This window comes from Myotis nattereri, assembly GCF_964212035.1.
Source record: "Myotis nattereri genome assembly, chromosome: 20".
Lineage (NCBI taxonomy): Eukaryota > Metazoa > Chordata > Mammalia > Chiroptera > Vespertilionidae > Myotis > Myotis nattereri.
In genome coordinates, this window is record NC_138096.1 from 212,930 (window position 1) to 471,362 (window position 258,433).

General features: G+C 61.5%; 9 protein-coding genes across 12 annotated transcripts; 5 read left to right on the top strand and 4 right to left on the bottom strand.

The window, feature by feature from the left end:
* Positions 1-3,417: 3,417 nt before the first annotated feature.
* LOC308535559 (alpha-1,3-mannosyl-glycoprotein 4-beta-N-acetylglucosaminyltransferase-like protein MGAT4E) lies at positions 3,418-6,155 on the bottom strand (the record flags this gene model as incomplete). The annotated part of the gene is made up of 3 exons (XM_081114503.1): positions 3,418-4,550; positions 5,844-5,949; positions 6,051-6,155. 3 exons carry the CDS (start codon positions 6,153-6,155, stop codon positions 3,418-3,420), a joined length of 1,344 nt encoding a protein of 447 aa, XP_080970629.1.
* A 7,973-nt stretch (positions 6,156-14,128) lies between these two features.
* KDM5B (lysine demethylase 5B) lies at positions 14,129-48,372 on the top strand. The gene is made up of 27 exons (XM_081114545.1): positions 14,129-14,444; positions 24,892-24,969; positions 25,979-26,101; positions 27,105-27,275; positions 27,526-27,660; positions 28,403-28,499; positions 29,731-29,840; positions 30,502-30,660; positions 31,090-31,209; positions 32,394-32,552; positions 33,508-33,689; positions 34,721-34,883; positions 36,317-36,436; positions 37,264-37,458; positions 38,331-38,512; positions 38,669-38,793; positions 39,495-39,645; positions 39,748-39,862; positions 40,187-40,542; positions 41,533-41,671; positions 41,817-41,996; positions 42,569-42,727; positions 43,838-44,323; positions 45,269-45,377; positions 45,964-46,118; positions 47,019-47,339; positions 47,706-48,372. The coding sequence occupies exons 1-27, from the start codon at positions 14,241-14,243 to the stop codon at positions 47,841-47,843; spliced, it is 4,632 nt and encodes a 1,543-aa protein (XP_080970671.1). The 5' UTR covers positions 14,129-14,240; the 3' UTR covers positions 47,844-48,372.
* A 5,999-nt stretch (positions 48,373-54,371) lies between these two features.
* Positions 54,372-91,669, top strand: SYT2 (synaptotagmin 2). Its single transcript, XM_081114416.1, has 10 exons — positions 54,372-54,530; positions 83,557-83,648; positions 83,976-84,170; positions 85,272-85,438; positions 86,459-86,578; positions 86,872-87,039; positions 87,339-87,506; positions 89,120-89,237; positions 90,060-90,193; positions 90,322-91,669. The coding sequence occupies exons 3-10, from the start codon at positions 83,993-83,995 to the stop codon at positions 90,526-90,528; spliced, it is 1,260 nt and encodes a 419-aa protein (XP_080970542.1). The 5' UTR covers positions 54,372-54,530; positions 83,557-83,648; positions 83,976-83,992; the 3' UTR covers positions 90,529-91,669.
* Positions 91,670-95,542: 3,873 nt separating this feature from the next.
* On the bottom strand, positions 95,543-159,712 carry PPP1R12B (protein phosphatase 1 regulatory subunit 12B; the record flags this gene model as incomplete). Its single annotated transcript, XM_081114546.1, has 25 exons — positions 95,543-97,878; positions 100,260-100,412; positions 102,706-102,756; positions 103,921-103,974; positions 105,930-106,034; positions 106,575-106,719; positions 107,546-107,562; positions 120,156-120,197; positions 121,012-121,124; positions 121,224-121,392; positions 121,682-121,882; positions 122,145-122,235; positions 132,274-132,453; positions 137,211-137,336; positions 138,171-138,253; positions 138,734-138,934; positions 139,405-139,517; positions 140,004-140,140; positions 140,715-140,794; positions 141,294-141,368; positions 142,042-142,186; positions 143,265-143,424; positions 144,305-144,423; positions 145,231-145,361; positions 159,437-159,712. 24 exons carry the CDS (start codon positions 159,710-159,712, stop codon positions 100,278-100,280), a joined length of 2,949 nt encoding a protein of 982 aa, XP_080970672.1. The 3' UTR covers positions 95,543-97,878; positions 100,260-100,277.
* Positions 159,713-162,561: 2,849 nt separating this feature from the next.
* Positions 162,562-167,727, top strand: UBE2T (ubiquitin conjugating enzyme E2 T). Of its 2 annotated transcripts, none has more exons than XM_081114469.1 (8): positions 162,562-162,607; positions 163,579-163,657; positions 164,492-164,650; positions 165,623-165,692; positions 166,343-166,448; positions 166,547-166,645; positions 166,753-166,833; positions 167,365-167,727. In XM_081114469.1, the coding sequence occupies exons 3-8, from the start codon at positions 164,542-164,544 to the stop codon at positions 167,485-167,487; spliced, it is 588 nt and encodes a 195-aa protein (XP_080970595.1). In that variant the 5' UTR covers positions 162,562-162,607; positions 163,579-163,657; positions 164,492-164,541; the 3' UTR covers positions 167,488-167,727. The 2 variants fall into 2 exon arrangements, with proteins under 2 accessions (XP_080970595.1, XP_080970596.1); XM_081114470.1 differs by having other exon boundaries at positions 162,599-162,628.
* Positions 167,728-172,133: 4,406 nt separating this feature from the next.
* Positions 172,134-195,141, bottom strand: LGR6 (leucine rich repeat containing G protein-coupled receptor 6). 2 transcript variants are annotated; one of them, XM_081114590.1, is made up of 17 exons: positions 195,070-195,141; positions 194,502-194,573; positions 193,651-193,722; positions 186,086-186,301; positions 183,777-183,848; positions 180,916-180,984; positions 180,471-180,542; positions 180,222-180,293; positions 179,518-179,586; positions 179,271-179,342; positions 178,445-178,510; positions 177,321-177,392; positions 176,962-177,033; positions 176,527-176,652; positions 175,979-176,139; positions 174,190-174,258; positions 172,134-173,414 (listed from the first exon to the last, which is right to left on the bottom strand). In XM_081114590.1, the coding sequence occupies exons 1-17, from the start codon at positions 195,129-195,131 to the stop codon at positions 172,153-172,155; spliced, it is 2,676 nt and encodes an 891-aa protein (XP_080970716.1). In that variant the 5' UTR covers positions 195,132-195,141; the 3' UTR covers positions 172,134-172,152. The 2 variants fall into 2 exon arrangements, with proteins under 2 accessions (XP_080970716.1, XP_080970717.1); XM_081114591.1 differs by lacking the exons at positions 183,777-183,848; positions 186,086-186,301 and having other exon boundaries at positions 195,070-195,137.
* A 16,892-nt stretch (positions 195,142-212,033) lies between these two features.
* On the top strand, positions 212,034-221,289 carry PTPN7 (protein tyrosine phosphatase non-receptor type 7). The gene is made up of 10 exons (XM_081114635.1): positions 212,034-212,142; positions 213,182-213,315; positions 213,751-213,934; positions 214,198-214,282; positions 216,728-216,804; positions 217,847-217,984; positions 218,266-218,376; positions 218,855-219,012; positions 220,198-220,311; positions 220,577-221,289. The coding sequence occupies exons 2-10, from the start codon at positions 213,257-213,259 to the stop codon at positions 220,668-220,670; spliced, it is 1,020 nt and encodes a 339-aa protein (XP_080970761.1). The 5' UTR covers positions 212,034-212,142; positions 213,182-213,256; the 3' UTR covers positions 220,671-221,289.
* A 916-nt stretch (positions 221,290-222,205) lies between these two features.
* ARL8A (ARF like GTPase 8A) lies at positions 222,206-229,453 on the top strand. 2 transcript variants are annotated; one of them, XM_081114401.1, is made up of 7 exons: positions 222,206-222,446; positions 226,021-226,101; positions 226,218-226,291; positions 227,238-227,331; positions 227,462-227,529; positions 227,742-227,812; positions 228,407-229,453. In XM_081114401.1, exons 1-7 carry the CDS (start codon positions 222,324-222,326, stop codon positions 228,454-228,456), a joined length of 561 nt encoding a protein of 186 aa, XP_080970527.1. In that variant the 5' UTR covers positions 222,206-222,323; the 3' UTR covers positions 228,457-229,453. The 2 variants fall into 2 exon arrangements, with proteins under 2 accessions (XP_080970527.1, XP_080970528.1); XM_081114402.1 differs by lacking the exon at positions 222,206-222,446 and adding an exon at positions 223,135-223,301.
* Positions 229,454-232,405: 2,952 nt separating this feature from the next.
* GPR37L1 (G protein-coupled receptor 37 like 1) lies at positions 232,406-236,637 on the bottom strand. Its single transcript, XM_081114408.1, has 2 exons — positions 235,975-236,637; positions 232,406-233,768 (listed from the first exon to the last, which is right to left on the bottom strand). Exons 1-2 carry the CDS (start codon positions 236,605-236,607, stop codon positions 232,932-232,934), a joined length of 1,470 nt encoding a protein of 489 aa, XP_080970534.1. The 5' UTR covers positions 236,608-236,637; the 3' UTR covers positions 232,406-232,931.
* Between the last annotated feature and the right edge of the window lie 21,796 nt (positions 236,638-258,433).

Sequence of the window (258,433 nt, forward strand, 5' to 3'; positions counted from 1 at the left end):
AGTGAGGATTAAACAAAAAAAAATTTTTAATCCAATAACCAAAATTAAGAATTCAGTGGAAGGTTTTAACAGCCAAGTAGGCACAGCCTTGTAGAGGTTCTGGTGAAAGCCACTGCAAGGGTACCTGCCCCAAGCATCCGGACAGAAAGCACTCAATTTCAGTGTCAGGGAGCAACCTGCACTGTGCCTGTCCTCCCTCTTGCCAGCCAGCAGAGGGCAGTAGAGGCTGACGCCACAGGCCAGTCCGCGAGGGCCCGGCCCAGGCCTTGTGGTCCCAGGGTCCCCAAGCCAGGATTCTGAAGGACAGGGGGTGTTTAGTCTGGGGCTTTGAACACCAGAAATAACTTCTAAAGATCCTTATTGGCCTTTTAGGCAAGAAGGTCTATACCTCTTATTCTCAAAGGGGTCCCCAACGAGAAAGGAACTATCATAGAGGGTCTGGCCACACATGTTCTTGGAGGTCCAGGTGTCAGTCACTGGCAGGTGCCTGACCGGGAATCGAACCATGGCCTCTTGGTTCATAGGTCGACGTTCAACCACTGAGCCACGCCGGCGGGCAGCTGGTCTTTTAAGCACCAGTGAGCTGCAGGGCTGCCCGGAAATGCCACGGGCGTCTAGTTGTCAGCATTAACCTGGGCTAGTGAATGAATTAGCGTTCATCGGTGGGTCCTGCTTGAGGGGTCCCTGGGAGGGGCTTGCTGAGAGGATGGGATCTGAGGGCCCATCAGCACAGGGCCCAGGCCACGACAGGACCCCTGCCGGGGAGCCACCTGCACTTAACAGGGTCTCTCTGGTGTCCCATCTCCCTCCATCATTGTGGCTCCTGGGTTCCCCCGGTTCCCTCAGTCCCCAGAGTCCCAAGAGACAAGGCCCTCGGCCTGCCTTAGCTTTGTCTTCATTCCTCCAAGTCCGTGTCATGGCTGTTGACTTTCTACCTTAGACTGTGTGTCTGCAAAGCTGTTCCTGGCTGACTCTCAGCCTCCAGGTTCCCCTGGACCCAAGGGCTCGGGTTGGAGGTGGAGTTGGGGTTCAGCCGGGCGGGAAGGCGGTTAGGAAAACCGCCCGGCACATATTCCAGGGTGGGCCTGTGTCTGCTCGGCGTGTAGGGCCGGCTCCACTGGTCTCTTCACCTAAAAACCAGGAGCATCATGACCGCTCCTTCCTGTTTTCCCAGTACACTCCACCCAGGGCAGCAGGCTCCAGGGGGCGGAACAAGCTGATCATCATTTGCATGAACTTCATTTGCATAAACACTGCCATGACCTTCTCTCAGGGCCCCAAACCAGAAAAGAAGTGCAGACCAGGGAGGCTGCTCACCATCCTAGGAGGTATTGAACAGACCCCACGTGGCCCAAGGTCGTCCCGACGCCCCTCCCCACCGGCAGGTCACGTCCACGACCCCTCCACACAGGCAGGTCACGTCTCTGGCTCAGCCCTCCCCTCCAACCCCGGCTCCGGCTGAAGCACTGAGATGACTGCCTCTGCCTCTGTCCCTCCCCGCATGGTGCCGGAACCTTCCAGCGGCTGCGGAGCCGAGGTTTTTCAGTCTCAGCACCACAGACGAGGACAGAGTGGGTGGGGGCAGTGGGGCGGTTGCTTTTGGTGCTCAGGCCTCACCTAAAATCCAGCAGCGACAGGTGGGAAGTGGGAATCCCTTGCTCCTGTCTTGTACCTAACGTAGAAGAATTCATCTTTTATTTGTTCACATGAATGGGAGCAAGGAGTTAGATGCTATTCAAGCATTTCCGTCTTCTAAGAAGAAGCATTTCAGGGGAGAGAGAACCCACCAGGCCCTTCTGAGGACGCAGTGAGTGTAGGAAAGGCAGGTCCAACAGGCAGCAGTCCCCCCACCCTCCCGCCCAACACTGGGGCCCTTGGCTCTCCAAGGCCACTGCCTAGGGGTCCCAGACCCATTGGAGCCTGGAAGAGAAGAAACAGGAGAGGAAGATATGGGAACCCTTCGCAATGCAGTGTGACACACGGGAGTAGAAACGTGAATACAGTCAGGACCCGCGACAGTCTCAGAGGGTGGGCAGCAGCTGACCAGAAGGAAGAGGTCAAGGGCCAGGTAGGATGTCTCAGACCCAGGCTGGTCTCATGCTGGGCCAAGGCTGAGAGCCGGGCAGCAGAAACAGGTACCAACTATGGAGCAGGGACATCCTGGCCCGACAAGAGGTCCTGCAGGTGAGTTAAACGAGAGAGAGAGAGAGAGAGAGAGAGAGAGAGACCCAGGCACACGGAGCTGTCCCCGTGCACACACGTGTCCTGAGCTGGCCCCGTGCACACGCATGTCCTGAGCTGGCCCCGTGCACACGTGTGTCCTGAGCTGGCCCCGTGCACACGCGTGTCCTGAGATGGCTGAGGGACTTGTGTGGGAGGCAGGAAGCAGGAGCTGTGGTACCCGGCTGTGGACAGAGCGCTGGTGACCTCCCGGGGCCTCGGGGTCGGAGGGTTCCAGGGACGGTGGTGAGTGTCGGTGACCCTGTGTCCCTGCCACCGGACCTGCACCATGAGGCTCGGTCTTCCTGCCCAGGGACAGAAGGAACAAGAAACAAAACTGGTGACGGAGTTCTGGCCTCGGCCTTGAGCTGGGCCTGCCTCTGCCACCCACGTGCAAGAAAGGACGCTGCCCCCAGGCCTTCAGATGGGAAAATACACCCTCCACACCCACCAGGGGAGGGGCCAGGCATCCTACCTGCCTGGGCCTGTCCTACCTACCTGCCTGGGTCCCCTGAAGCTCCTGGGCAGGAGGGACGGGCTCAGGAGGGCGGTGGGCGGAGTGTGCACCCCCTTGGAGTCCCCCCTCACCCCTCATCTGCCCCACCCCCACCCCCACTGTGCCAGGTGGGGGCAGCCCTGGGCAGCGAGGGGTGGAAAGAGTGGGCTCAGCAGTGGGCTCGCCCCTGAATCTCATTATCCCGTCCACAGGGGGCGCCCGCTCCCCACAGAGGCCTGCAGGAGACAAGTTTGCACTGAGGCCCTCACCCTCACTCCCCTCGCAGGGGAGATTCAGTAAAAGTTTGGAAAATGAGCCCAGCCAGCATGGCTCAGTGGTTGAGCCCCGACCCAAGAACCAGGAGGTCACGGTTCCATTCCTGGTCAGGGCACACGCCCGGGTTGCAGCCTCGACCCCCAGTGGTCATTGATGTTCTGGTCTCCCTCGCCCTCTCCCTTCCTCTCTGACATCAATAAAAAATATTTTTAAAAAAGAAAGAAAAACAGACCGTACAAGTCACTCGTCTGGGAGCAAAGGGGAAGGGACAGGCCTCCTGGTGTCTCTGTGGTACGGAACGCGTGATGGAGCGTCTCCCTCTGACCCTCTTCCCTCATCCCGCCACTCAGAGGGGCTGGAATGGAACGGCTTCCAGGCTTTAGTTGTTCGCACCCTTTACCGATCGATCTTCAACCCTGAGCCACTTAGGTGGCCCTGGCGCTCTCCTCCCAGAGGTAGATGTGCCTGACCATGAGCCCGCCCGCCTGGTCGGCGTTCACCACCAGCTTCACGCAGCTCACGTCGGCCCCCGCGGGTGTCAGCAGCACCTCCTGATCCAGCTGCCCCTCCAGGAGCTGGCCCAGCAGGACGAAGCTGGTGCAGAACTGGGGCACCCCCTCGGGGCTGTGGCCCAGCTCCACCTGCCCCCTCTGCAGGGCATGCTTTCCCTCCACGATGGTGCCCGTCAGCACCTGCACGCGGCTCAGGTTCGCGGGGCGGTTCAGAATGACCGTCAGGTGGCTCCCGGCGCTGACATTGTGGGTCCAGAAGAAAGACTCGTCCAGAGTGTAGGCCTCCCAGGGGAAGTGGACACCGAAGACCTTCATGTCCGTGAACACGGCTCCCGGCGGGTTGTGGGGGCCGTGGGGGCCCCGGCTCTGGGCGGCCCGGGCCTGGTGGTCCTGGTTGGCGCTGTAATAGGGGGCCCGGTGGTAGAAGAGGAAGGGCCTGCAGAGGGCGGGCCTCCTCTGGGCCAGGAGGATGCTGAAACGCGGGATCAGCCGGTCCAGGGGCTGGTCCTCCTGGAAGAGCAGGAGGAAGCGGGCCAGCCGGGGGAGGTCGCCGCCGCGGAACAGCTTGCCCAGGGAGTCCCTGTTGGAGAACTCCAGCAGCACCCAGGGGTGGGCGCGCATGGCCCACACCTTCCGACGAATGTGGGTGAGGAAGCTGGGGGCGCAGAAGGTGTTGTCCCTCAGCAGGAGGAAGTAGTCGGAGAGCCGGGCGGCGAAGCTCACCAGGAAGGCATGGTCCACGTTCCGCTTGGAGGCTGCGTCCCCGCAGCGGGCCTCCTGGCCCCCGACGGGACCCTCTGAGGAGTAGGCGTCCGGGGGCGCGTGGATCAGCACCAGCCGCCCCGTCAGGATCTGGGGGTGGAAGAGGCTTGAGATCTGAACGACGGTCTCCCGGAGCCACGTGAGGTCCGAGTCTGCCAGGTGGACCAGCACCGTGAGGTGCTTCTGCTCCACCTTGGAGGAGGCGCGGAACAGGTTGCCCAGCGTGTACAGGAGGCCGTTGGGGTCCCGCCCTGGGCCCGAGGAGATGCCCACCGTCAGCCACGCTGTGGGGGTAAGACAGGGACAGCTGTCAGTGTGCGTGGGGGGCGGGTGGGAAGATCTTTGGGCCTCTTCCTTTCTTCCCCCTCGTATTTTCTTTTTTTTTATTATTATTAAATACATTTTTATGGATGTCAGAGAGGAAGGGAGAGGGAGAGATATAGAAACACCAATGATGAGAGAGAATCATTGATTGGCTGCCGCCTGCACACCTCCCATTGGGGATCGAGCCTGAAACCCAGGCATGTGCCCTGACGGGGAATGAATGGGTGACCTCTGGTTCCTGGGTCAATGCTCAACCACGGAGCCTCCCCAGCGGGCCCCCCTCCCATTTTCCATGGAGTCTGCCTTTCCGTGGAGGAGGTTCGAGTCCTCGCTACCAACGTGTGGTCCTCAGTCCAGCAACACCAGCCTCGCCTGGGAGCTTCCGGAAATGCAGACGTGGGCCCCGCCCGACCTGGACTTAAACAGAGCCCGACTTTGACTGACATCACCAGGTGCCTCGCGTGCGCATTCGGTTTGCGAAGCGCTGAGCTGTGTGATGCTGAGTCCCCTGCTCCCGCCAAGGAGGTTTATGGCGCTCGGGCCACGCCCTCAGGATCTACCAGCTCTTTGTGCCCAGTCATCGCCCCAAAGCTCTCCTCTGAAGAAGACGCACTAGAAAAAGCACTTCTCCTACAAGTCAGGACCCCAAGGTTCCCCCCAAGCTTTCCTGCCACTGACGGCGTGACCTTGAGCAAGTCCCTTCACCCCCGAGCCTCGTCCCTGGTCCGTAAACCAGAGGGGGTGGGACCATGTGACTCTAAGGCCTGTTCTGGTCTCGGTGTCCCCTAATCCCTAGAGCAAGTAACTGCGTCTGTCATGTAGGTGCTTGGTGGGGAGAAAGTGGCCAGATTCCGATATTCCCGGGCAAAGTGCTGCGTTTCCTCCCTCCTCCCTCTCTCCTTCCTCGCTATCGGACTTCTCGGGACGCCCCTGCCTCCCGTGGGACCCCACTCCCCTCCCTGGAACTCACTCTTTCTTCTCTGCTGGGTCGTTTTCATGTATTTGGAGGTGAGGTCCTGCCAGTCGGCTAGTGGTCTCGGAGCCTTCCTTCCGCCGTGACTGTCCTGGGGCATCGACGAAAGCGAAGCATGGGCCTTCTTTCAGGAAAAGAACCAGATAGAGCTCTGGCGGCTTCTCTAGGGGGAGGGGAGGGGGCGTGGGTCCCTCTCCCTAGGTGAGCCCAGTGCATTCTCAGGACGTCTGACCACTGGCCCGAGGATCCGGGCTCCAGCAGTATTTGCTGCCTTTCTTACCTCCGCCCATGGGGGTGGGGGGGGCAGGGGCAGGGGCTGGAAGGGGGGATGCAGCTTCTTTATGGACCAACAGGTCCCAGTCCACACCCACCCCCTTTGGGGCTTCCTGCTCTCGGTGGACAGGGACAGGCACTTTGAGAGTCTGCCTGTCCACCGCCCCCCCATCCCCATATCCTCAGTTCCCTCTGAGAGCAACTTGGCCTTTACATTTTTATCCTCGTCCTTGTCGCTGGGGATTTGCAAAGTGAGGAAGAGCCACAGGAATCCGACGGCCACGGAGATCAGGAGGCAGTGTCTGAGGGAACACCGCATGGTGTCGGTGCTGGGACTCGGTTCCTGCAGCCAAAAGTCGACATGCACCCTGGGGACGGCCCATCCCGTCCACGCCTACAGCGTCCCCTTCTCCCCCAGAGCCTCGTCCCTAAACCCTCCAGGCCCTATTCTTCCTCTTCTTTTTATTTTTAAAATATGTTTTTACTGATTTCAGAGAGGAAGGCAGAGGGAGGAAGAGATAGATACATCAACGATGAGGGAGAGCCATGGTTCGGCTGCCTCCTGCACGCCCCACACTGGGAATCGAGCCCGCAACCTGGGCCTGTGCCCTTGACCTCCTGGTTCATAGGTCGACGCTCACCACTGAACCACACCAGCCAGACCCTGTTCTTCATCGTGAATTACTGCCCAAGCCAGTCTTTTCTTTTTCCTTTAAAAAATTTTTTAAATCCTCACCTGATGGTATTTTTCCTTTGATTTTTAGGGAGAGTGGAAGAGAGAGGGAAAAACAGACAGAAACATTGATGTGAGAGAAACACATCGATTGGTTGCCTCCTGCACGTGCCCCGACCAGGGCCAGGGATCGAGCCTGCAGCTGAGGTACGTGCCCTTGACCAGAAACAAACCTGGGACCCTTCGGTCCGCAGGCCAACGCTCTGACAGGAGACAAACCGGCCAGGGCCCCAGCCTGTCTTTTCACCTGCGCTGGGGACCTCACGGAACGTAGCCGTGCTCCCCCTGCCACCCAGGAGGGAGGCTGCCTGTGTCGGGACCTCTGCTGACTTCTCTTTACAGCTTCCACTTTACCAACGTTTTTCCTCTCGGATGTGAGTGCCAGCCGCACACTCACACGCATGGCGGCCTCTGCGGGGAGGAGGCCTGTTTATCTTAGAAAACAGATGTTCGCCAGCCCTCCCTGCTTTTCCTAACAAAAGTGAAGCTATTTCATCAAATCGCTGGATGCGAAGGACTGCTAAGTGCTAAGCAACTTGGGTGCCTCTCTTTGCTTTTGAATCGAGGAGACCCTTGATTGCCCCCAACCCGTAATCCTATTCACAGGCCGTGATCAGAATGGGATCCTGGAACTGTGAGGGAAACCCTCCTGTCCTGAGGGTGGGGCTGCTGGGATTTGGCTGGCTCGGCCTCAGACGCCCGCGTGCGCCTTCCTCCTCTGTGGCTTCTCTCTGGAGAGAATGTTTTCCTCTGTTCCTACATGATCAGAGGAAAGCCTTGACTATGCTTGTCACCAGCTCTTGATTCTTACGGGGCATATTCGGGACACAAAAGAAATCGCAGTCATCTCTACGCTCCCGAGGCCTCAACATTCTCTAATCTCCCCGTTTCCATGGAACCCTGCCAGGTCAGTGTTTCAGGGAAGGTTAGCAGGCTCCTCTCCCTGAACCATTTAGCTTTAAATATATATTATTATTATTATTATTATTATTATTATTATTTTATTATTGATGTCAGAGAGGAAGGGAGAGGGAGAGAGAAAGAGGAACATCCATGATGAGAGAGAATCATGGATCGGCTGCCTCCTGCACGCCCCCCACTGGGGATGGAACCCGCAACCCGGGCATGTGCCCTGACCGGGAATGGAACTGTGACCTCCTGGTTCCTAGGTCAGCGCTCAACCACTGAGCCACGCCGGCCGGACCAGGTGATAGGAGCTATTAAAATACTTAGTGGTAGTAGGGCTTCACAGAGGAAACTCTTCTTACCAGGACTTTTTGTCAGAGGCGATTCAGATACAAACCACTTTACTTAAGAGGAATAGGCTGGCCCTGGCCGGCTTGGCTCAGTGGGTAGAGCATCGGTGTCGGCCTGCAGACTGAGGGGTCCCAGGTTTGATTCAGGCCTAGGGCACATGCCCAGGTGGTGGGCTGGATCCCCAGTAGGGGGCGTGCAGGAGGCAGTTGATCCATGATTCTCTCTCATCATAGATGTTTCTCTCCTTCTCCCTCTCTGAAATCAATAAAAATATTTTTTTAGAAAACAGGCTGCTCTGCTCTAGAGCAGAAGAGCACGGGGAGAGTGTGTACACTGCGGAGAAGGCTCTCCTGTTACAGCTGGAGGCGCCCACACATGGCCCTGTCCCCTCTGCCCCCGTGTCCTTTACCTGTCACTCTGGGGCACCAGCATCCAGCCCTCCGACCCCCACAGGCGTCTGCAAAGAGGTGAGGATGTGGGTGCCCAGGACCCACTGTAGGCGTCTAAACAGAGGGGGGCGGGGGAGAGGGAGGGCCGGCAAAGCACCCGGAGGCTCCTCAGGCCTCCACCCTTGAACGAGGCTGCCTCTGTGATGTTACCCTTGTGTGCTGCTCCCCCGCCTGGCATCACAAGTGCACAGGACAGGGCTCCCCGGACCGGTGCCCGCTCAGGGGCTGGCACTGTGCACTGTGATGCGTCTGGAGCGGCAGCACCAGCGTCTCCTCAGGGAAAAGAGATGGGAGCACTGCCGATCCCGAACCCCCTGCACCACACCCTCTGGTCCCGCAGGGGGAGGTGCCCGACTCCCACCCCCTCACCTTCTCATTCCTCACCCCTGCACTCACCCTCGTCTCCCCATCCCTCCCTGGATTCATGTTCTCGCCAAATTCTGTCCCATTTCTCTGCAACCCTCCCCGGCAAGCTCCTTGAAAGCATTGCCTTTATCAATCAGTCCCGCTTCATCTCGCGGTCCCTCTCCTCGTCTTACCAACCTCTCTGCGACTTGGACGCAGTTGCCTTCTGCCTCCCCCTCCCGTGCGGTCGCCTGCCACACGGCCCCTCCTCCTCAGTCTCTCCCCTGGCTCGGCCTCGGCCCAGCTGAGCCACTGCTCAGGGCTCTGCTCCTCCTCCAGGCCCTCCTTGGTGATCTGACCCAGGCTGTGGCTTTTTAAAAAAAATATATTTTTACTAGAGGCCTGGCGCACAAAATGTGTGTGGGGATACGGTCCCTAGGCCTGGCCTGTAACCAGGGCCATCTTCTCCAGCTGCCCACAGCCGGCCCTGCCCCCTGCTGCCACCCACCCCCGGTTCCCCGTTTGCCATCAGGTGATCAGTGCCTGATGGTTGGGGAAAGGGACCAGGAGGTGGTCAGTGTGCCTCATAGTGATTGGTCCAGCAGTTGTTCTGCTGTTGGGGTCAATTTGCATATTACCCTTTTATTATATAGTATTGATTTCAGAGAGGAAGGGAGAGGGAGGGAGGGAGAGAATCATTGATCGGCTGCCTCCTGCGCACTGGGGATCGAGCTTGCAACCCAGGCAGGTGCCCTGACCAGGAATCAAACCCGGACCTCCTGGTTCATAGGTCAATGCTCACCCACTGAGCCCCGCTGGCCGGGCTAGAAAGGGCAAGTAGTATTTTGTGAAGCTGTTCGTGCTGGAGATCACAGACAAAACAGTGTGAAGCCGCTTTGTGGAACGCGGACACATGTTGACAGGAGGGGCCGCCGGCGGATTGGGGATCGGCTTCTCCGTCCCTTTCCCAGACGTCGGCTTGGTGTTGGGGGAAGGCCAGAGGCTGTGGGACCGCCATTCGGGCCCAGCTCTGTCATGACCTGCCTCACTTTGGCTGATTAACCTTTCTGAGCCTCAGTTTCTCCATCTGAAAAATGGTGGCGATGCCCCTTCACAGGGTTGATACACCCACCAGAGGACAAGTTACTCCGGCCACGGACCCTGTCTTCCTCCTGAGAGCACAGCGTTCCCAGGTGCTCCTGCCACCCCTTCCTGCCAGGAGGAGGGAATTAGCTTTAGGACGTCAGGTGTCAGACCCTGTACTCCGTGGGCTGAGGACACAACACAGTTTGGTTGAACGCTGTGTGTTTCAAATGAGCTTGGCAGATGCCTGGTGCCGCCTGAAGTCCTGATATAATTTGCGTAGGGAAGACTGACAGAGAATTCCAAAGCCTCCAAGCCGGGGAGCATGCTGAGCGGGGCCCTCAGCCCAGAGAAGGGGTGCGGGGGGCGGGGTGCGGGGGGAGGGGACAGGTGGGGGCAGGAGGACCAGGGAACAGGAGTTTCCCCCTCTGCCGCTCAGCGTTCCAGGCTGGGAGTCTGGGACCCGCAAAGTGGCCCAACCTGAATAAGAGGCAACACCCAAAGCCATGGTGTGCGGTTCGCGGCCCCACCCCACCCTGGGCAGGGCCGTGGGAACCTCCCACCCATGGGTGCCTGTTGGAGGCTCCTGGGAGGCGGCCCACACCCAGGGCCACGAAGGCCCTGGACCAGAGGTCCTCAAACCTTTTAAACAGGGGGCCAGCTCACTGGCCCTCAGACATTCCACACATGCGCACTACGCACTACGGGCGGCAAAAAGACCCCCGGGCCAGATAAATGTTTTCAGCGGGACGCATGTGGCCCGCGGGCCATAGTTTGAGGACCCCTGCCCTGAGCTGAGGCAGCCAGTAAGGGTCGCAGGACTGGGGAGGAGGAGGGGGAGGGGTGGGGAGGGGTGGGGAGGGATGAGGAGGAAGAGGAGGGGTGGGGAGGAGGAGGGGGAGGGGTGGGGAGGGGTGGGGAGGGGATGAGGAGGAAGAGGAGGGGTGGGGAGGAGGAGGGGGTAGGGTGGGGAGGGGGAGGGGGTAGGGTGGGGAGGGGGAGGGGGTAGGGTGGGGAGGGGATGAGGAGGAAGAGGAGGGGTGGGGAGGGGGAGGGGGTAGGGTGGGGAGGAGGGGGTAGGGTGGGGAGGAGGAGGGGGAGGGGTGGGGAGGGGGAGGGGGTAGGGTGGGGAGGAGGAGGGGGAGGGGTGGGGAGGGGGAGGGGGTAGGGTGGGGAGGGGGAGGGGGTAGGGTGGGGAGGAGGAGGGGGAGGGGTGGGGAGGGGGAGGGGGTAGGGTGGGGAGGGGATGAGGAGGAAGAGGAGGGGTGGGGAGGAGGACAGACTTAGTGACTAGGTGCCTTCCCGGGACCCAGACCCAGCTTCCCAGGGACACAAGCTCAGAAATGAGGCCCTTGTCATGGAGGGAGCCGATCAGCCAGGGGCAAGGGGTCCCCATGGCTGGGCCGGGACAGAACCGGGGCACAGGGGCCACACACAGAAGACCAGCCCCTCAGAGAAGGGCTGGCTGGTTCCAGGGTAATGAGCGGGGCCAGGCCATGGGGTGCCCCTGACCCCCACGTGCTGACCGACGGTGCCCTCTCCCCACCTGGACGCCAGCTTCTCCTGTCCAGCCCCTGCTCCGTCCCCCGCCCCGGGACCCGCGGACGCTCCAGGCCACCCTCCTCCTCAACAAGTATTTGTGGAGCTTCTATGGGTGCTGGTGCCAGGGCCGGAGCCCACTGCCCTCCCTCCGCAGCTGGGATCCGGGAGGCAGGGGCAGGACAGGGGCAGCGAGGGTGTCGGAGAGGCGGCCCCCAGTCACAGGCGCCCGACGCAGGAACGAGACGTCCAGGGGACACAATAGACAAAGCAGCGCATCGAGGGGTCGCGGGGCCTGCGGTCTCCACCCGGACGCCCGTCCGACGCCGGGCATCGCGGGCCCAGGGGGTGGCGAGGCGCCCGCACTGAACCGGAGAAGAGCGGGGCCGCGCGGAGGCTGGGGAGGCCCGAGCCGGGGAGGTTGGGGAGACGGGGGGACGGGGGGAGGTCGGGGGGCCAGGGGGGAGCAGGGACCGGCCCGGGGGGAGCGGCGGGCAGAAGGGCCGCAGTCCCGGAAGGCGCGGGCGGAAGAGCCCCGGAAAGCGGGGGAGGCGGCGGGGAAAGGGGGGCGGGGGGCGGGCACCCCACACGTGCGCTACGTGCTGAGCGAGCGCTCCTCCCCCGCCCCGGCCGCGGGGAGCAGGGCCCGCCCCCATCCTTCCCGGCCCCGCGGTGCTTGGGGGCTGGGCTGGGGGAAGCTCGTCGCCCCCAAACCGGGGGCCTAAGCGACCGGAGGGAACGTGGAGCGCGCCCCTCGCAGGGGCCCTGGGGCGCCAGCCGGGGCGGGGGGGGGGCTCGGGCCGGTGGGGACGGAGCGGCCGGGGCCGGACGGAGACCCCGGGGTGGGTCCGAGGCTCCCGGCTGCTCGGCGGGGCGGGGTGTCGGGAAGGGGGGCTCCTGGGGACGTGGCACCGCGGCCGGGCTGGTCCGCCGGGGCCTCCGCGCTCCGGCCCCGCTTCCTCCTGGGAGCCGCCCCGGCCCCGGCCCCGGCCTCGCGTCCGGAGTCCCGGGACCCCCGCGCGGCGCCCGCCGTCCCGGGCGGCCGGTCCGGCCTCCGGGGTGCCCCGCGGCCCCGACCAGACAATGCGGCCGGGTCCCGCCCCCGGGGCCCCGCAGCCAATCGGCGCCCGCGGCCGGGCTCTTTAAAAAAAGAAGGTCCGGCGGCGGCGCCAGCTGGAGGCTCCCTCCGCCATGTAAACACGCATCATAAAGGCGGAGGCGCCCGGCCTCGCGCCGCCCCCTGACGTCACGGCGGCCGCCTCACCTGGGAGCCCCGCGACTCCGGGCTGGGCCCCGCCGGAAACCCGGGCGCACCTGGGCCGGGCGGGGGGGGGGGCGGGGGTGGCGGCAGCACCCGCCACGCAGCGGGGGTGTTCCGAGGCGGGATCGGTGCGCCCAGCCAAGTGCGAGGCATCAGTCATGTGTCTGCAACTTTCCTCGGGGGGTGCCCCTGGGTCGGGGGGTGCCAGTGTTAAGTGTGACCCCCCAGGGCAGGGACTCCACTCCGAGACCCTCAGAAGCTCCGCCCGCCCTTGACAAAGGCCACAGGATGGTTTTTCTCCCCATCTTATTAGGAAAAAGTGTCACATACTCAGCAAAGTTACAGCATTTTTGCAGCAAACCCCTCCAGGCCCACCTCGGTCCCACCAGGAACATCTGATCACTCGCCGGACGCTGGCGACTTCCTCCAGCCGATGCCCCTGCCCTGGGCTGGTCTGCAGCCCGTGGGTCCGGGAGGGCGAAGGGAGGGCTGCCTCGCCCAGGACCCCCTTGGCTCTGGGGGGCCAGGTCTTTCCGGTTGAGGAATCCTGAAGGCGGCGGCCCGGCTAGGCCTCCATGGACCCTCCGGACGAGGCCCCAGCGCGCAGGCCTTCCCAGGGGTTGGCTGCTCTCCGGGTAAAAGAGGTCTTTCCAGTGTTGTCTTGACTTTGGAGTTTCCTCTCCCCTTTTCTGGGGCAGGACCCTACTGCCCCCCCCCCCCCCCCCAATAAAGAAGCGCCTGGCGTGTTCATGGCTCAAAACCTCTGTGCGCCGTGGCCTGCTCTGCGCGATGGGGACATAGCAGCTCCCACCCCGCAGGATGGTTGTGGAGCGCAGATAAGCGGACAGACTAACGCAGGCCGAGCTTCCTCACCCGCAGGAGCGTCCGATAAAGAGCTGTTTATTGTGCACAGACATGCGGGGTCTCCGCCGGCACCAGAGACCCCTCCAAGTCGCCACGTCCGGGGGGGACCACCCTGGGCCCTGCCCAGCTGACTTCTCGCCCCTCTGACCCAAGGCCTGACTCGGGGCGCGCACGCAGGCCTGCACCCCGGGCCCCCAGTCATCCTGAGGCCCCCAGGCCCCCGTGGGACCCCCTTCGCTCGCATCGCTCCCTCCCGAGCCGCCTCACGCTCCTATGGCCGGTGACCCCTCCTTCCCCCGCGACACCGCCTCCCACCCGCCCTCCGCAGAGGCTGCATCCACCCGGCGCCTCGCCGTCCTCCTCCGTGAAATGGGAACAAGGGGCCCGGCCTCCGGGGGCAGCTCTTAGGAAGGTGCCAGGACAGACGCGACCCGCTGCTCCCTCCTCGGTGTCACCACGGGGAGCGGGAGCCTGTGTCCCCGGGGGGGTCCCCCGAGGGTGCACCTCCCCCGCCGCACGTAGCACCGGGCGCGACGCCCCGGGCACCAGGCGACCGCAGGGCCCCTCCTCCTCCGCCGGGATCGGCGGGTGGCAGGCAGGGCCCGGGGCGCGCAGGGAGGGGCCCGTGGAGGCGGGACCGCGGGGCCCGGCCCGGCCTCCCTGGGGGCGGCGGGGGGCGGGGCGGGACTCCTTTTCCTGCCGCGGCGCGGAGGAGCACAGCGTGGATGCGCAGCCGCGGTGCCGCCATCGGCGGAGGGGGAGGAGGAGGAGGAGGAAGGCCGAGGCCCGCGGAGGCTAAGCAGCCCGGCCGCCGTCCCCGCCCGCAGCCCGGACCCCGTCCTCGCCCCGTCCCGCGCCCCCCGAGCCGCGGCGATGGAGCCGGCCGCCGCGCCGCCCTCCTGCCCGCGCCCCGCGCCGCCGCTCGGGGGCCCCGGGCCGCTGGGCGAGTTCCTGCCGCCGCCCGAGTGCCCGGTGTTCGAGCCCAGCTGGGAGGAGTTCGCCGACCCGTTCGCCTTCATCCACAAGATCCGGCCCATCGCCGAGCAGACGGGCATCTGCAAGGTGCGGCCGCCGCCGGTGAGTTTGGGCCGGGCGCGGGCCGGGCGCGGGGGCGGCGGGCGCGGAGGCCGGCGGCGGGGAAGTGCGGGCGGCGCGGGGCGCGGGGGCGACGGGGAGTCCCGTGCGCGCAGCAAAGTTTCAATATGGCGGCGGCCGGTCCTTTGTGTGGCGGCGGCGGCCTCACCTGGGCCGCGCTCGGCCGGCTCCGGGCACCGGGGGCGGCTCCGGCACCGGGAGTGCGGGCGGCCGGGGGACGGGCGGGGGCGGCGGCGGGCGGGACCCCCTTCGGGGACGGGCCGGTCCCTGCCCGCGGCTGGGGCGCCCCCTCGTGCCGGGGGCGGGGGCGGTGGGGGCCCTGGAAACGGTCCCCAACGGCTGCAACGTCCGCGGAGCGGAGCCCCCGCCCGAGCGGGACGCGCCCGCACCCCCACCCCGCCCGCCTCGTGGGCCGCAGGGGCCGTTGGGCCGGACGGCGGTTGGACGGCGGGGCCATTGGGACCGGGCTGAACCGCCGCTGCGACGGCCGCCGCCGAGTCCCCCGCCCGCCCCGCCCTCCGCAGGGACCGGCCCTCCGGCCTCCCCGCCCCCAGCGCGGTCCTCCCGGGGCGCCTCCGCCGTGACCTTCGCTGTTGCAGCGACTCCCTCCGGCGATCCCTGCGTTTGGGGAGCTGTTTTCAGCGGGTTCCCCACCGAGAACCCCGGATCTCAGCTGCCCCCCCATTAAAACACCGACCCCCGTGCTGTAGTTTTTCGCAAGTTTGCAGTCGGACCCGACCTGCGCGCCCAGGAAACTACCGGCCGCCGCGGTGGGGGCGGGGGGACGGCTGGGAGCGGGGCGCAGCCCGGGGAGGTGCGCAGGGACCCGCACGCGTCGCCGCGGGCCTGGCTCCGGCCCAGCTTCGGTCTCTCGAAAGCGCGCGGTTCCGACGCGGGGCCGCGGGTGGGGAGGGTGCTCGCTGCGCTCGGGGGGCGTCGCGCTGTGGGGACGGGGCTGCTGAACCCGGGCCGGCTCCCTGGACGCCTCTTATGGGCTTTTGCCCCCAAAGACGGTGGGGTCCGAGGCGCATCGCGGTCCCTGCAGAGTGTGCGGCGGCGGCACGAAGGGCACCATCTTGGGTGGAGAGGGCACCCCGCCGCCAGCCCCGCACCTGGCCCTGCTCCTCGGGCCCTGGCGGGGTCGCTGCCCCTTTGTCTGGAGCTCCGGGCCTGGGGCAGAGGCGGGGGCCGAGCTCGGGGGCGGAATCCCAGGAGGAACAGCTCCCGACGGGTGGCCCTCGGGGAGGGGGTCTCCTGGAGATGGAAACGTGTCTCAGAAACTTGCGCTTCCGGAAGCTCGTTGGGAACAAGTGGCTTCATCTCGTGGAAACAGTAGCTCAGGAGCGGCCGTGGTTACATAACGTCCGCTGCGCGGTGAGCTTTGCTCGCCGGGTTTTGGGAAGGGGCGGCTGTTCTCACGGTGCTCGTCGTTGGGGGGTCCGGGCAGGGATTACACTGCGTTTGTTTGCTTTTGTTTGGATCCTCGGTGAGTGCCAGGCAGGCAGTGGGTAGCTGCCTCCTCGTGAGGGAGGGGCCTCAGCGGCCTTCCTCTTGGAAACGTGGGCCGTTTCACAGGAACGTGTGGAAATAGAGTAAAATACATGCGATTAAGGGAAAGAGAAGTTCAGAGAGGAGAGCGGACCTTTGTTTCCAGGCCCATCGGCTGTCGGATAACCAGGCTGTGTCCTGTGCTGCTGGGTTCTCTCCTCTTCAATTAGCCCGACTCCTGGTTTTGTTACCTTTAAAACACAGATTCCCGCCTCCTCCTCGGTGTGCTTAGGTGTCTTTAAGGGGACGGTACATTTGCCATGTGGCTGTGTGGTGCTGGGAGAGGGTCGTTAGGGACGGAGCCATCAGGCAGACCTAGTGGGCTGCTCGGTAAACGCTGTTTGCATCTCCCAAGTCTGATGGGAATGTAGTTGATGCTTTAATAACTGCCTTCCTTGCCCCAAACACTTGGCCATAGGTAGGCAAGATTTCACCAATTTCTCCTTTGGAAATGTCCAAACGCCAGGGATTTAAGTCAAACCCCAGATGGCACACGAGGCACATTTTTTTCAACTTTCACTTCCTGTGGTCATTAATTTGATCCCTTCATCACGGTAGCCAAAGTGTAAAACAAACTTTTAAGTGTTTTCACACAGTCAGCGTCTTTGCATGAGCCTATTGGTTCCACCCTTCGGAGCGGATAAGGCCTAAATCCTTTCTTTGTGTCGTAGAAGTGTTAGTGATGTGGAGCTTGCTCACTCTCATCCCAGCCTATCATTCTCCCTGATTCTCAGTTTGCTTGATTTTGTTGTTTATCCTCACTGGAGAATATTTTTTTCCCCATTGATTCTTTTCCTCTTTTTTTGCGAGAGAGTGGAAAGAAGGGGGAGAGACGGCGAGAGAAAAAGCATGCACATGAGAGAGACATGGGTTGGTTGCCTTCCGCACACGCCCGGGTCAGGGCTGAGGATTGAGCCTGCAACCCAGAGTCAACCCCGGGACCCTTCGGTCCAGGGCCGACCCTCTATCCACTGAGCAGAACCGCGAGTGCGGGTTGATGGACTTTGGCCTAACCTTCTCTGGTTTTCTACTTTTGTGTGTGTCCGTCACAGCATTTTTCTGTGGTTGTGATTCTTTGGCCAAGTTAAACCCTTGACATTTGGAGAAAAGGCTTATCAATAGAAACATTCTTAAGTGAAGGAAGAACATACAATGACTTCAAAAAATAACAGGTTTATTGAGATATAATTCATATACTGTACAATTCATCAATTTTTCATGTTTTCACAGTCAGCACTAGAACATTTTTATCACTCCCAAAGAAACCCATACCCACTTGTGAACTTTTTTTTAATCCTCACCTGAGAATATGTATATTGACTTATTTTCATTTTTAGAGAGCGAGGAGCAGGGGGAGAGACAGACAGACAGACAGACAGATGTTAGTATGAGAGAGAAACATGGATCGATCGCCTCCCGTATGTGCCCTGACTGGGGATGGAACCTGCAACCTAGCTATCTTCCCTGACGGGGAATTGAACCCACAACCTTTTGGTGTCCGGAGAATGCCCCAGCCAACTGGATCACCCAGCCAGGCTGTGACTGAATTTTAAAATCTGAGGTGTGAGAAGCTTTAGTCAGTGGTTCTCAACCTTCCTAACGCCGCAACCCTTTAATACAGTGCCTCATGTTGTGGTGACCCCCAATTTCATTGTTACAAATTGAACATAATTAAAGCATAGTGATTAATCACAAAAACAATATGTAGTTATATATGTGTTTTCCAATGGTCTTAGGTGACCCCTGTGAAAGGGTCGTTTGACCCCCAAAGGGGTCGCGGCCCACAGGTTGAGAATCGCTGTTCTAGGGCAGTGGTCGGCAAACGGCGGCTGGCGAGCCCCATGCGGCTCTTTGGCCCCTTGAGTGTGGCTCTTCCACAAAATACCGACTTCTGCACATGGGCCACGAAGTTTCAATTGCACTGTATGTTCGCGCCCGCACGTGGTATTTTGTGGGAGAGCCACATGTGGCTCACGAGCCGAGGTTTGCCGACCACGGTTCTAGGGCAAATGAGACCTTTCTGTGCCAGAATTATAAGATGTTTAGAACAAAGATGTGGAATTTGACTTAATGCATTCACGTAAGTCCTTTTTTTAAAAAACAACGACACGCATTTAAATCTTTCCGAGTAGACCATTCCTCGTGAAGCAGCATTGCCAGGCGCCCTCCGACCTGGCCAGGCCTCATCCCCTCTGTGCATCTGTTTATTTTGATCATCAGCTCTCTTCCTGGTGTAAGCAGTCGTTACTTTCTCGGCCAGAGCCTTCACTTCCAGGTGTGAGTGAAACACTTTTTATTACGGAAATATTCACGCATCTGCATGAGCGTGAAAGAGAGAGTGCCCTCGGCCGGTTCCTGGGTAGGAGAGAACAAAGCACCCGGCAGCGCTGGGGCTGGGCGTGAACTGGTGACGGTGGAAGAGAACCCGTTGGCCTCACGGTCGCTTTCTCGGGGGTGGGGTGGGATCGGGCTGTTAGGAACGGGGTTCCAGTCTCCAGGGAGGATGGGGGCTGCATTTCAGTTTTCGTCGGTGGTTTTGTTGCCTTTTTACACGTTTGTTGGAACCTGTGTAGAAACGCGGCCGCCTCTTGGGACGCTGCTTGGGGTGGGGGGAGGGCATTCTCCATTCTGCTGTTTGTCCAGTGTCCTGCCCGCCAGGTTTTATCAGCCAGACAGACCTGGGAGTCAGGAGTCACCAGGAAGGAGGATGAAGCCGCTTTTGGGAAAGGACTTTCAAGGAAACGGGAATTGAAAGCCCCGAGTTGGACCAGGTGGTTAGGCTGTTCTCCGGGAAAATGGGGGTCTGACTTTCAGCCCGACCGCAGCTTCTCTTCGGCAGATCTGCTGTCTGACGTGTAGGTGGCACCAACTACATAAAAGAACACTTTAACAGCCAGGTCACGGGGAAATATTTCCTGTCGATACCCCTAAAATCCACGTGCTCTTCCCCTCACAAGAGTAACTTCATTTCTCTGATGAAGGGCTAGTTAGCAGTGCCAGGCAGAAGATCACATCGGAATGCTTTTCAGAACTTGTGGATTTCATTTCACTTGGTAATCTGTTATTTCACAACAGATGTGAGACTTAAGTACTATTTTGCTGGTATAAAAAGTTTTATCAAGGGGGGGGAGAGTGGATTTTTATGTGTTTTTAAAAGTTAGTTTCTCTTATGCAAATGAAGGAGTAACTGTTTCTAAATCTAAAAAACAAATAAGTGGGTAGAATCTCCAATCTAATTCCATCGGACAAAGTTATTTTTCTCGGAAGTAAGTATAAGGGGATCTGACCCTGACCTAGGGCTGCTGTCCGATTAAGGAATTGATGGCTGCAAGGAGCTTACCCAGAGCATATTGGCTTACTGCTAGGAGAATGGGGGCAGACTTAGCAGGAGGGGCTAGTGCCAAATCCACATCCCTCATTTTCTCCTGTAGTGAAGGGATTTTAAAAAAGTGAAACTGGAGAAGTGAAAGGCCCACCCAGCATCAAACTCGAATATCCAGAATATAATTCTTCCGTTGGTTTAGGCGGAGCTTTTCTGTGCCTGGTGCTTAGGAAATCAGTGTGATGAGTTATTTCAGAAAGGTTGCAGGCTCGTGTGTGCGACATGTATTTACTGTAGTGTGTGTGTACAGGCAGGAGTTTGTATTTGGTGAGTTTTGTGTTAAGAAGTGTTTAAAATTATTTAATTGCCCCTAGTATGGGATGGCTGTGATGCTGTGGAATCCCACTTGTTGCCTGACAGGAGGATAAATAGATTGAGTTTTAAATATTCTACAGCTATTTTACTTGTAAAGTGCAGAGGAAGTAGAAGAGGCAGGGATGGGGTGAAATTCACAGGCTGGATTGTTATTCTTTACTCGCAGGCAGACTTAACAAAAAAAGCTAATTAGAACTTCTATGTAGTCACACAAACCCAATTCTCCAGTGTTTTGTTAAATAAACCTGCTGTTATTGGACCTCATAGCCTGGTTGCCTCGTAGGCAGACCCACATACTAGTATACTCTATTTCCAGAGTGTTTTTTGTTTGTTTGTTTTTATCTTGAATCTAGAAATTTACTTAATGCTGCTTTCTAGATGTATTAAACATCATGTTAACAGTTCTTCCCGTGGTGTGTGTGTCAAGTTTTACATCTAAGTGTTGGAGCTGAGTTGTGAACGTGCATCAGCTGAGCTTTCTCTTCCCGCTAAGCGGCTTTCTTGAGCATTCCTGTGTGAATTCTTGCCCTCTCACCAGCTTGACCAAATCGTAATGTTCAGAGACCTAAAGTCTAAAACTTCGAGTGCTCGGAACACTTGGTTAGAGCTTTTATTAAGCATATTCCTCTGAGGCATACATACTCGACTAAAGATTAAAACATTACCATTTTACTCTAATCTCATAACTGCAGAAACAAAGAACAAATCCCTATCAAAACCACATAATTACAAGGTCTTTAAGGCAGGATCCTCCCAATTTTCTGTGTGGTTGTATCAGCTCATCATTGGGTAATATTTAAACCAGATGGTACCGCCTCCTCTCGCCAGCTCTCACTGGGAGGGAGGGAGAGCGGGATCTTGTAGGATCTGCATTCTGGTTTTTGGGGATGGAGGCGAGAGATCTATAAAGAGAATTTTGGGCGCACGTATAGCCTCCAGTTTAGGAGATCCCAGGCATCCCCAGCTTGTTCTTCTGGAGCGGCTCCTAGCCAGTATCACGATACGTTTTGGACCAATGGAGAAGAGCCACCAAGCTTTCCGGGGGAGGCTGGCGTTGGGCCTGTGCAGGGTGTGGGTCGTGGGTTTTAGACCCGTTTTTCTGGGTCCCTCTGCACCTACGTGTTTTCACACTAACCTTGAGGCTGTCCAACCTTAATTTGCAAAAATACATCTTTTTCTTACGTAACAGGTCATTGCTCATCAGGATGGGGGGGGGGGGACAGGGTTTAGAGTTTGATTTAGATCCGAGGTAATTTGGTTTTGGAAGGTGGTTGGTTAGAGAGTAGAGGTCCCGTGGGAAGGACCCTGGGGCAGGAATAAGAACATTTGGCTTCTGGTCTGTGTTCGTCGTTGTTGCTGAGGTGTGAGTTTTACAGGTAAGGAGACTGTGCTGAGAGAGGTCAGCGACTTGCCTGAGATGTCACAGCCGTCAAAGGACAGATTGAGGGATGGTGTTCTTCCAGCACCGATAGCAGACGCCACCCAGCTTCTCATCTCCCCTCCCAGCTTCCCTCTGGCCATCCAAACACAACTGCAGGGAAATCAGTTAAGATCCTAAGATGCACATATATGACATCATCATACCACTTCTTTTAATTTTTTCCTAGATTTCAATTTTTCCCCATCACCATTTATTCCCCTGTACCCTCCCCAACCTCCCTCTTCCCCCGCCATTCCCACACTGTTGTCCATGTCCATGAGTTTTGTTTTGCTCAACGTACCATGTCTTTTGTCTATTATATTTGTCTATGATTTTGAAATATATATATATTTTTATTGATTTCAGAGAAAAAGGGAGAGGGAAAGAGAAATAGAAACATCAACGATGAGAGAGAATCATGGATCGGCTGCCTCTCAGACGTCCCCCACCGGGGATCGAGCCCGCAACCTGGGCATGTGTCCTTGACCAGAATTGAACCTGGGACCCTTCAGTCCACAGGCTGACGCTCTATCCACTGAGCCAAACCAGTGAGGGCTGTCTATACAATTTTATTTTATTTTTAAAAATGTACTTTTAATGATTTAGGAGAGGAAGAGAGAGGGAGAAAGATAGAAACATCAATGATGAGAGAGAATCATTGATCAGCTGCCTCCTGCACGTCCCCTTATTGGGGATCGAGCCCGCAATCCAGGCATATGCCCTTTATAAGAGTTGAACCCAGGACCCTTCAGTCTGCAGGCCAGTGCTCTATCCACTGAGCCAAACCAGCTAGGGCTGTCTATAAAATTTTAAATATACCTTCATTCTTTTAGTTTATCAATATGTGTGAGCTTGGGCATTGCATGTGCTGTTCATTGGTTGGCTGGCTCATTTGTGTGGAAACTCCTGGCTCATCAGTTTCACTGGCCACCGGAGAGCCAGGCAGTTGAATTTGAGTAGCTCTTCTGGTAATGCTAAAGCTCCGCCAACTGGGCTGCCTAGGCAGGGCACCTTTCCAAATCTTTAATATTGAGAAACTAAAACATTTTAAGTAAGTCGTTCTGTGAAACTGGACTGATACTTTTGCCAGGCCTGTTCAATGTATAGTCACCATTTTCTCAAGTGTTCTGACCCTTTGGCCCTTGTTATTTTAATACACGCGTGTTTGCAGATGATTGTGTTGGTATTTTCGGGATCATTTCGGTGGCAGGACTTTAGGGAACGCTGGTTTGACGTGGTGTGTAAAGATGTTGGCCCTTCACAGACAGGTCAGGAATTGACTGATTTGTGAAAGGAGACAGCACATGAAAGGTTGCTTTTAAAACCTGGGTAGACAGTTTGCTGGAAGGACAGATGGGACGGGGAGTCCTTAGGGGCTCGCTGAGGGCAGTTGGTTTCCGAGTTTGGGCTGAGGACCTGGGAGGGCCTTTCAGCAGGTCCAAGGGAACCTCGTCTTGTCAACGAGATGCCAGTGGCCACCTTTTCTTTCTATGCTTGGACCAAGACAACTGACGCTGCAACTGACTGACTGTGGGAGATAGGAAAACCCAGCTTATTTCTATTAAGCCAGATACAAAGAATTGGAAAATGTATGCGAAATAAAACAATGCCACTATTTTTTGCTTAATAAATGAATTTTTAAAATGTCTTCATTTCTGATGTGATAACAATGAATAGCTGTTTCTCATACAAATTAAAGCTCTTTGAAGTCCTCAGCTTTTAAGTTTAAAAAGGGTCCTGTCCTGGCTGGTGTGGCTCGGTGGATAGAGTGTTGGCCTGCGGACTGAAGGGTCCCGGGTGTGATGCTGGTGAAGCGTGCATGCCTGTGTTGTGGGCTCGATCCCTGGTGGGGTGGGGAGGGGCTGCAGGAGGCAACCTATCGATGATTCTTTCTCATTATAGACGTTTCTGTCTCTCCCTCCTCTGAAATCAGTAAAAATATATTTTTAAAAAGGGAGGGGGGTTCCCTGAGGCCAAAACTTTGAGAATGGTTGTATTAGTAAAAAGGGGAAGTTGCTTAGGCAAAGGCTTGCCTCTAGGAACGATGCCGCTCTCTCGCTCTCCCGGGAAGAGGCCATTGTGGGACCGGGGGCGGGTGTGGTAAAGGCTTGGGCTAGTTTCCCACCTGTTGCTCCATGAAGTGAGAAAGTAAAATTCTGTGTAGCCAGTAGCAGCTGGAAAGTTGAAGGAGGCCCCTTTGGCTCATTCTGTCATTTCATTAACTTTTATTAACTTCGTGAACCGCGTGGCTATTACCTCGTCCCCCTCGCGCTCAGATTTCCTTCGTTTTTCCCCGCGGCCCCTCCGCGGCAGGACCCATCCAGGCTGCCCTGTTCGTGGAGCTGTCGCGGCTCTTCAGGCTCTTCTTAGCGATGACGGCTTCTCAGACTTCTCCTTGTTTTTGATGACTTGTTTTGAGGAGTACTGACTGGCTGGGTATTTTGTAGGAATTTATTTGATGTTTTTCTCATGGCAAGACTGGGTATAGGAGTAGCCGAGTATTTTTAAAGGGACACCTGTCTCTTTTTGCCTCTTTCCTGTCGTCTGTGGAAGGATTGAAACATTAAAGCCGTGGGAGTGTCTGTAGCGTCTTAATGAAGGGAAACCAGGCTTCAGTTATCATCTGAGTGAGGAGCCGGTGTGTCTTCACTGAACAGTCTTCTCTCTGTTTACAAAGTCTTGTCACTAAGTTGTCTTGATTGGCAACTTTTTAGCAGTCAGCTTTTGATTTTCTGGTTTTCACCTTTAGCTCTAAAGCAACATTTAAATGTAACTTCCTAGGGCCCTGGCTGGGCAGCTCAGTTGGTTTAGAGCATCATCCTGATACCCCAAGGTTGTGAGTTCCTGCCCCAGACAGGGCACATACAAGAATCAACCAGTGGCCCTCGCCGGTTTGGCTGAGTGGATAGAGCGTCAGCCTGTGGACTCAAGGGTCCTGGGTTCGATTCCCGTCAAGGGCACATGCCTGGGTTGCGGGCACATCCCCAGTAGGGGTGTGCAGGAGGCAGCCAATCAGTGGATCTCTCTCATCATTGATGTTTCTATCTCTCCCTCTCTGATATCAATAAAAAAAATTTAAAAAAAAGAATCAACCAATGAATGCATGAATAAGTGGAACAACAAATCGATGTCTCTCCCTTTCTCTCTAAAATCAATAAAGTAAAAAAAAAAAAATTAACTGTCCTAATTAGAATCTTTACTTGCTCAGTAGCATTTATTGAACACCAGGTAACTGGTGTCTGTCTGTAGAGCCAAATGAAGCCCCATTCTTTTCTTTCTTTTTTTAAAATACATTTTATTGATTTTTTACAGAGAGGAAGGGAGAGGGAGAGGGAGTTAGAAACATCAATGAGAGAGAAACATTGATCAGCTGCCTCCTGCACACCCCCTACTGTGGGGGATGTGCCCACAACCCAGGTACATGCTCTTGACCGGAATCGAACCCGGGACCCTTGAGTCCGCAGGCCGACGCTCTATCCACTGGGCAACACCGGTCAGGGCTGAAGCTCCATTCTTGAGTCCAAGCTGCTGTGATCAGGCTGATTCCCCCTCAACCTGCAGTATGTGCGACCTGGACCACTGAGTGAGGCTCAGGCAAGCTTCGCTAAAGGCATGGTGTCTTGTTTATAGTGAATATGACTGGAAAGGAAAGGAAAGAACCTAGAAGTGTCCGTTGAAACCCTAGGACCCAGGGTTTTAATGGAAACGATTTTAAATGCCAGAATTATAGATTCTTGTAACAAAAGCCTTTGCTTCGTCCCCAGGACTGGCAGCCACCGTTTGCATGTGACGTCGACAAGCTCCACTTCACGCCCCGGATCCAGAGGCTGAACGAGTTGGAGGTACTGCCTTCACTGCTGCGCTGGTGCCTGGGTCTTGGGGGGTGGAGGGGAGCCCCTGGCAAGAGGCCCCCCCACAGGGCTAGTGGTTTTAGTGAAACTGAAATACGGCCAAATCACTGAAAATCTTGGTCAAGAAAGTGGCAACGAGGCCTTCGCAGCAAACCCATTTTCATTGAAAACACCGATTTTTGTCCCTGGTTGGCCGATTCTTTCATTGAACCCACATTTGGTGGCAGCCCCTCGGATTTGGGTTTTGAAAGGAATGTCCTTTGAGGACCGTCTAAAGGGAGAGAGAGACCTTCAGCTCTGGCTTCCTTCCAAATGCATGTCTCACCCCAGTTTGCTAGCACTTTGTTTCCCGAGGAGTGAGCAGGGTCTCTAGAGAGGAGCAGTGTGTCTCAGCGCCGTCTGCTGAGACCCTGACTGCCGGGCGTGCAGGGCTTGGGGTGGGTAACGGAGGAGGCAGGGTGTTCACCGTCATGGTTTGCTGATCTGGTTTTTGTTTTGAACCAAACCATATTTTGTTTTTCTCTACTAAGCAAACATTCTTCACTTAATGGGAACGGGCATCCACGGGATTCTGTGGGTCCTGGTGGTGGTAGTACTCGATGTGCATTTTTGAGTTGAACTCGGAAGACAGGAGATAGGCATAGCCCTGAGGTCTGGGGAGGTGTTGGGAAGGTCTCTTAAAGTGCCTGCATGATAAAAAAGATGGAGGGGAGCATATGGAAGCTTATTGTCATAACAACACTGCTTCCAGTGCCCTTGCAGGAAGCACTGTCAGAGCCTGCGGGTGCTGGGGGAGGCCTTACTGGGTGCTTCCCTTTTGCTGGCACACGGTAGGAGTGGAATTAAAGTTTTGTTGAGTTAATACTTAATTATTTAACCAGTTTTATTTTGTGTCTTTTTGACAGTTTCCCTATTGAATTCAAAAGTGTTCTTGCACTTAAATATTGTAAGAATGAAAAGACCTTAACATAAGATTGAAACACAATTCTTTGTCGTTTAGGCTCAAACCCGTGTGAAACTGAATTTCCTGGACCAGATTGCAAAGTACTGGGAGCTGCAGGGAAGTACTCTGAAGATCCCGCACGTGGAGAGGAAGATCCTGGACTTGTTTCAGCTCAACAAGGTAAAGGCGGACGAGTGTCTCCCATGGAGTCCTCGTCCTGACAGGAGGACGGGGTCTTTGCCTTGAGGCACAAACTTATGGTTAAAATGTGTCAAATGAAATTCTTCATTCAGCTGAGTTGATTGGGCTCTTACTTGGCAGATCTTTAAAGCCTTATCTTGTGAAATATTTTGCTGCCACCCGTGGTTTTTTTATTTTTTTAATATATTTTTATTGGTTTCAGAGAGGAAGGGAGAGGGAGAGAGAGAAACATCAATGATGAGAGAGAATTGTCAATTGGCTGCCTCCTGCACGCCCCCCACTGGGGATTGAGCCCGTACCCCAGGCATGTACCCTGACCGGAATCGAACCCGGGACCCTTCAATCCACAGGGGTCAGCGCACATCATAGCGAGGGGTTGAACCCCCGCCCAAGGGGACAATTTGCATGTTAGGCTTTTATTAAATAGGAAGGAGAACTGAGCTCAGAGAACATTGACCGAGCTAAAAAGTCTGAGTCATTTAATATCTTAACTTCAGGTTCCAGTCTTAAGTCTACGTTTTTCCTACAAAAACGCTGCCTTCCTCCTACTTCGTAGCTTGTGGAGATTTAAAGGGTCCCTGAGTCGGCCCCTTTCTTTAGAGAGAGACTTCATTGTGAATCTAGTGCTTCACCCCAGAAAGTCTTCACTGCTCTGGGGAAGTAGCTTTTGGGGTGCAGAGCGATTATGGAATATGCTGTCAAAAGCGATGTTTTAATTTTCTAGCTTAAAAATAACAGCGTAGCCCTGGCCGGTGGCTCGGTTGGTTGGAGCATCATCCCTACACCCACAGCTTGCGATTTGGGTTCCGTCAGGGCATATACTTAGGTTGGGAATTGGGAAGGATTCTTTAAGGAAGTCGTGTGTGTTTCCTTTTGGCTCAGGAAGCGTGTCTTTAGAAGATCCCCATGGCCCAGAGTCACACGTCGGCACGAGGGAATTAGAAGGGGGTGTTCTGATTTCTCTTGCTGTTTCATTGAACAGTTAGTTGCAGAAGAAGGTGGATTTGCAGTTGTTTGCAAGGATAGAAAATGGACCAAAATTGCCACCAAGATGGGGTTTGCTCCTGGCAAAGCCGTGGGCTCCCACATCAGAGGGCATTACGAGCGAATCCTCCACCCCTACAGCCTGTTCTTGTCGGGAGACAGTTTGCGGGTGAGTATCGGGGGGCCCGACTCTGTCGTATTTCACTGTGATCCGCACATTGTCTCCACGGTAAGACTTTATTGTGTGTGTGTCTGTGTGTCTCTGTGTATGAGGCTGGCAAGTGTGGACTTTGTGTTTATTTAGATTTTAAAAAATTGCAGGCCTGTTATGTATGTAATAAGTAATTGCTAAAGACCTTTAAAATTCCAGTGAAATTATCTACGATTTAAAAAGGGGCGATTCTTGTGTTTCATTCTAGTGTCTGCAGAAGCCAAACCTGGCCACAGACACGAAGGACAAGGAGTACAAGCCCCATGACATTCCCCAGAGGCAGTCTGTGCAGCCCGCGGAAACCTGCCCCCCAGCCCGGCGAGCGAAGCGCATGCGGGCAGAGGTGAGAGCCTGTGCGCGTCCGTCTGCCCGGGTCCGTCTGCCCACTCGGGCCTCGCTTCTGTATGTGGGGGAACTGTGCTGCCGGAGGGTGAGGGGTCCCAGGACCTGCTCCGGTTGATGCTGCCTGGACGGGCGGCGGCTTGTTCACAGTCCTGGGCAGATGGCGTCCACACGAGGGCCCTGGGCTCCGTCGCCTTGGGAGGAGCGAGGGGAGGGGAAGCTGGAAAGAACTTGTGAACATCCTACCTGAGGATGTTTTTTTCTCAGAGACACACTGACTGGTTGCCTCCCACTTGCACCCCGATGGGGCTGAGAAACTTGCAGCCAAGGTATGTGCCCTTGGCCGGGAATCAAACCCGGGACCCTCCCGTCCGCAGGCCGGGCTCTGACTGCGGAGCCAGTTTGACCAGGGCCTTTACAAAAACAGACATCAGGTAACAGTGAAGCTGTTTTTCTCGTGTTTCCGCGAAAGGAGCATGGAGCCTGGCAGTCACTGATGGCGGCTTTGGGGAGGGCGCCCTGACTGCCAGGAGCCATGAGAGGCGCGTGAGGACCCAGGAGGAGGCCCAGCTGCCTCATCCATTTCTTCAGCCGTCGTCATCTCCAGGGTGGAGAGGGACGCTGGATGCCATGCTAATGGACAGTTTATGGGATGGTAGCCACTTTGGGACTCCAGGTAGAGTTTGTTTAGGGTTACTTGTTTTTAAAGGACATATTTATGTGTGTGACAACTGTTTTTCAAGGCCATGAATATTAAAATAGAACCGGAAGAGACAACAGAAGCCAGAACTCACAATCTGAGGCGTCGAATGGGTTGTCCAACTCCGAAATACGAAAACGGTAAGAAAGCTGACCTGTGAATGGGAAATAGTACACAGGAAGCAAGTGAAAACCAGGTTTTGTTTGTTGTGAAGAAAACACGGTGGCAGCTGTTCCCTGGTCATCGCTGGGTTAAGGTCCTTCTCCTCGTGAAGGGCCAGGTAACAGGCAGATGAGGCACCTGGGCGCGTAGCTGCTGCTCTGAAACGCAGCTCTGCAGCTAGTGGAGGAGCAGTGGTTTGTGCCTGGGCTGCATGTCCGACAGGAGGAGCAGTGGTTTGTGCCTGGGCTGCATGTCCGACAGGTGTGTCTCCACTGGGCAGCAGACCTGCTCTCTGAGTCTGAATTCTGGCGGAGAGTCGTTTGCCTGGCCTTGCCGGATGCCAGGCACTGAGGTGTAGGCTTGGGACTCGCAGGGGGAGTCCTGTGTCCTGGACAGGCAGTCGCGGACCTGGTTCCTGGTGATGGGCGAGTGAGAGCAGGCAGTGCGTGTAATGAAGTGATTTTTAAAGACACAGACCGAGCCCTGGCTCGGCCACTGACTAGTTTATGACCTTAGAGATACTCCTTGACGGCCTTTCGTGTGTTTTCTTATCTTTGGAATGGATTTGTTGCAAAGGGTTATCGTTTGTGGAAAGCATTTAGCATGGTGCCCGCCACAGGGTAGTTCACGCAGCTGTGTTTTCGCCACAATTCCTGGAACAGGCAGGGGGAGGCGAGACAGGTGGTCGTGGAGGCTGGTCCAGTCGCAGGAGGCCCCCGGGCAGGTCGCCAGGCTCTCGCAGGCAGGGCCATGAGGGCTTGCTTGACACAGTGTGTGTGTTGTCGGTGGTGGCTTCACTTTTTTACTGAAGTTATTGGGGTGACGTTGGTTAGTAAAGTTACATAGGGTTCAGGTACAAGTCTCTGATCCATCGTCTGCGTCTTGTATTGTGTGTTCTCCACCCCCCTCACCAGCCCAGCCTCCTTCCATTTCCATTTACCCCCTTCACCCTCTTCTGCCTCCCTCACCCTCAGTACATGTTGTTTTAAACGGTTACAAACCTGAGCAGCCTCTGTACCCACAGCGTGGATATAAATGGGGTGAGAGTTTGCATTTTATCCTCATGAGCTGAACACCGTGCGCTGGGCGCCACTCTGCTGGGCGGAAAGAAACGGGAGGCCAGTTCACGTCCTGTGTGCGTTGGGAGGGGGTGGGGGGCGCGGAGGCGGAGCACAGCTCAGACAGAGCTCACGGGACGGCTTCTTGCAGAGAAAGACGCGAAGCGCAGCATCAAGCAAGAACCCATCGAGAAGAAAGAGCACCTTCTAGAAAGTGAGAGGGAGAAACCCAAGAGTCGACCTAAGAAAACCACCAGTGCTGTGAGTTGCCATCGCTAACGCTCACCCCAAGTCCTCTGTGCTTAGACTGCTCGCTCGGTGTCTGACAGTGGACAGACCTCGGTCAGTTTATCGTCTGAGCTTGTAAATGAGGAGACACGCGGATACGTGAGCACTGGGCGGTGGAGCTGGTGACGCAGAGCTGCTCAGGCCTCACGCGCTCCTCCAGGTCCCTGAAAGCTAGATCGCAACCAAGCGGGTGTCCCCGGCCGGCGTGGGTCGGGGGTTGAGCGTCAGCCTACCTGGCATGAACCAGGAGGTCACGGTTGGATTCCCAGTCAGGGCCCGGGCCCGGGCTGTGGGCTGGATCCCAGTCGGGGGGCGTGCAGGAGGCAGCGATCCATGATTCTCTCTCATCATTGACATTTCTCTCTTCCTCTCCCTTCCTCTCTCTGAAATGAATTCAGATACATTTTTAAAAAAATCAAGCAGGTGTTTCCTAACTTTCCAGCTCAGGAGGAAAAGGGAGGCGGGGGGAGCAGGTGCTGGACGGCCTGTGTGTACAGGGTCCTGGCGGGGGCGGTGGGGGCGGCGGTGGGGGCGTTTGCAGCAGGGAGAGGCTGGGTCATACCTGTGACAGTTAGTTCTTAGAATCTCACGAAGTCCGATGGGCTCACGTGCCGGTGCCCCGTCCTGGCTGCAGGTGGACCTGTACGTCTGCCTCTTGTGTGGCAGCGGCAGCGACGAGGACCGGCTGCTCCTGTGTGACGGGTGTGACGACAGCTACCACACCTTCTGCTTGGTCCCGCCCCTGCACGACGTGCCCAAGGGAGACTGGCGCTGTCCTAAGTGCGTGGCCCAGGTGAGGAGGGACGGCGGGCGGGGCGCGGCAGACGTGCGAGGCTGTCCGCTGCCTCTGGGTCCGACCTGGCCTTTGGGGATGATGTCCTAGAGGAACGGGGCTGCCTCTGCTCAGGGAGGCGTCTTCTCACAGCTGAGCCGGAACAAGAAGCAGGAGGTTCATCACTACACTTGGAGCTTTTCCACTGAATGAGACTCTGGGTGCTCTTGGCAGAAGCTCTCAAACACTGAACGACCGTGACAAAGTGATTTTATAATCTGTAGGTCACCACGGCTGACGTTTTGATGTATATTCACCCAGACTTTTTTCTGTTTTAAATGAGTGGAATTATATTACTTAAGCAGTTTTAGTAATCTGCTTTTCGGGGTGTGTGTGTGTATGTGTATATACATATATATTTATATGTACAAATTATTATTTTTTGGGCAGGAGTGTAGTAAGCCACAAGAAGCATTTGGCTTTGAGCAAGCAGCCAGAGACTATACCCTCCGAACCTTTGGGGAAATGGCAGATGCGTTCAAGTCTGACTACTTCAACATGCCAGTCCACGTATGTACATACTGCTTTGGTTGAGGGTTTTAATAACTTTTTGAAAAGGTGGGTCTGAAGGCGAATTTGAGATGGCACTTACCTCTGGTCGCCATGGTCGTGCACAGGGACACCTGTAATTTGTTTAGTGGTATTAAAATTCAACAAAATTTTAAGATGCATTTCAGTTTTTCATTTGATTTCTCTAGAGATAGAGGTTTTGCCACACAAATTGCACAGCAGCAATAATCCTCTCAGCTCAGCAAATGTAATTTAAAGAAAAATTCACAAAATTTATTGAATGACCAGTCCGTGTGCCACTTGGTGCGCTGTGCGTTGGAAACGCGTTTGCACACTGTTCTGTTGTTGTGAGTTATTTAAATTCCGCTTATTCATGGAGGAGCATCGCGTGCTTTGCCAGCACTTAGCGCTCGTCACGGGAGCACCCAGCGTTAACGGGTGCTGCCCTCACTGTGGGTCTTGAGCGGCGCTCTTCTCCCCACGGGGACGTGCTCCCGGACCTGCGCAGGCTGATCCTGCTGTCGGACCGTGTGTGTGGGTGGTGACGGACCCAGATCGCTGCTGGTCATTCACGGCCCCTGACGTCACCAATGTCAGCTGTCGCGTTATGAGTGTTTGCTTACTTAATGGGGTTGACGCTCCAGGTGACACGCCACCTTTCTGTTCTCTGGCCCCTCGTGCGTTGTTGCCCAGGTGTTTGCTCACCCAGCCTGCCGGCTTGTCCGTGGCCTCTCCTGTCTCTGGTTGGCTTTTCTTTGTTGTTATTTTTTAAAATCCATTTTTACTGATTTTAGAGAGGAAGGGGGAGGGAGCGAGAGAGAGAGAAACATCAATGATGAGAGAGAAACATTGATCGGCTGCCTCCTGCACGCCCCCCACTGGGGATCCAGCCTGCAACCCGGGCATGTGCCCTTGACCGGAGTCGAACCCGGGATCCTTCAGTTGCAGGACTACGCTCTATCCACTGAACCACACAGGCCAGGACAAGAAACATGAATGCTTAACCATCGTTACTCCTTTAATAACGAAATAGCGGGACTGTCTGGACTCCAAGGTGGAACAGAGAGAAGCGTGTCCCTTACTGGGTCCTGGGCCCCTGTCACTTAGCATCTGGTCAGGTTGGCGGCCGGCCGTGCGTGTCTGCAGAAATGCATTTCTTCTCCTGCTTATGGTTTTGTCTCCAGATGGTTCCCACTGAACTGGTTGAGAAGGAATTTTGGCGGCTGGTCAGCACGATTGAAGAAGACGTCACCGTCGAGTACGGAGCCGATATTGCCTCCAAGGAGTTTGGCAGTGGCTTCCCTGTCCGCGACGGGAAAGTCAAACTCTCCCCTGAGGAGGAGGTGGGTGCCGGGGGGAGCACCTGTCTTTCGAGGACCTGCTGGTGAGCATGTGCCTGCCCTACAGGCGGCATCCTGGGCCAGGGACAGCCTCACTGTAATAGATGCCGCTTGGGACTCGGGCTGTTGGTTCCAGTTCCGGTTGGTTGGCTGGAAGCGATTGGTGACTACTTTCAGGAAAACCTTAAGTACCAGGTTTTCAATGTTTTCAAGAAAAATAGGAGGAACCCACAAATAATCCTAGTCCCCGCTGTGCCACTGCACGGGGACGACATGGGACAGTGACTTTGCTCCCTTGGCCTTCAGGTGCTCTAACCTGGGTTTCTCTTTCTGAAGGAAATCTGAGGGATTGGGGCCAGACCTACTTGTCTTTGAATTTTGAAGTTTGAGTCCATTATTTTCCCCACTAGCAAGCTCCTAGCATGGTTTCTGTTCTATCCTAGTAAGAAGGCAGATCTTTTTGGGGGTCAACTTCCTTGAAATCTAATATTTGCACAGAAAAGTACGCAACTACATGTGCAGCTCGATGAGTTTTCATCAGTTGAATACTCCGTCTAGCAGCACCGGAGGATCCTGGACGTCACCCCGTTCTCCCCGCAGCTGCTCCTGCCCTCTGCTCCCCACCTCCTGTCTCAGACGACCCCTCCCCCACAGCACTGTCCTGACTACAGCACCGGAGGGTCATGTGCCCGTTTTTTTTAACTTCATGCAAAAGCACTCGTGTTGTCTGTACTCTTCCGTAGTCACGTTAGGAGCGGGTGGGACGCCGGCCTGTGCTGTGGGCGTCGTTTGTGTAACGTGCCAGAGCCGCCTGTGGCGTCCGGGGGTCGGCAGAGGGGCGCCTCCCTCCCCCCAGCGTTTTCATTTCGGAGGAGACTGTTTTCACCGCCGTTTTAAGCAAGCGCAGTGCAAATGCGCGGCTGCCGCACTGAGCCTCGGGCTTTGCCTCCACCCGCAGGAGTACCTGGACAGCGGCTGGAACCTGAACAACATGCCGGTGATGGAGCAGTCGGTGCTGGCCCACATCACGGCCGACATCTGCGGCATGAAGCTGCCCTGGCTGTACGTGGGCATGTGCTTCTCCTCCTTCTGCTGGCACATCGAGGACCACTGGAGCTACTCCATCAACTACCTGCACTGGTGAGCGGCCCCGGCCCGCAGCGCGCCCGCTCCCGAGTCCTCCCGCCTCTCAGCTGTGTGAAGAGCGGTGACCTCCGTGGTTTTTCCTTAAGATTTTCCCTGCTGTTGGAACAGGCGTCCTAACACGTTAAGGAGGTGGCTCTAGGGAGCCCAGGAGCCCCTGAGGTCGCGCACACGCTGTTTCCAAGTCTGACGTGTTTCTGAGGGGAGGGCCGTTGTCTGTCAAAGGCTTTCCTCACGGAGAGCTGAGCGGAGCCTCGGGGTCCCTGTGGAAGCCCCTGTGTACCTTTGGGGGCGTGTGGCGTGTGGCAGCTTCTCAGCTCTTCATCCAGAGCTGTTTTCCCACATCTGTCCTCCTCTCCGCATTTCCCTTCTTTTCTAAGAACAAGATATTTGGAGATCTGTCACTCAGTAAATCCCGCCACCAGGAGCGGAAGGATGTAGCCAGGAAGGGCTAGTCGTACAGTGGTAGCCTGTCTGTCCTGCTTCCCTCGGGCCCAGGCACGGGCTCGGGGCTGTAACATGAGGGTGGCATCTACCATTCCTCACAGGGACGCCCAGGGTCAGTGTTTGACGGTGTGAAGTGCTTTGAAGAATAAGAGCTCTTTAGGATGCTAATTGCCTTAGTAGTGTTTGCTCCCTGTCTGAACGGACAAGGTAAAGGGAGATGGAGAGCTGTCCTTGTCAGCCTAGGAAATTGTGGCAACCCAATATCCTACACTATGTGACACCTGATATTCCCAGGGATTCTAGATACCTGCATTTCTAAAGGGTCAGACGAAGGGGGGAGGACAGGGATCTGGGGGAAAGCCCATGTCCAGCCTCCGTGCCTAGAGGGAAAACGCACCCGCAGGGACGGTTAGACCTGTGTCCCCAGGTGACCCCAGGGTGCGCACCCTGTGGGGTCTGCTCGGCTGTCCTGTGTTGACGTTGCAGGTTGATTCTGTGAATGTGTGTGATTTGAAGAAGCGACTGAAAGGTCGTGGTTGCATGTTTCTTGAGATGGATTGGTTTTTCTAATCTGTTCCCAGGGGTGAGCCCAAAACCTGGTACGGCGTCCCCGGGTACGCGGCCGAGCAGCTGGAGAGCGTCATGAAGAGGCTGGCGCCCGAGCTCTTCGTGTCCCAGCCGGACCTGCTGCACCAGCTGGTGACCATCATGAACCCCAACACCCTGATGACGAATGAAGTGCCTGTACGTCTCAGCCCTCCCCTTGCTTCACACCCGGGGGCGCTGGGTCTACGGGGGCTGGGGGGTGCCTGGCCGGCGACGCTGTTGGGTGGGTTTGGTACGGCATTGGGGATCCTCAGCTGTAAGAGGCTTTCTCTGTATGTCCATCCATTCAGTCACGCAGCTTCACCACGTAATGCTCCTTTCGTTTATACCTTATTCCTCTCTGCAACAAGACAAAACCTTAAACAGTACATGTTACATGTCAGTATAAATCCCTGGGGAAAAGGCTAGATCCTGTTATAATCAGAACTCAACTCTAATGTCAGAATCCACACTCTGTCCCTGCTCTAAAAAATGGCTTATTGAACCTATAGGATCTTAATTTTCAATGACGAACTGAAAGTAACATGTTTGGTAGATGATGGTTACGTTAACCCCCCCACCCCTCATTAAGCTTTATTAATTTATTAATTTATCTACCTGTTGATCTATTGTTTTTGAGAGCACGTTTATTCAGCTGGGGACGTGTAACAAGGGAGGGCTTAGGCTAGAGCAGTGATGGCGAACCTTCTGAGCTCGGCGTGTCGGCATTTTGAAAAACCCTAACTTAACTCTGGTGCCGTGTCACATAGAGAAATTTTTGATATTTGCAACCATAGTAAAACAGAGACTTATATCTTTGATATTTATTTTATATATTTAAATGCCATTTAACAAAAATCAACCCAAAAAATGAGTTCGCGTGTTGCCTCTGACACGCGTGTCACAGGTTCGCCATCACTGGGCTAGAGGAAGAGAGAGACGGCGTGGCTGCTTGGCTGACTGGAAAGGGGGCATTGAAGTCAGGCTCAAGGGGTGAGTCTGGGATGAGCTGCTGCTGCTCAGTGCACCCCTGGCTGCATGTCTCCTGGGAACCCTAGAGTTTAGCAGATGCGTGCCTGTCGGGGAGCAAAGTCCCCTGGGATGCAGACAGCTCCACCGGCAACACCACCACCAGCTGAGCCACGCCGGCTGGGCCAGGCTGAGCTTATTTTAAAAAATACGTTCTTTTTTATTGATTTGAGAGAGAGAGGTAGAAACACCAATGATGGGAGAGAATCATGGATCGGCTGCCTCCTGCACGTCCCCACTGGGGATTGAGCCCACAACCTGGGCGTGTGCCCTGACCGGGAATCGAACCAGCAGCCTGTTTTCGTTTAATGACATAGGACACTCTTCACCGTGGCTGCATTAGAAAGCTGTGTCCTGACCCGGGATGTAGCCATGATTCCTTTCAGATCCCCCACAGCCCTGTGGTTGGGCACTGCTCGGTCCTGTGTTCCACCGCAGTGGTGTGGGCTGCTTTTTCTGGCCCACTTTTGATTAGTGGAAAGCCACCCTTCCTGGAGTCTAGTCCAGTCTAGTCCAGATGGTCTTCCGTGAGCACGTCCCTGAACCTCCCGTGTGTCCCGCAGGTTTACCGGACGAACCAGTGTGCCGGGGAGTTTGTGATCACATTCCCGAGGGCCTACCACAGCGGCTTCAACCAAGGCTTTAACTTCGCCGAGGCCGTCAACTTCTGCACGGTGGACTGGGTAGGGCGATGCCGGAGCCTCTGCTGTAGTTGTGCGTGCAGAACGCTCTGCGGGCAGTTGCTTGCTTAACCTGTTGCCGCTCGGGAGGCTGGTCTGCCGGCAGCTGACCGCCCGCGAGACCAGGCGCCCGCACACGTACTTGGCCTGCATGTCCGGCCTGTCCTGAGTCCTCTGCTCGGTCAGTGGACAGTTGTTTCTTGTGTAAAAGACTCGACAGAGAGTCTCTTGATTTACATTTTGACTGCAGCTCAGTAGCTCATTGCAAACCGATGACAGTCCAGCCTTCAGACGGGTCCTTGCTGAGCACTAACTCGGGGTCCCCGGCAGCAGTTGTAGGGGTGCCTTTGGTCAGTTACTTGTGAAGCAGGGTTTTGTGTCCGTGTTCATGCTGCTCACGCACCACGAAGAGGTGTCTGACTTACGTGTGACGTTCGCTCTAACGATGACGACGCTGCTCGTGGCTTCTGAGTGATGAGGCTCCTGCAGCTGTAACTATTTGGTGTCGTTTTGGAGCATTTCTGTCCCTGAAGGACGTTAGCCACGCCCCGCTCGGCACGGCTGCTTCAGGAAGTGTGTAAATCCATATTTCCCATTAGGTTTTACCTTGTGAACAGTGATGCATTGTTCATACATTGGGGCTTTGTAAGTGACTTTTTAATGACGGCGACTCACATGCCAGGTCTTGGGGATGCAAGGACTTACAGAGGCCCCAGGCCCCTAGAGCTGATGTGTGATCTGCGGGACCCAGAGGGTGGCTGTGGGGGATTGCGTAGCGAGGCCGGCGCCCGTGGCGGCAGGAGGGGGCTCACGTGTTTGCTGTCTCCCAGCTGCCCCTGGGCCGCCAGTGCGTGGAGCACTACCGCCTGCTGCACCGCTACTGCGTCTTCTCCCACGACGAGATGATCTGCCGCATGGCCGCCCAGGCCGGCGTGCTGGACGTGGTCGTGGCCTCCACTGTCCAGAAGGACATGGCCGTCATGATCGAGGACGAGCGAGCTCTCCGAGAGGCCGCCCGCAAACTGGTGAGGCTTCTGGAACCCCAGCGTTGTGCTGTTGAGGCCAAGTTCTGAGGCACTTTAATACCGTTCATAAACGTCACGTCGGTCTAGTTTCTGGTGGACGTGGATGAGTGGAACAACGGACATCTGTCTCTCTCCCTTCCTCTCTCTAAAATACTAGTAGTTTGAAACCCACAAAACAGAATAAAAGAGTGAAACAGGAGCCTGGTCGTTCCTGAGCTGCCTTCACTCGGGTTGGGTTTGGGTCCCGGCCCAGATGAGGAGGAGGGAGGTGAAGGTTCGCTCTGTCACCGGCGAGCGTCCTGGGTCTGGCTGTCACGTGTGCATCTGCAGGTGAAGTTCACCGGCTTCAGCCTTCGTTTTTCTTGACACCTTTTCCGTTAGCAGAGGCTCTATTGGGACTCGTCCTTTTCAGGGAGCGGGATCCCTTCAGATAACTTCTGGGGTGAAGGGCTCTGTGCCACTCGGCATCGCCCCTCTCGGCAGGTCCTGCTCGCCCACCTCCTCCCTGTCCTCGTGCTGGTCCTCTGTGGGCTCTCCAGCTTCTTCCCCTGAAGCTGAAAGTACACACGTTTCCTTGGCTCTGCCCTCTGCCCCTTGGAGTAGAATAAACAGCTGCTCTCGAGTTTTGTCATCCTGCTCATCACTGTTTTCTCACATCAAAATGGCCAAACACAAGGACGTAGCCTTGTCCAGCAGCGAACGGGTCCTCACCAGACGAGTGAGGCAGACGCGGCCGTGTTGGCGGTCCTTGCCGCCTGGCATTCCCACGGTGGGATCTGTGCGCGTGTGGTGGTCCGGCAGCCACTGCGTGCTCGGTTTGGGCTGGTGGGTCGCACTGTCCCGCGGAGACCCCCAAGCTCACTTTATTCCAGGGAGTAATCGATTCGGAAAGAATGGATTTTGAGCTGTTGCCGGACGATGAGCGTCAGTGCATAAAGTGCAAGACGACGTGCTTCATGTCGGCCGTGTCCTGTGCCTGCAAGCCCGGCCTGCTGGTGTGCCTGCACCACGTGCCCGAGCTGTGCTCCTGTCCTCCTGGCAAATACAAGCTGCGGTGAGTAGGTTTTTAAAAAAAATTGCTTTAAGAAGATGGCTTTTTTCTGTGGAAAACACAAAATCTGTAATAAAAGCTCAGTGACATCCCTGGGCCAGGGCTGAAATATGTGTGTAAAACATCTGACTTTCTCCAAACCCACGTGTCCGTCTGCAGATACAGATACACTCTGGACGACCTCTACCCCATGATGAACGCGCTGAAGCTGCGAGCTGAGTCCTACAACGAATGGGCCGTGACCGTGAGCGAAGCTCTGGAGGCGAAGATGAGCAGGAAGAGGAGTACGTGTCAGGACGACGGGGCCGGCGCGGGGGCCGGGGGCAGAGCCACGTCGGGGGGCACAGCCGCGACCCGACCGTCCTGCCGCCTCTGCCGCCGGCTCACCCCGCACGGCTCACCCCGCACGAGCGGGAGGTTCAAACCGGGGGACGGGGAGACGCCCCGCATCCCAGAGGGGCCCTGAGGGGGGGCGGTGCACGCTGGCGCTTCGTGCCGGCCACACGGCAGGGAGCAGAGTGACCTTCACCTCTTCGTCTCAGAAACAAAAGTATTTCACGTTTTCACGGAACCTTAGGGAACGTCTTTATTAACGAGACGCCCCGATGAAGGCAGCGCCTCTGAGTGCTGGTGGTCAGGCGCTGTTCTCTCAGCAGCCTCCTGCCCCAGTGTCGCCGGCTCCCCTGGCTGAGCCCGCCTGTGAGCACAGGCCACCTGCCCGCTGCAGAGGGAGGTGTGCGGCTCCGTCAGGGTTGGCACTGGCTTTGCTTTGATCAGCCAGCCGCTTTCCATGTGAGCGTTTCCGCTCTAAAGGGTTCCGCGCCGAAGGGCACCTCTGGGCACTTGTTGGGAACACCCCACGCTGAGCGTAACCGGGCAGGGGTGCGAAGCATTGCGGGCGCTCGCAGAGCAGAGCTGGTGAAGGCAGGCTCCCCTCTGGGCTCAGACGCGACGGCCACAGGCGGCGCCTTCCCTTCGTTCCCAGGCCTCGCCAGCTTGAAGGCTCTGATCGAAGAGTCGGAGACAAAGAAGTTCCCGGACAACGACCTCCTGCGCCACCTGCGCCTGGTCACGCAGGACGCGGAGAAGTGCGCCTCTGTGGCCCAGCAGCTGCTCAACGGGAAACGGCAGACCAGGTGTGCGCCTGGGGCCGCCGGCCGGCCGTGGCTGGGCGGGTGGTGGAGCCGGGAGGGGGCGCGGGTGTGTTCTCACGTGGCTTCCCCGCTGTGTCTCCAAAGATTCCGATCCGGGGGAGGAAAGTCCCCGAACCAGCTGACGGTGAGCGAGCTCCGGCAGTTCGTGACGCAGCTGTACGCGCTCCCCTGCGCCCTCAGCCAGGCGCCGCTGCTGAAGGTAACGGCCGGCGCCGGGAGGCCTGGGGTCGTGGCCACGCTGTCCTCTTGAAGGTGCTGCGAGGGGCACGGAGGGCTGTGTACAGGGAGAGCATAGGGGCTCATAGCGGAGGGAAAGCCGCCGCCAGCTGCTCATGGCGCTGCTCAGGGTCTTGTTTGAGTTCCTCGTCTCAGCGGTCAGTTAGTGTGTGGTCCCTCGTTTACCCGTATTCTCCCTAAAACCCAGCGAGGTGACACGGGCGCCTTGCTGTGCGCGGGGAGGTCTAAGTGGGAGAGAAACCGTGACTGAAATCACAGCTCTGATGAGCACCCCGGGTGCTTGCAGGACCTTCTGAGCCGCGTGGAAGATTTCCAGCAGCAGAGCCAGAAGCTGCTCTCCGAGGAGGCGCCCCGGGCGGCCGAGCTGCAGGAGCTGCTGGACGTCAGCTTTGAGTTTGACGTGGACCTCCCGCAGCTCACGGAGGTGCGCGTCCGCCTGGAGCAGGCCCGTTGGCTGGAGGAGGTGCAGCAGGCGTGCCTGGACCCCAGCTCCCTCACCTTAGATGATATGAGGCGCCTCATAGACCTGGGGGTGGGCCTGGCCCCATACGCAGCCGTGGAGAAAGCCATGGCCAGGCTCCAGGAGCTGCTCACGGTGTCTGAGCACTGGGACGACAAGGCCAGGAGCCTGCTCAGAGCCAGGTGAGCTGGCCCGCGGGCGGCCCGGGGGGCGGGAGGGGGGGCGCGGAGCGGGGGGTGACAGACGGCACTCGGCTGCTGCAGCTGTGCATGGGGATGCAGGGAGAAACCGCGGAGATACTGGGGCTGGCTTGGAAGTTGGACAAAAGAAGGTTAATTTTTTTTTCTGATTATGAAATGAATCGTTCAAATAGACATGCCTTTTCTAGCCTTTTTCTACCTGATACCATCTTTGAGAGAGAAAATATTTACAAGTAAGTGGAACTGTTGTTTCACTCAGTGAATGAGTGACATCCAAGGGGCCTTAGAGAGGAAGGTCTGAGCTCGTGCTGAGTCTGTGGCAGGAGGGCCGGCTGGACGCGGGGCTGCCGCAGAGGAGTTGAGCGCCTTGCCTGTCCTGAGCGTGCACTGGGCCCGGCAGACTGTCCGCCATCCTGCCGTCCGCCTGCGGGGTCCTTTGTCCAGTTGACAACATAAAGTACAAGAAATAACCTAAGTCATAGACCTTTGTAGTCCTTGCGTGCTGGTCGTTGGCAGAGTACAAGCATTGTCCTGCGGTGCTTTTGGCATGTGGACATCCTGGAGAATTTCTAAAGGTTTTTAATTGAATTTGCTGGGGGACATTGGCTACTAAAATGAGACAGGCTTTAGGTACACAGGTCTACAAGCGTCTGTGTATTGTACTATCCCAGATGACTTTAACTTTCTTAGTGAAACTGTGTGTCGACACGTATGTAGTTTGGCATAAAGTACGACGGAGTACGCTGCGCGTGGAAGCGTGTGGTTGTACCCGCGTGAAACGAGGAGTAGGTAGAACTGAAATGCTTTGCTGTGACTGAGATGCTCGCACGTCTTGGGCGGCCAGTGAACTAATTAACTGAGTACCCGGTGGGTGCCATGTGCGGAGTTTCCTTGGAGGTGGTTTTTCTGTTTCTCTGGGAAACCCCACGGGAAGTGACGTGCAGGCGCTGAGTGCTTGCTTCTCTCTGCCAGGCCCCGGCAGTCGCTGACCAGCCTGGCCACGGCCGTGAAGGAGATGGAGGAGATCCCCGCCTACCTGCCCAGCGGGGCGGTTCTGAAGGACTCGGTGCAGAGAGCCAGGGACTGGCTGCAGGACGTGGAGGCCCTGCAGGTCGGTCACACGGCCCGAGGGTGTCGGTGTGTCTGTTGAGAGCGAGAACAGGAAGTCCGTGCAGGCCTTCGCTGCGCAGGCCCGTCGTGGGTGGGCCCGGGCTTTCTCCCCTTTCTGAGCTGCTCTCCTTTTTCTCGGTGATCAGGCCGGAGGGCGTGTGCCCGTGCTGGACACGCTGGTGGAGCTGGTCACGCGAGGCCGCTGCATCCCCGTGCACCTGAGCCCCCTGCCACGGCTGGAGTCCCTCGTAGCGGAGGTCCAGGCCTGGAAGGAATGTGCTGCCAACACATTCTTGATGGAGAACTCCCCGTACTCGCTCCTGGAGGTAAGGGCAGCGGCCGCCGCTCACCTGGCTCCCGGGCTCGCGGGCGCAGGCAGCCCCCCGCTTCCCACACAGGCTCCACGGACCCGTCTCGTCTGTGCTGCACGCGCTGCTGTTCAGTAGAGCAGGGAGCTGCTCCTGAGCTTCGAGCGACGTCAGGGCCCGGTGGTTGTGGCGTCGCGAGGAGGGTGCTCGGTGTCTGGGGAGGGAAGGGCTCTTTGTCTTTGAAGTCGTCGTCCGTCCGTCCCGTCGTCCCGTCCCCCCCCCCCTGTTGTGTTGAGATGGCCCCTTCCCGCCTGCAGACGGTGAGCGGACCAGGCGCGCCCCGTGGAGGGCGGTCGCTCACTCTGTTTTCGTGGCCTGAGGCTGGTCACGTCTGTGCCTGGAACCAGGGGCCATGCTTGGCGAGATTTGCCTCTTTCTCCCTTCGTCCCTGTCTTCCCTCCTCGGTCAGGGCCGCTTGTCACAGATAAAACGCTGGGTGGCCAGAAACGTGGGTCCCCCCACCACGCGGGCTCCTGGGCTCGTGGCCGAGTCTGGAGCCCGCGGACGAGCTTGTGCTGCCCCCCCGTCAGGTGCTGTGTCCTCGCTGCGACGTCGGCCTTTGGGGGTCAAAGCGGAAGCCAAGGAAGCTGAAGGAGCCCTGGCCCAGCGGGAAGAAGCGGAGCGGCCGGCTGGAGAGCCTGAGCGACCTGGAGCGGGCCCTGGCCGAGAGCAAGGAGACGGCCGCCGCGGTGCGTCCCCCCCGCCCCGCCCCCCCGCCCCCCCCCCCCCCCCCGACGCGCACGCCTGTGGGGAGGGCCAGCAGAAAGGCTTCCTGGGACCGGTGGAGAGTGAAAGCGTCCCATGGGAGATGCAGAGGCCAGCAGATCTGGGGGGCGGGGGTGCTGGGTGCTGACGACCTGACGGAGAGAAAGGCCCGAGGGCGGGCTGGGTGCCCGCGGGGCCGTCTCAGGACGAGGCCAGGTGTGGCCGTGTTCAGTGAGCACAGTTTCAGGGCAGAGGAGTGTGATTTGGGCGCTTGAAAGACACTTTTTAATTGAAGTACAATTGACATGCAGCATGGCTTTAGTTTCGGGTGCACAGAGCGCGAGTGGGTATCTGTGTTGGGAATGATCACACAGTCTGAACACCTCACCACACGGAGACTTTTAATAAGAAGCTTAGGGTCTGCTGGCCTCTGCGCCTGTCCCATCCTCAGTGCAGCCACCACCCTGGGTGCTGCCCCAGGACTGGCCTCGGTTAAAGCTGGACGCCCGGGCCTTTTGACCCCCTGCACCCACAGTGCCCACTCGCCACCTGCCTCTGGCACCCACCACTCTGCTCTCTGTGTCTGCGCTTGGGGCGTCTGGATTCCATGTGAAAGTGAGATGGACGACTCGTCTCTCTGACGGTGTCACTACCCGATGCCCTCAGGTCCCTCCATGTAGCAAACGGCTGGGTTTCCTTCTCCTTACGGCTGAGCAATGTCTCACTGTGTCTGTGCCCCATCTTTACCCATCACCCGTCACGGACCCTTCACGAGGGGCCCGGGCCTGCTGGATCCAGCGCATACCTGGCCAGTGTTGCAGACAGGAGACATGGCCAATGGTCATGTGGCAGCTGGCAGCGACTGGGCTGAAAGCCGACGGAGACCTCAGGAGTCCGTGCACCGAGCGTGTGCAGAGCAGGCCCTTCTGTGGGAGACGGGGCAGGAAGTTAGACTCTCGGGTGGCGCATGCAGAGAGTTTGCTCACATCCAGTGCAGGCGCGTGCCAGCCCGTCTCTCACTGCCGCCTGCAGGCGGGCACGGTGTTCCCCGCACTTCACACGCGTGACACTGTCCTCTGGTTACTGCCTTTCAGATGGCGGCCCTGGGGGAAGCCCGCCTCCGGGAGATGGAGGCCCTGCAGACCCTCCGCCTGGCCAACGAGGGGAAGCTGCTGGCGCCCGGCCAGGAGGCGGAGACGAAGGTGTGCCTGTGCCAGAAGGCCCCGGCCGCCCCGATGGTCCAGTGCGAGCTCTGCCGGGACGCCTTCCACACGGGCTGCGTGGCGGTGCCCGGCGCCTCGCCCGGCCCCCGCGTCTGGCTGTGCCCCCTCTGCCGGCGCTCGGAGAAGCCTCCCCTGGAGAAGATCCTGCCACTGCTGGCCTCCCTGCAGCGCCTCCGCGTGCGCCTGCCCGAGGGCGACGCCCTGCGCTACATGATCGAGAGGACGGTGAGCTGGCAGCACAGGGCCCAGCAGCTGCTGGCGTCCGGGAGCCTCACGCCCGTGCAGGCGCGCACAGGCCCCGGGATGTGCCACAGCAGGTGGCCGGCCGCGGCAGGACCGGCGTCCGAGACCAGCAAGGTGAGCCGAGCTTCTTGCTGGCTGTGGGAGCGGATCCTCTGCAGGTTTTTCCCGATGGAGCCTGTGCTCCGGTGTTGCTGGTTCTGGTGCATGGCCGTCCCTGGCACAGCGCCCACCTTGCCTGGGCCCCCACCTCTGGGGCTGTGTCTCCACGTGGCGTGTTTTCTCAGCTCCAATGGCCAGCCTGTCTCTGGAGCAGGTGCACACGATGTTTCCGTGCGTGTGTAGGGCCCAGGTACATGCCTGGCACGTGTGTGCATGTATATATATATATATATTTACTTATTTTCTCCCTGTTCTTCTCTGACACGCTGAGTAGAACTGGTCCTGGCTCTCTGCCTGCTGTTCTGGGAGGAAGAACAGGGTGAAGGGCCCGGGGACCAGGGGAGAGGCCTGGGTCTCACACCGTCTGAGCTTCCTGTGAAAGCCAGCGTTCTGACCACCATGCTGGCCGAGTCCCCATGTCCCTGGAAAATGCCGCAGGTGGAGACTCGAGGTGCCACCGGAGGCAGCCTCCTCCCCCGGGTGAACCGGCCGGCCGGCAGGAGGTCCCGGTGCCCTCGAGATCGAGGGACACAGGCCGTGAACATCCTGTGAGTTCAGAGGTCAGCAGGCCAGAGAGGAGGACAGAAAGTTGGTCCTTGTGTTTCTCATTTTTTACGTTTCTGTCCAGGCGTTTGAAATCCAGTGCCTGGCACTTAGCAAGCGATGGGTTACACTTTCGTGGCCCAGATGCGAGGTGGCTGTGGGCAGCCCGCGGGGGGGACACATGTCCCTGTGCGCAGGCTCTGCCAGGGCCGTGGTTGCTAGTCGAGGGGAGGACACGACTGTTAATTTTCTGATTTGGGGGCAGAGACGTGGCCGGTGCCTGCCTGCCTGCCTGCGGCCCTGGAGGGAGGCGTTTCAGACCCCGGCTGGCCTGACTCCGCCTGCTTCCTCCCTTAGGCGCCTCAGCCTCCCGGCACCGTGTCCTCCGAGCCCGGCGAACAGGACAGCAGGCGCTCGTCTCTGCAGGCTCCCTCCTCGGCGGGATGGAGCTGCATTCCCCTGCACGGTGCGTGTGTCATGCTTGTTGGAGGCTGGGGCGCAGCAGGCCATGTCGCAGTGGGAGAGGGGACCGGGCGTTGGCAAGTAGGAGGAGCCAGTGTGAATGTTTCCAGCCAGGAGGCAGGAGGTCCCCGAGCCATCCCTTCGGGGGGAGGCGGAAGCCCTCCCAGGGAGAATCAAGGCAGCCTTTCCTCAGAGGCCGTGGGCTCGGGCTCCTCCTTCCTTAGGAGACGGGGGATCGGGCGACGAGCCGCAGGGAGCTGCCTCCTCTCCTCTCTGCCTGTGCAGCCGCCCGGGAGCCCGCGGAAGCTGTGCCTGGGTCACGGTGCCCGCGCCGGGGGCTGTGTGCTGTCCGTCAGGCTGCGTTAGAGTAGCGGAGTGAGCAGGGTCGCTGTGGAGTCGGTGCGTCCCTGGCCATCGGGAGACTCAGCTCAGTTGTGCTCACTGCTTCAGGCGCGTTAGGCGAGGCTGGGCTTCCGGTGAAGGTCACTTCAAGGACAGGGTGGTGGCTGGCGGGTCCCTCTGCCGTGCCACGGTCTGGCTGTGGGTGACCCCGTGGCCGTCCACATGGTGACCTGTCTGCTCTGTGGCAGGTGTGAGCCCAGAAGTGAGCGAGCTGCTGATGGAGGCGCAGCTGCTCCAGGTAACCCTTCCTGAGATCCAGGAGCTTTACCAGACGTTGCTCGCGAAGCCCAGCCCTGCCCAGCAGACGGGCCGCAGCTCCCCCGGCAGACCCGGCGGCGAGAAGGTGAGTGGCTGGGGGCGTGGTGCAGCCAGTGGACAGAGGTGCCTCTCGCCTGGGAGGGCAGGTGTCTGCAGGGAGCAGGGCTGCCTTGCACCCCCTGGGCTCCCTGCCCGGGTCTGGTCCTGCTCGAGTCTCTGGATTTTTTTCTTTTCACAAAAGGTGCTTCTACCATTTCCATGTAAAGGAGCTGGAAGCAGGTTATTTTTCTCCTGTAAGACACACAGTAGAGACGAGTGCAGTCCTAGTGGGAAGGCCTAGTGAGAGAACCTTCAAAACTCAGATATTCTCCGAGTCACTGTTTAACACCTGCTTCGCTCCTCTAACCTTGCGAGGCAGCTGGTGGGGGACGGGTGAGACGGGTCCGTGTGGAGTGCTGACCAAACGAGGGGGACACTGGCCTGGCCTGGTTCAGGGGCTGCGTCCCCCTGTCCTGGGCTCACTGACCCATAACCCTCGGCCTGGAATGCGGTGGGATCGGGGAGTCTCCTGAGCAGAGGCTGCTGCTGCTGCGGTACCTGTGGCGGCTTTGGTTGCGGCCGTGTGCCCCTGTGCGTCTGCGGGTGGAGGCCCGTCCTTAGAGGAGGGGGTGCTGGCTGGCTCCCTCGGAGCCGGGGCCAGGGACAGGCTCTGCACTCAGTCCCGCCTCCGGCTGCCACTGAAGGAAGGAGGGAGGCAGTGCCCACCGCCCATGCGGGTGGGTCACCCGGGGGTCAGGCGTGTCTGATCTGAGGCACGAGCAGGAGGCTGCCGTCCTGCGGGGCCCGGGAAGGGGTGACGTGGGGGTCCGGGCGCAGTGTTTCTCGGGTTGATGGGGCTCCTGGGGTTCTCGCGGCGAACCCTCGGCCTCGCTGGCGTCCGTTGTGGGCAGACGGGAGGCTGAGCGGAGGTTGCTTGTCCCCCCAGAGCGACTGCTGCCGGGCGAAGCGAGAGGGAAGCAGCAGCCTGGAGAGGAAGCTGAAGCGCCGCCCCGAGAGAGACGGCCTCGCCGGCGAGCGCTGGGGCCGGGTGCGGAAAGCATGGGCGCCCGGGAGGAAGAGGATCAGACTGGGCCCGCCCCAGGACACGGACACTTTCCAGTTAGAGAGCGAGCGCGGCCACGCGCCCGTCTGCGCCGCCGACACCCACTCCCTGCCCTCGGACCCCTCCTCGTCGGAGCAGGAGGACTCTGAGGACGAGGACGCCATCTGCCCGGCGGGGAGCTGCCTGCAGCCGGAGGGAGACGAGGTCAGTGCGGCTTGGCCTGGAGGACGCGCTGCCCCTTAGCTCCGCACCGCGGCCCGCGGTCTGTCTCTCCTGCTGCCTGCTCTGCTCTGAGTGATCTGCTCTCTCCAGCGCTCCTGGCTCTCCTCCCTTTTCCTGAAGAAACTCTTCTCTTCCCTCCTTCCTCTTCCTGCTCCTCCAGCATCGCCGCCCTGGCGCCCGGCAGGTGGGGGGTGCGGATGGCGCCGCGGCCCCAGGCAGCCACGACCGAAGAGTGGCTCTGACGCGGCGGCTTCGCTGCTGTCCCCGTGGTGGGGCGGCCGCTCTGAGGGGCCTGCCGGACGCGCCCGTTCTCCTCTGAACACCCGTCTCCCTGCTCTTTGTAACCAGGTGGACTGGGTCCAGTGTGATGGCAGCTGCAACCAGTGGTTCCATCAGGTCTGTGTCGGTGTCTCCCCAGAGACGGCGGCGAGGGAGGACTACGTCTGCGCGCGCTGCGCGGGGACGGCCGCGCCGAGCCGGAAATGAGCCCGCCCCGTGTCACTCCGGACTCCCCGGAGGGACCGCGGCTGCTCCTCAGCAAAGCCACAGGACTGGGTCACACCAGCCTGTACTCGGTGCTATTTCTATTCCGAATGGATCGTTTTCCAGAACTCTTTGGAAAAAAGAAAAAAAACTAAAAAAATTTTTGACACCTTTTGTATTTTTTCCTTAAGAGCCGTTTGTGGTTGTCGGGTGACGTGCTGGCTGTGTGGCGGGTTCCCACCCACCGAAGGCTCGGGCGCTCGCCCCTTCTCACGCACAGCACCCTGCGCGCTGCCGGATCCCCGCCTCGAGCCCAGCTCCGTCTCGTGCCCAGAGGCACAGAAATTCCAGTAAATCCTCGTGGGAGGAGTTCTCCGTTTACTGTTACCATATTGGGAACTTGAGTTTCACTTTGGGGTTTTGTTTGTTTCTTTATCCGCTTTTCTTTTCCTCGTAGACTAGGTTTATTTATCTGAGCAATAACTTCCATGTTGTTTCAGTGGCTGGAATTAAAACAAACTTCCGAACAGTGTGCTGGTGTTGAGCGTGTGGCTGGTTGGCCCGTGTCGGTCCCGGTGTCGGACCGGCGTCCCCGACGAGCTGGTGACCTAGAAAGAGTGCTGAGGGCTGCCCAGCGTGGCTGTCTCCGGCCGCTCCCGCCCCCTTTTCGCAGCTGGTATCACGCGAGGCGGTGGCTTTGTGGATGAGTGCTTGGTTCTGCGGGAGCCACCAGACCGCCGCCCTTCTCACTCCGCCTGGGGCACGTGCGCTGGCCTCTGCCCAGCTGGGCCGCAGCGGCCGTGGGCGGTGCTGCTCACACTCAGGGCCATGGCCCCATCCCAGCCCCCCAAGCGTCAGGATGGGGACGGTGTCTGACGCCTGCTTCCTCAGAGCGGGCAGGTCGCTCCCAGACTCGGAATCCGTGCTCCGTGCAGGAGTGGCCTCTCGTTGGGAACTGGGTGCCGTGTCAGGAAACCTAAGGGCTTGGAAGCAGGGTGTCGCCTGGTCTGACGGGTGATGGGCCCACAGACAGAACGCTCCAGGTGCCGTCTGGATACTGCGATTTGGCCTTTTTAAATGTCCACATCCTTAGCGCCCCGGCCCTGGGGCAGGATGCCTGCTGCCCGCGGCGTTGGGACGAGAGGGATACTGAGGAAGCTGTGCTGCAGAGAGCGTCTGCCCACCTGGCGCCCGCTCCCGCCCACCAGCTCTTGTTCACCTGTGGGTTGTACCCAGTCCCGGCCAGAAGCACCTGTGTTGGGGGTGGGGGGTCTGCCTCGCTGACAAGGGGAAAGCAGGAGTGAGAGACACGGGTCTCTGATGCTGAAGGTCACTCTGCCCGACCCCGAGCCCGCAGACTCTCTCTCGTGGCCGTTTCTAGCTCAGGGCACTGCCTTCAGCCGGCGCCTGGGGTGCCCAGGACTGCAGAGGGCTGTTCCCGAACACCGTGTGTTGCGGGTTCACTGTGAAGCCAGGCTGTGTCCCACAGAAACGCCTGAACACGGGAACGAGAGCAAACACGGCTGCCTTTCCCTGTCGGTCCTCAGCTCGGAGGGGAGCGGCGGTGAGGAGCCTGTGCCCAGGGTCGTCGGGTAAAGAACCTGGTGGGCGCGGGCCCGGCCCAGCGTCCGAGTCAGACTCCGGGCATTTCTCACGCAGCCTCCGGCCTGAGGGAGTCGCCGACGGGCTGTGGGAGGCCGGCTGCTGGCACCTTCCTTCCTTCCAGCTTCCCAGGAGGCTTCTGTCTCGAGGTTCGAGCCAGCGCGGCCTCCTGCGGGGAAGCCGGTAGAACCGAGTCCCCGCTTCGTCCTGCCACGCGGAGCCGAGAAAGGCGAGAGGGGAGGATGCTGAGATTGTGGATCTCGGACTCGAAACCCCATGTTGGGGAGCAGAGCTGAGGACACAGTGAAGATCCCGGAGCGCAGCACGGGGCCTCACAGCCTTGCCCGGCCCTTAAGCCTCCGCTTCCCTAGATGGGGGTGGGGGTGGGGGGGTTACGGGGAAAGAGCCGCCCGAACAAAACATTGTCTCAAGGAGGAACTTCCATCAAGGAAAACTGTTGTAGACCCATTTCCAAAGCTTAAGGGGTCGGTCTGTAAAGCGTGTGTTTCCCTTCCTTACGGAACAGCGGTGCCCGCTCCCGTGGCTGCAGGCGAACGCAGCCACACTTTGATCTCCAGGTGAAGCCAGCAGGAGCCGAGCCGCCCCTGTTCGTTCTGGGCCCCTGTACCAGGATGCGGGGCTGGTGTGACGGGCGTGGGTGTGTCCTGCACTGGGGCAGGATGGGCAGACACGTGATCTGTCCAGGTGAGTGAAGCAAAAGGCCTGTCCTTTGTTCCCTCGGACGGGAAAGTAGAGAAATTTAAAAATTGCTTTTCTGAGGGAACAAAGTTCCTTGCTCTATTTAAAGCAAGTGCCAAAGACACCCCCTCTTCCCAAGGAAACCGAGCTCCTGGCAAACATCCCTGGTTACAAGCCTGCCCTTGCCAGTACTTTTCCGTAGTTCTAGTAGGAACACAGACAATGCAAGCCCCTTTTGCCCAGGCTTGGGAGAGGAAGGGTGACCAAGGATGAAAAAGACGTGTAGCCCGGCTGGTGTTGCTCAGTGGTTGAGCATTGACCTATGAACCAGGAGGTCACGGATTCACAGTTCGATTCCCGGTCAAGGGCACATGCCCGATTGCAGGCTCTACCTCCAGTGGGGGGCGTGCAGGAGGCAGCCGCGCAATGGTTCTCTCATCATTGATGTTTCTCTCTCTCCCTCTTCCTTCCTTCTCTGAAATAAAAACTTATAAAAATTCTTGCACTCATTTCATTGGCTTATGTAATAATTAAAGCAGTCACTATAGAAGATGGACTGTTGCAGAGCTCGGAACAAATACCACGGAACAGGTGAGACGAGAGGAGGCGGCGGGTGCTGGGCGGGCCCGGGCCAGGGTGATTCCTCAGAAGAAGTGAGCTGGTTCGGAGGGAGGGGAAGCCCCGGGTCCGGTGCTGGCAAGGCCTTGAGGCTCCCAAGAGATGCTTGGAGCTCCTGGAGCCGTCCCAGCCATGGATTCAGCCACTTCCAGCAGACGGGATTCTGCTCTTTTAATGCTGCTAGTAGATGGTCACGTGGCCAGGATCCCTTTCACTGAAGAGGTGGCCGGTGCTAGAGAGGGGGCTCTGCAACCAGAGGAGAGGAGACTGACCTGAGCTCCCCCTTGTTCTAGGGGAGCCCCTCCCCAGGGCTGGGCTGGCTCCTTGTTGCAGGCTCTGGCTTTCGACCCGACCCGAGCACATGGGGTCCCCGTGCTGGGGAGCCGGCTTCATGCCTCTCCCTGCCCACACTCTCCTCTCGTTCCCAGACACAGTGGGCAGTGTGGCTTGGGGCCACAGCCACCAGTAGGTCACTTGCTTTTTTTGTGGCCCAGGTTGTGAGGCCCTTGTTTTCTAGAGAAATCTAGTGGCCGTCTCCAGCTTCAGTGACCATAGTCACAGGACAAAATGCCTTACGTGTCCCCCTCACAGTGCCCTGTCGCACAGCGTCACTGGCCTGCCCAGCCTGACTCCATCTCATTCCCATCCCACTCCACTGCCCCCCCCCCCCCATATATTCCTCAGGCGCAAGAGGAAACAGCTTTGGGTGGGACCTGCTTCCAGAAAGGAGGCCGTTTGGGGAGGGGCGGAGATGGGGGTGTGCCTGGATAGAGGCTGGTCTGGAACTTATTTCCGGGGAGCCTCCCGGAGCTATGGCTGAAGGCAACTCTGGCTGCCACTCCAGGCGTGGCCACCAGAGGGCACCATGAGTCCCCGCAAGAGCCATGGATCTTCCTGCCCCTTGGGGTTTGTCTCGCTTAGGCCATTCACCAGGTGAACCGTTAATGCGGATTCTTTCCAATAGATGGAGTCATAGGTATGTTGACATAGATGCGATTTGATATGGATGCTATTGTGTTGTATTGACAAGCTTCAAAACTCCATACGTCAAATTTGCTGAAGGTGTTAGCAATCATAGATATTTTTACGCTTAAAAATGTCAAATTTCATGCCAAAAAAAGAGCATTTTGCGGGAAGTTTCAATTCATTACTTTTATTTTGAAGAAAAGTGCTAGCGATGGAATTACTTTGACTAAAGCACTTTTGATGTTTCTCTTAAAATTATCGTGTTTTCGTCGATTACAAAATCCGAATTATTAACCGGTTAACAATCTGCATGACTAACTGGTCAACAGCTAATCTGCATGACTAACCAGTTAACAATTAATCCACATGACGAACCAGTTAATCCGCATGACTAACCGGTACACCTAGGGGGGGTGCGTGTGGGCAGCCTTCGGTGCGTTTAGGAATACCGGCCCCCCCCCCTGCCCCCCCCCCCCCCCCGCGCCTTGCTCTTTGCTGCCGACCTGGAGGCTGGGGCAGGGAATTCCCGGCTTCCTGCCAGGTGGAGTTGGCACTCTCTCTCAGGTTCCCATGCACCTCCCTCAGGTGACTGGTTGCCTCAATCTCTGAGCTGGTCCAGATGAGCAGCAGGCCCCTCCCCTGGCCGACACCTGGCAGGCAGCATCCCAGGAGGAGGTAGGGGTTTTATTGACCTGATGGGTGACGGCTGGCCACATGAATGAGGCTGAAGTTTAAGAGCCTTTGTTCCAGATTTGCACTCACAGCCCAGGCAGGGGAGGCTGGGGCCACAGCCCAAGGAGTCTGAGTCCCGCGGGGACCATGGGGCCCGCGGTGAGAGCAGAGGAGGGGGGGTGGGGGGTGGAGTCAAGGCCGGAGTTTGAAGCGCAGGTGCTAGGGGCCAGCGAGACAATGGCCTAGAGCAGTGGTTCGCAACCTTGGCTGCACATGAGAATCACCTGGGTATCTTTTAAAATCCTGATTTCTGGGCCTCATCGATCTTCCTTTTTCTGTTGCCCGAGGCCTGGGGGAATAAGCAGGAGGATTGCTGAGCTCCTGATTAGGTCTATCACGGAGCCGCTCCCGGTCCCGACAAATTAAAAGAACATTGAGGCAGTAGCCGGGGACACCACATTTTTCACGGAACCAAATTGATGGCAGCGCTGACTCCTGGCTGGCAGGCAGGCTGCCTTCCTCCGCCCGTCAGTTCCCGGTGAGCTGGTTGGGAACAGGCTGCCGGTGGAGTGGCGGGCAGCCAGCCGGCCAGCGCGCTCGGCTGGGCTCCTGGCTCCCTGCCAGGAGGCTGCGGCCCTTTCTGGCTCTGCGTCCTGCAGATTCACTGTCCGTGTGGGGAGCAGGAAGGAGAGACCGGGGTACAGCAGCTGGTCTGGTCAAGCCACAGTCCTGAGATCGCCTGGCAAAGAGCGGGGCCTGGTGTCCCATCTCAGTCACGATGACAGGCAGACTGACAGACGGACTCCCTCTACCTCCTCTGCCCTTGCCCAGGCTGCGCTGCACGGGGCAGGGGCGAGGGAGGGCGGGCGGGGGGGCTGACCTCCAGGCCTCAGGGCTGTGGGTACCGCCTGCCTCCCCCAGGACTCCCCGAGGTCGGTCGTCGCAGCTCCTGACAGCCGGGAGGTGGCAGCCACTGCCCGCAGGTGCTCTGAGGCCGCCTGATGGATGGCCTCCCGGTTCCACCTGGTGCTACTGGCAAAGTGACGGGAAAAACACCCTCCGCTGCCTCTACCCCAGGGTTTTGCTGTTATAAAGATTGGCTCCCAGACTAAAGCGGATTCTCCAATTGTGCTGCCGGGAAGGGCTGGCCCGCCCCTCCTCCCAGGAAGGGCCCCAGGTTGTCTGTGCAGCCCCCCCCCCCTAGGCCCTTCCCACAGCCACAATCCTCACTGCAAACTTCCCACTTTAAAGGGACATGCCAACGCCAGCCGGTGTGGGTGAGTGGATAGAGCGTCGGCCGGAGGACTGAGGGTCCCGGGTTGACCCCCAGTGGGGAGCGTGCAGGAGGCAATCGATCAATGACTCTCATCATTGATGTTTCTATCTCTCTCTCCCTCTCCCTTCCTCTCTGAATCAATAAAAACATTTAAAAAATAATAAAATAAAATAAAGGACATGTCAGCATGAAGAAACTCGCGCGTGTGGAAACCCTGGTCTTTAACCAACGCGAGCTCCCTCTCTCCCTCCCCGTCCCCTCCCAGGATCCCCTCTTCCTCCAGGCGACACCTGTGGGGGAGGTGTCCTGGGGGAGGGGAGGGGAGGGGAGGGGCTCAGATCGCAGTGGCTGTGGGGGAGGGGCTCCCGGTAACGCGGCCGGAATGGGCCACGAGGCCTGACTCTCCTGACCTTCAGCAGGAGGCCGGGCGCCGGGAGCCTGGGCTGCACTACGGGGTGGGGGTGGGGGGCTGCGAAGGGTGGGCAGGGTGGGTGCAGCCCCCCTCCTCCCCCTCCCCCTCCCCGCCCTTTGCTCTCCCTCCTCTTCCCTCCGCCTGCTGCCCGCCCCCTCCAGCCCCGCCCTGCGCCGCAGCGCGCACCGCCCTCCGCTCCTCCCTCCCCCTCCCCCTGCGCCCGCCCCTCCCTCCTCCTCCTCCTCCCTGGTCCCTCCTCCCGCTCCCTCCTCCCTCCCTGCTCCGCGGGCACCGCTCCGCGAGTCTGCGGCAGAGCCTCTTGGCCGAGTTGGGGCCGGGCCGGCGCGGGGACTGGGCCGGGGCTGGGCCAGCGCGTCCTCGCCGCCCGCCCCCCACTTCGCCCTCGCGCGGGGCCGGGGTCTCTCCTGCTGCTGCGGCCGCTCCGGTGAGTACGCCCCCCGCCCGCGGGGCACCCCGGCCCCGAACTTTCTCCTCCCGCGGGCTCTGCCCAGCCCCGGGCGCGCTGGGACCCTGCGCGCTGGGTGGTGGGAAGTTGTGGGCGAGGGGAGTTTGGACGCGTCCGGACGCGAGGCTCGTTTTGGGGACCCGGCTGCTCTGCGGGTTCAGGGCGGGGGGGGGGGCGGCACGCAGACTCCACCGGCTCCCAGGATGCGCCGCAGCGCAGGGCGCCCCCGCCTCAAACTTGGGGACCTGGTCCCGTCGTGGGGGGAGGGGGGAGGGGGCCCCAGGAAGCAGAGGCCCTGGGTCCTGGTGAGGGTGGGAACACGGTGGGGTCGGGAGGCGCTGGGACAGGGACTTGGGGAGATGCGGCCCCCCCTCCTCTCCGCAAATCTCATGACTCAGCAGGACGAGGGCGTCCTGTCCGCGCCAGCGCCTCCCCCGGGGCTTGGCTCCCACCCGCCCTCTTAGGCTCCTACCTGACCTTTCCCGTTGCCCCCTCCCCTGCTCTTCCCTCGCCCCTATTTCAAGGCACAGGGTTTTTAACGGAAAAGACATCACTTACGCTTCCAGCCCTTGAACCCAGGTCCCCTCCCCCATCCTCCCCCCTTGTCCCCCCCACATCCTGCAGGTGCCTCTGGGACACCCCAGCCCCCGGTATGTGGGGGCTGCCAGAGCCCCCTCTCCCCTTGGCAGCACCCCCTCCCAGTTAGGGAGAGAAGTGGGTGCTCGCAGGCCAGCAAGAGGAAGGGAGAGCAGGGTGAGGGCAGGGCCCACGGGGGCATGAGGATGGGAACGCCTCAGGGTCCGGGTGCCCAGAAAGACAGGCCTGTGGGCGAGGGTCTGACGGGAGATGGAGGTTTCCCGCTCCCCTCCTCCCGGTGCTGCCCCGTGTGGTCTAGGTCGTCCCCAACTGGACCGTCCAGCCCTGGTGACCGGGCACTGCTTCAGAGGGGTGACCGTGAGGGGCAGGGCAGCCCTCAGCCCCACTGCTGTCTCCGCTGCTCAGGTCTGAGCCCAGCCTCCAGGCTGCAGGACGAGCTGCAAAGGAGAGCCATGCCCAGTGCCCCAAGGCCAGGCCCGAGGGCCGGGTTTGAAGGGCAGGGCCGTTCTGATGCAGTGGGACCTGCTGGCCTGGCCTGAGTCCTGGCGGGCAGTGGCCTGGCGGGCACTGCCAGCTGCAGCCTGTGCCGGGACTGGGGGGTGAGTCAGCGTCAGGGGCCCAACCAGGCCTCTGTGGCCAGGCCCAGGGAGTCCAGCCCCACCTCCTCCATGGGCCCCTGGGCAGGACCAGCGCTGCCTGCACCCTCATTCCTGGCCTCTGTCTGCCACCTGCCTGCCTTTGCCCACCTGGCTCTTGGACAGGACTCCAGCCTCATCTAGGAAGCCCCTTGGGGCCTGGCTTTTTCTGGGGACCTCTCAGGCTTGACGCTCACCCCTCCCCTTCCTGTCTTGCCCAAGGAGGAGCTGGGGGGCTGCTGGAAAGTTGGGGGGGGAGGCCAGAGAGAAGTGCTCCACCTCCAGCCTCCCCTGGCCCTGGTCCTGGTCCCCAGGCTGCTCTTGTGAGTCAGCCTTGTTCTAGGAGCTTTTCGGGCAACTTTATGTGGGGGGGAGGGTGGGGAGGGCGGGCAGAGGGGGTGATGATGCCAACACAATCCTCTTTGCAGCCTGATGGTCCTGGTACCCACAGACCAGGACCCAGGACCCCGGGTGGGAGCAGTGTTGGTGTTTATAAATGTGACTCTTACCCCACAGACAAGCTGGCAGCCGCTCCTCTCTGGCTGGTACTGGCTTTCTCCCGGGCAGAGTGTGGACGCGTCGAAAGCACGTCAGGGGCAGGGAGACCCTTTCCGGAGCCAGGTCTGGGTGCCTCTGACCTCCCCCTCAGGCAGCTTCCAGGCGGCTGGGACAGGGCTGCAAGGACCTGGGGGAGGGGGGGGTGAGGACCGCTGGAGAAGCCTCGCTGGTGCCCTCCCGGAGCCCACTCCCACCAGCCCAGGCCCTCTCCTTTCTCTGGATGACGTCCTCTCTCTGCACCCAGTCTGTGCAGCCTCTTGGAGAGAGAGTCGATGGAGGGGTCGTAGGAGGCCTGGGAGTGGGTGTGGGCAGGATGGTGAGCGTGGGGAAATGGTGGGAGCTCAGTGGAGGTCAGCCGGCCCTGGACCGGAGTGTCCTCAGGTAGTCAAGGCCGTGAGGGAGCAGAAATGCTTCCGGTCCTTCCAGAACTTGGAGTTTGGGCTTTCCTGTCCCAGGTTCTAGCTGGAGCTGGGTTTGCTCTCCTCGAGCCAGAGAACACGGAAGCCCAGGTGACAGCGATGCTCTTTAAAAGTAGAGCCTGGATGGCGTGGCTCAGTGGTTGAGCGTCGACCTGTGAACCAGGAGGTCAGGGTTCGATTCCCGGTCAGGCACATGCCCGAGTTGTGGGCTGGATCCCCTGTGTGGGATGTGCAGGAGGCAGCTGATCAACGATTCTGTCATCATTGATGTTTCTATCTCTCTCTCCCTATCCCCTCCTCTCTAAAATCAATTAAAATATATATATATACATATTTAAAGAACGCCTCATAACTGTGACAGGTGTTAGGAAGGCATGCAGGATGTGTTGAGAGCATAGAATGGGGTCATCTGACCAGGTCTGGAGAATTTCACCTGCAAAACAGGTACCGATACCTCACAGCCAAGGAGAACTGTGATTTGGCTGCTGGACAGGTACAGCCAGCGGCATCTTCCCGCTGGCAGGGAGCAGAGAGGCCTGGATTCAGTCACAGGGAGCCTGGGAGGAGCAAGGCTTCATTGGAGAAAAGTCAAGTCAGAGATATTTTTCCTGCGAAGCAGTCGGGTGACTATAGCTGGACTGCCTGCCTGGCTTCCGTCTGGTTCTGCCACTCACCCTGATTTGGGCCAGTTATTCCGTCTTTCTCAGTCTTCCCATCTGCAGAATGGGGACAAAATCCCTGTCTGTGACGCGGGTTGTTTTGGGGGGAGGGTGAAAGGAATCAACTCCTGTAAAGTAGGCCCCGCCCCTGCCCACTGGCCAGGCCTCGTTGGGTCCGCAGATGGGGGAGCACTTTCCACCCGATTTTCTTAAAGATTCGGGGGGAAGAGCCGCCCCAGCTTCCTTGGTGGCTCCCCAGCACCTCACCCTTCTGAGCGTCAGGCCCTTCTTTATGCCTCACGAGCTGCCTCTTGCCAAAGCTTAACTTCTGTGAAGCGTCGGCCCCTGCAACCCTTTTCGTCCCAGGAACTGACAGTCCAGGGCAGTGGCCCGAGTGAGGGAGGCCAAGAGGGCCCTGACCGGTCCCTGTGAGCCTGGACTGCAGGGAGCGCCTGGCTGCCGGCTTCCCCTAAAGAGGCCTGAACTCCAGCAAGCGTCCACCGTTCAATGTCAGGACACAGATGGAGGGGTGGGCTGAATTCCAGGCCCCTCCCGGACTGCCCGCTGGCAGCATAGGATACCGGCCCCTGAACCGCAGAGGTTTCGTGCCACCAAGCAGCCCCCCAATTGTAAGTCGGGCAGGAAAAAAAGGGGGGGTACCCGGCTGTTGTAAGGTCAGGAGAGGGTCTCCATGGGGTCTCTTGTTTCCGCCTGAGAGAGGGTTCATCTGCTGCCTGCCTGCGGAGCATTCAGAGGATGGGCGAGAACCTAGGGGACAGGCTCTGGGGCCTGGGGAAGCACCTGGGGGCTGACGTCACCTCACAGCTGTGAACCACAGTAAGTTAGCGGTGCCCCAGGAAGCACAGGCTGGCTGGGTAGGACTGGTGCCGGCGGGAAGCGTGGAGCTAATGGAGGGGAGGAGGGTGGGGAGTGGGGACGCTGCCTCTCCCAGTTCGACTCTCGTCGCATTAATAAGCTGCCCTGGTTCCTCATCAATCCTGGCGCTGCAGGAGGCAAAGGGAAAACGCAGCCGAGAAATTGGATTAGCTCCTGGATGCTGGGAGCTGCGGCTGCTGCCGGAGGCCGGGGAGCAGCCAGATCTGGCCTGCAGTCACAGCCCGGCTGAGGTCTGGGCTTCTCAGGGCCACTGGTGGTGGTGGTGGGGGGGGGGGACAGCAGGGCTGCCCCGGGGCCAAGACGGTGACAGAGCCAGGTGCTCATCACTGCAGGGGATGGGGCTTCCCCCCGGGTGTCCACAGTGAGCTCTGCAGGCCTGGGGCGGGCAGGCGGGAGAGGCCAGCACCCCAGGCCTAGGCCCCACAGGCATCGCTGGGACAGCAGGTGGGATCTGGCTCTTCGGTGGTGACATGAGATGCCCGAGGACCATGATTCTCAAAGGGTGGTCCATGGGCCCCTGGGAGCCCCCAGGAATTTCCAGCATGGCAGTCGTGTGGTCTGCTTGCAAACTTTAGACCCCAAACCGTTGCAGCCGCCATCTGTGATCAGGAGCGAACGCAGGCGAAGTTGCTTGGCTGCGACCTGCGGCAAGCGCGTTCTGGAGGCGGCATTGGCGGGCTGTGGAGCTCAGAGCAGGAGGCATGGTGGGAAGCTGAACGAGACAGTGGGTCCGGGACTGGTCCCTGTCCTAGTGACAGAGGTCGTGGGTGAGAGGAGGGGGAGAGAAAGGCATGTAAGACAGTATCTGGGCTGATAAACCCTCTCGCTGACATGAAGCGCTCGCTTGAAGCAAGGGCTGCCTGAGATTTCCCCATGGTGACAGGTTCCACCTGTGTCCCAAGTTCTGCCAGTTCCCTGTCCCCAGTGTTGGAGCCAGGACGAGTGGCTGGGACCCCTGGCCTTGCAGCCTCTCACTGGGTCACACTGGTCAGCCCCCCACTCATTCATTCATTCATTTATGCAACAAGAATTCACGAGCAAACACTCTCTGCCAGGCTACAGTGGTGACAAAGAGAGCAAACACAGTCCCTGCCCTCATGACCCTAATAGTCTGAAGGAAGCAAGACATTAAGCAAAAGGATCACACAATTGATTATTTAATTACAATGATGATAATTGGGGTGAAGTAAAAGCTGCTCAGTGCTCAAAGGGTTGACAGGGGGTCACTGGCTGAGTGGGAATAGCGGGTGGGTGGCCACCATAATTCATGGTCGATGGGGTCAGGGCACAGACACTCCTGGGCCTTCTCACGGGTGTCAGGGCACGCCTGACACTGGCACGAGTGTGTGGAGGGCACACCTGTAGGACAGAACACCTGGCAGGGTGGGCTCTGGGATGAGCTCTGAGTTGGGAGGCAGGATCTGGGGGCTGACATCACCTCCAGCTGACCTTGAGCTTGCCACCTCCCCTCGTTCCTTCCTCTGTAAAGCGAGATTTGACCAGCAAGTCCTGGCAGTTCCTTCTCAGGGTCCCAGAAAAGTCTTCGAGGCTTTCAAAGTTCTTCCCCTGGGGAGATAAGAAATGGATTTAGGAACAGGTCTGAGAAGGCTCCTCGGTCACTCCAGGGAGCAGGGAAAGACGGAGAGCAAGGGGACCTTGGCCCTCTGAGCCACACATGGAGGAGTGGGCCTGGCAGGTGGAGCCGGCTGCTGTCACTGCACAGCATCCCTGGAGCAGTGGTCCAGAACTGAAGCAAGCAGGGCTTGGGGGGACATTAGGCGGCACCTTCCTGCTTGTGGGACAGTGACGTTGGGCAGGCGGTTGGAGGGGTGGACAGAGCGTGTCAAATAGATGGCCCAGCAAGGCAGAGCAAGCTTCCAGAGGCCGGCTGGGGTGGGTGGATGACCTTCGTCCCTGCATTTTTCTCCTCGCTGTGCCACTGATGTCAGCGCTGTCTAGAAGATGTCAGTCCTCTTGGAAATGAGTTTTTGAGCATAAACTATCCCCAGTTCACATCTCTTGGTGACACATGTGGCCAACTGTGCAATTGTCATACTCAATCAAATCGAGCCAATGACACCTTTGCTCTCTCGTCCTGCTGTAATATCAACATGGCTTCTGAGAAGTGTATTCGTGGTTGGCAATGTGATTGCTGCGGAGGCTGGGTTTGGGGGCTGAGGAAGGCCAAGGCGCTTTGTGTTTCAAACCCTGAAACAAGGGCTGGAGGTCGGCTCTTGGAGGGTGTGGGATTGGCAGCCCATGAGGCCTTCTTCCCACAGCAGTCCTATCTCTAGAGATGGGGGATGGATCAGAGGCCCCTCTCAAGGATCCTTTGTGACTTGTTGTTACCCATGGTCACAGGCTCTGTGTGGATGTAGGTGTATGTGTGTGTGTGGTGGTGGGGGGGAATATTGCTCTTGTGCATGTGTCTGCCTGCAGATTACACAAGGTCCAATGGAACCCTGCTCCCCACTTCCTCTGTGAAACATACTCCACATCATAAAAATACTCACAATTCAGAAAGGCAGTAGAATTGACCTATAGCATGAAGGACTTCAGGGGATACAAAGAGGATTTCTGAACTGTACACATGGTTAGACGGCTGTGAGAGAAAACCGAACAGGTGCTAAGACTTCCTTCAGGGAGAAGGAAAGTCAGGGACAGGGGAGGTATGAGGAAAGGATATGTTGGCCACCAAGATTCCCTCCACCCCAGGGTTAATGTGGGTGTAGACATGCTGGGGAGAGTTGGCTGTACACAGTTGTCATGGTTTACTGGAATGCCGTGAGTGTATCACAGTGCCGGGGGGAGAGGAGGAGAATAATGCCTCTTGGTAGGGCCTTTCAAATCCACCCACACCTTCTAAAGAGTCTGCTGTTGTCCACATATCCCCCCAATTGTCTTGGCCTTCTCTTCCCATCCCTTCTTCCTTAGAAAGTTTCCCCTTTGAATCAGGTGGCCATGCTCAGCCCAAGGTAATGAGAAGAGGTGATGGATTGGGATGGTGCACAACGCCTTCCCCATGCACTTGGGCATTTCCCCATGTGTCCCCTTGGATTCCGTCTCCACCTCCTTTCTCTGAACCCGCCATGGCACTGAAGGCCCCAACAATGCTTAGAAATCAAACCATGGTGCTCAGGACCGGGGTTCAGCACTGCGGACAGAACCCAGCACAGCCCACACAGGAGGCCTGACTTTCAGCACCACGGAGAGCGCACAAACCCACCCCGCCCCCTCTATACCGGCGCGGAGGGCGGGTTTCAGCACCACGGACAGAGTCGTCCCCAACAAGACAGAAACCGCTAAGGCCGGATTTCAGCACCGTGGACAGCGACGGCCACCGACAGACTGAGGAAAGCTAAGCCTGGATTGAATTGCAGCACCACGGACAGAGCCCCCCCCACCCCCCCCACACACACACCCAGCAGCCCATGCCACTGACTTTCCAGAGACATGGGCGAGGGTTGTGAAAGTTATTTACACCCTTTACGGCCTTAGACCGTGGCCAGGCCACCTCCTCTCTCTGGGACCCCTTCATACTCTGTAAAATGAGGTGGGAGCTCACCAGTGCTATGAACCTGAGTGCCTAGGACTGTCCTCTGGAGGTCGTTGGACATGCATGGCCTGGTGGGGCGGGTGCGGGGGGGGGGGGTGGAGAGCGTGGCTGGTGGGCGATAGGAGTTCAGGACCTCAGGCCCCGGAGTCTGACTGTGGTCAGTGACTCGCATCTCTCTCCAGCATTTTGAAACGTTGAGAGCACAGGCATATTCCAGATACATGGCTTGCAGGAAGGCTGGGCTGCAGTGGGAGCAGCCTGGCTCGATCAAACGGCCCGGGGCCCGGTGTGGGGAGCGGGTGGGCAGAAGCGGGAAACTGCCCAGAGCTCCGAGCCTGGGGGAACCTGTGATGGTGGGAGAGAGGACAGTGTCAGGCTGTGACTGTGGCCCGTGAGCCTGAGAGTCCTACTCCAGGCCTCTTGGTTCATCCAAACAGGGTCGTTCTCCTTCCAGGCCCAGGGAACCCTGCAGGGAGCGGGAGGCTCTTCCCCTCTAGTTTCTTTTCCCCGCCCTCCCCCATCTCCGTCTCTCCCTGGACCCACGGGCTGTGTGGCCTTAGGCGAATCAGTGCACCCCTCTGAGCATCCTTCCGCTGCACATAAGGCCACTCTGCAGGGCGGTTCTACGTGCCCAGGGGGCAGGGCGCCTCCTAGGAGAGCGGGGTTCCTGCTCCGTCCGCCATCAGCATCCCGCGTGCCCCTCCCAGACACCCCAGGGCTGCATGCTGGATCTTTATTTGCCCAGCGACCCTTCCTGGGGGTCCACCAATGTTCTGAATGGTGGGCAGTGTAGACACCCCCCAAAGCAGGCAAGTCCAGTGCCAAGAATTAAGAACTGTGGGCCCCTGCCCCCCCCCTGCAAAGTACAACCCGAGAAGGCTACCCCCCCAGACCCCCTGCACAAAACCCACTTCTCCTTGGGGAAGTAACCCCCTCCATGGGTGTGTGTGTGTGTGTGTGTGTGTGTGTTCACCACCCTAAGTCAAGTCTCCTTCCACCACCATTTATTCCCTCTTTCACCTCCCCCAGCCCCCAGCCCTTTGGCAATCACCAAACTGTTGCCTATATCAATGAGGTGTTTTTTGTTTGTTTAATCCCTTCCTTTAATCCCAAGCCTCCTCCCCTCTCACAGCTGCCAGTCTGCTGTCCATGAATCTGTTTCTATTCTGTTTTTTTAATCTTTATTGTTGAAAATATTACATATGTCCTCCTACCCCCCCCCCACTGACCCATTCTTGCCCCCCTGCCCCCTCTATTTTATTTGTTAATTTTGTTTATTATAGTTCCCATATGAGTGAAATCATATGGTATTCGTCTTTATCTGATTGGCTTATTTCACTTAGCATAATTCTGTCCAGGTCCACCATGTGGCCCCAAAGGGTACGATTTCCTTCTTTTTTTTTTTTTTTCCGCCGACCCCCTCCATGGCTCTGCGAGCCAGGGAAACCCAGGAGTCCCACGCCGACCGAGAGGGCAGCATGAAACATCTGGTGACACACACCCGCCACGGTCCCGGCTGAATATTTCACCCCGGAGCAATGATCCATTAGTCACCATCAATTATTCATCCCCATCAGAGCTAGGGACGCAGCCTGGGAGCAGCTGCAGCCAGGACCCACGCCCACTCCACCTCCTCCCCCGAAGACAGCCAGCACTCTCCCCCACCCCCGCCCACTGGGGGTCCTCCTGGGCGCCCACCTCTGAGCAGTGCCCGGGGGAGTGAGGTGGCATCGCACCACTGAACAGATGGCCAGCCAGTCGCAGACCATTCTGCACTGGGGTCCAGGAGCCTCGAATAAGGATTTCCAAGAACGGGATGCAGACATGCTCTCGTTACCAAGCCGACGAGCATATTTGGCGGCAGGTTGATGGAGCAGACGCGGCCAAAGGTGCTGGGCGATGTGCCCTTGAGGAAGATGCCCGCTGCCCGCCCAGCTCCAGCCCCCTCGGAAGGTCACCTTTCTTCAACAGAGGTCCCAGAATCCGGGGTCCTCAGAGCTGAAGAGAAAAGGCCCTCGAGGCCACGCCAACAGTGCCACAGGCGCCCTTCAGCCACACACGGGTCAGTGGCCACCTGGCCTCTGTGGACAGTTCTAACCCTGCACCATCCATTCAGTAAATATTTCCTGAGCATCTTCCAAGTGCCCGGCACTGAACGAGACCCCAGGCTTATCCCCAAACGGACCCAGCTCTCGCTCTATCAGAACCCTCTTTCTAAGCGTGGGTCCAAACCCATCTCCACGGACCCTATGCTCCCAGAGCCTCATCAGAAGTGAGATGCAGAGTCCATTCTCTTGAAGACCAAAGCCTTGGGCTCACTGTGGTAAGACTGGGACCCAGCTTGCTCCCGCAGGCTGGCCTTGTACCCCAGCACTGCCTGCCTCCCTGTTTGGGCAATGGCCTTGGGAACGGATCTGAGCAATGGGTACTCCTGATGCCAGGAGTTTAGGCCCCCAGTTCCCTCTCCCCCCCTCGCCCCCCAAGAGTGTTGTACACACATGCACACAATGGGCTTCAGAGCCATGTCTGCAGCCTCAGTCTCTTGGCCTCTTCGCTCCACCCCACCCCCAGCTCCTCTCCTCCTCCCCTTCCCCACTGACCCTGAGGGAATGATGTCACTGGGATCCCAGGATAGAATTTCAGCCACCAGCAGCCCGGTGTCCTGTGCCTGGAGAAGACTGGCTGATCCGATGTGGGAGGGGAGGGGATGATGGGAACAGCAGTGTGTGTGTGTGTGTGTGTGTGTGTGTGTGTGTGTGTGTGTGTGTTGGGGGAGTGTGTGTGGGTTCTCCCTTGCATTTGTGAAGTGGTGAGTGATGTCCTCTGTACGTGTGCGTACGGGTCTGCACTCGTCTCCTTAGCTCAGTGGTTCTCAACCTTCCTAATGCCGCGACCCTTTCATACAGCTCCTCATGTTGTGGGGACCCCCAACCATAAAATTACTTCGTTGTTACTTCATAACTTAATTTTGCTACTGTTATGAATCATCATGTAAATATCTGATATGCAGGATGTATTTTCATTGTGACACATTGAACGTAATTAAAGCATAGTGATCAATCACAAAAACAATATGTAATTATATATGTGTTTTCCGATGGTCTTAGGCGACCCCTGTGAAAGGGTCGTTCGACCCCCAAAGGGGTCGCAACCCACAGGTTGAGAACCGCCGCCTTAGATGGAGGACAGCAGGGAGGGGCTGAGTGAGGGGGAAATGCAACTTGGGTGGCTAGGAGGATTTGGGGTAACCCTCCCTTGGTTGGGCACCCGCCCCTCCTCCCCTCCTGCCCATCAGCTGTCACCGTGTCCTGTGGGGAGAGGAAGCGCCATTCACAAGATTCCAGAGTGCGTCCTGTCCATGCGTCTCCTGGAGGGGGGCTGGGGTGCTCTGGTTCCCTGCTCCGGCAGCAGTTACGCGATGGCCCACATTAATTAGACGCCTCAGGATTTTCACGTTTGGTTTTATGAAGCTCTATATTTAGCCAGCATGTCTGGAACCCCAGTCTGAGTGGCGGTGCTGTGCTGGTTCCGGGACAGAGCTGGGCGGCCACGGCCCGGCTGCAGGGAGCCCCGGCCAGGGGACACCGACCAGACAATGTGCCTTTGGAGCAGGGAGATGGACGTGTCAGTCGTGCGGGGAGGCCTGGCGGCTTCCAGAGGAGGTGCCATTTAATAAACGTTTCGAAGGGACGGGCACAAGGGCGTCCTGGCAGAGGGAGCAGTGGCTGAAGCAGGGGTGCGGGCTGGCAGGCGCCGAGGCCCAGGCTGGGCTGCGGGCGGGGGGGGGCGCGCGGGGGGGGGGCAGGTGGGCGTTGAGCCCCATGGAGAAGGGGCCTGTGAGGGTGTGGAGCGGGGTGTGATGTGACCAGGTGTGCGTGTTAGGAAGTTCTGGTGTGCAGGGGGTGCAGGAGCAGGGGAGCAGTGGGGAGATAATTGTGGAATGAATCTAGGTGAGGGAGGATGAGGGGCTGGGCCTCTGGGAGACGGAGTCTGCATTCGAGAGCTAATTAGGAAGAAGAATGCGCCAAACCTGATAACCAATTATAGGTGAGAGGTGGAGGCGGCGCGGGGGATCCCTGAGCCCCGCAGCCAGGTGATGAGTGTGGTGTGTGTGCGGGCACGCATGTGTGCATGTACTCACGTGTGTGCATATGCCCATGTGTGTATGTGCGAGTATGCATGTGCTCATCGGTGTGCATGTACTCACATCTGTATGTGCCAATGTGTGTGCACATGCATGCGGCCATGTGCGCACACGTGTGTTCCTGTGTGTGTGCATGCATGTATATGTGTGTGCGTGTGTGAATGGGTTAAACGTGAGTTTATCTGTGGGTGGGAGATTGGGGAGGGTTTCGAGCAGGATCCCGGCGGGGGGGGGGGCCACTGGCCTCACACAGAGTAAGGACAGGGTCCCTGGGAGCGAGGCTGGGCCAGGAGGAGGCCTAGGGAAGCGGGTGCCCGAGGAGCGGGTGGGTGAGCCAGCGCCGTGTGCTGCAGCGGTTACCTGGCACAGCAGACTCCCCGTGACACTTGACGAGACACTGGTAACAGAGCACCTCCAATTAGTGGCTTAAAACAACCCCGTCTTTGCTCTGACGTCTGGTTGGAGCAGGGCCCACCGCAGTGGGTCGTCTCTGTCCCGCACGCTGCCAGCCTGCCTGGGGCATGCGAGCCCAGAATGGCTCGTTCCGTGGCCACAAGGCAGTGGGTGCAGCCGAGGCCGTGGGTGGGAAGTGGGGGTGCAGCCGAGGCCATGGGTGGGAAGTGGGGGTGCAGCCGAGGCCATGGGTGGGAAGTGGGGGTGCAGCTGAGGCCGTGGGTGGGAAGTGGGGGTGCAACTGAGGCCGTGGGTGGGAAGTGGGGTGCAGCCGAGGCCGTGGGGTGGGAAGTGGGGTGCAGCCGAGGCCGTGGGTGGGAAGTGGGGTGCAGCCGAGGCCGTGGGGTGGGAAGTGGGGGTGCAGCCGAGGTTGTGGGCTGGGCTGCTGTCCCAAGCGTCACTGTCAGCATCGCTCAGTGATCAGAGCCTCATGAAACCCCCTCGGCTGCGGGGGAGGGGACACCGACCGTCTCAGTGTCGCCGTCAGTCACAGCGTCCGGAGAGCACGTGGGGCGGGAGAGACCCCCCCACAGGTGTGTGGGGCACGGTGACCTCACAGAAGGTGAGACCTATTCTTCGTCCACCGGCCTCTCTCGGCGTCACGTGTGAACTGTGGGACGGAGCTGCCCCTTTGGTACGCACCGTGGCTGGTGTCTCGGCTCCGGTCCGGGGAGCGCTGCTAGCGCATCCTGGGTGCGGCTTCAGCTTGACCTCCCCTCCCTGAGGCCAAACACTGGCCGGTGCGAGCTGCTGTGGGGAGAGCTGTCGAACTGTCAGATCCAGAGAGCGGAGCCTGGCCACCGGGCGTGAGACGCAGGGCTCAGGGCCTCTGTGGGCCTGCGTCTTCAGCAGGCAGACAGGTCAGGTGTCGGTGGGAATAGAGGGGTGGGTGAGCCAGGAGCTGGGTGGGAGGGAAGGGGGTCTGGGGCAGGGTTCTCGCCTGTGAGAAGCCAGTAACCCATTGGGGAGACGCACACATGCCCACGGGGTGGGGACGCCAGGGAGCTCCCGGCCACTCCTGCCTGGGAGGCCTCTGCAGGTGCCAAGCCTGCGGGCGCGTGGGTGTCGGACGTCCAGCCTCCAGAGCTGCGAGAAATGCCTGCTGACAATCGGCTGCCTGTCCGTCTCTGGCATTTGTGAAGCCGCCGGACGGACCAACGTCCGGGTGGGGAAGGGGCAGCGAGTGCCCGGGGGCGGGGCTGGGTGTGATGGAGCGAGCGGAAGCTGTGGTCAGCGTGGCAGGGCCAGGCCAGCGGCCACGAGGTCACGGGAAGGGCACTGGCAGCTCTGGAGAGTTTGGCCACGGAGCGGTAACGGGTTTCCTGCTGAGAGGACTCCTGGGGCCCAGCACGGACGTGCCCCCGTCAGTGACACAGACGTGAACGTATGCAGCCTGGCGTGTCCACGCATCGCTTCCAAAGCCCACGCCCTGCGTGTCGTGTGTGCCCAGCCCCGGGCGTGCGCTCTCACCCGGCTCACGCGGGCCCCGCGGTCACTGCCCTAGAGCTGCCCATCACCCGCTTCTCAGCCCGGCTTCTGACGGCAAATGCGATCAGAACTCTGCAAGGAATTGTCCTCTCCGCTGAGCGTGAACGTGCCACATAAATCTCCCGCCTCGGGTGAATCTACAGAAGCGGGAGGTGCATTACAGGCGCCGCAGGCGGTGGGGGGACGGGAGGAGATGTGCGAGGGGCAGGGTGGGCGTCACCCCGCGATGACAGTGACCGGGCTGCAGCCTCCCTGCTTGGGGGATGCGTCCTGTCGGTGGAGGCTGTCGGACCCCCTCCCAGGACGTGGGCGAGTGGGGTTCAGACACAGAAGCAGCCCCATCCTGCGCTTGTTCTGGGAGGAAAAAACACCCAGTGGGGTCGAAGCTCAGTCCAAACATGACACGCAGCCCCGGCCGGGGTGGCTCAGTGGCTGGGCATCGACCAATGAACCAGGAGGTCACAGTTCAATTCCCAGTCAGGGCACATGCCGGGTTGTGGGCTCCATCCCCAGTGTGGGGCGTGCAGGAGGCAGCCGATCAGTGATTCTCTCTCATCATGGATGTCTCTCTCTCTCTCTCTCTCTCTCTCTCTCTCTCTCTCTCTCTCTCCCTTTCCTTTCCTCTTTGAAATCAATAATAAAAAACAATCAATCAAACAAAAACACAGGCAGAGAATGGGAACAAAGGAGGAACTCTGTGTGCAGAGCAGCGGTCGGGCCGTCGGTCCCTCCCTGTCACGCGGCGTCCCCTACAGCTGCCGTCAGGCACGAGGGGTGAGAGGTCCCGTCACCGCCAGGTCCCTCGCCTGCTGCTCAGAAGCCGATGTGGCCGTTACGAATGGCGTCCTCCTCGGGCGCTCCGCTTCCGGGCAGGGCAGTAATTAATCCTGGCGGGAACTCCATCCATCTTGATTTCGTGCCCAGTGTCCTTGCACCCCGTCCTCCGTCCGTCATCTGTCTGCACAGTAATGACTCCAGAAAGCATGTGAATTCCTGGTGACGGCACCTGGGTGGGGTGGAGGGGACCTGCGGCTCGCCCGTTACTGGGAGCCCCAGGCAAGTCCCCCAATGTTCAGCCGCAGCTCTCTGGGTGCCGAAGGGAATATGGCGACACGGGGGTGGGGGGTGGGGGGTGGGGGTGGGGGGTGGAGTTCAGTGCCCGGTTCTCCCACTTTCCTGTTTCCTGCAGCTCTTCTCTGTCTGGGCTCCTGGGTCTGCTGAGTCCCTCCACCTGCTCCCAGCGGTTCCCTGAGCTGCAGGTTAAATTCTTTTTTTCTTTTTTTTTTAATATTTTTATTTCAGAGAAGAAGAGAGAGGGAGAGAGATAGAAACATCAATAAGAATCATCGATTGGCTGCCTCCTGCACACCCTCTACTGGGGATCGAGCCCACAACCCGGGCCTGTGCCCTGACCCAGAATTGAACTGTGACCTCCTGGTTCATAGGTCAACAGTCAACCACCAGGCTGCAGGTTAAACTCTTACAGTCCAGCCTCCCCAAGCACTGACCCCTCACTCTGAGGCCCGCTCATGGCCTGGGGGTGCCCTCCGGGTTGCCGGGGGCCCTCTGACTCATGAGCGCCGCCCTGTGTCTGTGAGTAAACGCGGGCCGGCCAAGGTCTGGGGCGGAGGGTGGCGCCATCGTGAAGGTCCGCTGGGCCTGCCTGGACCCGCAAGCTCTGAATCGTCAGATCTTCTCTTTCCACACAAACCCGGGAAAGTCCTCGCCGGGCGGGTGGCAGGGGCACGGGGACGCCCTGACCCGGACGGCCGGGCTCGCGGACAGCGGCCAAGCGAGAGGGGCGAGCTGCTGTCTTTCTCCTTAACCACGGTCTTAAAACCTGTTAAAGATAGAAGTGAACGTTAACCGGTACTTCTAAACGGTGTTGGAATGCACGGTTTGATGCGAAACTTGGAGACGTCACGATGTGGGCCGGTCAGGTGACTCGCAGTAGCTGATCTGCGTGTGGAATTGACGCGTGTGCGTTTATGAACGGAGCCTTGACCAGCCCGAGCCGCAGGGAGAGCCCCTCGTGCCTCCGCTGAGACAGAGCCCTGCTGGTCTCATTCCCCACGCAGACCCGTGCGTGCCCCGTGCTGTGCTGTGCGACGGCCGCCTCCATTGTGTGAGGCCCCGAGATCAGGGCCCCGTCTGGCCGCCCTTGATGCCCAGACACTGGCGCAGCCTCGGTGCCCAACGGGTACTCGAGGGGTTGGACACGTGAATGAATGAATGAATGAAGTAAAGGCACCAGCTTGACCCCTGAGGAAGTGAGGGACCGCTGGGAGCCTGTCAGCCCCTCTGCAAAATCAGGCGGGGGTGGGGGTGGGGGGTGAGCCCCAGAGGCCGAGTGTGTGTGAAACCCCGGGCTGGCGGTGGGAAGGGGCCAGCCTGTGGAGCATCCTCCCTGAACACCTGCCCCCTCGGAGCCGAGACTGGCGCTGGCAGCCGTGATGGATGCCGGGTTGGCTTGAAAAATGGAGGCCACAGGCTGAGCCAGCTCCACCAGGCGGCTTGAGGGCCCCGCGCGCACGATGTTCGGGGTTAGCCCGTCCTCACGTGATTATGAAGCCTGGGGTTATGTCGGGGCCAGGGCGGGACCGGAGGAGAAAGCAATGCTGATGCCCGCGGTGAGGAGGCAAGAGCTGGGGAGCGGCCACGCCACCCATCCCGATGCCCCACTGGGTGGTCCCCGTGGGCTGCCCTGCGTGTGGGGGCAGCAGCCTCCTGACACTGGCCTCTGTCTTGGGGTTTGGAGCTGGGGGCCCCCAGGGCGGGTGTCCCCGAAGGGCCATCTCTTCCTCGTCCTTTTTCTGACAAGGAGGCTTCACAGGTGTCAACCTTGGCACTGAGCACACGGCCTGGCAGCGAGTAGGCAGGTGGTAGCACTGAACGAACAAAGAACGAACGAGTGAGTGAGTGGCCCGGCCGGTGTTGCTCAGTGGTGAGCGTCGACCTAGGAACCAGGAGGTCAGGGTTCGATTCCCGGTCGGGGCACAGGCCTGGGTTTCGGGCTGAATCCCCAGTGTGGGGCGTGCAGGAGGCAGCCGATCCCTGATTCTCTCTCATCGTTGATGTTTCTCTTTCTCTCTCCCTTGCTCTCTGAAATCAGTAAAAAAATACATTTTAAAAATGAGTGAGTGAGTGAGCGAGTGAGTCATTGTTACACGTGTCTGTGGCCCGAGAGGGCAAGGGCTCCGGCACCTGATCCGCATCCGGTAGCTGCTCGTTAGCGTTTGCCGGGTGGTGAGCTGACCTGGGGAACTGGTTGCACATGGACGGGTTGAGGCAGGAGAACAGGGAGCACAGCCCTGCATGCGGGGGAAGAGGCTGGGCGGGGCGAAGGGCAGGGCCGAGGGCTGCACCCACACAGTCCTCGCCCTGGGCTCGGCCCCTCCCCGCTGCCCTGTGTGCAGTGTGGTCTGGGGAACCCATGTCACATACCAGGGCGCCTGAGCTGACCCTATGGAGTCAGAGTCTCTGGGTGCGGCCTGGGCACCGGCACTTCTGGGAGTTCCCGGGAGACGGGTGATGCACAGGGACTGGGAGGCGCTGGGCGGGCTGCTGTGTGGGTGTCCTGCTTCACCCACTCTCCCGGGCGGTGGCAGGGAGCCCGGGAGCAGCCTGCACCCAGGAGGGCCTGTGGGCACTGTCCGTAAGCCTCCCTACAGCCTGTGCAGCGAGCCTGGTACCACCCAACACAGACAGGAAACAGGCTCAGAGAAGTCGATGAAGCTGCCCTGAGACACACAGCACTTAGAGGGAGTTGGGGCCAGAATCTGGGCTGGTGAACACGATGCTGCCTCTCAGGGTCCCCTCTGTTTCCGGTGGGTGCCCCCCCCCCAGGCTCACCCCACCCCCCTCTCTGTCTCTGGAGCGAATTGAGCTTTTTCTTTTTAATATGTTTTTTAATTATTATTGATTTTCAGAGAGAGAGGAAGGGAGAGGGAGAGAGAGCAACATCGACACGTGAGGAACGTCATCGATCAGCTGCCTCCTGCACGGCCCCCACTGGGGATCGAGCCTGCAACCAAGCAATGTGCCCTTGACTGGAATCGAGCCTGGGACCCCTCAGTCCGCAGGTCAAAGCTCTATCCACTGAGCCAAACCGGCCAGGGCAAGCCAGCCTGAGCCTTGATGGAAACACACAGGCAAGGGGGGGGGTCCATTTGTTTTCATTTAAAGACCCACCAGCCACACAGCGGGCCCTGCAGGCACCTCCTGTTCGGGGCCCAGGGAGTCCAGTGGCCGCGGGGCCAGGTCCTGCCTGCAGCTGCTCTCTGGGCCCTGAGCTCTGCTCCTGCCGCGACGTACCTGCCGGCGGCTGTCACCTGCTCAGCAGATGGCAGACTGGTGGCTCCTCGCCCTGAGCTGTGCCCAGATGGGCTCAGCCGTGTCCTGGTTGCCCTGAGCCAGGCCATCTGTGCCCGAGAGAGACCCAACACTCTGAAAGTGGTGCAGAGAGAGCTCCGGGCAGGCCAGACGCAGCTTCCCCTGGCCCTGCAGAGCGGCTCTCAGAGGCCGGAACGCGCCTCTATCCCGGCCACATGCTCTCCTCTGGGCCATCCCCTCTGCTCCCTGTCCTCAGGGAGCCCCTCCCTCCGTCTCCTGGTCCTGGGGAACCGAGAGGGGGAGGGGGGCACTGGCAGGGATGGGTCTGCCCCTGCCCCTGCGCTCCTCCTTGGGGTTCATTCTCATGGTCACTCTCATGGCTGATGGAGGGAACATGTCACCTTGTTCACTGGGAAGCAGAGCTGCCCTGAAAATTCCCTTAAAATGAAACGCAAGCCCAGCCGGCGTGGCTCAGTGGTTGAGGGTTGACCTGTGAACCAGGAGGTCACGGTTCGATTCACGGTCAGGGCACAGGCCCGGGTTTGGGCATTGGCAGGGGGCACATGGGAGAGAAAGACACCCTGAGACCCTCAGCAGACCCAGCGCTTGAGACTCCAGAGGGGGCATTGCTGTCCGCCCCACCCTCCAAAAAAATCTCGGGGAGAGAGAGAGAGAGAGAGAGAGAGAGAGAGAGAGAGAGAGAGAGAGGTTCTCGAATCTCAAGGTGTCCCTGCCTCTGAGATGGAGCCAGAGCCTCCGGGGACCATGGAGCTGAGAAGTGCTCCAGTTTGACAGACATCATCTCCCGCCAGCCTGCGTCCCGGCCTTGGGAAGCAGCCCAGCCCCTCGGCCTCCCGGTCCCACCAGGATCAGAGGGTGGGGGGCTGCACATGACGGGGGGTGAGAGGTGGCCCAGCCCCTGAGCAGGAGGGCGACGCCCCAGCTCCAGGCCACCTCCTCCGGAGGCGATGGGCTGCACAGTTCCCTGGGAAATGAGGACTTTTAGGAAAAAAAACTCACAGCAACAGACTCCGCTGAGCACCGCATTGCAGTGCCTGTGGGATCGGAGCAGCTGCTGGCTGCTGTGTGGGCTCCACGCGTCCCTGCCCGGCCTGCGCCCAGGGCCGAAGGCGGGGGAAGTGGGTCACCAGCCCCCTGGCACCCCTCTGCGCTCTGGGCATCGGCAGGGGTGACAGCTGGTGGGGGCGACGGCAGGGGTGCAGTGGCCCGACCCCGGCTGTGTCTGCGGCCTTTGTCACACACCCTGGTTATCTGTCATCCGGGGCTCCTTTCGCTGGAACCTGCAGGCCCCAGCGCTGACCACCCCCCCCCCATCATCTCATCATGTCCTCGTTCTCCCCACAAAGGGGCCACACAGCCTCTGCCCCCACCCACCTCCGTTCTGCGGCTCACAGACTCAGAGCCGAAACTGTCCGGTCCAATCCCTTGATTTTATTAACGAGGAGCCTGAGGCCCAGAGAGAAGAGGGGGCGGGGCAGGGCTGGTCTTAGAACAGAGACCCAGAGGTCGCGAGGTCGTGGGGGGGGGGTGCGGGTAGGTGATGGGCAGTGGGGAGTGAGGCCCTGGGCAGAGGTTACGACTTCCTGCTGATGGACCAGTGAGTCTGTAGATTCGCTGTTTAAGGCGCCCACGGAGGCCAGGAGCACCCACAGGCGGGGTCCACGTCCCCACACCCCGCGCTTCCTGCAGAACCCCCCCCCCCGGAGACCCCGCTCTCACTCACCCTCCAGGACCCCCACAATGCTGGCTGGGGACCTTATCAGGGTGCTGGGGCTCCGGGGCCTCCGTTCAGCTGCTGCTCTCAGCTCTGGGCCAGGTGCTGCGGCCTTTGGGGCGACAGGGAAGCCAGACAGGGGGTCAGGACCCCAAAGCCAGCTCAGGGCTCTCCTGGGTGAGGGGCAGAGGGAAGAACACGGGGAACCACCCACACGGTCCAGCTCACAGGCGGTCAGCTGGACAGAGCTGGCTGCCCATTCCCTCCTGGGCTGTCCCAGGGCCCCCAGGGAGCCCCCAGCGGGCACCAAAGCTGCCTCTGTCCAGGGTCCTGACCTCCGCCTCGCAGGGCCCGGCACAGGCCGGCCTGGGTGGGGACGAGGCCTCCGGTGCTGGGCCTCCCCCCCGACTGCCTTTGGGACTGGCCAGGGGGGCCGTGGTGAGCGCGCCTCTCGCGGGGGGGGGGGGGGGGCTCTGGACCCCATTTTCCTGGAGGCAGCTTTGTGGCAGGCTCAGGCGTCTGCACCCTTCTCAGGAGAAGGAGTTAATGGGGGTCCCTTCCTCCAGCCCCCCGCGCCCACACAAGCACCAACTTGCAGTCATTACGGGGCGCTCCCAGCCCAGGGAGTGTCCTGGGGCCCTCTGCCTCAGGACGCCCCAAAGTCTCACCCGAATCCCCTGAACTTCCCGCCCTTTCCTCCCTCCTCCCGGCAGAGGAAGCTTTGAGGGATTTCACAGGGAACCATTTCTCTGGGAGCTGGGGGAGAGAGAGGTGGCAGCGGGGGTGCGGAGGGGTGGGGAGCCCCTGACCTTGAGCCCTGGGCCCTCGGTCCCGTTTTCCGTCCGAGGAGCGGCGGCGGGCGGGGGAGGGTGGGAGGAGGGGGGCGGAGGCGGGACTCAGGCGTCAGTCCCGGCCCCCCACGCGGACGCGCAGCCCCCGCCGGCCTGTGGGCGGCGCGCGGCCTGGAAATTCCCGACTCAGCGTTTCTGCGTCCAGCGCCCGTGACGAGTGAGCTGCGCGGATCCAGACACAGGCTCAGCCCAGCGCGGAGCCCCGTGGCCGGTGCCGCAGCGCCGCAGAGCCCACGGGGGCGGGGCGGGGAGGGGGAGAGAGGAATGGGGGGATGCGTGGAGCTCGTGGGAATCCCGGGCTCCTCAGTGAGACCTCCCACGTGGGGGGGCACTTCCTGGGTCGAACCCCAAACTTGAGCCATGGTTCTGAGTGCGCAGAGCACGAGCAGGAAGGGGTGCCGCTGGGCGGGGGGGTGGAGGGGAGCGTGCAGAGCGGGCGGGGCTGGGAGGCCAGGGGACCAGGGCTGGGGGCCCGACACCCGCAGAAATGCCACGCGGAGCTGGGGTCCCGCGGTCTCAGCGGGCGGGTGCTGGGGGCAGAGGTGGAGGCAGAGGGGGGTCACCCAGGCTCCCCGCCCCCTGCCTCTGGCCTCCAGTGGGAATGCCTGCCCCCCTGTGCTGGGGAGGCCGGGTCCCTACGCAGGGCCGTGTGGGAGGGTCCTATCTGGGAGCTAGGCCCAGCCCCGGCGCTGCAGATAAGCTCGCCCCCCCCCCCCCCAGCTCCCCAGCCTCCGCCCTCCGCCTCCATCCCCCGTCCCGCCACCTGCCACCTCGATCTCAGGAGTCGGGGCTGGACTACGCCCCCTGAGACTGAGGCTGGGGCGCCCCGGTCCCGGCTCTCGGGGCGGATGGAACCCCACCTCGCCGGCCCCTCCGGATTCTGCCCTTTGTCTGCCTCACTCCACGTCGCCCTCCCTCTCCGTGTCTTTCCCGACTCGGGAAACCTTCCTGCGTATCCCCTGAAGCGAGTCGGCTCCCTCCCACCCGCACGCCGCCCCCGCCGGCCCCTCCCCCGCCCGGCCCCGCACGCGAAAGGCTCCCCAAGCCGGTGGGCGGCGGGGGCGGCTCAGGGGCGCAGGGACCGGGCGGGGACCCTCCGCATTGTCCCGCGGGCTCCGGAGGCGCGAAGCCGGCCCGCCGCCCCAAACTTCTCCAGGGGCGCGCCCTCCCCGCGCCGCTCTGCACACCCCTGCCCGCCCTGCCCGCCCACCGCCACCCCCGGTGCAGAGGGGCTCGGGCGCGCGGGGGCGGCTCCGCGGGCGAGGCCGGGATCGCCCTGGCGGGGCGGCCGCACCGTGCGCAGCGGATGTGAGGAGCATGTCAATTGGCGGCGGGGGAGCGGCTGGGCTGTTCCTACCGCAGAGCGAGCGCGCGCGGAGCCGGCGGGGGAACGCAGCGGCCGGCCGCGCGAGTAGAGGGGACCCCGGCCACGCCACCCTCCGCGCTCTCGGCCAGCTTGGCCCGCAGTGCGGCCGGACGCCCCGGGTAAGCGGAGCCGGCGGGACCCCCTGAGGGCGGTCCTGGGTCCGAGAGAAGCCGCGCCGCAGCCGCCGCCGCAGCCGCCCGGAGGGCCTGCGCGCCCGGGACCAGGCATGGTCTCCAGGCCGGACGTTCGCACTTTGTGGGTTGGGCGCTCACAGCCGCGTAAACTAACTGCGGGACGGAGCGGGCGGTGGGAACTGGGCTCCGGAAATCCACGCGCGTCGGGCTTGCCCGGTTAGTCCCGCAGGAAGCGTCCCGAGGGGTCCCGGGCACCCCTGGCCCTCGACCTGGTTCTCCGCGCGGGAGGGCGGGCGAGGGGGGTGGGGGAGCAGGCGGGGTGGCCGCGCATGGCCCCCGGGAGGCTACAGCGCCCTGACTGAGAACGTGGGAAGGCGGGAAAGGGGGTGCGGGGCGCCTGGTACCTCCCCCGCCCCCGCCGCAGTGAGGAGGGGCTGGAGGCTCACGCGCGGAGCTCCGAGCCCCCTTGCGCAGAGCGGGACGCGCCGGGGACGCTGGCGGTGCACGGGGGGGCCCCCTTCCCCTCTGTGCGTACCCCGCGCCAGTAGGCGCCGCAGCCGTCCGGGCTGGGCTGGGCGCGGGGCTGGGCTGGGCGCGGCGTCTTCCTCCCCTTCCTCTCCCTGAAACTTTCTGTCCTCCAGCCGGCGCCAGGGCTGAGGAATTGGAAGAAGCAGGAGCCCCAGGTGCCCGCCGGCCTCGGAGCCGGGAGGGGCAGGGGTGGGGGATGGGCCAGGGGCCACGGGCAGTCGGAGCGCATGCTCCACTCGGTGTGCGGTGTGACCTTGGGCTGGCCGCCGCACCACTCTGAACCTGCGTAGTGGAGGCGCCTGGGGAGGCGGAGTGGGGCTGATGGGGACCGGGTGGCGGGGAACCAGCCCTGGGCCTCCAGGGGCTGTGCACCCCACGCTCCAGGGGGAGCTGGGAGCTTCCACTCCCACCCGGCCTGTGGCCTTGGACAGACACTCACCCCCTGGGCCTCAGTATCTCGGTCTGGAAGATGGGCTTTTGGGATGTCGGGTGCCTGCAACCGCTCCCAGCCCCGCACCTGCTGTCCCGAAGCCACTCCCTGCACCCTCCATGGGAGGCCAGCCGGCCTCGCTCGCAGCATCCTTCCGTGACCCGGCCTTGGGGACACTGTAGCTCCCCTCCCCCCTAAAGGTGGCTGGGCGTGAGCCCCTCAGCCCCTCAGTCACCATCCTCCGCAGGGGGCACCCCTTCCTCCTCCCCAGGGGCACCCCTCCCTAGGGAGAGCTTTCCTGGGTTAAAGGGGGCTGTCAAGGACCTCCCAAGGTCATGAGCCTGGCCCCTGGCTCCCCACCTCAGAGAGGGGCGATCTGGAGGGACTGTTGGAACGCCCTGCACCACAACAGCCATTGGGTGGCCTCCCAGCCTCCCCCAGGAAGGCCTGACCCTCCTCCCGGGGTGAAGGCTGCGTCTCACTGGGCCCCAGCGTGTTGTGGGAAGAGTCCTGGATTAAGGTGGGAGTTATGAGTGGGATTCTAGGCTCTGCCTTCCATCTGTGTGCCCTTGGGCAAGCCCCGTTTTCCTCTCCTCGCTGGACACCGAGGGTCAAACTCATAACCTCCAGGGTTCTTCCCGCCAGCTGCTCGGTGGCTGAGGTTCTGAGCTGGGGTCGGAGCAGCAGGAAGGGAGCTGGGCCAGGGCCGGGGCTGGGGTGGGGGGTCTCCAGGAAACCCCCACTTCTGTCCCGGGAGCCAGACAGCGCGAGGCACAGTGTCTGTGTGAATGGGCCGTGCCCAGCCCTGTCCACCCTGGCGTGAGCCTCAGACCCTGCCTCTGCGGGGATTCACCATGTGACCTTGAGCAAGTGCCTCGGCAGTTTTTGGAGCCTCAGGGAGTTGTCAGGGCGCAGTGATCGCCGCAGGGGGTGTGAGGGTTTCCGTAGACGATGCTCAGTGGGCCGCCGAGCCCTCTGCATCCTCGGGGCGGCAGCCGCGGTGACAATGGCAGGAAGGGCTGGCACCAGGCAGTGGGCACCTCTCTGCAGGCAGCGGACATGGCCGGGGCGCAGGGGGAGGTTTGCCGACTGGCAGGGTGGTCGTGGGGTTTAGGAAGCTGCCCTGCAGAGTAGGGACAGCCCTCTGTCTCCCTCCCCCCTCTGTCTCTCTCTGTCTTTGTCTCTTTCTGTCTGTCTGTCTGTCTGTCTCTCTCTGTCTCCCTCATTCTGAACAGTAATTTCATGGAAAGGAAACTGCTCCACTTTGCTGCAGTCTCCCCCGCACCCCCTTCCTGTGGTTATGGATAAGGTGGGCGGTTATCTGCCCTGAGGGAAGGACAGGAAGTAGTCGGAATTGAGGGCTGGCCGCAGCGCGAGGACCAGTGCACCCCCCGACTTTTAAAGGAGCCTTTGGATTGGCTGCATTCAGTGACCCTCTGTGTCCAGCCTGTGGCCTCTCACCCGCCCCAGCCCTGCTCCTCATAAACCCCCCTCATTGTCTGAGCTGCTGGTCCCAGCCTGTGGGGTCTTTGTGCAGCCGCCTGGGGCTGAGGGGCCTCTGGGGCCTCAAGGGAGGGCTCGGCCAGAGCCCCGGCAGCGGCTTCCTCATTAGGGGGGGGGGGAGCCCAGGGAAGATGTGGAAAAGTCCTTGGCAGGTCAGGACCAGCTGCGGGTGATTTTCTTCCTGCCTTGGCTTCGTTCTCTTTCCTTTTCTCTCCTCTGTATCCTGCTCCCTGGTCCCTGCGTCCTGAGCTTGGGGAGGCCTGGGGGGGGGAGGCCCAAAGCCCACAGCTTCTCCTCACTCGGAGGGCAGGACCGTGCAGTGGGCCCCGCGGGGTGGGGACCAGCAGAGCCTCTATGTTGTGGACCTGGAAACAAGGCCGGGGGGGGGGGGGCGGGAACCTCCCCAAGGTCACACATCTGGCCGGTAGCAGGGGGAGGTTTTGAGCAAAGGCTGTCTCGTCCCAAAGCCTGCACTCCTGTCTGATGAGAAAAGTGGGCGAGGGGCTGAGGACAGCCAGGCCCAGGGACACGATGGGACGGTCTCTGGGCAGGTGGGCTCTGGCTCCTCTGGCCGGGCTGCCCTGTCTCATCTCCTCCCTGGTGGCCTGGCAGGAATGCCTGTGGGCACTCGGTCTTGTGCCTGATGGAACAGGTGTGGCACTTGCTCGCCCAGGTGAGGGCGGTGATGGCCAAGCATCCCTCCTTCCTTCCACGGGAGGCGGACCCAGCGAGTGCCTCCAGGGTCAGCTGTTCCTGCCTCTGGGGGGAGGGGGGAGCCGGAATTTAGGGCCCCGGCCCCCCTCCCCACCAATGCCTGCATCCCTCACCAGCTCCATGGGCCTAATGAGCTCCCTGCCGTGTGATGCCTTCGACATTCACCTTTTTCTCTAATGAGCCTCAGAGGGCGAAGCTGGGCTCCGTCCCATTGGTCACCCCCATCCTCCTGCCAGGAGGCCAGGGTGGGGCTATTCCCCATCTGGGTCCAGACTCAGCTCCCCGAGGCCCACAGCGCCTGGACCCAGCCCCGGGGAAACCCGCCCCTCCGTCTCGCCCCCGTGAAAAAATCCAGAAACAGCAAAACGAAGACCACACATCCATCGGCGGGATGCAGCCGCGTGTCCCGTGCCTGTAGAACGGCTCGCAGACGGGCGCGTCACGGCCACCTGCCTTCCAGGTGAAGCCGCCGACCCCGCAATGGTTCCGATTTCCACGCAGGCGGCGGGCTCCCGCGACCCCTCATTGTCAGGAAGTAGCCCAAGTGTTGCTTTTGTTCATGAAAGAAGACGGGTTAGTTTTGCTTTTGTGGCTCACGTGGTTTTGTCTGTTGGTTCAGAGGCTCAGGGAATTCTCAAGTCTGGTCTCTATTTTGTTTTTTTTTTAATGTTTTTTTATTGATTTCAAAGAGAGGAAGCGAGAAGGAGAGAGAGAAACATTAATGAGGGAGAGAGAATCATTGATTGGCTGCCTTTGTACGCCCCACACTGGGGCTCGAGCCCCCACAACCCGGGTCAGTGTGCCCTGACCAGGAATCGAACCCTGACCTCCTGGTTCATAGGTCGACACTCAACCACTGAGCTACACCAGCTGGGCTCTATTTTGTATTTCATGTCAACACCTCCTAGCCGGTCCTGCAAGTGCAGGGATGATACGGAGAAAACTGTGAGCTCCCCATGGACCGGGGTGGGGGGTGGGGGGGCAGCTTGAGGACTGACCGTCCCGGGTGGGGGGTTGCTGGGGCCTGGACGGATGAGGCTGCGCGCGCACGGGGTGGCTTGGAGATAGGTGTCAGCTGTAGAGACTCCAGGGGTTGGAACAGGGACCTTGAAACTCAGCCGGGCTGCCCCAGAGGTCAGGCACCAGCCCGCCCCCCTGGCTTCACCTGCTGCCTTCCCCTGCTCCCAGGTGGGACCCCAGTACAATTCCACGTGGGGATTTTCCAGTTTGGAATTTCCCCCCATCTCCTCCCGCCTGGTGGCATTTTGAGGACACAGCTCCCCCCCCCCCCCGCACCCCCACCCTCCCTGCCCGTTTCCTGTTCCTGCCCCCAGGTGGTCGGGGGAGGAAGTTGGCTTCTTCCTGGAATGTAATTGTGCCCCCAGGACTTGCCTGACCCACTTACCTCCCGGAGACCACAGCCTGTCAGAGGCGCGGGCAGTAATGGGCATCTCCTCCAGTGAGTGGCGTCTGCCCCAGGGGCGGCCTGGTCTGGGAGGAGCAAGGACAGGCTGTGTCCTCCTCGGTGGCCTCCCCCAGGCGTCCACGGGTGGCAGAGCAGTGACCATCGGTTTGTCCCTGCCAAGCCCCATCCTGCCCCCCAGTCCTTCCCAAGCCCCCCTCGTGCGTGACCAGGGCCACGCCCCCACAGCCCACCCCTGCCTCACACTCACAGCTCACCCCCCCCCCCTCAGGCCCATGACAGGTGAGCAGACCTCTAGGTCCCAGGGTGCACCCCCCCCCCACTTTCCATAACCTATGGCAGGCAGCCCAGGGCCCGCTGACCTCCAAGCTTTCATGGGTCCCCACTCAGTCACCCATTTGGGGTCCCCACCCTTCCCAGCCTGCTCCCCGAGCATCCTGGCACTGGTCCCCGAAAGACCCTGCCTGCAGGAGTGGGAGACCCCAAAGGCTGCTGGGCAGGGGGACCCGGTGAAAGCCCAGTGTTCTGAGTCTGGGGGGAAGGCATGGGGGCAGGAGGGGGGCCCTGAGCTCTCAGTGGGGGACCCCCAGCAGGCTGCTCCCTGGCCAGCTGGGTGGACCGTGACTCAGCAGCTTCCCCTCCAGTAGAGCGCGCGGTACAGCCGGGCTCATGGTCTCTTCGGGTGCAAGCTGCGGTCCTGCGGGGTAGCCTTGGGGTGCCCCTGCCCCTCACCCCGTACCCACAGAGCTGGCGAAGGATGAGCAGCACAAGAGGGCTCACTGGGGCTACAGAGAGCAGGACGCGAGGGCGGGAGAGCTGCGCCCCATTCAGCAGGCGACTCCTGTGAGGGGCCGGGACCCGCGTCCCTCTGGGGCCGCAGTTTCTCCATTTGCTCTGCATTTTCTGCAGGTTCCCCGAGCTCACACAACCCAGGACTTTGCGGTTTAAAAAGACCTGCTCCCAACATCTGGGTTCAGAGAGAAACCCCCAGAGCAGGCGTGTGGGGCCGAGGGTTGCAGGCTTGCAGAGCAGGAGGGCGAACCCTCACTTAGGTTCAGAGGGTGTCTGGGCCGGGGAAACAGGCCGGCACCTGGCCTTCCGCTCTGAGCCTCAGGCCTCCGCCCGGCCTCCTCTCAAAGGGCCTGGGATTGCTGAGCGCAGCTTCGATGCCAGAGAAGGGAAATGAGTTGTCGCAGCAGGAGGGATTGAAGTTAGACTCAGAAAGGACTTTCCAGCCCTCAGTGGTCGCAGCGGCTGCCTTGTCCCGCCCGGGAAGATGCACACAGGTTACTCACCAACACGGGCAATTCATTATCAAAACGTGCCCGGAAATGAATTCATGAAAACTTTATGCCCTGTCTCCCGGGACCCATGGGTCCGGAAAATAACGGCATAAATTCATCCTTAAGGGTTGAACTTTGCTAGCCCGTGCGCTCCTGCGAGAGGCATCTGCTGGCTAACCTACTTCCATCTCATTAGCGTGGCGTCTGCAAATGCAGGTCGGGAAGATGAAACACGTTGTGTCCAGTAGCTCCTTGTTATCCGCGTCGTCCGAGGCCAGGCTCGAGGGGGACCGTCCGCGGGAGCGTGGTCCTCACGTCCTGGTCGGTTGGTTTGGGGGGGACAGGTGGTGGTGAGTGTGGGCGTGGGTGTCACATCCCCGCCTCTAGTCTAACTCCCTTGCAGCCCACCTGCCAGGTGTGGTTGGTGGAGTTTCCATTAGTTTCCACCCAGGACTACAGCCGGGCTCTGAGCGCTCTGAGTGTTTGGAGTTAAGGGATGTTCCTGCGTGTTGCTAGGAGGGCCCTGGAGGCATGGCCCTGGGGAGGCGTGGCCCTGGGGAGGCGTAGTTGGTCACTGTAGTTGGTCCGAGGCAGAGAGGTGGTCACACCCACTTACCCACCCCAGGCCACACGTGGCTGGTTCCCGTGGCCGCTCACGAGCGCTCAGAGATATGTGTGCCAGGACCGCATGCACCTACCGCCTCACCCGGCCCTGCCACCCTCTTCAGACCTGCAGGCCAGTGAGCAGGTGCCTTCACGCGCCCGGGCCCAGCACCCGCGGCATCTCTGCCTAATGGCCTGTCTCATGCTTTCCCGCTCGGGCAGTTCTGAGCAGACAGAGGTGCTCACTCGGCTCATGGCCCCTGAAGCCCCCGGTCATTCATCATCCTCAGCTCTGCCAGCCGCTGCCTCCCCAGGAGTGCAGCTTGAGCGGCGAGGGGGGCCGGGCAGCTACCCAGCCCCGGGGACTCCGCTGTTCCTTCTTGCTGGGTTCCTGCCCCGATGCCCGCACCCTGCGCCCTGGGTAGCGACTCGTCCTGGGGTGGAGGCGGCTGTGCTGTGGGGAAAGCGCATGGCTGTGCGGCCTCAGAGAGTGGAAGGAAGGGGAGAGACACAAAGGGAGAAACATGGATGTGACAAAGGCCCATTGATTGGTTGCCTCCAACACGTACCCCAACCAGGGTACACGCCCTTAACGGGAATTGAACCTAGAACCCTTTAGTCCACGGGCCGACGCTCTATCCACCGAGCCAAACCGGCTGGGCTGACACTTATTTGTGTGTTTTTTTTTAAACCTAAGTTGCTGATACCACCATCGTTCAGGACCGGGCAAGGGCTAGGAGGCCAGAGGGCACGGCATCGCACAGACCAGACCTCTTACCTGTTCCTCACGTACGTCCCTGAGCACCAACTACGTGCGGTCAAAGATCTGCAGTCATGGTTCTTAAATCCCAGCGAAGGGCAGACAACAACTAAAACACAGCCTGTCGGTGACAAGTGCAGTGAAGGGGGGGCTGGCAGTCCCAGGGGACCTCGCGGAGCGGAAGTGGGCCATGTGGGGTCTGCAGGAAGGGCGTTTCAGGTCCAGAGAACAGCAGGTGTGAGGCTCTGAGTGGTCAGGGAGGACGCAGCTCTCGAGGGGACGCAGCCCTGGTGTTTGGCCACAGGACTGGGGGGGGGCGCCCTGGCTGCTCACCTGCCCCCCCCTCTCACCCACAGCCACCCCCGCGGCCACCATGTGGAACATCTTCAAGAAGAACCAGCAGCCCGAGGCGGCGCCAGCCACCACCACAGCCACCATGCCCGCCGGGCCCGTGGGCAACTCCACCGAGAGTGGGGGTGCCGGGGGGAGCAAGGAAGACATGTTTGCCAAGATAAAGGAGAAATTCTTCAATGAGATGAACAAGATCCCCCGTGAGTGTCCCCGAGGCTGGGTGTGTGTGTGGGGGGGGGGGGTGCCCAGGGGCGTGATTGGCTGGGTTCTTTCCTGAACCGGGTTTAGGCTGTATTATTGGGGCGCCCTGTCGATAATGGGGAATGTGAGCTGGCTTACTGAAGGGAGCAGGGGGTATATAGGGCCCAACCTCCCAGGGAAACAAGTTCCTATACAATTTAGAAAACTGTCAAAAGATGAAAACAAAATATTAAAAAAAATATTTTAAAAAATGGATTTCAGAGAGGAAGCAAGAGGGAGAGAAAGAGAGAAACATCCATGATGAGAGAGAATCATGGATCAGTTGCCTCCTGCACGCCCCACACAGGGGGTCAAGCCTGTAACCTGGGCATGTGCCCTTGACGGGAATCGAACCCGCGACCTCCTGGTTCATAGGTCAATGCTCAACCACTGAGCCACACTGGCCGGACAGTGATGGACATTTTAGTACCTTATGGTGCCCCTGCCTTGTGACTTCCTGCTAAGTCTGTGTGGGAGACACAGAGGCCACACTCAGCCTCACCAGCTTACATGGTGGTCAGGACCGCGGACAGCGGCCAGGTGGGTCAGGACCGCGGACAGCGGTCAGGTGGGTCAGGACCGCGGACAGCGGCCAGGTGGGTGTCAGGACCGCGGACAGCAGCCAGGTGGGTGTCAGGACCGCGGACAGCGGCCAGGTGGGTCAGGACCGCGGCCAGCGGTCAGGTGGGTCAGGAGCAAGGACAGTGGCCCCAGGTCCTTAAGGGCCGTGGACAGCACCCAGCCTGGGCACTCCGTGGGATCTTCCCACCTTGTCCGAGGACCACCCCACCCTCTGCAATCCGACCAGTTCTCCATGGGTCAGACTGGTCAACGCTCGTAGAACCCAGTTCACCTCCCGCACGTTCAGCTCGAAGGCATCTCCCCGTTGGCAGGCGTGTCCACGGGGCCATGGGCTAGGTACCCGTGATAAGGCAGGTGAAGCACATGCAACTTCCCTGAAGATCGCGCACGAGTGTGTGGTTGGACAGTGTGGGCTGGGCAGGGGCCACGGTCCCCACCCAGGGCCGGGCCCTGCTGACGTCCGGCTCTCCCGTGGGCAGTGCCCCCCTGGGCACTGATAGCCATCACCGTGGTGGCCGGCCTCCTGCTCCTCACCTGCTGCTTCTGCATCTGCAAGAAGTGCTGCTGCCGGAAGAAGAAGAACAAGAAGGAGAAGGGCAAGGGCGCCAAGAATGCCATGAGCATGAAGGACATGAAGGGCGGGCAGGTAGGACGGGGGGGGGGGGGGGGTGGAGGGCACGGGAGGGCACTCCTGCCCCTCGGAGGCCAAACAAGGGCCACTGGGCTCTGCAGCCACCGGGGTCCCCCCCAGACTGTGCACGGTCCCCACTGGCTCCGTCTGCGGCTTCACCTGTTGACCCAAGGTGCTCGTGGGAGGGGGGCTGTTGGGACAAAATGTTGGAGGGAGACCCGCCCATCTGGGCGGCCACCCCAGGAGTGAACTGTGGCTCCTGTCGGAGGTCCCACAGCTTCTAGCGAGGGGGGGGGGGAGGGGGGACTGGACAAGGCCAAGTGCAGTCCTGTCATCATTTGCCCTGTCCTTTGGGGCCGGTTAGCTGGAAGGTCCTCACACACCCAGGCTTCCCCTTCGAAGTTTGCAGAGGCCCCGGGGAGCTCCCCCGCGCCGCCCCCCCCCCCCCCCGCCTGGGGGTGACGGGAGCAGTTTCCTGCTCAGGAGTCAACCCAAGGGGAGGGTAGACAGTGGAGGAAGCAAATACCTCTGTGTGTGTTTGTGTGCACATGTGTGTATATGTGTGCATGCATATGGGGGGAAGGGGCCTGCAGTGGGGGGCATGGGGGCTCCAAGAATGCCCTGGGCACAGTCCAGACAGGTCCCTCATCCAGGAGGCCCCCCCCAGTGGCTGTGACCCCAGAATTTTTCTCTTGACCACATTCTCCCTTCTCTCCCCACCGCTGTGAACTCGCCCTGCTCCTGCTCGCCGGGGCTGCTCGCCTGCCCGGTAAGTCTTGCCCAGGGTGTGTGGGGCCTGAGCTGGGGGAAGTATGGGGGCGGCGGGGGAGGGCTGACAAGGGAGATGCTGGGTCCTGCAGGGGAGAGGCACAGAGCGGGGCCCTGGGGGGACTGCCCGCCCCCACAGTTCCCGTCCCTGTCCCTCCCCCGACCCTGAGCTGGAGTCTGCACAGAGGCCCTCTTCCCGCGGCCCCTGTGCTGGGCCGGCTGCTCTGTCCTCTCATGGCTCTGTCCCTCTCTCCGCAGCCCCCGCAGGACGATGATGATGCAGAGACCGGCCTCACCGAGGGGGAGGGGGAGGGCGAGGAGGAGAAGGAGCCGGAGAACCTGGGCAAGCTGCAGTTCTCCCTGGACTACGACTTCCAGGCCAACCAGGTGGGCGGCTGGAGGCGGGCGGCAGGGGACAGAAACCACCCTCTCTGCCAGGGGCAGGCTGGAAGGACCCCTGGCCCCACTCCCTCCATTAACCCACCCCACCTTGGGCCAGTCGGTGGCCTCTCAACTCCGGTGACCCCTGTGTTGTCCCGAGTTCTTAGGGGTGGAGGGGGACGATCCTTCTCCTGCCCCAGCTTTCCCCCCAACCCAGGCCTCTGGGAGGGTGGCTGGTGCTGCTCAGGCAGAGCGGGTGAGGGGCGGTCCTGAGACCCTGCGGCCCCCTGTCTCCACAGCTGACCGTCGGCGTGCTGCAGGCTGCAGAACTGCCCGCCCTGGACATGGGAGGCACCTCAGACCCTTATGTCAAAGTCTTCCTCCTCCCAGACAAGAAGAAGAAATACGAGACCAAAGTGCACCGGAAGACGCTGAACCCCGCCTTCAACGAGACCTTCACCTTCAAGGTGACGAGGGCAGGAGGGCGGACCCCAGGCCCGCCTGCCTCCTGCTCACCTCTCCCGGCTCCCGGCTCCGTGCCATGGCTGAGTTCACGGAACCAACTCAGCCTGGAATGATGGTGGCTGGATCGGGCCCCCCCCAATCCCAACTGTTCCCCCAGAGCCCGGGTCTCCCCTCCGTCTCCACGGCCTCACGGGGAGTCCCGCTGGCAGCGGGGAGAACTGGACCCAGGGCCCGGCCCACAGCAGCCCATGCAGGTGTGTGAGCTGCCCCGACCTGCTCTGACCCCGCCTGTGCCCTGCAGGTGCCGTACCAGGAGCTGGGGGGCAAGACCCTGGTGATGGCCATCTACGACTTCGACCGCTTCTCCAAGCACGACATCATCGGGGAGGTGAAGGTGCCCATGAACACGGTGGACCTCGGCCAGCCCATCGAGGAGTGGAGAGACCTGCAGGGCGGCGAGAAGGAGGAGGTGAGAGCAGAGATGTGTTTGTTTTGTTCTCTGTTGAGTCCATCAGCTTGCTCCCCACCCCACCCCTCCTCCCAGGCCTGTGCTCTTGGTGGAGAGCGAACCATCTCACTGGGGCAAGGACAGGAGGGACACAGGGATGGACCACGGTGGCCACATAGGTGCTCACGTGCTCCACCTGTTGACCCAAGGTGCTTGTGGGAGGGGGACTGGTGGGGGGCCCCATTCTTGAAAGGGCAGAGGAACAGAACACGCATCCAACCCAGGAGAGGCTGTTGGGACGAAATGTTGGAGGTAGACCCCCATCTGGCTTACTGGACCGCGGACAGCGGCCAGGTGGTCAGCACCGCGGACAGCGGCCAGGTGGTCGGGACCGCGGACAGCGGCCAGGTGGTCGGCACCGCGGACAGCGGCCAGGTGGTCGGCACCGCGGACAGCGGCCAGGTGGTCGGCACCGCGGACAGCGGCCAGGTGGTCGGCACCGCGGACAGCGGCCAGGTGGTCAGGACCGCGGACAGCGGCCAGGTGGTCAGGACCGCGGACAGCGGCCAGGTGGTCGGCACCGCGGACAGCGGCCAGGTGGTCAGGACCGCGGACAGCGGTCAGGTGGTCGGGACCGCGGACAGCGGCCCCAGGTCCTTCAGGGCCGTGGACAGCATCCCAGCCTGGGAAACTCTGTCGAAAGTACAACTTTCTTTTTTAAAAAATATTTTTACTAATTTCAGAGAGGAAGGGGGAGAGAGAGAGAGAAACATCGATGGTGACAGAGAATCATCCATCAGCTGCCTCCTGCCCGCCCCCCACTGGGGACAGAGCCTGCAACCCAGGCCTGTGCCCTGACCTCCTGGTTCATAGGTCGACGCTCACCCCCTGAGCCCCGCCGGCCGGGCCGCTTACCAGAGATTTATCCAGCACCTACTGTGTGCCTGAGCTCGCCTCTGTCCCGGCCAAGCCCCGCAGTGTGCCCGCGTTCCCAGCTGTGATGGAGGGGAGAAAGGAGGCCCTTAAGGAACCTTCTCCACCTGGGGGCCGGCGCTGTCCCGGGGAAGGGCCCGCACCTGAGCCGTGGGCGGAGGTGGGAGGGGGGGCCGTCTCCGAGAAGCGGTGACTGCAGCCCGGTGGGCAGAGACCTCGGGGTCGCCCCTCCCCGCTCAGTGGCTGTGGGACGTGGCGCACATCCTCCCGTCTCTCATCCTCCACCTGTCCCTCCGCAAGGACTCCCGCCCCGTTCACCGGAAGGGGCTGCAGTGACAAGAGCAGGGAAAGGGCCGCAAAGTGCTCTGGGGTCCGCGTGTCCTCACGCGCAGCCGTCCCGGTGGGCGGACACGTGGGGGGACGGTGCCCAGGTGCTGCCTCCAGGGCCCTGGCTATCAGGCCCGTCCACCTGGCTGAGGCCTGGGGTAGCAGGAGGCCTGGCTATCATGCCCGCCGCCCGCCAGGCACCACCGCCCACACCTGCCTGCAGCCTGTCCTCCACGCCCCGGGGTGCTCGCTCGCTCGCTTGCCCTCCCCCTGGGGGGGGCGGGGGTCTGACGCTGAGACACCTGCTGGGGGCGGGAGGGCCGTGCCCGAGGCGCGGGGGTGGCCGAGCTGACCGGTCCCGCCTCCCTGCGCAGCCGGAGAAGCTGGGCGACATCTGCACGTCCCTGCGCTACGTGCCCACGGCCGGGAAGCTCACCGTCTGCATCCTCGAGGCCAAGAACCTGAAGAAGATGGACGTGGGCGGCCTCTCAGGTACCTGCAGCGCTTCTGGCCGCCACTGGGTGGCAGCAGCGAGCCAGTTCCCGCGGGCACTGCCACCCGAGGCCTCCCGCCTGGGACGGGCGGCTCTGAGGCTGAGTCCCCCCACTCCCCACCCGCACCCTCACCCCCACCCCACCCCCACCCCGAGGGCAGGACCGGGCAGCAGGGCGTCGGGCTCCCCGGAGCCCCCTTTCTCCGAGGGCCCCCTTCCCGGCTCCGAGATGCCTTCGGGGCTGTGCTCTGAGTCCGAGGTTTAGGATTCTCCTTCCCCCAGGAAGCGTGGGTGCCCCCACGATCCTGGACTCCACCCTGGGAGGGACCTGGGGAGCGGGAAGAGCCTGGGGGGGCCTGGTCCCTGAGACAGGCGGGCGTCTGCTGGCCGTGCCTCCCGAGGAGCAGGTGTGACCTCGGCCAGGCCACGTCCCCTCTGTGGGCACTTGGGGGTTCTCTCCTCCCCCATGAGAGCTGCTGAGGGCCCTGGGGGTTCCCTCCTCCCCCGTGAGAGGCGCTGGGGGCCCTGGGGGTTCCCTCCTACCCTGTGAGAGGCGCTGGGGGCCCTGGGGGTTCCCTCCTACCCCGTGAGAGGCGCTGGGGGCCCTGGGGGTTCCCTCCTCCCCCGTGAGAGGCGCTGGGGGCCCTGGGGGTTCCCTCCTCCCCCGTGAGAGGCGCTGGGGGCCCTGGGGGTTCCCTCCTCCCCCGTGAGAGGCGCTGGGGGCCCTGGGGGTTCCCTCCTCCCCCGTGAGAGGCGCTGAGGGCCTTGGGGTCCCCCCCCGTGAGAGGCACTGAGGGCACCTGGCGGCTCTCCCTGCGCAGACCCCTACGTGAAGATCCACCTGATGCAGAACGGCAAGAGGCTCAAGAAGAAGAAGACGACGGTGAAGAAGAAGACGCTCAACCCCTACTTCAACGAGTCCTTCAGCTTCGAGATCCCCTTCGAGCAGATCCAGGTGCCTGGGCCTTGGGGGCCGGCGGGCGGGCGGGCAGGAGGGCGGGCGGCCCGCGGTCTGGGCTCGAGGGGAGCAGTGCGGGCACAGCCCCCTCCGCCGGCCGACCCCGCCCCCTCTGTCCCCGGCAGAAAGTCCAGGTGGTGGTCACGGTGCTGGACTACGACAAGCTGGGCAAGAACGAAGCCATCGGCAAGATCTTCGTGGGCAGCAACGCCACGGGCACGGAGCTGCGGCACTGGTCCGACATGCTGGCCAACCCGCGCCGGCCCATCGCCCAGTGGCACTCGCTGAAGCCCGAGGAGGAGGTGGACGCTCTCCTGGGCAAGAACAAGTAGGAGCAGCGGCCGCCGCGGCCGCAGGGCCGGCGCGGACGACAGACCCGGAGCTCTCGATACCTCAGTTACGCCCTCGAGGTTCCCCCCTGTGGTCGCGTCCTCGTTCCCCTTCCTTTCCGTCTGTTTAAAGACCGGCTTCCCGCTGGCGGCTCTGAGGAGCCCGGCTCTTGTCACCGTCCGGGAGCCGCCCGCTGCATGCCCGTCACCGCCATCGTCATCGCGGTCCCATCAGGGTCCCTCGGTCCCAGCCTCGCCCGAGCCTCACAGGAGTGAGGCCCTCTGGTGGCAGAAAGTCGCGACGTGTCCCCTTTTTTGCGTGTTCTGGGCCCACACAATGGCACTTCCTGTGTCCTGGGGGGGAAGGCTGCACAGTGGCCAGCGACGGTGTGCACACGTGTCCACATGTGTGTGCACACGTGTCCACATGTGGGTGCACACGTATACACTGTGTGTGAGTGCATTGGGTGTGCATGCGTGCAAGGGCATTGTGCACATGTGTGTGCGCGCGGACATTGTGCACACGTGCGTGTGTGCATGTGTGTGAGTGCATTGTGTGTGCATGTGTGTAAGGGCATTGTGCGCACGTGTGTGCATGCATGTGAGCATCTCCACATTCCTGGAACGAGCCATGGACAGCGCACTGCTGCAGGAACGGAAGGCTCTCCGGGGGCCCTGACGCCACCGCAGGTCCTCGGTCTGCGTGGGAGGCAGCGGTGGCGAAGGCCCCGGACCCGCTCAGCTGCCGGAAGCGCCCGCCCTCCTCACGGGCGACCCTCTGGGAGACGAGCTGTGGGGATGGATCTGTCCGGAGCCAGGACCAAGCCCTGCCACCGTGGACTTCCTGTGCTCAGCGCGGTGGCCCACGGGGGTGGCTTCTGGGACATTCGTGGACGTGAGCCGTTTGCCGGGTTGGTCGGCCTCCGAGGGGACTGTCAGTCCCGGGATCTCACGCTCCTTGACCGTTCATCTCACACCACAAAGAACCAGGGACCCCATGACCCCGAGACCAAGCGCCCCTCCTGGACCCTTGCCCCCCTGCCCTCCCCTGCCCTCCCCTGCCCTGGGGGAGTAGATGCCCCACGGTCCACGCCCTCATTTCCCATCATGCTTTGGCTTGTTTCCTCTCTTAAACCAAGTGGAGCAACCTGTCGGCAGACGCGGCACCCGCGGAGCCAGAGGGACGTTGGCTGGTTTAGTCCCCGAGGTCCAGGTGAGGCGGGGCGGGGGGGGGACGGTGGGCAGACAGGGCACGGAGGGTCCCCGGCTCCCACCCCTCGGCCCTCCTGGCTGGAGGCTGTTGGGCAGCGGCGTGGCCCGGGGCGTGTGGCACCCACCGCCCTTCCTCGGGAGGAGGCTCCGAACTCCGAGAGGCAGGGCCCCCTCCAAACGGGGGAGGAGGACACTGGGGTTGCTCCCCACGGTCTCGTCCCCGCCCGTCTCCCTGTGCCCCCAGCATTGATAAAAAGCCATATATATGTTCCCGTCGGCACGGAGTCCCCTTCCAGACCCACAGCCGGGCGAGCGAGGCAGCCCCTGGCCGTGCCCCCCAGCCGTGCACCCCTCCCTCAGCCCAGAAGCCCACAGGCCCCCCACATCCATGAGAACTCTCCTCCCCAGATTACCCCCCCCATCCCCTCGGCTTCCTTGGCGTCTGGGACAGGTGGCTGGTGTTGGAGCAGCAGCACCAGGTGCAGGCAGCTTCTGTTTTACCAACGGAGGAGGGGCATGGTCTTGGCTTTGCCACCTTCAGCTGGAGGGGGGGTGAGGGGACCCTCCACCCGAAACGGGGGAGCAGCTCGGCCTCGCCCGCCTCTCAGAGCCCCCTCCCCGTGGCCTTGGGACGTGGAAGTTCGTTCCTGGACCCTGTGTGCGCGCACGTGTGTGTATATGTGTGTGTTCTCATGATGAGGCGGAGGACCCCACAGGGTGAGGAGCGTGTAGGGCAGGGGGTGCCCGCAGAGACAGAGGTCAGAGGTCCCTGGGCTCCGCCCCCTGCTCCAGAGCAGTGGGACTTTGGTGCTTTCTCAGGGTGTGTCCCCCTCATTCCCTCCCACGAACCTTATCACAGACTCTCCGGTCAATCTCACCCCCCTTCCCCGCCCACCTACCGGCCCCCCACCTTCCCCGCCTTCCACAGGCTCCTCTGGGTCTTGTCGCTCTGGGCCCACCTCTAGGGGTCGGCCTCGAGGGTTGGGGATGGGGCTGAGAGTCTGTGTTGGCTCCAGAGACACCTGGGTGTGGGGGGCCATGGGCCCGGTCAAGCAGTTCAGCAGAAGGCGCCTGTCCGGCCTGCATAGGAGTTCTCCCCACTGGGGGCGGCGTTACCCAAGCCACAGGGCACGTTCTGAGCCCTTGCTGCCCCGTGGGTTTCTTTCTGGGCCCTTAGGGAGTGGGGTGCCGGCCCCACGTAGGAGGCAGTGGGGGCTGGAGGCCTCCGGGGCTGGGAGTCTGAAACCATGAAAACAGCCCCACCCCGAACCCAGGTGAGGCCAGGAGGCTGGGCTTTCTCCTTCCTCCTCGGGGATCTTTCCGGAAGGAAGCAGAGGTGGGGGAGCAGGTGCCGGACGTGAGAGGGAAGTGAGATTCCAGGGGTCCCTCCACTCTGTACCCTCTCCCGCAGGATCCGTCGGGGTGCGGGGCCTGCCCAGGGCTTCAGCCAGGGAAGGGGGGTTGCAGCCACCCTCGAGGCAGTGGGGTGCCCGTGGGGGAGCCCTGAGGTTGAGAACTGTCCCCCTCCACCAGCCCCCTCTCCCCACCCCTGGGGGAGGGCAGGCAGGGAAGTGTCCCAGGCCGGATCTTGGGGCCCAGAGCCCTGTGACATGAACAGTGAAACTGTTAAACGTAGGGGCGTCCCAGGCACGACTTGGGACACAACCCACTGAATGTACTTGGCTGTGTGTCCCTGACATTCGAGTCTAACTGGCCGGGCTGTGGGTTCTGTGACCGTGTTTCCCGGGGGGGGGGGGGGGGGGAGGGGCTCGTCCAGTGGAGAAAGGTCCCCAAGGGCTTCTCCTCCCCTGGGTTTTGAGCTGCAATATGATGGAGGAGGAGGACGCTGAGGCTTGAAGACACATGAATATACTTTATTTTTTAAGCGACAACAAAATCAGAACCTTCTGAAGCCATTTGAGCCCCCCCCACTCCGCCCCCCGTGGGTACAGTTGTCTGTAACTGACCCCGCCCCCCTAGACGCCTGACCGAGCCTCATCCCACATGCATGTCTTCCTGTGAGCAGCGCATGGCCCAGCTGAGCGCCGGCCCCTCCCCCGAGTCTGCGTCCAAGAAGTCTGTCACCCCCCCCCCCCCCCCCCGCTCACCCACTGGGAACCGCCCCCCACCCCTCACCCTCCGCCGTTGCCAGCCCTGGGGTTGCTGGCGCCTGAGCCCCCCCCCCCCCCAGGGTCCCCTCTGTCTGCAGGGCTGACCTGGCCGTGCTGTGTCCAGCCCCCTGCTGTCTGGTGTCCGTGTGTGTGTGGTGTCCCCCCACCCACTGTGTGAACTAACTGACAAGCCATACAGGGGCCCCCCAGGAACCCCCCCCTTGGCTCCCGACCCCCTACAAAGGGCTCCCCGCTGCTTCCTTCTGCTCAGCCCGTGTGGTGAGGGCGAAGGTGCCCAGGGTCTGCACCCGTGGTGGACGGCCAGGCTGGGCACCCCAGGGGGGCCTGTCCTGGCGCCTGGTGGGCATGTGCAGCCGGGCAGGGGCTCAGCCCGCGGTCAGGCTCCCGTCACCGCTGGGGTGGACGGTGCTCACTTCCCACGTGGGGTCAGGTCTGGATGACCAACGAGGGGGACCCGCTCTTCCTACCGCCCCTCCTGCCGTCTGACCGAGGGCACCTGAGGCTGCAGGGCCGCCCGGAGGGTGGGGGGCAGGTCTAGATGGGGGAGCACGGGGCTCCAGCCCGCCCGCAGCCCCGGCCCGGCCGGCAGGGCACACGGCTCCCGGAGCTCAGCTTGGAAGGGCGGGTGGGGCCTGGGCATCAGGCAGGTGTCGGACGGGCCACAGGGGCCGGTGGGCTCTGCCCTTCGTGATGTGAGCACACGGGCCCGGCCCCACCAGGGCCACCTTCCTCGTCACAGAACACGCGGCAGCCTGTCCCCCCGCCCCCCGCCCCCCACCTGCCTGGCGATGCTCTCACCCCTCGTGTGGCCCCCTGTTCTCGTCTGATCTCGTCAAATCGTTATTTTGTAATGAGCTGCGTCTCCTTATTAAAGAAATGAGCTGAGAGAAACCTGGGGGTGGGGCGTGTCTGGCTGTGTTTGCTGGGGGGCGGGGGGGGGGGCAGGCGGGGGAGGGGGGTCTGGGCTCCCAGGGCAGCAGCCTGCGTGGCGGAGGCCGCTCCCTGGGGTGGGGATGGAGGCCCTGAGCGGGGCTTGGGGGAGCCTCGCCCCGGGTCTGGAAAGAGAATTCCTACACGGTCCCCCGCCAACTGCCTCAAAGACTTCAAATGTCTGACTTCGGAGGCAAAGGTGTTGGGGACCAAAGACAGGGCTACGGCGCTCAGCCTGCCCTGGGCCGGCCGGCCGAACGGCAGCCTTGACGTGGGGGTTTGTTCTGCTGTGGACCGGGCCCCGAGCGGGGGCAGGGCCGGGGCACGGAGAGCAGCCGAGCAGCCGGGCGGTGCTGGCCTGGGCCCGCCGTCAGCCAGTCTCAACCGGGAGCCGGCAGAGGCTTTGTCTCTGGCTACGGCCACGTGGACGTGGAGGGCGCACACCTTGTCTGCGCTCTGTCTCCACGGAAATACACGGCACCCTGGCCTGGTGGCTCTGTGGGTCCTCGCTGGGCCTCGCCTCGGCCGGACTCTCGGACCTGCCCTGGGGACCGTGGCCGTGGTGGGCGGGGCCCGGGTGGGTGTGTCCCGGGGTAGAGATGGGCGGGGCCCAGGTAGAGGTGGACGGGGCTCGGGTGGGCGTGCCCTAGGGCAGAGGTGGGCGGGGCCCGGGGCAGAGGCGGTGACGTGAGAGGGAGGCCGGATGTGCGGCCCACTACCCGTTTCTAGGCGCAGAGCCAGTTAAGTCGAAACACGTTTATTGGCTGTTTGTAAAGACCGCTGTGCGCAGGCGCCACACAGTGAGTTACTCCCACACAGGAACTCAGTGACATTAGGCAACACCCACCAGCAAACCACTCGCCCACTCGGGTCGGAAGGCCACGCGAAGGTGCATACAAATACATTCAGCTCAGTGGCCTGCTGCCCGCTTGGCGCCCACCCGGCATTTACAGCGGCAGAGCCCGGCCCACGCAGCGCCCGCTGACCCGGGGGAAGTGGAGACGGACGGACGGACGGACAGACGGACAGATGGAGGGGGATGGGGACCAGAGTCACCCGAGGGCGAGTCCTGGGATCGGGGTCGGGCAGGTGGTTTGGGGAAGCGTGAGCTCCCAGGGCTCGGACCCTGTCCCGGTGGGACGCGGCCACGCTGCCCCGCTCCAACCTCAGGTGTGCGGCCGGGGCCCCGCTGGGAGTCCGGGACAGGCCGGGGCCACGTGGCGGCTGGTCCTCGGAGGCCTCCCTGCCCTCGGGGAGGAGCGGAGGGTGTGAGGGAGGCGGGGAGGGCAGGGGGGCGGCGAGGTGAGGGCGGCTCACGCTCAGTGGGACTCAGGTTAACGAGGAGCTCAGACTCTCGAAGGCTCCGCGGCCCACACACCACGTGCGCGCCTGCCTCTGACCAGGGCACCTGCTGGTCAGGTTCCTGCTTTTTCTCCGCCCCAGACCGTTCCCTGGCGGCCGTGGCCATTTCTGGCGGCCGTTCAGTCCCTCTTGTGCAACCTCACCAGGAGCCGACAGGCGGCCAGGAGCCGGCCCGGAGGGCCATGCCATCCTCCATGCCATCGGGAGGCCACTGAGGTCTCTGCTCGGCTGGAGGCTGAGGTCTGAGCCACCAGGGGCCCGCCCCACCCGCCCCTCGATGGACCCGACCGCCTGCCTCCTTGCGCCTTGGGGTCCCTGTCCCTCCTCTCCCCCCACCCGCCTTCCGAGAGCGACTGTACAACAGGGCTGAGTGTTCCCCATGGGTGTCCCCCGCAGACCCAGGGAGTGGCCCTGCCCCTCCTCACCGCGCCTGCCGTCCGCAGCTCAGACACCGCGTGGGGGCCTCCACCTGTGGCTACTGTGGGCGTCGCTTGGGCAGGGACAGCTGTGTCCACTCAGGGTGCCCCGGGGGGAAGGAGGCCCAGATGGAGGCCCCCTGCCAGGCTCCAGGGAACCGGGGGTCGCCCTCCCCGCTGCCTGGTGCTCCGTCCCCAGGTCTGCACGGGCTCCGGGCAGCGGAGTGAGGGACGGACAGACACCGGACACCTGCCTGTCTGAGGAAGGTAATGGCACAGAGTCCCCGGACCCCGGCGTTTCCTGAGGCTGGGAAGCTGGCGCTTCATCATGGGAACTTTCTGGCAAGAGGAGGCATCGTGAGCGCGGGGGGCACAGCTCTGGGGAAGGCACACAGGTCGGACGGACGTCCTCCTAACAATCCCGCTTTCTTTTCCTGAGAAGAGGCAGCCCCTCCCCACCCGCCCGCCCAGCGGAGCAGCCCAGTGCCTGTGGGCTCCCAGCCAGAGGCCGTGGGGGCAGTGCTGTCTGTCCCTGAGCCCCCACACTGCTCCCCCTGAGCGGCCCTGGGGGCAGACTGGGCCGTGCTGGGCCCTCACCGCAGCCCCAGGACCAGGAGCCTCTGACTGACCTGCAGACAAACCGCCCTGTCGGCAGCACCGCTCCTCACATGCCCGCCCCACCCACCTCTGTCCTGGGGCCCGGCCGGGTGCAGGGAGGAGGCGAGGGGAGGGGCCTGTGGACCAAGCCCTGAGCAGGGGCAGTGGGAGATGTCAGGGAGGCCGCTGCCTCCGGGGAGGCCCGGGAGCTGTCTCCGTTTAGAGTGCGGGAGGCGGTGGAGCAGAAAGAGGAAACAGGACAGGCCTGGGGGGTGGGGGGCGAGGACATCGGGGGTGAAGGCTGCTGACGGAGACCCCAGGGTCTTGGGGAGCAGGTCTGTGCACTCCCAGCCCTGGGTGGCGGCCCCACCCGACCTCCTGCCCCACACAGGGTCCTGCAGGGGCCACTGCGAGGCTCTGGTCGGGTCCAGGGCCAGTGGGGACGGCGGCGAGCAGCAAGGCCCAGGCTGAGCGGGCACAGCGGGGCGGAGGTGGGGCGGTGTGGAGGGTGCAGAGGCGCAGAGCAGGTGACGCGGGACGGGCAGGCGGCCTTCCCCACAGGCCCTCTGCCGGAAGGCGAGTCTGGGGCAGCAGCTGGCCTCCATTTGGGGCCGCGGCTACTTGGACAGTTTGCTGATGACTCTGATGAGGGCGCCGTTCTCATCTTTTAGCCTCTGGTTGTCGGACTTTAGTTCTGTTAACACCTGCGGGAGAGGGAGGGTGTCACAGCCCTGAGCACCACCTGCCCCCAGGGCCGGTCATGTGACCATGTACGGAGGCCAGGCCCGGTGCCCCATCAGCCCACCAGAGCCCTGGTGTCGCCGCAGGTTCAGGGGTGGCTGCCCCTCCAGGGAACAGGTGCCGCGGGCAGGAGGGCGGCCCTCCCACCACCGCAGGCATGCGTGTCGCCCAACAGGAACCAGAAGGGTGCACAGCCGTGGGCGCACATGCAAACCCTGTGGGGTGGGGTGCAGTGCCTGTGCGGACGCTGCGAGAGCGGGAGGGGGTCAGAGACCCTAGAACCATGCCCGCGCGGCAGAGCACGTGTCCCAGGACTGACTGCCGAACGAACAGGCAAGCCACCAACTGCGAGGTTCCTACGACAGAACCGCCATGCCCTTGTCCCTGCCAGAGAGGGACCCGTGGGGCCCACAGGCAGTCAGGCGGCCGCGCCCAGAACCTCCTCCAGACCCTGCCTCCTGCCCACCCTGCAGCCCGACCCCAGGGCTGAGCACTGCCCACGGCCACAGATGCCCAGTGCACCTGCCCGGCCCCAGGGCCACACGGCGCAGCTGCATTCACCTGAGGGCTGGGCTGAGGTGCCCCCCTTTGGAATCCTCACCCAAGGGCACCCTTTTCACCCATTCTAGAGACGGGAAGGGAGAGAGACACATCGATCGGTTGCCTCCCATACGCGCCCCGACTGGAGAGGTGACCTGGAACCTGGGCAGATGCCTGACTGGGAGCAGAGCCCAGGGCCCTTCAGTGCACAGGCTGACGCTCCAACCCACTGAGCCACACCAGCCGGGCCCCACCCCTTTTAAAAATGTACAAATTCCTCTCAAGCCTGGGTGACCTCAGACTTAATTCTTTGGGGCGGGGGGAGGAGAGACACTGGACAGCGATTTCCCAGCTGCACGGACCCTGGAGGGTGTCCCGACCTCACTGGGTGGGCGTTGGGTAGGAACACCTGAAGGCAGACGCTGTGCTGGGGAGCGACTGCCATGTCAGTTCCCTAGACGTCAGCTCCCCCAATTCTCAAACCCCAGTTCACCACGACCGATGTGATCCTTGGACAAATAAAACGGAGTCTGTGTCTCAGGTATTACTTCCTCCCGCCTCTGACAAGCAGTGTCGGCAAGGACCACGGCCAGAAGCTGCAGGGACGGCGCGGGCGCTGCCTGGCAGCTGGGGGGTCAGTGCTGGGGACAGTGGGACAGGGCGCGGCTCCGGGCCTGCTGCCTGGTGTGGAGCTGGCCTCCACCACGTACTGAGTGATGGAATTTGGAACTCGGGCCTTTCGTATGAGAAATGACTGTTCTGGGCAACAAGGAAGGAAAAGCTGTGAAGCACCGGCCAGGCTTTAACCCGACCTTCACCATGGTTACCATCGCCGTGGTTACCACCCGCATGCTATGCTGCCTCCCTGAAAGAGGGACACCGCGAATAACTGGGGCACCTGTGGGCCCATCTCCAGCTCCAGCTTTCAGGAGTCTCGGGGTGACTTTAAGCGGGGAGCCATCTCTCTGTGCCGGGGGCACCCCTCGTGGGTGCGAGCTGCCTGCTGCCAACCGGAGGCTCCGCAAACAGGCAGAGGACAAGCCGGCCCTGAGAGGCTCCCGAGGCGGCTGCCAGGCGCTAAGCTCCTCCACCCTCTCGGACGGAGGACCCGCCTGTGAGCTCGCCTTTCAGACCTCGTGCGGGGAGGGCTGGGACCAAACCCGCGGTTCTCTTCTCCGGAGACGAACCCGACCCATCTCCCTGCAAGGCCAGCCCACGGCTCTGCCTGCAGCCACACGCGGGGGCCCGCACACGCCAGGCCCATGATTTGTGAAGGGGGAGCAATGCCCCCAGAGGGAGGAGGACCACGTGGGAGGGAGGCTGACAGACGCACCTCCACCAGCCTGGGCTGCCGATGGCTTTGCTGGCGCAGGTGCTGGGCACGGCAGCCTCCAGGCCAGCGCCCCAGCCGGCCCCCGGTTAGATGGGGAGCTGGCTCTGTGTGCTCCCCAAAAGGCCATGGTCTCAGCCCTGGTTTCACAGACCCCTTGGGGCTGGGCCTAGGCACGCACATGCCGCAATCCACGCCCACTGTGACCCCCAGGCGCAACCCCCAACTGCTCCGGGGACCAGGCTGCATCTGGTGGAGACATCGCGGCCTGCGTGGTGTGACCCGTGCACACCTGTGCGTACCCACGGTGTGTCCAGTCTCTGGGCAACCTTCCTGCACAGACCTCAGCCAGCAGGCCCTCCCTGACCTGGCCGTCCCACAGGCCTCATCCTGGCTCCTTTGCACGACCAGCCTTGACAGCGCCTGATGGGCTCCGGTGGATGAGCCCGAGCGGCAGCAAGGGGAGCGACCTGCCTGCAGAGGGCGCGGCGGCTAGAGCTCCTGGGACTGCGCGGACTCCATGGACGCCGAGAGCCGGGCCACCACGCGGGCCAGCGCCCTGTTCTCAGCCTGCAGCTGGGCGTTCATCTGCTTCAGGGTTTGGATCTGTTTGAGCTGGTGGAGGTTCTGCAGGGACACGAGGCACGACAGAGACAGAAAGACAGACAGACAGACCAGGAGATGAGAGCAGGCAGAGGCCACACGACTCGGTTAGTCTTGGTTCGCATGCGAGAAAGGAGACGAGAGGAGCAGGGATGGAGGGAAGCGGAACCTGCCCTCCCCGCAAAGGCAGCCATGTGCACGCACGGCTCGGCTCCAAAGCCACCTGCTTGCTCTCAGGGCGACACCCTGTGGCTGGGCCCGCGGGCTCGGAGCTGTGGGTGCGGTCGAGCCACAGCCTGGGACCCTCCATGGTCATGGCCAGGAGATGGGGACCCAGCGTGTCCCGGTGAGGCCAAGGCCCGTGCTGCCCCTGTCTCCCCCCGCGGGCCCCGGTTCGGCTTCTCTGTCTGGGTCCTGCTTCACCTCGTGACTTTTTTCTCTAAGGTGAAGAGCAGGCTGAGGAGGTATTTTCCGGGTGGAGCGGCTGCTAGAACTGGAGGGACACGTCCCATGGACGGTCCTGCCCTGCCAGTGGCCGTGGGCATCGTGGAGGTCAGGCGCCCCAGCTCCATCAGCTCACGCTGGGCTGACGCTCATGTCGGGGGGGCATGTGCATGAGAAACAGCCCCACGTCCCAGCCTCGCGCTGCGGGACCCCCAGGGACACGTAAGGGCCTGCTCACTGCCTGACCCGCGGCCGCCACTCCTGGGCGCAGAGGACTGGCATGTGAGGGCTGCGTGGAGGCAGACAGAACCTGTGGGCCGCAGGGGCCACAGGAGGGTCGCCGGGACCACACAGCACCGTCTGCCACCCCCAGAGATGAGGACAGAGATGGAGGGTGAGGGGAAGAGCAAGGAAATGAAAGAGGCATGAGGGGGACAGAGAAAAGGAAACAGCACAGACAACACACGGAATCTCTGTCCCCACGAGGGACGCCAGCTTGGGAAACGGTCGGCACCGAGCAGTCCCAAGTCGCCATTGGAGGGCCAGGACCAGCAGCCGCCCCCTGGCCGGCCGCAGGGAGGACAGAGCAGGCTCCGGGGCTACACATGGACACACCCAAGGGACGGGGGGAGGGACCACGTCAGAACCAAAGGAAGTCCCGCCTCGCCCTCCTCTGAGGCTGCGTGGGCCCACGGCCTCCCTCCCTGAACGCAGCCTCGACTGCACGCAGGTCGGGGGTGGGGCGGCTGGTCTGGAGGACTCAGCAGGAGGCAGGAGGCGCCTGTGGAACGTTCCAGAGGGAAGGCACTGGGCAGGCTGGGGATGGGGTGTTTCCAGAGGAAACAGTAAATGCAGGAGCGGACGCCGCGGGCCCTCGTGCAGGGACCTGGGAAGGGCTGGTGCTTCTCAGAGGCTGCCGCCGACGTGACCAGCCTGAGGCGGGCGCAGCCCAGACAAGAGTGGCCGTGCAGCTCCCGCCTGCACCTCCCAGGACCGGGGAGTCTGGGTGGCCACGGCGTGACCACAGCCCGCTCCCACCTCCCGGCTCCCGTCCCCTGGACTTTCTACACGACTCGCCTGAGTCCGAACAGGCGCCACTGAGGGTCCCTGGAGGCCGCCCTGCACCTGCTCCGGCCGACGCCCGGGGCCTAAGAGCCTGCGTAGCTGAGTGCGCGGCAGACACAGCCCCTGGCCCTCAGCTCAGCCAGGTCCCAGGCTGGACGGATGCTGGCCACGGCTCAGGACTTGCTGTGTCCACAAGAAGCACCCCTTGGCCCACTCCCCCCAACTTCACGCGGCTTAAGTTTCTGCCTCCAAAGGCACAGACCTTGTCCGGTCCTGACAAGCCTTTTCAGTAGATTCACCGCAAGCCAGCGGACAACAGGCACCTCTCCACACGCCAGGGCACGGCACCCACCGCCAGGGCACCAGGCAAACACTCTCACCGAGTGAGGGACCCCGCGGAGGAAGCTGAGCCGTGCTAAGCGGCTGCGGGTGCTGGCGTCATGCACGCAGGGCGGCGCTCCCAGCCTCCGGGAGGCCCAGCAGCCCCGGCCCAGCTGCTGCGGGGTGGGGGGCAGTGAGCGAGGTGAGGTGTGGCCTCGGCCTGCTGCCTAAGGCAGCCCGACATCGCGGAGTGCCTCGGGGGACCACCAGCTGTGGACAGACCCCGACTTCGTGCAGCGCGGGCTGTGGTGGGAGGGCGGCGGCACCTACCTGAGGCCCGGGCAGCTGCTGCCTGTCCACCCAGCCCCTGAGGAAACCACAGGTCAGCCCACGCCTGCCCCAGCGTCCCCGCAGCCGAGGCAGCGCTGCTCCCCGAGGGGCTGGGTCAGGACTCAGCCTGGGAACCCACAGAGGACCCTCCCCGTACCTTCATCTCCTCCTCCATCTCGGACATCTTCCGCTCCAGGGCCCGCCGCTCCTGTTAACAGACAATGCACACGTGGACTCAGCAGGGAGTCCATGCTGCCTCAGGGCCGCCAGTGACCAACAGTCAAGGCTCAGGCAAACTGCCCAGGAGGCTGCCTGCCCTGCTTCCCTGGCACTGTCTCTGCACCTCCCCCCACAGCTCCCCCCTCAGCTCCCCCCACAGCTCCCCCCCACAGCTCCCCCCCCCCACAGCTCCCCCCCCCACAGCTCCCCCCCACAGCTCCCCCCTCAGCTCCCGCCCCTCAGCTCCCACCCGACAGCTAGGAACACAGGGACACCAGGGCCCGCTCAGCCACCTGGGGGTTCACAGGACACCAGGCAACGAGAACCTTTCAAGGAGTCCCGACTCCCCGCAGGGCGCCCTGTTCCTTGGGAGCTGCTGGTCACCAGGGGTCAGAGGCTGAGCTGACTCCCCCCTCCCCCCAAGGATTCCAGGACAATGGGGCCTCGTGATTAGATGAGACACCAGCCAAGGGAATAAATGCGTCACTAAAGCCAGCTGCTTTCCAACTGAAGAGGGGATGAGAGCATGCGCCCCAGGGTCAGGCAGCGCAGGGGTCACCAATGCACCAGAGTCTTCCCGATCCAAGAGCCTCCGATTCCAGAAAAACATTCTGAATGCGGCCGGAGGCCAGCAACTAACAGGAACACTCCCCCAGGGCGAGGCTCTGCGGCTCATGCTCCATCACAGCCCGGAGGGTCCCTCTGCCCAGGGGGTGGGAGGGCAGAGCCTGGGCCCAGTGTGTGTGGTGCAGTGTATTTGTGTGCATGCATGTGGTGCAGTGTGCAGTGTGCATGTATGCAGTATGCGTGTGCATGTAGTGTACTTTGTGTGCAGGTGGTGTACTGTGTGTGCATGCATACAGTGTATGCGTGTGGTATACTGTGTGTGTGTGTGTGTGTGTGTGTGTGTGTATGAGCAGGTCTGCCTATAGGCAGGACACTGACCCTCCCAGGACCTGCCCCCACACAGGACGTGTGGAAGGACTGACTGTCTGAAGCCCAAGGACGAGCAATGAGCTGCCGTCCACGTCAGACAGAAAGAATTTATGACCGAGCTGGGAGTGGAATGCGGTCCCCCCGCCTGAGACGCGCTTTTTCCACTGGCACACACAACAGGAGAGGCTCGGGAAGGAGGACACGGGGGGCTGCCTACCCGCTTCTCCACCTCCAGCAGCGAGGACCTGTCGGGCGTCTTCTCCTGTTTCTGCTGAAGAGGGGGGGGGGGGAGGGCGTGTCACGGAGCCGTCCCAGGCGGGCGTCTGGGCAGCCCCACTGTGGAGGCGGAGGTGGAGGTGACAGCAGGTTCCGGGCACCCGGTATGCCCTGCCGTCTGCAGGGCCCCGTGTTCGGCAGCCACCGTGCAGACGGCCCTCTGGGCCTGCCCCTCCAGCTCACCAGCCCTCGCGTCCTCCCTAGAGTCCCCCGAGTGAGCACAGGGCCCTCTCCTCTGAGAGCGGGCACTCCTGAGCGGGGCCTGGGCCACCCCACTGCACTCTGCTTTTCCCCGGAGCAGTGGCCTCCCCGGCTGTGGGCCTCAGGGTCCTCGGGAGGCTCTTGCTGTCTCCCCAGTTGGACCAGACCCGGCCCCCTTCTTTCACACATGGAGCTCCCAGATAAGCTGATTTTATTTGAATGAAAGATGAGAACTTCACTCTAGGTCACAGCGAGGGCAGAGCCGGCAGGGCAGGTCATGGCTGCCCCACGGAAGGGGGAGGTGAGGGGGGTGGAGAGCGGCCTGGCACCAGGAGCTGCCCAGAGCTCCTCTCTCGGCAGGCACTGGACCCAGACACCCCGTGGCTCTGCCTGCAGAGGTTCCTTTTTTCAAAAAGCTAAGGAACAGCCAGAAGTAACAGCACAGCTGAGAACGTGCTCCTGTCCTGTGGGCTCTCCCCTGTCCTGAAGGTCACATCCCTTCTTCTTTTTTAAAAAATACATATTTTTATTGATTTCAGAGAGGAAGGGAGAGGGAGAGAGAGAAACATCAACGATGAGAGAGAATCATGAATCGGCTGCCTCCTGCACACCCGCTACTGGGAACGGAGCCCGCAACCCGGGCATGTGCCCTGTTTGGGAATCGAACCATGACCTCTGGTTCATCGGTCTACTCAACCACTGAGTCACGCCAGCTGGGCATGTCCCCCGTCCTGAAGGTCACACCCCGTCCTGAAGGTCATGCTGTCCCCTGCGGAAGCCGTCCTGTCCTGTCAGTCTGCATCCCTGGCTGAGAAGCAAGGTCTGTGAGGACTGCACTTACTGGTCGTTCACGTCCACAAAGAACTGGGTTTTGTTGTTCTTTAGAACTTAGCGCCCTTAGAGCTCAGTGGGCCTTCAGTGCACCGACGCCAGGTATCCCTGGGGAACCGTCTCCATGAGGATGGGAGGCTCTGCCCTCTCCTGCCAAACACTCCACTTTTGGCCAATCAGCAGCGACTTGCTTTGCAGCAGCAGCACTTCTCCTGAGCTTCAATGGCGCGCATTTGGCAAAACTAAGGACATTATGACACACCCAGCAAGCAGTGGCTGGAAAGGCAGATTTTATTCCAGCACCCTGCACCCGTTGGTCAGCAACAGCTGAGACTGCGGACCCTGAAGGTCGGCCTGGGGCAGGGAGGGCGGGCAGGGGAAGTCCATCCTCCTGCGAGGTGCTGGGTGAGGTCTGATTGACTGACAGCTCATTGGCTGTTGAGATAAAAGCAGCTTCGGACAGCCGGGTCTGCTGAGTGTGGACTGGCGGGGAGGGCGGACTGGCAGGGACTGGGCTGCCGGGGTTGAGTCCATCCCTCGGCCTCACTCTTTCCTTGAGGCTGAGACCTGCTTTTCTTGTCCCACTGAAGTCACTTAACGCCCCAGGAGCCCCCGTGGGGGAACCAGGCCGCAGGACAGAAGCTCTGCAGGGGCTGGACCCTCCGTCCACCACCACCTCTGCCCTGAGCAGCCGCTGCCTCAGGCCTCTGTGCCCTGAGCTGGCGTGTGACAGGGCTCCTTGTCCCTCTCTGGGAGGACCTGGGGGACGAGGCAGAACAGGCTGGGACTGGCCTCATCCCACGAGATCGATGATTCCCATTTAGGCACCAGGAGTTGCTCCCGGGACTAGCAACCATCCCGCCTCGGCAGATGCTGACTAACCTGCCGCCCCCGCCCCTGAGGGCCCCGCCCCCTCACCTGGGCCACCTTCTCCAGCCTGGACTTGACATCTGCCAGCTCCAGCTGGGCCTCCTGCAGCTTGGTCTTCAGCTTCTGGTTTTCGGTCAGGGCGCCCTCATAGAGCTGGGGAGCGAGTAGTCTGTCACCTTGGGGGTTGCCCAGCAAGAACCACCACCCGCCACCCACTGGGGGGGTTCTAGGGAACGTGTCCCGTTTACTGGTCTGCACCCCTCCCCAACCCCTGTCAACGGAGGCCCTGGTGACGAACACAGCGACAGGCTCGACCTCAACACAGTCCCTTCCCCGCCTGGAAGCCACAGCTCACCCGGAAACAGCTGCTCACACCCTATGTGAACTGTGTTCTCAGAGCCAGCCCTGTGCGCAATGATTGGTCAAGTTCTGCTTAACAAACAAACGCTTTCCTCACAAAACCGTTCTTCGGTCACCTCCTCTGCGAGGTGGAGGAGAGTGATGGGGGCAAACCTGTGAACCCGCGGCCACTCTGGACAGGCCGGTGGGCAGGAGGTCCCCGGGCTGACCGAGCTGGGGGCAGCGGGAGGCCTGGGTGTGATGTCACTGCCTGCCCTCGGCTCCATCAGACGGGGCGCACGTCCCACCAGCAAAGGCCGCAGCCCGCAAACTGCACGCCGAGCAGGACGCTACCTTCTTATAGTCCCTGCCGCTGTCCTCGTCCACTCGGCTGGCCAGGTTGGCCAGGCGGGCCTCCCGCGCCTCCCTGCGCGCTCTCGCCGAGGCCCGGTCCCCATAGGAGTCGCTGGCCGTGGGGTTGCTGCCTCCAGACTCCAACCTGTGGGGACACCCGGAGACGCACTGACGTCAGGTGGGCTCTGAGGACGGAAGGTGCGGAAGGACAGCGAGCCTTTTCTGAGAAGCGCTTGGGCGCCAGCCGACACATGCAGACGCCCCTTCCCTGACCCCACCCCCAGCTGCTGGGACCGGAGGTGGAGCCAGCTCAGAGGAGGAGGAGGAGGAGGAGGAGGAGGAGGAGGAGGAGGAGGAGGAGGAGGAGCAGGGGGCCATCACTGGCCAAGAATGGAGCTTACTTGAAAAATTGGTGGTTTAGACCCAAATGCTAACTTAAATCTTAGAGCTTTTCAAATTAACTTAGGGTTGAACTGCTTCTCTTAAGAGTGTGCTTTTTAAAGCAAAAGTTCCTTGGATCTCAACAGCCCTGGGAAATGATTCCAGTGACCGGCCAGGGAATCAGAAACACATGGACTTGGAGCTCGAGCTGCAGGCCTGGGAGGAGTGGCGATGGGGCAGTGGGCTCGGGCCCTGCAGGCCGAGGGGGTGGTGATGGTGGCGATGGGGGGAGTGGTCACGGGCCCTGCAGGCCTGGGGAGAGGAGGAGGGATGTGGGGAGGGGAGAAGGGGTGTGGGGAGGGGAGGAGTGGTCAGGAGCGCTGCAGGTCTGTGGGGTCCAGATGTCTGGGGTCCAGAAGGCTCCCCCCGCGCGGCTCTGTACTCCACACCAGACTGTGCTGCCTGCTCAGGGTGTGAGTGCTGTGGGGCCGTGGAAAGGGAGGGACTGAGGGACACGCTACACTAGGAAGCGGTGTGTCAGACATGCACTCACACGAGAGCTAAGCATGCGGGGAAACGGTCCTTCTTACCTAGAAAGTCTTTCGTGCTGGAGAAAGGAAGAGACAAAAAACAAAACAAAGATTAGAAACCAGCATCAGCAAGGGAGAGGTACCCGCGTCTCCATTTGCAAACACTTTTCAGACCAGGCCTCCCGCAGGTCGCACTGCGCGGCGGCAGAGGGGTGCGTCGAGAGCAGGGGTCCTAGCAGCAGCCCCCTCTCTGCGTCAGGACTCTGCCCTGGAGACAGGGGACACGCTTCCAGCACAGGGAGCGGCGAAATGGGAACAGTCACTACCTGCCCCCTCCTGCTCCAGGAGCCAGGCAGGTCACCAACCCCGGCAAACATCAAGCTCCGGAGGGCGCCCGCTGTCTCTGTCTCCCGGGCCCGCAGTGACGGCCGGGAGGGACAGCCTCCATCCCAGTCGGACGGACGGCAGAAAAAGCTCTGGGGCCTCAGAAGAAAGGACTCAGGTGCAAACAAGGCGCGGACATGGGGCCAGGGCAACCCAGACATGACAGTTCTTCGCTTCACATTTAATTTTAGTCATTAATGACCTTTACCCTCTTACCTCCACTTTTCTTTTTAAGAACTCAGGAAAAGAAAAGCCCCGCTGATTTGCATGCATCTACTCATTTCCTATTTTGAGGTGTTGACAACAAAATCCCCAAGGACAGAGAGAGCAGGAAGAGGGACAAGGGCCCAACAACCCCAGAGAGGAAGGACCCCTGAACCGCCAGAGTTGCCCGGCTGTCTACTCGCCCCCCCACCCGGCTGTCCACTCACCCCCCAGCTCTCCACTCATCCCCCCACCCTGCTGGCTGTCCACTTGCATCCCCCCCGGCGTCCACTCGCTACCCCCCAGCTGACCACTCGCCCCCCCCACCCCCCCGGCTGTCCAGGGGAAGGACGGAGCAGGCGGCCATTCTCCATGGAAACCTCTCTAAACCAGGGGAACTGCCATCAGAATTCTCAGGTGCTTCTGCAGAATGGACACAGGCTGCCCTTGATCCAGACTGAGTCTTTCTACTTCCTAGACCATTTTTAAAAGGCCCACTCTGTTCGGCAGCCCTGAGAGGCAGCAGGTGACCGACCATGAGGATGCGTCCCTGTGTGTGTGGGGTGGGGTGGGGGGCAGGGGCTCGGCAGCGAAGCACCTGGTGCACAGGAGCCTTAGCGCCTCACGCCTGGCGCCGAGCATCCGGGACCTGCGGCTGGAGCGCAGGAACCTGCTGGCGCGCTGACGGCCGGTGAGTCAGTTACTGCGTCATCAGCGCTAAGGAGGTGGGTGTCTGACTGGAAGCCTGTTTAGTGCGATCCCCTCTGGAGAAGCGCTTCGTTTATAAAGTGCCGGCAGCCCGCTCTGCGAGGAGATCCGCCTTCACACGTCGGGTGAATGAAAAGTCAGAGCCAGGAGAAGGGTAAGCTGTGCAATGCCAGAGATTCATGAGCTCAGAAGGAGCTCACAGCAAATGCCCAGGGCCTGGTGAGCCTAAGAGCCGCGGTGCGGGCCTGCAGGGGCACAGCTGAGTAGCAGCCGCTCTGAAGCAGGGAAGGGAAACCTGTGACCAGGTGGCAACCCGGTCTCCAGTGGAGGCTTCCAGAAGCGCCGGCTTCAGAGAGACACACTCACTCGTGCGTTCTAAACCATGTGTCTCGGAGGCTTCCCTGGGACCCACCCTTGTGGCTGCAGGGCCCAGAACGGGGTGGGCAACCACAGGGCTGCCGTTTCTGGGAGGCTCTGAGGTCTGCTCTGCGCACGACTGGCTCTTAGGGATGGTCCAGACCCAGGCGCAGGCTCCTTTCCTTCCTTGGGAAACTCCCCGACAACTTCCCTCCGTCAGCCCCAGGGCCGTCCTGGGAAGGACAGCGCCAGGCTGCTTCCGATGGTGAAATGTGTACGGCTCGCAGAACACCAGGGGCTGGCTTAGAAAACCCCACAAAAGTCTCCAACTTGAACGTTACCAGGAGTTCAGGAAGACCCATCATTAACCGCCCCCACCCCCAACGTTTAAAATAAAATTGTGGCTCTGGAGAGCTGGGCCCGAGGGACAGGAAGGAGCCGGGTCACATGGCCACTGCCACGGCCCACAGTGATGGGAAAACCTGCTGCCATCTCCCCGTGGAGAGCGGCAGGACGTTCACACCGGGTCCCCAAGTGCGCCCCCCACCGCCCCCCGGGACAGGCTGAGCTTGGCTGGGGGCCTCGGAGAACCCGCCTCCTGTGGTTCTTGGCTCCGTGACCACAGTGAGCGGGACCCTTCGGATTCCAGGGCAATGGCAGCCCATCACATTCACGGCTCAGGGGTGAGGCCAGTGGGAGCCATTTCAGAAATTCCCACATCACAAGGCTTCCCCAGGAAAGAACGGCCTCACTGGTCCGCAACGGCCTCATGAGAACCACCCATGTCCACGGCCCAGCTGCAGCTGGGCGCCTGTGCCGGCGGCGGGGTGGGGCGGGGCGGGGCGGCGCTGACTGCCGTGAGCAGGTGAGCTTCCGACACCCAGTGTTTCACACGCTGAGTCCCACGACCTCCCCCCATCACTGTCCTGTCAGGAAGTGCGGTGCCCGCCTCAGTCTGCGACGTCCCTGAAGGGTCTCACGGCAGTTGTGGTCACCCTGTCGCCGTCAGGTGTCCCTCACAGGCTCTGGACACGTTTACGTGTCACGCTCCGGTGCTGAGGCAGCTCCGTCCCTTCTCCCCGACACCCGCTGGGCCCCCCTGGTCCCCGTCCTCCCGTCCCCTTGTGGACAGGGACCATGTTTAACAGCATGTCATGCTCAGAGAACAGACAACACGGCTGCTGGAGAAAGTAAACAGACACCCTGGCTGGTGAGGACACCGTCTTGGGCACAGAGTGCGTCCCCCGGGGAGGAACACGCCTGCGTCACGCTGAGAGGGTCACGGCCGGCACAAAGGAGCCCAGCGGCTGTGGGAGTGTTGAGGGAGGGGGATGAGACCGTGGTTTTCCAGCTGGTTTTGAGTTACAACGGTGCCCGCTGGGTGGCAGCTCAGCCCGGCTGCTGCCTGGCGTCTAAGACGAGGTGTGCAGCCATTCCTGCTCAGCCGGGAGCCAGGGCCGGAGCCGAGGTCCCATGGAGGACCGTCTCCTTGTCCGGGGCAGAAGCAGGGACCCCCCTCCCCCTTCACAGCAGGAAAGCAGGAGGACTTCATCCCTGGCTCCCAGGCAGAGCTGCTTCAGGAATGCAGGCCCCAAGGCCACGCCCCTTTAACCCCAAAGTCTCTGGACCACAATTACCCCTCACAAAGGCAGTGAGAGCTTCTGGATCTTAACTCTGAGAGCAGACCCTCCAGCACCTTCCCTGAAGCCCAGTGCTTCTGCCTCAAGGCCCTGCAGCCTCCGTCTCTCTGCCCCTCCAGCTCTGCAGACACCTTGCTCTTCCTGTACCTACAGCTTGGGGTCCCCGTCCGTACGAAGGTGGGGCTCCCACAGCTCCCCAAACTCTCCCCGTCCTCTCTGACCCTGCCTGTCCCTCACCTGCAGACACACCTATCAGAACGCAGTGTTACTGTTGGGTTGTAGTCAGACTGCAGCTCTGCTGTGTCTCGGTTCCCACCTGTACACCGAGGCCGCAGCCCCACCTTCCAGGGAACCAGAGTGAGGGCCGGGCACAGGTGGGTGTTACAATCACGTTTCTGCTGCATTAGACAGATCAGAACGCTGGGCAGCACCCGGGGGTGGGGGGCAGGACGGGGCTGCAGAGGGATCCGACACAAGAGCACTGGGGTTTGCGAACAGTGGGACAGGGAAGTGAGGGCGCGACAGAGGCTCCTTCCTGAGGCCTCGCGTGGCCGCCGCTGGGGAGCCTTCAAGGACTCCTGGAATGACAGCCGGGCCCCAGGGGAGGAGCCGTCACTGAGGGGCACACACAGGCCCCCGCGTTCCCCCATGAGGAGCTCAAGACGAACAGCTTCATAGCAAACTGTCTTGGTGTCTGGGAGTCAACAGCCCCGGCTGACGTCCTAGAAACACACTCCACACGCAGCTGCACCCGGTGCCGACACAACAGAGGGCCAGGCCGCGGGCCGTCACGCAGACGCGGGCCGTGCGGGTCCTGCAGGCTTCCCCACTCGGCCCCAAATAAGGAGCTGCCCCTGCGCCCAGCAGACTTGTTCCCTAACAAGGAGCGGCCGCCACACTGCCCAGCCCACAGCCCACAGAGACACCTGCTAGAACACGGGCACGCCTGGGGCAGCACACCGCCGTCAGCAGGCACAGGGCTTCCTGGGCTTTCCCGGCACGTTCCCTGTGAGGAGGAGGAAGGCGGCAGGTGCCACGATGCCTGGCACACACTGTCCCTGCGTCACCCGTGTACACACACACAGAGGCACAGGCTCTCACAGTCTCACACACACAGCCTCACACACACACAGAGGCACAGCCTCACACACACACAGACACACACACACAGAGGCTCTCACAGCCTCACACACACACAGTCACACACACACACACAGGCACGGCCTCACACACACACAGACACACACAGGCACAGGCCCTCACAGGCACACACACAGGCACAGACTCACCGTCTCACACACACACACACACACACACACACAGTCACACACACAGAGGCACAGCCTCACACACACACACACACACACACACACACAGTCACACACACAGAGGCACAGCCTCACACACACACACACACACACAGCCTCACACACACAGAGGCACAGCCTCACACACACACACACACACACACACAGTCACACACACAGAGGCACAACCTCACACACACACACACACAGAGGCACAGCCTCACACACACACACACACACACACACAGTCACACACACACACACAGTCACACACACAGAGGCACAGCCTCACACACACACACACACACACAGTCACACACACAGAGGCACAGCCTCACACACACACACACACACACACACACAGTCACACACACAGAGGCACAGCCTCACACACACACACACACACAGCCTCACACACACAGGCACAGACTCACAGCCTCACACACACACACACACACACACACACAGTCACACACACAGAGGCACAGCCTCACACACACACACACACACAGCCTCACACACACACACACAGGCACAGCCTCACACACACACACACACACACACAGTCACACACACAGAGGCACAACCTCACACACACACACACACAGAGGCACAGCCTCACACACACACACACACACACAGTCACACACACACACACAGTCACACACACAGAGGCACAGCCTCACACACACACACACAGCCTCACACACACACACACACAGTCACACACACAGAGGCACAGCCTCACACACACACACACACACACACACAGTCACACACACAGAGGCACAGCCTCACACACACACACACACACAGCCTCACACACACAGGCACAGACTCACAGTCTCACACACACACACACACACACACATGCGTGAAGCTGCACACAATTAAAGGTTACTGTCCACAGTTGCATGGCCATTTGGGAGCTTTTTCTTTTAAAAACACAGTGTTGACCCATAAGACACAGGAAAGGGAACAACTAAATATAGCCCGGAGCCTGAGAAAAGGCCTGGAGAGGCAGACAGGACGGAACGCCCCTCCGCCCCTGCGGCTGACACTGCGGGGTAAGGGCTCAGGTGCAGGAGCCGCCCACGTGCGGACCGGCTGACACAGGGCCACGTGCACGTGGGACCGTCCCTGGCACAGCAGCCACAGGGCCTCTGCAGGTTCTATCTTCCTGCCCGACTCCCTCGTGCCCTGACACACCTGTGTTCAGCACCTCCCAGACACACATGCACTCTCCCTGCACTCAGCACAAGACACGAGGTAAACCGCTTACTCGGAGCGTCTTGGCAGTCGGGGAGGGAGTGGCGGGGGGCGAGTCCGACGTGGACTTCCTGCTCCGAGGGAACTCCTTGCTCCGGGTGTAAAGAGAGGACATGGCTGCGCTGAGCAGCGGAGCTCAGCGAGGACGCGGCCACCCTGGAGTCCAGCCTGCAGCTCTGGGCCGCCAGCTGAGGAGGCGTGAGGCGTGTCCCTCCACAGCGTCTAGTCGGGCCCGTGGACAGCAGTCCCGCCGGGGGTGGCGGGGAGCCTCGCTGCGTGGCCTGGACCGAGTCCTGGGTTCTCCACAAGCTCACTCTTCCCGAGGCCGCCTCCCCAACAGGAGATGCAATCCTGAGGCAGGACGCCCCGGGGCCTGCAGAGACGCCGGACGGACAGCTCACGGCCGGAGGGAAGGAACGAGCCCCTGCCAACACGCGTCTCCCAGGCTGGCTCCACGCGGGGCGAGGCCAAGGGCTGTGATCACTCAGGTCCAGCAAGTCAGGAGTTTGTGAGAAGCAGCAGTTGGAGGAGCTGGGCTCCCGTCCTCCAACATATAAACACTCAGCCACATCCCTCCTCTTCTCTCTGACGCTCCAAAGCCGATTCGCTCAGCCAGGAATGCTGGAGCCGGGCCAAGGGCAAGGATCGCTTCCAGCCCACGCGGCCGCCACTTGTCGGGGGAGCCGGCGCAGCCTCTAGGAACACGGGGTTGGGGTGCACGCGCAGACCCCTGCCCACAGCGGCTCCTCTCGGCTGTGACCAGGGCCTCTATTCAAAAGCCCAGACAGAGGCTGGCACAGCACCGAGGCCCCCAAGCTCCGTTCTCACCACGCGTCACTAGCTGCCCCGAGGAGCCCAGCAAGAGGACACGGAAACTCCAGGCCGGGCAGGGGTCACGTGGGCACGGCGAGGGCCAGGCCGGGGCACCGACGGCAGGGGCAGCAGGACCCAGGACCAGTCTCCACAGCGAAAAGTCAGTTAAAAAGAAAGGCATGTGTCTGCGTGGTCTCGAGGGGGAATCTGACCATGAAGCGCTTCCACACCCTGCCATCCCCACCCACACTGCTGGCCCCGGCTTTCTACCCGTGGCGACCCCGGCACAGCCCGCCTCTCTGGCCCCACCCCCTTTCCCACATGAATTTAAATTCCCTCCTCTCTCCTGGCAGTGCCGCCTGGTGACCCCTATGACCTCGCGGACCCCGTACCAAGTTCACAGACAGGAAGATCAGCGCGCCGTTTCCTTCTGATGCAGGCGACAGGAACTGCCCGTGAACACGGCAGTGGACGCGACCCCAGGCAGGGCCCCGAGGCCCCACCACCTCATGCCCTCGGCCTCCTAGGGCTGCTCCTCTGAGGTTCTGCCCAAGGATGGGGATGGAGGGGCAGGGAGGAGGAAGGTTCCCTCAGGTGGGGCCCAGGCTCCTTTCTCACACGAAGGGTTAGTCACCAAGGAGCCTGGGAAGGGACCCTCGAAGACAGACTTCAGGGCCCAGACCAGAGGCTCCGTCCTGCTCTCAGCCAGGGTCACGGCCCTGCCCCTCGAAAGCTCGAGGCTCAGGAGCTCACGAAGGAGAGGGGTCCCAGGCCCTGCAAGAGGCTCCTCCCGCGGAACTGCCCAGAGCTGGCTTAGGGGCCTCGTGCTTCACAATTAAACTTAAATTCAGCAACAGCTCACGAAGGCAGACCCAGCGGGAGGCTGCCTGTTTTCATGGAGGGTGTGTGTGCCCCTCCATGGCCAGATGGAGCTGTGGCCACGCTGGGGGCAGAGCTGCCCACAGGGTCGGCTGCACCTGCCCCGGGACACAGCTCTCAGCACTGGACAGCGCTCCAGGCGGGACGCCGATGTCCTACTGTGCCCCAGGCAGGCCAGGGAGGAAGAACTACCCGTCCCCATGTTCACTGCGCCCGAGGAGAGCACGCCAAATGGATCCTTTCTGACTGGCTCAGAGGCAGCCACGGGGGCCTCTGTAGGTGCTACAGCTGGTTAGATAAACGCTGGACAAGTAGCTTCAAAAGGTAAGACGCACCAAAACTTTTGTTAAAACTATAAATATTCAAAAATCAGCCGGGGTGTAGAAAAGTCCTTTATGTCCCGACGGCGGTTTTAAAGTGAGCAGGAGGATGCTGAGCACCATGCACACGCCCTATAATCACTGTAGGCGAGTAGCTGTAGCATGAGCAGGTCTCTCAGGAGAGGCCTGGCATTCAGGGCGTGCTTGTGCTCTGCGTCCGGTGGAGCCCCCCGCCCCTCACAACAGGCCCACGGGCTCACCATTTGCTGGCATCTCGTCAAGGCTGCCCCCCACTGCCACAGAGAGTCGAGGGTCACACAGAGGACTGACCGCAGCGTCTGGGCCCTGACCGAGGCCCGCAGGGGACGAGGCTGGTGCTGACCCGCCCTCCCGCTCGCACTGGGGGACGGGCACCACGTCCCTCAGAGGGCAGAGCCTGGCGCCGTCCTCACAGGAGCCACGGCGCACGTCACCTGGGCAAGTCCCCGACACTGAGTAAAACTCCACAAAGTATGTTACCTGGTTACACAACATCTGAACGTGCCGTTTCCTGTCACCTGAGGGAATCTGAGACATAACCAAGGACAGGCTCCAAGACGGCACAAGGATTCAGTCTGAGCTATTAATTCGGCAAGAGGTTTTTAAAATGTCCCTCCTCTCTCCCAGGAGCAACACTGGCATAGTTCAGGGTGTAAGAAAACACAATTTTTACAGCATCGAGAAGCCACGTGTTCTGTAAGGCTCATGCTGTTGAGGCTCCTGTGCCAACACCCACGTGCCTTAAGGGATCCTGTTTGGTGTAAACGATGCTTTTCCTACGCAGAAGCTCAAGGCAATAAGCGGCTGCTGCCTGCTTCCAGCCCTGAGCCACGGCCCGGCCCGGCCACCCGCCGCCGCCATCGCAGAAGGAATGACTCTGTGACTCGAGGGGCCGCCCAGGCTGCTGCCTCTGATGGTCAGAGCTGAACCTTGTGCTTTGATGAGGGCCCCAGGAATGCTCAGGGTGAAAACGATCCCTTTCTTAAGGATGCTATTAGTTGGTCTAGAAAATGTTTAAAAAAAAAACAACACAGGAAAAATACCAGCAGGAAATTCAGCAGAAGGTTAAACAATAATTTCTTCTTAATGGTACGACTTTGAACAATTTCTTCTTCTTTGTAGCAGAACCCCCTTTTATAACAAAATTTTCTAACACCTCAACCTTTACTATCCTGACATGAAAGCCACTGACACAAGCCCTAGCTAACATCATAACAATCAATCCTCTGAACAAACAGAGGAGACTACCACAGTGAGATGCAGTGTTTCACTTGGACAATCCGAGGCCTGTGATACCAAGAGGCAGACGAGATAGACGAGGCCGCCAGGGCGCGGCTCTCCCAGGCCGTCCTGGAGGAGAAGGTGGACGCGGGCCTGGAGCACGCGCTGCTCAGCGTCTCCCACGCGCCCCGCCATCACCGCATGCACCACCGTGAGGGAGAGAAGCAGAATTAGGTAGTTTTCTCAAGTTCACAGTGGTTCAACGTTCAGAACCTCCCTCTGCCAGAAGACGTGCATTAACGTGTAAAATCAAGTCTGGTTTTGGACTCAGATAACTGCAGGGCGACTGTCACACGGGGCACACAGCCCCACAACCTCGGCCAGACCCCCAGCTACTCGAGAGCCGCCGCCTTGTGCTGGGAACTCCGTCTCCATGACAACGGGCCAAGCTCGTCAGGTCCCTCCAAGGAGACAGAGCCGCGGCCACTAACCCGCTAGCACCCGAGGCGGCAGCAGCGGAAGAAGTGGGGAGACGGACGGGGGTGACGGACCGTTCTGGTGGCTGATACACCTTCCTCACCCCTGTATGAGGAATCAAAGTCCAAACAGAGAACAGGACGCAGCTTGCTCTCCTGACAGAGTCCTGGCTGGGGCGGGATGCACGCGGCCGCAGGACAGTGGGTCCAAAGCTACAGCCTCTCCAGGGAACAGACTGCGCCCTGATGACCCGTCTCCTTGGCAACAGCACGACCTAAAATTAATCGGATCCTTAAAAGGAAGATGCCAAGAGGACTGGTTCTGAGACGCCCAGGGGGCCTTGGGAGTGGAAGGCCCATGTGACCCTGGAGAGGGGGGTCACGGGGTCACCTCTGGAGGAGACATCAGCGGCTCCGGGGGGAGAACTGCCCCACACACGGCTGCACGGCTGCCCATTCTCCACGGCCGCTCCTTCCCCCACGACCTGTCCCCGGGGGCTGATGCGACGCCATCGCCGAGGGGCCCGTCCCCATGAGCACCAGGACCCTATCAGCCCTCAGACTTCTCAGACCCCGTCCTGGGCAAGCTGGCCACCCCCTTTCCGAGGCGGAGGCTGAGAGAGGAACAGGGATGCCTCTCGTTTACTCTGCTGGAGGAGGGGCTCGCTCTGAAACAGGGACTGCGCTGCAGGGGCATGAGAAAGTCTCCCGTCCACACAGCACCTCACCTCCCTCCGTGTCTTCAAGCTCAGCCCGCCGGCTCCCAGGCAGCTGCCTCGCCTGGCCTGGCCTCGCCTCGCCGGGCATACCTTACCATATTAGGCAGTCGGGCCGAGCAGGAGGCTCAGCCTGGGATTTTACCTAAAAGGACAAGGGCTGGGAGGGACGGGAGGTCACTGGGCACCAGCAGGGAAGGGGCTCCGGAGGTTAAGGAACGAGACTGAAAGCTGCACTGCTTGGGTTGGTGGGGGCAGGGGGCGTCCAGCAAAGGCTAGAAGCAGGCTGGGAAAGCCAGGGCCAAGGGACAGGGCTGCTACCTCCTCAGGGGGGACTGGAGCTGGGGGGACACTGGAGGAAACAGGGCGGGGTGCTTAGGGAACAGACTGGAGCGGGGCTCCCCAGACTCCGGGCGAGTGGGAGCTCCGGCCCCACCCCTGCCCTTCCCATCGGCCCGCGCTTCCCACTCCTGCAGCCCGTCAAGTCCACTTCTCAACTCACCAGGGACATTTCAGACACTGACACACGTCGGGGGAGCCTGGGCGCCTCTCTGACTCACAAGACACCTATTCTCTGCAGAAAAACTAGGGATGGCATCAAATCACCCGATTCTAAGGTCAGCGAAAGCCTCACTCTCATCTAGACTTAGGGATCCGGACTCGGAGGATCTCAATGGGCCTCCAGCACCCCAACCATTCAAATGCACCATCACTCCCAGCACAGCTCCAGGTCGGCCGGGCATCACCCCCACGTACACGAGGGAACGGAGGCTGGGAGCTGAGTGGTGCGCCAGGTGCAGGCTGGCTGCAGCTTAGGCGTCCGCTCGCGTCCTAACGGGGTGTCCTGGAGACATAAACAGACGGAAAGCCCACCTGACAGCCCCATAGGAGCACGGCTGTGATAGGAGCTCGGGGCCTCAGTTCACATCTCTGACACGAGCAGCAGGAATTTAGGGTCCCTGAGGCCGCCCCACCTTCCCCAAGCTAAGCCCAAATCTGCTCCCCGAGTCTCCAGCTCACAGCCCCACGGGCTCCCCCGTCTACACCGTCTGCTCCCTCTGCTCAGCTACATGGGCCCCCACCTCTCCTCAGGGTGCCGGGCACACTCCTGCCTGTCTCTCTGCCGGCGCCATCCCAACGACAACACTGCACCCCTAAGTCCACAGCCCACTACCCTCCCTCAGGTCTACGCTCACACGAGGCTTCCCCAACAAGGCCTGTCTGACCACCTGCTGGTGCTGCCCTGTCCACACGCACCCACCAGAGCAGCCTCCCTCGGAAGCGGAGGTGGCATCGAAGGCGACCCTGTGCAACCTGCCGAGCGGAACGCCAGTGGGAGAGGCGTGAGCCTGGCCCGTCTGCCTCGCGGTAGCCCCGCGACACCAAGTGGCCAGGCCCCTGAACCCTAACCTGTTGGGGCCTCGGTTTCCTTCACCTCTGAATCCTCCCAAGTCGAGGTGAGTGGCTCCACTGCGTGGAACTGGCTTCGACGGTCCCTTTAACACAAAGCCAACTGTCCCTCTCCGCTGTGCAGGGCCCGTCCGTGGAGGCGCCATCATCCTAGCCGGCCCCCAGTGCCTCCGAGTGGCGGGTCCAGTCACGGGACAGACGCTGCGAGGAGCAGAGGCGGGACAGCCAAGCGCAGGCCCAGAGGGGCGGGCGGAGCACGCAGGGCGAGGCCTCCCCTGGCCCGCGCAGTGCACAGCACAGGAGACAGACGCTCCTCACCGCCCGCGTGCTCTCACCACAGCCTTCCCCACCTCAGGATGCAGGCTCACTTCTCTTTAACCGAGCGAGGGAAGGCCATCGGACACCTGCAGGCTGCACACCGGATGTGACAGCCACCAGCCGGGCTGCCCACACACCCGTCGGCGGTGTGCTCCCGGTCTCACTGGCTCCTGAAGCGACCCATGGGGACAGGCCTTGGCCACACCAGGCACGAGGCAAACTAAGCAAAGTCTCCCCCGTCTCAGCACCACGCCTCGTGCCCTACAGTGATGCAACCGGGAGCAGAGGCAGCCTCCAGCCAGAGCCCCTCTCCACATCCAAATGCTGGTGACAAACAGACGCAGTGCCAGTGCCATCTCCACTCCCAGCTAAAGACTCAGAGATGCCCCAGGGGCGCCATCAGGAGAGGGCGGGAGGCAGCCTGCAGCTGCTGCCCATCGCAGGAGGCGGGAAGCGGGGGAGACTGTTCACGGCGTCACAGCACCGACCCTGCCTGCGCCCGAGGACGCCGTCTCTCCCTCGCCCGTGGCCGGCTCTGCGTGGCCTGGCCTCCTGCGTGAGGTGTGCGTGTGAGCAGGCCCAGGGCCACCCTCACTGGCTGTCACTTACCCTCGCTTCCTTCACCTCTTCAGAGCCATCAGCTTCCTCCTCCTGAAAAGGAAAGAGTAGGAAAACAAGGTCACCGTCACAGACGCCTTGGGAGCAGGAGGGTCAGCCATCAATGACCCGACACACAGTCTGGGGGGCTCGGGACGTCCTGCTGCCACAGCTGGGAAGAACTCTGAGACCACAGACCGCATCTCCCCTGTCGACAGTCAGCCCACAGCCCCACGGCTGTGAGCATCTCCCTAGAGCACAGTTCTACAAATGACACTGCCCTTTCTTCCCCACCGAACGGCTCAGCTAATTTCAAAGGAGATGTTGGGAACCAGGGGTCTGACTCTTAAAACCCCAGTGATGGAGCGGGGGGGGGGGGGGGGCGGTGCGAGGAGGAGTGAGAGGGGAGCAACTTAAAGCTCCGGACGGGGTCTGCATTTGTGCAATGCCAGACTCAACTTGTTTTGTATCTTTTTCCTTCCTCAACATGTTTTTTATGATCCCTTCCTTTTTCCTCCAAAAGAGCGAGGCTGAGCGGAGGGACTGGTTACTTCCCGTGGTGCCATCCCTGAGAGGAGGTCCAGGCGGCACGGCTCTGGGGCATGGGGACGCCGAGGGCTGGGCTAGCTTCCAGGCTGCAAACAGTGGTTTCCACGCATCACCCGTCGTGACTACCTACTATGTGCCTGGCGCTGCTCCAGGCACTGGGCCCCCAGGAACACCCTCACGAGTCCCACACAAGTTCCCTCTCCTTTCTGTCCCACAGACACTTCCTGCCACCTGCACCTTGGGGCCATGGGTGGGCCTCTGACCTCAGCACGAAGGGCGACCAGGTGCTGGGACAGGTGCCAGCAGACCGTCCACTTACGTCATTCGTCCAGAAGCTGATGCCCGTGCCCCTCCGCCGCTCCCGGGGCCGCCTCCGCTCCCGGACGGACAGCCCACCGGCGCACGGGTCGTCCACACCTGCCTCTTCGCTCTCTGCAGGGGAGAGAGGAGTGAGCACCAGGACCCAAGGTGCGGCCCGAGGACGCTGTCGGGAAACTCCCCAGAAGCTGCATTTCCGGGAGCTCTACGCACCGTCTCTGTCCATGTCCTTGGCCTCTGAGCTCTCAGCGTCAGAGGCTGCCGGCCCGCTCGTCCGCAGCAGGTGGGAGCTGGTGTAGAGGGTGGGTCTCGAGGTGGTCGGGGACACGGCGGTGGTGGGCTTGTCTGGCTGAGCTGCACCCCTCAGGCGACGGCACGCAGGCTGGGGGCCAGCCACAGGGAGACGTTAGAGTCCAGCCCCACCAAAGGGCATGCACAGCGGGCTTGCTGGGATGGGCTTTTCTACACCAAGAGGGTCACCAGTAGTAGATGCTCAGGAAGTAGCTAAAGCTAGTTGATTGCCGGAAAGGAGATAGTGACGGCCTGGCCACGGCACAGGCAGCCCTGATGCTGGAGAAAACTCCCAACTTTGGAATGAAATAGAAGGATAAGGGCCTCAGGATGAAGCTCCACCCAACCGCCAGCACAGGCCTGCGGCCTCACGAGCTCACCTCTTCCTCCTGACCCCGGCCCCAGGGCTGGCGGCCTTCCCCGGTGTCCTTGGAGGGGAGTGTGGACGTCTCATGCCTCTCGGCGCGGCCCTCCAGCCCTTCGGTACCCAGCTTCTGGCCAGGCTGGTCCTGAGCCTGCCGCTCTGCCCGAGACCGGCTGAAGGTCCTCTCTGCCTCCTGCAGGTCTGTCAGGGTCACTCCCTGGGGAGAGAGGACAGATCAGAGAGGGGCCAGCCTGACCAGGACCCCACATCCCAGCTCCGAACGAGGCCCTCAGCACGGACCATCTCCAGCACACGTAAAGCCAACCTGAGTGTGCAGAGCCCTGTCCCCGAGGATGGCCGAGCCTCGCTGCTCCTCCCTGCCAGGCAGCGGCGCTGCATGGTCAGTGACAGCCCTGCGCTCGCCAGTCCCTAGTGGGGGCCCTAGGGTCGCCAAGGACAGGAAAGGAGGCCACACCCACCTGCGTCGACCTCCGCGTCTGCCGGGCCTGCCTGGAGCGTGCTTTCCTCAGAGACTCGGCTTCCTCATCGCGGACGGGCGTCAGGTACGACCTGCGGAGGGATGGACGCAGTGAGGGTCTGCCCAGCCCGTCCTCAGGAAGACGACGCGTCCGCACCCTCAAGTGGGTCCCACCTGCAAAGAGCGAAGGCGGGAGCGGCAGAGGCTGTGGGGACACCGGGCACAAAGCAGCACTGAATCCTTGGGACGCGGTCTTTTAGTTTAGGGCTCTCCCCCACGTCCCGTGAGAGACCGCAGCGCCCCCGCTGTGATGGCCCGCTCTGCAGCGACGCTGGGCGAGCTGAGAGGAGGGCTCCTCATCTGCTCTGTGCGGACGTGTGTAAGACTGGGGTCTGTCCTCCTTAGCTCACTGAGAGGTCACCAGTGAAGCATCTGGAAAGGTCTGGAAGAGGGGCTCCATTTCTTTACTACACTCAGGCCTATTCACATTTCTGTTTGGTGATCTGATCACAAAATGGGCAGAGGATTAAAGAGACCTTTATCCAAAGAAGATGTACAGATGCCCACAGGGACGGTGCTGAAGGCCACTCGCCACCAGGGAAATGCAAATCAAACCACAGTGAGGGCCACCTCACGCCTGTCCGAATGGTGTCATCAGTAACCCAACAGCAACAAGTGCCGGCGAGGACGTGGAGAAAAGGGGGCCCTGTGTGATGCTGGTGGGAATGCAGACTGGTGCAGCCTCTGTGGAAAAAATACGGACTTTCCTCAAAAAATCAAAAACAGAACTGCCTTTGGACCCTGCAATCCCACTTCTAGGCATTTATCCGAAGGAAACAAAAGCACTAAAGATGGGGCACAGACACAGTGAGACATTGCTCAGCCGTAAGGAGAAGGAAACCCAGCCGTTTGCTACATGGAGGGACCTGAGGGCATCGGGTAGTGACACCGTCAGAGAGACGAGTCGTCCATCTCACTTTCACATGGAATCTAGACGCCCCAAGTGCAGACACAGAGAGCAGAGTGGTGGGTGCCAGAGGCAGGTGGCGAGTGGGCAGTGGGTGCAGGGGGTCAAAAGGCCCAGGCGTCCAGCTTTAACCGAGGCCAGTCCTGGGGCAGCACCCAGGGTGGTGGCTGCACTGAGGATGGGACAGGTGCAGAGGCCAGCAGACCCTAAGCGTCCCCACAGAAGGGAGCGGCTGCCCTGTGCAGCGAGGGGTTCACCGCAGCGAGGCCCAGGCACCGGGTTCTGCACAGTCGGCTTGTCCTCCACGGGGGCCGCTCACACACTCTGCGGCCGCTCCTCCGGGAGACACACTCCAGCAGGCCTGGCACCTGCCGTCCAGCGAGATGGTCACTGTCACTCACACGCAGCCGGTGGGATGGAGAAGCTTGGTTTTACATTAATTTAAGCCTCGACAGCTCCACATGGCTACGCTCCCACACTGGACGGCACAGCCCGAGAACCCACTTATACGACCCCAACCCTGGACCCATCTCGTCTCCCACGAACCACATGCAGGCAGCCTGCCAGTGACGCTGAAAGCAGCTGAAGCGACTCCTCAGGACACAGCCGCCCTTCCCACCATGCTCCTCGGAGCCTCTACACTGTCACAGGCTGAGGAGGCGGTGCTGGCTCCCACCTGAGACACCGACAGGGGCAGCACCAGACCAGCTGCCTCCCCCGGGCGCCCACTTCCCTCTGCCTCGACCACAGACGTACCTCCTTGCGCAGGCCTGCATGGCGGCGGGAAGGTCAAAGACGCATGGGGTGGATGGCCAGAGAGGTGCGTGGCTGTGGGGAAGACGCAGCCTCGGCACCCACTCCCTGGGCACCCGATTGCTGGTGTGCTGGTGGCTGCCACCCAGCCGGACGCCAGGCCTGTGAGCGCAAAGCTGCCGCAGAGCAGGAGGTGGGGGTTGGGGGGGCAGGAAGGCAGATCCTGGGCTCAGCAGAGCCAGTGCCGGTAACAGTTCCCAAACACACTGCATGAGATGCTATTTCATCACTGTCCGATCAATACTCCCGTTCGCGGGGAAGGCGGGGCGCGCAGTGAGGAAGACGCAGGACGCAGCTTGGGGAGGAGTCCTGGACACGGTTCCACCTGCCCTTGGGCGGCCCTCAGGCTGCCCGTCCCCGTGGGCCATGGGGGCAGATCCCGCCTCGCTGGCGACTGAGTGGTGAGGGCGGGTCAGAAAGAACCAGCACAGAGTCAGCATTTCAGGCTGTGCAGCCACTCAACAGCTCCTACTCGACACAAAACCAAAGGGCAAGGCCCCGGGCCACAGCGCTACGGAGAAAGCCTGCAGACCCTGCTCTGGGCTCAGCAGCACGCCACGGCTCAGGGGACACTGCTCTGTACAGACCGGGAGTCTGGCGTGTCTGCGACGACCTAGAAAGTACTGTCATCCTGAATTCGTGTCCTTCTGGACGTTTGCACCCTTAAAACACTCCAGCCTCAAGTGCCAGAGCCACTGCCACTGACGGCACGGCCTTCGTTGTGCAGATCACGTACAGTGAGTCCCGGACCAGCCATGGCTGACTCCAGCCCAAAGGCCGGTGAGAGCTGATTAATTTCACACCCACAGGCTGGACCAGCTGGGCCAGCCAACGGCCCTGCACTGCTCACTGACCACAGCCAGGCCAGGTCAGACTCAGCACCAGCGCCAGTTTGTTTTCTTTTAAACAAGAAAGTCCTGGAAATAACCCAATTCTCAAACAGTACGGAGAATAATTAAATAAATGACGGAAGATCCATTATAGAATACTACACAGACGTTACAAGACAAAATGAATCCAAAAGATACCCAAGTTGGGGAGTATTAGTCTCTTGAACATGTAAAGAACTTACAGCAATTTAAAAAAGAGTGAAAAAACCCAACTGAAAAAAATCAGCAAAGCACAATCAGGAAATTCACAAAATAGGAAACTCCAAAGCCTGTGAATGTAAGAGAAAACGTTTATTTCCACTAATAATCGTGAAATGCAAACTAAGACAGGAGGGACGACTTCGTCTTCCTTAGACTCGCAAACACTGACGCTGCCCAGGGTCACGTGCCTGGAAAGACAGGGACTGGCCCCACAGGCCCTGCGCGAGGGGGGGGGGGGGGGACGGACACGACACCTGTTTGCTTCTTGGACAACTTTGAACTTAGGCTGGACCTTGTGCAGCTAAAACTTGTAACGGTAACAAACGATGTTAACGACAGAGCACTGACCAGACAGCATGAGACACCTGAGACATACGTGGTGTCCCAGCGGGTGAGACGCTGCAGGCTGTGCCCAGCCTGAGGGAGGGAACCCAGGGAAAAGGCGGCGGCGCCTCCGGTTGTGAGGAAGGCAAGGCACACGGGGGGCAGGAAGCGCCCAGACCCGGGGACCTGTCCTGAACACTCACCTTCGCCGTCAGGTGACACCTGTCCTCTCCCCAGAGCAGCGCTCTGCCCCAGACTCTGCTGTTCCAGGGTCCCTCCCAGCTGGGCCCCCCGCCCCTCCGAGAGGCCTCTGAAACAGCTTGTTATCTTCCCGCCCACACCCCACCCCGGGTGACTCACATTCCTGTAATTAAGACGCAGTGGCACCTTCGTTCTAAGTCAAGCTTTCCTGGGGTGTAATTTACACACAGCAAACTTGCCCTTTTCAGACGAGGAAATGAGGGAAGGGAAATAGTGCCCAGAAGTGGCTGTGGCCACAGCTCCCAGCAGCCACGCTCCAAGCGGCGGAGACAGGGACGGGGGACACTGACCCCTGCGGAGGGAAGGGCCTGTGAAGACGAGGGAGGCCTGGGACCGACACTGAAGGGACACAAACAGGAAGGACAGAGTGAGCTGGAGGAGAAGGTGTCACGGGCCCGGGAGAAGCCTCACAGGAAGAAGCGCCCCACAGTGCGGGACCCTCACTCTGCCCCTGAACCTCACCTGTGCACGCGCCCCTCTGCTGCCATCTGCTGGACACACGGGCACTGCACACGCGACCACGGCCTGCAGCAGCATTTATTCCAGCAGCTTGTGAAGGCTCCGCGGTGGAAGAGACACAATAAAGGAGCACCCGCAGGAAGCTTCATGTGCATCAGTCACACCTCCAAGAGCAGAGCAGCAACAGCACCCGGGGGGCGCCCTGGTGCAGTGGGGCGGGGTGCAGGGGTCTCGTGTGCACAGGACCGTGCTCAGCAGAGGGGTGACAGGCCTCGGCGTGACCAGAGGGCCCCTGTAACCATGCCCCAAGCTTTCTCCCTGGTGCGCAGCTGCAGACACGGGGGGGGGTGGGGTGGGGGGGGTGGGGGAGTGAGCTCCAGCCTCAGAGCCGTGGGCTGGGATGACCCAGCAGGACTGTGAATTCTGCCTGGAAATTCGTCCTCGGAACATCCAACCCCAGTCAGATCGTCCATCTCACACGCACGGGAGACACTCACCTCCACTCTCCCGTACGGCAGTCCGCCGTAAGCAGACAGCTTGCACCCAGACCCAGCGCCGGCCTCTCGCCGACAGCTCCCTGCCGCACCTGGAGCCGGCCTTCCTCCTCCTGCACCAGCATCTCCGTCCTGCCCCGACTACCCAGCAACCTCCTGCCCCAAGCACCTTCATTTACTCGGCACACACATCATCACGTAACACAGTGGTTCTCAACCTTCTGGCCCTTTAAATATAATTCCTCATGTTGTGACCCCCAACCATACAATTATTTCCGTTGCTACTTCATCACTGTGATGTTGCTACTGTTATGAATCGTCATGTAAATATCTGATATGCAGGATGGTCTTAGGCGACCCCTGTGAAAGGGTCGTTTGACCCTCAAAGGTGTCGCGACCCCCAGGTTGAGAACCGCTGATGTAACATAAAAGGCAGGTAATATAGCCGCCCCGTGTACTGCCACCTGACGTTCGGGCCACATGACCGACCCCGTCTCCTCCTAGAAGCACTGAGGCCCTGACCCCCTGGGGCGCTCCAGTCGGGCACACGTTCAGGTTCGTCAGGGGCACTACAGGCTCCGGAGCAGCTCCACACCCTTCTGGCTGGCGACCTGTTCTTGCCCCTGCTCCTCCGCCCCTCCCCAGCCGCACCCCCCCCCCCCCGACCCCCACTCATCTGCAACCAAACCGCTTCCGAAGGACCATCAGGAAGAACCAAGGACCGAGCAGAAACAGTACCTGGATGTCACGCTGTAAGCAGAGCCCGGCGGCGGCTCGGCTCAGCCCGAGGAGCGAGGCGTCCCGGTCCCTCCCCGGAGCACAGAGCACCCTCCTGCCCTCAGGTTTCCTGACAACCAGCTCCTTCCTTGGCTGCACCTGGGCAGCAGCTCGCCCAGAGCCCGATCAGCAAACAGGGGCCACCCGGCTGTCCTTCCCCAGGAGCACAGCCTGCTGATGGGGCTGTCACAGCGACTGCCCTGTGCTACACCGGACACCCGACTGGGAGAGGGCTGAGTGAGGGCACACAGCTCCGGTCCCTCCCGGTGCTGCCACACTCACACTCTGAAAAAAGAATCGCCTTATCAGAAGGAGACTAACCATAAACAGGGCCTGATAAGGACCCTGAGCAGCAGGGGTCAGGTGACCGCTGGCTCCCTGAGGTGCTGGGAGCGGGGACAGAGCCAGAAGCTGGAGACACGGGGTCTGGCCTCCCTCTGGGTGCGGGAGTCCTGTGCAGGGGGCACTTGTAAGCCCCCACGCCCGAATGCTGGCCGGTGGGAGGACCTGTGATGCCCCACGCCCGAATGCTGGCCGGTGGGAGGACCTGTGTGATGAACACACCGTGATGGGGAAATGAGGTGAGTTCCTGTGTCAGTAGTTGTGCTGAGCAACAGAAATCCGGGAAGATGACAGACTTTTAGTCAAGACCTTGCACCTCACTGTAGTGACCCAGCTGGCATCGCCGTGGCCTGTTTCCTGGGTCCCGGGCACCAGAGGCACCAACCGCTGTGCTGCGATCATCCACACACCACGGAGCGCACACTCAGTGGCCTGTTCAGTAAATCCATGTGATGCAATCGTCACACAATCCATTTTCAATCATGTTCTTCACCCCGAGGCACCAGCAGTCACTCCCGCCTCCTGTCTTAGACTCAGGCCCGCAGGACATCTCTACGGACAGAACGTCGTCACTGCAGCCACAGCGCACACAGCTCACAGCTCCCCTCATCCCCTCACCTGACAGTGGCTTATTTGGACACGCTGTGTTCTGTGTGGCCACATGCATGCAGGGAGGGCAACCACAAGCCTTCCTGAGATGTCAGCCGGGAAACGCCCCCGAGCACTGGCACCACTGCTAGGCACCACGAGTGCCCGGCTACATGACAGCAGAGCCTGGCCACACCCCCCGCAGGAACCACACGCACCCTCTACACAGCCGATAGGCGCCTGGTGACGAGTCACATGACAACCAGACCCCAGGAGGGGAACACGGGAGAAAACGCACTGGCGGCTGCTAACCGCGCCCCCCACCCCTGCAACCTCTGTGCAGGAAGGACGGTTCTGTCAGTGGAGGACGTGGGAGTGGGCAGTGCTGCAGTCCCTCAGGGCAGAAAAGGCTCATTTTGCAACAATAATTGACAGAGACTGGAGGGCCTCTCTTTGGAGCCCTTTATGAATTGACAACTGCCTGTCTTTAGCCTGGGGACAGAGATGAGTCAAATGGCTTTTAAAAACCATGACTCAAGGTTTCACGGCCTCCATTTCCAACCTTCCCAGGACGAGGCCGTTACTCTGCTGACACGTCACCCCAGCGGGAATGAGCACGGAGCTCAGAGACCCCCGGCCCCGAGAAGGCCGCCACATGGCCTGTGAGACTCGAGCCAGACCTGGCCGAATCCCACCCCGCAAAGCGGTCGCAGGGGGGCTGTTTGGGACAAGAAAAACCATTCACCTTCTTGTGCAGAAAAACTGTGGGTCGTTTCTATGAAGAAAGGGAAGGGCACCCATAAAAAGGAAGAGATAGGACTCAGGGAGGGCGAGGTGGTGGGAGGCAGGGGGTGGGGGCGGAGGAGCCGGCAGAGGAGCCAGCAGAGCAGCAGCAGAGGGAGAGGGTCAGAGGCCGCACTCAGAGTCTAATATTAGCCCCAGGGCTGTTTACGCTTTGTTGCTAAGGAAAACTTGGAGCTTTGGAAAACCAGGCCAGTCCACTGTGACAGCTGCCACCTGGCTGCGTCCCTGTCCCGCAGGGCTCTGCCAGCCACCCGCCCTCTCAGAGGGCCCCTCTCAGATGGCTGCTGCTCTGGGAGCGCTGGGATAGGGCGCTGGGACAGGGTGCGTGGCAGGAATTTCAGTACCTGGGGCCCAAGGCCACCAACCCAAACCCTCATCCTTAACCCCTAGAGTGCCGGGAGCGCTATCAAAGCTTCGAAATGGCGTTTAGTTCTAAGTCTGCTTTTATTAGTGATGATGATATTGCTAAATATGTCATTGTAGTAAAGGTTTCCTTAAGTTTTTGAATATGTAACTTCATTTACTTGCGATTCATAATTTTTTTCCTAAACTGCTGTAAAATCAGCAAAAATGCCTTGGCAATTTTAGCCTAGTGCCTAGGATATTGGTTGGCACTCAAAGTGTTAAATCTCGGGGAGGAAATGGTTGGTGAGCTCCGTGAGGAGGAAGACCTAACTCCTACCCCTCCATCGTGTGACGTGTAACAAGGATGCATGAGCCCATGCGAGCTTTTCAGCGTGAAAAAGGGACTTTGTAAATCCAAAACTGTGCCCTTTAGAGAGAGAACTGTTGTACAAGTCCTGCCCTGAGCTTCTGCAGCAAAATCATAAATGACCCAGAATCCTGCAAACCTTGCATCTAGATGGACTGTTTACTCCTCAGGGTTGACGGCCGCTCACAGACTCACGTCACAAGAGACTGTCGTCCCTAGAGCGCGCTGTTCGCACTCCTGCGGCCCCCCCCCCCCCCCCCCCCCGCACCACCGTGGTCACACTTTCTCACTCTGCAGCTCTGGGGAAGGCAGGAGGAAAAAAGAAAATACAAGTTGCCCACATCCCTCAGAACAGCCCAGGGCGGCCACTCCCACGCTTGCCCTGTGGTGTCCCAGGCACCCCTTTGGCTCTGGCTCCGCCCACTAGTGGCCCAGCTGCAGCTCGCCCCAGGGGAAGAATGGGGTGCACAGGGAGGCTGGTGCTAGCCACCGGGTGTGCACACCCCCCGGCCGCTGGAACACAGGTTCTCGGAGAAGCAGCCGGTTGTGCAGGTCACCGTCACACCCGCCCAGCCCGCCTGCTCCGGTCATCACCTCTGAGAGACCTGTCCACAGGCCAGTTCTAAAGCCCAATTTATCCCAAAGGCTATTCATGCTTCCAACTGGACTCGTGCACCAGGCCTCGCCGCGACCCCAGTGCAAGCTTCCCCAGACGGCACCCGCCAGCTCTTTTAGAAGGAAACGTTAGCTGTTTTCAAAACATGTGATTTTTTTCCCTTTCATGTTTGTCTAGAGGGAGAAATTAAACAGCTTTAATTCTGTAACAGCTTAAATGATATGTCTGATTGGATGAACTCAAACGAGCTGACACACCCAGGTCCCTGCAGCTGGGAGAGAAGTTCAGTCCCGGCAGGGCACCCGTCTGCAAGGCAGGCTCCCGCCGTGCTTGCTGTAGTCGCCAATGCACACCCAGTGGAACCTGGCCTTGATGTCCGTGATAAAACAGAACGACTCCACAGATGCAGAAACTTGGAAAATGCTGCAAATTCTACCCCCGCATCCCTTCCACACCAAGAGGACCGATCGGCAGCTCTGAGTCGCCCGTTAAACTTGTGTGACCGACTTTCACACATTTATCTGGCGCAAAAATGCCTTTTCCTTCATCTAATCTATTTCACACAAGGCCTGCTCAGGTGTCCTGAGTGCGGCCCCTGAACTTCCTGTTCCTAGACCCGCCCCCAGCATCACTCACTGACAGGGGAGCTGCCTCTCCCAGACGCCTGCTCAGTCTCCTTGGATGGGGTGAGGGTGAGCGCTGAGGTCTGGGGTTTCTTTCTGGAACGAGCGTGTTCACACACTGACTGGTGGCGGCTGCACAGATCCGTGCACACACTGGAAACCGCTGAGCTGTGCACGTCAGGGGTAAATTGTACGGTACGTGAACTGTGTCTATAAAGCTGTCAGCACGGCTCCTCCAGGCGCAACGTGGAGCTGGCTGTGGAGCTGGCTGTGAGCCGGCTGCACCGTCCGCCCCCTGCCTACCCCCAGCGATCCAGGCCTCGGCAGCGCCTTCCACTTCCTTCCCACCCGGTGCTGACCGCACCTTCTGCCCGGATGCTCGTCCTGCCTCCGCCTGGCCTCGCCCTGAGCGCTGCCTCTCAGGCACTGCCCCCTGGTCCCCAGAATTCTCCAGCTCAATTAGCACCCCTCCCGTTTCTTCTCATGACGGGTTTCAGAGCCGCCTTTATGACAAACACCCAGACACCTGGATTGGTTGTGTCTCGTCGGAAAGAGTCTCTGGCTTGTTTTGCACAAATACACACTCACAAAATAAAATCTTCCTCTGATATGCACGCATTTTCTAGTCTGAAGACAGGGATGACCGGGGCCTCAGTTTAGGTTTAGGTGGGTCTGAAACTCCCAAGTGGAGCGCCCCCCTCGAGGGAAGACTGGCCGTCCTCCTGGTCACATCTCCCCAGGACCCTGAGCCCCGACCCCGCTCCCTCCTACCTTACATCTCCCCGTGTCGGTGAGACCACCTCCAGGCAGAGACACCCCAGAACCTGCGCGCGGCAGTCACCATCCTGCTGTCACCCATTCCTGCTCCGATTCCTGTCCAATGAATCAAACTTGACAGCCCTCGACCTCTGAGCCTCTGATGCCCTCACTGCCTTTCTGAGCCGCCAGAGTCCCTGTGGACAACCCTGAGCAGAGCAGCCGGTCCCGGGTCAGGCTCCCCCTCACAGAGCGGGACACTGCCTGCCACGACCTCAGACAGACAGACAGACAGACAGAAGGGGAGCACTGTCGCCCTGACAGAACAGGCGTCTCTCTTAAACAGTCAGAAACAATGCAGATCTCCACCGAAATCCTCCTGACAAACCCAAAACCCAAACTGTAATGGAAAGGCCTGCTTTCATCAACGTGTGAGCCTGGGAAGACGTCCCCCCGCACCCCCCCCCCCCGGGAGAACCCAACGAGCCCGGCCCGTGACGCACCTCCGTCTCTCCCTGGCGTCCACGGAGGAGTCCGGCCCAGGCGTGGACAGCACAGAGGCAGTGGTGACGCCGTTGGCAGTGCTGGGCGGGGGGCGGTTGGTGATCACACACAGAGGGGTGCTCGAGGAGACGCTGTCTGCTTTCTCCGCTGTGGAGTCGGCCGGGGACCTGTGAGGAGCCCTGAAACCAGAGGGATAGCAGAGGGCGTTCAGGCGCGGGCGCCACCAGCAGAGCCGGCGCGAGACAGGCCGTGCCGAGCAGCTTCTTGCTTGGATGCTGTCTGCTGCTGGTGTTTAGCTCTGAGCCCTTGGGTCTGAGGACAGTGTGAGCAATTCAGTTGGACCGCCTCTGTTGAGGAGGGCTGTTTTATGAAAATGTTTTCTTTGCTCGAGATTAAATTTTTTAAAAAACTTCGCTCTGGCAGCAGGCGAAGAGAAGCCTGGGCAGGAGCTTTAATGACCCCGCACACCGCCTGGTCCCTACGCACGGAGGCGGCCGCTCCACCCCCGGACACGGCTCTGCGGTCCTCACTCGTCTCCTCCAGCCCCGCACACCTCAGCCTGGATGGGACGTCCCCTCGGCTGTGCAGAGACGCCTGCTACCTCTGCCCGAGCCCCCAGTCTGGACGGGGACCACGCCGGGGGCTGTGCCAACTGCAGCCCCAGGACGGTCACCCTCCCTCCCGCAGCCAGCAGCTGCGCTCTTTCCAGGAGCCAAATGCCTGCCTGTCTGTCCACAACTGCACTGAGAATCAGAACAAAACGAGCAGGGCTCTAGATGCACAGCCTGCAATTACCGCCATTTACACAAAACAAGATCTTTGTTTCTCAGCAAAGAGCGAGTCCAACCACCGGCTCTCCCCCCAAAAAGCCGCCAGTGGTGAATCACAGCCCGTTGCTGGGGTAACATCCAAAACCGACTCCCAGAGACAGAACAAGCATGAGCATCAGGGCTGCTAAGGGCCGTTCTGCTTCGCCTCCTCGCGATGACCAGGCGCGCTGTGAGCAGCTGGAGCTCACTGTCCAACGGCCACGGTCAGAACAAGCGCAAAACAAATCAGACCCTAAGGTCTCACGCGGCGCCTAGACGCGGACACAGAGCAGACAGCTCTCGTGGGGCCAGAAGACACAGGGAGCATTCGGAGGCAGGCAAGCCCTCCGGCCTCGAGATGTCGACAGAAGGGCCAGTGAAGTCACGCTGACCCAAACCTGACCCGCAGGCCTCCTCGGGTCGGTACCGTGTGGTTTCCCTGCAGCCCACGCTGCAGAGATGGCCAGGACTTCACCACGGCACATCGTGGGCCAGAACTCCCGCGGCTACTGTGAAACGTGGTGAATTTCACAGAGAGCGGGAGAGCTCAGAGAGACGAGCCGAGGCCTCGGGCAACGGGGCTGCATCTCTGCCAACGTAAGCTCTCCAACCGTCAGCTGTGAAATGGGGGTCATGTACCTTCACACTCAGGGTCGCGTGACGCTTCAAGGAAACACTGTGCGCAGACACCTAGGATGGGCCCAGGGTAAGAACTCCACGGAAACAGACAGTGCAGCAGACAGGACCCCGAGACGGACAGACTGGGCGCAGACCGCGTGGCCCCGCCGCGCTGTGACCTGGCGGATGAGTGGGCTTTGGTGTCTGGTCCTCCTCTATAAAGCGAGACGACCCTTTCATGCTCTGGGGGGCTCTTCACAGAGGACAGTGACCCCTGTGGCTGTGGTGGCTAGTGCCTCGCCCTGTCCACTGTCCTCTCCCCGCTGACCGACAGAGCCTGGGAGGAGTGGGGGCAGCAAGGTGCCGCTTAAAACCCACTTTCCCAAGTCTCCCCGCGCTCCAGTCTCTTCCTCGCGAAGACAGTGCTTACGATGCCTGTACAAACGCGTCACTGCGACGACCCGCTAAACGTCTCCATGACGACGCAGTGCTGTTCTAAATAATCCATCATAAGCCCCCCCTCCTGGCAAACAGATGGTCCCACTGGTTTTAGGGGGAAGCTGGTCACTAACAATGCCCGTCACGCACCAGCCGGCGTGTCCTGAGCAGCAACGCCACCACTAACATTCCCCTTGTCCTTGTGTCGGCTGGAGAAGCAAGACCCTAGAAAAGAGTCCCTTTGCCAGACCCGAAGTAAACAGGGTCCTGACCACAGGGGACTGCACCCCAGGCACAGCCACACTGAGGTTCTCTGTGCTCTCAGTGACCTGTCCGCTGCCCTCAGATGACCCAGAACCCAGGATGCCCCCCGCTCCCCCCCCCCCGTCTCCCTGGAACCGAGTTCAGACCACACACACTTCCCCTTCCCGCGGAGGTTCCAGCAACACTGGCTGGCTGGGATGTTCGGGAGGCTGCAGGCCTTTGCAGCAAGAGCTAGCGCTCCTGGTCTGGGCTGTGCCACCTTCCAGGAAGGTGAGTGGAAGAGCCCCTCCTAAGAACTGAAGTCACAGGAAGCGGGGGTTCGGTGTGAGATTTACCACATGTGGGGCCCTTAGCTGCAGCCACGACTGGTAGGTGATGAGGTGGAAGCAGTCAGTCCGTGGGTGCCAAACCCCAGCACAGAGCACACAGTGGCGACTGTTCAACAGGCTGACAGGTGACGTCACAGCAAAGGCAGCCTCACCGAGTGACAGCCCTGTCGCAGTTCACGCAGCTTCTGAGGGACAGGCCTCTTTGGCCCACGTCTCTCACGCATCCAGAGGCGTCCGCTGTGATGACGTGACCGAGTGGCTCCAGAAGCCTTACCTGCGATGGGCGCAGGTGCACAGCGTCCGCACTGCCAGGCGCGGGGCAAGGAGAAGCGGCGCCACCTGCTGCCCGACAGGTGCGGAGCCAGGTAATGGGCGAGGCAGCAGGAGATGAACTGCAATTGGCTGAAAGGAGGGACGTGTGGGGCCACTACTGTGCAAGGGAAGCACTGAAAAACACACACATCACGTTCCTCAGGACAAGCCGCCCCCAGCCCAGCACCTCCTCCCGTCACCAGAGGAAGGCAGGACAGAGGGCGCGGGAGGAGGAAGGACCAGCCAGCGCTGGCCACAGCAGCAAGCAGGCCTGCCAGTCACCCAAGGAGGGAGGAATGTGGAGGACAGGCCATGTGCAGCCAGAGAGAGAACATGGTGGGGGAGGCCCAAAAGGGAAATCACAGAAAGAGAGTCATTTTGTTAGAAAACCCAATTCTCAACCCCCCGAGGCCACAGGTCATGCACCCACCCCGTCCGCCTGTTACGGAAGCAGCTTCGAGAGGCTGAGTGAGACCAAGAGCCTGGAGAGTGGGAGCAGAGATTTCAGACGAGAGAGGGGGCCAGCCTCCAGAAGCTGTGGACAAAGTCCCTCTGGGTGGGTTCAAAGTTGTGTGTGGGCGACACCAGGCAGGTTCTGTTTCTGCCGAATGTGAGCGAGAGCCACCTCGGTGGTGGCAATGACCTGGCTACATCTAGAAACTTCCTTCTGTGGCAGTAATGAGACTAGGGGGCGACCACACAGAGCTCCTGAACGCAAGATGCGCTTTCTGCCATAAGACGAGCGACTCGAGCCGGAAGGTGCTGAGCTCGGCACGGCCGGGACCGCGTCTGCTCTCGCCTGCTCTGCCAACAGAGATGCTGCAAGATTCCTCACTTTTGAAAAGATTCTAAGATGTTGTAAAACCAAAACAGGCTTTCGGGTTGGAGGAGAAAAGCTTTGAAATCCCAAATGGGAAGCACGTTCTAGGTCTTCTCTCAGCACGTGCGCACGGCAGGAAGCCGCTCCCACCCCGAGGCGCCCTTGCTCCTCCGCCACCGCTTGCCCTCCGACCTGGGTCAGACCCGTGCTGTCCCTCAGCCTGGGCCGAGGACCTGGATCGTGAGCACCAGCCCCCACGAGTAACGACCGGCCGGCGGTTGCGGCAGCTTCCTCCCCCCGGGCCCACACTGTTCTCTCAGGACAGCCTCTGGGAGCAGCGTAAGCAGCGGTGACGGAGGACGTGTCCAGCTAGACTGACACCTCCGCCTTGAAGACAAAGAGGTGGGGCCTGGGGACGCTGGGGACAGGGAGTCTGTGGGAGGCGGCGCAGGGGCCAGCACAGGCTGGGCCGCCTCGCAGGGTGTCTGAGCCGTGCTGCTTGTCTCTGGCTCAAGTCCTGACACTGCCCAGTGGACAAGAGTCTCCCAATCAAGCAGAAGTCTGACCCCGACATAGTGTCAGGTCAAAGCCTGCGTCTGGGTGCCCATCAATCGCCTGAACCACCTGCTGGCGAGGGTCGCAGCACGCAGAGGCAGCCGAGGGGTGTGGGTGGGAGAGAGATTCAGAGTAAGCAAGAGAACCGGATCTTATAGCTTACAGAGCTATACAGGAGTAGCTCTTATAGCTCGAGGGCTCTGGCAAAAGTGCTCTGCTGGCTGGCTGGTACAGGGCAGAGAAAATCATGGCAGAGAAGGAAATACAGACGAGAAGGGGAGAAGCCCAGGTACCTTCTCTGCACCAAGCTTGCGAGTCTCACATCTGGATGGATCTGAGGGCCATTCAAGTCATAAAAAGAAAACAACAACTCAAGTCCCTCCATTAACAGGCTTCAATGTGAAACATCTTTGCTGCCACACAAACCCAGCTTGTCCCCCACCCCTCACCACCTGGGGGTCCCCTCCTCCCTCACAATGAGCGTGGCTGTCGTTTTACACGGGACAGCCGGCCGGCTCAGAGCTCCGGGCACTTCCGGGCGACCTCACAGGACCCGGAAGGCAGAGTGTGAGTCCAGGCCTGTCCATGGTGAGACTCTGGAATTAGCTTACTTTAATTCAGCTAAGAACAGTAATTAATTTTAATTTCAAATGAGTCACATGTTACTCCCACCAAGTCTACAGGAATTCGTTTCCTGACTCATGTCTGTGGTGTTGGCCTACAAACATGCAGTTATGGCCACACGCCTGTGGCCAGAGTGAGCAGCCGCCTCCGCCCGCCGAGCCTGGTACCTTCTCAGGTAGGTGGACACGTAGGTGGAAGGGGCCGTGGTCTGCGGCGTCTCGCTCCCTTTGGCTTCATCCCTCCGCAGCTGCCGCGTGTACGAGCCACTTCTCACCAGGTTTACAGCCGATTCTCTGAGGCAGAGAGAAAACCAGAGCACAGTGACGCCCACCGCCAGCTTCTGCCCGCGACCTGCACGGGAGGAAGGGCCCGAGTGCTGTGTGGCTGAGCAGAGGGTTGCCGCCCCGGCTGTGCTGTGCTCCATGCAGAGGGCGAGAGCCACGCCTGCTGCCCCTTCGCAACTTCAAAGCCGACCCACTCGGCCAAGCCCTGGGCCACGGCCTCTCCCCATCTCCTAATGAGGACTCTGCTCCTCCCTTACAAGGCTTTGCAAACCCGTCCCCAGCAGGAGGCAGGGAAGGGGACCGAGGAGGAAGAGGTCGCAGGGAAGGAGGAAAGAGCAGGGCCTGCAGTGGCCGCACTGGTATCACCAGTGAACGGTGCCCAGAGAGGCTGTGGCTCGGTTCTGACTACACGGGCACCTCCGGCCTTTGCTACAAGAGCTAAGTCTCCAGAGCCCCTCCCAGGCTCCCACGCAGCTGAGGCGCCTGAACTGTTGTTGGAACGAAGCTTCCAGTTCAGCGGGTCTGGGTGGGGCCCGACTCTGCATCTCGGACACGTGCCCAGGTGCTGCCGGGAGGACCGCACCTGAGAGAGGTTCCAGGGCAGGGCCCCCTGAGACTCAGTGGCACCTTCACTGTGACTGATGAGGAGGATGGAGATTTCACCTACTGACAAACTAGGAGCTGATCAATTCTGTGAAAGAGCACTCCTGCTAGTGCTGCCCTGGGGTGGCCGGGGTGAGGGGTGCGGGCACCTGGGAAGCCAGAGCCCGGCTGCTACAGTGCCCGCCATGGAGCCCGCCCGGAGGAGCCCTGTGCAGGCGGCTGCCTCAGCCTCGCAGTTACCTGTTCTCCTTCTCCTCAGCGTCGCTCGTGCTGCTGAGCCTCCGGGGCGCCAGGGAGCTGAGGTAGCTTCTGCTCTCCCTCTCCTGCAAGACGAGACGGTGACCGCAGGGTAGACCAGACACAGGACCAACCCTCGGATGCACAGCCCGTAGCACACCCACCACCTCATCCCAGCTCAGTCCCACGTGCAGCCGGAGCTGTTACAGAGGGTGGCTCTCCAAGGCTTATTCCCAAGGCCCCTCCATGTTAAACCCACACGCAGAGAAAGGATGCTGCTAGGGAAGCCAGGACGATGAGATACAGAGAAGAGCTGCACGAACCACGTGCGGCAGCTGAGACACAGGACTGCTCCGCCCGACACCCGCCCGAGCCGAGAGGGGCAGGGCTCCGAGGGCTGGGCCAACCGTGAGAGAGGGAGCCGTGCGCATCGTGGCCGTCACCCACGAGTGGCCTGCGGAGCCGGCCTGACCACACGGAGGAGGAAGCGGGACGCTGAGCCTTTCCTCCGTGTGAGCTGCCTGATCTGCAGCCCATGGGAGCCGGCTACCCCGGCCCGGGCGTACCTTGTCTCTGTTGTCCAGCAGAGCAGAGATGCGAGGGCTGGACGCCGAGCGGGAGAGGGCAGAGCCCCGGTCCCTCGCAGCCTCCCGGGTGTCGGCCACGGCACTCAATGTGTTGTGGCTGCCAGTCTTCCTAAGTCCCAGGCGCCATGACGAAGGCGACTCGTCTTTGGGCTCCTCCAGCTTGTTAAAAAGGCTGGCGATCTACAAGGGGAGGAAAGAGAAAGAAAGGGCCGCTTGCCTCTGCGCCTGGAGTCCAGGGAGGCCCACGGGCTCTGGGCCAGTGCCCTGCCCTCTCTCCCGACACCACGCTCCCCTTGAGGCTGCCTTTGTCCCTGAGCCAGAAAGAGCCTCAGACTCTCCACACACCTGCCCTGGGGCTGCTCTGACAAATCAGACTCTCCTGTCTCCGGAGCTCAGACCCCAGAGATGAGGGGGCATCTTTGAGCCAAGAGGGGGGTCCTCACCAGGAACTGCATCTGCTGGCACCTTGGCCTTGGCCCCCGCCAGACTGAGAAGTGAATGACCATAATTTAAAGGCACCCAGTCTGCTACTTTGTTAGGGCAGCCATTTATCTTTATTGTTTTGCAAGAACGTATCCTAAAGGCCTTTCTCCTTGTATGTTACTGCAGTCGGGGGAAACATAATATCCAAATTAATCCCCAATACTCACCCTCCTGGCTGAGGGGGCTGGTGTCTGAGCGGGGGCTGGTGTCTGCTCCAGGACATAGCCCTTGCTTTCCAAGCTGGAATGGTTGACAACAGCCTCCGGCTTCCGATCTGTGGCTTAAGACACAGGAAGCACAAGTGCACGTGTGAAAATTCATCTTCATGCATGTGCTTTCCTGCTAACAGAACAGGTTCACCCGTTACCCAGACCAGAGCTGGGCATGCTTGGCCTCAAACTCATGAAATCTCTAGCAGCTGCTGCCAGAAGAAAATAAACTCAGCTAAACCTGCATTGTGGGCCGAGCTCAGGGAACCCAGACTCCCCTTCACGGGTCTCCCCGCTGGACGGACACAGGAGGCACCGACCAATGAGCTCCCTGAGACCCAGCGTCGGAGAGGTGGCCCCTCACACAGGGCTTCTCGGGCACCTGGTCCCGACTACAGGGCAGCTGCTCTAGCTCAGCTCACCGCCTCCACCGCTGCGTTCTCCCTGGCAAAGGGACAGCTCAGCCCCTCTCCGCCCTGTCTGAGGACTCCTGCTCTGCCGGACAGTGCACGCCTGGCACTGGGACACACAGGGCCTGGCAGGGACATCCGCATTACCTGCCTCCTTCTCAGTCTCAGACTCGGACGCTTCATCTTCGCCCTCCTCCTCCGAGCTGGAGCTGCTGGACTCCTTGCTTTCTTCCTCTGTTTCATGGGACTTGGGCGTCTCTTCCTCATACAGCATCTTCTCTTTGCTAAATCATAGAACACAGTGTGAGTGTCATTCAGAAACGACAACTATGTAAGCACACTCACAGGTGTCGGGGGAGTGCATCGACGAGCCTGGGTCACAGCAATAGAAAGGCATTCAGACCCTCCTCTGCGTCTGCGCCCCGAGTCCTGGCCTGTTTGACACATGAAGGCTACTGTTTGGCTGTGGAGTGTGACTTAGGAGCTCTAGCCATTCACACACAGAGGAAAGAGGCCTGGGCCTGGGTGCTGCCGGGCAGGCAAACAGAAATCATTTAACAAGTTACTCAGTGCTTATGATGCCAGGGAGCCTGCTGGCTCTGGGGTGGTGGTTCCTGAGCTCACAGAACAGCCCATCGGAGTGGTGGTTGGGACCTGGGACCCCTGAGCTGGGGACCAAGAAATGCTGCACAATGTGGATTCATTCCCCCACCCTCAGCATCTCCCCACGTATCAACGCCCCTCCCTGCCCTCAAACATTCCCACATGTTCAAAAGTCACTGGGCTAAAATCAAAGTTTTCTTATTGTGCAAATCCTCACACTAAGTGTGTCACACCCACGGGCTCCCAACATCTTACTTCTTAAAGAGTCCACCCTGCAATCTGCTGTTCAGGTCTGACTCAATGAGCTTATTCCGCGTCTCTTTTTCACTCCGAAGCTGCAAAGTGAGAAAAGCCAAGAGGCTGATCTTTGGTAAAAACCAGCAGAGATGAGTACTCGAAACAGCCCTGTCATCCTGAAGACAAGACCAACACCACAGGGGAGGAGGGAACCTGAGCAAACCACGCTCCTTTTCCAGAACGCGGGGCTAGCTGTTAGTCTGTCGTTTTACCTTCCGGCTGATTGAAGGTGATCTTGTGATGAGGCAACTTTAACAGCCAGGGTTTCGGGGCTATTTCCTTCTAACAGGCTGCTGACAGTGCCCGGAGGGAACACGCCCGCTCCAGACACAGACCTGACCAGAGCCAGTGACTGAGAGGCCTGGCATGGACGGAAACAGCCCAACAGCTCTCAGCATCTCTCAGCCTCTCAGCATCTCTCAGCCTCTCCGCATCCCCCGGCCTCTCCGCGTCCCCCGGCCTCTCCGCGTCCCCCGGCCTCTCCGCGTCCCCCGGCCTCTCCGCGTCCCCCGGCCTCTCCGCGTCCTGGGGACTCACCACACTCTGCTGCTTCTGGAGCGTTTCCAGGTGCTCCACGAGGCCCTCGTCAGCCACGTCGAACGGCGTCTGGCCCTGGCAGAGAGAGGGCACCGTGACCAGGAGAAAGCACGGGCGTGGCCCCGAGACTCCACCAGAGCCATCTCCAGCCGTCGCTCCTGCCTCTGCTCCCAGCGCCAGCTGCTTCCCGACACGTCGGCCCACGTGGCGGCCGGGCCTTCGTCCACCACAGAGAAAGAGCAAGGCCTTGTGGAGAGCTCACGCTTTGTGGTCAGCAGTGAGGAAAGGCCCACAGCATTCGGACACTGCCTGGGCCTGCTCCCAAGTGGTCTGACTGGACGACAAGTTCCACAGGGGCTCTCGGAAGTCCCTAACGTCACGACTCCTCCAGGCAACACCAGCACAGCCAAGGACCCAAACCCCCAACCAGAGAAGAGACCGGACCTGGAGATGGGGAGGCCCATGGGCACACCCACTCTCTAACGGGCCGTGCCTCTGGACTGCCAGGAAATTCCTAAAGTTCTGCAGACACAGGAAAGCAAGTAACATTATTCCAACCAAACTCCTGTTTGCTTGTTTTAGGGGCTTCAGCATCAGTGGAAGCAGAAGGCGGCTGGAGCTTCGGGCTCAGCAAACCCTGTGCTGATAATGGCCATGGCGATGTGTCTCCACGCCCTGGCCGGACTCCGGACAGCGGTTCCGAGGCCCGGCACAGTCTCGCTGCCTCACAGGGGCCCAGCCGACTCACCAGCTTGTTCCTGACGTCCATGTTGCAGAGGGCCTCGGCCAGGATGGAGCAGGCTTCCTTCACGCCCCAGTGCGCGGCAGCGTGGAGGGGCGTCCAGCCGTCATGGTCCTGCACGTCCAGGTCGTAGCCAGCCTGAATCAACAGTCTGAGAGAAACCCGGACGGACATGTGTACCGCCATTCCGTTCCCCTCCCAGAGGCACAGGGCGAGGCTCTCCTGCCCCTCAGCACAGCTCCAGCTGGTTACACACTGCGGCCCAATCACAGGCAACACGGACCCACCCGAAGGCACACGGGCGCCCCAGCACATGCGTGTTCCGCCTACGGGAGTGTCTGGAGCGAGTGCACCTGAGAGATGCCAAAGCCTAACTCATGAGCCAAGCCCACGACGCCAGCCCGGGTGTTCTGTCTCCCAGTGGGATTCTCCGTGTGGTCTCCCCGACCGTGCAGTCTTCCTACGTCTGCAGGTGGGAAGTGACCCCCTCAAATGAGAGCTTGGCTCTCTTCGGGGCACTTTACCTACCGGCTTCGGTTCACTTCTGGGGCACCCCATGCTCGCTGCAGACCCTCACACCCGCCCCCGCCCAGTGCCCGTAGGGCTCCTCACGAACAGCAGGCGTTACTCTAATCGCCCAGGGCCAGGGGGCCTGTCTCCCGAGGAAACAGCACGGCCGCTCCCCACCTCGTGGGCCTCCAGATGGCTCCAGGAGTGAGCAGAGCACGACTGCCGCAGCTAGAAACCCCGTCAGCTGCGTCTGACATCGTGACGCCATCCTGAGAGCCACTGAAGCCATGTGGACACAGGGGGCAGGACCCAAACTCCGCCTGTCCAGACGGATGGCCATCGACTGCAGCTGGACGCGCACACTCCAGAACGTATCACAGACCAATGAGCCCGGAGAACTGTGTCCAGCAGACCAAACGACCTCAAATCTGTCCCGCCTGACGTGTGACAGAGGCGCGGCTGCAGGGGTGTGATGCTGTACCCGGAGCTGGGAGAGGCCCGTAAAGCCGCCTCTCGGCCAGGCTCCCGTCTCACAGGCAGCGAGGAGCTGGGGGCGGCGGGGCTGGGTGTCTATGGTGAACACCAGCAAACGTAAGGAAGACTGCAGGTCGGGGAGACAACACAGAGAAACCTGCCACCTGGGAACCCTCATCCCCCCGCGTCCAAGGCCTGTCTCGCTCGTCCCCGCCTCCCGACCATGGAGGCTGTGGCTGACGCACCTGAGGACCTCGGAGTAGCCCTTGGCGGCTGCCACGTGCAGGGCGGTGGCCCCCGAGCGAGCCTGCCTGGTGTCCTCGATCTTCCCGCTGTTGAGCCACTGCCTCGAGTCCTGCAGCATCTGCTGCTCCTCCTCCTTCCGCGCCTGCTCCAGGTCCACCCCTGTGGGAGCCACACAGGACGTGGCATTACCACGGCCACTCACCCTTAGACTCAAACACGCTCTCAACACACCACAGGCCACTGTTAGCACCGGCCGGCACCCATCCATTCGCCTCCGTTCGCAGAGCAATGGCAAGTGTGAGACAGCAGTCGCTTATCAGTGTGACAGCGTCAGGAAGACTGTGATGGTGGCCCACTAGGGCACACCAAGCGGTTTTCAGCCCAAGCACACCAAGGCCAGAGGCGCTGCTGTGTCTGTGTTAGGGTCTCTGTGCAGAACGTCCCCTTCAGTCTCCGCAAGGACAGCATTTCTGTTCCCCCACATCCTCGGGGTAAAAATAACAGACACACCTCCCCTGGCACAGGCGAGGAACAGACACAGAGGCCACAGGGCACATCGGAGCCGCCACCAGGCCCTGAGAGCCTCTCTGGGCAGGAGACTCAGCATCACCCCAGGTCCACGGGCAGAGCTACACGGAGGCAGTGACAGCTCACACTCACGGCCAGGGGCCACAGTCCCACATGGTCTCTAAGGGCCGGCATGAGACACGCCCGGCTCTGGGCAATCTGCAAACACGTGGAGGGACAGCGCTGGCCTCCCGAGGTCATGCCGGGAAAGGCGCTGCGCTCCACCAGGGAAGGAGCGCAGACCCCGTGACGGCCGCTTAACAGGAAGAGGGAAAGGCACCACGAGCCACGTCCACAAAGCCAGTGCCATCCTGGCTAACTTCCGACGCCCGTGCCCAGCTGCGGGTGGACGCATGTCACTGGACGTCTGACCGACGACGAACTCTGCGCACACAGGTGGCCCTGTCCCGTGACCACGTGGCTCCGTCCCATGACCACGTGGCTCCTGGGTGCTGTGTCTGAGCCCGGTTACCTTGCTTCTTCACCTGCTCCAGAAGAAGGTCCTTCATGGCCGGCTCCTCCGCCAGGTCGGAGGGCACCTCCCCTTCGCTGTTGACGATGCTCACGCTGGCTCCATGGCTGAGGAAGTACCTGTGCAGACGAGACAAGTGTTAACACCACCTGTCACATGCTTTCACCCTCACGCATGAGACTCGAAACCGAATGAGGCCCGTGTGAGAAACTGGGCTCACGCGCCGACTGATTTTCTTAAGAGTCAGAGGCAGCGACTGCCGAGGTTACGGCTCCAGTCATGTGACTTCACGTCTAGTTCATCTTTCACAAGATCAGGTGCTCCTGGGCCAGTGAGAATCCCAATCATGCTCAGAGCTCCACAAACTGTTCACAAGCATTTGAAGGAAAAGAACACCTCCTAAGTCAGATGTCTGCCTTCAGCAATTCAGTAGACATTTACGTCATTTACAAGGCGCTGGCTCCTGAGGCCTTTGCTGCTCTCACCATCGGGAGGTCCTCGCTGCTTCCTCAGTCCCTCCCACTGCCAACACTTGCCCTTCCTCTCGGCTGAGAAACATCGACTAGAAAGAGACACATCAGTTGGTTGCCTCTGGCCCCGGGGCCAGGGATCGAACCTACAACTGAGGCACGTGCCCTTGACCAGGAATTGAACCCAAGACCCTTCAGTCCACAGGCTGGCGCTCTAACCCCTGAGCAACACCGGCCAGGGCCCAAATCATTTTAGAATAAAAAATAAAAACCTGTTTAGTTTCACACTTACCCCTGAAGTAATATTTACTTTATTACCCCTGAGAACCCTTACAGCTACCCAGAGGCCCATTAGCTCAATATGCCCTCCTCGCTCCTCCCTGATCAAGGCCTTTGTGATGTGATGTGATGGAGAGCGCTGTCGGCGAAGCGCAGCTCCTGAGAGTGCGGACTCACTCGGCGATGTTCAGGTAGCCGCAGGACGCCGCCGCGTGCAGGGGCGTCCAGCCCTCGTTGTCCTGCCGGTTCACGTCGGCTCTGTTCTCCACCAGGAACTTCACCATGTCGAAGTTCTCGTCAATGCAGGCCTGCAAAGGGAAGCCCATCGTTCACCGGCCAGCACTCACTGTGCTCTGCCGCGCAGACCGGGGAAGACCCACTCAGAGTGCAAGCCAGACTCTGGTTCTAATGTCACCAAGTCAGAAAAGCTCCCGACACGGTGTCAGAGCCCACATGCCACTCAGGTAAGAAGCTGCTCCCTAGGCCTCGAGTCCAGCACCCAGGACAGGGCCCTCACGGCTGAGCAGCTGCGGAGCATGCCTCCCTCTTCCCACGTGCAGCTCTGTGAGCCAGGTCGTCGTCATATCGAATGCGCATCCCAACAGATTGCATCCAGACATCCACAGAGATGTGCAAAACCGTAAAGCAATGCCACTCTTCTCTTAATTTTTGTTTTGAAAGTAGACAGCTATTTCAGTTAAAATGTGTGATTCATAGAGACACGTAGTAGATTACTGCTCACTGCAGAGCGCCTCACCATGAACTGTGCAGAAAGACTCAAGTGAAGAGATGACAGGGCACTTTTCAAAAAGGCAGCGAAGTTCAGGGAGAAGAAAGTGCCCCAGCGGCCCGCACGCTCTGCCCAGGTAACAGCTCCCGTGTCAGGATGTCCACGGAGCCCTGGCCTGCTCTGAGCGCTGGGCGCTGGGCGCTGCTTCTCGCCTGGCGGCAAGGTGCCTTTGGCGCTGAGAGGAGAACAGCCGCGAGCCTCCGCTCCAAGCACTGTGCCGCCAGAGCCTTTGGAAGCCCTTCTTCCAAGATCATTCTCTGCCCTTTGAAGGTGATGGCAGCCGCGTTCCAGGGCCTAGCATGGGCCGGGCTGGTGCGGCTCCCACGGGAGAAAACCTCTCTCCCTCCCTCCCGCTCTCCTCCTCTTCTGTCTCCCCCAGCACAACGTTAGCGCTCCTCCTTGCCGGTGTCAGTCTTTGGGTTTATGAACATCAAGTCCGTGCCGGTATTTCTACAAGAACACCGTGAGGCGTCTCAGAGAACCACCACCAGCCCGTCTGTCTACAGGTGATCTGGGATGTCACTCTCCACGGCCATCACAGACAGTAACGAGGCCGCTGGCGGGTCATGCCGATGCCCACAGGCAGGCCGTGCACTGCTCAGTACCAGCCCAGGGGCAGGCAGGCCCAGGTTTGCGTCCAGCTCTGCCAACGCGTATCCCTCAGTGAGGAGGAGAAGCTGGGCCATGGCCTCATCTACAGCCTGGGGACCACCTGCCTCACGGGATTGTGGGAGGAAGAAAGGAGATAAATGGTGGGACCGTGGCTGGTACTGTTGTTGTTTTTAAGCCAATAGTCTAACAAATAGCAACTCCCCAGGAAAAAGCACACACTGTCCTCATCCTCACCCAGCACTGCCAACCCCACCTCAGTATCTTAGGGGGGAGGCAGTTGGTTAAAAATGTCTTTGAACTAGCAGGACTGGGGGGCCTGCTTGTTAAGTCTGACCTCTGGGACTTCCTCAAATGTCCAGCGAGCTCCTAAGTCCAGGAGCTCCGAGAATAGACTGGCATGATTCAAGACGACGCTGAGAGAACCGTCCCTGGAGAGACCCACCAACAGAAACATCCTGGAGTGACCGGTCTGTTCTTTGCTCTTCTCCTGGGGCCTCTAGAAGGAACTGGATGAAGCCATGGAGGAGAGCGGAATATCCCTGAAAACCCCACGCAGTGTGTCAGCTCCCCAAGACACAGCATGGGGGACACCCAGACTCGTCCGGAAAACCGTGCCCAGCACCTGGCCCCACGCAGAGCTGCACTGACGACCAGGTGGATGGGTCTTTCCTCTCCCTGAACAGGCAAGGAGGCTACGTGAGTGTCTGAGGCTCCTCAGGACATCAATGGGAAAATTATTCTCTATATTTAACCCATTCCCTCTCCTGCGGCTCATGTCCATTTCCTTCTGTTGTGAAGACACAGAATATTACCGAAGTAACACCTTGTTCTAAGCCGAAGGAAGAAAATACAATCGCTTTATGATGTAACTCATTACTAGTCCAGAGACACTGATACAGAGACAGGCAGCCAGCAGGCTGGGCTTCCTCGCCGAGCAGCCACCCTTCCTCGGCAATGACCAGCCATCTCCAAGGAAAACACCCGATTTCAGCAGACGGGGGCAGAGCGCTATGACGGCCACTGCACCGACCGACGCTGCTCTGCATCGAAGGCACAGCGGCTGCCGGCTGCCGGGGCCAGAGTTCAACCTGGGACTGCAAAGCAGGCCCACGACAGAGCTCCTCCGCTCCCAAAATAGCGCAGCTGTCACCGCCTCTGCCTGCCACGGCTCCAGGAGCTGACCTTGCTGCTGGGGCTCAGAATCCGCTGCGACCCCTTCCCCTCAGAGCCCCGCTCCGGGAGCCAGGCAGGTGACACGCTGCGTGTGTGTGCGCGCGCGCGTGTGTGAGCGTGTGCATGCGTGTGTCAGCCCACTCCTGCCTGGATTTCAACAAACGGCTGATACGGTGCTGGGTGGCGATGATGCTCGTAATAAACCCCCATTCCTACCTTCCACTATTCTGTCCTACATCCTCCTAACACTTATGTAACTCAGCAATAACAACATGTATAATCCCCAAAATTATATAATTTAATTTTATGCTGAAAACCCTAAATGCTTAGAGATAACAGTAAAGACCATAATTGATTTCATTTATCAGCCACACACCCAATCCCGAAAGGCTCAGAATTTCCCAGTCGTGCTGGGTATGTATTCCCTGGCAGCCCAACACCTAGAACAGCACTGGCCACCAACATTTGTTGAATCAAAGAATGGGCTTCAAATGCACAGAAAGTCACATTTTCTACACATTCGATTGATTCCCAGGCATCCAGAATCGCCCAGTCATCCCTGCAGGCTGCAGGCAGACCCTGCCCAGACCTGCAGCACATGGAGGTGACCCGGCCGGGGGTGCTGCACACGGCTGCCCCCCACCTGCACATGCTGCTCCTATACACGCCCATGCATCAACCTCCCACTGCTGGAGTGTGCTGGATGGTGCCCCAAATAGGTCCATGTCCCAATCTCCGAGCCTGTGCAGGGACTCAATTGGAAAGGGGTCTTTGCAGATAGAATAGGGTCCTGAGATAGCACACTGCATTACCTAAGTGGGCCCTACATCCCATGACAAGTGTCCTCATAGGAGACAGGCGGGGGTGGGGGGGGTGACACAGACAGAAGAGGAGGAGGCAACGTGTCCACAGAGGCCGACGGGCCCCAGAGCTGGAAGAGGCAAAGAACGACACCTCCCTGGGCTCCAGAGGGAGTGCGGCCCATCAGGACCTCAACTTCAGACTCCAGACTCCAGGGCTACGAGCTGATACGCTTCTGCTGTTTTAAGCCACCAAATTGGTTCACAGAAGCCACGGAAACCAAGCCCCTGGCACTGAAGCGAAGGCATCACGGGAGAGGCCCCGCGGCCTTGCTCCTGTAGAAAGGAAAACCACAGCAGGATTCTCCCTTCTGTGCCAAATAAAAAGTGGTCAAAATTAATTCTACCGTTTTCTCCTCAGGAGCCGCCCTGGGAGGCATGACCGCGCAGGGCCTACCCTTCATCCAGATTGTCCAGACTCTGCCCGCAGTCCAGCTGGTGCCACATTGTAAGTAGAACCGCTGGTCCCTCTCCCATCACACCGTGTGCCTGGACTGGGCTGGGGCAGGAGGGCCACGGGCAGGGCTTGCTAATAAAGACCGGAGTCTCTTTAAAAAAAAAATAAATTAATTATACCACTTTTTAAAAGGCAACTACATTTATAGAAACTTTTAGGGGTTTTTCCTTATCAGTCTTTAGCCAAAATACCAAATGCCCGGAACACCCGGCCCTGGTTCTTCCCTGAGGCACTCTGCTGACCGTATTCTGGCGGAGGGCTGACCCTGACACAGGGTGCAGTACTGACCCACGAGCTTATGGGACCCAGCCTTTCTAAGCTCCAACGAGGGAGCCTCACCCTATGGCAAGAATTCATACAAGTAAATTAGATACGATACAAGCCAGTAACGTTGGAAATCGCAACTGTCAGCAGATGTTCCCCACGAGAGCGTTCACGTATGTGGTTAAGGACCGACCCAGTGAGTCCATCCTTCAAGTGCCTGTCTGTCCACTCCCATCACGACAGTGTAGCTACTTCCCGAGTGAGGCTCACGCAGCAGTGGCTGCCACGTGACAGGTGACACGGGCACTGTCAGCCCGTGTGAAAGGCACAGCTCCCTGGCAGACAGCTTGGCTCTGAGAGGGTGAGAGCTATGGAGCTGATCATGTCCTCAGTGGTCAGCAGACTCTGGGCACAGACCCGCGGCCTTTCAGGGGAGAGCCCAGAGAGACAAAGAAGTAAAGAAGTTTCCATGGAGGGTCACCCTAAGGTGTTGTTCTTAGTACACTGGCATACTGTCCCCGAGACTGTAAGATTCATGACTTGAGGCCAGCGAGCACTGGCTGCAGTTAGAGCAGGGGACATTTAGATCTCAGAAGGGTGCACTCTGGGTTCCAGCAGGTCCTGGAAACGGCCCAGCCCTCACCCTCTGCCTCCCTGCAACTCCCTCCCCGCCCCCAGCACTCGGGCTGTCCTCCAGGTACTCCCTTTGGACCCCGCCAGGCACAGGGTAGGGGGCACGTCTGGTCTAACTCCTGTCACCAAGGCAGAGTTAAAAAGTCAAGGCGAGGAAGGTAGATGGAAAAAGGCCCAGAAAATGAAAGCTGTATCTACTCAAAGCCCACAGTTCTTCAGACAGACGTTTCACAGTTCCTCACGGAGAACTGATTCTGAGGAATAACAAACTCAGCCTGGCAATGGTGGGAACCCCCAGCATGAGTTTCTCTGGGGTCCAAGAGTGCCCACAGCCGCGTCCCCAGCACCTGCCAGAACTAAGAAGGCCCTGGCACTGCGAGGGAGGCACGAAGTGACAGAGTGACTCATCTCAGCCGGCTTGACCAAGAGTCTCCTTGGAAAAACTGTTATAACAAAGCTGTCAAGCGAGGGAAGGACGTGGTGGCTGCAGCAACAGCGTTAGGATGTCTTCTTTCACAGGGAGGCACGGGGCCCAGAAGAGTGAACAGGCTTATTTAAGGCCATGGATCCGGCTGCTAACCACTCGCATGCTTTCCACCTGCCAACTCAGAGGCATCAGCGCCAGCTCAGGCCAAGCTCAGGCTACCACCTGGCTCCTGGGACATTTCTAGTTCCTGAGACTCTCTTCCTAAAAATAATTTTGCTTCAACATCCATAGGGTGCACAGACACTCGCCCAGCTCGCCAATGACCTCCCCGGAGGAATGTCCCAATTGGCTGCTCTGAGCTGGCCGCTCGGACAGACTAACTGCAGAGCACGAGGCCCTGACAGCACTCTCGCTGCCCTCTGCTCATCGGCGTCAGCCTGGGCTGGAGCCTCCGCGTAGCCTGGCTACCTGTCTGAGCCACAGCCCCAAGTCCGCTCTGCTGCCAAACTGGCAGGACGAACGGCTGTCCCGTGGGGAGGACGGCCCTGCGGAGCCCAGAGCACCCTGTGCCTACACACAAGTGTTTCCCAAGCCACGAGCACCCGGCCGAGAGCTCCAAGGCAGGCGTGGGGGTCAGCACTGTCCTCACGCCTCCTGGAAAGAAGGCAGGCAATTCTGGGATCTGAGTTGGCTGAGGAAGAAAAGCCACAAATAAATTATGGGCAGATTAAATTCTCAGAAAGTGTCAGTCAGTCCCGCAAATTCTATCCCTGAAAGGAGAGATTCAGCAGGAGGGTATGGCTCACCCAGCACCTTTCATCCAGAGGCCGACACGGCAGGAGGTGCTGAGACGCAGTGACATACCCGTCCCTGTGCAGGGCACTGCCGACGAGGGCAGACCATGGAGCAAGGCTTCCTGGGCTCAAACCCAGGCCTGCTAATGAGTGGTTTTGTGTTTTTGGAACTAGTTATGCCTATATTTCCCCGACTGCAGGATTACCACAGCAACCACAGTGCCGGCTTCGTGGTGCTACAAATGAGCTCGCGTGTGCAGAAACCCTCAGTGCCCGGCTCAGTCAGGTGCTAAGTGACAGTCGCTGAAGCTGTGATTATGACTCCTCCTCCGACTATCACTCTTATGGAGTCTCTACGAGTCAGCAGAGACAGTCCTTTCCAACAAGAAAGGGCAAAGCTTCTCTATGTAAAATAACTGTGTAGATTTCAGTAGATGCCAGCAGACCACTGTCAGGTTCTGCCAATAAGAGGAAAGGTAAGTTAAGGTAGGAAAGGGGAGGCAGGGAGGGTGAGGAGGGCGAGTCAGAGCTGTGGACTGGTTCTGCCCCCAGAGCCACTCGCCGAGGCTGAGTCTGTCGTGAGCGCGGGCAGAACCCCGCGGAGCCACTGCAGTTCCGGCCCTGACGGGCTCACGTTACCCAGGCACAGGCTAGGAGTTCACCCGAGTAACTGCTCCTCGACTGTCACGCGCGTTTCCATTTACTCCTGTGACACACGTTTCCCGAGGCCCATGCTCTGCCCGACAATCCTTAGGGAGAGGCACGCGACGACACACACAACAGGAATCACACTGCACCACGCCTTCTCCTTCCCAGTAAGAAGTCACCACCTCTGCCCGGGGTGACGGTGGGTCACCGTGTCATGAAGGAGAAGGAAGTAGCCAGCTGAGGAAGCAGGGGTGCACAAAGTCCGGGAAAGGGAACAGCATATGAAGGTCTGAAGGAGAGAAAAGATCGTTTGGGGATGCTGCGCAGTCTGGAATGTTCGACTCAGACGGGGGTGGGACATCCATGAAACCTGTCCAGGCTTCCTGTGGCCCCTCAGCCTGAAATGGCAGGACGAGGCTGACGGGGCGGCCGCAATGCAGGCCGTGCCCCTGATAAAAGCTCCACCTCATCCTGAGGCTTCAACCAGGAGCGACGCCATCGGGGATGCATCTCGGAGTGACAGCTGCATGGGAACAGGAGCCGTGACAGGGACACCACGCAGGGAGTGGCCACCGTGCGGGGGTGAGGGCCAGAGGCCACGCTGGCATGGAGACACGGCAGAGGTGAGGGCGGGAGGCCCTGCGTGAAGGGACGGGCTCATTAGCGTGCCTGCCAGGGAACAGGACAGTACCGAGAGGGCTGAGCTTCGGACCCTGGTGGACCGTCCACCCTCTGCCCACAGGGACTGCGCCGTCTTAGACGGCTCGTTTCCATCCCGTCTGGAGCTCTTTCCTCCTCCGGCCTGTGACTCCCATCCAGAACCACCCTGAGCAGCGAGTAGCTGTGCTGCCTGCCGCCCTTCCCACCTGAACCATCCTAGTGAGCCCAAGAAGTCAGTGCCACAGCCGCCTCACAGCTGTCCCCGGCCCCCACTAAGCCTGGCTGGGCAGGGTCATGGGTCCTGGGCCGAGGCAATGGGAATGAGAAGGCCGTCCTCCGAGGGAAGGGCAAGCCTGTTGGCACCCGCGGGCGTGGCGCTGAGTGAGGTGGACACCCGAGCAGAGAGGTTCGGAGAGCGTGTCACCTGCTCTCCCATCCGTCTCAGCGATCTCCTTGATGCCGTGGCCTTGGGCCCATGCTCTGAGCAACGTCCATGTGGGACAGGGGTAGAGGGCAAACCTCAGCCCAGAGCAGGGACGTTACAAGATACTGTACAGGAGAGAGGAACACACGTCAGCGCATCGATCTTTCCGCAGCCCGTGCCCGCTGTGAGGCAGAAAGCACAGTGCCCTTCCTCTACTCCAGGGGGGCTGAGGGCACCTGAGGCAGAGCTGAGCCCGATGTGTAAAAGGAAAGCGCACGTAAGTCCAGGTATTGTTATCAGCACATGTGCTCTACACGGTTATATAACCAGGTGGACTGGGATGGCCTAGTGCGCTGATTTAAAGCGAAGGTTGGTGCGGCCTCTTGGAAATACTCACTGTAGTGTGAGAGCAGCCACAGACAACCCCCGGCCAGCAGGGGAGGCTGTGTCCGCCACAGACAACACCCGGCCAGCAGGGGAGGCTGTGTCCACCAGAGACAACCCCCGGCCAGCAGGGGAGGCTGTGTCCACCAGAGACAACCCCCGGCCAGCAGGGGAGGCTGTGTCCGCCACAGACAACCCCCGGCCAGCAGGGGAGGCTGTGTCCGCCACAGACAACCCCCGGCCAGCAGGGGAGGCTGTGTCCGCCACAGACAACCCCCGGCCAGCAGGGGAGGCTGTGTCCGCCACAGACAACCCCCGGCCAGCAGGGGAGGCTGTGTCCACCACAGACAACCCCCGGCCAGCAGGGGAGGCTGTGTCCACCAGAGACAACACCCAGCCAGCAGGTGAGGCTGTGTCCACCAGAGACAACACCCGGCCAGCAGGTGAGGCTGTGTCCGCCACAGACAACCCCCGGCCAGCAGGGGAGGCTGTGTCCGCCAGAGACAACCCCCGGCCAGCAGGTGAGGCTGTGTCCGCCACAGACAACACCCAGCCAGCAGGTGAGGCTGTGTCCGCCACAGACAACACCCGGCCAGCAGGTGAGGCTGTGTCCACCAGAGACAACACCCGGCCAGCAGGTGAGGCTGTGTCCGCCACAGACAACACCCGGCCAGCAGGTGAGGCTGTGTCCGCCACAGACAACCCCCGGCCAGCAGGTGAGGCTGTGTCCACCACAGACAACCCCCGGCCAGCAGGGGAGGCTGTGTCCGCCACAGACAACCCCCGGCCAGCAGGGGAGGCTGTGTCCACCACAGACAACCCCCGGCCAGCAGGGGAGGCTGTGTCCACCAGAGACAACACCCAGCCAGCAGGTGAGGCTGTGTCCACCAGAGACAACACCCGGCCAGCAGGTGAGGCTGTGTCCGCCACAGACAACCCCCGGCCAGCAGGGGAGGCTGTGTCCGCCAGAGACAACGCCCGGCCAGCAGGTGAGGCTGTGTCCGCCACAGACAACACCCAGCCAGCAGGTGAGGCTGTGTCCGCCACAGACAACACCCGGCCAGCAGGTGAGGCTGTGTCCACCAGAGACAACACCCGGCCAGCAGGTGAGGCTGTGTCCGCCACAGACAACACCCGGCCAGCAGGTGAGGCTGTGTCCGCCACAGACAACCCCCGGCCAGCAGGTGAGGCTGTGTCCACCACAGACAACCCCCGGCCAGCAGGTGAGGCTGTGTCCACCAGAGACAACACCCGGCCAGCAGGTGAGGCTGTGTCCGCCAGAGACAACCCCCGGCCAGCAGGTGAGGCTGTGTCCGCCACAGACAACCCCCGGCCAGCAGGGGAGGCTGTGTCCGCCACAGACAACCCCCGGCCAGCAGGTGAGGCTGTGTCCGCCACAGACAACCCCCGGCCAGCAGGGGAGGCTGTGTCCACCACAGACAACCCCCGGCCAGCAGGTGAGGCTGTGTCCGCCACAGACAACCCCCGGCCAGCAGGGGAGGCTGTGTCCACCACAGACAACCCCCGGCCAGCAGGGGAGGCTGTGTCCGCCACAGACAACCCCCGGCCAGCAGGGGAGGCTGTGTCCGCCACAGACAACCCCCGGCCAGCAGGTGAGGCTGTGTCCGCCACAGACAACCCCCGGCCAGCAGGGGAGGCTGTGTCCGCCACAGACAACCCCCGGCCAGCAGGTGAGGCTGTGTCCGCCACAGACAACCCCCGGCCAGCAGGTGAGGCTGTGTCCGCCAGAGACAACACCCGGCCAGCAGGTGAGGCTGTGTCCGCCAGAGACAACACCCGGCCAGCAGGTGAGGCTGTGTCCGCCACAGACAACCCCCGGCCAGCAGGGGAGGCTGTGTCCGCCAGAGACAACCCCCGGTCAGCAGGGGAGGCTGTGTCCGCCAGAGACAACCCCCGGCCAGCAGGTGAGGCTGTGTCTGCCACAGACAACCCCCGGCCAGCAGGGGAGGCTGTGTCCGCCACAGACAACACCCGGCCAGCAGGGGAGGCTGTGTCCACCACAGACAACACCCGGCCAGCAGGGGAGGCTATGTCCACCACAGACAACCCCCGGCCAGCAGGGGAGGCTGTGTCCGCCAGAGACAACCCCCGGCCAGCAGGTGAGGCTGTGTCCGCCACAGACAACCCCCGGCCAGCAGGGGAGGCTGTGTCCGCCACAGACAACCCCCGGCCAGCAGGGGAGGCTGTGTCCGCCACAGACAACCCCCGGCCAGCAGGGGAGGCTGTGTCCGCCACAGACAACCCCCGGCCAGCAGGTGAGGCTGTGTCCGCCAGAGACAACACCCGGCCAGCAGGTGAGGCTGTGTCCGCCAGAGACAACGCCCGGCCAGCAGGTGAGGCTGTGTCCGCCACAGACAACACCCGGCCAGCAGGTGAGGCTGTGTCCGCCAGAGACAACACCCGGCCAGCAGGTGAGGCTGTGTCCGCCACAGACAACACCCGGTCAGCAGGTGAGGCTGTGTCCGCCACAGACAACACCCGGCCAGCAGGTGAGGCTGTGTTCGCCAGAGACAATAATACTTGGCCAGGGAATGAAGATGTGTCCCAATACAATTTTATGGATACAACAACCCTAAGTTCCAAGGAAGCTCCACAGACATGGTCTGAACACATGCTCACTCACAGTCTATGAAAACCACCTGATCATGGCCTAAGACACCCGTAACTCATAGACAATGAAGCCGCTTGAAGTGGCCAGGAACAACCCTTCAGGCGCCTTCTCATGTATTTTGGGCCCTAATTTACAATCATAAGCATACTGATGGCAGATCTATTTTTTTCTCTTCCAAAAGTAAACAGAAAGACTAACAAATGATGCTTAGTCGGAAAACCCTTCATATAGTCTCCACAAAAGTCCTCAAAAACATGTTTCTACTGACACTGCTCTTTCAAAGGTTACAAATGCCCAGCATGGTCTGATGCATCATCCGCACCAACCTGAAGAGGCAAACTACTAAAAAAGCCACGATGACGTTCTCATGCCCACAGTGAGAGGCAACAGGAGTCTTCCCCATTGGGCCTGGGGTCCCGTCCCTGAGCAGAATCCACCGCCACGGGGGAAGGCAGGAGTCACGGCACAGCCAGAACTGTCAGGGAAGACGGAACGGACTTGGAATGAAAGAGAAGGGTCGGAATGCAAGTTTCATGCTCCCACGTGAGCTGGCACACATACGTGCTGCTCTGTACTGAACTGAACACATGATCTCAGTCGTCTCCTGTCTCACTCTACCACTCGGAACAGAGATAGTTTTCTCCTTCCCTCATCTGCCCCTTTCTCTGCCTCTCCTCCAGAGACAGGGATAATTTTAATCTCCCTGAGGATTGAGGCGGCTCTAGAGTGACAGGCTACTAGGAGTTGAATTCCAGTGTGGGTGACCCTGAGATCCAAACTTGGACTCTGAGCCCATTCCAAAACCAACCCGAATGTCTGCGTCAAGGAGAGAAGGCCTCTGTCCTGAGGTGTCCCTCCAGATGGAGACTGTCGGGCAGGTCTAGAGGCAGGGTCTGGTGGACCGACAGTGAGCTCGCCATGCCGAGCACAGACCCGAGTGCCCACAGAGCATGGTCTGGAGGAAGAAGCCAGCATTCACTTTCACGAGTCCCAGCACTTGCCACTCCAGTCCAATAATTTAGTAGATACAGTTTTAAGAGCCTCTATCTAGACCTTAAGCACCAAGATCATAATGCCAAGGATACCAAGATAGGTGACAATAATCAACTTGCAAAATAAAAAAATAAATAAAAAGACAAGATATTTTCAGAAGTATCAGCCTACCCAGAATTCTTAGCCCACACTTTGTGCCCTATAACGTATATACACAGATGAAGTGGGAATTCCTCTGTGAGCAAACAACTGCTTTCAAGGGTTTTATCATCCGATTGATGCCTTTTCCACCAAAGACTCCAACCCGAAGGGCGCCCGTTTTGTTGGCTGCACCAGCGTGGAGGCTTCATCAGAGCAGGTCTCCCTTTGGATCCTCCTCCCCAGTCTATTTCAAGCATTATTAATAGGCCCCCGGAGCCTGTTATCTTTGACTCCAGCACCTCGTGCCTAAGCAAAGGCTGCCAAGGAAGGTCTCCAAGTCAAAAGTAGCATCAAGGCACTGCAACCTGAGGTGCCAATCATCCACGGTCACCTGTGGGCGAAGGAGAAAAGCCGTCCCCCCATACCACCTGAGGGTTCTCCCAACACACCAAGATGATAATCCATAGCCGGTCAAGAGGCCACGGCCAAAGGAAAGAGAGAAAGGCCGCAGTTATCCTGATAATCCATATCACGCTTGTGTAACAGATGGATGTCTAACTAAGTGACTCGGATAACAGCCACTGTCCACCTCACAGAAGGGCCATCAGCGATGAAGCAGGCAGTCCAGCTGCTGGCGCTTGTCTCACACTCGGAGAATAATCGTTATGGACCTGAGATTCTTCAGGCCGTGGGGACAGGCACTGTAACTGCAGGAACTGACCTGTCAGAGTTTGTGAGCCAATAAAGGCCTCTTCTTGATTCAGACAAAGAGATGGCTTCTCAACAGAGGCAGGTTTGAGCTACAATCTTCCAGAAGCTTCATCTTTAGCTGAATTTGTCTCGTGTTGACTGCACCTGCTCATGCCAATGCTAGCCCTGTAAGGTGGGAGGAAGGCTCACAGTCCCGCTCAGTGTCTGTGGGGGATGGGTTCAGGCCCGCTGGCATACCAAAGTCCGAGGACGCTCAAGTCCCTTAGTCCGCCCTCAGCACCAAGGATTCGGAGGGCCAGCTGTATGGCACTTGCAGGTGTTTTGTTGTTACTGTTGTTGTTTTAAATCCGCAGCTGTCGGGATAGAAAGCGCTGACATTTAAATCTGAAAAGTCTATACCTAATTCTCTCCTTTCTGATCCAAGTAATGGTTTCCCAAGTTTCAGACCCCTCACCTGTAAAATGGGAATAACAACACGACCTGCCACACCTACTTCCAAGGATCGCTGCTGAGATTGGCAGGAGGTAAGACAAGAAGTAATTTCAAACAACAAAGGACTGGATGGGGTGTTGGTTGCTACCTGGGGGGGGAGGGGGGGGCGGAGGCTGTTGTGAGCAGGAAAGAAAAAGATACAAATGGGGTGAAAAGAAGAGAAGTTCTTCCACCTGGAAGAGAAGGGCGGCGGCAGGCATGGTGAGGAGTAACGTTAAGCTGTTGGCTGAACGCTGAGGGGAGTGGGTGGCACGAGACTGAATCATTTAGAAGCCAATTCTCATGCCAACACATTCACTTTGCACCGACCGAAGAAGAAGAAAAAGAAGAGAGATTAAGAGTGGGTGCCCAGGGCTCAGCTCCCCAAGATAAGGATGAAGTCCCACCTGGGGGGCGGGACTTAGTGATGACGGGCGTGGAGACAGAACAGTGTTGCATAAGATGACAGCAGGAAAGGGGTTATTATCAAGCAGAGAAGCGTCGCCTTATCCACGGCCGCTGCGCTGTGGCTATATAAGGGTATGTGATGTCTAGGGAGGGCTTATAAAAAATAAAAGAAAAAAACAGAGAGAAAGGAAGAAAGGCCAGTCTGTAGAATCAAACAAACCTAAGTGACTCAGGGGGCTGGTTCCCCACCGGCGGCCGCGGGGAGCTGACGCTGCTAGGAGGAGACGGGGACACCCACAGCTGAGATCTGGCCGCTCGCAGCCGGCAGGAGACGAGCTCGTTTTGAACCATCACAAATCAGCTAAACGAGAAGAGGTGCCAGTTCAGAAGACCTGCTTCCTTAACCCAATACGGGGCTCTTTTTAAAAATATGTATATGTCTTTATTGATTTCAGAGAGGAAGGGAGACAGAGGGAGAGATAAAAAGCATCAATGATGAGAGAGAATCATCGATCAGCTGCCTCCTGCACGCCCCCCCTGACCGGGAATCGAACCCTGACTCCTGGTTCACAGGTGGACGCTCACCCCCGAGCCTCACCGGCCGGGCCAATATGGAGAGCTCGGTCCCACAGCTACAGGGGCTGGACTCTCTGCAGGGGACCTGACAGGCGACACTGACGGCCCGGAGTGACCGGTGCCCGGACGCTGGACCAGCCAGCGAAGAATCCCGGCCAGCCCTCCCCGTCCAAGTCTCCAGTAACCATGACAACCGAGGAGGTGGAGGGAAATCCAAACCCTGGCCCGGCGGGAGCCTGCTCCTCCGGGCGGAGGCCTGGCTCCAGGGGTGGCCGCCCGGACGGACGTGGCCCGGGACCCGCAGCTCCGCAGCCCCGCGCGGTACCTGGTGCAGGGCGGTCAGGCCGTCCACGTTGGCCGTGTTGATGTCGGCGCCGCGGGCCAGGAGCCTCTTCACCTCGTCGGTGTCCCCGCTCGAGCAGGCGGCCAGGAAGACCGCGCCGTCCTCGAAGCGGACGCGGGGGGCCCCGCGGCGGGTGCGCGGCTGCCGCTCGGCGGGCTCCTGCTCGGTCTCCGAGCCCCGCCAGCGCCGCAGCTGCTCCGCCCGCCGCACGCGCGCCGACTCGGCCCGCTTCCCGCCCAGGTGCCCCAGCTCGGCCATCGCTCGAGCCGGCGGCCGCGGCCGCACTGCCGCACGGGATAGCCGCGGCTCGGGTGGCCGCCGCCGCCTCCCCCGGAGCGCGTCAGCCGGGAGCGGGAGGCGGAGACCCGCGCGCCGCCATCTTTACTCCGCCGCCGCTGGCACCGCCCGCGCGCGCCCTCGGCTTCAGCACGCAGGCGCGCCGCCCCCGCGGGGCATCACGGGACTTGTAGTCGGAGACCGGCCCCCCAAGGGCGCCCTGCGGCCTGCAGGGAACTACAAATCCCTGGATGCATCAGGAAAGGGGCGAGAATCCGAGGCTCCCTGCTTCGCGGCCGGACCCCGTGGGGTCACCTTTGCCCCAAAGCTGGAAGTGACTCTCGGACCCGAGGCTGGCTCTTGGGGCATTTTGGGAGTCGTAGTTTATTCTTGTTTTGACCACCAACTAATCTTGGCACCCTAATGATCACATCAGCCCTTTCAAGTGGAAAAGAGGCAGTAATTATCCTATTTTCTACTGGGGAAAACTAGACAAAGCTGGTTCTGAATCTAGAGTTTTATTCACATCGTAACATAGAATACGTTAACCTGTATTAATCACGGTGTCAATGTGCATGGGGGGGAGGAGCAGGCACACACATACAGTATTGCATGTTTTACACAAACACCTTGAACATGAAAAGATCCTGGAAAGGATGCGTCCAGGTAGTGGGAAGGGCATCAGCTTTAAATCCACATGAATCCTCAGCCCTAGACAAGTTCGTTGACTTCTCCGAGTCCGTGTCCTTATTTGTAGAGTAGGAAAAATAATGCCTCACTGTACCCAGGTGGATCAAATGAGATAATGTATGGAAGGACACCTAATACTGCTCCTAGTGTATATCAGCTCCCAATAAATATTAAGGTCCCTTGGTTCTCCCTCCTCTTCCTCTACCCTTTTTAGGAATCTTAAAGTCGTAGGAAACAGAATGGATATCTTGTCCACAATTCCCGCCCCACCCACCCATCCACCCACCCACCCAAAGCTACAAAAAAGATATAGTGGAGCATACTACTAAACCCCTAAGGCAGCAAGTTGGACATTTTCATATTCACAGTGAACTTGGTTATAAAACCTGTCATATTGATTTAATAACCATACCCCCCCCAACGCCTTAATCTTGAACAAAATTAGTTAAATGTGTTACCCATAAAGAAAGAGAACATATGCAATGACTCGGTTCTTCAAACTTTTCAGTATGTTTGAAAATTTTCATTTTACTAGGTGTACCGGTTAATAATGCGGATTCTTCTCAATAGATGGGAGTCACACGTATGTTGTTACATATGCAACTTGATCTGTCCGCTGTTTTGTTGTATTGACAAGCTTCAAAACTCCATATGTCAAATTTTCTGAAGCTGTTAACACCGTAGATATTTTTACGCTTAAAAAATGGCGAATTTCGTGCCCAAAAAAAAGAGCATTTGCGGATTGGCCCCTTACCGGTTTATAATGGGGATTTTGCAATCCAAGAAAACACGATAATTCCAAGAGAAACATCAAAGGTGCTTTACTAGTAAAAGCAATGACAGCTGTACGCCGTTTACGCAATCTCTCAGCCTGCCTCTCTTTCCACCAGTGAACACACTTCCCTCTGCTGGTCGCATGGACACTGTACATGTAACCCGTGGGGTTCTTTTATTATTATTATTTTTAAATCCAATCCTTTGGTGGATTGTCAAAACTACAGGTATTTGCTCGCTTTCTCACGCCATCCCTCCTCCCTCCTCTCCACGGGACTCAACACAGTTCCTGCGTTCTCTAAGAGACATTTTTAAAAATATATTTTATTGATTTTTTTTAGAGAGAGAGGGAGAGGGATAGTTAGAAACATGGATCAGCTGCCTCCTGCACGCCCCCTACTGGGGATGTGCCCACAACCAAGTACATGCCCTTGATGAATCGAACCTCTATCCACTGGGCCACACCAGTTAGTGCCTAAGAGACATTTTTTAAAGACACGTTTCAAAGAGAACAGACCCAGAAAGAAATCCATTTCGGTTTCGAAGACAGAGCTGCCACTGAGGTCCGACTGCAGTTGGGGTAGGAGGAAAACAGGAGAAGACACAGGTGGGTGGAAGCAGAACATACCTGCAGTCACATAAACAGCCGACACTCCGGAATGATGGGCCCCAAGTGCAGAACGCCTCCACCTAACGGAAGGCAGCCCGAACCAGGCTCCTCGCGATGGTCATTCACAGGCCACATTCGTTCCTACGACCAGTGAGAGGGTCCCCGGGGCGGGGGCGGGGCGAGAGCACATGCCATGGGGTTCCCATACCCCAGTCCTCGGGGGGTCCACCAGGTGCCAGCCTTCGCACGGCGGCTTAGCGGTCCACAGGTGCTCCCGGCTCGGGACCCAAGCGTCGGAGCTGGAAGTCAGTGCGGAGTCCGGTCCCGATTTCCGCCGGTTCGGTTCTGAGGTCTACCAGTCGGAACGATCGCAGGGCTCAGTCCGCATCCTCGACGTCCATCCGCGCGGTCTTGGACGCGCCCTCCGTGTCCCGGGAAGGACCGCGGCCGCCCCGCTGCACATCGAGGCTGCCCGCTCCCCTCCCTGTCCCTCCGAGGGCTGCCATTCAGGTCTGTCTCCATTCGGACCACCCGGCCGGCCCGGTAACCCGCCCGGTAGCCATAGCCGTAGCGGCCTCCCCGCCGGACGCCGGCTCCCAGCAGCCCCGCGCCCCACCTGAACCCGCAGTCTCGCGCGCTGCCAGTTGAACCCGCGGGCTCAGCGCGCGGGCCAATGGGCGGCTGCGCTCGTCTCCCCGCCTTGCTGCGGGCCAATCGCGACCCGCGCCGGGCGGGAGGCGGGGCGACGCCCACCTTTGAGCGGCGCATGCGCGGTGGCGGCGGACCGGCTGGCTGGTGCGCGGGTAGGTGGTCCTCGCGCGAAGGCGAGGGGCTGGGGTCGGGTCGCGGGGGAGGGGAGGGCCGGTGGCTCTGGGGGCGCCCTGCTCCTGCGTGACGTGGGGGTTCTCTCCAGGGAGGGGCCCTCGGAGTCGGGGCGGCCGGCCTGCGGGGAGGCGGGGCGGTCGGGCGGACGGCTGCGCTGGCTCGGGCCCCGCGCGCGCCTGGGTGCTGCGCTGCGGGCCGAGAAGCCACTGAACTAGGCGGGGACCCGCCCGGGACAGCCCGTCGGAGCCCCAGGCCGCGCGGGCGGGGGGCGTGGCGGCGGGGCCGGGGTTGACTCCCGCCTGTGCAGCGCGTCCCGGTGTCATACACCCGCGCTTGATTTATTTGTTTATCATTTTTTTAAAAAAATATATTGATTGATTGATTTCAGAGAGGAAGAAGGAGAGAGAGATAGAAACACCAATCATAAGGGAATCATCGATTGGCTGCCTCCTGCACGCCCCCTACTGGGGATGGACCCCGCAACCCAGGCATGTGCCCTTGGCCGGAATCGAACCCGGGACCCTTCAGTCCGCAGGCCGACACTCTATCCACTGAGCCAAACTGGCTAGGGCTATTTGTTTATTTTTTTTATTTGTTTGTTTTTAAAATATGTTTTTATTATTGATTTCAGAGGCGAAAGGAGAGTAAGAGAGAGAAACATCAATGATGAGAGATCATGGATTGTCTGCCTCCTGCATGCCCCCTACTGGGGGATCGAGTGCAGCGGGGGGCATGTGCCCTGACCTCCCGGTTCCTAGGCCGATGCTCCACCACTGAGCCGCCCCAGCTGGGCTCTCGGAGGTCTTTGAATCTTCATACTTACTGCAGCATTTAATTTTCATCGTAAAATGCTGCAAAATGCAATTTGGAGATGTGCCTCGGGTCCCTCTTGATGCTACAAAAATGCAAGATCCGTTAAAGTAAACCCACATTTTTGTTTATTCTGCAGCCGACGCGTTTGGATTGCTCCTGTCGGCTGTTACGAGTGATGCTGCTGTGAACGTCCGCGTACCGGTGTTTGTGTGCACGTATGTTTTCCACTCTCTTGAGTGTGAACCCAGGTGTGGAGTCGAGGGCCGTAAGGCAGTCGATGTTACGTAAACGCCAGCGGGGCTCCTGTGTCCCTCCTCCCCCCACCCCCACACTCAGATGTCATCTCAGCGGTTGTGAAGGGCGTCACTGTGGCTTCCATCCGCACGTCCAAGGGACTCAGGGTGCTGGGCATCTTTTCATAGACTGTCAGCTTCTAATCCACTTTGTAGCGGACGTTGTAGCCGAATAGAAGGGGAGAGAGGGATTAGAAGGGAAAGAATAAACTAATTACTTGTGACTTGGCTCTGGGAGTTGCCAACCACCCCACACACACACACCCCCAAAGTAGATGCATTATTAGCATCGTTCCGGTTCGGGTTAGAAATCAGTATATTCACATGCACCTCAGAGCTTTAAGCATCAGCTTACAATGCCTCTGAGTGGTGACTCCGTGTCGCTGTCCTTGCTCCGCCCACCGCTCATATGTGTCGGTCCCCGTGTGTGCCAGGCGTGCTGAGGGGGCAGGGGCAGCCCGAGGAGACCCAGGCTCTGCCTTGTGGGCGTGTAATTTGCCCGTGGAGACACGTTCACTTAAGCATCTAGTGTTCTTGCTGTTTGCAGGTAGAACTGCTCGCATCTTCCGTACTTGATTTATAAAATTTGTTTGCCTGACTCGATAACGAAAAGGAAATGGAAAAACACTCAGACTCCCATCTGGGAATAGGAGTTCATACGAGGGATCGGTTTGTCCTTCCCTAGTTTGAAACCATGTGCTGGAAACCCCAGTCACCGTTCCGACTGCGCAGTGTGGCTGTTTTTCTCCTCGCCAGCCTTTCACGTGGTGGAGTGAGCGGAGCAGGGCTCCCGGGACGAGGGGACCATGCAGAGGGCTTCCCGGCTGAAGAGAGAGCTGAGCCTGTTGGCCACTGAGCCACCTCCCGGCATCACCTGCTGGCAAGACGCGGACCAGATGGGTGACCTGCGAGCGCGTAGGTGTCCCGTCATCGGGAGGTGGCCCCTGACCCTGTTGCAGGCCATGCTGAAATGCGAACATTTTCCCTTCTCACGTGGGGTACAGTCTCGATGTCAAAGCGCCCACCATCTTCCTCCCCTAACTCGTTTACATTTAGCAAAGGTTTGCTGGACATTTCTCCTTTGCCCTTTATTCTACCCTTTGCTGGTTTGTAGCCAAGATCTGGGCATCCGCTCTGAAGCAGTGTTTAGACCAGCCATGGGCAAACTACGGCCCGCGGGCCGGATTCGGCCCGTTTGAAATGAATAAAACTAAAAAAAAAAAAGACCGTACCCTTTTATGTAATGATGTTTACTTTGAATTTATATTAGTTCACACAAACACTCCATCCATGCTTTTGTTCCGGCCCTCCGGTCCAGTTTAAGAACCCATTGTGGCCCTCAAGTCAAAAAGTTTGCCCACCCCTGGTTTAGACCAAAGATCAGCATCTCAAATACCTGTGAGGCCAGACAGAAACGATTAGAATCCTCAGTCCACACAAGGCCAGTCTGCAGGTCAAATTGGATCTGTGCCCAGCATTTTCCACTTTTAAATTTTTTTTTTAATTTAACCCTTACCCAAGGATATGTTTATTGATTTTTAGAGAGAGGAAGGGAGAGAGAGAGAAACAATGATCGGTTGCCTCCTGTGTGCCCCTGACCAGCAACCGAGGTATGTGCCCTGAGCGGGAATTGAACCCACAACCTTTTGCTGCACAGGACGACCCACTAGGCCACCCGGCTGGGGCTTCCGCCTTTTGATCTTCTGTGCCTCCTTAGTGTGACACTTTTGGGGTCCATGGTGGATTGTGTGCAGAGAGGTTAAAGCCCAGAGAGACTTCCAGTCCTCGACCCAGGTCCTCGCGACGGCCGCAGGCTTCACAGGTCCACGTGGGCGGTGATTCAGATCATCCGATTGCCTCTGAACGGTCTTTCCTTTTCCTTTTAAGAAATAATAGGTGGGGCCAACACACCTTATGAAAAAGGAGTATTCACGCTGGAAGTGACCATTCCTGAGAGGTCAGTGTGGGTCAGACCCTAAACCACCAGGGTAGAGCCCAGCGACTGGGAGCCAGAGCCGCGCAGTGGGCAGAGGGCCTGGATTTTAATCCTCGTCTAACCGTGACTTTGTGTGAAGGACTTAGGGCAGTGGTTCTCAACCTTCCTCATGCCGCGACCCTTTCATGCAGTTCCTCATGTTGTGGGGACCCCCAACCATAAAATTATTTTCGTGGCTACTTCATCACTGTAATGTTGCTACTGTGATGAATCGTCATGTAAATATCTGATAGGCAGGATGTATTTTCATTGTTACAAATTGAACATCATGAAAGCATAGTGATGAATCACAAAAACAATACGTAATGATATATGTGTTTTCCGATGGTCTTAGGCGACCCCTGCGAAAGGGTCGTTCGACCCCCAAAGGGGTCGCGACCCACAGGTTGAGAACCACTGACTTCGAGGGTGAAGTGGCTGATCCAGGTGGAGGGTAGATGAGTGTCTATATGCTGTCATTTCTCCTCGCTATTGTTTGTAAATTTCCATAATAAAAAAGTGGGGGGAGGAAAGGTTTGCCTCTCGAAGGCTGTCTTCCCCAGGGGTCCCCAGGAAGCTGTTGGTATGAGGCAGCATCTTAATAAACTCTCTGTTGTCCGTCGCTGTCACAGGTACCCATTTGAGCCCCCTCAGATCCGGTTTCTGACTCCAATCTATCATCCAAACATCGACTCCGCCGGGAGGATCTGCCTGGATGTCCTCAAGTTGCCGCCCAAGGTGAGCGGAGGGGGCGGGCGGGCTGCGGGGCTGTGGCTCCAGGCAGGTGCCTCCGTCTCCCGCTCGGGGTCACGAAGCCACCGCATCTGTGTACGCAGGGCGCCTGGCGGCCCTCCCTCAGCATCGCCACCGTACTGGCCTCCATCCAGCTGCTCATGGCAGAGCCCAACCCGGACGACCCGCTCATGGCCGACATCGTGAGTGTCCTTGTCTCCTCTCTGGACCCCGGGCCCCGTCAGCGAGGTGGCTGAGCCCTGACGGGGGGTCCTTTTTCCCTCCACTCACTCCTCCCTCTGGTTCTCAGTCCTCAGAGTTCAAATACAACAAGCCCGTCTTCCTCAGCAACGCCAGGCGGTGGACAGAGCAGCACGCGAGACAGCAGCAGGTGTGTTTGCGCAGGCCTGGTGCTCTGCCGCCGTCGGCCCATCACGAGGGTCTGCAGTAGGCGCGTGTGGATGTGCCTTCACCACATCTGTACGGGGCCACGCTCTAGGCCAGTGTGGGCGTCTTCTCCGCCTGCAGACTTCTAATGACTCAGCAAAAGGTTTCTCCTAACTCTTGTCACCCACTGACGTCCCTAGAGGGCGGGCAGCCGCGGGGTAACTCATATTTTGGGCGGCAGCACAGATGGACGAGAGGGGACTCCGATTCTTTTCCCTAAGATTTCGTTTTGTTTTGTTTTTTAATACATGTTATTGATTTTTACAGAGAGGAAGGGAGAGGGATAGAGTTAGAAACGTCGATGAGAGAAAGACATCCATCAGCTGCCTCCTGCACACTCCCTACTGGGGATGTGCCCGCAACCAAGGAAGATGTCGGTGGAGGGAATAGCATGTGCAGGAGGCAGCAAGGAGGCACTTGGGGGTGACACCGCAGGGCTCTGGCGCTGGTGTGAGCCTCGGGCTTTCCTCCGTAGGGTGACGAGGAGGTGCCTGGGAACCCGCCTGCGGCCGGCGATGCAGGAGCACACGGCACAGCACCGAAAAGGAAGGCGGAGCCGCCGGGAGGCCCGGGCAAGCGGTTCTGCGATGGCGTCTAGGGCTCGGTCCCAGTCCCTCCCGGTCACTGCTCTCTGTCAGGGTGGCCCAGCTCGCCCGCCTGTCTCCCGTGTTCTCGGTGTATGTGACGGCGCAACCGTTTCTGCCTCGCATAAAACAGACCTTGTGTATTTATATTTCCTGCCCTACACAGATCCTCTAAGTGGAGTTTGTTTTATTCCGCTTGTGCCTATGTATTTAGAAACCTTTGAAACCTGAAAAATAAATAACCGTTCAGCGTGGAGCGTGTTTATCCTGGTTGTGGCCCCGGGGATGTTAGACGAGTGAGGGTGTTACACGGGCCGGGTGTGTTGTCCTTTGTTTTGCCAGCTCGCCCACACCCCAGGGGCCCAGGATGGTTGGCGTAGAGGTACAGGAGCCACTACAGACAGTTCCACGGCCTTCAGGGGTTCTGGGGTTCAGAAGTCTTGACACAACGTGGGAGTACGGTGACGTGCGCTTTTGTTAATTTTTGCAGCTTTCACTTTTTGTGAACGACACAGCCGGTCAGAATGGCTATGGTGAAACCATTTGTTCCACAAATATTTATTGGACACCTACTCTGTGCCAAGTTCTATGCTAGTGTTTTAGAAGACAATGGTGAGGCCCTGGCCGGTTTGGCTCAGTGGATAGCGCGTTGGACTGCGGTCCAACCAAAGGGTCCCAGGTCAATTCCGGTCAAGGGCACATGCCCCAATTGTGGGCTTGGTCCCCAGTAGGGGGCAGGCAGGAGGCAGCCAATCACTGATTGTCTCATTGATGTTTCTATCCCTCCCTCACCCATCCTCTCTGAAATCAATAAAAATATATTGCAAATAAAACCTGACCCTGTGCTGTATAATAATGAATAGATAATGTACTACGTTTCAACCAACTCCCTAAAGACACAGCACAAATAACTTTCTGAAAATGCTCCACATATTTTAAAGAAAAGTAATAGAATGGTGAAATCAGACATGGATTGATTAAACAATCCTACAGATGCTGGGATTTTCACAATCCCTTTCTGTCCCTCGCTCCATTTCCAGGCGAGTCCTGCTCAGAACAGCTGGGTGCCAAAGCCGCGTCCCCTCCCAGGACGGGGGAGCCCACGTGGACGCGTCCCCATTGCTCTGTCGGGCGACAGAGGGAACACAGGACAGGGACGGCCTCTCACTGTGCTGGGTCCCTGGGACAGGCCAGCTGAGCAACCCCGACCCTATTGAAAGAGGAGCGATGGCGCCCGTGACGGATCCTGTAAACACTGCACATTCCAAGCTCCCTCCCCTGCGCCCCCTCCCCTCCTCCCAGCCGCTCCCCAAAAGCATCTAAACCAAATCAGCCTTTACCACCCACCGCGTGGGCAGCCTCAGAGCTGAGGCCGGGGCGGGCGATTTGTCCTCCGGCCACAGCAGGAATGCAACGCGTACAAATAAAGCTCCTCTTCCAGCCGGTGTGGGGCAGCCTGGGGGAGGCCAGGGGGGAAGGAGACCCGGCTGTGGCTTCAGAACCTGCTCCCCGGGCAGGCTGCCGCTCAGGGCTCGGGGCTCCCCGGGGCTGCCGTGAGCCCGGGGAAGGCTGAGGTGATGGGCCCAGAGCCGCTGTGCCCAGTAACAACACAATGCACTTGGACCTCACTTCTCAGGAAGTCGCCTCTGGCTCCCCCCCACACACACACACACCCCCACCCCTGCGAGCTCCCACGCCACTCTCCAACTCTCAGGGTCTATCGGGGGTGACAGGTGACTCTTCCTCCCATACTTACATCCTCAACCAGGACCTCACAACTCCACCTCGAAGAGGTCCCGCAGCCCAAACCGTGGTTGAGCCTCAACCTATGAACCAGGAAGTCACGGTGTGATTCCCCGTCAAGGGCACGTGCACGGGTTGCAGGCTCCATCCCCAGTAGGGGGCGTGCAGGAGACAGCCGATCAATGATGCTCTCTCATCATGGATGTTTCTCTCTCTCTCCTCTTCCTTCCTCTCTGAAATCAATAAAAAAAAATACATATATAAAAAGAGAAAGGCTCTAACTGGTGTGGCTCAGTGGATAGAGCGTCGGCCTGCAGACTGAAGGGTCCCAGGTTCGATTCCGGTCAAGGGCATGTACCTTGGTTGCGGGCACATCCCCAGTAGGGGGTGTGCAGGAGGCGGCTGATTGATGTTTCTCTCATTGACGTTTCTAACTCTCTGTCCCTCTCCCTTCCTTTCTGTAAAAAATCAATTAAAAAAAAATTTTTTTTTAAGAGAAAGGACGTGCGCACGGGGCAAGGCACGGCCTGGTGTGTGGGGGTCACAGGGAGTTGGTTGAGACAGAAGCTGGTGCTCTGTGTTACCTGCACCTCCTGGCCAGGTGTCCCCATTAGGCTGGGAAATAGAATCCTTAAGGGTGTACAGTGGGGCCTTGACTTACGAGTTTAATTCGTTCAGAGACCGAGCTCGTTAAGGAGCTCGTTAACTCAAATTACTCTATCAACTCAATGCAAAAAATCGGCAGAGAGACAGCTGGTATCTCAAAAAACTCGTTAGTCGGGACACTCGTAAGTCAAGGCCCCACTGTATTTAGAAATGTTAATGTCATAATTATCCCCACCCCCTCCTCCCGAAAGAAGCGAATTGAGCACCTACTGTGGGAGGCCCTGGGAAAGGGCCGTGGATATAGGAGTGAGACAGGCCGGGTGGGCCTTTCCCGCCGCGCCCACGCACAGCCCCTCTCCCCGGGCAGCCCTGTCCCGCCCACGCTGGCCCTGCAGGGACACAGAGTTCAGTCCCACTGAGTCCAGGGGACCAGGAGAGGACCTGGCCCGAGAGGGGTTGACCTCAGCTGACCGCGGACTTCTGGTTGGCCTAGGGTGGGTGGAGAAGGAAGCCGCGAGTGGGGGGTCACTCAGTCTCCTGGGACACACCCAGAGGAACCCAGGCCAGGACAGGAGGACCAGGAGTGGCTGGAGGATCCCGAGACACCGGGAGGAGCGGGGGGGCGGGAAGGAGGAGAGGGAGGCCCAGCTCGAGTGCTATCCGCTCAGCAGCCGTTGTGAATAAACCCAGACAGCGCCAACAGGAGCAAGGGGCCGAGCAAAGGCCGACTTACTTACAACGGTGGCTCTCTGCATTGCAGGGTCACTCACCCCAACTGCACCCCAGGACCCGGGTCGCCAGGTGGGAGCCGTGGGGGTCTCAGGCCTCCCAGGACTCTTTTGTCTCCGGCTCAGGCCTGGGGGCTCCTCCTCCTGGGAGACCCGCCCTCCGGCCTCCAGAGCACCTGACGGGAACGCGCCTACAGGGGCTGCAGGTGGAGGGACCGGCCTGGGCTACAGGTCACGGCTTCCACCTGGGCTGACCCAGGTGCCCAGGGAGGGACGCGCAGGGACACCCACGGCACATCACTGGGCTTTATTGTACAGAAGAGCCCGAATATTTACATCGTGGCCATTCTCACACTTCACACAGCGGCTGGGGAGTGGGGCTGGAACCAGGAGTGAGTGACGGGGGTGCTGGGGGGAGGCGTGGCCGCCCCAGAGCAGAGGTAGTTAGAGGTGAGCCAGGAGGGATGGGGGGGACCCCGGGCATCTGTCACTCAGGCTCCTCAGCCCCGCCTCCAATCCTTGCTAGGTGCACCGGTGAATAATGCGGGCTTTTCTCAGTAGAGGGGTCACACACGTGTGGATATGTATGCGACTTGATGTGTGTGCTATGTTGCTGTATTGCTCCCTCAGATGACCACTCGTTCCGACCGACGGCACACGCGCTTTCTGAGCAGCCCTTCAAAACGTACGAAGACGTGGGAAATGGGTCTCTGAATGGTCTGCCTCAAAACAAGAAAAGTTCTACTGGGACCGTCTCCACAAATGACCCGAAAGACGGGGGAAACGTGTAGCCAGTGATGGGCGTGACTTTGAACAAAGCACTTCTGATGTTTCTCTTGAAATTACCGTGTTTTCTTTGATGACAAAACCCGCATTACTAACCGGTACACCTGGTAGGCCTTTCATTCTTCCTGGAAGGAGGTCAGGGAGCTGCAGGCCCCATCCATCCAGTCTTCACATCAGCACCAGATTCAGGCGCCTTGGGCCAGGGCCCTCAGGGACAGTGGCGTCCTGTGGAGCCGCCATCCTGCAGGGCCACCGGGGGGGCGGAGACGGGGCCCTGGGAGGCACAGGTGCGGATCCTCTGGGACGCGGTCAGCTATCCCACGAAAACCAACCAGGCCAACGGAACCCGTTGTCAAGCCACGTGGGAACCGGGGAGACGCCGTCGGCAGAGCCTGCTCCGCCCGACCCGCCGGTGGCCCTCCGAGGAGGGACGCCACGTGTCACGTCTTCCCGCACGCGTCGTCACGGCACACGTCAGGTTCGAGAGACACAGAACACGGGTTGGGTCCAATCTGTGAGCCACGGGGGAGATGCCCAGCTGCCTCTGTGGTCCCTCGTAGACCTTCCTTCCTCCATCAGAGCCCAGACCCGGGGCCTGCTCAGCACCCCGACTTCCAGATCTCGCTTCACAGCCTCCGATGTGAAGCCCAAAGGAAACCAGCACACGCTGGTGACGGCCACAGGAGGCCAGCGAGCCAGGGCCTGGGCCACCCTTCCACGGCCACGCGGCTGCGTCCGGGCTGAATTTATTTTACAAACAGCCACCGTTCACGGAGGGGAGGGAAGGAGGAGGCGGAGACAAGGATGGGGCGCCATTTATACGTGGGGGGCAAAGTCTGAGCCTGAGGGCTGGAGGCCCCTGCCCGCCGCCACGCCCCCGCCACCAGGTGCGGCCCCCTCTGCCTTCAGCAGCAGCTCTCCGTCCATAGGGGGTTGCTGGTTCCCAAAGTGGGTTCCCTCTGGCCCAACCAAGTGGCTGCCCTCCGGCCTGGGGCTCTCTGGCTGTGGGCAGGGGACGAGGGTGCCCGTGAGGAAGCCATAGGTCTCCGGCCCTGGCGGCCGCCCAGCCTCGGAAGCTTCCAGAACGAGATCCACGTCGGAGAAGGCCACCAGGGCCTGCGTGGAGTCGCAGGAGCTCTTCTCCAGGTGACCGGCCGCGGCGGAGGCCAGGGCGCCCGGGGCAGCGCCCGCGCAGGGCCAGAGGCGCCCCAGGTCCTCGCGGGAGTGCGGGGTGAGGAGCAGGTAGAGCAGGGGGTTGAGGCAGGCGGGCAGCGGCAGCACCAGCAGCAGCACGGACTTGACGGCCTCGGGGGTGACGGGGGCCAGGCCGAGCGCGGAGGCCACGCTGAGGAAGGCCACCGGGCAGTGCAGCAGCCCGTCGGCGAGGATGAGCCGGGCCACGTGCCGCCCCAGGGCACCGTCCCACGCGGCCTCGGGCTCGCCCCGCGGCAGGGCGCAGTACAGCCGGATGTAGGCGCCCGTCACCACCAGGAAGCAGAGGGAGTTCAGCATCACCAGGGCCACGGCAAAGCCCAGGGCGGCCGGCCGGCCCTCGGGCGGGGCGTAGGGCAGGCAGAGCGGGGAGGCCCCGTACTCGCCCACCGAGGCCAGGGGCAGGGCCGCGGTCAGCCCCGCCAGCGCCAGGCAGCCCAGCGCCCCTGCCCGCACGCCACCTCCTGGGGCAGGCGCCTTCCCCTGGGCCCGGACGCAGGCCACCGTGGCGCTGCTCTGCACGGCGGCCAGAGTCAACAGCAGCACCGCGGCCTCGGACCCCAGCACGGCCAGGAAGCCCGTGACCCGGCAGCCCGGCCCCGACTCCCAGCGGGCCCCGTAGGCGGCGAACCGGCCGAAGGTCAGGGCGTCCACGGAGGCCAGGAGGCCCCAGGAGATGCCAGTCAAGGCATTGGCGCCGGCGAGGGCCCCGACCACGAACTTGACCGGGGGCAGTGGGCCGGGACCGCCCGCGAAGACGCTGAGCAGCACCAGCCCGTTGCAGAGCAGGGACAGCAGGACGATGGCCCACACGGCCAGGCGGACGCCCCAGCTCTCAAAGAGGTGCTCGCAGGGCTTGAAGGGGCCTGTGGAGAGAGGGCCGGGCGTCAGCCCCGGGCCAGGGCAGCTGGACTCGGGTCCTGGGGACGGGGCCAGGGAGCCTGACCTGGCCTTGGGAACCCCTGTGGGGATTGGTGGTTACACACAGAATAGAAGCACATAATAAGCCTGGCCAGTGTGGCTCAGTGGTTGAGTGTTGACCTATGAACCAGGAGGTCATGGCTCAATTCCCATCAGGACACAGGCCCGGGTTGGGGGCTCCATCCCCAGTGCGGGGCGTGCAGGAGGCAGCCGATCAATGGTTCTCTCTCATTCATGTTTCTCTCTCTCTCCCTCTTTCTTCCTCTCAGAGATAAAATTTTAAAAATTTAAAAAAACAAAACAAAAAAAACACGTGCTCTTTCGCCTGCTGATTATTACTTTTTGGAGGTGACATTTCTGTCCAGGTCCCTAAAACACAGCGCCTGCTTCCTCCTCTGTGTTGGCGCGCCTGCCCAGGCGGCCACCAGAGGGCGCACTGCAGTCACCGAGCGCTGAGGGCAGGTGAGGGCAGCTGTGGGCAGCTGTGGGCAGGAGCCATTTCATCCTGGGGAGGGAAGGGACCCGAGCCGCAGAGGGATGGGCATGTGGAACCTCTAACTGGCTGGTTTGTAAAGGTTTCTCTGACTCGCACCCCCCCCCCGGCCCCCAGCTTCTTCCCCAGGAATCACCCCAAGAGGCTGACCTCCCCAGGAGGTGACCTCAGACACACCCTGCTGACCCTGTGTCCCCCCCCTCCCCCGCCCCCGGGGCCGCCCTCACCTGGAACGGGGCTGCACTGCACACGGGGGTGTGGCTTCGTGTCCTCCATCTCGTCCAGGTCCAGGTCATCTGGGGGGAGACCAGACAGTGGCTCAGGGCCTGGGCTCGCAAGGCCCAGCCCTGTGCCCAGCACAGGTCCGTCCAGGGCCGCTGGGCGCGAACCCTGGGTGGGACCCGTGTGTGGGTTATCCGAGTGGCTGGCTCTTGACAGGAACCTTGCTCTTCCTGCAACTCAGCTGTGTGCTCCCTAGGCAGCCGGGGCCCCCAGATGCTGCCTGGAGGTAGGGGAGGGGCCTCCTTGAGGGTGGGAGCTGGTCACCACGGAGCCAGCCCAGCACGGCCACTCCCTGTCCAGCGGGAACACTGGACATGAAGAAGGACATCTTCCTAAGACAGAGAAGTGAGGCCGGCTGGCGTGGCTCAGTGGTTGAGCGTCGACCTATGAACCAGTTTGATTCCAGGTCAGGGCACAGGCCCTGACTGTGGGCTCGATCCCCAGTGTAGGGCGTGCAGGAGGCAGCCAATCAGTGATTCTCTCTCATCATTGATGTTTCCATCTCCCTCTCCCTGCCTCTCTGTAATCAATAAAAATAGATTTAAAAAAAAACAAAACAGAGAAGTGAGCTTGAGCGTGTTCTGAGGAAGTGACCCAGACCAGGAGCCTGCAACCGAGGTACGTGCCCTTGATGGGAATCGAACCCAGGACCCTTCAGTCCATAAGCCGATGCCCTATCCACTGAGCCAAACTGGCCAGGGCAGGACTAGCTCATCTTTAACCATCCTTCCACTTCTACATCTGTCTGTTAGAGATCATTGGAATAGAAAGGTAAATTCATTGTTAAAGAAATCCTCTAACAGGTTTGAAACGAATGGATTTTTTTTTTCTTATTTGCTGTTACAATTTTCTTAACCCGGCCACAAACTCTATAGGAATTTTGAAATGAGGATCTAAAACACTTTATAACTTACACAGCCGAAACTCCTGCACATGGTACAGGTGACAGCCAGCGTCTACAGGGGACAGACAGGTGGCTCTGTCTGTCCCACGTGTCCCTGTGTGTGTTTCCTGTGAGATCTTTCCTCCCCACATGAAGGGCAAACACCTCCCCTGGGAGAGTTCCCAGGAGGCAGGCAGCCCTGGCCCAGACCCCAAGGGCGGAGGCTGCCGTGTGCCCGCGCCCTGGCATTTCCTTCTCTCTCCACCTCTCCTCCCGCCTGCCCGCCTGCCGCGCTCTCCGGGATGGAGCTCGGCCACACATTGAGATGAAAACGCATGAATGAAATACAAGGGCCCAAGCCCAGGGAGTCTGAGGCCGGGAACGTCCCCGCCAAGGTGTTGAGCAACCGCTCTGCAAACTCGGAGGAAAGGGAGGCGGAAAGGGAGCCTGGCTGAAGCAGCAGTCCTGGCGTGGGCTCCCACAGGAAGCGGGCCGGTCCCAGCTCCTGGTACCTGCAGGCGGCCCACATCCGACGCCCTGCGGTTCCCCCAGACTGAGGCCTGGCGGAAAGTTTCACCTTGAGCAAGGAAAGTTTCCATCCCTCCTTCCAGCCCCCGAGGGAGTGTACACGGCAGACATCCGTCCGGGACGTCTGGGGGAGCCGGGTGCCTGCGGGGCCAGCAACGGCTGGGCTTCTCCTCCCAGGGAACGCGCTCGCCCTCCTGGGGAGGGGCTTGGGCACACGGTGGGGGGGGGGGTCCCGGAGACCCCAGGGGCCTGCCCAACACTGGCCTCCACACGCTGTGTCCTGTGTGCCCCGGACACCCCCGCCGCCCCCGCCACGCACTCACAGTGGCTCTCGGCTTGTCCGGCAAGAAGGCCCGGCGGCCCCTTGGGCGTCTCCTCATCCTCGAGGGGAAGGACGTCCGCTCCCCACTGCCCCGAGGCCTTGAAGAAGCCGGCACAGACGCCGTAGGCACAGCACTGGTAGGCGTACGGCACCTCCAGGATCCTGGGGGTGCGGAGGGACACGGGGCTGCCTCAGGAATGGGGTCTCGGCCCAGGCACCAGCGCCCCGAGTCTGCCCTTCGACCCCAGAGCACCCGGGTGCCGGTGCAGGAGGCCTCCGGGCTTTCCGGGAGGGTCTGCAGCCTGGCTCCCGCCTCGGAAGGGCTCTGAGCACATTCCAGGCTGCTCCTCGTCCACCTAGAGAATGACCTTCCGCCCTCAGAGGGGAGCAGCGCACCCAAGCACCCTGGTCCCCTCCCAGCCAGCACCCCCACACCCACTCCGTTTCGGCCACAGAGCTCCTCCTGGGGCCTCCTGGCCGCCCTGGGTGGGTTGAACCCCTCTCGGGGTGGGGGGGAGCAGGGGTGGGGGGCAGGGAGCCAGGTCTCACCTCAGCTTTGGGAAACTGTCCTTGGAGAAGGCCTGGGACAGAGCTGGGTTCCCTTTGAGCTTGAGATGCTTCAGGCCCCCGAGCCCAGCCAGGGGCAGTGTGGTCAGCTGGTTGTCCGTCAGGTCCCTAGGACAGTGGACGGGAGGGGGGGCAGGGTCGGGGGCTGCACAGGGGCCGGGCAGGGGTGGGGCGGGCCTGAGGCTGCCAAAATGCTGCAGAGCATCCCCGGGTGCCCTCCAGAGCCTGCGGGACCAGCGCTCTGTCTATCAGGCCCCGAGGGGTGTCAAGCGGACTGTCCGTCAGGGTGATCGATGAGGCTGGAGCCCGTGCCCCCGGGATGTGTGGTCACGCATCCATGCAGGTCCCCGCTCTGAGGGGGGACACTGTGGTCCCCTCTGGCCTGCAGCACCCGGAGGGGGACGCAGTGGCACTCACAGCTTGACCAGCGAGCGCAGGGTGGCAAAGGCCTCGGGGTGAATGGATCGGATGGCGTTCCAGCTCAGGTCCCTACAGGCAGAGAGAGTGTGACCGGAGGGGACAGGCACACGGGGGGAGGGGGCGGGGGGAGACTCCCCGGTTCTCCCACACTCACCCCCTGTCTGACCGCCCCCCTGGAGGGGAAGGTAGCTTTAGCCTGGCTCCCACCTGCCTGTGGCCTCAGGAAAGGGCATGGGGCTGCCTGGCTTCAGAGCCTCATGGCCCCCCGGGGACCCCCTGGACATGTGGCAGGGAGCTCAGCTGCGCCCCCCCCAGGCCCTCCATCCCCCCCCCCCCCACGAGCTGCGGGTACTCACAGGGCCCGCAGGGAGCTCAGCTGGCTGAAGGTGTCGGCTCTGACTTCCCAGATGCGGTTGTGCTGGAGGCCTCTAGGGCAGCAAGGCAGGCCGAGTGGCCAGTGGGCTCAGACCCTGGATCCACTCCACACCCCACCCCCCACCTTCCCGCGCTCCGGGCAGAAGAGAGGAGAGCCCCCAGGCCCCCACTTCTCCTGGCTTGGGAAGAGAGGGCCCCGCCCTCGGAAGTCGCCAGCATGAAAGGGATCCGGTTGCCTCGGGTAAGTGGGTCAGCGGACAAAGCCACACAACACGGTCCCTGTGGCCCGAAAGGGAGTCAGTCTCCAGGGTTCCCAGCGGGCGTGGCTCCTGGCCCAGCGGACCTCGCCCTCCGGGTCCTCCAGACCCTGGTCCAGCACCAGAGCTCCGCCCAGCCCTCGGGCGGCTGTGACCGGCCCCAGCCAGACAGTGGCTATCTGAAGGGAGGCACTCGGGGACTGGGGGACTCTGGACCTCGGCTCTGCAGACCCTCCTCCTTGGGCACCTAGACCAGTGGCCGGCAAACCGCGGCTCGAGAGCCACATGCGGCTCTTTGGCCCCATGGCATGGGCCACGAAGTTTCAATCGCACGGCATGTGTGCGCCCGCACGTGGTATTTTGTGGAAGAGCCACACTCAAGGGGCCAGTTTGCTGACCACTGACCTAGACAAATGGGGCAGACCCTGACACCCCCTACCTGGGCCCCAAAGGCATCGGTCGCCTTGCTGAGCGGTGGGGACAGACAGGAGGCTCAGGTCTCCTCCCGTGGGCGTGAGGGTGTGAGTGTGCACAGGCACACGTATGCACACGTGAGTGTTTGGAAAACGACCGATTGTGCTCCGAGAGGCGGGCTCTCCCAGTCCCCTGACGTTTCCCTTGTCCAGCCCTGACCCCTTCACCACCACAAGGCCACGGTGCTGCCCTTGACCCTCAAGGAGACTCCTTCAGGCACCAGCTCCTGGGCCCGCCCTCTGCTCCCAGCCCTCACCCCTGGGTTCCACGCCTGCAGAGACAGGTCAGCATGCAGAGCCCTTCCCACAGGCCAGCCGGAATCGGCTCACGTTCCTTCATCCTGCCCCCACCCCCCCACCCCCAACCCCACTCACATCTCCTCCAGCTTCTGACACCTGTGCAGGCTGGGCAGCTCCTCGATCCGGTTATGAGACAGTTCCCTACGGGGAGAGGCCAGGGCCAGGGTCACGTCGGGCCCGGGGAGCCGCTCCGGCCAGGGCCCCACTTCCCCATCAGGCGGCCGAGACCGGTGGACCCTGCGAGGACGTGGCTGCGGATACACGTCGCACCAGAGCCCCGTCCTCAATCGACTCCTCTGCATCCCTTGCTGAGCCCCACTTTTCCCAGCAGAGAGACAGGGCAAAGAGGGGGTGCACAGGATGGGTGGACCAGGAATGACCCAGCCAGCTGGTCAGTGCCAGCCCTGTGGGCAGCACCTGCTGTCACCGTACGTGTGGATGACAGAGCCAGTGTCCTTATGGACTATCTGACCCCTTTACCTTATTCAGGAGGAACTGAGGCACAGGTGTGGGGAGGAACACTGCTCCCCTTAAGTACCTCCATGGTTCCAGAAGGGGTGTCTTGTGTGAACGAGAATAATAAAGCCCTGTATTGAGCTCCTACTGTGTGCCAGGTGCTTTACACATGTTTTCCCAACCCCCACAACTGTAACCACATCCTGCGGATGAGGAAAGTGAAGCTCTGAGAGGTGGTTGGCGGCAGAGCTGGGGTCACACCCAGGCCTGGCCCCAAGACCGCTATCTTCCTCCTTGAACAGGAGAGGACAGCCCCGTGCCTCTCAGGCCTCTCTCAGCAGCCGCAGGGAGCGAGGTGGCTGAGTGGGACAAAGCAGGAGGGGCCTCTGCAGCCCACGGGACCCAGGGCGCCAGGCGGGGCGTGGGGAGCGTGTGGGGAACTCACAGGACGCGGAGCCTGGGCAGCTGCTGGCACATCCCAGGCGGGAGCCGCCGGATGCCTGCGCGGGTCAGGGTCCTGCAGGGGAGCAGAGACGGAGCAGGTGGAAGAACAGACACCAGTCACCCCCAGCCCATGCCTCGGGGGAGGTGGGGGAGGGAGGGAGGATGGGAGAGAAGGGGGGCTGGGGCTGCTGGGGGTGGTCGGTCGGGGGGAGGAGGGGGGCGGAGGCACAGGCAAGAGAACCACTCACAGGGTCTCCAGGCTCGTGGTGCCTTTGAGGTCTGGGAACTCCTGAATGTCTGTGGCTCCATTCAGGGACCTGGAAACAGAGCCAGCAGCTCTGAGGATGGAGCCAGGGCATGTCCACATCACGCCCAGCCCCCGAGTCTCCCCACAGGCTCCTGCTCTTGGAAATGTCACCCTCCCCCAACACCCCTCCATTGGCCCAGCTCCCTGGTGGAGGCCAGTTGATGTCTGGCCAAGCAGGGTCCACGCAGCCATGATGCCCAGATGGAGCCGGCAACCTCAACATCCGGGAGCCAGCATGCCAAACACAGGCCAGCTTGGCTGGTGTGGCTCAGTGGTTGAGCGTCGACCTATGAACCAGGAGATCACAGTTCGATTCCCGGTCAGGGCACATGCCCGGGTTTTCGGGCTCCATCCCCAGTGTGGGGCGTGCAGGAGGCAGCCGGTCCATGATCCTCTCTCATCATGGATGTTTCTATCTCTCTCTCCTCTCCCTTCCTCTCTGAAATCAATAAAAAAAAATATATAGAAAAGAAAAGTGGCCGGCCCAGGTCCCTGGCTGTGGAGAGGGCCCTGTTCGCCCGTTCAGGATCCGGGAAGAAGCCAGGAGAGGAGGAGGGAGTTGTTGGTGCCCCCGCGGCCTGAGCCTGGCGGGGGAGGGTGGGAAGGGCGCAGGGTGGGGGGACCGAGGAAAGGGGGCCCACATACAGCGTGTGCAGCTTCGGCAGGTCCTGGAACGCGGACCTCCCCACGGACTGGATTGGGTTGTCATAGAAGTGTCTAGAAGAGACCCCAGCACGGAATTCATTCGGCCAGGACCGCGGCGGGTCTCTGCTTTCTTCTCCCCATGGAGCCCCGGGGAGAGCATCCGGGGGGTCAGGTCAGGCACCCCCCTCCCCATTGTCCCGCTTCCCCAGCTCCCCCCAACCCCCCGACGCCCGAGAAGTCGGGACTCACATGGTCTGCAGCAGGGGGTTCCCCATGAAGGCGTTCTCTGGGATGGCCTTGATGTTGTTGTTATGGAAACCCCTGCAAGACAAGCCGGTCAGTGAGGCCACGAGAACACAGGGGACGCCACGCAGCTTTCGGGGGGGACGGAGACACGGGCCAGAACAGCAAAGGGGCGAGCCGGAGGCAGCCCATCGGCGTCTCTCCCACATCCGTGTTTCTCTCTCTCTGCCTCTCCTCCTCTCTTCCCCTCTCTCTACACCTCAATGGGGAAAATCCCCAAGTGAAGATTAACAACAACAACAACCAAAGGGGCTGCCCACAGCTCGGGGCTCTGCTCCTAACCCTCGGGGCCTGCCGGCTGCTCGCATTCACTCCTGCCGGGCCCGCTCTCTGCCCGGGGGTCAGTTTCCTGTCTGTGCTCCCGACCAGGACACGGCGCGGAGGTACTCACAGCTCCTGCAGCCGGCCCAGGGTCCGGATGGCCACAGGGAACTCCCGCAGGTCGTTGTGGTTCAGGTCCCTGGAAGGGAGCAGGGCTGGGGTCAGGGGCGCGGGCGGGCGGGCAGGCCAGGCCTGAGCAACACGCGTGGCTCCGGGGGCGGGGGGGGGATCCAGGGGTCAACGCTGGGGAGGCCCCCCGACGACAGGCTGGAGAGCTGACCACACCGGCCAGCCCGCATTATTATCTTAACTCCGGAGACTCCCATCGGCCGAGCCTCAGAGCCCGGGAGAGAGAGAGACAGGAACATCAGTGATGAGAGAGAGTCATGGACCGGCTGCCTCCTGCACGCCCCTTACTGGGGATGGAGCCCGCAACCCAGGCATGCGCCCTTGACCAGAGTCAAATCTGGGGCCCTTGAATCTGCAGGCCGACGCTCTATCCACTGAGCCACACCGGCAAGGGCTAGCAGGCTGTTTTCCAGTGGATCATTTTCTATGGCCCATGAATGAGGTTATAAATATCTAAATGGCCTTGGGCAGGAAAAAGGGTCCCTACCCGTGTGTGTGTGTGTGTGTGTGTGTGTGTGTGTGTGTGGTGAACACCCGGGAGGCTTGAGCGACGACGTGGCGTGTGCCCTGCATGTGCAGTCTGCTGCGTGACCACGCGTGTGCCTGCCCGCACCTGGCCCCTCCTCCGCAGGTCACCCCCCTCCAAAGAGGAGCCAGACCGCGGGGGGGGGGGGGGCGGGAGGGTTAGGCCCTCCCTTCACGGAGACGAGAGAGGCCCAAGTGCCCCGAGGGAGAGACACGCTGCCAGCACGCAGCTCACATGGAAAGCTCGACAGGAATCACCGGGCTGCAGAGCGCGCCAATGACACAACAATTAACAGGTCGGACGCCCCCTTTCATGCCCCGCGCCGCCCCGCCCTCCCCATCTGGCCGCCCCTGCAGGCTCCCAGCGGGTGCTCCAGGGACGGGACGGGGTACAAAGAATACACACGTGCCCCTTTTTAATTGGAGATCAAAAGCTGGAAGGAGAACGGATCCCTGGAGGAGGGGAAAAGGGGTGCGATTGAGACGGCCGGCCAAGGAGGGGCTGGGAGAGTGGGGAGGGGCTGGAAGGGAGGGGAGGGGCTGGGAGGGAGGAGGTGGTGCAGGGCAAGGTCCCACACAGCTCTCATGGGGTCTGCACAGCCCCTGGTAAGGCTAGCATTATGCCTTTTTTTTTTTTATTGATTTCAGAGAGGAAGGGAGAGGGAGAGAAAGAGAGAGAAACATCCATGATGAGAGAGAATCATGGATCGGCTGCCTCCTGCACGCCCCCTACTGGGGATCGAGCCCGCACTCCAGGCATGTGCCCTTGGCCGGGAATCGAACCCAGGACCCTTCAGTCCACAGGGCGATGCTCTATCCACTGAGCCACACCAGCTAGGGCAGCGCTATTCCCAGAACCTGCAGACTCACAGGACGTGACCAAGGTCAAGGGGCGGCAGCAGGAAGAGCTGCCTTCACCCTCCAGCTGTCGGATGGATGCTCTGTCCCGGCCCAGCTGCCTCTACGTTCTCTACGGGGCGGGGGGTGGAGGGACTTTTCTCGCCCCTTATCTTGGCCTCCCGGCCTATAAGCAGCCGCAGGCTTCGTGGGCACCCCCGCACCCTGCACATCAAAGGCAGGTGGGCACTGGGCGCGGGGCGGCTCTATAGCGAAGCCAGCGCCCACCTCGCCACGTGCCCTGCGCAGCCTGCCGGCGGCTAATTGAGAAAGAAGCGGGCAGCGTGCCCTGAAGTGAGGCAATGGCTGCTGGCTGGCTCTAGCGGAGCCACCCCCACCCCCACCCCCGCCCCAGCCCATTGCCCCCTCCAGCTTCCTGGCAGCGCGAGTGGCCCACACCCGGGTGGGCGGGTGAGCTGGCTGCTCTCCGGGTCCGCCCACAGCCCTGGCGCCTCCCAGAGGTGGCGGAGGGGACACGGGGTCCCCCCACACCTGGCGCGAAGCAGGACTGCACAGCTCACACCAGACTCAAGGGTGGAGGACGGCCGGGAGCCGAGCTTGGGAGCCCCTCACTCAGGAAGGGCGCTCTGCGGACTGAAGGGTCCTGGGTTCAATCCCGGGTTCGTGTGGAGTATAAGGGGGGGGGGCCACAGAACAGGCTGCACCCCTGGTACCCGGAGCCCTTCCCCAACCTCATTGGCTGACTGACACCTGGTGCCCCGGGGCCCTGACACCGCCCCCTTCTCGGCACCGCCTCCAGCTGGGCCCCAGGTGGCCGTGCAGCTGGCGGACGCCAGGGCAAAGGAGGGAGCGCTTGGGGCATCCCGACCTGCACAGAATTCCAGGACACGCGTGTGAGAAACAGGCTGTTTAAGAGCCAGCAGCTTGGGGGCGTTGTATCGGCAGGCCGAGCGCCGAGGGGCCATCTCCCTGCGACTCACTTACTGGTCGGATGACAGGGCCAAGGGACCGGCGGACCCCCCTTCGTCATCGCCGCCCTCACGCGGGTGTCAGACTCCCCTGGCGTCGGCCCCAGACGCACGCCCGAGCCTCCCATCCCCGGTGGGACACCCCAGTCCTAGCTTCTCCTTGCGGTCCCCCCTTTTCTGAAAGTTTCATTATTTTGGTGGGGTCTCTGCCGGCAGGGGTCCTGGGTCCCCCTCCCAGGGCCACCGTGAGCCCCAGGAGGGCACCTGCCACCGGCCTGAGGAGGGGGCATTCATCTGGGTGATGCGCTCGGGAGACAGTGCCAGGGAGAGGCGTGGGGGGGGCAGGCCGCAGCCGGATGCCGGCGTCCCGGGCCTGCTGGCCAGCCTCCCCGTCGCCCACACTGCCCCTCCGCCCCGGACAGGACGGAGCTCGACCACAACCCGCACTCACAGCGTCTCCAGGCTGTGCAGGCCCTCGAAGCTGTGGGTCCCCAGACGCTGGATTCGGTTGTTATGAAGATGCCTGTGTGGGAAGGAAAGACGGGTCAGCCGGGTGCCCGCAGCACGGAGCCCGGGAGAGGAGGGAAGGGGCAGACGGCGGCTTGAGGAGGAGGCTGAAGTGTGGACAGAATGACCCCACTGGTCCAGCCCTTGACTCCAGGGACAAAGTGATTGGCGAAGCCTGACTTCGGAAGGCACGGTCTCCAAGGCTGGACGGACCACGGGCTGCCCTGGAGAGGCGCGTCCGTTCGCAGCCGATGGGGGATCCCACTACCTTCTCAGAGAGGCCTGACTGACAGGGGCCAAGGGGGCTCTGGTCTGAGGCTCCCCAGGACCCAGCCCGCATGACGCAGTGGGAACCGACAGCCAACCGCTGCAGACAACATATAATTAAGAGCTAAGTGTTCTGTTACAGCTGGGATGCTGCAGACGAGCTCAGCGGTGGGGGGACTGGTGAGCCCAGAGCAGTCAGGGAGGGCTTCATGGAGGTGGTGACCCAGAGCAGTCAGGGAGGACTTTACAGAGTGTCTATCATTTTTTTAAAAAAACATATTTTTACTGATTTCAGAGAGGAAGGGAGAGGGAGAGAGAGCTAGAAATATCCATGATGAGAGAATCATGGATCGGCTGCCTCCTGCACACCCCACACTGGGAATCAAGCCTGCAACCCCGGGCATGTGCCCTGACTGGGACTTGAACCCTCACCTCCTGGTTCATAGGTCGACCACTGAGCCACGCCGGCCGGGCCCTGGTGTCTATGATACCTGCTGGGACTCCTGTTCTCTTCGCTGCAGTCTTTGTCACCTGCCCAGCCCTGCAGGGCCCCCTCAGGCGCTGCTGCTGGTCAGCCCTTGGGACTGTCCCAGGCCCTCACTCCCCAGCCCCCAGACCCCTTCCCTGAGGGTGCCGCCGGAGTAGCCCTGAAGCTGGACTCCAACACCTGCTCTGCTCGCCCTCTGCAAGTCCCCCTGCCTCCTGGGACGGACACCTGGCCGCCTGGCACACGGGCGTGGCCCCTGAGGATGCCCGTCCAGGTCCTGCTGCTCCCAGGTCAGAGAACGTGACAGGTTCCACCACATTCCCAAGAGCAGGGTCGGTGATGCACGTGTGCCCCAGCCATGGGTGTGGCACCCCAAGCAATTCCAGGGAACCTCTGAGCCCTCAGTAATTACCCGATGAACTTACCACTCACTCGCAGCAATTAGCTGGGAGCTAATTTGCCTCCCCGCTCCCCGCGGGGAAGGAAGACAGGTAATAACCCCAGGCCCCAGGTCCTGCCAGGGGTGCGGTCCTCCAGGTAATCACCCTGCAGGGGGGGGGGCGGGTTCTGGCTGATCACCCCATGGCTTCTCTCTGCTCCTCCAGGCCTGGGAGACAGGAACGCACCCCACCCAGTGCCAGGCCCTGAGACCGCACCCCTGGCTGTCAGAGGCGGTGACCATTATGGACACCCTCGCCCCGGCTGGTGTGGCTCAGTGGATAGAGCGTCTGCCTACAGACTGAAGGGTCCCAGGTTCGATTCCGGTCCAGGGCCCGTAGCTCATTTGCAGGCTGAATCCCTGGCCCCGTTCGGGGCACATGCAGGAGGCAACCAATAGATGTGTCTCCCTCACATCGACGTTTCTCTGCCTCTCCCACTCCCTTCACGCTCTCTAAAAAAATAAAATAAAATCAATGGAAAGATAACCTCAGGTGAGGATTAACAACAAAAATTCATTAAAAAGAAAAAAAAAAGACACCCTTGACTTATGTGCCCACACACAAGGTGCAGTGAATATGTTCGCACGGGGAAAAAAATAGTAGCTAGCCCGGCCAGGGTGGCTCAGTGGTTGAACGTCGACCTCTTTGAACCAGGAGGTCACAGTTCAATTCCCAGTCGGGGCACAGGCCCGGGTTGCAGGCTTGATCCCCAGTGGGGGGCGGGCAGGAGGCAGCCGGTCAGTGATTCTTTCTCATCATGGATGTTTCTGTCTGTCTCTCCATCTCCCTTCCTCTCTGAGATCAATACATATTTATTTTTAAAAGAAAGAAAATAATAGCTTCGCTCTGGTGTCCGCTCTGGTCTCTGTCCTGAGGGCCCCTCTCTAGCTCTGATGTCGTCTGGCCTCACGGCAACCCCCAGGCGTGAGGTCAGCAGGGCACCATCCCCCCATTTTTACGAAGGGGACCCAGAACAGAAGGCTCAGCCCAGCCGTCAGGCCCTGGAGTGAAGGGGCAGGTGGCCCCGGGCGGCCCCACGCGGAGGGGGGAGGCGCTCACAGCACCACCAGGCTGCTCAGGTTCTGGAAGGCGAAGTCGGGGACGTGGCGGATGCGGTTGAGGGCCAGGGTCATGGCCTGCAGGGCGGGGAGGTTGTTGAGGGCCCTGACCGGGACCTCGGCCAGCGCGTTGTCGTCCAGCCACAGGTGGCGGAGGCAGGACAGCCCCTCGAAGCTCCTCTCGGGGACCAGGGAGATGAGGTTGGCATCGAGGCGCCTGGAGGGAGGGAGGGAGGGAGGGAGGGAGAGAGGATGGGGAGGAGCAGTCAGGGCGAGCATCCACCTATGAACCAGGAGGTCAGGGTTCGAGTCCCGGTCAGGGCACATGGGCTGGGCCCTATGCAGCTGGTGCCTCGGGGCCCAGACGAGCTGGCCTGTGAGGAGGGCTTGCTCAAGGTGAGGTTCTCCCACGGGGGCCCCTACGTCGTGGAAGCCCCAGTCTTCACCCCCAAAGGCCCTCAGGCTCCATAACCCTGCACCCCAGGAAATGGACCTACTCTCCCCGCTCCCTTCTGAGGGACATCCCCTGCCTCCCCCTGGGGACCCTGGAACCCTGGGGACCCCCGGGTCTGCAGCCTGGCTCTAGACGCCCCTCCCACTCTCTCCCTGCCCCCGGCAGGATGGGGTGCTCCTTCAGGGAGCTGGGGTTCAGGCTGCCCCGGGGCCCCTGGTCCTCCAGGGCGGGTGGGGCGGGAGCTGGAGGAGCCTCAGAATCCTCCACGGGGGACAGGAGGCCTTCGGGAGCCGCTCCCGCCCGCAGGTGGGCAGCCGCCCAGACAGACGGGGTTTGGCAGGAAGCAGCGAGCAATTACACCAATTAAGCCCTGGAACCAAGTCAACACCCCAGCAGCCCTCCCCTCCCCTCCCCTCCCCTCCCCTCCCACGTGGCCTGGGCTCCCCGCTGGCTGCGATGCCCGTCCTGACCTGTGCTAACACGGCAGGTGAGCAGGGGCCCCGCGGCCAGTCGGGGCTCGCCTGGGCTCCGGGAGCCACCCTGACCTCACAGGGGCCACACTGCACCCCCACCCCCCACACACACACCCAGGGCTGAGGCGGAGGCTGGCAGGGCTGTGGCCCTGTCCCTCTAAGCCCCCAGGACCGGGTGGTCGGAAGGTCTGGCCAGCCCGGCCGGCGTGGCTTAGGGCTTGAGCATCGAACTATGAACCAGGAGGTCACGGTTCGATTCCCGGTCAGGGCACAGGCCTGGGTTGCAGGCTCGATCCCCAGTGCGGGGCGTGCAGGAGGCAGCCGATCCATGATTCCTTCTCATCATTGATGTTTCTCTCTCTCTCTCTCTCTCTCTCTCTCTCTCTCTCTCTCTCTCTCTCGTCTCTGAAATCAATGACTTTTTTTTTTTTAAAGAAGGTTGTTGGCTTTGAGTCCAGTGTTCCATTCCCTCCCGCTCACGTCCACTTGGCAGAAGGTGTCCCTCAGCCTCTGCCTTGTAGCAGGGCCATAGGGACAGCCCCCCAAGCGCCCCAAGCCCCCCCCCCCAGAGGAGGATGCTGCCCCTACTACGTCGCTGGCCGAGGTCGGGTGAACGGCTTGGGCCGGACATTGGGGTCCCCTCCCTTGGGTCCTAGCCGCCCTCTACACGCCGGGAGCCCAGCGCCAGGCCCTCACAGGGTCCAAAAACGAAAACTCTGGAACCTGAGCTCTCCTGGGCGGGGTCCCTCGGCGACAGACCCCACGCTTCCCTTCTGGGGGGTGAGGCGGGGTGAGGGAGGGTGAGGGGGGCAGGTGGATGGAGCCTCCTTCACCTTCGTGCTCCCACTGACTGAGCGGGGCAGCTGAGAGCCACAGCAACACTGCGCCCCAAGTTTCGTCAGTGTGTTTATTATTGATGTCAGAGATGAAGGGAGAGGGAGGGAGAGAGAAGCATCCATGATGAGAGAGAATCGTCGATCGGCTGCCTCCTGCACGCCCTCTACTGGGGATCGAGCCGGCAACCTGGGCCTGTGCCCTGACCGGGAATCGAACCCGTGACCTCCTGGTTCCTAGGCCGATGCTCAACCACAGAGCCAGCCCAGCCGGGCATGTCAGTTCTGGTTTATGCCACCTGACGAGATCCCTCCGCTCGCAGTCAGCCCTTCACCAGATCAAAGGTGGATATGGAAACAAAGGCAATCGCAAGGGGCTGGGGGGGGCGGGGGGGCTCCACCACCAAGGCCCAGCCCCCTCCCTCCACCTGCCAGGCATTGACGGATGAGCCCGCGCCCGCCTGCGCCCGCCTGGCAGGCAGAGAGTGCCCTTCCTCTCCGCACATCAAAGGGTGACACCTGAGCACCCTCCCTCGTGTTTAATCGGCAGCAGCGTATAAAAATAATTGCCCGCCCGCCGGGGGAAGGCACAGGCGAGGCTCTGTGTGCAGCCTGGATGAGCTTCCCCTGAAGACACGGCCCGCAGGCCTGGGCAGAGGGCCAGCGCTGGGGGTGACGGTCCTGGAATCCTGGGGTGGGGACCACAAACAGCCAGCGCACCCCTCCCGGCCCCCGCCATCGGGGCCTCGCGTCGGTCGAGGGGGTTTCTGGTTTCTGGGTCCCTCCTGGGCTGTCTGAGAGCTGGGCTCTGTGGTTCCCCGGGGCCTGGACGCCTGCCCTTGGCCTGGGCGGGCGGCTGTGGTTGGAGGAGGAAGAGGCAGACGGGGTTTCCCCGCTGGCCTCTCGGAAGGGCGCGGTGACGTCAGAGGTTAGGAGACGTGAGCAGCACCCAGTGTTTCAAAGACACTGAGGACCCTTCCCAGCAGACTCTGCAGTGAGAGGGACCAGGGGAGGCCAGGCCTCAGGTGAGCACTTTTCAAGGAACCGGGGGGTGGGGGGGCGGGCGGAGAGAGAAGGAAGGAGGAGAAGTCCCATCAGTGCCGGCTTCCCTGACACAGGCTCCCCGTCCCTCCCACAATCTAGTTTCTCCTTTCTCGTGTCCAGGGTCTCGTAGGCGCCCTGCGGACCAGAGTGAGAGCTGGGGAGGTTATAGCTGTGTGCTATGCATCCCCTCGTCCTCAGTCTCCCAACGTCCCATCCACCCACCCATCCATCCATTTATCTGTCCATCTATCATCCGTCTGTCCATCATCCATCCATCCTTCCATCCATTCATCCATCTGTCTGTCCATCATCCATCCATCCATCCATCCATTTATCTGTCCATCCATCCATCCATCCGTCTGTCCATCATCCACCCATTTATCTGTCCATCATCCATCCATCCTTCCATCCATCCATCCACCCATTTATCTGTCCATCATCCATCCATCCTTCCACCCATTCATCCATCTGTCTGTCCATCATCCATCCTTCCATCCATTCATCATCCATCCTTCCATCCATCCATCCATCCATCCGTCTGTCCATCATCCATCCATCCTTCCATCCATTCATCATCCATCCTTCCACTCATCTACCATCCATCCACTCCTCCATCCATCATCCATCCATCCATACATCTGTCTATCATTCATCCATCCATCCATCCTTCCATCCATTCATCATCCATCATCCATTCATCTGTCCGTCTATCCCTCCATCCATCCCTGCATTTGTCCACCTGTCTATCCATCATCCCTCCATCCCCCCATCCATCTCTCTGTCCATCCACTTGCCCATCCACCCATCACCCATCTGTCCCATCCACCCATCCCTCCTTCATTCCATCCATCTGTCCATGCTTCCATCCATCTACCCATCCATCCCTCCTTCATTCCATCCATCTGTCCATGCTTCCATCCATCCACCCTTCCATGTGCCCATCCTTCCATCCACCCACACAGACTAGAGACAGCCCGCCCGGCTCCAGGCTGTGACCTCGTCTCTCTCTCTTGCTCAGAGTCACCTGGGCTTCCGGTCAACTCCTAACCCCTCAGCGATTCTTCCCCTGGGGCGACTCTCACCGGCCCCCAGCTCAGGTGCCCGGCCCCATGTCACTGGGAATCGTGCCTCCCTCCTTGTCCCGGAGCGCACGGCTCTCATCTGTACTGCGCACGGGTGGTGCGTCTCCCCCCCTCTTCCCAAAGCCCCACTTCCGACTCCTCTCGCCAGGACTCACAACGGCCTCCACGTCTGTACATAGACAGGCCGACCCCCGCACGTCCACTTCCAGAACCGCGGCCTCTTACGCCGCGGGAATGACACCTCAATGTCTAAGCACGACCTAAAGCCGAAGCGGTGAGGCCAGGGCTGCAGGCCGGCCCCGTGTGGCCTGTGCGGCCGCCTGCCTCCCGGGGAAGCGTGTGTGGCGGGAGCGAGTGTGTGCGCAGAGGCAGACGCACCGACGCGCACGGCCTGTGTCTGGGTGGCAGGACTGCGGGTGATTCTCATTTTCCCTCTTTCTCGTTTTTGTCTTTTCTAAACTCTCTGCAATGAGTCAGAACCAAAATAAACATGTTTTTCAGAAAACAAACGGCGTCAGGGTGTAATTAAGTCCCAGACTCTGAGCCGAGAGGAGGGAGGCGGGCGGGAGCCGCGTGGGGCAGCGCGCGGGGGAGGGGGAGGGTGCGGGCAGCCTCGCCTGCTTCTGTCACCTGCTCTGCATCCGACCCTCGCCCTGGCCGGCCTGTGTGGCTCAGTGGATAGAGCGTCAGCCTGTGGACCCAAGGGTCCTGGGTTCGCTTCCCATCAAGGGCATGTACCTCGGTTGCAGGCTCCTCCCCGGCCTGGGCCCTGGTCGGGGCGCGTGCAGGAGGCAACGAATCGATGTGTTTCTCTCACGTCGATATTTCTCTCTGTCTCTCTCCCTCTCCCCTCCATTCTCTCCAAAATCCCCTCCATTGATTCCAAAATCAATGGAATAATACCCTTGGGTGAGGATTAAAAAAAAAAAAAAGAGGTCGGAGGGAAGAGGCAGCGGCAGCCTGGCCGGGTCCTCTCCCTGGGGGACACTGGGGTCACCCCTCTCTGCTGCCCGGGTCCCTCCCCTGCAGGAGGGGCGATGAGACTGGGTGGCCACCTCCACCTTCCAGCTCCTCAGCCCAAGGCCCTGTGGTCGGCGGGCAGCCTCCACCCACGCAGCCTCGCCGGTGGCCAAGCGGGAGCCGGAGCGCCGGCCACCCTTTCCGGCCGCCGTGTGAATTTCCACACGCCGGCCAGGGGCTGCCAGCCACCGGACTCCAAAGGCTCATAAACGAGTGGAAAATTACTCATGGGCTCGAAAAAGACCCCACCTGAGGTGTCAGCTCCCACAGCCCCATCCTGGGGGTGCTCTGGCCTCTCCAAGGCCTCCCAGGCCTGGCCCGCAGGAGCTCCAGGGGGCGCGAGGGCAGGGGGGCTGGGAGGCCCACGCGTGGTCTGGTGGAGGCGTTCCTGCTGGGGCCGTGGCACCCCCTGCTCCTGGGTGGCCCGCGCGGCCGCCTGTCCCCACCAGCACTGACGCGGAGAGAACCTCCCAGGATCCGGGCCGGCCCACACGGACACACTCCCGAGCCTGCAGCAGCCAGGCTGCCGTGCTCAGCCGTCACCGCGGGCGGGGGCTGCCGCGCGCCCACCCGCCTCAGGGCAGCCTCTGCCCAGACGCACATGTAGCAATCAGCTCCCGGAAGCTCGGGGAGATCCAAATGCAGCAGCGTGTAATCACGGAGCCCGAAATAGCCACGCCCGGAGCCACCGCCACCCCGCGCGTCCCCGGGGACCCTCGGCCAGGCCCCACAGCACGGCCAGGCCTCAGGGTCCGCTCCGGCTGGCGGGCGAGATGGGTGGTGCTGACGGTACCCACCGGGCCTCGGGGCAGCTTGGGGGGCTTCTCCATGGCAGGGGGGCATCTCCGGCCCAGAACAGGGCCCCCTCTGAACTCACACACACACACACTCACATGCTTACATGCTTACACACACTCACATACACCGTCACACACATATACCCACACACACGCACACGCACACATTCACTCACACACACACTCACATGCTTACACACACTCACATACACCGTCACACACATTCTCACACGCTCACACATATACACCCACTCACACACACACACTCACTCACATGCTTACACACACTCACATACACACACACATACACCCACACGCACACACACACACTCACATGCTTATATGCTTACACACTCACATACACAGTCACACACATTCTCACACACTCACACACATACACCCCCACACACACACTCACCTGCTTATATGCTTACACACTCACATACACACTCACACACATACACCCCCCACACACACACACTCACATGCTTATATGCTTACACACTCACATACACAGTCACACACATTCTCACACACTCACACACATACACCCACCCACACACTCACACACACATGCTTACACACACTCACATACACTCACACACATACACCCCCCCACACACACACACTCACATGCTTATATGCTTACACACTCACATACACAGTCACACACATTCTCACACACTCACACACATACACCCACCCACACACTCACACACACACACTCACATGCTTACATGCACTCACACCCACACGCACACACGCACTGACGCCCTGCAGGGAGGGAGACGACCCATTTTTAAGGTCGTCACTGACGCTTGGTCACCCCACCCACAGGCACCTCAGACTCAGCTCCTGCAGAAGGGCCATCAGCATCCCCCTCCCCTGGGCCCCTCCTGCCCGCCCTCCGGGCATCACTGCCCACTGACCCCTCCCAGGGCCACGCTCTCGGTGCCCGGCCTCTCGTCCACCCCGAGGGCAGCGCCCCCTGCTCTCCCTCAACGCCCACCTCCAGCCAACACCACCAAGAATGATTGCATGGCAGCCGGAGACGTGCTGTTCTGCCCCTTGTACGCACGTGAGCGCACTTCCCGCTCTCCGACTGAGCCACCGCCCCGTTTTCCTACAAAGAAGCAGCAGCCGGGGTTCGGTCGCCTGCCCGGGGTCTCCAGGCAGTAGGTGAAGCGACCCCCGGCCGCGTGTCCTGGCCTCCTGACCTGCCCAGAGTCCGCCAACCTCTCCTCCGGCCCCTGCGCCGGCCTCTCCTTCACACGCCGTCACGCTCCCTCCGTTCACGTCCCTGCACAGCCCCCTCCTCCAGGCTGTCCTCCAGGCTGCTACCAGAGCCATGTTTCAAAGACGCAAACTCTAACCCACGATGCCCCTGCTGGGCGGGAGAGGAGCTGCAGGGCTCCCTGGAGGGTGACCCTGTCTTGGGTGGCCCATGCTTCCTCAACACAGCCCCACCCCAGGCAGAGGAAATGGGTGTCTGGGCCACCCCGCCCCCAAAGCCCTGGGGCTAGAGCAGCCTCCACGGAGGAGATGGCTCTTCCTGGGGGCGGCTGACCCCACCCAGCACCTCCGGCACCCCAGGCTCCGTCAGGCAGAACGCCAGGCACCCCAGGAGGCCGCCCTGGTGGCCCCGCCTAGGGAGGTCCCGTTCCCACAGTCCCCACAGGGCCTGGAGCCTCCCCTCCCGGATAGACAAGCGAGTCCACACACACACACACACACACACACACACCCTCTGACGACAACGAAAACCCGGAGACACCGGGGACGGGAGCGCACGCTGTCTGAACATGGGGGGAAGCGGGGCGCAGATGGGGGGAACAGGGTGCAGGGGGAGTGGCTGGGACTCACAGAGACTGCAGGCTCGGCAGCTGCCTCAGCGCCTCGGCCGGGATCCCTCCCAGCTGGTTGTTCTGCAGCATCCTGCAAGGGGAGGAGGGGCGTGAGGACCCCTAGGCCTGCGGGGCTGGGGTCCCTTTCTTGAACCCCACCCCAAGCTAGATCCCTCTCTCGCACCCCAGCTGCAGGAGCCCAGAGGGCGTCCTGGCCCAGCCCAGGCCCGGCCCATCAGGGGGGCTGCCAGGTGTGGTGGGCTGGGCCCCCCGGGAGGTGTCACGGGAGGGTGAGGCAGAGCAAAGAGGATGACGAGCCGAAGCAGAGACACGTGGGCCGGGCGGCCGTGAGGACGAAAGTCAGAACTTGAGGTTCCGCTGAAATTTGGTCTGAAAGGCCCGGCCGGCCAGCGTGGCTCAGTGGTGAGCGTCAACCTGTGAACCAGGAGGTCAGGGTTCGATTCCCGGTCAGGGCACAGGCCCGGGTTTCAGGCTCCATCCCCAGTGCGGGGCGTGCAGGAGGCAGCCGGTCCACGATTCTCTCTCATCATGGATGTTTCTCTCTCTCTCTCGCTCTCTCCCTTCCTCTCGGAAATCAGTAAAAATACTTTTTTAAAAAAGGATGTTGTGCCCTCCTGCAGGGAAATAATGAAATAATAGCGGGTACAATGATGCGTGTCCCCAAACCGTAGCGTGTGTTACAGACAGAGCGGCCGCACAGGAATGCGAGCGAAGGTTAAGATGGAACGGCAGGTAAGGGAGGGACAGGGGAGACTGCGGCGGACGGAGACTCGGGCACAAAACCGCGCTGCGGCCTCCGTTCCTCCGTCCCCAAGGTCACGCCTCGGCGTGAAGGTCACCCGTACTCACAGGATTTTCAGGCTGTGGAGGCCAGAGAACGCTCCTCCCGGGATGTGTGACAGGTGGTTCCCTGAGAGACGCCTGCAGGTTGGAGCAGAGGGTGGGTGATGCCGGCCGGCAGGGAACCCGCGGAGGGGACCCTGGTAGCCTGGGGGCGGGGGGATCCATCCCCACCAGGGAGATTCGACCTCACGGGGCAGGGGCAGGTGGAACAAAACGGGCTTCCTGCTCCCCCGGACCAAGCAGAGCCACACAGAGGAGCCGGCGCCCGGCCAGTGTGGCTCCGTGGCTGAGCCTCGACCTGTGAACCAGGAGGTCAGGGTTCGATTCCCGGTCGGGGCACAGGCCCGGGTTGCGGGCTGGATCCCCAGTGGGGGGCGTGCAGGAGGCAGCCGGCCCATGATCCTCTCTCTTCACGGATGTTTCTCTCTCTCCGTCCCTCTCCTTTCCTCTCTGACATCAATAAAAGTAAATTTAAATGTATATTTTTTAAAAGAAAAGGAGGGAAAAAAGAACAGCCCCCGCCCCTTGTTCTGAAGGGGGCCCTGTGCCCGCCGCCCGCCCCCCGTCCACTCACAGCTCCTCCAGGAAGCGCAGGCGGTGGAAGCGGCCGGGCTGCAGCTCCGTGAGGTTGTTCATGCTCAGGTCTCTGCGTGGGGAGGGAGCAGACGATGCTGGGGACAGCCCAGGGCTGGGGGAGGGAGCTGACCTCCCGGCCAAGGGGCCTCGGGCAAAATTCACGGAGTTTCCAGCAGGAGAGGAGGAGCCGCCTCGTGCCCCTCACACTCCGCGGACCCGTGGGTAAACCGAGGCACGGGGCGCCCAGCCGTTCCGACCTCCAGGGCCGGCGCCTACAGAGTCCACACACGGGCGTGAGCATTTCCCTCGTCAGCCCGGAGCCGGGGGACAGCGCTGCCCCCCGAGCGTCGCCTGTGGTCATGTCCCCCTGGGCTTCCCTCCCTCGGTCTCCAGGGGAGGCCGTGGCCTCCGGGCACATCGCGGAAGGTGCCGGCTCCCAGCGGTGGGACGGACGTGCTCCCCGGGGGCCTCCAAGGCGCTCGGCACACAAAACGCTCACAACACGGACGCCCACACTGACGCCCCGCGTCCGGCTGAGACCTGGGGGTGACATGGAATCTGGGGGGTGGGGGGGCGTGAGGATGAAACAGGATGATTTGGGTAAAGGTGAGCCGGTGCCAGAGAATCACTGGCCGGCTGCCTCCTGCACGCCCCCCACTGGGGATGGAGCCTGCAACCCAGGCACGTGCCCTTGAGTGGGAATCGAACTCGGGACCCTTCAGTCCGCAGGCCGACGCTCTATCCACCAGGCCACACCAGCCAGGGCTCATCATTGATGTCTCTCTCTCCCTCTCCTTCCTCGCTGAAATCAATAACAATATTTTTAAAAAATAAATAAATAAAAAGACTGTTGAGTCTCCAATGTTTCATCTCTGACAAAGCCGGGCTCCCAGCAGTGCCTCAGGGAGGGAGGATGGGCCCTGCCGGGCAGAGCCGCGGGCTGGCGCACAGAACACGGGCTGGCACACGGAACACGGGGCTGGCACACGGAACACGGGCTGGCACACGGAACACGGGGTCGGCACATGGAACACGGGGCTGGCACACGGAACACGGGGCTGGCACACGGAACATGAGGCTGGCACACAGAACACGGGGCTGGCGCACGGAACACGGGCTGGCACACGGAACACGGGGTTGGCACACGGAACACGGGGCTGGCGCACAGAACACGAGGCTGGCACACGGAACAGTGGCGGGGGAGCCCAGGCCGCAGCCCGGTTCTGCCGGGACCTCCCCTCGGGCCGGGCCGGGCTCGCCCTCGCCAGGAGGGAGGAGCAGAGCAGAGCACCTTCCGTGTTTACCCCAAGCCCGGCGAACGTGCCTCCACAGGAGCGCAAGGCCGCGTGGGGCCGTGACTCAGGGCGCGTCACTCAGCTGTCCCCCCGGGGGCCGTCCCGCGAGGCTCTGATGTGGCTCCAAGCCCCCCCCCACCCCCCCAGAGGCTTCATTGTTCTCCCCTGGGAGGAGGGGCCCAGCCCCCCACATCCTGCCCTGAGACAACACAGCCCAGCTGCAGGGGCAGGGGAGGGGGTGGATTTCAGAGGGGCGGGGGCGGGGGGGGGGCCCCATTCAGGCCTGGGCCCCGCACAAAAGGAAAAGGGGTGAGGCTGGTGCCAGGGAGAGTGGGGAGGAGTGCAGAGCTGGGAGCGGGAGGCGCAGAAGGCTTCCCACCGAGGCCCTCCAAGCTGATGCCAGGGCCCCAGGAGCAACAGGGCCACTGGCCCTGCAGGGGGGGGAGGGGATGGGGTCGTCCTGGGGGGGCTGTCCTTGGGGGGGGTCATCCGGGGGGGTCGTCCTGGGGTCATTCTGGGGGGGGCCTGCGAAGGTGAAGGCTCTGAGACAGGCTTCCCAGGAGGTGGGCTGTCCCTGTGCGACCAGAGAGCAGCTCAGGCCGCAGGCCGTGCCCAGGCCTGGACGAGGGGCGCCCTGAGCCCTGGGGGCCTGGGTTTGGCAGCAGCAGCAGCAGCAGCTCGGCGGTAGGAACGGGTGATATTTACGAGGGGGCACGTCTTGGGGTACACCAGGTCTTGGATATGCTTGTCTAGTGGGTGCTGGGCAGCATGTGCCACGTGTGAGGGCACACGTGTGTACCTGCCCGTGTGCATCTCAGCGTGTTGGACTGCTCACGGTCACCGGCGTTCTGGAAGCCTCCGCACGTCACAGTCAGGAACTCGGGAGACGCTGTGGCCTCCGCGGCCGCCCCCCCCCTCTGGTGGGAAAGCCCAGGGCGCTGTGACCTGCTCTCGGCCTCAGTTTACCCCCGGCCCGTCTCCCGAAGGAGCACGGATGCCCCGTGAGGCTGCGGTTGGAGACCAACGTGTGACTGAACCGAGTGCCCAGGCCTGGACTCGCCCTGTGGCCCCCTCGCCATCCTATGACCACTAGGAGCACACACACGTGTGCACACAGAAACCCTCCCTTGTACACACATGTACACAACACACATACACGCGTGTATAGGTGTGCACCTGGATACGCACATGTATGTGCACAGGAACATGCATGCGCACGCATCACTGCTCTGGGACCAGCTTCACGGCTGTTTAGCTGCACGGAGCCCCGCGCTTGGCAGCTCAGCCTCTGCTGCTGCCGTTTGAATTCTCACTAACGTCCGGACGAGGGGCCCCGCGTCCTCACGGCGCTGGGCCCTGCACGCTGCCTCCCCACTGAACAGCGGGGGCAGCGAGGGCGAGGGGCACCCCCATCCGCAGCCCCGGGCCTCTGGGCGGACTGGGCCAGGGGGGTGGGCGTGGGGTGGGGGTGGGGGCGGGCGAGGCTGGCAGCAGGGGGAGCAGAGCCCCAGCCCTGGGCGCGGGAAGTGGAAATTCTGGCTGCACGTCAGGAAAATGTTCTCAGAACTTCACCCTGTGAGGCGACCAGACCACCCAGGCTGCTGGGCGAGGCGCTGTCACCATGGAGACCAAGAGCAGGTGTGATAAGGGGGGGGTGCCGGGGGGTGTGGGGCAGAAGCTGGAGGATGGGGAGCAGCAGACCCTCCCCTCTGAAGCCCCAGGGGACCGGCTCCGGGCCCCTTCTCTCCGCTCAGCCCACTCTCTGCGCCACGAAGGGACCTGCTCTGCCCCACACAGCAGCCACCAGCAGCCGGGGGACATTTCCATCCGTTCAGATTAAATCAGCAAATCGGTTCCTCGGCTGCACTCGCCACGGCTCGAGGCTCAGCAGCCACACGTGGCCAGTGGCCCCACACGGGACGGACGCCGCCCTCGTCACAGGCAGCCCCACCGGACACCCTGCAGCCTCTGCGGTCTGACTCCCGGCTCTGCCACCGTGGGACCCTGGGCACGTTCCTTCGCCTCTCCCTGCCTCGGTTTCCCCCCTGGCAAACTGCCCCGCCGGTGCCCAGCCCACAGCAAGTACGCGACCGGCAGGACCCGTGAGCACCACGACCCAACGCCCCCGCTCGCCGAGACCCAGGTCAAGTGCCGCCTCCTACGGGAAGCCCTCCAGGCCTTCCTCTCACCATCCAGGCAGCCACCACTCAACCAGCGCTGGCTGAGCACCTACTGTGTGCCGGGTGAGGAAGCTGCGAGGCCCAGTGACGTGTGCCGCCCGCCCCCAAAGAGCCCGTCCGTGGGGACAAATTACAAGAGTGTGGACGATGACAGGCCCGAGGGACCAGGCCTGGGGCGGGAGCCGGAATCCCACTGGGCTTCCTCAGGCTCGTCCATGCGGCCAGTTGACGGAGCGCTGAAGCTTCCGTCACCAAGTCAGCCACAGCCCGGCCTGGGTGGCTAGCGGTGGCGTGTCCCGCGGGCTCCCTGAGGTCCCAGGACAGGGGCTGGCGGGGTGGGAGCAGGGGGGGGCCTGGGCGGAAGGATGGGTGCCCAGGGCGGGCGGGGGAGTCCCCTTTGTGGGAGACGCGGCCCTGGGTTCTGTTTGTTTAGCTGAAGACGCTGGTCCTACTGCCTTTATTCCACGGATAAAGGGCCAGGGCGTGTCCGGGGAGAACAGGAGAAAGAGCCCTCTATTCAGTGCCTCCACGCCCAGCCCCAGTGAAAGCTCCTCCCACAGCTGGGAGCCCCCCGCCCCGCCCTCGTCCCCATACCTGCACTCCCCGGGCGCACCCACCCCAGCCCCACAGCACGCAGACACCCAGCGAGACGGTTTTCTAAATGGGACTGGGAGCCCTGGCTGGTGTGGCTCCATGGATAGAGCGTCGGCCTGTGGACTGAAGGGTCCCAGGTTCGATTCCCGGTCAGGAAACATGCCCGGGTTACGGGCTCCATCCCCGGGGGTGGCGTGCAGGAGGCAGCTGATGTTTCTATCTCTCCCTCTTTCTTCCTCTCTGAAATCAATAAAAATATATTTAAAAAATACAGGTATATTATGTAATAGTTCCTCGTAAGGGAGTGATTGTGAGGGTTGAGCGGAGGGTCCGAGTGTGTGTGGCGGGGGGTACAGCTGTGCCCACAGCGGAGGGGGCACCCCTCCCTCCTTGCATTCAGCTCCCAGAGCCCTTCCCCACAGGTCACCCGCGGGGCGGGGGCAGGGAGCGAGGGGAGGGCGTTCTGGGTCAGCCCTGCCCTTGGGAGGCACCAGCTGCTGCCCCTCCCTGGTGCCTCCGAGTGACGCCACCTGCCCAGCCCTGATCTCCGCACCCTTTGATCTTGGGATCTCTGGCCCCGGTCCCTCCGCCAAAGGCATCTGTCTCCCTGGCCTCCTCCAAGGAAAAGCAAAGGTCCGGGCTGCCCGCCCCCAGCGCCTCCTCCCTCCCTGGACGGTGTGCAACCAGGGCAGCCAGAGGCCCAAGAGCCGTCGCAGCCAGGCTCCCTCCGAGGCGGCCGTGTCCGGGAGGCAGCAGGGACGGGGCCGGGGCGGGGGGGCTGGATACCGGGCTACCCCTGGGCACCGTGCCCCGGCCACTGCTGGGAAGAGGCCTTCCGCCCAAATTCCTCGTTTCTAGCGCCCTTGTGGGCAAAGGCCTGCTGAGCCCTGGAGGAGGACACAGCCCTCTGAGGACACACTCAGAACCACAGACACAGCTGCACGGAACCTGGAGTGCTAGGCGGGGGGCAGTCAAGGAGGGCTTCCCGGAGGAAGTGTCACCTGTGGGAGCCAAGAGGGTCCGGCTCAGCCATCAGAAAGTGGCCTGAGAGCTTTGCAAAGGGCAGGACGGTGCTTAGGATGACAGCGAGGGGGTGCATTTGGCTGAAGGGTGGTCTCCCCCAAAAAAGAGATATGTCCGCATCCTAACACCTGGAACCTGGGGGTGTGATCTTACTTGGAAAGGGGGTCTCTGCAGGTTCGGGTGGACCCCAAGCCCATGACAAGGGAAACCCACAGGGAGACCCCCCCCCCCCCGCCCGAGGAGGAGGGGAGGCGCAGGCGGAGGCAGAGACGGGAGTGACGTGGCCATAAGCTGCCACCGCACTTAGAGGCGCGCAGTAGGCCGTCCCCAGGAGCCCCGGCGAGCACGCCCTACCGACACCCGGATCCTGAGCTTCCGGCCTCCACAATCTCAGAGACCCCCTCTCCGACGCTTGAAGCCACGGGTTTGCTATGGGAGCCACTGGAAACCACACAGTCCATGGTCAGAGGGTCTCCGTGTCCGGCTGCTCCTCGGGGCCCAGCCCTGGGCACCGCCAGCCTCTCCCCCTCCTCACTCACATCACTGGCCTCCCTGCTGCCTCCGACCAAGCCAGCGACCCCTCCACACGTCCCCCAGGAGACGGCGCCAGGATCTGACGTGACCCAGAAATTCCACTCCTGGGCTTACAGCCAACAAAACGCACCAGGCGTGACCATGGCCACAGCAGCGGTGTGGACGCACCTTCAGACGCGGCGAGGGGAAGGAACCGGACTCCATCCCCTTAAACAGTGGTTCTCAACCTTCCTCACGCCGCGGCCCTTTCATACGGCTCCTCATGTTGTGGGAACCCCCAACCATAGAATTATTTTCGTCGCTACTTCATCACTGTCATGTAAATATCTGATATGCAGGATGTATTTTCATGGTTACACATTGGACATCATTAAAGCATAGCGATGGATCACAAAAACAATATGTAATTATCTATGTGTTTTCCGATGGTCTTAGGCGACCCCTGCGAAAGGGTTGTTCGGCCCCCAAAGGGGTCGTGACCCACAGGTTGAGAACCGCTGCCTTAGAGGGAGCTGAGAACACGGGCGAGGTGCACCTGTGTGGTCAGAGGTCACGACCCATGACCGACCCAGGTTGCCCGCTGGGGACGGGGACGGGGTGGGCCCTGGGAGCTGTGGCCACCCTGCTTCCCGTCTGGGTGCTGGCTACGCAGGTGTGTGCAGCCCGGGAAACGGTATCGCACGCCACACCTGCGACGGGGACTCTTCCCTGTGATGCATGTGACGCCTCAATGAAACGTTCGTCTAAAAAGGAGAGAGCGGCCGGCCGGCGCGGCTCCGTGGCTGAGCACCGACCCATGAACCAGGAGGTCAGGGCGCACGCCCGGGTTGCGGGCCGGATCCCCGGCGGGGGGCGTGCAGGAGGCGGCTGGCCCACGATTCTCTCTCATCATGGATGCTTCTGTCTCTCCCTCTCCCTTCTTTTCTGAAATCAATAAAAAATATATATTTTTAAAAATAAAATAAATGAATAAAATGGAGAGAGAGAGACTCGTTCTGAAAGTCTTCTGTAAACTGGCATCTCACTGTCCGGACTGGAACTGCCTGTTGATTGCTGGGTGTCATTGTCACCCTCCTCATCGGGGCTCCCGCACACCGTAGGTGCTGCATGAGCACTTGCTGAGGTCTGGGGCTGGGTGTCCCCGCACCGTGGTCATCCCAAGACTCCGAGGGGCCATCCCTCCCCACGGCGCCCCACCCCCGGGCACTTACAGGGCGGCCGCTTTCTCACCCGCCCACCCGCCCAACACTTCTCTTCACACCGACACACGGCGGCTATTCAGGGACTGACCGTCGCCAGAGCGCTCTCCCCGTCCAACCCCCGGACGGGCACATTCCCCCCCACACCCCGCTCATCCTAACTGGTCGGAGACTGGATGGAAACTTTCAAAAGAAGTTTTCTTTTTCCAATAAATAAGTAAATAAATACGAGAAGGAATCGGGAAGGCCAAGCAGCTCCTAAGTGGAAGGGTTTGTAAACAGATGTCTCACTTAAGAAAACCCTGCCTGGCCACGGGCTGGGGGGCCGGCGGCTTCGAGGCCCCCTCCCCCCTGGCTGGCAGCTTCAAGGCTCCCCGGACAGGACAGCCGTCTGGGGTGGGTGCCACCCCTTGGGGCCTGCGGGGAGCCAGGTGAGGGCCAGCCCAGGTCTGGAGGGGGCTGCCCTCCTCCCTCTCAGGGAAGCACAGGCTCTGCTCTGCACCCCCAGACTCTGGCCCGTCAGCTGGTTATTGATCCGTGATTCTATCTCATCATTGGTGTTTCTCTCTCTCTTCCTCTCCCTTCCCCTCTGAAATCAATAAAAAATATATTTAAAAATAATAATAAATGTGGCAAGCGCTGTTTCTGGCGGGGGCAGGGGGCAGTTTCCGGCATCGTGACAGGCCCCTCCTGACCCCCTAGCACAGCGGTTCTCAACCTGTGGGTCGCGACCCCTTTGGGGGTCGAACGACCCTTTCACAGGGGTCGCCTAAGACCATCGGAAAACACATCTATCATGACATATTGTTTTTGGGATTGATCACTATGCTTGAATGATGTTCGATTGGTAACCATGAAATTGGGGGTCACCACAACAGGAGGCACTGTATGAAAGGGTCGCGGCGTCAGGAAGGTTGAGAACCGCTGCTAGCATCTCCCTGGAGGGACGGTCAGGCCCAGGGCGTGCGGGCTGCAGCCAGGACAGGACGGCGTCCCCTGTCCCCTCTGTCCGGGAGCGAGGAGGAGGCGGGGGGCTGGGCACAGCTCCGGGTCCTCGTCTCACAACCGATCCGATCGGGGAGGGCCTGGCCCCAGGGCTGGGACGGCCCCTGAGACTGGCCCTCCCTGTAGGTCTCGGAAGAGGAGGCTGGGGACCAGACGCGTGGGAAGTCCCTGTCCCTGCGGCCGGCCCAGCCCCCACCTGCCGCTGCCCGCCCGCCCGCCCGTGCCCGCGCTGGCCTGGCTCCGGGGGGCACGGTGCCAGCCCCTGAGCTCCTCCACGTCCTTCTGCTTCCAAAATAACCCTCTGCTCACGGCCCGCGTTTGGCATCCTGGGTGTTTTTCTCGTCCCGGGACCTGCTCCCGCGTCTGAAGGGCAGGAGGAGAGACCTCTGAACCGTCATTAGAAATTGGGGACCCCTCCCCTGGTGTTTACCATGAGAGTAGTTAGCACAGATGGGGTCCCCCCAATTCTGACAGCCCCTGAGTCAGGGAGTCCATGGCGGTTTGGCTGAAAGAAGTCGTCATTTCCAACATGGGGGGAGCTGGAGGTTGCCCCCCACGCCCAACCCCCACCCCGTCTCCTGTACCTTCCCCAGGTGCCCAAAGCCCCCCACCCCCCAGGACTCCCCTTCCTTGGACCTGCTCCCCTTAGAGTGAGCTGCGAGCCTCAGGCCCCAGCCCATTAGGGATGAGCTCAGAGTTCCTCACGGGCCCTCAGGGCACATCCCAGGAGGCCAGGACCACACACCCTGGTGCCCCTCACACCTGCCTCTCCTCCAGCCACCGACCCCCAGACTCCGTTTCTGGGGAGAAGCCAGGCTCTCCAGACGAAGGGACCTAGAAGCCGGGTCTCTCCTCATTGGGGAGCATCCCATCGGGTGCCCGGGGGCGTCCCTGTGAGGAGGGAGGGGCACGTCCTGTCGAGCCCGGAGCCCGGAGCCCAGGAGCAGAGCCACCAGGGACCGGCCGCCCTCCCTGCGGGTCAGTGGGACCGGCTTTCATAGAAAGAGCAAGGCCGGTGTGGCTCAGTGGTTGGGCGTCGACCTATGACCCAGGAGGTCACCATTCGATTCCCGGTCGGGGCACAGGCCCGGGTCGCGGGCTCAATCCAGAGTGTGGGGCGTGCAGGCGGCAGCCGATCCATGATTCTCTCTCATCACGGATGTTTCTCTCTCCCCCTCTCCCTTCCTCTCTGAGATCAATAAAATATACTTTTTAAAAAAAAAAAAAAAAAGAAGGATGGATGGAGGGAGGGAGGGAGGGCAGCCCCACTCGGTCCCTGCAGCTCCGATCTCCCCTTTCGGGGCCTCCGCTGCTCACGTGCGGGGGAAATGACACTCCTCGTGGACGCGTGGAAGCAGGAGTGGGGGGAAGGCCCCCGGCTTTGCCGTCTTTGTCTCCTGCTCCTCCCGCCCCTCCAGGTGCTCGCAAGACGCAGAAGCAGAGACGCGGGAGAGGCTGAGGGACGGTCCCAGAGACACCCAGCTCACCACCCGGGCCCAAGGCAGGGCTAGGTGCCCCCAGGCCTCCCGCCGGCACCCTGCGCGGCCCTGCCTTCTGCCTCTGGCCCGGGCACGGGTCCGGTGGGAAGGGACCGGGCGTGTGTGGGGCCATCGGGTTGAGAGCCCGTGGACCGGGGAAGGCGGGTGGAGGGGGCGGGACGGGGGCCAGCTCTGCTCGGAGCCAGGCTTTCTTCTCCTCCGCCAGCCGCCCCGCCCGGCCGCGCCCGTGCCCGCCGCTGCTGCCAGACGTTTCCTTTTTCTCGTGCCTACGGCTGTTTCCTGCCTTTCCTTTGAACTGGGGTGCTGGCTCCCCCCACACTCACCCTCCTCCAGCCGCCCCCAGGGGCTGCCCTCGGAGGGGCTGGCACGGCCTCCTGAGGACCCGGTTCCTGGAATCACCCCCCCCACACATGCCCTCTCCCTCTTCCCTGGCCTGGGTGCTGCCCCCTCGCCGCCCTCCCCACCGCCTGCCGCCCCGAGGGCGCTCCTGTCCCCCAGGCCCGCCTCCTGGGTGGCTTCTCCTTTCTCAACACACCATGTGGACACCGAGTCCCAGAGAAGTTTGGGGGCACAGCAATGGGGGGGCTGGCTGAGGTGAGACTCACAGGCCCCAAGTCTGGGGGGGGGCTGCAACTCAGGCTGTCAGATTCATCAGAAAGGAAGGGGAGCCCGGCCGGTGTGGCTCAGTGGTGAGCGTCTACCTAGGAACCAGGAGGTCAGGGTTCGATTCCCGGTCAGGGCACAGGCCCGGGTTGCGGGCTCGATCCCCAGTGTGGGGCGTGCAGGAGGCAGCCGGTCCATGATTCTCTCTCATCACTGATGTTTCTCTCTCTCTCTGTCCCTCTCCCTTCCTCTCTGACATCAATAATTTTTTAAAAACGTTTAATATTTTTATTGATTTCAGAGAGGAAGGGAGAAGGAGAGATAGAAATATCCATGATGAGAGAGAATCATGGACCGGCTGCCTCCTGCACGCCCCCTACTGGGGATCAAGCCTGCAACCTGGGCGTGTGCCCTGACTGGGAATCGAACCCAGGACCGTCCAGTCTGCAGGCTGACGCTTTATCCACTGAGCCACACCAGCCGGGGCTGAAATTGATAATTTTTTATTTTAAGAGACACATCTGGTCCCGGGGCTCTGAGGAGCTGGGTGACTCCCAGCAGGGGGCAAAGCTGGGAAGGAGCCAGGGTCTGGCGGGCGGGACAGAGGGCACATGGTCACATCATCAGATGCAAACCTGCACCATCCTCGCCAGGAGCCAGGCTCCCGCATGCAAGGCCAGAGCGGGCACTGCCGGCCTCACTGAGGAGAGGAAACGAAGGGGCCCCGGACCTCGGCTCCTGCAGACCCCTGCTTCCCCACCCAGAGGGGATGCTCCTCACCTCCCCCATCTCCCAGAGCCCCCCGCTCCGTCCCCTCATCGCCTCGGCCCCTCCCCTCACCCACTCTCAGAAGCACCAGCTGTAAAACAAGACCCGAAGCCGGGAGGCGTGGGCCAGGCTGACATACCCCACGTGGGGTTGGGGGGACGAGAAGAGATCAACCAAGGAACTTATATACTTATGGGCGCAGCCCGTGGACACGGACGAAGGGTGCTGAAGGCCTGGGGGTGGGTAGGGGCTGGGAGGAGGGAGGGAAAGGGGGGATGGGAGATCTCTGTAACACCATCAACAGTAAAAATATTTTTTTTTTATGAAAAGAAGCACAAGCGGTGTCCGGGGACAGAGGGCCTCGCTCCATCCCCCAGGGAGACACAGACCAGCTCAGAACGCCCCACCTCCACGGCCCAGGCGCAGCCCCCCAGCCCCGGGAGGGGGGGGTTGTGACAAGGAGGAGGGAGGATCATCCATCTCCCAGCAGCAGGGGCATGGGGTGCTGGGGTTCTCCAGGTGGCTCTGACCTTCCTTCTCCGAGCTCTTCCCGAAAAGGTCGCCGGGGAGACAGGTACTGGGGAGGAGCCTGGACCAGTCCGCCCGGGGGGTGTACCCCCCAGCCCCCCCTCCACAGAGGAACGGTGCCTTTCTCAGCCCCCACCCCAATTTCCAAACTCTTTCTTTTTTCCTTTTCCAAGAGGAAAGAAGAGGGAGAGAGAGAGAAACATCCATGATGAGAGAATCATTGATCGGCTGCCTCCTGCACGCCCCCCACTGGGGATGGAGCCCGCAACCTGGGCCTGTGTCCTGACCGGGAATCAAACCCTGACCTCCCGGTTCATAGGTCGACGCTCAACCACTGAGCCACGCCGGCCGGGCCAAACTCTTTTTATCCACAGAACCCCGTCCTCAGAGGATTCAATGTCATGTACCCCTTCACGCATCATCGCACCCCATCGCTCAGCTAAAAATGGTTCTCTGGTGTTCAGCCTGGGCGCCTGCCCACAAATTACTGTCTCCTACGCTGCCTCCTGGGACGGGCCCCACAGGGGCCCCGGGGAGCCAGGCAGCCTCCCCGAAGGGACGGGGTACCGCAGGGTCCCCTCTGGAGGAGACAAGCCCGGGTGAGGCTCCTTTCCCGGCTTTCGGGACCCCCCACTAAGGCCCCCCAGCCTCAGTGTGGCAGCTCTGTCCTGGCCCCCCCAAGCCACAAACCTTTCCACCCACGGAGCCCCTCCCCTCTCCTCCTCGGACTCTCAACAGCTTCACCTGCAGGCGCCCTGGGGAGAAGGGGCCGCCAAGCCGGGTCCCTCCAGCTCAGGGTCCAGATACACCCCCACACACACACCCGTCACCAAACCTGAGCTCCCACCTGAACCTGTCAGACCGGGAGGGAAGCCCGGCGCCGCTGGTTTGATGCTGTCAGACTCTCCTCCCGTCCGGTCCCCAGGGGTCAGCCCCCTGGAGGGGAGCGCCCTCCCCAGGCCCATGCGCAGGGCGCCCACCCAGCAGGTGCCCCAGCCTGAGGCCGGGCGGGCACAGGCGGGCGCCGCAGGGGCGCGCGCGGCCCAGTCGGTACTCACAGGTAGGCGGTCAGCGGGGCCAGGTCCGGGGGCACCGTGGAGAGCCCCAGCTCCGAGCAGTCGGCCGCCAGCATGACGCCGTCCTCGCGGCAGCGGCAGGGGGCCGGGCAGGCGGCGGGCTCGGGGCCGGAGCCGGGCTGCGGGGCGCACGGGACGGCGCAGAGCAGAGCGCACAGCCGCAGCCACGGCGTGCGCAGCCCTGGCGCGCAGGGCATCGCGGCGGCGGCGGGCTGGCACCTGGCGGCGGGCGGCGGGGCGCACCGGGGACGCAGCCAGGAGGGCGCTGCGCCGTCACCGCCGGGGCGCGAGGCGGGGGCGCCCGCGGGCTCTGCTCCGGGCGGGCGGGCGGGCGCGCGGGGACCGTGCCGTCAGCGCGGCGCGGGCATTGCCTATGCGCTCCTCCAGCTCGCGGGCTGGGCTGGGCTGGGCGAGGGAGGGAGACGCGCGGAGGAGGAGTCAGGGAAACTTTGTGCGCCCGGCTCGCCCCTGCCCGCCTTCCTCGGAGCTGGCAGGAGTTCCATCCAGGAAAGAAAAACAGCCGCGGAGCCCAGGACGGCGGCGGCGCCCTCCTCCCCGGGACCTGCGCTTGTCTGGACCGGGGCCCAGGGCCTAGGCTGGCGCACTCAGACCCTCTCCTCCCGGGGGAACACCATGGGCCACCTGGGGCGCGGAGGAGGCCCGCGGGAAGCCACCTCCGGAGTCTCCATAGGGCCCGGGCGGTGTGGCTCAGTGGTTGAGCTTCGACCTAGGAACCAGGAGGTCACGGTTGGATTCCCGGTCAGGGGCACATGCCCAGGTTGTGGGCTCCATCCCCGGTGTGGGGCGTGCAGGAGGCAGCCCATCCATGATTCTCCCTCAGGTAGCTTTAGGCAGCTGTGACTTTAACGCTAAATCTTTACATTTGTTTACGTTTATCTGGACGGCCCATGGCACCCGGTGGGTCTGTGTTTACCTACATAAGTTTTAATAAACTTTAGCTCTTTGTCGATCTGCTTTATGGTGGTGATTGATAAAACAGAAGCGTATCTATATATATTTTATGTATTCATGACATACCTAACTTTTTCCTTCTCATTTTTTTTGGAGGGGGGGAGGAAATTTCTAGGGTATGCAGCTCATCATTGATGTTTCTTTTTTCTTTTTTTAAAAAATATATTTTATTGATTTTTTACAGAGAGGAAGGAGGGGGTTAGAGAGTTAGAAACATCAATGAGAGAGAAACATCGATCAGCTGCCTCCTGCACACACACACACACACACACCCCACTGGGGATGTGCCCACAACCCAGGTACATGCCCTTGACCGGAATCGAACCTGGGACTCTTCAGTCCGCAGGCCGACGCTCTAGCCACTGAGCCAAACCGGTCAGGGCTCATCATTGATGTTTCTTTCCTCTCTCCCACTCCCTTCCTCTCTCTGAAATCATTTTTATAAACATATTGAAAACTGGGGGTAGGGGCCGCCCTTGGGGAAAGTGCCCAGCACCTTCTGCTCATGGGGACACACACGGGGTGTCCCTGCGTCCCCCCCTCCCCCCCGCAAGCCAGGGTCCCTCTGAGAGCGCTGTGGTCCACAGCGCCACCTGGTGGCTGCTCCGAGGACGCTGCCTGGAGGCTTGTGGAAAGGAAGATGCAGACGGTCCAGCCCGCGAGCCCTCACCCCGTCTGACTCCTAACCCCTTCTCTGCCGAGAGCAAGACCAAGTGGACACACTGAGGACCAGCAGGGGCCAGCTGGGGGCTTGAGAACCTGGTCCCCTGCTTCCCCAGCCAGGGTGGCCCCGGGGACACCCCCACCACCACCACCACACACACAGACACCCCAAGGCCACTCCTGCGAGGAGAACGAGTGCCACCTGGTGGTCGAACTGGGGAACTGCAGGGTGCTCACCCACTCACCGGTCTTCGTGGCCACGGTCAGGGGACGAGGATGTGCACCTGCTGGTCCCACCCCAGCAGCCAGAAGGCCTCCAGGACTTTCCCCAGAGCCGGCCCCCCTCGGGTGGCAATGAATTCTTGCGTGAGTGCTTGTAGCCCTGTGGGGGCAAAGGGCAGGGCATGTGAGTTGGGGACACCTTAGCCCCCCCAGACCCCACTGTACATGCACACACAGGCACACGTGGGGGCCCCAAGAACGCAAGCCAGGCCCAGCCAGCGTGGCTCAGTGGTTGAGTGTCGGTCAAGCTCTGAACCAGGAGGTCAGGGTTCAATTCCAGGTCAGGGCACAGGCCGGGGCTGTGGGCTCGATCCCCAGTGGGGGGCGTGCAGGAGGCAGCCGGTCAATGCTTCTCTCTCATCATAGATGCTTCTCTCTCTCTCTCTCTCTTACTTCCTCTCTGAAATCAATAAAAATACATATTTTTAAAGAAAACTCTATCTTTCCAGAGACGAAAAGTCCCCATGCAGCTTCTGGGGCTGGAGACCAGCTCAGCTGCCCCAGCTCAGGCCCAGCCGGCTGCCTGCCCTTCCCCTGCACCTCCTACCCCAAACTTCAGAGCTGCCCGCCCACCGGGCCCTGCACTGTGGGAGGGGGGGCTCGAAACCGCCCTGCAGACTCAGCAGATTTTCCTGCTCTGTGTGTGTGCGTGCACGTGTGCATGTGTGTGTGTGTGTGTGTGTACATGCACATGTGTGCTCTTCCAAAGAGGCCTGAGGAAGGCAACAAGGGGAGCTGATGTGAGAGAGGCCGGCCAAGTATGGCTAGGACCCCCCGATGCCCCGTGGGACCCCCCCTCACCTAGGGCACCTCCAGCCGAGTCCTGGCAGCAGCCGAAAGGGGGGACATGGGTAGAAACCCTGCCTCAGAATCTAAGGGGAAGAGGTGCTGCCGGCACGGTTTAGGGGGGCTCAGAGCCTCCCCATGGGGGGGGGGGCTGTTGAGGACAGCATACCTGCCGGCGCTGCTGGCCGGAGCAGCTGGGTGCGGGTGAGGTGGCCCCGGAGCAGCTGCAGACAGGTAACCAGCACCCTCCCCGCCGACCTCTCCATTCAGCAAAAACCGTCCCACAGCCTGAGTCTCGTCCCCGCCAACCACTCCCTCAGACGAACCCACATCCTCTCCCGCGGGTCCTCTCGAGGTCTCAGCACCCCACTGCTTCCTCCGGGGGGGCGGCCGGGAGGGGAGGCCGGGGGGGGGTGTGCAGGGCCAGGAGCCTGGCCCCAGCAGCTGGCCCAGCCCCGCCACCCCCCCCCCCTTGGAATGGGATTCAGGGCAGCCTGTGGTTTGGGGCCCTGGTGGTTGCTCAGTGGATAGAGCATCTGCCTGCGGACCTGGTCGAGGGCACGTACCTGGGTTGCAGGCTCCTCCCAGGCCCAGGCCCTGGTCAGGGCATGTGCAGGAGGCAACCCATCAATGTGTTTCTCTCACATAGATGTTTCTCTCTGTCTTTCCCTGTCTCTTCCTCTCTCTCTAAAAATCAATGGAAAAGTATCCTCGGGTGATAGATATATATCCACACACATACCCATCCTACCCTGGCCCTGGGCCCCCGCCACCTGGCTCTCTGCCCAGGAGCTCAGCTTCCAGCCCCTCCGACTGCTGTGGGACCAGCCTGGTGAGGGGAGGGAGCTCACAGCCCTCGGGCCTCGGCCGTGGAAACCGGGGCACGGCCGCCCTCAGCCCGCGGGGGAGGCTGGCTGCTTCCTCCTCCCGCCCTGTGCGCCCCGAGCTTCCGTTCTCGGCAACAACCACCAGCGTGGCCCAGAGGGGCTGCCCTCCTTCCAGCCCCCCTGCCCCCCTCTGACCTCAGGGCCCCACTAGGGATGGGCAGGTTTGGGGGCAGTTGAGGCAGAGGCCAGGCTCAGGGTGCCTCCCACATGTATCCAGGTGGTCCTGCCCCCACCCCCGTCTCAGGTACCAACTACTGCCCAGCTCTGATCAGCCCCTTTGGGGGAAACCACCCCCAGAGGAGCATGAACGAGGGAGAGAGAATCATGGACCGGCTGCCTCCTGCACGCCCCACACTGGGGATCGAGCCTGCAACCCGGGCATGTGCCCCGACTGGAAATCAAACCGTGACCTCCTGGTTCATAGGTCGACGCTCGGCCACTGAGCCACGCCGGCCGGGCTATAAGCCTTCTGAGTAGAGGTCAGAGTTCTGGGAGGAGGCCTGGAGGGGGCTGGGGGCTGCAAAGGCCCCCCAAGTCCCCCCTATAAGCTGTCTCTGCTACCTCTGCCATCTCTGTCTCCCAGTGGCTGGCCCATCTCCGACCAGAGGCAGCTGGGAGCTGGGGTGTGGCTTGGGGCCTGGGGTGACCCTTGGGGCCCGGCCTGGGCCCCTCGGGCCCATCACCTCTGCTCTGGGAAGACCCAGCCTGTGCCTGACCATGAACTCCCCACTCCGGGAGGGGCCAGTGTGGCCAGGCCAGGGCTCCGAGGCCAAAGCAGAGACGTGGACGTCAGGCTCGGGCCCGGGTCACGGAGCAGCCGCCACCTGGGGTCCGCTCACTCTGCCCAGCGAGCAGGCGGAGGCTGGACCTGACCGGCCGGCGGAGGAACAGCCCAGGGAAGGGGTTTGGAGTGGGGCAGCTGGGAGGGTCAGGGATGTCCGGCTCCCGTCCAGCCCCAGGGCAGAGGTTGGGGAACGCTGCCCGCCTGTCCCAGGGCCCCGGCAGGAGGCACCGACCCCTGGCGGTGGCAGGAGGGCAGCAGGCAGCTGGGTGTGCGTGGGTGGCAGCGAGGAGGGGCGGAGGAAGCTGGCTTCCTGAAGCTTCCTTCGCCTCAAAGACAGACCGACAGACAGACAGACAGCTGTCCAGAGGCAGCCTGGGGGGCACAGCTGCGTTGGTGAGTCCGGCAAGAGGGGAGGAGGCGGCCTGTAGCCCCACGGACGGCGGGAACCCCAGGGAGACAGGCGGGGGTCTCGGAGGAGGTCACGCTGGGTGCCCCGGGCCCGGCGGGCAGACGGGTGCAGATCTAGCCGAGGTCCCTGCAGCGGGAGGATGGGGGATGCGGGGGGAGCAGAGCTAAGGAGCCCCTTTGCACCCCTCACACCTGCACGGGCTGCTCTGCCCTCCTCGCCCCGGCCCCTGTGGCCTTAGGGACCCTAAGCCCCCCATCCCCTCCCCCCCCCACATACACACACCTCAGAAGTCATGACCCTGGCCCTGGAGCACGGGGACTGCCCCCCAAGAGGAGGTGGCACCAGACCTCCGTGCCCCTCTCCTGCCCCAGCCCCGGCTGCACCATTTGAGGTTGGCTCGGTGAGGCCATTTCCTGTGACGGTTGGGGAGCTGGGGGGATGGGCCGAGGAGGAAGGAACACCCCCAAATCTCCCTCCTTGGACGAGACCCCCGAAGCCAGGGTGGACTGGGGGTGAGAGGAGGCTGCTCGCAGTCAGGAGAGGGTCTCGCCAGGGGCTCCCCTGGGTGCCCCCGGCTGCACGCGGCCTCAGGCTGCCACTCAGAGAGGAGGCCTCACGGGGGCTGGTCTGGGCTGACAGGTGGCGGCTGCGTGCGGTCCCCGCCCTTCCACACACAATAGCCACTTGGAGTTTCCTCCGGCCCCCCTCACCTGGGCCCCGGCCTGGGGCCCCTGAGCTTTGGTCTCGGGCAGCCCCTCCGCCCGCTCGGCTCGGCCCCTCCTGGATCCTTTTCTATCTTCGCCCACAATCTCTTCTCTCCTCTCGCCCTTCCTCTCACCCCAGGCTGCCGGCTGCCCCGGGGCCCCGTGGAGAACCTGGCTTCCCACGGTGACAGTGACACGCACACACACGCACGCACACGCCAGGGAAAACAGGAGGCTGAGGGGGGAAGGCAGCCTGGGCCGGGGGTCCCTTTCCTGCCCCCCAGGCCGACAGTCAGCAGCCCAGGGCTCTGTCTTGCAGGCGAACCTCATGGCCGAGTGAGCCTGCCCCGGCCCGGCACCCGCCCAGCATGGTCCAGGCCCGTGGGGGGCAGCCATGGCCCAGCCTCCGCCCGCCCAAGCGCCAGCCAAGAAGCACGTGCGGCTGCAGGAGAGGTGAGATGCTCCCCAGGGGAGGGGCCTTCTTGGCCCCGAGCCCCCCACTCGGCCCCCTGTCCCCTCCGATCCCCACTCCAGCCCTGAGAGCTGAGCCCAGACCACAGTCTGGAAAGGAAACCCAAGGGCCTTGTTTGCATGTCGTCTGCATGTCCTGTCTGGGGCACAGTGTTTCATGTCCACCTTGTCCTTGTCCCAGGTCGGGATGCAGGTCCCCAGGGACCCGGTGGGAGGGGGACAGGTGGGCGGCCGGAGTGAGCAGCTGGGTCACTCACGGCCACCCTGCTCTGGGGAGCGGAGCTGAGAAGGGGCCGCAGCCCTGGAACCCGCTGGGCCCCAGGTCAGGGGAGACGGGAGGGGCCGAGTGACAGGGACTATGGCAAGCGGAGCCGTCGTCCGTCACGGGCTCACCAGGCCCCGCGTCTGTGCCCGCAGGCGGGGCTCCAGCGTGGCCCTGGTGCTGGACGTGCGGTCCCTGGGCGCCGTGGAGCCCATCTGCTCCGTGAACACCCCTCGAGAGGTCACCCTGCACTTCCTGCGCACGGCCGGGCACCCCCTCACCCGCTGGGCCCTGCAGCACCAGCCCCCCAGCCCCCAGCAGCTGGAAGAGGAGTTCTTGGTAAGGACTCGGGGGTCACCCCGCCCTGGGCACGGCAGGAGGTTGGGGGGCTGCCTCTCGGGGCCCGTAGGGAAGGGGACCCTGGGGCTCCAGGAAGGAGGTGGCGCCACAGTCCTCCTCTGCCCTCCACCCACCCAGGCCTGCATGGGGCTGCCAGGAGGGGCCAGGCAGCCAGGGCCCAGCTCCCCCAGAAAAGGGGGCAGGGGACTGGGGCTGGGCAGGGGTGCCGGCCATTCACTGGTGTCTCCCCCCCCCCCCGCCAGAAGATCCCCCCGAACTTTGTCAACCCCGAAGAGCTGGATGTCCCCGGGCACGCCTCCAAGGACCGATACAAGACCATCTTGCCAAGTAAGGATGGTGGCCGCGGGGAGCAAGGGGGCGGGGACACGGTCCCCGGGGGCCAGCGAGTCCAGAAGGCGGGACGCACAGCTCAGCCCGGGAAGAGGCAGCGAGCACACACGGGGCCGCTGCTCTCAGCAGACACCCCAACGCCGCACGGCTGGGGGAGGGCGCGACCCACAGCCACACCAGGATTGGCCAGAGTCCATGTCCCACATGGGGGGGCTCCCGGGGGACCCTGCTCCCCACCGAGTCCCTCGAAACGACCCCCGATGTTGGTGGTACAGTATGATGATCCCGATTTTATTTTTTAAATATATTTTTGTTGATTTCAGAGAGAGGAAGGGAGAGGGAGAGAGAGAAACATCCATGAGGAGAGAGAATCACCGATCGGCTGCCTCCTGCACGGTCCCTACTGGGGATCGAGCCCACAACCCAGGCATATGCCCTGACCGGGAATCGAACCCAGGACCCTTCAGTCTGCAGGTTGATGCTCTATCCACTGAGCAACACCGGCTAGGGCCTGGTCCCTCTTTTACAAATGGGGAAACCGAGTCACAGAGACACTGCCGATGTCGCCCTCGGTCACCAAAACCCAGTGGCCCCAAACCTCCTTCCAGCTCTTCCTCCACGTGGGGGACCCCAGCCGAGGCCTCCGGTGGGGGGGGGGGGAGGTACCATCAGGGGCTCCCAGAGCGGGGCCTGGGGACTCGGAGTTGGAGCTGGGGGCACAGTGACCTGGAAGGAGATGGAGGTCACGGGGGGGGGGGGGGGGGGGCTGGGAGCTGGACCGGCCTGGGACCCACAGCCGCTCCCTTTCAGAGGCAGCAGGAGGCCTGTGGCCATGAGGCCATGGAGACGCTCCCTCCGCCCCACCCCTCTGAGCAGCCTTATCCGGCCCGCGTACCCCACGAACCCGGCAACACCCAGTCCTGGGGGCCCCGGCCCAGCGCCTGCCGGTCCTCATCTCCCAGGGGCCCAGCCCCTGCCCGCCTGGCGGGGGGCCAGGCAGCAGCCCTGTTCTGCCCTGATTGTACCCAACCCCCAACCACAGAGGGGAGGTCCCTCTGCCTGAGATGCCTGCGCGCCCCCCCTCGCCCCCTCATACCCTCGGCCCAGAGCCAGGCGGGCACTGGGGGAGCCATGTGCCCTCCCTTCCTCGGGAGCTGGTCTCCGCATCCCACGGGGACGGGCGCTGGGAACGCCCTGGGCCTCGGAGGACGGGCTGACACCCACTCACCTCCCGGTGATTGTAGGCAGCTCACTCACCGGAATCCCATATCCGCCCCCAGGAAAGCTCCCTGCAGCCCCGGCCGGTTTGGCTCCGGGGATAGAGGGTCGGCCCAAGGACGGGAGGTCCCCGAAGAACCGAGCATAGGCCCCAAAAGCCGAGCGAACCCCAAAGAGCCGAGCATAGGCCCCCGAGGGCCAAGCCCACTCTCTGCAGGCCTAGCCAAGCCCCGCACAGCTGAGCCCAGGTCAGAAGATCGAGCGTGGCCCTGAGGAGTTGAGTCAAGGCCAGAAGAGGAAAATCTCGTCCCCACGGGTGGTCCTAGCCCCAGAGGGCTGACCCCTGCTCCCCAGAGGGCGGATCCGAGGCCTCAGAGGCAGACCTGGCCCCCAAGGGCCTGCCCAGCGCGAGGGGCAGAGCCGAGGTCTGCAGAGCCCTGTGCCAGGTCGAGGAAGCTTTGGCTTCATTCGCTCACTTCCAGGAGCGGAGAGGGGGCCCGACTCTGAGGGGCGAGGCCTGTAGGTGGGTGGCAGGCTGGGTCCCGGGCCCTGGTCAGGGGCACAGGCGGGAGGCACCCGATCGCCGTGTCCCTCACATCGAGGCTCCTCTCTGCGTCTCCCCCTCCCTTCTACTCTGTCTAGAAATCCACGGGGAAATGTCCTCGGGCCCCAGCCTGCTCGGCTCCGTGGGAAGCGGGTAGCAGGTCAGCCCGGGTTCGATTCCGGTCAAGGGCACGTACCTTCCTTGCAGGCTCCTCCCCGGCGGGGCCCTCATGCTGATGTTTCTCCGTCTCTCCCGCTCTCTCCCTAAAATCGACGGGGAAATATCCTCGGGTGAGGATTAACAACAGCAAAGGCAGAAAAGCTTCCTCCTTCACAGCATCTCTTCAGTCCCTGGGATAGGACCCTGCCCTCCCCCACCCGACCTTCAGGACTCGGGGTCACGGGGACGTGCATCCCTCCTTCCTCGCCAGCCCCCCCCACACACAGCCCCCCCACACCCGCTAACCTCCCCCCGATGGCGGCCCCGACCCTGCCCCTCTCCTGCTCTGAACCACACGCCGTGGCTCCCAATGTCGATGCAGAAAATACGTCGCCAGCTCCGCACGCACGGTGCGAGGCTAAAACCACGGGGCCTCTCCTCCCTCCGGGCCTGCTGGAGGCGGGGTTCCCAGGTCACCGTGTGGCCTCTGACCTCCGGCCCCTGGCCTCTTGACTCCCCAGATCCCCAGAGCCGCGTGTGTCTCGGCCGGGCTCGGAGCCAAGAGGATGGGGACTACATCAACGCCAACTACATCCGAGTGAGTGGCCGGCCGGCCGGACGGACGGACGGGTGGGGGCTGGGGTGGGGGTTCCTCCCGTGGGGGCCGGAGGCTTCCGGCTCAGACCCACGGCCGTCCTGCCGGGCCGGCCCAGGCACTGACGTCCCCACAACACCCCCCAGAACACAGCCGAGGTCTCTCGTCTCCCCCTTCCCCTCTCTCCATCATGGCCTTGCAGTAGCGCCCTCTAGGGGCCTGAAGCGGTAGGACAGGGCTCAGCAGGTGCAGGGAGGTGGACAGGTGAGGCTGGGACCCTGGGGAACTGGATCCCCACCTGCAGGCAGGTGAGCCAGGTGGACCGAGGTCCCGCTCAGAGAAAGGAGGGCTGGCCAGACGCTGCTTCGTCTCGCTCCTAAGTGCACGGGAGCGAGATGCAAAGGGAAACGTTCACCCCACGGATGTCGAGGCGTAGTTTCATGTTTTGTGCGGGGAGAACGCGGGGGAGGGGGAAGCCAAGGGTTTAAAGAGGCCTCACGTGCGCTGGTCCCGCGGTAACTGGGAGTCTGACCTGCACTCTGTTCCTGCACTGCACGGCCGGGGTGATGCCCAATTCACAGATGGGGAGACTGAGGCTCACGGAAGCCCGTCGCTTGCTGGTGGTGGCACAGCCAGCCAGCAGCCGCACAGGGGTGGCACCCAGATGGTCCTCACAACAGAACCCACGTCCTTCCCACTGTGTGCTTCTGGTGTGTGCATTTGTGCATGTGTCTGTGTGTGCATATGCGTGTCTATGTGGGCACACCTGAGTTCTATATGCGCATGTGTGTCTGCGTGTGCACGTGTGTCTGCATGTGCAGCTGTGTCTGTGTGTACGTGTGTGTCTGTGTGTACAGCTGTGTCTGCATGTGCACGTGTCTCTGTGTGCACGTGTCTGTGTGTGCATGCGTGCCTGTGTGTGCACGTGTCTGCATGTGCACGCTTACTGCTTCAGCCTGATCCTAGGACCTGCAGAGCGTGGGTCCCCGGAGTCTCCTCTCGCTGTTCCTCAGCCCGCCCCCCTGTGCCCCCTCTCCCCCGCCAGGGCTACGAAGGGCAGGAGAAGGTCTACATTGCGACCCAGGGCCCCATGCCCAACACCGTGGCGGACTTCTGGGAGATGGTGTGGCAGGAGGAAGTGCCGCTCATTGTCATGCTCACCCAGCTCCGCGAGGCCAAGGAGGTAGGAGCAGAGCCCCCGTCCACACCCCCCCACACACACACCCCGACTCGGGGCAGCTATGAACCCCCCTGGGGGCCGAGAGCACATGTCGGCAGGTCCAGTGTGCCCGACTCAGAGTCCCTGAGATGCACCCCGTGGAGCTGGGTGAGCATCTCATCTGCAGGGGAGGGTGGGAGGAAGGGGGTGGGGGTGGGGAAGGCACCCACTCCCCTGTCTGCTGCCCTGGCCCTGCCCCCGATGACAGCCACTCCTCCTCTGACTCCCAGCCCCCTCCCTCCTAGAAATGTGTCCACTACTGGCCCACGGACGAGGACACCTACGGGCCCTTCCGGATCCGCGTCCGAGAGGAGAGGGAGCTCCCGGAATACACCGTGCGGCAGCTCACGGTCCAGGTACAGGCCGGGCCCACCGGGCAGCCCGGCCGTCCTAGCTGCTCAGGGATGGGGCCAGCCTACCCTGGGAGCCAAGGATTGCTCATCAAGCCTTTCTCTTTTTTATAATAGATTTTATTGGTTTCAGAGAGGAAGGGAGAGGGGGGAGAGAGAAGCATCCATGATGATGAGAGAGAATCGCGGATCGGCTGCCTCCTACCCCCCTCACACCGGGGATGGAGCCTGAAACCCGGGCCTGTGCTCTGACCGGGAATCGAACCGCGACCTCCTGGTCATAGGTCGGTGCTCAGCCCCTGAGCCACACCCGCCGGTGTCCCTTCCCCACGGGAAGGAGTGTGATGGGCAGGAGGAGAGCTGGCCCTCCGGCTGGGGGTCCATGACCACCCCGGGGTCATTCGGCCTTGCCCGCCCTGGCACCAAGGAAGAAGGCAGCGGTGTCCTCCCCTGACCCCGGGCCCCGCCCTTGTCCCCATGCCAGCACCAGGACAAGTGCCGGTCAGTGAAGCACGTCCTCTTCTCGGCCTGGCCGGACCACCAGACCCCGGAGTCAGCCGCGCCACTGCTGCGCCTGGTGGCGGAGGTGGAGGAGAGCCCAGAGGTGACCGCCAGCTCCGGGCCCATCCTGGTCCACTGCAGGTACCTGGCCCGCCCCACAGGCGCCTGGCCCGCCCCCTCCCCACAGCAGGTACCTGGCCCGCCCCACAGACGCCTGGCCCCGCCCCACAGGCGCCTGGCCCCGCCCCCCACTGCAGGCACCTGGCCCCGCCCCCACAGCAGGTACCTGGCCCCACCCCTACTGCAGGCGCCTGGCCCCGCCCCCGCAGGCGCCTGGCCCCGCCCCACAGGCGCCTGGCCCGCCCCCTCCCCACAGCAGGTACCTGGCCCCGCCCTCCTCACAGGCACCTGGCCCCGCCCCCCACCCAGCCCAACCCAGACATTGGCCAGAGAAGGTTTCCTGGACAAAAGCAGTCTGAGCTACGCTAACACCTGAGAGGTGACAGGGGAAGGGGGCCTGGTCCAGGCAGGTGGAACAGCATGTGCAAAGGCCCAGAGACGAGATGAGCTATTCACATTGATGCATTGCTGCAAGTGGTTAGAGGCCAGGGGGCCTGGAGGTCATGGGGGTGGGGGAGGGTAGGGGGTTTAATAAGAGAAGATGCTGGAAAACCAGAGGATGAGGGGCCCTCGCTGGACCGGCTAAGACACTCGGATTTGCCATTTAAAAGAATTCCTTTGGCTACAAAGTAAAAGGTGGATTGGGGGGGAGCGGGGGCCATGCAGGGGACACGCTTAAAGCCAGGACACCATCCGGGGGTCCGTATCCTAAAGAAAGCGGAACGCTGAGCACTGAAGCCGAGGGACAGGCGGGGGGCTCATGTCCCCCCCGCCCCCACCCCCCCACACACACAGGTGGCCCCTGGGACCTGGGAAGAATTCCTAAGGAGAAAGGGCAAGAGAGAGAGCCGTGGAGTGGCCCGAGGCGGGAGTGGGGCCGGGTGACCGCTGTGGGGAGTCTGCGGGAGGAAGTCCTGGTCCGATAAGGCGGCCTGGGTCAGCAAGGCGGGCGTGGGCACCGTCCGGCCGTTGGAAACCGCTGTCAACAGCTCATCAGGCGTCCACCGGGCCCGGAGGGCGACCTTAGAGGCTTTGAGCGAGGCCAGTCGGAAACGTAACTGGTCCAGGGCCGGCTCCTGCCTGCCCCGGCCTGGCCCCTGCCCCGCCCCGCGGCCCCCCCCCCCGTAGAGTGGGTCAGTTTGGGGGTCCCGGCCCCCACGTCCCCAGTCACCTGTGACCCCCCGCCCCCTCCCTGGCTCCATCCAGCGCAGGGATTGGCCGCACCGGCTGCTTCATCGCCACCCGCATAGGCTGTCAACAGCTGAAGGCCCGAGGGGAAGTGGACATTCTGGGCATCGTGTGCCAACTGCGGCTGGACAGGTGGGTGCGCGGGGGCGCGGGGGGCCAAGGACGCCAGGTGGCCTCGGGGTCAGAGTGCTCGTAGGCACGTGACCACCCAGCACTTGCCGCGAGAGCAGGTGCCAGTGTGGGGCGTCCCCTCCTTGGCACCCCTCCCCCAGACTCAGCCCTGAGCAAGGGCAGGGGGCTCCCATGGGGGAGAAGGTCTGAGGAGCAGCAGGAAGGAGAGAGAAGCAGAGGAAGGATCGACGGGAAGGAGACTCATGGTCCCTGCTTGTCCCCACAGGGGGGGCATGATCCAGACCTCGGAGCAGTACCAGTTCCTGCACCACACCCTGGCCCTGTACGCTGCCCAGCTGCCCGGGGAGCCCAGCCCCTGACCCCCGGCGCCCTCCGCCAGCCCAGGCGCCCCCTTCCCCAGGCCCGGGAAGGTGGGTCAGGAGAAAGGGGGCCTTGAAACCCGGGTGCCCCCCGGCTGGGCCTGGGGAAGGGTTGCCCCCTCAGCGAGCATGTGTGGCCACCGGACCCTGATCAGCCAGGACCACGGCCAGACTCCAGGTCTTCACCACCGGCCACGCCTCTGCTTCCTCTAGTGGCCCCCAGTGGCTGTCAGGGGAGCCTGCCTTGACTCAGAACTTGAGGCCGGTAGCTGGCATTCGAGCAGATCTGAGAGGGACAGACGGTGCCCGGTGCCCGGAGCTCGGCCTCCGCGGGTATGACAGGGGCATTTGTGCTTTGCTGCCGTTAAGGAAGAGCAATCCAGCCGGCCAGCGTGACTCAGGGGTTGAGCGTCGACCTATGACCCAGGAGGTCACGGTTGCGTTCCTGGTCAGGGCACAGGCCTGGGTTGCGGGCTCGATCCCCAGTGTGGGGCGTGCAGGAGGCAGCCGATCCATGATTCTCTCTCATCATGGTTGTTTCTATCTCTCTCTCCCTCTCCCTTCCTGTATGAAATCAATTTTTAAAAATATTTTTTAAGAAAATAAAAACATATTCATAAAAATAATTACTGGGTGGCAAGATCACCTCCACCTGGACCCCCTCCCCCCAGCCCCCCAAGACGCCAGATGCAGGAACTTCTGGCCCTGCCCTTGTCCAAATTCTCCCCGTAGGAGCCTGACGCTTCCTCACCCCACGTGTCCCGGGGCAGGCCGCAGAGGGAAGTCCCTGGAGGAGAGAAAGTGTGGGGACCCCCCCGCCCCCAGGCCCAGCTTGTGGACCTGCCTCGCTCACTGCCCACTCACCCCAGCTGCTCCGGGGGAGCTGGCCCTCTCCTCCCCTGGGAGTTGTTCTAAGTGATATTAGTAAAACGCCATCATCAACCTCTAAACATCCATTTCACTTTGGACCAGACGCTCCTAAACACGTGGTTCCCGTAAATTATGAACAAAACAAGAGGGGCTGGCAAAGCCCCCCACACGGTGCTCCCCACGGCTGGGTACACGCCAGGGGAGGGAACTGGGGGCCCCCCCCAGATGCCCAGAGACGCCCACAGGCGGGAATTCCGGGAACAAAGCCTCCCACCCTCTCTCTCCCAGCGGGAGGCCTGGCCTTCGCGTCCGGGGGAAGGGGGTGAGCCGCCCTCTCCACCCCGGACACGCCTTCCTGTTTTCCGGGGAGCGCACCCACCCAGCCCCCCACCCTTTAGGAAGGAACAGGGTGCCAGCCGGGCTCGCAGGCAGCCGGGCCAGGGGGACAAATACAACGAATCGTCGCTCCTCCCAGGGGCCCGGACGCCGCCGCGGGCCAGGCCCAGCCCTGAGCCCGCGGGCCCCGCGCACCCGCCCCGGCCCCGCTCCGGCGACGACGGCGAGCGGCGCGCGCGCTCGGGCGCGAGCAGGACGCGGCCCCGGCTCGGCTCCGGGCGCGCGGGGGGCGGCGGCGGCGGAGGAGGCGCCGAGGCCACACCCAGCGGCGAGCCGATCCGGCCGCGAGTCGCCCCGCGCCCCAGCCCCGCGGAGCCCGCCCGCCCGCCCGGCGCACCCCCGCGAGCCCGGCGCACCGCGGCCGCCCGGCCGAGCAGCGCAGCCACCATGATCGCTTTGTTCAACAAGCTGCTGGACTGGTTCAAGGCGCTGTTCTGGAAGGAGGAGATGGAGCTCACGCTGGTCGGGCTGCAGTACTCGGGCAAGACCACCTTCGTCAACGTGATCGCGGTGCGTGCGGGGCGCGCGGGGCCGGGGCGCGGGGGGTCGGCCGGGGCCTGTCTGCACCCGCCGCGCCCGGGGGAGCCGAGGTCCCCGCCTGGCCGGGCCGGGCGCCTGGGGCCTAGCACAGCCCCGAGGGACCCGGGCGGGTGAGTGCGCCCCGTCTCCCTCCCTCCCTGCCGGCCCGACGGGGGCGGGGGACCGGGGACAGGCCTGGTGCCGGGACCCGCGGCCCGAGGGCCCAAGGGCTCACCAGGCCGGAGGGATCCTCTGCCCGCCGCGCCTGGCCCCTCCGCCCCCGCTCCAGGGGGCATGACGGGGCGAAAGCGCCAGGCCTGTGCCCGCCCAGCCTGCGGCGGCGGGTGGCTGACCCGGAGGCCCCAGGGCCTGGGGAGGGGGCCTGGGCCCCGCCAGCCCCACCCGGAGGCTTTAACCCCTTCTCTCCAGGAGAGGAAGCCCCCGCGCTATGGAGGGGCAGGGAAGGTGCCTCCCCCCCCCCCCCACCCCCGGGGTAGTGGAGTCAGCTGAGGCCGGAGGCTGGAGCCAGACTCCTCCTCCAGGGCCCCCTCCCGGGCTGGGACCGGCGGCATCTGGCACCCGGGGGTCTGGGGAGGGTGGCATCGCATCCTAAAGGGAGTTTGGAGGCTCCGCCTGGCTCAGAAGTTGCAGGAGGAGGTGCCGGGGACCAGAGATGACTTGGAGGGCACTGCCCACGCTGGGGCCGTGGGAGACCATGGGAGACCGTGGCCCCGAGGGCTTCCCGTAGCCCAGCCGGAGCTGGGTGCCCGGAGACGGGTGCCCCGGGCGTGGCGGGGAAGGAGTTAAGTCTCCGTCTTGGAGAAAAAGGGGAAGATGAGCTCTGTGGTAGGAACAAGGCTGCAGTCATGGCTGCGGCCTGCATGGCCTGGGCCTCCCAGCCCCGCTGATGGGGCCGGGCGTGGGGCTGGGAAGGCCGGGGCTGGGCTGCCGTGGTCCAGGGACCCGTCCCAGCTCCCAACCCGGGGATTCTGCGAATGGCGGGCTGGCCAGGGACGGGCCCGCAATGCTGACGAGATGGGTCAGCAAAGCAGTGTGGCCGGCCAGCCTGGGTCCCCCCTGCCTGGCCGGTCCCGGAAGGGGCATCCGTCGCCTGAGACCCGAGGGCCCGAGGACGGCGGGAGGGACGGGGACCCGTGTCTGGGCGGATCGCCGGGCCCACGCGGGGGTTCTTGGCACAAAGGTTCGGGCCCTCTGGTCTACCCAGGCGGGGGCCCTGGAGTCAGACACCGCGGGCATTGACCTGGCTCTGGGCCCTTGAGCAGGACACAGGGCCTGACCCTGATCCGAGCCTGCCTGGCCCAGCCTCCAGGCATTAGCACCCCGGCGATGTCAGGGGGAGAGGGGGGTTCGGCCAAGAGGAGAAATAAGCTGCTGCCGCCCTCATGACCGAGCTAGGTATCCCCCTCGGTCTCCAGGGTGTTCCCGGACAGGGCTCCGGGGAACCCCAGTGGTTCCGTTTCCTGGTCTGGAGGTTCCCCTGTAGGCCAGCATCCTGCCCAAAGACTGGGCGGCATGATAGGTGGGGGGGGGGGGGCAGAACCCCGAGTCACGGGTGCACTGTTGGGGTGGAGAGTGTCTGGGGCGTACAGGGACCGTCCCCGTCCCCGTCCCCAGCCCGCGCTCCGCCTTTGGATAAGAAATCTGTCCTTCAACGCACACACCCTACAGTGCAGGCGAGTGTCCCCTTAAAGGGGCTTCCCACCCCGGCCGGTGTGGCTCAGTGGGTAGAGCGTTGGCCTGTGGACTACAGGGTCCTGGGTTCAATTCCTGGTCAAGGACGTGTACCGAGGTTGCCGGCTGCATCCCTGGCCCTGGTTGGGGCGCATACAGGAAGCAACCAATTGATGTGTCTCTCTCTCTGTCTCTCCATCCCTTCCGCTCGCTCTAAAAATCAATGCAAAAATAACCTTGGATGAGGATTAACAAACAAACTCAATCAATCAATCAATCAATAAAGGGGCTCCTTGGGAAAAGCACCCCACGGGCTGCAGGGGAGTTCCGGGATCGGGGTCACTCCAGGTACTTGGGCCCTTGGGCCCCGCAGGCACCCTGCCTGCCCCGTGCATGTCCCCTGGAGAGCACCCCTCAGGGAGAAATGAAGAAGCAGACCCCAGCCCACCACCCACTTTCTCCCTCTCCGTCCCCTGGGTGTGAGCTGGGGGGAAAAAATCACAGACAATGCACCCGTGAACCTAAAACTCGTCTGAAATGGGATGCTGGAACGGAGGGGTGTTTTCGCCTGTGAGGGAGGAGAGGGCTGTTCTCAAATACTTAAAGGTGCACCATGGGGTGCCCGGGGCGGGGGGGCGTAGGAATGGGGGTGGGTGTCGCAGGAAGATGGATGTCTGACTCACAGAGGACTTTGGGAGAGGGGGGCCGACCCCCAGGGGCTTCATGGTGCAGACAAGAGTTGGGCTAGCTGACTTTAGGGTCACAGTGGTCCCCAGACCCCGACGGATACCTGAAACCGCGGGCAGCACCGATCCCTATCTTCACCAGCTTTTTTCTTTTTCTTTTTTTTCCCCAGTCCTCCCCCGAGGACGTTTTCCCGTTGATTTTTAGGGAGAGCAGAAGAGAGAGGGAGAGACAGAGAGAAGCATTGATGTGTGAGAAACACATCGACGGGTTGCCTCCTGCACGCGCCCGGACCAGGGCCCAGGCCAGGGAGGAGCCTGCAACCGTGCCCTTGACCGGACTCGAACCCGGGACCCTTGGGTCTGCAGGCCGACGCTCCATCCAGTGAGCCACACCGGCCAGGGCTCTTGACCAAGCTTCTTCCTGCACGTGCTCACCTGGGATAAAGTTTACTTTGAAAACCAGGCTCCGTAAGAGATGAACAACAGTGACTAATAACAACACAGAACCATTATCACCACGAGCTGAAAAAGCTACAGACTGTCTCATTGTCCTGCACGCGGCCCAGCGTGGAGCCTCCGGACAAAGGGCCGATTCACGGCCGGACAGCGTGGGGTTGGCGCGCGATGTCATCACGCTACTCAGAACGGCGCGCGATTTAAAGCTTAGGAATTGTGTGTTTCTGGAACGTTCCCCCCTTCCTATTTTTGGTCCGCGGTTGGTCTCCAGTGAGGAGCTTGTGAGCCGAGAGACATGACCAGGGACAGGAAGTCCTCACGGGGCCCCCAATTAGCGGGGTCACAGGGGCACTGGCACCCCGTTTGCTCACAATAACATCTGCGGGGGGCGGGGGGCGTTCAGTTTCATGGGAGCCTATGGGTCCTCTAGTTTCTTTCCTTTTTTTTTTTAAAAAAATATATTTGTATTGATTCCAGAGAGGAAGGGAGACGGGGAGAGAGAAACATCACTGATGAGAGAATCGTGGATCGCTGCCTCCTGCACGCCCCCCACTGGGGATCGAGCCCACAGCCCGGGCCTGTGCCCTGACCGGGAATCCAACCGCGACCTCTACCACCTGCAGCGGACGATGGGAGACCTCTGACCTCTCGCCTCATTCTCGCAGCCGGGAGGCCCCTGAGGGGGGGTCCTGTCGATTTTGCCCCTTTTCCAACCCCCACTTTCCCTCCAGTCAGGACAGTTCAATGAGGACATGATCCCCACGGTCGGGTTCAACATGCGCAAGATCACCAAGGGGAACGTGACCATCAAGGTGGGCGTGGAGGGAGGGCGGGGGGCGGGGGAGCCCGGGAGGGGGCGGGGTGCAGGGGCAGCGAGGGTCTGGTTGCCTGTCGGCTGCTGAGACCACCGCCCCCTCTCCTCGCTCAGCTCTGGGACATCGGGGGACAGCCCCGCTTTCGCAGCATGTGGGAGCGCTACTGCCGAGGCGTGAGCGCCATCGTGTGAGTGTCCGCGGGGTCACGACCCCTGTTCCCCTGTTCCTTCCCCCCGTCACCTGTAGGGCCCAGGCTCAGGGCTGACCCCCAAGGCCCAGGTTCACGGCTGACCCCCGGGGCCCAGGCTCACAGCTGACCCCCGGGGCCCAGGCTCACAGCTGACCGCCAGGGCCCAGGCTCACGGCTGACCCCCGGGGCCCAGGCTCACGGCTGACCTCAGGGGCCCAGGCTCAGGGCTGACCCCCGGGGCCCAGGCTCACAGCTGACCCCCGGGGCCCAGGCTCACGGCTGACCTCAGGGGCCCAGGCTCAGGGCTGACCCCCGGGGCCCAGGCTCAGGGCTGACCCCCAGGGCCCAGGCTCACGGCTGACCGCCAGGGCCCAGGCTCACGGCTGACCCCCGGGGCCCAAGCTCACGGCTGACCCCCGGGGCCCAGGCTCAGGGCTGACCCCCGGGACCCAGGCTCAGGGCTGACCCCCGGGGCCCAGGCTCACGGCTGACCCCCGGGGCCCAGGCTCACGGCTGACCCCCGGGGCCCAGGCTCACGGCTGACCCCCGGGGCCCAGGTTCAGGGCTGACCCCCAGGGCCCAGGCTCACGGCTGACCCCCAGGGCCCAGGTTCAGGGCTGACCCCCAGGGCCCAGGCTCAGGGCTGACCCCCAGGGCCCAGGTTCAGGGCTGACCCCCAGGGCCCAGGCTCAGGGCTGACCCCCGGGGCCCAGGTTCACGGCTGACCCCCAAGGCCCGGGCTCAGGGCTGATCTCAGGGGCCCAGGCTCAGAGGCCTGGGAGTGCTGCAAGTCTCATGTCCATCAGCCCAGGAGACATTCCCGGCACCCCCCCCCCCCCCCCCCGCCCCCAGGCCCAGGCGCACAGGCCCCTAGAACCAGAGCCGCAGCTCCTGCCCCGCCCGCTCACCCGTGACGTCACGGGCTGTCCCACCCGTCTCCCAGGTACATGGTGGACGCCGCCGACCAGGAGAAGATCGAGGCCTCCAAGAACGAGCTGCACAACCTGCTGGACAAGCCCCAGCTGCAGGGGATCCCGGTCAGCCTCCCCGCGGGCCCCAGGGCGGCCGAGGACAGGGGGCGACGGGTGGGGGGGAAGGGGAGCAGGCAGAGGGCAGAAGCCCGGCCACAGCCCCCCTGGACCTGGGCGCGTCCTCCCTCCTCCGCAGGTCTTAGTCCTGGGAAACAAGCGAGACCTCCCGGGAGCCCTGGACGAGAAGGAGCTGATTGAGAAAATGTGAGTCAGGTGACCGCGCGGCTCCCCGCACCCCGGCCCCTGGGAGCCAGCGGCGAGCTGCTGTTCTCAGGGTGGCCACACGGGGGCAGCAGAGCCCACCCGCCTGAGAGCCAGCCTCCGCTCCCCCCCCCCCCGTCACCCCCCACCCTCCCCCCACCCCCACCCCCCAGCCTAGGGCCCATTCGTCTCTGGTCCCCCCCCCACCCACCCAGGAATCTGTCTGCCATCCAAGACCGAGAGATCTGCTGTTACTCCATTTCCTGCAAAGAGAAGGACAACATCGGTGCGTGGGTTTTGGGGGGCAGTGGGGGGAGGGGGGGCAGGGGGAGGCCCCCCTGGGTGATTCCGTGCTCTGGCCCCCCCAAGCCCTCACTCCCACCCTCTCCTGGAATCCCAGAGCGCGGCGGCTCTCCTGGGGTTGGGGGTCAGGCCGTCAGAAGCCGCAGTCTTTTTTCCTTTTTTTCTTTTTCACGTATTTACTGATTTTTTAGAGAGAGAGAGAGAGAGAGGGAGAGAGGGAGGAACATCAGGGAGAGAGACACGTCATCACAGGGCTGCCTCCCACAGGTCACGCTGAGCCACGCCAACCGGGCGAGGCCGCACTCTGAGCCCCTTACCTGCCCTGTCGGCGTCCCCGGCCTGGCCTCCCACCTGCACCATCCCAGGGGGGGTGGGCGCTTCCCAAACCCCCTCCTGCTCTGGCTCTCAGCACCCACCCCGATGCCCCCCGTCTGGGGCTTTCCGAGCTGGATGGCTCTGGGCTTCGATGCCCTGAGGGTGGGTCCTCGCTGCAGTTTGGGGAGCCCTGGGCTGACGTCAGGGCCCCAGGGGGAAGCCCCATCACCTCCTCTTCTCCTCCCCCACCCCCCACCCCCAGACATTACCCTACAGTGGCTTATCCAGCACTCAAAGTCGCGGAGGAGCTGAGACGGCGGCCCCCACCCTCGGACCAGGGACCCACCACCCAGCCCTGCGGCCGAGCTCCCCGCCCACCCCGCGTCGTCCCCCCCCAAGCCCACCCCGCGTCCCCCCAAAGCCCGCCCCACATCACTGGTGTGGGGAGGGGCCCTCTGGGGACCCCAGAGTCCTGTTCTGCTGAGGTTTGAACTCCTGTTTTTACTGTAAAATAAATCGCTCCCCCTGGTCCCCTAATCTCCCCCTCACCGGTCCCCTCTCCCCTGCCCCCTCCCCCACCCTGCTTCCCCCTCTCAGCAGCCCTGGCCCCAGACCCCCCTCCCCTGTCCCCTGTCCCCCGCCCTCTTCAACACTCTTCTGTTATTGTCCTGTGTGTACAGTATATATATGTATATATATTTTAATTTTTTAATTTAAGCAAAGACTAAAATCAACCATTCGATGCTGCGGGGGCGCCAGGCAGGATCCGGGAGGGGCGGCCTGGAGGGGCAGGTACCAGCCTGGGCACCGGTGGCCGCCCCGCGCCCCGTGCACGCCCGCCTCCCAGCCTGGCGGTCCCTGCCTGCATGTCACGTGCCCACGGAGCCCCCAGAGGCAGCCCTCTCTGCCCCCGGCCTCCTAGGGCCCCAGGCACAGCCAGCTGCCCGAGACCACCAGGCCCCAGGGGCAGGGGCCCAGCACCCCACGCCTGTGGCCGCAGCCCCTGCCCCTCCCAGGCCCCCGCCCGCCCCCACGGGCACCTCGCTTTCTGTTCTCCGGGGTTTTTTTTTTACAGTCGCACAAGGAGAGAACTCGGCATGGGGTGAGGTGGCTCTCTGGGCTTTGCGTTTGTTTGTTTATTGGTTTTAATTTAATGATTTGTAAAGTGATGGTCTTCCTATTTTATTTTTTTTTATACTTTCCAGCTCCTATTTAACCTCTGTTTGGAGAACGATTCTTGTAACTGTACATTTTTTTTTTTTTTGCCTCCTAACAACAACATGAATAAATTAGCCATTTTATGCTGGGGGGTGAGGTGTCAGCTGTTTTTCCGGGGGGGGGCCGCCAGCACCCCCACACACACGGCCAACCAACTGCCACAGGGAGAGAGGGAGGTGGGTGCCCACAGGCTCGCAAGGGCATTTCCCGGGGCGCCTCCCACGGGTGCCCCGCCCTCACCCGCCTCCTCTCTGCTGGCAGCTGCCAAGTGGAGCTCGGGTCTGTTTAAGGAACAGCCTGGGGCCTGGGGCATCGTGGTGGCGGGGGGGCGGGGGGGGGCTCGGTGTCCTCACAGCCCGGCTGTGACCTCCCCCGCAGCCTGAGTGGGTCCCCACGCCCCACGGCCCAGCTGGATCCGGCTGCCTGTCCCCAGGGCAGAGCTCGGCGGCCTCCCTCCTGGGCTGGGAGGGGCAGGACCCTCACCCCTCTGCCCACCTCCAGCCGTTGTCCCCCCTCCCCGACCCGGTGCCCCTCCTGGTCGCCCACAGCAGCCGGCACAGCTCACCCAAACCCTGAGCCATCTTGACCTACTTTCTCAGGAAGTCCCGCCTCCCCCTTCTCCCCCTGGAAGTGGGGCTCCCTCGCCTGGCCCTGCAGGAAGACGAGCTCCCAGAGCCTGAGCCCGGCCCGGCCGCCCTCCAGGTCGGGGCTCTGGGCCGGGGCTGCCCCGTGGGCTCTGAGCTGCCCCAGCCGTCCGCGCCCTCCCTGGCCCCGCCCCCCTCCCCGCCCCAGGCCTCTGGCTCTGGGTCCTCGGAGCTGGTCCAGAGGTGGCGGCCTGGGAGGACGCTCCCACGGCCGGAGGAGTTCCGGGAACGTCTGGGGAGAGTTTGGTAAACAGCTCAAGAGTCTGAGGAGGAGGCTGAAGCTGGGGTCCCCCCTCCAGCGACAGGCGCTGCCCTGGCCTGGAGCCGGGGAGCAGGAGGGGCTGTTGGGGGCTGACCTGCCTTCCTGGGGCTGCAGCCTCCAGGGAAGGGAGGCGGGGGCTGGAGATGGGACAGAGGCCTGCAGGGCAGAGGCGGATGGCACCACGGGGAGGCCTGGGGCGGGGACGGGCCTGTATCCGTGTGGGTGGCCCCGTTTGGGGGCGCCCTGCCCACACCCACACCCGCACCCGTGAGTGAGCAGCCGCCAGGCCCGGCCGCCTCTAGCCCTGCAGAGCTGAAGTCCCGAGGGGAAGGCAGGGGCCAGGGTTACCTCCCCCCCATCCCCACACTGTGCTTCTCGTCCCACCAGTTTGGGGAGGGAGGTGTCCCCCACTCTGATGGCAAAGCTGAGCCGAGACTTTCAGCGACTGTGTCCTCTGACCGAAGTGAGGCGATCCCCCCGCCCCCGTGCGCCAAGTGCATGGTCCCCCACCTGCCAGCTGTGGGGGGTCCATGGGTCGACCCCCTCCCACCCGACCCCAGGCCTGAGGGTGCTCTCCTGCCGTCCGCCCTGGGCAGTGAGTGTCAGCGTCCAGCTCACAGCCACCGCCCACCCCTGTGCCCAGTCGGGGACCCCTGAGCAACAAAGGCCACATTGTCCCCCAGCCAGGGGGGTGGGGGGGACAGGACAGTGCCCGTTCCCAAGGCCCCGCTGGCCTGCTGGCCGCTATGCAGGCCTCAGCGCTGGCAGGCGGGGCAGAGGCTGGGCATAGCCTCGGGGAGCCCCCCGCCCGCCCCATCAGCCCGGAGCTGGCCAGCCCGAGGGAGAGGCAGAGGGTGTCCTTTGTGGGAGAGGCCCCCAAACAGGATGCGGAGGGGTCCCCCTCCCCTCGCCTGCCCTCCATCCTCAGCTCTGCCCAGATCCGACTTCACCTCGGTTCACCCCGGCCCCCTCCCCGCCCCCCACATCCAGGACAGGGAGGGGCGTGGAGGAAACGCAGGCCTGCCATCGCCCCCTGTCCGCCCCCCCAACCCCATCTCCAAGTCTCCACAGACAAAGCTGGGGCTGCCAGCGCTGCGGCAACAGGTCCTCAGAGGAATGGGTGGGTCGCCTAGCAACGGCCTCCCTCCCTCCCGGGGGGTGGGTGCCAGGGATGGAGAACAAGGCTGTTCAGATCCCAGCGAGCGGGAGGGGGAGGAGGTTTGGGGACAGGGCGGGCTGAGGACAAGGGGTGTGGGAGGGGCGGGCCGAGGCGAAGGCGCCCAGGGCCCCCGGGCACCCTGCCCCTCCCAACGGCCCCCCAGGACACACGTTCTAGGTGGGGCTGGAGGGCGGACTTGCCGGTGGTTCTGTGGTTCTGAAGGCAGCTGGACTCCTGGGGCCGGGAGTGGTCGATGGCTGGGCTGATGGTCCCCTGTGATGTCCCTGGTGCCAATTCTCTGGGCCCAAGCAGGGCCGAGGCCGCCCGCCCGAGGGAGTGGGTGCCCAGGGCAGGACCAGCAGGAAGAGCTGCGGGGGCAGGCGGTGGGGGGGCAGGGGGTGGAGCCCCCGTGGGAAGGGGGGTGGGGGCAGGCAGCTGCAGGCTGTCCTCCTGGGGAACAAGAGGGGCTCTCAGAGGCAGCGGCTGGACTCCCGGGGCTCACGGAGGGCGGCTGCCGGTGCCCCTCGAATGGGGGCTTTGTGGCGAGGGGAGCGGGGGTGGGGCTCCGGGGGGCATAGCTGGCAGCCCTCTGACTCCCCAGGAATCCAGCTCAGCGCCCTCCATCCACCTGCCCCTCTGAAGCCCTCGGCCAGCCTGGCCGGCGTGGCTCAGTGGTGAGCGTCGACCTGTGAACCAGGAGGTCACGGTTCCATTCCCGGTCAAGGGCACAGGCCTGGGTGGCGGGCTCCATCCCCAGTGTGGGGCGTGCAGGAGGCAGCCGATCCGTGATTCTCTCTCATCACTGATGCTTCTATCTCTCCCTCTCAATAAAAACACATTTAAAATAAATGAGTAAAATAAAGCCGTCAAGCGACAGGTGGCCGGGAGTCCCCCACTGGGCACTGCCCACCCTGGGAAGGCCCGGGCACCCCTGAGCACCCCCAGGATGGGCAGAAGGAAGTCCAGTGGGCACAGGGCTAGTTCTACCTCGTTTATTGTGTTTTAAGAAAGGCCTTCTATAGGGTTCACCTAACCAGGGGTGTGGGGACAGGGCAACCCAGGGTCCTGAGGAGGAGGAGGAGGAGGAGGAGGAGGAGGAGGGAGGGCCCAGGCTGGGACAAATCGGGTCCAGAGAAGAGCCAAGTCAGGCTGGTCCCCAAAGAGCCCCCAATTCCGGGATGGGTGGGGGCGCGGAGAGGGGGCTCAGGGAGGCACACCTGGCAGGGGCGGGGCTGGGACCAGCTGAGCTCGGGCTCCCAGCTGGCGGGACTGAGAGTTTGGGGCGGTTTCTAAGGATCTACAAGCATCACAGTCCGCCACCGGCTGCGACAGGAAGGTCCTGCGTGGGGAGGCGCCCGGATCCCCCACGCCAGGCCCCCAGTCCGCCCTCCGGACAGCAAGACGGCCGGGCCGTCCAAGCCGGACCCGTGGGGACAGAGACGCCGAATGGCCAGGCTGCCCGCCCGCCCCCGGCCCCTCGCAGGCCTCCCGGGAGGGCCCGGCCTCAGCAGGGCGTGCCCAGGGGCAGGAGCGGGGGCGACTCCCTGGGCTTGTGGAAGTAGATGGAGGGGGACATCTCCGTCTTGAGCTTGCCGTCCGCGCCGGGGGCGGCCGGGGCGTCTGCGGGCCCCCCGCACTCCTCGCAGCAGCAGCAGCAGCAGTCCAGGAAGGCCCGGCCCAGCGGCCGCGACACGCACAGCAGCAGCACGGGCGTCACGGCGCCCTTGAAGAAGGCGGAGAACTGGTTGACCAGGCCCAGCAGGCCCAGGGTCTGGCGGCTCAGCTCGGCGGCCAGGTAGGCCCGCACGAGGTTGCAGACGTTCTCGGGCAGCGTGCACAGGGCGTAGACCACCGTCAGCCCCACCACCGTGGCGTTGAGCTGGCTCTCGCACTGCCCATGCTTGCCCGCCGCCGCCTGGCACGCCCCGGGCCTCCGCCCGCCGGGGGGGCAGCCCCGCACGCGCCAGGTGACCAGCTGGCAGGTGACGGTGAAGAGAATGGGCAGGCAGAAGTAGCAGCCGAAGGACCACCACATGCGGGCGTGCTGGTAGGTCAGCACCAGTGAGTAGAGGGACTCGGGCAGGCCGGCCGAGGGGCGCATGACGCAGGCGTCCAGGGTGCCGCTGCCGGCGGGGGCGGGGGCGGGCTCCTGCGCCAGCTGCCACAGCAGGAGCTCGGGCACGGCCAGCGTCATGGAGCCCACCCAGATGACGGCCAGCTTGGCCAGGATGGACTGGCACCGCTCGACGGGCCGCACCTTGGGCAGCGTGCTGGTGGCCGCGTGGAAGCGGTCGATGCCCAGGGCGCAGAGGCTGAAGGTGGTGACCCCCAGAGAGGAGACCTGGGCGGAGACGGGGAGGAGAGGGAAGCCACGGTCAGGCCAGGGGTTTTTTTTGTTGTTCATCCTCCCCCCGGGATATTTCTCCACTGGATTTTAGGGTGAGGGGAAGAGAGAGGGAGAGACAGAGAGAAGCATCGATGTAAGAAAAACACATCGATGGGTTGCCTCCTGCCCGAGGCCTGACCAGGGCCCGGGCTGGGGAGGAGCCTGCAACCGAGGTAGGGGGCCTTGACTGGATTCGAACCCGGGACCCTTTGGTCCAGAGGCCAGTGCTCTATCCACTGGGCCACACCGGCCGGCGCTGCATGGAACATTTTGTACTCGCCAGGCACCTCCCATCAGTCATCAGGTCCTCACAACAACCAGCCACCTTCAGAGCAGGGAACTGCGCCCGCCCACCCACCCGGCCTGGCTCAGGGGTTGAGCGTCGACCTAGGAACGAGGAGGTCGAGGTCCGATTCCGGTCAGGGCACAGGCCCGGGTTGCAGGCTCCATCCCCAATGTGGGGTCGTGCAGGAGGCAGCCGATCCATGATTCTCTCTCCTCATTGATGTTTCTCTCTCTCTCCCTCTCCCTTCCTCTCTGAAACAAATAAAAATATATTTTAAAAAAAGAAGAAGAAGAGGAACTAACTACTTGCCAGGCCAGACCTTGGAGGGCAGAGCTGAGACCCCAAGGGGACGGGGCGGGGGGGTGGGTGTGGCCACACAGGGGCTCAGCAGTCCTGGTCTTTGCAGGTGACGAGGTCTTGGTTCTGCCCCCGTTACCTGCAAACACATGGTCTCCGGGAACACGCCTCGCACACGCTCACAAACACACACTCCCACGCTCACCCTGGCTGTGTCCGGAGCAGCCGGGCTTGGCCGCGAGGGGTTGCGAACTCGCCACCCTCCCTGTGGGCGCTCACTGAGCCGACAGGAAAACCGCCCGAGAGCCAAGAGGAAGCCGCCAGGGCCGCCGAGGAGCGTGCCCCAGAGAAGAAAGGCGGCGAGGCCTCCAGCGGCCAGAGGACAAGGACCACACAGGACTGCGCTCGATGCCTCCGGCCACGCTCGGCCCCTCCAGCTCGGGGACGGGTCCCCCACTGATTGGCATGGCCGCTGGGCGTCCTGGGTGAGCCATCCCGACCCCCTGCAGGGCGGCCTCGCCCGCTCTCTCCGCCCCTGCCTCTCACAGGATCTCTCAAGAGTCATTCCTGAGACCACCACCCCCTCCCCCTCCCAGATACGGGTTCCAGGGCCTTGAACTTGGTCCTGGACTTCCACCCACCACCCTTCCTACAAGGGTGACTGCTGCCCTCCAATAGGGGTCGAGGGTGAGGAGGAGGCCTCGGGCCAGACAGTGGGTCAGGGTGGGTCTCCGCATACCAGAGCCCCTCCTCCCGGCTGCAGCCCCCAGGTGTGCGGAGACCCACCCTGGGGTAGGGCCGGGCTGTCTGGGACCAGCCAGCCACCTGTATGCCCCCCTCCCCAGGCCGCTCCCAGGAAAAACCAGCATCCATGGAATTCTTCTCATTCTAAGTACTTTCTCCTAAGCACCACTTAATCCTTCAAGAATTCATTCAGTCCTGGCTGGTGTTGTTCAATGGTTAGGGCATCGGCCCGCGCACCCAAAGGTCATGGGTTTGATTCCCGGTCAAGGACACGCGTACCTGGGTCGCAGGTTCGATCCTCGGCCCCGGTCAGGGCTTGTGAGGGAGGCAACACACCAATGGATGTGTGTCTCTCACATCCATGTGTGTCTCTCTCTCCCCCCATCCCTTCTACTGTCTCTAAAAATCCATGGAGCCCGGCTGGTGTGGCTCAGTGGTTGAGCATTAATCAATGAACCGGGAGGTCAAGGTTTGATTCCTGGTCAGGGCACACGCCCGGGGTTTGGGCATCGGCAGGGGGCGGGCACACGGGAGAGAAAGACACCCTAAGGACTGAGAGAGGGAGCGGTGCCCGAGGTGGAGAGATGGCAGGGGGCAGCGCAGGATACAGAGCAGGGACAGCCGCCCTGAGCAGCTCCCTCGGGGGACACCCGGCTGCCCTGCACCCCAGGCCGCTACCCCCACTCCCCCAAGAGCCACCCACAGCCAGTTCCCTATGTGTCCCCTGGCCCCGTTTGCAGGAGACGCAGCAAGACTGTACTCAGGCCCTAGGTCGCGGGGTCGCGGGGTCGCACGCCCCCACCTCCCACTGCTAGCGGCCCCCCGGACGCTCACCTCCAAGAAGGGCACGGCCCGGCAGGACGCGTCCCCCAGCAGCCGCTGCTTGGAGAGCTCGTTGAAGATGACGACGGGCAGGCAGAAGAAGAGGACCAGGAAGTCCCAGAGCGCCAGGCTGGCCAGGATGGCGTTCCAGGCGCTCTTCAGGTAGTAGCTGTGCCCCACCACGCACATGACCGCCAGGTTGCCCACGATGCCCACGGCGAACACCACCAGGGCCAGCAGCAGGATGGCGTAGGCGCCGTAGGAGTTCTCGGTCACCGGGTACAGGGGGTCCTGCATCTGCAGCCGCTGGCCGGGCACCCCTGTCGGAGGGCCCCCCGGCTCTGGCCCGCTGCCTGGGGCGTCCCCGGTGTCATCTGGGCGGGGGCTGGTGGCTGCCCGGGGCTCGGTGGGCTGCGGGCCAGCAGGGCGGATGGGCCGGGGGAACTCAGCCCAGGCCTCGGGCACGTACTTCTGCACCCCCCTGGCCTCCTCGTCCTCAGTGCCTCTCCTGGGCCGGCTCCTCTGGTCCAGGGCCCCGGCCGGGAGCCTCCCGGGGTGCCGGGGGGCCGCCCCAGGGACGCCGCTCAGCCCCGCAGCCGAGGACATCACCGCGAGGAAGACGGCCAGTGGCCACAGCCACCGCATGGCCGACAGCGAGAGGCAGCTGTCCCCCGGAGAGTAGGTGAGGGCAGGGGACCCGGTGCCCGAGGAGCAGAGAGAGGCAGCTGGCCGCGCGGTCCGCCCCCAGCAGGCGTCTGGCATCACCACCCTCCTCAGTGGCCTCCAGCCGCTCCCTCCCGCCCGCCCCGCCGGCCACGGGCTGGGCAGGGCCCTCTGCTGGACACAGAGCTCTCTTTGCTGCCCTGCGGACACTCCTTCCCAGGCCCCACAGGCAACAGCATGTCAGCCCTGCAGCCCTCAGAGGCTGTCATTCGCTGAGCGCGCAGTAGGCCCTTGTGCCTCACAGCAGCCTGGGGGCGGGGGGCGGGGGTTAAGGGACAACACTGCCATGTTTCGGGTCCGAGACCCCGAGGCTGCAGAGCGAGGCGGGACCTGGGCCGCGTCCAGAGCCCTCTCACCCAACGCCGTTCGCAAGGGCCCGTGCCCGTCTGCTGGGCCCCTGGCCTCGCCAGTGCCCTCGGAAAGCAGCCACAGTGAAAAACCTCGCCCTGGCCGGCTTGGCTCAGTGGATAGAGCGTCAGCCTGCGGACTAAAGGGTCCCAGGTTCGATTCCGGCCAAGGGCACGTGCCCGGGTTGCGGGCTCGATGCCCCCCCCAGCAGGGGACGTGCAGGAGGGAGGCAGCCGATCCATGATTCTCTCTCATCACTGATGTTTCTATTTCTCTATCTCCCTTCCTCTCTGAAGTCAAAAAAATATATATATATATATATTTTAAAATATATTTTATTGATTTTTTACAGAGAGGAAGGGAGAGAGATAGAGAGTTAGAAACATCGATGAGAGAGAAACATCGATCAGCTGCCTCCTGCACACCTCCTACTGGGGATGTGCCCGCAACCCAGGTACATGCCCTTGACCGGAATCAAACCTGGGACCCTTCAGTCCGCAGGCCGACGCTCTATCCACTGAGCCAAACAGGTTTCGGCAAAAATATATTTTTTAAACAAACAAAAAACCTAGCCCAGCCCAGCCAGCGTGGCTCAGGGGTGTCACGGTTTGATTCCTGGTCGGGGCACCTGCCCGGGTTGCAGGCTCCATCCCCAGCGGGAGACGTGCAGGAGGCAGCCGAATCATGATTCTCTCTCATCACTGATGTTTCCATCTCTCTCTCCCTCTCCCTTCCTCTCTGAAATCAGTAAAAATATATTTAAAAAAAAATTTTTTTAAGTGGAGATTGAAGTCCAGAGAGGTAGAGCCGCAGCCAGCACAGACCTCGGGGCCCACAGTCGGGCACGAGCCATGAGGCGTCGAGCTGGGCACAGGCTGAGCCCCTCTGCTCCTTCTTCACTCTCATGAACGTGCCCCCCTCACACCGGGCTGACAGGGGTGCTGGGTGAGCTCTGACCCCAGGGAGGCCCCCTGACTTCCTGGGTTCCGTGGGGACGGCTGGACCGGCAGAGACCACTAGGTGGAGGCAGATGTCCAGTAACCAGGCCTCGCTCCTCCATCGTCACCTCCCACCTGCTGGCCCCCAGCCCCCTGCACCCCAGACACCAAGTGCCAGGGGGTGTGCCCCCACCGCCGCATCCCTCACTCCCCCTGAGGGCACCCCACATGGGCCCCCCAACGCTCTGCTCCTGTCCCCGCTGCTGCTTCGAGGACGACCCCTCCCTCCGGGCCAGGCCGGTCCCTGGGATGCGAGTGGGCGGGGAGGTGGGAATGTCTGCAGGATCCCAGGGATTCCCCATCCTCCTCCCTCGGAATGTCCCTGAGGCCAGGGACAAAAAGGCTACTCAGGTGGGACGGGGTGGGCCAGGGGCTGGGCTGCCCCGGGCCCTGGACGACGGAGGCCCCGGGCGGTCACGGGTGCCACCCTGAACCTCGTGCGGGGCGGTCCATGTGCGGGCGCCCACCCGCCGAGACCTGAGTCCGAAGGAGATCTCCGGCTCTGCCCCTCTGGTGCTGTGGGGGAGGGCGGGGAGCACGGACTCTGGCCAGGTGCTTGAGCCCTCTGTGCCGCGTGGCTCTGTGTCTGCCCCTCGGGGTGACAGCAGCTGGTCGCGAGGACGGCGGAGGGCACCTACTAGTCGCTGCCACAGGGCCCGGCCCATTCGAGCGGGAGCTGTGGGCGGCGGTGAGTCAGCCCATCTCGCAGCCGGCCTGCGAGGCCGGGACCCGCATCGCCCCCAGCTACAGGCCTGGAGAGGGGAGGGGCGGCCGGAGAGGAGCCGGTGTCGCTAATGAGCAAGTAACCTCTGTTTGCACCCCTCCACGGACGGGGAGCTCACTACCACAGAGAGGTCACGGTGGGCAGGTGGCGGGCCCTCTGGGCAGGGACCTGGCTCTGAAGCCCTGGGGGAGGGAGTGGGGGGAGTGGGAGGAGCCAGCCCGGGGCTGGGACTGCCTGGGAGGTGGGGTAATGCCAGGGTCCTGCCCCCCGAGCCCCCCTACCCCCCGCCCTCTGGTGCTGGCACCACCGCCTCCGGGAGCCCGGCTGGGACAGCGGATTATTCATTGCCAGGTGGCCGCCCGTCCTTTCTGCTTTCTGGCCCTGATGTCCTGACCCAGGTGCTACCTCAGCACAGAAGAATGCTGGGGGGGGCGGGGCAGAGGGTTAACCCTTCCCAGGCAGCACCGGCACCAGCCAAGGACGGCCAAACTCCTTCTCTCGGGGCTCTGAGCCCACGAGGGGCCCTGTGGTCCTCCCTCTGGCCGGTGAGTGGTCCCCAGACACAGCACGAAAGCAAACTCACAGCCCGGCCGGGGTGGCTCAGTGGTTTGAGCATCGACCTATGAACCAGGAGGCCGGGGTTCGAGTCCCGGTCAGGGCACAGGCCCGGGTTGCGGGCTCCATCCCCAGTAGGGGGCGCACAGGAGGCAGACGATCCGTGATGCTCTCTCATCATGGATGTTTCTCTCTCTCTCTCTCTCCCTCTCCCTTCCTCTCTGACATCAATAAAAATATATTATATTTTGCCCTAGCCAGTTTGGCTCAGTGGATTGAGCGTCAGCCTGAGGACTGAAGGGTTCCAGGTTTGATTCCGGCCAAGGGCACGTGCCCGGGTTGCGGGCTCGATCCCCAGTGTGGGGCGTGCAGGAGGCAGCTGATCCATGATTCTCTCTCATCATGGATGTTTCTATTTCTCTCCCCCTCTCCCTTCCTCTCTGAGATCAATAAAGATATATTTAATAAATAAATAAATAAATAAAAATATATAATTTTTTAAAAAAAGAATTCACACACTTCTCTCCTCTGCGACATGCCTGGCCCCAGAGCTCTGGACGGCGTGTGGAGACAGCCATACACCTGGGGGGCTGTTCCGAGCAGTTGGACACCCGAGAGGCTTCGCTGACCCGCAGTGGGTGTGCGTGAAGGTGGGTGCCCTCCCCACCCTCACGGGAGGCACTACCTGGATGGCCTGGGGCCCCTGTGCTCATGAAAGAGCTGGGCAGAGTGGCCCTGAGCGGACGCCCTGCACCTCAGACCCCACGGCTCCCTGCCACTCTCCCGGGCGAACCGAGCGTCCACCTCCGTCCACCTCCGTCATCTCATGGCCACCGAGACCGGGCCGGGTGGAGAGGAGGCCGGAGTGCCCACGTCAGAGCCACACCTCCCTGAGGGAGAGGAGGAAATTTCCCAGATGCGAAGGAGGCTGAAGACAGACGCGGAGACCCCGCCCGCCCTCGGCCCGGCTCCCTGGAGCTGGCAGGGTCACCACGCCGGCTGCCCCAGGTCTGGGACAGGCTGCCCCTGTGGGGGAGGGGCAGGGTCTCTGGCCCCAGGAGAGCCCCAGGCCGCCCCCCTCCCCCCCCCCCCCGTTCTCCTGGCTGCAGGGCCCAGTCTGGGCCGCTAGGAAGCGGCTCTAGGAGCCCACACTGAGTGTCCACGCCGTCCCCTGGCTGTCCTGCCCCCGACCGAGCACACGCACCGTTTGCACCTTCGCTGCCTTAGTGCCCAGCAGGGCTGAGCTGGGCGGGCGGGTTCCAGCTACGGCCATGCCTCGGGGCTCCGTGCTGCAGCAAACACACCGCACCGCCCCTGGGACGCCCGGCGTGGCTCCGTGGTGGATCATCGATCATCGACCTAGGAACCAGGAGGTCACGGTTCGATTCCCGGTCAGGGCACAGGCCCAGGTGTCGGCTCGATCCCCAGTGGGGGGCGTGCAGGAGGCAGCCGATCCGTGATTCTCTCATCACTGAGTTCCTCTCTCTCTCTCTCTCTCTCTCTCTCTCTCTCCCTCTCCCTTCCTCTGTGAAACCAATAAAAAACATATTTTATAAAATAAAATAAAGAAAAAAAATCCTTGGGTGGGGATTAACAAAAAAAATTAAAAGTCATTTGTTTTTAAAAAATTGAAAAATCAGCCTGCTCTGTTTGGTCAAACATTGAATGAACTCACCCCAAGGCCAGACCAAATGATTTCCAGGGCCTTCCCCGGCCCCGGGGCCAGACGTTACCCACCCCGAGCCTGACGGTTGGTTCATAGACAGTTGGCCTGGAGACTGGAGAGACAGTAGGTGGGTCTGTTGCAACCTCTGGGTCCCTTCCCTTCTGCCCATTTCTGACCCGGGGGGTGGAGGAGTGGCCATGGCCGAGGCCCGAAGGCACCCGTGTCCGTGAGTGCAGTGCGTGTGTGGGAAGGGGGGTACAGAGCTGGGCAGAGGGGCAGCCTCAGGCTCTTTCCAGGACGGCTGGGCGGGGTGTGGCCAGCAGATGCAGCAGCTGTGTCTGCGGGAAGAGCCGCCGGCCCCGGCCCGGGTGCTGTGGGTGAGTCAGGCGGCCGGGTTCCTGGAGCTGAGCTGATAGGCTGCCCGGGTGGGGCCCCTGCCCCGCCTGATCTCCGAGGCCTCCTCCCGCCAGCCGGCCGCACGGACCATGTTCCCTGGGCGGGCGGACGGGCAGTGACGCTGTCGGCGGCTGACTCTGGGTCAGTGGGACGAGCCTTTGGGCGGCCTTCCCAGCAACATGGGCGTTCACCTTGACCTCCATGCTCCCCGACACCTCTGCCCTCCCTCCCACGGCCAGCGCACCTGCCCGGGGTGACCCGGCCGCCCGGCTGGCGGTGGCTGTGCCCTGCACAGCCGAGGAGGGACCGAGAGACGCCCCTGAAGCCGGCAGGCAACCCAAACGTGTTTGTGGGGGCACCTTCTCAACACCAAAGTCCAGGCGCTGGGAGAGGCCCCGGGGACCTGGCCAGGGGGCGGTTGCCGTGGTAACTTGGCAAGCTGCTGCGGCCTGGCAGAGAGGAGGGGAGAGGCTGGGGACCCTTGGCCCAGGGCTTCCACACACACGGATCCCTGCCCACCTGCCCACGTGGGTGCTGGGACGGTGCCGCCTCCCAGCCTCAGCCCCCAGGTGCACTGAGAGCTGTTGGCTGGTTCCAGGCCCGCGGTCGGCAAACTGCGGCTCGGGAGCCACGGGCGGCTCTTTGGCCCCTTGAGTGTGGCTCTTCCTAAGCCTTAGGAGTCCCCTAATTAAGTGAATAACAATGTACCTCCCTATAGAGTTTAAGTTTTAAAAATTTGGCTCTCAGAAGAAATATCAATCGTTGTCCTGTTGATATTTGTCTCTGTTGACTCATGAGTTTGCCGACCGCTGTCCTAGGCCCTTCACAGGCGGGGACCAGACACCTGTTCCGAGTCCGAGATGGACAAAACAAGGCCGTGGCGGGGACACGCTCTGCTCAAGGTCACAGGAGTGGACACAGGGTCGTCTGCCCCCTATAGCGCTTGGCAAAGCTCACTTTTTAAAAAATACATTTTTTATTGATTTCAGAGAGGAAGGGAGAGGGAGAGCGGATCATGGATCAGCCGCCCCCCGCACGCCTCGCACTGAGGATTGAGCCTGCAACCCAGGCGTGGGCCCTGACCGGGAATCGGTTCACAGGTCCACGCTCAACCCCGGAGCCACACCCACCTGGCGGGAAGAATACAAGTGTTGTGTCTGGGCTGTGGGGGACCGTCGAGTGGGGGCCTGGGCAGGCCCCCGCCAGCTTCCTGTGGCTGCCAGGCTGTCGGCACCCTGGACTCTGAGCCCCTGTCGGCCCAGCCTGGCACGGCTGCACCCAGGGTGCCTGGGCAGAGGGCCAGAGGGAATTTTCCACCTGCCCGCCGTGCTGTCCGCTCTGTGGTCGGGAGCCGGGCCTGCGGAAGGGCAGCCCCTTGGGGACCCGGAGGGGAGCTCCCCGTGTCTGGGGCTGCCTCTCTCGGGAATGGATGCCCGAGCCTCCCTTGTCTCCATCAGAGAGGAGCCCACCTGGGTGACCAAGGTTAGGAGGCTCAGTGGTGAGCGTCGACCTATAGGAACCAGGAGGTCAGGGTTCGATTCCCGGTCAGGGCACATGCCCGGGTTGTGGGCTCGATTCCTAGTGGGGGGCGTGCAGGAGGCGGCCGGTCAACGATTGATGTTTCTCTCTCTCTCTCTCCCTCTCCCTTCCTCTCTGAAGTCAATAAAAATACACATCTTTTAAAAGGAGCCTCGTTTCCTCCATCGGAACCCCTGCGATGTTCACATGGGGATACTGAGGCAGCAAGAGAGCGACGGACGCGCCCAAGGTCACAGAGGGACGCGGCGGCCGAGTGTCCAGGCTCAGGACCCAGCGTTCTCTCCCCTAACCTCACTCCCAGCCCCAACCCCGACCCCTTACACCTGGCCTCGCTTTCCCGGGGTTTGTGGGGCCCGCCAGCCCTCCAGGCCTCCTCATGTGAGTGAGCAGCAGCTTGGGGCGCCCCCACCACCCTCAGGGTGCCCCCCAGTCACCCCGGGCCGGCTGAGCTCCGTCCAGCAGCCACGGGGTGACGGTGGGCTCCTGGCCGCTGAGAAGTGACTGCCCCTCCTCCCGGGAGGAGATTAGAGACTGGACAGCAGGGCAGGGGTCCTGAGACCCGGGCCTCCAGGGAGGGGCGGAGCCGGGGGCAGGGGGAGTGAGGCCCACTGGCCCCCAAATCACTGGAGTTGCTGGGGAGCCCCACGGTCCCTGGCCCGGCCTTGGGCCACCCCGTGGGGGTGAGGTCACAGCGCCCCAGCCTCCAGTGAGTGCACCTGCTCCAGGGCGTAAACAGCAAAGGGGCGGGGCTGAAACTGGGTGCCAGCAGCAGGTGAGTCAGTCTCACTAGGTGGCCACTAAGGAGGGGGGGAGGGGGAAGAGGGGGGGTAGACAGATCCCGGCCACAACACAGGCTGAGCCAGGCCCCACACCCCTCCTCCGGGACTCCCGAAAGGTCCTGGGAAATCTCGCCTCCCTCCTCTTCATTTGACCGAGGGAGGAATGCCAGGCCTTAGAGGCGGCCCAGAGAGGTCAAGTGACTGGTCTGGAGACACACAGCACTGCCTGGGGGACTCCCCAGCTGCAGGTTCTCTCCTTGGAGCCAAGAATAGAACTCCCAGCAGGCTGGCCCTGCCCAGCCCTGTCCCGCCCCTCCTGCTGGGAAAAGATCCGTAATCACAGACATGACTACGGAGCTGCCCCGGGACAGGGGACGGGGGACGCCAGGCCCCTCAGCCTCCCTGACGTCAGCGTCAGCGTCAGTGTCAGCGGGCAGGGCCATTCCCGGGAGCCCTGCCCCATGTGTGACATCACAGGGCTGGTGGAGAGAGGAGGGTGAGGAGACCAGCTCATCCGCCCAAGGGAGGTGGCAGACCCACTACGGCGGCGGGGGGGGGGGGGGGGCAGGGGGGGGCAGAAACTCAGCTTCCTGCTGCCACCTCCCGCCCCCTGAAACCAGGGTCTGGTGCCCACCCCAGCCCTGTGACTGAGTCAGCCCCGGGCCCGTGACGGGCAGCATCGCGCCAGGCCTGCCCCGCGGCCCAGCGTTGCGGTTGGGGTGGAATTTGCAGAATGCCGCCATACAGGTCACCCTGGCACATCTCGGCGTGTCCCCGGGCGGCCGAGACCCGGGCAGGTTTCTGGCCTCACTAAGCCTCATCTGTAACTTGGGGTGAACGCACCCGCCCGACAGGGTCCTCGTGAAGAGCCGACGGGCGCCCCGTGGACAGCTCCTGGCGCGATGCCCTGCGGGCTGGATTCCTGGGAGGTTAGATGCAGACGTCATAGAAAAGGACAGGAACGCTGACCGGCCAGCGTGGCTCCGGCGTGGGGGAGCGTAGACCTAGGAACCAGGAGGTCAGGGTTCGATTCCTGGGCAGGGCGCAGGCCTGGGCTGCCGGCTCCACCCCCAGTGGGAGGCGTGCGGGAGGCAGCCGATCCAGGATTCTCTCTCATCATGGATGTTTTTTTTCTTCTTTTAAATATATTTTTATTGATTTTACAGAGAGGAAGGGAGAGGGATAGTTAGAAACATCCATGAGAACCATTGATTCAGTCCCTGGGCCGACACTCCATCCACGGAGCCAAACCGGTTAGGGCTCATCATTGATGTTTCCTTCTCTCTCTCTCTCTCTCTCTCTCTCTCTCTCTCTCTCTCTCTCTCTCTCTCTCTTCCTCTCTGTAAAATCAATGAAAATATATTTTTTAAAAAAAGAAAGAGCCCTAACCGGTTTGGCTCAGTGGATAGAGCGTCGGCCTGCGGACTGAAGGGTCGCAGGTTCGATTCAGGTCAAGGGCATGTACCTTGGTTGCAGGCACATCCCCAGTGGAGGGGTGCGCAGGAGGCAGCTGATCGATGTTTCTCTCTCATCGATGTTTCTACTCTCTATCCCTCTCCCTTCCTCTCTGTAAAAAATCAATAAAATATATTAAAAAAAAAAAAGAAAGAAAGAAAGAAAAAGAAAGGAAAGAGAGAGAGTCCTCCAGGGGGAGCCCCCATCAGGAGGAGGCCACCAAGTCGGGATGGAGGGGAGCCCGGAGGACTGCTGGACCGCTGACCTCCACCAGCCGAGTCGCGCCCTCGGACCTGAGGCTGAGAGGGAGAGGTCAGCCCAGCCCAGAGGCGGAGACCGGTCTCCAGCTCCGAACGGAGAGAAAGACACTCGGGGCGGAGCCGGCTGCTTATAGAATCGGAGGCACGTCCGCGGCCGGCTTAAGACAGACGACCCCAGATTTGGAAAGAAGGCAGAAAGCGGTGGCCTGGTCTTTCGAAATCGCCCGGCCGGCCCGAGGTCACTGGGTGCGGAGGGGAGAAGCTGTTCCACCAAATACAGGCTGTGGGCCTGGCCGCGGGCGGCTGACTTCCCGTGGAGGGAGGGTCCCCGGCGTTGTCGGGACAGAGAGGTGACCAGATTGGATGGGGTTTCTCCTGGGTCTCTCTCTCTCTCTTTTTTTTAAATATATTTTTATTGATGTCAGAGAGGAAGGGAGAGGGAGAGAGAGAAACATCCATGATGACAGAGAATCATGGATCGGCCGCCTCCTGCACGCCCCCCACTGGGGATGGAGGCGGCAGCCCAGGCCTGTGCCCCGACCGGGAATCGAACCCTGACCCCCTGGTTCCTAGGTCGACGCTCACCACTGAGCCACGCCGGCCGGGGGCGCTTCGGTGTTTGAAGTCGCCCAACAACGGCAGGAGGACAGAACCGCGGCAGGTCCCCAAACCATGGAGAATGAGGCCCAGGCCCTGGCCGGTGTGGCTCAGTGGGTAGAGCACCGGCTTGCAGACCAAAGGGTTCTGGGTTCGATTCTGGTCAAGGTCACATAACTCAACGGCAGGCCCCTTCCCCGGCCTGGGGCCTGGTCACCAGGGCGCGCGCAGGAGGCAGCCCATCCACGACGTGTGTGTGACTCACATGGAAGTTTCTCTGTCTTTCCCTCTGCCTTCCACTCTCCCTGTGTATCAATGGGGTGAGAATTAACATCAACAAAACAAACAAGAAAACGAGGCCAAGTCACCAGAAGGTGGTGGAAGACGGAGAGGGGAGGTGGCGACCTTGGAGGGAAGGGGTCTCCCAGGGACCTGGGGAAGTGACAGCCCTGCCCCCCGCCCCCCAGCCTACCCCAAGCGGCGCCCCCACCCCCCAACACACCCGGCAGTGTCCCCCGCCCGCCACAGCCCCACAGCCGGCTGGAGCAGGATGGGGCAGGGACCGGGTCAGTTTCAGGCCCTGCTGGGGTGGGAGGAGGCAGGCCGGGTGGGACTGCCAAAGTCAACAGCGTCTCCATGGGCAGGGACTGGCTTGGCACCTGCAGCCCCGGTGCCCAGCCCACAGGCCTGGGTTCCGGCCTCTCCTGGGTCAGCTGGAGTTTCTCTCTCCCTGGTTCTCCGTCTCCATCTCGCGGTCTGGTCACTGCCCTTCAGGACCACAGACCTGCGCCCCCTCCCTCACCCCCCGTGACCCCCAAACCCCAGACAAGCCCCTAGGGGAGTCACCATCCGCTGAACGTGCCTCACAGGTAAAAGCCCTGACTGCTCACCACGGGGACACGCATGCAACCCTTTACCCCATCACCCCTCCTCAGCCGGCTCCCAGAAACCTGAGCCCTGGTGCACGCGATCCCCACCCAAGTCCCGTCAAGACCCCTTGCCCTGCCAGGCCGGCGTGGCTCCGTGATTGAGCGTCAACCTAGGAACCAGGAGGTCAGGGTTCGATTCCTGCTCAGGGTACATGCCCAGATTGCGGGCTCGATCCCCAGTGTGGGGCGTGCAGGAGGCAGCCGGTCCATGATTCCCTCTCATCATGGATGTTTCTCTCTCTCTCCCTTCCTCTCCCTTCCTCTCTGACATCAATAAAAATATATTTTAAAAAAGAAAAAAGACCCTGTGTGCTCCAGGAGCAGGCGGCGGATTTAACTAGCAAATGGGTGCAGGGTGCCCTGGGGCTGGGCAGAACCCCCCCACCCCCCCCAGACCCTCGCAGGCGCCCTCTCTCCACAGCCTGTTTTGTTTTGCAAAATCGGAAGGTGTTTCCAGCCCCAGAGGAGAGCAGGTGGCGGGCAGCAGGCCCTCCGGCCGGACAGAGGAGAGCAGGTGGCGGGCAGCAGGCCCTCCGGCCGGACAGACTCTGCATTCAGGGCCGCCACCTCCTGCCCCGTGTCCCTCGCCCTTCCCTCTCCCACCTGCTCCCCAAGCTCTCCCCACCCCCAGGCGCTCTGCACCCCAAATCCCTCCTCCCCGGCTGAGACTGTTTGCTCAGGGTGGGGACCTGACCATGAGCAGCCAGCCTTTCGCCCACACAGAGGGGGGCCGCCGAGCCCCCCCCCCCATGCAGCCCTCACAGGGATAAGGACTCCTGCATTCGGAGCAGCTCACTGCCCGCCCCCCACCCCCACCCCTCCTGTCCTGGCGTGCCCCTCGCACTAGCGCCCTTTGCCCATGTGGGGGGGCAGGCTGAGGGGAGCTGGCAGCTGCCTCGCCCAGCCCTGCCCTACCCCCCCACCCTGGGCGGGGCTGTCCTGCTGCCCCCCCACCTCCTGGAGCTCAGTCCCCGGGCGGGAGGGCGGGCCGCACAAAGGGCCCTTTGTCTGGGCTGGATGGCTGTTCTCTCCTGTGTGGAACCGTGGGCTGGGGCTGGTACCGCGCGGGAGGCGGGGTCAGGGCCTGCAGCGGGCGCTGGGATTAGGGGGCCGTCCTCAGGCGCTGACAGCCCTGTCATAGGCCCTAATCCTCACCTGCTGGGCCCACGGCGCACACCCCTCCTTCCCCAGGCTGGTCCCTGGGAGCCGCCGGGCGGAAGGGAGTCAGGAGGTTTGGGGGGGCGGGGGGCAAGGCGGACTGGTGGGTGCCTCCTGCCTGGCACCCGGGGCTCGGTTTACAGCCCTGCCAGCGCGGCACTGGGTGTGAACGTGCGGAGAGGCACTGGCTGGTGACAAAGGTAGAGCCTGCTTTGGCCCAGGGCCACCCCTCCTCCCAGAGCCTTCGCCAGGCAGGGCCCACCCCTCCGACGCCCGGGGCCGGTTCTCCCATTTGCTTTGGCACAAGAGTCTCTGCCCAGACATTCAGGGCCCAGGCCCTGCTCTGCCCACAGCCCTGCACCCTCTGCCTGTCACCACCTGCAGCCCGCGCCCCCTCCCAGTTCCTGTCCCCTGGGGTGCTCCCCACCCCCCTCTCCTCCCCCCTGGGAACCACGGTGGGGTGGGGGTGGGGGACCCAGCCTCCAGGGCGCTTATCCAGGGCCCGAGGACACACCGGTTCCAGACCAGACGTTCCCTTTGCCTCCAGGAGCGGATCCCGTGCCACTGTTTAAAGAATCCAACAGCCCAGCTGGTGTGGCTCAGTGGGTGAGCCTTGACCCCTGAACCAAGAGGTCACAGTTCGATTCCCGGTCGGGGCTCCATCCCCAGTGGGGGGTGTGCAGGAGGCAGCCGATCCATGCTTCTCTCTCATCATGGATGTTTCTCTCTCTCTCTCTCTCTCTCTCTCTCTCTCTCTCAAATCAATAAAAACATCTTTTATTTTAAAAAGAGATTCCAACAAAAACAAGCCCATGGAGATGGAAACGGGCCCTCCCTCAGGGTCGGAGCCTCCTGGGCCTGCGATGCCATCGTCAGGAGAAGAGCAACCACGTGACCAGCCTGAAGACGCCTTAGGGACAAAGGCAGGGGCTCCCGACCTCCCTCTTCCCCGTCCTGCCTCTTCCTTATTCAGGGGAGACTCTTAGATGTCGCTGGTTAATTTAGAAATAGCACGAGGATCACCGAGCTAGCCCAGTCCACCCCATTTTACAGATGGGTAAACTGAGGCTCAGAGAGGGGGGAGCCCCGGCAAGTGCAGGGTTCCAACCGAGGGCCCCAGAGGGAGGACCGGACGGAGGCCGACAGGGACCTCAGCACACACTGGCTCCCTGCCGTGCTGGGGACCTGCCCTGGGGGCAGAGCTATTGAAACCGGCAAAAGGCAAACAGGCCAGACTGGTGACCTAACCCCGGGCATCTCACTCCTCTATCAGTTTCCTCAGAAGCTCTTATCTCCCTGGACTTAAAGCCGTGGCTGCTATCTCCGCCCAGCCCCGGGAATTTATCAGGTTCTAGAATAACAGCTTTCCAGGCTGCCGGGAGCCCAGTGCCAGGGCTGCGGCCGGCCTGGCATGGGGAAGGCGTGTGTGTCTGCCCTCCCCGCCCCCCTCGCCCGGGCCCACACTCCCAGCCTGCCAGACCCCTCGTCACCCCCTGGGAAGAGGCAGGAGAAGGGGAACCTCTGTGAGAGGCCACCTCGGGCAGGTTCTGAGCTAAAACTTTCATTTTCCTTTTATTTATTTAAATATATGTTTATTGCCCTCACCGGTGTGGCTCAGTGGATAGAGCGTCCGCCTGCAGACTGAAGGGTCCCGGGTTCGATTCCGGTCAAGGGCATGGATCTTGGTTGCGGGCACATCCCCAGTGGAGGGTGTGCAGGAGGCAGCTGATCGATGTTTCTCTCTCATCGATGTTTCTGACTCTCTATCCCTCTCCCTTCCTCTCTGTAAAAAATCAATAAAATATATTTAAAATATATATTGATTTCAGAGAGGAAGGGAGAGGGAGAGAGAGAGAGAAACACCAGTGATGAGAGAATCATGGATCGGCTGCCTCCTGCACACTCCACACCGGTGCCTGAGCCTGCAACCGGGCCTGTGCCCCGACTGGGAATCGAACCCTGACCTCTTGGTTCCTAGGTCGATGCTCAACCACTGAGCCACGCTGGCCGGGCGGCTGGGCTCTAGCAAGTTTTTTTAAACTGTTTTTTTTGGGGGGAAAAAAGGGTCTACATCCCCCCAAGACCAGGCAAGCCTCCAGCTTCAGGGGAAAACGTGCACCCCTCACTGTGAGTCTGTGCAGCCTCCCGGGACGCGGCCCCTCCCCGGGGGCCATGGGGGCCAGGTGTCCCTCTCCCGCCTGGGCCTGGCCCAGGGCGACCTGTCCATCAATCTGTTTGTTTTATACGCGGCCGAGCTTATCACGCCTGTCGGCTGCCGCGGCAGGGAGTGCACGCCTCTGAGCAGGCACGCAGCCGGTTGCGTGGTGACCTGTTGGTTTGCCGTCTCCACCCAGATCACGCTCCCCGGGGGCCGGGGCCGGGTCCTCGCACGCTGGAGTCCCCCAGAGACCAGTTCTGCTCTGTGTCCTGCCTCTCCCCACCCCCCACCCTCCCAGCCCGGTTAGTACGGCCAGGGCGTCCTCAGCTTCTATTTCCACCTGGAAACGTCACTGATGCTTCTCTCTCCCTCTCCCTTCCTCTCTGACATCAATAAAAACATATTTTAGACTTTATCTATAAGGTTGCCGAGGGCCGGCGAGATAACCCGCTTGGCCAGTACCAGCCTGTCTTCTCTGAACTGTGCACCTCTCTCCAGGGGACCTGCTTGCTGCTCCCTTCTTGGAGCCCCCAAAGCGTCGTTCACTCACCGTCTGGTTTACATTTAAAAATTAATGTTTTTCGAGCAGCCACAGTGCCCCAGACTCAGATTTAACGGTGAGCAACGAAGGCAATGAAGACACACAGCCCCTGTGACGGCCCTCAAATCAGACCCTGTGGTGTGACAGTCAATCGCGGACGGGCGGACGGATTCATCCCACAAGCGCTTACGGAGCACCTAAGTGCTGAGTACACGGTGGTGCCCAAGACACAAGCCCTGGGTCCTGGTGGTGGAGGAGACGGGCATGTCAACCAACAATGACACAGCATGGGGAGGGCTCAGACAGACGGACGGACGGACGGACGGATGGATAGGTGGGTGGGAGGGTGGATGAATGGACAGATGGATGGATGTATGGGCAGGTGGATGATGGACGGACGGATGGATGGATAGATGGACAGATGGACGACGGATGGATGGATGGACGGACAGACAGGTGGATGGATGGATGGATGGATGGATGGATAAATAGCTGGGTCAGGGGAGAAGGGGAGAGAGGGGGAGGGGGAGGTGGGCGGCTGCTGGGAATGTGCCCCACAGCTGTGTTTCTGGACTCTAAGCTCCACGAGGCCGGAACCCTGCTCGACTCGGCCTTCCTCAAGCCTCAGTCCTGCCCAGGTGTCTGTCCCACGGATGCAAGCATGTCCCGCTGTGTCTGGGTGCACCAGGGGCTCCCATCCAGCCTGCCCAGCCCCCTCCCAGCCCCTCACCCTCCCAGATTCCCCCTGCAGGTGAGCAGCACCTGTCCGCCTGTCCTCCTGTCCGCCTGTACTCCTGTCCTCCTGTCCAAACAGCAGAGGAGCTCTGGGGAAGGAAACCAGACAAGGCAGGTCCACTTGCTCCCCACCCACCTGCCTGCCCCCAGGCGATGCGTCCCGTGAGCAGCACAGGGCCCCGGGCCACCCACAGGCACCCGGCGATCGGCCCTCTGGGGACCTGTCTCCTGGGAGGACCCTGACCAGCCCCGCCCTCCACCGTCGGGGTCGCCCTGGGTGCTGCAGGTGGCGGGGGTGGGGGTGGGGTTGGGGGGGGACCGCCGGCCGAGGGCTTTGCCGGGTGTGTCGCGGCTCCAGTCCGCTCGAGGAGGGAGTGCTGTCCCTGAGCTGCTGGGCCGCGAAAGCGGAGGTTCTGGCCCGGAGCCCGCGGCTCCACGCCCGCCCCCACACGGACCAGCTTGGGTTTCGCCGTGTGGCCATGGCGACCGAGGGCTGGGAGCGAAGAAGCACAGGACGCCCTGTCTGAGCTCTCAGAGCAGCTGGGGGTGCAGAGGGCTTGGTCGTCCCAGAATCTCGGGGCCGCCTCCCACCCTGCCCACTGCGGGCGCCTCAGCCAGCCGCTCGGGGCCGGCCCAGACTTGCTCTGGACGCGGCCGACAGTCCCGGTCCAGCCTCGCCCTTCCCGCTGCTGACCCCGAGCCTGGGAAAAGCTTCGGAAACAAGAGGCCGGATCTTGTGCCACCTGAGCCCATCCTGCGAGGCCACGCCACCCTCTGAGCAAACACCTGGCCCTCCCCGCTCACTCTGTGCCACACTGTGTGCCATCTCCACCATGGCCACGCACGGCCCCCCGCCTGGCGTCTACCCCACCCACCCCTGCTCCCCGCCATCTCCCCCGCGGCCGCCGGAGTGAGCTTGGAAAGTGGACGTCCCATGAGTCCTCAGGGCTCCTCAGGATGACTGCCCAGCCCAGCCGGTGTGGCTGAGCATCAACCCAGGAACCAGGAGGTCAGGGTTCGATTCCCGGTCCCGGCACACGCCCGGGTTGTGGGCTCGATCCCCAATGGGGGGTGTGCAGGAGGCGGCCGATCCATGATTCTCTCTCATCCTTGATGTTTCTCTCTCTCTCTCTCTCTCCCTTCCTCTCTGAAATCAATATTTTTACTTATTTATTTATTTGTTTATTTATTATTTTTGTTCATCCTCACCCCAGGATATTTCTCCACTGACTTTTAGGGAGAGTGGGAGAGAGAGGGAGAAAGAGAGTAGCATCGATGTGAAAGAAACGCATCGATCGTTTGCCTCCTGCCCAAGCCCTGACCAGGGTCCAGGCCGGGGAGGAGCCTGCAACTGAGGTCCATGCCCTTGACCGAATCGAACCCAGGACCCTTCGGTCCGCAGGCTGATGCTCTATCCACTGAGCACACTGGCCAGGGCTCAATAAAAAAATTTTTTTTTTTTTAAATAACAGCTGACTCTTCACCCCAGGCCCCCAGGGCATCTCCTCACCTGGGGCCACACCCTTCCCCTGCCTCCTTGAGCTCACAGCTTTTCAGTGTCTCAGAAACACCCAGCTTCTCCCCGTCCAGGCCCAGCTTCAGGCCCCGTCCCAGCCCCAGCCTCCCGCATCCAGAGGCCCGCATCACCGTCCTTCTGAAAACAGACCCTCCTCCGGCACGTCGTCGCCCGCCTCTCCGAGCGCATACCTGCCCCGCGGTCTTGTTCCCTGTCCTTTCCCGCGGGGCTGATCTGTCCCCTGCCAGCTGGGCACGAGGACCCCCAGGGCACAGGCCTCCGCCCTCCCGGTCACATGCCTACCTCCGGCACGTCCGCCCGCCTGGAGACGCCACACCGGAGCATGTTTACGGAATGAGCAGTTCGGACACTGTGTCCACCCTCGGGCCAGGTTCCAGCCTCCGGGCCTCTGGGGGAAGGACAGTGGGCCTCGGTGCTGGACGGCATTCGTTCCGGAGGAAGGCCGTTCGAGAAGCCATTTGCTCAAAAACCGAGTCATTCTTTCCCCATTAGGAACCATGTAAAGGGCCCAGCCAGCCGGGCTCCGTGGCTGAGCGTTGACCTATGAACCAGGAGGTCACGGTTCCACTGCGGGCTCCATCCCCAGGTGGGGCGTGCAGGAGGCAGCCGACCAGTGGTTCTTTCTCATCATTGATGTTTCTTTTCTTTCTTTTTTTTTTTAAATATATTTTATTGATTTTTTACAGAGAGGAAGGGAGAGGGATAAAGAGTTAGAAACATCGATGAGAGAGAAACATCACTCACCTGCCTCCTGCACACGCCCTACTGGGGATGTGCCCACAACCAAGATACATGCCCTTGACCGGAATCGAACCCAGGACCCTTCAGTCCGCAGGCCGACGCTCTATCCACTGAGCCAAACCGGCTTCGGCTCTTTTCTTTTTTAAAAAAATTGATTTACAGAGGAAGGGAGAGGGAGAGAGAGAAACATCCATGATGAGAGAGAATCACGGATCCGCTGCCTCCTGCACGCCCCCCACTGGGGATCGAGCCTGCAACCCGGGCACGTGCCTTCGACCGGGAATGGAACCGTGACCTCCTGGGTCATTGGCGAAGCTGGCTGCAGGGCTGTCTCCCTCTTTAATTGTCTGTAATCACTCTCAGCAGCATTAGCATTCGAGATGGCCTCTTTCTGTTTTAAAATTATGCTAATCCCCCAGCCACAAAAGCATCCTCTCCTTTTGTTTGTTGCCGGAGAGGAGAGCCGGGTTTTGTCATGCGAAGGTAACCCCGTGATAGGGCGGTCCCTTCACAGCCCAGAGTGTGGTTGGCGGCAGGGAGACATTTTTCCTGTGAACAGCTCGGTCAAGAACCGAATTGTTCGAGATGGGAGGCGAGAGGGGAGACGTTGGAGAAAGAAATTCTGACTGTACCGGTCTCACGGCTGAAATGCAGGCGGCAGCGAGGCACGGAGTGCCCGCGGCCAGGGGGACGGACCACGAGAAGGTCAAGCTGACGACAGAAGGGAATGGGCGGGCGGGGAAGGCGGGAGGTCCCGGCCCCAGGGAAGGGTTGGGCCTGTGGCCGGCGGTCAGACACCCGTGGTGGCTGCGGGTCCGTCCTCCCGTGCCCAGGACTGAAGGGCCGGACGGACAACACGCCTGACGTGAACTTGGCCACTAATCCTGGGGAGGAAGAGATGACCATTCTGACTGAGTCACATCCACCCCAGGCCCTGACCCCACCCAGACCTGCCCGGGGCTGACGGCAAGACGGCTGGTCATTGTCACCCACCCAAGGCCCTGGCAGTGGAGCGAAGCTCAGAGCCTCCCCAGCTACAGGCAGGGCGGAGCCCAGCCCAGGGCAGCCACCAGACCCCGGGCACCACGCCCCATGGAGTCTCCCATCAAGGATGCCAGTGGACCCCACTCTTTTTTTTTTTTTTAAATCCTCACCCGAGGATATTTTTCCATTGGTTTTTAGAGAAAGTGGGAGAGAGAGGGAGAGACAGACAGAAACATTGATGTGAGAGAAACACATCGACGGGTTGCCTCCTGCACGCGCCCCGACCAGGGCCCGGGCCGGGGAGGAGCCTGCAACCGAGGTCTGTGCCCTTGACTGGAATCGAACCCGGGACCCTTAGGTCCACAGGCTGACGCTCTATCCACTGAGCCACACCGGCCAGGGCTCCTTTTTCTTTTTTTATAAATATATTTGTATTGATCTCAGAGAGGAAGGGAGAGGGAGAGAGAGAATCACGGATCGGCTGCCTCCTGCATGTCCCCCAACTGGGGATGGAGTCCGCAACCCAGGCCTGTGCCCTTGACCGGGAATCGAACCGTGACCTCCTGGTTCACAGGTGGACGCTCACCCCCTGAGCCACGCGGGCCCGACAGTGGGTCCCGCTCTTACTCTGTGTCTCCCTAGACCTCACTATCCCGCCAGGAGGGGCCGGCGGAGCACCAGGGTCTGGGCCCTCCTGCCTCTGGTGAGGTGGACACAGCTCCCGGCCTCCCCGGCCCCCGAAGGCATTTCATCCTCCGCTGCCTGGCACCGGGCTGACAGGGAAGGAGCAGGAGGGGAGCCTGCTCCCCGGGGGCCCCGCCCCCAAGGCTTCTGCCCAACCTGTCGGGCAGGTGTGTCTGGCTGGGAGCCAGTGGGGCCCGGCCGCCAACTCACTTACGGGAAGGAAGGATGTAAACAGAGGGCACAGGGCAGGCGGAGGACAAAGGTGGCCGGGCCTTGTGGGCACCTCGCTCAGCCCGAGTCTGCTCCCCTCTCAGCCCAGCGGCCGGGGGCCGGGGACCGGGGGCCGGGGACCTGTCCCCAGGGCACAGCATGCCTTGCCTCGAGCTGCCCCATGGCCCCCGAGGACTCCCCCTTTGCCTCTCCTGGGCTGCCCGGCCCCTCGGCCCCCTGCTCCCGCCAGATCGCTGCCCCTGGGGAGGCCCCGTGGCTCAGCCGATGACCAGGACACAGCCACAGGGCACCAGGTGCTGAGGCCCTGGTCAGAGTGTGGCAGGCGGCTGCCCGGAGGTGGGGGGCACTTTAGGGCTGGTTTTCCGTGGCGAGGAGGAGGGGAAGGAGGACAGAAGGCCCGGGATGTCGGGGGGCCTCAGCCACGATCCCCTGGGAGTCTCCCCGCCTCTCGGGGTCAGTGCACTGAAGATGCCTCTGAGGACTAGGCCCCGGGTGACGCAGGGAGCCCATGCGCTCAGCAACGAGGCATCGGCTACCCCCACGCCCCATGCCAGCTCCTCAGGGAGCAGAGACCCTGCCTGCCCACGCGGGCCTCCCGGTCGCGGGACAAGGGGCATGAAAAGAAATGCATCGAGCCCGGCCGGTGTGGCTCAGTGGTTGAGCGTCGACCTATGAACCAGGAGGTCACGGTTTGATTCCCGGTCAGGGCACAGGCCCGGGGTGTGAGCTCCAATCCCCAGTGTGGGGCGTGCAGGAGGCGGCCGGTCCATGGTTCTCTCCCATCACTGATGTCTCTCTCTCTCTCTCTCTCTCTCTCTCTCTCTCTCTCTCTCTCTCTCCCCCTCTTCCTCTCTGACATCAATAAAAATATATTTAAAAGGAAAAGAATAAAGCGCAGTCTAGGGGTCCGCAGATGACGCAGGGGCACCAGGTGACTCACGATGGGCGACCCTGCGTCTGGGAGAGACAAGCCCAGAACCGAGGGCCCCAGGAGAGGGGAGCCCTGTCCTGCAGCGGCAGGAGGAGGACAGCGCCTGGGGGGTGGGCGGGGCCGAGCGTAAGCTCCTCCCCCCAGACCCAGCAGGTGTCCTTCCCGGGCTCCTGGGAGACTTTGGACTCTCCGGCCGCCATCCCCTCGGTGAACGCTGGTGGGCAGGGGGGGCTCAGCGGCTGGCAACACCTCCAGAGAGGAGGCCCTGGCCCCTGGCCAAGCCGCCTGGTGCCATTTTCTCCTGCTTGTCCGGCGGGGCGGGCCCCAGAAAAGGCATCCAGAGCTGTCCACCCGCTGCTGACCCACATAGTCCGGGAGGCGATGACCGACTGAGCCAGATCTCTGGGAGCTGAGTCAGTCGGGGAGACCATACTCAGGGCAGGATCCGAGCACGGAGGGGACCCCTTATTATTATTTTTAAAAATGTTTGTGTTGCTTTCAGAGCAGGAGAGAGAGACATCAATGATGAGAGAGAACCGCTGATTGGCTGCCTCCTGCATATGCTCAACCACTGAGTCACACAACCCCTTTTTTAAAAAATCCTCATCCGAGGATATGCCCATTGACCTGTGAGTAGCGACCCCTTTGGGGGACGAACGACCCTTTCACAGGGGTCGCCTAAGACCATCGGAAAACACATAGATAATTACATATTGTTTTTGGGATTCATCACTGTGCTTTAATTATGTTCAATTTGTAACCATGAAAATACATCCTGCGTATCAGATATTGACATGACGATTCATAACAGTAGCCACATTACAGTGATGGAGTAGCCACGAAAATAATGTTATGGTTGGGGGTCCCCACAACATGAGGAGCCGTATTAAAGGGTCGCGGCATTAGGAAGGTTGAGAACCACTGCCTTAGAGAGAGGGGAAAGGAGAGGGAGGGAGGGAGAGGGGGAGGGAGAGCGAGAAAAACAACATGGATGCGAGAGAGAATGTGGATGGATCCACACCCTGGGTATGTGCCCTTGACTGGAATCGAACCCGGGACCCTTCTAATCCACAGGCCAGTGCTCTATCCACTGAGCCAAACCAGCTAGGACAGTCCCCCTGCTTTTTAAGGCTTTTCTTGGGAAAGGGTCCCCCGGTGCACACCTGGGCCGAGGGCTTGGGCCGGCCTCACCCGCTCCAGACATGGACACCCCCTCCCCACACTGTGATGTTGGAAAGTCAGTACCTGCCGGAGCCGTCATCCGCTCACATTTCAAACAATTCCCCTTCGGAGAGTCTAGTTCTTCGAACCCAGCCCTGGCCAGACACCAGGGGAAGGGACCAGGCCGGTGAGGTCAGGGCGCTACATCCCAGCATGCCTTGCAAGCACCGGGGAGGATGAGGGTGGACAAAGGATGCGGGACTTTCCCTGGGTCCCGGAGGCCGGCAGGTGTGGAGCCGGGCAGGTGAGGCTGAGTCACGAGGGGCCCTGGGCGTGGCTTCTTGGATCGGCTCCAGAGTTGACACGAAGGTTCCAGTAACGGGTGCTGAGCTGGCTCATCCCTGCACGTAGCAGAGGGCAGGGGGAGGGGGAGGGGAGGGGAGGGGAGGGGAGGGGTGGGAAGAGAAGAGGAGAAGGGAGGGGGGGGAGGGGGGTGCATAAGATGAGGAGGTGATACTCCTAACAGATGATTTTTTAAAAATATATCTTTACTGATTTCAGAGAGGAAGGGAGAGGGAGAGAGAGAGAAACATCCATGATGAGAGAGAAACATCGATCGGCCGCCTCCTGCGCGCCCCGCA

Coding starts and splice junctions, on each gene's coding strand:
- KDM5B (XM_081114545.1), top strand. CDS start 14,241: ATGGAGCCGGCCGCCGCGCCGCCCTCCTGCCCGCGCCCCGCGCCGCCG. Junction 37,459..38,330: donor GAGAGGCCGCCCGCAAACTG/GTGAGGCTTCTG, acceptor ACTTTATTCCAG/GGAGTAATCGATTCGGAAAG. Junction 42,728..43,837: donor GCAAGGAGACGGCCGCCGCG/GTGCGTCCCCCC, acceptor ACTGCCTTTCAG/ATGGCGGCCCTGGGGGAAGC.
- SYT2 (XM_081114416.1), top strand. CDS start 83,993: ATGTGGAACATCTTCAAGAAGAACCAGCAGCCCGAGGCGGCGCCAGCC. Junction 86,579..86,871: donor ACGACTTCCAGGCCAACCAG/GTGGGCGGCTGG, acceptor CTGTCTCCACAG/CTGACCGTCGGCGTGCTGCA. Junction 90,194..90,321: donor TCCCCTTCGAGCAGATCCAG/GTGCCTGGGCCT, acceptor TGTCCCCGGCAG/AAAGTCCAGGTGGTGGTCAC.
- UBE2T (XM_081114469.1), top strand. CDS start 164,542: ATGCAGAGGGCTTCCCGGCTGAAGAGAGAGCTGAGCCTGTTGGCCACT. Junction 164,651..165,622: donor GATGGGTGACCTGCGAGCGC/GTAGGTGTCCCG, acceptor TTTCCTTTTAAG/AAATAATAGGTGGGGCCAAC. Junction 165,693..166,342: donor GAAGTGACCATTCCTGAGAG/GTCAGTGTGGGT, acceptor TCGCTGTCACAG/GTACCCATTTGAGCCCCCTC.
- LGR6 (XM_081114590.1), bottom strand. CDS start 195,131: ATGAACAACCTCACGGAGCTGCAGCCCGGCCGCTTCCACCGCCTGCGC. Junction 193,723..194,501: donor CTCCACAGCCTGAAAATCCT/GTGAGTACGGGT, acceptor CTCCCCTTGCAG/GATGCTGCAGAACAACCAGC. Junction 176,653..176,961: donor CTGCGCTCGCTGGTCAAGCT/GTGAGTGCCACT, acceptor CCACTGTCCTAG/GGACCTGACGGACAACCAGC.
- PTPN7 (XM_081114635.1), top strand. CDS start 213,257: ATGGCCCAGCCTCCGCCCGCCCAAGCGCCAGCCAAGAAGCACGTGCGG. Junction 216,805..217,846: donor TCAACGCCAACTACATCCGA/GTGAGTGGCCGG, acceptor CTCCCCCGCCAG/GGCTACGAAGGGCAGGAGAA. Junction 218,377..218,854: donor TGCGGCAGCTCACGGTCCAG/GTACAGGCCGGG, acceptor TCCCCATGCCAG/CACCAGGACAAGTGCCGGTC.
- ARL8A (XM_081114401.1), top strand. CDS start 222,324: ATGATCGCTTTGTTCAACAAGCTGCTGGACTGGTTCAAGGCGCTGTTC. Junction 227,332..227,461: donor CCCAGCTGCAGGGGATCCCG/GTCAGCCTCCCC, acceptor CCTCCTCCGCAG/GTCTTAGTCCTGGGAAACAA. Junction 227,530..227,741: donor AAGGAGCTGATTGAGAAAAT/GTGAGTCAGGTG, acceptor CCACCCACCCAG/GAATCTGTCTGCCATCCAAG.
- GPR37L1 (XM_081114408.1), bottom strand. CDS start 236,607: ATGCGGTGGCTGTGGCCACTGGCCGTCTTCCTCGCGGTGATGTCCTCG. Junction 233,769..235,974: donor GGGCCGTGCCCTTCTTGGAG/GTGAGCGTCCGG, acceptor GTCTCCGCCCAG/GTCTCCTCTCTGGGGGTCAC.